At 31.7% G+C, this 204,162-nt stretch overlaps 17 protein-coding genes and 1 long non-coding RNA gene across 46 annotated transcripts; 6 read left to right on the top strand and 12 right to left on the bottom strand.

Annotated features, from left to right (window-relative positions):
- Window positions 1-3,500: 3,500 nt before the first annotated feature.
- On the bottom strand, window positions 3,501-10,687 carry LOC106661926 (RING finger protein unkempt). Its single transcript, XM_014385687.2, has 15 exons — window positions 10,554-10,687; window positions 10,248-10,457; window positions 8,812-8,998; window positions 8,647-8,740; window positions 8,190-8,325; window positions 7,755-7,957; window positions 7,572-7,690; window positions 7,330-7,485; window positions 5,911-6,067; window positions 5,734-5,853; window positions 5,474-5,628; window positions 5,251-5,400; window positions 5,044-5,175; window positions 4,810-4,971; window positions 3,501-4,739 (listed from the first exon to the last, which is right to left on the bottom strand). The coding sequence occupies exons 1-15, from the start codon at window positions 10,640-10,642 to the stop codon at window positions 4,554-4,556; spliced, it is 2,256 nt and encodes a 751-aa protein (XP_014241173.1). The 5' UTR covers window positions 10,643-10,687; the 3' UTR covers window positions 3,501-4,553.
- Window positions 10,688-12,114: 1,427 nt separating this feature from the next.
- Window positions 12,115-18,280, bottom strand: LOC106661957. Of its 2 annotated transcripts, XM_014385737.2 has the most exons (13): window positions 17,936-18,280; window positions 17,577-17,882; window positions 16,822-17,222; window positions 16,438-16,758; window positions 16,154-16,375; window positions 14,597-14,869; window positions 14,331-14,535; window positions 14,095-14,267; window positions 13,890-13,987; window positions 13,551-13,812; window positions 13,045-13,275; window positions 12,616-12,986; window positions 12,115-12,356 (listed from the first exon to the last, which is right to left on the bottom strand). In XM_014385737.2, exons 1-12 carry the CDS (start codon window positions 18,147-18,149, stop codon window positions 12,660-12,662), a joined length of 3,033 nt encoding a protein of 1,010 aa, XP_014241223.1. In that variant the 5' UTR covers window positions 18,150-18,280; the 3' UTR covers window positions 12,115-12,356; window positions 12,616-12,659. The 2 variants fall into 2 exon arrangements, with proteins under 2 accessions (XP_014241223.1, XP_014241222.1); XM_014385736.2 differs by lacking the exon at window positions 12,115-12,356 and having other exon boundaries at window positions 12,498-12,986.
- Window positions 18,281-21,923: 3,643 nt separating this feature from the next.
- LOC106661800 (cytohesin-1) lies at window positions 21,924-56,186 on the top strand. Of its 6 annotated transcripts, XM_014385445.2 has the most exons (12): window positions 21,927-21,985; window positions 22,101-22,187; window positions 23,327-23,486; window positions 32,896-32,969; window positions 50,460-50,524; window positions 52,404-52,670; window positions 52,748-52,860; window positions 52,927-53,075; window positions 54,156-54,267; window positions 54,339-54,566; window positions 54,641-54,710; window positions 54,775-56,186. In XM_014385445.2, exons 3-12 carry the CDS (start codon window positions 23,354-23,356, stop codon window positions 54,896-54,898), a joined length of 1,335 nt encoding a protein of 444 aa, XP_014240931.1. In that variant the 5' UTR covers window positions 21,927-21,985; window positions 22,101-22,187; window positions 23,327-23,353; the 3' UTR covers window positions 54,899-56,186. The 6 variants fall into 6 exon arrangements, with proteins under 6 accessions (XP_024081560.1, XP_014240931.1, XP_014240930.1 ...); XM_024225792.1 differs by lacking the exon at window positions 23,327-23,486 and having other exon boundaries at window positions 21,924-21,985; XM_014385444.2 differs by lacking the exon at window positions 21,927-21,985 and having other exon boundaries at window positions 22,022-22,187.
- On the bottom strand, window positions 23,772-27,852 carry LOC106661801 (lactosylceramide 4-alpha-galactosyltransferase-like). The gene is made up of 3 exons (XM_014385450.2): window positions 26,386-27,852; window positions 25,675-25,876; window positions 23,772-25,552 (listed from the first exon to the last, which is right to left on the bottom strand). The coding sequence occupies exons 1-3, from the start codon at window positions 26,955-26,957 to the stop codon at window positions 25,277-25,279; spliced, it is 1,050 nt and encodes a 349-aa protein (XP_014240936.1). The 5' UTR covers window positions 26,958-27,852; the 3' UTR covers window positions 23,772-25,276.
- LOC106661802 lies at window positions 40,209-43,370 on the bottom strand. Its single transcript, XR_001339784.2, has 2 exons — window positions 40,650-43,370; window positions 40,209-40,581 (listed from the first exon to the last, which is right to left on the bottom strand). It is a non-coding gene; the product is annotated as an uncharacterized LOC106661802 (long non-coding RNA).
- A 3,926-nt stretch (window positions 56,187-60,112) lies between the features above and the next one.
- LOC106661859 (guanine nucleotide-binding protein subunit gamma-e) lies at window positions 60,113-69,944 on the top strand. The gene is made up of 3 exons (XM_014385571.2): window positions 60,113-60,272; window positions 62,709-62,840; window positions 69,660-69,944. Exons 2-3 carry the CDS (start codon window positions 62,728-62,730, stop codon window positions 69,763-69,765), a joined length of 219 nt encoding a protein of 72 aa, XP_014241057.1. The 5' UTR covers window positions 60,113-60,272; window positions 62,709-62,727; the 3' UTR covers window positions 69,766-69,944.
- Window positions 68,411-83,506, bottom strand: LOC106661858 (meiosis regulator and mRNA stability factor 1-like). Of its 4 annotated transcripts, XR_001339789.2 has the most exons (21): window positions 83,233-83,506; window positions 81,141-81,391; window positions 80,872-81,015; window positions 80,646-80,806; window positions 80,230-80,353; window positions 79,812-79,978; window positions 79,650-79,738; window positions 79,502-79,589; window positions 79,277-79,421; window positions 77,761-77,872; window positions 77,556-77,698; window positions 77,290-77,487; window positions 77,057-77,220; window positions 76,792-76,961; window positions 76,474-76,691; window positions 75,976-76,296; window positions 75,729-75,779; window positions 75,385-75,665; window positions 75,241-75,315; window positions 69,165-69,250; window positions 68,411-69,042 (listed from the first exon to the last, which is right to left on the bottom strand). XR_001339789.2 is itself a non-coding variant. In XM_024225786.1 (20 exons), the coding sequence occupies exons 1-19, from the start codon at window positions 83,492-83,494 to the stop codon at window positions 75,282-75,284; spliced, it is 3,123 nt and encodes a 1,040-aa protein (XP_024081554.1). In that variant the 5' UTR covers window positions 83,495-83,506; the 3' UTR covers window positions 69,151-69,250; window positions 75,241-75,281. The 4 variants fall into 4 exon arrangements, 3 of the variants coding, with proteins under 3 accessions (XP_024081554.1, XP_014241054.2, XP_014241055.1); XM_024225786.1 differs by lacking the exon at window positions 68,411-69,042 and having other exon boundaries at window positions 69,151-69,250; XM_014385568.2 differs by lacking the exons at window positions 68,411-69,042; window positions 69,165-69,250 and adding an exon at window positions 72,786-74,397.
- Window positions 83,507-93,726: 10,220 nt separating this feature from the next.
- Window positions 93,727-117,945, bottom strand: LOC106661738 (protein Gawky). Of its 3 annotated transcripts, none has more exons than XM_014385314.2 (25): window positions 117,840-117,945; window positions 104,644-104,690; window positions 104,454-104,565; window positions 104,281-104,361; window positions 104,101-104,205; window positions 103,171-104,028; window positions 102,988-103,099; window positions 102,703-102,915; window positions 102,505-102,646; window positions 102,274-102,437; window positions 102,017-102,184; window positions 101,825-101,954; window positions 101,572-101,755; window positions 101,425-101,499; window positions 100,886-101,056; window positions 100,623-100,772; window positions 100,036-100,140; window positions 99,785-99,979; window positions 99,576-99,722; window positions 99,328-99,500; window positions 99,103-99,256; window positions 97,463-97,695; window positions 97,024-97,390; window positions 96,689-96,808; window positions 93,727-95,799 (listed from the first exon to the last, which is right to left on the bottom strand). In XM_014385314.2, the coding sequence occupies exons 3-25, from the start codon at window positions 104,520-104,522 to the stop codon at window positions 95,479-95,481; spliced, it is 4,437 nt and encodes a 1,478-aa protein (XP_014240800.1). In that variant the 5' UTR covers window positions 104,523-104,565; window positions 104,644-104,690; window positions 117,840-117,945; the 3' UTR covers window positions 93,727-95,478. The 3 variants fall into 3 exon arrangements, with proteins under 3 accessions (XP_014240800.1, XP_014240801.1, XP_014240799.1); XM_014385315.2 differs by lacking the exon at window positions 117,840-117,945 and adding an exon at window positions 117,679-117,835; XM_014385313.2 differs by lacking the exon at window positions 117,840-117,945 and adding an exon at window positions 109,454-109,630.
- Window positions 117,946-120,085: 2,140 nt separating this feature from the next.
- On the bottom strand, window positions 120,086-124,443 carry LOC106661996 (clusterin-associated protein 1 homolog). 4 transcript variants are annotated; one of them, XM_014385789.2, is made up of 8 exons: window positions 124,282-124,443; window positions 122,486-122,682; window positions 122,252-122,428; window positions 122,082-122,177; window positions 121,803-122,020; window positions 121,371-121,521; window positions 121,107-121,266; window positions 120,086-120,410 (listed from the first exon to the last, which is right to left on the bottom strand). In XM_014385789.2, exons 1-8 carry the CDS (start codon window positions 124,301-124,303, stop codon window positions 120,211-120,213), a joined length of 1,221 nt encoding a protein of 406 aa, XP_014241275.1. In that variant the 5' UTR covers window positions 124,304-124,443; the 3' UTR covers window positions 120,086-120,210. The 4 variants fall into 4 exon arrangements, with proteins under 4 accessions (XP_014241275.1, XP_014241276.1, XP_014241277.1 ...); XM_014385790.2 differs by having other exon boundaries at window positions 120,086-120,323; XM_014385791.2 differs by having other exon boundaries at window positions 120,086-120,311.
- A 72-nt stretch (window positions 124,444-124,515) lies between these two features.
- On the top strand, window positions 124,516-125,618 carry LOC106661997 (dnaJ homolog subfamily C member 24-like). Its single transcript, XM_014385792.2, has one exon. The coding sequence runs from the start codon at window positions 124,640-124,642 to the stop codon at window positions 125,042-125,044; it is 405 nt and encodes a 134-aa protein (XP_014241278.1). The 5' UTR covers window positions 124,516-124,639; the 3' UTR covers window positions 125,045-125,618.
- A 1,396-nt stretch (window positions 125,619-127,014) lies between these two features.
- Window positions 127,015-133,065, bottom strand: LOC106661730. Of its 2 annotated transcripts, XM_014385288.2 has the most exons (14): window positions 132,928-133,065; window positions 132,306-132,446; window positions 130,138-130,205; window positions 129,914-130,073; window positions 129,689-129,847; window positions 129,484-129,615; window positions 129,208-129,423; window positions 129,048-129,149; window positions 128,805-128,984; window positions 128,630-128,750; window positions 128,425-128,555; window positions 128,305-128,352; window positions 128,174-128,225; window positions 127,015-127,367 (listed from the first exon to the last, which is right to left on the bottom strand). In XM_014385288.2, exons 3-14 carry the CDS (start codon window positions 130,149-130,151, stop codon window positions 127,060-127,062), a joined length of 1,623 nt encoding a protein of 540 aa, XP_014240774.1. In that variant the 5' UTR covers window positions 130,152-130,205; window positions 132,306-132,446; window positions 132,928-133,065; the 3' UTR covers window positions 127,015-127,059. The 2 variants fall into 2 exon arrangements, with proteins under 2 accessions (XP_014240774.1, XP_014240775.1); XM_014385289.2 differs by lacking the exon at window positions 132,306-132,446.
- LOC106661731 (major facilitator superfamily domain-containing protein 10) lies at window positions 131,927-136,984 on the top strand. Of its 2 annotated transcripts, none has more exons than XM_024225760.1 (9): window positions 131,927-131,988; window positions 133,093-133,362; window positions 133,422-133,525; window positions 135,590-135,748; window positions 135,816-136,110; window positions 136,181-136,401; window positions 136,468-136,558; window positions 136,617-136,754; window positions 136,816-136,984. In XM_024225760.1, the coding sequence occupies exons 2-9, from the start codon at window positions 133,101-133,103 to the stop codon at window positions 136,914-136,916; spliced, it is 1,371 nt and encodes a 456-aa protein (XP_024081528.1). In that variant the 5' UTR covers window positions 131,927-131,988; window positions 133,093-133,100; the 3' UTR covers window positions 136,917-136,984. The 2 variants fall into 2 exon arrangements, with proteins under 2 accessions (XP_024081528.1, XP_014240777.1); XM_014385291.2 differs by lacking the exon at window positions 131,927-131,988 and adding an exon at window positions 132,476-132,808.
- On the bottom strand, window positions 136,804-145,381 carry LOC106661729 (transmembrane protein 245-like). Of its 2 annotated transcripts, XM_014385287.2 has the most exons (15): window positions 144,753-145,381; window positions 144,462-144,669; window positions 144,359-144,399; window positions 144,193-144,248; window positions 144,004-144,119; window positions 143,767-143,891; window positions 142,840-142,968; window positions 142,608-142,775; window positions 142,355-142,550; window positions 142,110-142,294; window positions 140,292-140,392; window positions 140,090-140,220; window positions 139,861-140,035; window positions 139,477-139,659; window positions 136,804-136,886 (listed from the first exon to the last, which is right to left on the bottom strand). In XM_014385287.2, the coding sequence occupies exons 1-14, from the start codon at window positions 145,281-145,283 to the stop codon at window positions 139,509-139,511; spliced, it is 2,313 nt and encodes a 770-aa protein (XP_014240773.1). In that variant the 5' UTR covers window positions 145,284-145,381; the 3' UTR covers window positions 136,804-136,886; window positions 139,477-139,508. The 2 variants fall into 2 exon arrangements, with proteins under 2 accessions (XP_014240773.1, XP_014240772.1); XM_014385286.2 differs by lacking the exon at window positions 136,804-136,886 and having other exon boundaries at window positions 138,926-139,659.
- Window positions 145,382-145,473: 92 nt separating this feature from the next.
- On the top strand, window positions 145,474-152,539 carry LOC106661734 (tRNA-specific adenosine deaminase 2-like). Of its 7 annotated transcripts, none has more exons than XM_024225779.1 (5): window positions 145,474-145,663; window positions 148,861-149,030; window positions 149,097-149,246; window positions 149,310-149,441; window positions 151,328-151,472. In XM_024225779.1, the coding sequence occupies exons 1-4, from the start codon at window positions 145,609-145,611 to the stop codon at window positions 149,424-149,426; spliced, it is 492 nt and encodes a 163-aa protein (XP_024081547.1). In that variant the 5' UTR covers window positions 145,474-145,608; the 3' UTR covers window positions 149,427-149,441; window positions 151,328-151,472. The 7 variants fall into 7 exon arrangements, with proteins under 7 accessions (XP_024081547.1, XP_024081545.1, XP_014240784.1 ...); XM_024225777.1 differs by having other exon boundaries at window positions 148,759-149,030; XM_014385298.2 differs by lacking the exon at window positions 145,474-145,663 and adding an exon at window positions 146,165-146,573.
- A 1,165-nt stretch (window positions 152,540-153,704) lies between these two features.
- Window positions 153,705-154,847, bottom strand: LOC106661732 (protein HEXIM-like). Its single transcript, XM_014385292.2, has one exon. It carries the CDS (start codon window positions 154,673-154,675, stop codon window positions 153,749-153,751), a length of 927 nt encoding a protein of 308 aa, XP_014240778.1. The 5' UTR covers window positions 154,676-154,847; the 3' UTR covers window positions 153,705-153,748.
- A 17,890-nt stretch (window positions 154,848-172,737) lies between these two features.
- Window positions 172,738-185,368, top strand: LOC106661733 (negative elongation factor E-like). Of its 3 annotated transcripts, XM_014385296.2 has the most exons (8): window positions 182,428-182,510; window positions 183,917-183,918; window positions 184,061-184,260; window positions 184,325-184,397; window positions 184,458-184,645; window positions 184,708-184,762; window positions 184,833-184,947; window positions 185,003-185,368. In XM_014385296.2, the coding sequence occupies exons 3-8, from the start codon at window positions 184,112-184,114 to the stop codon at window positions 185,080-185,082; spliced, it is 660 nt and encodes a 219-aa protein (XP_014240782.1). In that variant the 5' UTR covers window positions 182,428-182,510; window positions 183,917-183,918; window positions 184,061-184,111; the 3' UTR covers window positions 185,083-185,368. The 3 variants fall into 3 exon arrangements, with proteins under 3 accessions (XP_014240781.1, XP_014240780.1, XP_014240782.1); XM_014385295.2 differs by lacking the exons at window positions 182,428-182,510; window positions 183,917-183,918 and adding an exon at window positions 172,738-172,837; XM_014385294.2 differs by lacking the exon at window positions 183,917-183,918 and having other exon boundaries at window positions 182,315-182,510.
- LOC106661728 (beta-mannosidase) lies at window positions 177,891-190,783 on the bottom strand. Of its 2 annotated transcripts, XM_014385283.2 has the most exons (14): window positions 190,370-190,783; window positions 187,733-187,882; window positions 187,521-187,669; window positions 187,254-187,453; window positions 186,959-187,193; window positions 186,718-186,880; window positions 186,458-186,654; window positions 186,211-186,401; window positions 185,965-186,155; window positions 180,440-180,699; window positions 180,225-180,372; window positions 178,817-179,025; window positions 178,559-178,741; window positions 177,891-178,498 (listed from the first exon to the last, which is right to left on the bottom strand). In XM_014385283.2, the coding sequence occupies exons 1-14, from the start codon at window positions 190,473-190,475 to the stop codon at window positions 178,256-178,258; spliced, it is 2,625 nt and encodes an 874-aa protein (XP_014240769.1). In that variant the 5' UTR covers window positions 190,476-190,783; the 3' UTR covers window positions 177,891-178,255. The 2 variants fall into 2 exon arrangements, with proteins under 2 accessions (XP_014240769.1, XP_014240771.1); XM_014385285.2 differs by lacking the exons at window positions 187,733-187,882; window positions 190,370-190,783 and having other exon boundaries at window positions 187,254-187,477; window positions 187,521-187,613.
- Window positions 190,784-194,036: 3,253 nt separating this feature from the next.
- Window positions 194,037-202,203, bottom strand: LOC106661922 (ras-related protein Rab-8A). Of its 3 annotated transcripts, XM_014385679.2 has the most exons (5): window positions 201,668-202,203; window positions 197,127-197,389; window positions 196,914-197,054; window positions 196,481-196,483; window positions 194,037-195,063 (listed from the first exon to the last, which is right to left on the bottom strand). In XM_014385679.2, exons 1-5 carry the CDS (start codon window positions 201,789-201,791, stop codon window positions 194,968-194,970), a joined length of 627 nt encoding a protein of 208 aa, XP_014241165.1. In that variant the 5' UTR covers window positions 201,792-202,203; the 3' UTR covers window positions 194,037-194,967. The 3 variants fall into 3 exon arrangements, with proteins under 3 accessions (XP_014241165.1, XP_014241166.1, XP_014241167.1); XM_014385680.2 differs by lacking the exon at window positions 196,481-196,483 and having other exon boundaries at window positions 194,460-195,063; XM_014385681.2 differs by lacking the exons at window positions 194,037-195,063; window positions 196,481-196,483 and adding an exon at window positions 195,203-195,288.
- Window positions 202,204-204,162: the final 1,959 nt, after the last annotated feature.

Genomic DNA, 204,162 nt, shown 5'->3' with positions numbered 1-204,162 from the left:
AAATTTTTGGCTTATATCGTTTTAAATTATTTCAATAAATTGTGTTATTAAACTTTTGGAGCTGCTGGAAAGAAACAGTGGATGACAATTTACAGCACTTAGGACTCATTTTAAATTACAAATTATTTTAACTTTAAATTTTCAATTTCTCATTGTTTGTTTACTGGGTATATTGTTTAGAAATAATCATTTTTATCCTCGCAACAGCATTGATCATATATGAATCCCCAGGGTTTTGGTGTTTTGAAAAGAAATTGATTTTTTTCTTAAATACTCATCTTCTGACTGAATAATAATAATAATAATAATACTTGTTAGATTTTAATTCAGTCTGATGAGCATTTTGAGAACTCAAACTCCTGTTTGCTGTATTTTTTTATTTTCACTTTTTTTCTGTATTTTATTTGTGTGGTGTTTAGTGACTGTTAGTTGGATTATTTGGAGATCGTGAGATGCAGTCTGGTGTGATGTAGGTTTTTTTTAAATAACATTTTCTTTTATTGTGCCAACGTTTCGATCTTTATTGAGATCATCATTTGATCTCAATAAAGATCGAAACATTGGCATGATAAAGAAAATGTATTTATATTGTTACAATTTACTGCACTGCTGTATTTTCATTATAGGGTCCATTTAACCATATCATTAACAATAATTTTTTTTAAATTTTACTTTTTTTTTTAAATTATTGTTAGTAATTGAAAAGCATTGTTGAGGATTTATGACCTCGAATTATGTCTGTAGCCTGTATAAAAAAATCAATTTTTATATTATTTTTTAAATTATTGATAATTTATAACTATTACTCTTTTAATTTCATTGTTTTCCATTATGTTCAAAATATCTTATCTTAATGTGATTCATAAATCTGTCCAACATGCATAAATTATAACTTTTTGTGCCATAGCAATATAAAAACAAAAAAAACTTGTATTTAAGTAAAATCACATGCTTAATTTTGATAAAGATTTTTTAAATTATATTCCTATGTGACTGTAGTATTGACTGACAAGGTTATTTTATTACAAATAAATATTTTAAATAAATGAATTCAGTAACAATTAAAACGGCAGTAGATTGTTTACCTACAATTTGCTCTGCTGGGGAATCCAAACCCCCATTTCTTGGCATTCTCTCATCATCACCATCATGATTATCCCCAATCATCCTGCTCTGTCTAACTGGTATTCTGGCATTTAATTATTTTACGTGGTACGTCTGACTGATACCTTTGTTTTGTATTATTTATTTGTTGTAAACAAATATAAAAGTTAAAAGACTTGAAGAATAGATATTTTCTTAGTGATTCTCCTGCAAAAGACTTTCATTTTCTAAAATGGAAATACTGAGTTAAAGTCAAGGAAATTGTTAAAAACTCTTTTCAAACAATTGATAATACATAAATACCATTTATTAGAGCTTATATAAATATACTTGTTTAAAAAAATATGGTTCATGTTAATAGTAACAACGAATAAATGAATGAAAAAAACAAAAAACTGGAATATAACAAATTTATATTTTAAACAGTAATATTAATTAAAATATTTGTGTTAAAATACTGATAAAATTAACATTAAAAATGCTACTAACACCAACATTTACCTTTTTTTTAATTATTAATCATTATAAATATCAAGTCTTTTCTTTTAAAATCAACTATAAATCAACTTCTTAAAATAATGGAATAAAATCTTAGCATAGAGAAAGAGAAAGTAAAGTCAAAAAGACCAGTTTTTATTCACAATTCAATAATAAATGCAATATGAAATGATTTGTCAGTATTGTTCACACAATTTAGAATTCATAAAAAATCAATCATATAAAGTAAACAAGTTTAAGATTATAATTTTTTTTTTAGAAAAAAATTAACTTCCTCACACAAATAAATTATGTATTCCAAAGGATTTTTTAAAAAACTTTTGTGATATTAAAAAATAAAAACAAGACTAACTGTTCTTATAATAAACAATCTAGTATAATATAATACTATGAATATTTTTTGGCAATTCTACTGCTAAATGACTGTTATTTTTCTAATCGAACAATGGAAATATGTTGACGGGGTTGCCTAATGGTTTCAAGTAGAAAGTACGCTTTGGAAACTAAAAGAGACAGTTTACAATATCTTCTTTATTCTCTGATCACAGTCACTCCCGTTTTAAAACAGCATGTACGATAGATTGGAAATAATTTTATCCCATTTTTAATAACGATGGGAAACTTCAACCATATGTATTCAATTCTAATCTAATCGGTGTATTTTTATTTTTTAATATTTTATACGCTTATAATTATTATCAACTACGGGTAATGTTATGAAAATATTTGCTTGGGAATGTAAAGTAAAAATTGGGAAATGTGCTTAATCCAACATCCTTCTTTTATTAAAAATTTTCATTTTATTAAAATTCTATTGAAATATTGCTCAACAGTTAAACAAAATTTGTTTAGCTGAGAATTAAAGTTACAATATCTTCCAAAACCATTTCAAATTAAATTACCTTTATTCTTTAATATCCTACTCAATTTTTTTCCAAATCTTAATTAATTCTTTCATACTGAAGACAACAAAGTTGACAATTGTTTATTTTTAAAAATATATGAAAAACGCTTAACAATTAGTACAAAATATGTAAAACTCTAACTTCATAATTTTTATGATAAAAAACATTTGTTTCCTTTGAATTACATTCACAGTGTTAAGTCATTCATTTTTATACTTTTGAATTTAACAAACATGTAAGTAGAGTATTAACACTTCAATCACCATGTTTTCAATACTTTAATCAATACCAAACTAAATAATGAATTTTATTACAGTGCTTTATAAATAATGTCGTGGCAAATATGATTTTCACCTTTGTTTCCTTTTTGTTAAAACTTTATATTCTACCAAAATGATGCACATCACAAGGGAAATAATTTAGAATCATCCATAGGGCAAGATAAACAATTTATTCTTTGATATGAAAATATTTCTTTGTACATCGACTGAATACATAGATGTACCAAAGGGCACATACTCTTTGGTAAAAATTGAAATTTTCCCTTATTTTGACGGGCCTATTAATCAGTTCCTGCAATAATCAAATCCATAAAATAAAAAAATAAAATGTCTATTACGAAATTTCCGAACGTAATTTTTAAAACCACTCATAGTACTTGATTCTTTTAAATAACTAATCATTACATTCTTTAACTCATTTATACAATAGAATATAATATAATAATAATAACTGAATATGCATATCAAAAAATTGTAAATTGTACAATTATAACTCATTATTATTATTATTATTATTTATAACTTTATAACAAAAAAATCATTGTATTGAATTCTTAAAAGAAAGCAATAAAAATAATAAATCAATAATAATACAACCATCATTTTTGTGTCCTTTATTTCAATTGTGCTTAAAAATAAACAGAAAAATATATGCTCATTATTCGACGATAATAGATAACAAAAGAATAACCAGAAAAAAAATCAATACAGACTGACTTAAATTACTATTTATTTTTGCTGTTATTGTTAAAATGTTGAATAATTGTTACAAATAATGAATGAGACAAGACATTCCTTTCACCACAAAATTAATTATGCAAGTTATTTACATCTAATAAATATAAAAACAAATGCTTATTCTAACTGTATTCTAGAATATTGAATGATACAAATATTTTAATATTAAAAAATGTGTTTTATTTATGGGAAATATATTTCCCACAAAAATAATCATGAAATATCAAAAAACTTTATTTGGCTAAGTAGGTAAAAAATCACATTTGAAAGCACATGAATAACTCCGTCGTTAGCATAATTAATATTTTGTCTGTATTTAAAAATACCATTTTATTGACTCCAATATTTGTACAAAAATATTTTTTGAAATGTAAAGGGAGAAAAAAAAGAAATTATATCGATTAGTACAAAGTGCAAAGCTGTGTAAATTATAACATATATCCATTTCTTAAAAAAAAAAATCATTAGGACAATTTTTTTATTGGAAAAATAAAAACATACTTTTTGTAACTAATGAAAATCTAATATATTTATTTATTATTTTTAAAAATATCATTGAAAATGAAAATGAAAATTTTAATATTTCAAGCATACATATGCTCCCACACGCACATGTGCTTGCGCGCGCACACACACTCACACCCACACATACCCCATACTGACACACTTTTAAGAATATTATTATCTCAAACTACAGTAATAATTTAACAATAAACAAAACTGAGCCAGACAAGTTATCTAATAAATCATGTTTTTTTTTGTTTTTTCATAGGTAGTCATATACAAAATCTTTTAGGATAAATACCATCTACCTTTAATTTGTGATAAAACCTTGTTTTCTTTTCTTTTTTTATTTATTAAAAGTGTAGAAAACTTGTCTAGTATCGGTAACACTATTTTTTTAACTAGCACACGCGACACAAAGTACACACCAAATAGCAATTTGAAAATAGGTCCATGTTTCAAACTGTGGAATAGGCCAAAAACACCAGTTTGCTATGTTATTTCTCACCTCTCTACGACTAGCTTATGCATGGAGGGCAGTTGTCGTTGGTGTAGAATGGGCAATTATTGGTGTCTGGCAGTAAGGGCAGTCCTTTTGGTTTGGCGCACATGTACTGCAAAGCACATAATGATTACAAGGCCCTAATGTTACTGTTCTATTACGTTCTTCACAGACCATGCATTTTGTGCCAGTCTGTAAAAACACTTCCTGCAATAAAAAAAAAAAAATTAATTGTTACTTTAAACAATAATAAAATTAAATTAAAAATAATACACACCTTATCTACTTGTTCTAAATCTCCTTTTAACTGAGCCTGTATTGATTTCAAAGTTGTTAATGGAAGTGACTTTAATTCTGATACTCTTCGTAGACCATGTAAATAAGGTGATCCTTGAAGTAAATCGACTTCTTTTTGTAAAGCTTTAGCTTGGCTCATTGCCTGTAAAATGTACATTACATTTCTTATATGTTTTTCTTGTATAAATATAAATATTATGTAGTAAGATTTTACCTCATCTCTTTGTTGTTCAGCTATTAATGCTTTCCTATTGGCCTCTTCTGCTTCCTTCTGCCATATTTCGCACGACCCCCTGGCATGATTTGTCTTATCATCGCAAGTTATACTTCTATTCCCACTAACGACCTTGATTGAAAACAAAAATTGATCACACTGTTGTACATAACTTTACCTAGTGTTTTTTTTTTTGCTGTCACTTACAGAAAAAGCTCCCCCGACTAAAGGGGAAGTTCCCAAAGGATTCCTACTATTGGGAGATATTCCATAATCATACAAGCTCCCATTTGTTAAACTACCAAATTTTGTTGTACTGCTGGTTAGATGATTACTTCCAACATGATTTAATAAACTCTATTTACAAAAAGCGGGTTTGTATTAAAATAGCAAAACATGAAAAGTACAAATTAGTGAAAAGAAACCTCACAGTTTCTAAAGTATCAGGATGAGAAAATCTAGAAGCTGAAAAATATCCGGACTTTAAATGATGAAAGGGGGAACGTTTGGTCGGAGAGATACTACCGTATCCGCTATTTTGGTCACTCCTTGGAATGTTCACTGGAGCAGAAGTTCCTAGCATACCTGTAATTTTGAAATCATTGAATTACACATCCACATATATTGTTATTAAATGTCCAAAAAGAGAAAAACATCACACTTTAAATATATTTTTTAAATTGCATTTACCTGAACTTGCTAGACCAGCAGTTATCGAATTAGAAATAGTAGGTGAATCTGTTTCAAAATCACGGTCCATCCCAACAAAGCCTAATGGTTCATCGACATGCAGATCTTCTAATGGGTTGCCTAAATTTGCATATAACAATAAAACGATGATAAACTAATAATTTGTACATCAATTACCTAAAATATCTGATGGATCAAAATGAAGTGATGATAAAATTGAATTGTTATGCTGTTGAGGAATATTTAGTGCCATAAATAAGTTTTGCTTATCAGATTTATCATTTTCATTCATTACTACACTATTATCCAGAGTTAACTTTTCATTTAAAATATCCTGTAAAAAAAGTGTAATTGTATTAAGGACACACACAAAAGAGAGTTAAGACTAGTTCATAACACGATGGTTATATTGTTAAGTTGGTGTTTTGGGCTTAAGCAAGTATACCAACTTAAATTGCGTGTAGGTATAGGCAAATATATACATTAACACGTTGACTGCGTAAGGTGCAACATGTGCATCATACCAATGTCCTCCTGGGAGAGAGGTGGACGCACAGTCTGCATCCTTACATTTATTCTTTTTAAACTCTCTTCCACATTACTTGCTATACAATTCCGTTTGAAATTCCTAGGGCCCCCTCAGAAAGGGCAAAAACTGTCATTGGCTGTGGTATCAATTTTTTCAATGGAAGTGCTTTTTTATTTATTATGTGAAAACCATGTAATTTGCTCTTCCAGTATGCGTTTTGTTATTTAGTTTATTATTTACCCATTTTGAATGAAATGCCCATTTTCCTTAAAACAAAGGAAAAATTATTATAGAAAGTGGAAACAATTTTTATTTAACTACACCCAAACTAACAAACGTTCTGCGGGTTGCCTACTTCATTTATTTAGCACTGTGGGGGTCACTATAATTTATATCACTTAGATAAACCTTAGATAATAAAAATAAAATCATTTAAATTTTTTAAGTACCAGAGTGCTATTCTAGGTGATACATTGGTTTCCTGCAAGGGGAACCAAAATGGCCAGGACACAGTCAATGTGTTCAACAAAAAAAGTTTCTATGCTTTTATGATTTGTGTGTAATTTAGTGATATTTACATGAGTTTATATATGTAAATAAAAAATTTATATATGTATGAAAATACATACATAAAATGTTATCTATCTGTTATCAGTACACCATTATTTGAAGATTTACCCTGCATCAACCCAATAAAGCCAAAATTTAATTTATGTCCTATCATAAATAATTACTAATACATTTCATTATTAGAAAGATAACTTTTTCGTTAAAGTACTTATGATTATATGTATTTATCCCCAAATAATTTTACTGTTAATAGGCTAACAACAAAATATTATTTTATCGTCGACAAATTTTAATTCAGTTAAAAATATATTAATTTATATTTTAATATCATGCAAAGAACTATATATTAAAAAATAAATAAATAAATAAAAATGCTAAGCTTTAATCTACAAGCATTGTAAATTTTAGATGCAACAGTAATATATTTTAATTAATAGGGGAAAAAATTGGTATTTTTAAGAAATATGTTAAACATATTACTGTATCAATGTACAGACCTGTACTTGTATATCATTTTGTGGTGCGTGATTAAACAGATTAATGTGATTTTTGTCATTCCTATGGATTAGTTGTGCACCTGGAGCTCGACTGTGTGAACCATTTGAACCGATACTACTAGTAGAAGCACACTCCGATAATTCCCCACTTCCGTTCTATAAACAAAAAACAAAAATCAATAACCAACTTAAATAAAATAAAATTGAATTATTTATTGATACAAAATCAATGACAAACTTACTGATGATTCGCTACTCTCTTTTGTCCTTTTTCTAGAGGACATAGCATTACTTAAAATATCTGCTAAATTTGTTCCCAATTCTAAAGGAGCAGCTAAATCTCTCGCCAAACACATTTCCTCTAAATTAATCAACAATTTAAAGGTTAATAATTTTGTTGTTAATTAAATGACAAGTTGACTTACGGTCAATATGAGCAAAAGCACAAAAAACTCCTCTAGGACAATAACCAGCAGTCTGAACATCGTTACATTTAGTAGACTTATAAATTTCTGGATGAAATTGTTGTTCAGTCCTAGTATGACAATATGTGCAGTTGTCTCCATTTTCACAATTACTAGGCTCACCCCACTCATCACCATGTTTCACATTAGGACATGGTGTTGACCTTTGAATAAAAAATTAACCAATATGTGTATGTCAGTTTGCAGACAGTATGCAACAACTTGCAAGTGTGAATGAATGCGTTTTAATGTTTCTCATCATTATTGATTTGAGTAATTTGAGCTCTTAATACGTTATAGTAGGTTTCATGTTTCTAAATCTATTAATTAATTGAGAAAGACAAAAAGGAAATCAAAGAATAAATTTAATAGATCTCTGACATGTCAAAAATATACCTATATTTATATTTCCTTGGGCTCCTTCGCTTATCACGACTATTATGATATTGTGGGCAAGCATATCCTTGCCGGCATAATCTAGGTGGCCTTTTACATTGTTCTGTTTTATAACTTGACAACACATAATTTGTATCTAAAAGAAAAAATATATTATGAATAAATTAATTGAATATATGAGTAGTTTTAGTTTTGAACTACATTATGGACACACACCATTATTTTTTTCCTTCATATGACATTTCTACAAAATCATTTTTTTTTGTTTTAAAAGAATTGTTACATTTCTTAAAATTTTATAATTCACATGTAACACAAAGTTAAATATTTAAATAGCCTCATTGTGAAACTCTCATACAGTCCGAAGGACCAATTATACTCATTCAAATTTTGTAGATACTAAAATTATGTAAATTTCTAATAGTGGGTCTATAAGTATGTTTTTCTTTTTACTTACCTTGCCATTTAGGATCTTCATTCATTAAATTCCTTTCTTTATCTAAGACATTCGGTCCATTGGGAGCTGATTCTCCATCAGGACTATCCAGCGCCTTCATCAATTGTCAGCATTGTAAGTTTCAAATTAGGACAACTTTAAAATTGACACAACAATGATATTTACCTGCATTTCTTTGATGTCATACACGGGAGGTCGTAAATCATGGTTACCATGAGCGAAAGCACAGTGTGCTCCATTTTTAACACAAAACCCCCTATTATCTGTATCATGAACACACATGCACGTCTTGTAATACCTCAAGTGATATCTCCGCTCTGTATCCCCTGCAGTCCTATGTAGAAATTGGCATCTGAAAACCAAAATATTAGTTTTTAACAACCACAAGGCATGATAATAATTTAGTCAATTAAAATAATAACAATTGGAAAAGTATTTATTAGAAATGAAATGTTTCTTTAAATTACTTATTGAAATATATTATCTGTTTGAAACTAATAAATCAAAATTGAATATTTCACTTGTGGGAATATATGTTTTACACGATACGGGAAACTAAGGAAATTACCACACAGGTACTGGTTTGTGAAGCCTGAAATTACTTCTGCTTTTACGAGTGGATTGAAGTCACGATAGCTAAAGTGGTTAGAATAGTAGCGTATTGAGCGGAAGGTCATGGGTTCAAATCCCACTCGTAGCACTGACTTTTTCATCTCAACCAAGACACAAGATAAAAATTATAATCAATTAAAGTTATTAATACGTTTAATACAAATACTTTAGTTGAATATAAAATTTTCTAGCATTGTTTAATTCATTTTTGTTTCTTTTTCTTTTTTTCACATCCTATATGTATTCCTAAAATTTAAACTATGTTTGTAAATCCCAGGCCCTGAAGATGATAAAGAATAAAGATCAAAATTTCGGCACGATAAAGAAAATGTTTTTCTAAAACCTACGTTACACCAGACCGCATCTCACTTATTCCGAATAATAATTAATACGTTTAATAATGACTACTAAACATGTATTATTATAGTTATTATTAATATTACATTTTAAAATATAATGGGAGATTTAGGAGTCTGTAATGTATTCAATTATCAAATTGACAAGACAATTTTAATATTGAACATGCTGTAATCAAATTGAATTAAACTTGATAACTCCGCCAAATAAAGATGATAGGTGTTGCTAGTAAATACAAGTGGAGTTTTGAGTAATTAAAAAAAAACATCCCTGCCAACAAGAACAAATTGGTTTGAGAATTTTAATTGTTAAGCTGGTCAATTAAAATTTCAACGTCGAAACAACCAATTTCAAGAATAATCTCCCGTCGATGGTTAAATAACACGGTTGCTATTAAATCACGACCCATTATTCAGCTGCCGATTTTCATAATTTTTTTTTAAATAAACCATTGTATAAATATTTTAATTTATTATAAATAATTAATCAAAAAGTGACGAAATTATAGCATTTCCGAGAGTGTGAACAGATGAAGCGGCGACTTGTAAAAATAGGTAAACGTCATGATAAGTGGCTTCGATAAGTGTCGGATGATGTTATTTGTTTATGGAAACGAGAGAAAAGTCACTCACTCGTCTCCATCGGGGCAAATCCCAGATGTCTCGTCGTATTTAGTACAATAGTTGTCAGCGCTGTAATTAAACGAGCCATCTCTTTTTCGTATAGGTCTTCTTCTCCTCTGATTCATGAAATGCCAATGAAAGCAGGTGAAAGGTCTGTGTTGTGTACATTTGTGCTGGAGAAACAACGAACACTGATCGACGCGAAACTCCTTTAAATACCTGAAACGAGAGAGACGTTCATGGTGTAAATTGTGTCAAAACACGCCTAGTTTCAAGAATGATAATTTGGACAATAAACAATGATCGGATGCTCACGAATAATGATTGGGCTTTTCAGTTTGAGCTGTCAACAAAGGTTTAGACTCCGACGGCATTTTGTCTACTTGCATTTTGATATTGCGCATAAAGAGGGCGCAAGAAATGGTGCAGTGACGCAGTTTCTCCCCACCAACAGATCTCCGCTCTATTTCAAACTATTAACACAAATGCTAAAACTTTCACTTTTTGTAAATAATGGTTCTAATCACAGATTTGATAAAATTTTAATAGATAATCATTTGCAAAAAGTGAATCGACATACTCACCCCAACTTTATTATTTCCATTAACAAATGCTATAGATAATATTTATCGGCAAAACCCTTGAGGCGTTTCGTCAATCCTCTGAGCTGAGTTCCAAGCGATTGAACCGTGTATTCACAATATATACACAAAAAGGTGCATCGATAGACTCATAACCAGGCATTAATGTTTCTTCATATACCCTTACCGCCAGGCACCAAGCTGGCCTGGCCTAACACATTTCCTATTACTAAGAATAAGTAATAAACTAATAAGCCCATAGCTTTATTCAAAATTGTTTGAAAAAAGTATTAGAAATTGGTTTGTGTCTGGTCCCACTCTCAATTTCCTTATCTCATTACCTCAAATAGAATCAACGCAGTTTTGACTCATTTGGACTGCCTTATTTAAAAAAATAAAAATGTAAAGTGGTTTAACCCCTCACTTACGTCTCCCAACGCCCTCCTATACGACAAGAATTTCTTTACTGTTTTTTTAAGTGTTCAAAACTTATATGTATTGATGAAGGTTTTTATCAAGACTTGTTTTCTTTCATTAAAATAGTTATGATATTTCAATATTTTTGGCTAAAAATTTGATAGTTATATTTTATTATGAATAAGTAATTTTCCAAATGTAAAAGAAAACCAATAAATGATTTTTAGAAATGTATTTGGAAGAACTTTTTAACTTTCTTTAATAAATGAAACCTTGTTAATCTCTTCATTTATATTATTTGCGACGTCCATTAAGGGATTCACTGGCTTTAATGGAGAAAACCACAATTTATAATCCTCCCCAAAGCTATTATGGATGGTAAAGCATTCTATCATAAACAGTGGAGAGCCTATAGTTTGATGGTTCTCGAAACCTATAAACATTCATTTCACAACCAAGCTTGTTAGCCAGTGAATTATGTACAATGCACTCATGAAATGAATGAAAGTTAAAAACAAATGGATTTTCAAAACAATAGTATTATTTGTTTATACTATTTATGTATATTATTTACATAAATAGTATAAACAAATTTTACGTTTCATGTACCATTACAATCAGCAGTAAGAAGTGTGGAATTTTAAAATTTGTGTGAAAAAAGTGAAATTGGGCAGAGTTGTTCAAAACTTGACCAATTCAAAACCTTAATCAGCCCGACTTGCATTATTCAATAATTAATCAGATATGTTACAGCATTTTCATATTCAATTAATGCTCTCACACGTCATTCCTCATATTTTTATTTCTGTAGAATTAGAATGAGCAGGAATATAGTGCTTTCTTTGATAAATCCTTTATAGTAATACAGTGATAAGTCAGGTGGTGGCAGAGTGTATTATTGAAAAGCTAACTGAGGAGCATCTTGTCGCTAATGGTTGATTATTTCCATTTAACCTTGTAGATGATGGGCACAAAGTTGAATTTAATTGCATTAACAGTAGTTTGTTTTCAGGGGTTTAATTTTCAACTATTCTTCTTCTTATAATTATAAGTATTATTTATAATTTTACAATGGGTAATGTCCAACAACAAAGAGCTGAGGAGAAAGAAACTCGATTACCTGCAAAAAACACCTATTTAGTAAGTGAATGGTTTTAAAACCTTAATTTTGCAATAAAAGTGTTAATGGAAATATATCTTAAAATTGTATCAAATGTAATGTATGCACACAAAAAAAAAAAAAATAAAAAATAAAATAAAATAAAAAATAATGCCAACAATTATAATCTTCGTGATTTCAATGTCAATGAAAATACTTATCACAAAATAGATTTCATAAGATGATACTTAAACAAGATTTCAACAATATTTACACATACATAGTACATTTTTGTCTTGTCCATGCAACCAAAATAACAATTCATTAATAACAGTCAATTGCATTTGTACTAAATTCGTCTTCTTCTGTAAACTGTATTATATCATCCAGTAAAGATTCAATTCCTTCAGAAGTTTTTAATGTCCAAGATATTTTCTCTTTCAACACAGTTTCCACGTCCAGTGTCATTATTTTTTCAATGAATTCTTCAGCAGGGATTATAAATCTTTTGATCGATGGCAAGATTCGTTCCTCCCTTTCTGCGATGTTCACCAAACCGGACAACAGCTGTATATCTTCTTCACTGATTATTTCATTAATTACATCGTCAACTGACTGCAATTTTGATCCCAATCCACTGAATAATGAAGCCTGTAATTGCACGTACATTTTAATAAAAATATAATCCAATTAAATAGAGAGTACTAACATTATTTTCATCTTCTCCCATCATCATGTTGTCAATGTCTGCCACCTCAAGCAAATTGTCAGGAGGTTTTCCCAAATGGTAATTGTCGAGTTCATCCTTATTAAAATTAATTTTATTCAACTCTGACAGTACGTCATACTTATTAACAATGTCCTTTAATTTTGTTATTAACTTAGCTGATTTTTTTTGAACTACTAAATCACATTCGTCCAACAGAGTCGCCCACAGGACCTACAAGCACCAATCGTATTTTCGCAGCCATAACATTTATTGACATTAAACATTAAAAACTTATAGTAAAAAAAAAATCAATATGTAAATAAAATAAAAATTTTTTTGTCTTTCCTTTCGACAAATAAAATAGGACCATAGGAAGGGAAGACCTTTCTTCCTATTATTTTCAACATTTTTGAATGTTTATTAAATTTGTTATTTTATATATTTTTTAATTATTTACTATATTGAAAAACTATATATAAAAAAGCAAACTGTATAAATAGACTCACATGTAAGCACCCCATGTCGCTAAGTTTCCTCACTGCTTTTAAAACTAAATGACATGTTTTAATGGATGTGAGCTGAATGATTTTTTTCTTTTCCTTTGAAAAGATCGTCTGTGGGAATGACCCGTCAACCATTCCTTCTTCAGAAAACACAAAATCTATTACTTCATCCCAAAATTCCAATGCGTTTATCTTCACTTCCCAGTGAAGATCATTCTGTGCGATATGGTAGAAAGTGTTATATGCCTGCTCGAGCACTTCCGGCCTGTAAATATACAAACAGTACTTCAGGTTTCATTGTGTATCTACAATAATAAACAATATTATTAAATATATATGTACTTCATCTGTCTGTTTTTGTAAATTTCTTTAGCCAAAAGAGCAGCTTGTTTCCTAACAATCCCTTCACTCTCAAAATGCAATATTATGAAAATCTTTTCCTATTAAAAACAAAAATATCTATTAAATGAAATAATTTTAAAATCGGTTCAAATGAAAGAATATCAGACTTTTTTTTTTTTTACAAGAAATATGAAACAATATCTACCATTAATTTTTTGCTTTGTAGATAATTGTCCCAAATATTTTGTAACTTAATCATCTCAGAAATACAACAAATAGCTGAAGCTCTAACATAAGGTTCCGAATCACAATCCATTATAGATGTAATTAAATCAGGTAACCTATTTTCAATTAAAAGGGTTTGAAATGCAGGGAACTCTATAAAAAAAAAATATTTTTCAATAACATAATTGTTAAATTACTGTATTAAAATGTTCATACTTGCTTCAGCTAGAATGCTTATTGTAGTTAAAACTTCAATAGTTGAGTCTCTCACTTCCCAGTGATAACTGTGCAATGTTTTGTACAATTGTTTTCCAAGATCTTGCATGCTCGAGCCTTGCAAAGTATTGACTAGAAGCGCTAGGTTTGGAGGCATGAATTTTAACAGTATCATTTTAATCAGCCTTAACGTTGCAGTGCACAGCTTAAATTTTACACAAATAAAAATTAATTTACAACAATTGCAAGTCTTGTAAAGTATTTACCATAGGAGGAATGTTTATGTCATTCAAAAGAAATTGAGTAAGAGACATAATACAGACGGTCTCTAAGCTGTCTCTCCATGAAATGTCAAATTTCTTTAAATAAGTACAAAGTGCACTTATAAGTGGTGGTAAGATAACTGGGTACTGACTGTTTTCTGTATTGTAATAGTTTATCCTTGGAAACAACAGATCATTTAGGTGAGGGTTTTCTTTTGGTACAATAATAAATTTGAATATATGAATTAGTGCTTGAAACACCAAAACAGCTTGCTCCTGCAAATAAAAAATAAAAATACTGACTAAATACTGAATATTATCTTCTAGTGCTTCTGTGATGTGATGTACATAGAATACATGTAATCAACTTATTCTATTCTTATTTTTATTTATTTATGTTTTTTTTAACAAGGGTATTTCAACTATGAGCTTAGCTCGGGGTGCCAAAGTTTTTGAAAAAAAGCCCATTTATAAGTATGTAACATTTGCATGCAGAGCAGCTGGATTCGAACCATAGATGTTTATTTATCATTTATTACCTTACAGTAATAAATGATTTGTCAATGCCTAAACTGTTGCGGCTGTTGACACCCCTACATTAAATACTTTAACCCTTAATTTCTGATGTGACATTTGTTTCACATCAAATGAGATGTGTCATCCCATTAAGATTATGACCATGGGTTTAATTTTTTGTCAAAATACTGGTAAAGCCTTACATTTAACTTATAATCACGTTTAACTGTATGACACACACAAAAAAAAAAAAAAAAACAGCAACAAAAAGTTTAACACAATTTATTTGCAAAATCTTTGAAAGTTGTTTCAACATGGAATTATTAAGAATAATCAGTCTTTTTCAATTTTTTTGGTTAATGTTAATAGTGTATGTTAGTATAAGTTAATTGAAAATATTAATAAATGTTTTTACATTATTATTTAAAAAACCCTCATGGAATTTTTATCTGACATTTTAAGTATTTGATATGTGGAATGTAATTAAATAGCTCTTTTTTATGTTTATTTGCAATAAAGTTGTTTGAAAGACAAGCAAAAAAAAGAACTATTTACAAAATTCAGATTTTTTTTTTCAATTGTTTATCCGTGCTTGAAACAAAACATACTATTTTCGTTTTACAGTAAATTTCATTTTTATTTAATTACATTAAAATATTTTTCCTTTAAATGATTATAAAACACAAAATTAGCCTGTATCAGTAAAATGGCAATTATGCACATCAACAGGAAAATACTTTTAACATCAATCATGTTCACTTACAAAAATATTATTTATCTCTTCTTACATCTTTGTCAACAATTATTTTGGATGTCTTGGTTTTAAAACTGTTCTCTTACAATGACATGACCGCATGTCTAGGGACTGCAAAAATTTCAAATTTACTGAAAGAACAAAGAATTCTACTTATTAAGAGATGGGCTGTGTGTCAAAAAAATATCCAATGGGGTCCCAAGTTCTCACGTCAGGAGTTAAGGGTTAATAGGAAGTAAACAGATCATGAAACAAAATAATTAATATAATAAGAAAAATGTATTATTTACCTTGTTACATATAGTTGCAAGCTGTTCAAATTTGTGAATATTTTTAACACACCCTTTTTCTAAATTTGGCCCCTGACTAGAAAGCTGAAGACGAAAAGAGTAACAAAACCTAATTGTTTTTGGGCACGCAACCCTAAATAATTTTTCTATATAAAGTTCCAATAGGTTATCACATTCCAATTCCTTAGAATTCACTTTGCAAAACACAAACAAAGGCAGTACCTAAATAACATAGTGTATTATTTCAGTGTACCGAAAATACAGTATATACAAAGGAATAATACTTGAATGATGAACAGGAAATTCTGCACACGATAAACTGAATTTTCAGTTTTATAAATCTCTGATTCGAGGTAATCAATACTGTCAGGCTTTTCAATATCTCCGGCGATCACCTTTCCACCGTATTTTTCCCAGAGATACTGATAATCCACAGCACTATCAGAAATCACATCAAAAGCATGTCGAGTTACAAGCAAATTAAAATGGTTAATAATCTTATCAATGAAGTTCTTCCCAATGATTTGTGGGACTTTGTGATCTTTTATATCACACAAATCTAAGGCATTCATAAAACACATTAGTCTAGATGCTACAGCAACCATCTGAAAATAAAATAAATTGTATTACATAAATTTTTTTTTTTAATTTTACATCGTCTAAATCACCTGCAGGTCATCAGAGTTATGCATTACAGTCCACGCCCAATCACTTATTTTACAACTTTCAAATAACGAATTTATTCTCTCAAATGAAAACTTAAGATTCATTATATTTAAAATAATTTCTATAGTTAACTTTATCACATTAACAATAACAAATTCCTCCTTTGAATCCCAAATAACCATAGCAGAGGGTATTCGGTTTGGTTTATTGATCTGGCCAACAGATACAGTCTGGTGTGACGACTCTTTCAGTACAGATGTACAATCTTCGAGCATCATTTTGGCAATCCTTTGATTGTGGATTTCTGTTTTTGTTATCAAGTCGGAAAACACCTGCCAACATTTTCTAAGAATGTAAATGCTAGGGCAAGACTGTGATAGTAAAGCAATGACCTTCCATTCACCTTAAACAAATTGATTAATAATAAATCTCTTAACAAGATTAATAAGTGTACAATAAAGATTTCACAATGAGATTTCCATGTTTTTCAAATGATCATCCAGTATCATCCGTGATATTTCAAATTAAGAGTTTTGAAAAAATAAAATTTAGGTTTAAGAGAGATAATAATGCAATAAGAAGAATTAAAACTGGCAAAGATTATTTCACAGTGCAGCAACTCTGCATTGATTGAACTAGTGTCAATTTGCATAGGAAGCAGCCAAATGAGAAGATATACATTTTGTTTTCATCGACTTCTTATGATTTCTACTTTCTTGGTCAAAATCATTTAAAACAGTTTTGTATTAATACTAACCAGAGTCAATAATCCAGGTAAGGCCTTTTTTATGACACATAACACCCTGAAGAAGTTCAACGTATCCCATTGTTATTGACACGTTTTCCGACCTTTCATTCATTTTAATTGCTGTCACTATTCGGGATGGAATGTTGGACGCAGCAAGCAGATCAAAACAGTTTTCTCCTCTTGAAAAATATCCGACGATTTTCAAAAAGAAGCTTTTCACAGGATTCACAATCAGTTCCCAATTGGACAGGGCCAGGTCTATCCATGGTAGAAACAATCCTAACAAGACGTGCCTTTTCCCTGATATTTCCCAATCTGGAAAAAATCAAGATTATTCTTCTTCAAAGTGTTAATATAGCAATTCTCACCTTTCGTATCTCGATTTGTGGTGACACAGTCGAACAATTTCGTTAGTATTGTGTCGTCTGAACATTTGAAATTGGGCTGTAATAGCTTCAAAAGGACTTCTCTTAACTTGTCTACAACTCCGTTCCTGTTACGAATATCGTTTTCAGTACTAAAAACAGGAACACTCATCTCATCACAGGACATTCGCCGTTTCTCGTCATCAAAATGGTCCATTTTCAGGTATTATCATACAAAAACATTTCAAATCTACAATTTATTGTTGTACTATTTCTTTATCATAACTCAAGTATGCAATCTGTAGCTGCCTCCAAACGGGTTGTAGCCGCCTTTCAATAATTTATTCTGATACGGAATTACGTATTTCCGAACCGCCTCTTGTATCAGTTGAGTGCGCCCTTTTCAAAATATGGAATATTCCATTTATACCACAAATTAAAAAAAGTATATTGTTAACAGGTTTTACTATCAATATTAGCGTCCTTACTTATCAATTTGTTTAAATTTTAGTGCTGACAAACTACATTGGTTAACGCCAGCCCTCTTTATCTAGCTTTGCATTTCTTATCTTTCTAGCCCTATTTTTTAAAACCCTCGTTTTAACCCTACTATTATGAAGTTTATGAGTTATGATACAACGGTAACCAACTCTCTCTTCCTTTTATAGTTTATCATATTGTTAGCCTTTCTATACTTCAGGCCTCGTCAATTGTGGATAAAATAACACAAATACACAGAAACAAGACACATATGATAGTCTGGTTAGATCCACACTGGGGCTAAGGCTAAGCCTCTTCATTCACGCTAATAAAGTACATTCACATGTACTTGTTGTCATTTCACATTCACATGTCTTTGTTCACATTACCCCAGATTACTCGATACCTATCGGGGAATTGGGGCTAAGCCGCTTTTACACACCGTAAATATGTTTATGTTTTGGGTGCTAAATTAAAATGGAGTTCATTGCAATTTGTTAAATTGGCTTCACTCCAATATAACCGTTAGAACACAGGTTGTAACCTGAAATCATTTAATTCAAAATCACTTTCAATTACATCTTGAGTCCCACAGGGATCACATATAGGTCCTTTATTATTTTTAATCTTTATAAATGAACTTAAGTCCTTTCTTTCTGCCACACCATTTCTATTATATACTGATGATCTTAAAATTTCCCTCTCTATAAAATCAACGTGACACTCTTTTCCTTTTCTTGTTGCATTATATTGACAAACTTATATATAAAAGTTATAGTTTCGATGCGAGAAACTAAGTTTAAAAAACAAAAACATTTATTTAATATAAACTTACAAACTTTTACACATTCAAGACAAGAGTTCTATTGAAGTATGTATCTAGTTTGGAGTCCAGAGTGGATCTGAAAAAGAGGGGTCTTGATGCTTAGCTCGATAGTTTACATCAGCATTTATTAAGTTGACTCCTGGCAAAATGACCTACCTATAATTAAGTAATACCTTCACCCCCAGAGTAGAAATTAACTTGGAAGAATTTAGGATCAAGGGCCACTGTCAATATTAAAGATGTGACAATGGCTATTGTCAAGGCGGCATTTACCTATGTCATAGTGATGAAAATGGTGGCACACTTGCTGATTTTTGATATTGGTCCATGAAATTTTTATTCACTACTGTTATTTCATCCTTATTAAAATCTAATTTAATATTTAATATTTTCATGCTCTCTAATTCAAGCAGCATGTCGAATCTATTGTGAAAGTTGAGTGAGAATAATTCTAATGTCAAGAATTTTCCTTTTAAAATTTCTGTGTTAAGCTTAATGCATGTACTAATTCCATGAAATGTTTTTACTTCAGATGGGTTTTTTTTAATGTCAATGGATAAATGAAATACGGTAGCCATTTGTTCGAATCGGACAGGTTCATTATCCTGATCCTTTCCCTTTGGTTTTTACTCATAAAAAATGCTGTGTGTTTGACTATTTTCGAGGGTTGAATTTACGTGTTGTGAGTAATAATTTTGGGGACTTGAATTTGATTTAGAGGACCATTTTGCTCCTCATTAATCGTTATTTGATGATTAATTTTTAGAAATGTCTGGTGTGGACAGAAAATGTGGTAGACACATACATTGGTTTGGTTTTCTTGTTGGTAGTTCCTTTTGTTAGGGTGTACAAAATTTTGTCGTGGGTAATGTTTTGTGGTGATGAAAATAATGGATGTTGTAGGTATCTGAATGGTGTAGGTGGATACGCTTTTGTGTTCCTTACCTGTCCAAAATTTTTGGATCCTTGGGTAGATTGGTGCTGAAAATCATTAGTGAGCATATTGAGTGCTTCATTAAGATCTGAGTGGCTCCTGGCTTGCAAAAGAGAAGTCATGTGCTCTCTTAATCCCTTTGATAAAATCCTTAAACCTAATTTCCTACAGAACTCAGCCAGAGTGTCAGCATCGTCTGGCATTAAATTATTGAGACAGCTAATTTGTAGATTTAAAAGTTTTTGAACCTTTTCGAGAAATGGAAACAGACTCTTATTAGTTTGTTTTAATTACGAAAGTTCAAGGACTAGGGTGTAAATGTCCCTCTTGTCTAAGTAACTGGTTATGCAATCATTTTTTATTTCAGGCCAATTACTTGCACCTGAATTGAAGACTATTTTTGCCCCCGGCCCCTGAATTTTTGAATTTGTACTTGCCAATAAATACTCATTTTGAAAATCTCCTGGATTCGTCAATATGTAAAATTTGTCAACTAATTTTTGAAAAATACCAATGGACCTTGTTAACCCTTCCGGTTCGCGTTTAAAAGTGGGTATCATGTTAAGATATTCTTACGCTTTTTAACGTTTCTGGAAACAGGGGATTCACGTTTTTATGAAATTCTATATTTATTTTATACTCCTTATGTTTATTTTTACAAGATTTTTCAACTCTTTTTTTAATTTCAAATTTACATAAAAACTGTTTTCTTAAATCTTTTATAAGACCTATTTTGTTGGTTGTAATGTCATGGTAGATTTATAAAAGTTTTTAATCAACTCACAGTACTAGGTGACAGACCTTTTTAAAAAGAAGAACTCACAGTAAGTTGTTTTGCGACTAACCGGATTTTGAGCTAAAAGCTTTTAGCTCAAAATCTGGATTGTTGCAAAACAATTTACTGTGAGTAGGAACTATCTTTTTAAAAAGGGTTGAACACTGAACTCACTCCACCATTCATCATTTTAACTAGGTGACACGCTTCCATGTGAATTCCTGTATAGAGTCGGTTCGATTGATTGCCGTTGCGGTAAACAATTAAATTGAAGAAAATTATATTCCCTAATCTTCTCTCCAGGTGTCCTACCGACTGTGCAGTTTTAGTTTCGATGCGAGAAACTAAGTTAAAAAAAAATATTTATTTAATATTAACTTACAAACTTTTACACATTCAATACAAGAGTTCTATTGAAGTATGTATCTAGTTTGGAGTCCAGAGTGGATCTAAAGTAGAAGTGGGGTCTTGATGCTTAGCTCAATAGTTTACATCAACATTTATTAAGTTGACTCCAGGCATAACAACGATGTAATATATATATACTTTTATATATATATAAAGTTACATTTGCAATTGGGATATTTCCCACTTTTAATAATTAATAAATAAAAAAGATTTGATTGGCTGTCTAGTGTAATATTTGTTTCTTCTCACTTTTTCTTCTGTTCTAAAATGATTTCCATTGAGGTGTATTTCTAGTGTTCAGAATGGGTTGTATTGTATATTGTTTCCTAAAATCAAACAGAAAGACTGTTTTACATCCCAAATACATTTAATTTGCTGATAACAATTGTAACAATTATCAAATTGTACACCAAAAAAATAAAATAGAATAAAATAAATTAATTAAATACGTATGTCAATTGTTTGTTTGCTTAACTTTAGATTGAAAGATAGTATTGTAGATGCTTCCTTGGCTTTGGGCAAGGAATTTACTATGACAACTTTATTTGTTTACTTATACAGATTACATGTTTGGAATCAGAAGGAAGGGAGAAGAAATGCTAAGACAAGTTCATTCACAATCCGAGAACGGTATTACAATATTATAAAAAAAACTTTCACATTTATTTTTAATTACTTTGTATATTACTATATCTATGTAGTTATATTCTTTTCATTTACTTCCACTTTACACTCTTGTTTATAGGGTGAGTCAGTTTAGATCACCGTAGGGAAAAAGCTTTATTGCATTCAAAATTATGTTTCATCCTGCTTCCCCTATGCAAAATTAAAGGTGAGTCAGATTTCAATCATACGAAAAATGCATTGGCCTTTTGTTACTTTTTTTTATTCCATTTGGTTTATTATGTGTGATATTTAGTGACTGATAAGGTTCTGGTGGTAGGTTTAGAAAAACATTTTCTTTATCGTTCCAACGTTTCAATCTTTATTGAGCCCTGAAGATGATCTCAATAAAAATCAAAACGTTGGCATGATAAAAAAAAATGTTTTTCTAAAACCTACGTCACATCAGACTGCATCTCACAATCTCTGAATAATTAATAACTAAGGTATTTGTACTCACTCAAAGTGTTTGTTTTCTATGTAGATGTGTGCCAGTGAGATATTAATATTTTTTGCTTATATACATTGGATTTTGAAGGAGTGGGGATTTTGTTTATTATGCTTGATTTTTATATTAATCGTATAAATTATAGATTTTTTTTTTGGGGGGGGGGTTCCAAGGACTACTCAGTGTAAGTGTAAGATGTTTAAACTAAGACATCAAAAGTAATTTTTAGAAAATACATTAAAACAAACTAATAAATATTGTAAACAGCAGATACATAGTAGTTTTTACCAAAAACTCCCCCCCCCCAAAAAAAAAAAAAAAAATCATTTTTTATGGTGCGGCAAAATGTAGCTCACCTACATTTTAACATACAAGAGAGTCAAATTTGAACACAACTAATTCTTTTTTAATCGTTCTATAAGAAGTAAAAACAATGATAAGAATTAGTCAATCGTCCTTAATCAGCATGGTCTGACAGTCAAAATTTATAAAAACAAGCAGGCCAGGTGGATGATTCTGTCAAATGCATTTGTTTCGGCTTATGGCATCTTCAGTGAAGAACTGAAGCTGAAATATATTTGTGTGTCATCTAAACTGGTGAAAAAGCAGACAGGCTAAGTAGGATCCAGTGCCTATCAGTTTAAAATCTAATTCATCTCTACGTCATTGCAAACTCTGATTTATTTAGAGTAGTTTCTCACAAAACTATAAGTCAATCTTTTTCACAAATTATTCTAAAAAGATAGAAAAAAATTGGAAATAATATGGGAGGGGGGAAACAGTTGTTGTTGGAATAATGTTGGATTTTAAAAAAATACTACATTATTTACCTAGATATTAATTTGAATGAATTATTACAGAAAGAGAACGTTACAAATATTTTGATAATGCCCCTGAAAATCAGAAGAAAAGGAAAATGGAAGCATTGTAAGCTTACATGTCGATGTGAAATCTGCCTTGGCCTGCACAAATCAATCTTGAACTTCTTCCCTCTCATACAATGGTTTTATAATCTCGAAGGTATGTTCATTATAATCTTATTATGACAACAAACATGATTGAAAAATTTAAGATTTAATGGATGTTTAAATTTATTTAATTTAAATAATCATTAAACCTTAAAATTTCATGTTAATTACTGAAAAATGTGGAAATAGCAATTCGTTAGCCTGTCTATAAAAACAAATAGTTTGGGAGCTTCCATACATTACAACTACCTTAGTTAACAGATTGATGTATTTGATAACAGTATACAAATAACTTTTAATGCATTAAAAAAGAATTTTAAAAAATAATTCGAGCAAATATTTTATATAAAATAGTTTATTATTATGAAATTATATAACATTTAAATGTGCACAATAAAAATGTTTGGGCTTTTACACTAATATATTAGGTCAACATATTTTCACGGCTAAATTAGTTAAGCATAACAAAATATGAACTGCGACTATTGATATAACTCCTGGTATTTGAATAATATACATTTAAAAATGAGGTTTCTATTTTTCTAATTGTCAATGTTACTACACCATATGTACAAGCTAAATAATTATTTGAAGTTAGAGGTACTATTAACCTTGTAACGATGTTCTCTTGTTAAACGCAAGGAAAGGAATCCACAGTTGAAATTATTTACCTTGCGCAGTCGGTAGGACTTTTAAATTGTTATTTGGGAGTAATATATATGGTTGTATGCTCCAAGTTAGATGTCTGTTTGAAACTATTCAGTAAAAGTTTGGTTTTTTGGCTGTTCCCTAGCCTTACCTATTAATTTTGATTTTATTCCTAAAAAGGCAACTGCTTTTTCATATTTGGTTGTCAGGGTTCGGTGTACCAAAAACAACTTGAATTTCTGTTGTGAACGAAATTCAAGTTTTTTGGATTTCCATCAAAAGTAGGAATTTTATTCAAACAAAAATTTAGCTCTTGAATCCTATTCAAAGCCATTTTACAAATTTTATTCCTTTTGTATTATTTACAGTTTTTAAAAAATATTATTATTATTATATTCTTGTTATATATAGATGTTTATTTTTATTAATATTATTGTTAGTATTACGATTAATATTATTTTTATTATTTTACGCAGTTTTACAAACACATACATTTTGTACTTAAGTTTTAAGTAAATGTTTGTGTAAATTTTAAAAAATCGAAAGATAATAAATTTTTCTGGACTTACAGTACCATGTCCTTTTCCAATTGCATATGTTGTTCGATCGGCAAGTTAACTGTAGAAACAGATGGTCTTCAATGTTCCCTTGAAATCCTTTGCTGTCCTACCGACTGCACCAGTTAAATAACTTCAACTGTGGATTCCTTTCCTTACGTTTGACAAGAGTACATTGTTAAATTAGGTTAAACTTGTACTTATAACTTCAAATAAAGTTTTTAAAAAAGGAATTGCAGTTGAAGTAATTTAATTTACATACGTACATATTTATGGACATATATACACAGTCAATTATAAATTCTACATGTTCAAAAGAATATGATATAATTTAAATTATACATGTCCTCCTATCCTATTTTCTTTTATTACCTTATTAATGCATTGATCATACATTACAAAAAACAAATAAATAAAAAAAATAATTAAAAAATATAAATCAACTAGTGAGAATTTTTAGCTTGATAATTCTCTGATCAGTATTATCCGCACATTCTTGCTTGGTTTTGTCTTACATGAATTGAAACATAACTGACAGCCAAAGAATAGACAACCAGAATGATCAAACTACCAGTTCTTCACTGTTTTTAACAAGTTGGCATTTGTATAAAATAATTGTACAATGGTAGTTTAGTAGTTAAAAAATATCATTAAGAGATGAGTAAACTTCGGGGCAGAACCGAGAAGCAAGAATAGCATAAGGTTGTTTAGACCCGACAGTGATATTCAATGCCTTACTGTGGAAGTTCCAAACATGGATGGCTATACTGTCATTTAATGTAGTCATTACTCGTTCAATTTCACTTTCATTTTTGGTAAAATAGTCCTTCCATTTCCTCCAAGGTATTGGATAAAAGGCTGAAGGTGGAAAAATCCTGAAGCCATTACATTGTTCAACTGTCATTTTAGAGACCTGAATAAATAAATTTAAAAAAATAATAATAACAATTTCTTGACTTTTTATTTGAAAGATAAATTACAATAATTTAAAAGCTAAATTGATTAATAATTAATTATTCAATAGTTTATTTTTACCTCATTAACCTGACAGTATTTCTGGAGAGATCTGGTAATTACACCTGGGCCATTATTTCCCCATAACCACCCTTTGAAATTATATTTAACATCTTCAATTGACATATTAGCTACAGCATGTTTATAACTGAAGGAGAGGACGCCAGCTGCAATATCATAGTCATTTTCCGCTCCAGCAAAGTTGATCAAATTGTTGAAAGGTCTAGATAAAGTAAAAAATTGTTAAATTTTATAATTCAAGTGAGGATAGCTACAATTACAAAGCCATTAATAATGGTAACTGATTAGGATTGATAAATAGGTGATAAACTGCTTCAACCTATTTTGTTTATTTATTAATGCCGATGCTTTTCGGGGCCAATCTAGCTCCTCTCTTCAAAACTCCTATGAATTATACTATACTTGGAGATTTGCCTCCAGATTGATACCAAAATGCATTCGCATTTATCAAAAACAATTATTAGTTTTTAATTTCAAAAAATTACGGATCTAGAAGAAATAAATGAAAATATCCGTCTATAAATTAAATTAATTTTTTTTTATTAAATACTCTATTGCAATGTTGCACAATGAAATAGATGAGTCATATTTCGTGTTAGGCTGAATAGTGTTGGTGTAGTAGAATTAATGAATTGAAGAAAAATAAATAAATAAAATAGAAAAAATGGTTGTATCATTCTTTTAATCGTTATTTTAAAACTATATACTTACTTAAGTAAAACAACATCAAGGTCCAAATAAATCCCTCCGAATTTCCATAATGTTGCATAGCGCAAAATGTCACTGGCATGCGACTGGGGCCATAAACTTGACTTAAGAGTCTTTTTTCTATAGAACTTTTTAAGTGGTGTATTATCAAAATATGTGTTCATATCTACATGTCTCAGTTTTATATTTTTGTAAACACTGAGACGGTTTATGTGCTCTTGGAAAAAATTATTTTTAATTGGTGAGGCGACTAATAAATAAACCATATGTCCTGGGTTCAATTTGGCAGCGGATTCCAACGCACACGCCTGCCTTGGGTTGAGCAAAAGATTACCGTTGTTGCATGAAGTCTCGACAAAAAAAATTGAATTGTTTTTGGCTACAAGACGTTCGTCCAAAAGCAATAGGGCACTGTTGTTCAAGTCTGTTGGCTCGTCATAGCACAGAATCTCAACTGATGCTGACGATATTCTTGGCACCATAAGTAATTCATACAAATCCGTTGTCACAATTATGTACAAAAGAACAAATATCGTCAGTAATAATAATAAACAGTATTTCTTTTTACGAAACATTGAATTTTTAAGATGTAAATAAATCGTATTGCAGTAATTTGGCGAACTTGGAAGTTTTTCTTCCTTGTATATATATAAATATATATATAAATATATATATATACAATATAAAGTGGGAAGTTTATGGGCCAACAAACAGCTGAGGTCCTTCTTCCTTGTATATCAGGAAATGTGTATGGAAGAAACAATATCGAACACCCTTCCTAAATTTAACTTTAAGAAATTATAATTTAAAGTTGTATTTGTGTTATTAATCATGTCGACGAAGACAAACAGGTGATACAAAAAACATTTCAACTAGGAGACCTGTTGTTAGTGATTGTACAGACTAATAGGTAATAGCAGCCAATAAAGTTATTAAAACTGAATATAATTCCAGTTTACGTCAATAAAATAAAAGCAATATACGTAAAAAAAGGTGTCACTTAAAAATTTAGTGAAAAATTATTTCCACCTGTCATAATTAGGCGTAGAATTGTCAACAGACTCGAATGAACCACAATGCTACCTTTAGACATTTGGTCATACCTTCGTTATGTTACACACTTGGGCTTAAACCAACAAGAGAAACGAGTGGTTCTGTTGGTATAGTAGTGACAAAAAATCGGTGATCTGTTTTTAAAAAAACTATCTTGTAAATTGAGAGACTTTATGCACAGAAATAATTACTTTTCTATTGTAACAGGAGACAACCCAAAAACACCACGGCTACGGATTAGCCCACTTGGATTGTCAGCTTTTAATGTATAAAATTTCGAAAATTAAATAACTCTCATGAATATAGGTCATATCAGAAGCGCTCACTCAGCAATTTTCGCTATTGTTATGTTTACTGTTTTCATGGTCGGCGTAAAGTCAATACACTATACCATAGATTTGTTCTGTTGGCGGCCCGGTCCAAGATATCTTAAACAAAAAGTTAGTGTTTATTTGAAATTATTGTGAGTTATAAACGATCAGAGAAAATAATAAAAAAGAGATAAGTGGAATAGCGATATTCACGTTTCATAAAACGATCATTGTTATCTGTCAACAATTTAAAAGTGTTTGATGTACCTTTTTTACCCACGAATAATCTGGGCCTCGAGATGGAATGAAAGAGCAAAGTCAAATTGTTACTGCCAAGCTTTCGACCTATTTTAAAGTCATCAGGACAAAACTATCTTAAAGATGTCTACAACTTTAGATAGTTTCCAATTTCTTTGAAGGCCGACTTAGTCTCATATATAATGATATAGTGTTAATTAGTGTTACAGTCCTTGGCAATATTGGGACTGAGTCGACCTTCAATGAAATTTGAAATCATCTATTAAAAACTTAATTATGTCGATTTGTTGGTATCTTTAAGATTGTTTTGCGTTGATGATCACCTTAAAATAGATCGAAAGCTTTGAGGTAACAATTGAATTTGTTCTTTCATCCAGACCATACCCCTAGACAATTTAAAACATCTAGTGTTGTTCGAATCCTCGATCGATTAAGCCATTTTTCAACTTTTCTGTTAAATTTATGGGTCTCCCAATAGAATTTTAATCTTTTGCTATGTGAATCATTTGATAAACATTATATCCATTTTTTGACGTTCTGTATCCATCAAAAATATCTATGGGGTACGAGATACAGACAAAATGGTCATATTATTGCTGGAAATAATTTACACCCGTCGAAACGAAAATGTTGGTTTATTGATGAAAATGCATTTTACGAGTTGTGAAGTTCTTTCATTCATAATAATATTTATCTCTGGTGTACATCATCATAGTGTAAATCAAATCATTTTAGTGTAGAAAAATGAAGAGGAATAGGGACTTTTTAAAAATACAAAATGTACCCTTTATCATAATTACTTAAAGTATACCGCAGATTGATTTTGTCTTTCAACTTTCCTCTGGTGATTCATTGTATTGTTTACGTTGATAATTTTTTTACACTCCTTGACTCGACACGTCAAAAACGTCTTACATCGCTTTTTAGGAAGGAAATAAGTAAAGTGCTCAAGTGCTCTTTGTTCATCGCGGAAGTCGATGAGTGAGGGAGAGTGAGAGCCGGATATTCTGCGTTGGATAGCGATTTGTAGAAAGCGGTCAGAACTGTCTACTGTCTAGTGTCTAGACGAGGGTTCGGATTTCTGCCACGGCCTTACAGACTTCTCCAACAGACGGGGGGGGGGGGGAGTTTCTATGTAGGTGATTCTGGAAAGGTATCAATCCAGTGGGAAGGGGAGTGAATTTCACAAAATGGTGGCCGAGCTCTTTGTTTTACCCACTCTATTTTCAAGTGTTTTTTTATAGGAATTTATTGTTTATATCCTGCCGTCTCTTTCGCCCCCTTTTTTCCTCGTCACAAGCAACTAGGCGTAATGAAAATGAACAATCCACACACCAATGACACTTTCAATATAAACGGTGAGTCCCATTCCACGTCTAAAAACACACACATTCACACAGATACCGAAATATTCCAACTTTCTTTTTAATAACTTAATCTACAAACAAATAGTTTTGGATTTTTTTTGAAGTTTCAAGCCCACAAAGTAGAGGGGGTGGTGCTGAGAACAACTTTTTCGTTGAAAATAAATTGTGCTAAATTCCTTATTTATCCAGTTTTCTCGGAACTTTCTAAGCAATTATAGACCAGGTTGGTTCGACATAATTTTTTTCTCAAATTGACGGGAGTGATTGACGTACTCTACAAGTAAACATTTGTTCCATTCCATGTAAATCATATGGCAGATGGTATGACTAAACAAACCCAAATTATTAATATTTTGTCTTCTGTAAACAAAGAAACAATCTTACAATTTACTGTTTGATACCAGAGAAGTTCGATTATGCATAATTTTAAACGATAGATCAGTGTCACCACTAGAAAAAAAACATTATGTGTTGGTTGAACAGATCATATACCACATTGCATATAAATCATTAATGATATTGGTAACACTCAGGTTAAAAATTTGGTAGACATCTATGTATAAAAACGGGTCAATTTAAACTCTAATTCTGTGCTACTTTCAAGAAAACAGTAGCGTATTCGATGAAGTTGGTACGATGGACCATTTGTCACATTTTTCATTAACAAAACCACAGTTGAAGAATATAACAAACATCTATGTATAAATGATGAATTATCAATCAAATAATTTATTAAAATTGTAAGGAAACATTAACGTGTCTTAGTTGATACAATAAATCACTTGGGGGAAATCTTTAAAATGCTTATTAAAAGAGCACACTAAATATTTATAATTTAATTATTCATATAGACTTTATTTCTGTGGTTTTATCATGAACACTTTTAAATTGCTCTAGAAAGTTGGTATGACAAACCATGAATCAGAATCTTTGTTCTAAATAGAATAGTACAGCAATTGTCTATATCTAAATTATCTATCATACATATACAACCCCTGGAGTGCTGGTGTTTTAGAAAAAAGCCCATTTGTAAGTATGTCAAGTTTGAAAGCAGGGCTGTTGGATTCAAACCCAGGACCTTCAGTGATGAGCACCATGTCAATGTTTTAACCTCATTTCTTTATTAACAACACTTAATTGAAGAGTACAGGAATCATCTATTTATAAATTATCAATCATAAATATTTGATACTTGTAAGGAAATCCTAACACACTCATATTTTTCTAAAATAATGTGTATCATCATTAATAACTCTTTTTGTTTATCAACTGTTTATAGCACTCTAGAAAGTTGATACTATCACTTCTAACAGTCCACTGGCAATTCCTGCTTTTATAATTTACAATAAATTACCAGCAGACCTCGACAGGGTGTTGGCAGTCCAGGGTCAGACCTTGGTTTTATTCATCTAGCTACCGAGGTTGGGCTCCAGGGGCTATTAACAAGTGGGTCATTCCATCCAACACAATCAGTTTCAAAATGCTTTCAAACTCTCACTCAATCTTAAATACATTCTTTCTCATTTACATATCATTCATTTAGTTATGGTGGTGGAGTACTTGATATTCCTCCATCACCCTCATACATATTATAAAACTAATCTAATAGAAGATTGATGGGGTAATCAATCAACATACGGCCATTGGCCCTCACACACTAAACATTCACACTGAGAAATACATTCATTCAAAGTTATCTCTAAGAAACACAAGATATCCATAAAGGATAAACATTAAAACAGCCCTGTATCCTCTAAAAATCAGAACGGGGAACCCAGATACTTGTTGCCATGCTCAAGCTCAATTATCATATCAGGTGGCATCCTACACTCTGATGAAGCCAAGGAATGGCTACACTCTTCAATTAACTGGGACACATTCAGCAACCTTTCTCTACATACTGGACACAGAACCGGGTTTTGGTCCAAAAGTAAGTGTCCGTGTGTCAACTTAATCGTTGAGGTTGATCCTTTTTCAAGGAGTTACATCCTCCGAGGGCCACCTATACAGTACTCTTGATTTGCGAGAGTAAAAAGCTGATAAAAAAGTTGTCAGATTTATTTATTAACCATATGACAAACAATTATATCTAAATCCTCAATGAATACATATTTCATATTTGTATGTAAAATTTAATGCTCTCATATTTATAATGTTCGAAAGAATATACATATACATATCATTGTAAATAAACTTTCTATTTTTTTTAAAGAGAATAACAAAACTAAATTTTCAATTTAAATCATAATTATATGGGGTAAAACCATATGTCACATTCTTTTAGCACCCAGTCGAAAAATACGGCAAACCACTATATTAATTAACTAAATTATCAATTTTCAGCCATAAATATTTGGTACTTGCGCAGTAAACATTTATAACTAACCATAATTCTGGTCAACGTTCCCTTGAAAGTTGGTCTGAAGGTCGATACATTTTCTACTGAGAGTTATTTATGAAGATAACACTCAGTCGAAGTCAATGGGCATTCATTTATATTTATATTATCAATTTAAACTACAATTTTTTACACTATAATTTAGTCATTACACTGCATACCTTACAGAGAAGTACACAAGACTGATGGGATGAGCTATACCTTTCATTTATAAAAATTAATAATATTCAATTGAAGAGAACATTCAACTTGTATAAAATATAAATTTAAATACTAAAATTAAATATGTGTTTAAAATTAGATAGTTGGCTTAGTCACGGACGTTAAAATTACGAACCAAGCTTGACATTACATTAATGAATCTCATTTGAAAAGTGCAATAAATGTGTAAACATCAAACCATTATTGCTATAAGCCAAAGAAAGCAATTGACTTGATATTTTTCATTAATAACTCAATTGAAGAGTATGTAAATGTATATCTAAATTAAGTCTTATGTTGGATGCAAGAAAAGTTGTTTTAGTAGTCTTAAACAGTTGTTAGAGGAACCATTCTTGACATTTATAACACGATAGAAGAATACAGTAAACATGTATATCTAAATTAAATTTGGACTTTAATTAATGTAGATAGTGTTATTAAAACAAACATTTTGGTGGATCTATATAATCTTATGTAATCAAATAAATGTTCGTACAATTTATAGCGATTCCAGAGAAGTTTGATTATGTCATTATATAAACTTGAAATCTTCATATAATAAATCAAATAAACACGACGTCATTAAATGACACATATTGCACATAATGTAAATATATTTTAGTAGATGTCGGGTTTTTTCCATATTGCTAGGCTGCATAATGAGTAGGTACAGAGTTTTTATTTCTTTTACACATGATTATTAAGATAGTACTTTTATGCTCTCTCTACTCAAAATATTTTTGCTTGCAAACGTCCTGCTTGTTTTACCAAAATGAATATTGTGAGTCATTTTTAAAAATTTAGCGATTACTTTTGTACACAACATGAATATGATTAAATAATTTAAGAACATGATTCTCTTACTGTATAGATCACCTTTAAGAGGAAAGCAAAAGTTCTCTAAACTGGTTATATTTTTTTCCAGATTTATCACCTGAACAGCAGAAAATGTTAATAGAAATAAGAAGGAGGAAAACTGAATTACTTCTTGAAATTCAAGTAAGTTGCATTTTATAAAACTTTTTTTAATATGTGGTGTTTAGTGACCGTTTGTTAATGATTTAACGAGTGAGATCGTGAGATGCGGTCTGGTGTGATATAGTGTGGTTTTAGAAAAACATTTTCTTTATTGTGTCAACGTTTCAATCTTTATTGAGATCATCTTCAGGGCCTGGGATGTATAAAACTTTTAAATTTTACAAATGTTTTACAAGTGTTTGTTTTCCGTGTAGATGTGTCAGTCTTATGTGTTGTGTTGAGAGTGCCAGTGAGATATTGCTGTTTTATGTTTATATATGTTGGATTTTGAAGGGGTGGGGAAGGAAGTCGGGGTAGAAAGAGATTTTTATATAAGGAGTCGGCTTCTTGAGTTGTAATGAGCCGTCAGTGGGAAAAAATGGGTAATGATTTGACCTGATTATCCTTTCAGGATTATATAGACAGGGATAATCAGGTAAAGGAAAGCCAAATTGTCGAAGAATTTGGCTATGTAGAAATGTTCGATGTGTGGACTGTGATGATTGTTTTATATGTTTTGTGTGATGTGATGTAATGATATATGTATGTTAATGATATTAGCGCAGCTTCGACTGAGTTTACAAGTGTCTGTTCTGTAATTGATGCTGTGATTATACATGTTAATGTAAACCATTTCTAAAAAGTTACATTTATGTTTGTTCTGTGTATAATATTTTTGGATTTTGAAGTTGAAATTGTGTTGGTGTTCAAAGTGGTAGGTAGCCAGTGCTGTAGGATTTTTTTTGGTTTTTTTACAATCATAGATTTTGTTAATGTTTACAAATTTCTATTTACAAAATGCTTTGCTTTTGAAACTGGTAAAATCTGTAAGGACAGCCAATCAATACAATTGTAACTAAAATACAGTATTATGAATATTTAATAACTTTCATTTCTCCTTATAGTTTTCCAAATTGAAAACTTTTGATTATATCTGGATTTTTTTTTTTTTTAACTTTTTAAACATGCTGTCATATTTTGCCATATCTTATCACACGATTATCTATCAGGTGATCACTTAGCTCAATGCCATTGTTTGTATATATTTAGATAATTAAGATGTGGTGAAAATCATTTGCCCACAGTTTGATCATCCTCACTGTACGAAATGCCAAAAAGTGGCTGAAAGAGCCCTGCAATGATGTGTAGAGGTTGAGCTGTCGAAGTACATAATATAACAACATAATATATAGCATAAAATGTAAATATTTAAAATGACATGTAACATGTCAATGACAGAAAGGTCCATAGTTTTACAAATATTGTTCAATTTTTCTCATGTCTTTTTAGATGTCAGGATTTGTGACTCACCATCTTACCATAATTTTTTTTGTTGATTAATTTTTTCAATTTATTTTGCTAGCTCATTAGAATAACAAATCTTAGACAATTCTTTGTATTTATTTGTTATGTATTGGAAAGCAGGTCTTGTTCGAATTCTTTAACTGATCATTTGATCCTGCTTTTCTATCCTTGATTTAACTATATTAATAAGCTTATGTGACAATTTGAAAGCATTTTTCTTTTATAATTTTCCATTATAATTAAAAGCCTTGGGAAAAGGGATTTTAGGGAATTTAATTTTTATGTCAAAAGTATTTGCTTGAATGCAATGAATATTAAAATAATTTATTAACAAAATAATACATTTTTGAAGCATTTATGAGCTTTCAATCTAAATAGTTTCTTTTCATAGATTTGTTATCTATTAATCAGTGAAAATGTGATGTTGACTTAATACAGATCAAACTGTTGATAAACAAAATTGTGAAGAAAAAAACTTAATTGAAAATACTTTTTCTTGTGCTTGTATAGTAAGTAGATTTTTATCAAACTATTGCTATCAATTTAGAAAATATTTATTTTTATCACTATTGTCTGAAACTTAAAAACAAACTACTTCTTTTCCATTTTACAGTTTTCTAACAAAATAGTCATCAAAATTTGTTTCTCAATTTATTGAGAGTACTTGCAAACAAAAATCTTTTGACATACAGGGTTGATTAAAAAATGTGTATATGCTTGTTGTAATTGGATACATTTTTGTATCAACACATTTCTTGCATAATACATGAGTAGAACCATCATTTTCAGCCGCTTAATTGATGTTCCAACTCAACCTTAACTCTATTACTACAGCCCAACTCTTAAATCTAATTTTTAACCTCTTAATTTTTTTTCTTTTAAGATTAATATATATACTGTTCATTCACACAACATAAATATGTAATAAATGAGGATATTGGAAATTGTAATTTCACACCCTTGAAACATTTTTTTGATGATAATTGATACAAAGGCATTGTAATGTTGACTTGTTCCTTACTAATGACTACTAAACGTTAGGCAGAACAATCAAGCAATTTATTAATATAACAATCTCCTTGAAATAACAAGGTTAGCTTTTTCTCCCAATTAATTCAATTTAAAACTAACGATTAAAAAAATGCTTTAAAAGACAAATGTAGCAAATAAAATTTAAAAAATTATCAGAGCCAAGATAAAAAAAAAGTTTTATTTGCTGTTTATTCTCATATTATAAAACATCAATATCAAAGGAGTGTTGATGTCCTAAGGTAAAGGTCCCGGCCAAGAGAAAATGAAACTACACATATAAAATTACAGCATATTTCACAGTATTGTAATTGTATTCCTCTTACATTATATTCTACATGTAATTAGGTTACCAAATTTTAGTACTTTTATACATTGATATGGTTATTTATATTCATTCTCGAAGTGCAAGTCATCATTATTCTACATTTGTAGCAACAATATTAAATTAAAATAATTGAGAAAAAAATTGTATGCTGGGTTAAAAAATCAGAACCAGTGGATTTGAACCCAGGACCTTTGCCTTACATTGATAAGCGCCACGTCAAAGCCATAACCATTGCGTCCACTGCCTCCACCATGAAATAATCATTAAAATATCATAAAATTGCCATTTAGGTAAATTTGGTTTTCAGAAATTACTACATATCCATATATGTAAGTGTGTAGTTGAATTGTTTCTTTTCTTCCTGGCCTACCTAATATCACTGATTTTTTATTGTCAGATGCGTCAGTGGGAACCATCTGTAGAGGTTGGTCTAAGTCAGTGGTGCCCTTTTATATGTTCAAATATTGTTTACAATATTGAAGGAGTATACTCACATGTAAATATATAGATAGCCCTATTCTATTCATTATGTTTTTCTACATGAGAACCTTTTTGCTGACACTTAACTCTGCATCCTACAGTATTTATCTATGGTACGGTGGTTAAAATTTTATTCTGCATATTTGAAGAGTATTAGAAATTTGAAACATTTTTCATTACAATAAATAAATTAAGCAACTAAGAACATGAGAGGAAAAAATACAAGAGGCTAAAATTTGATTCGTATTTGAGTTAACTTGCTAGGAACAAATATGTAAACAATATGACACTTGAATTCTAAAAAATATAATCAGCATCTTTTTTTAAGGCCCTTATTGAAATCTATAGGTACAGTTTTTGTCTTTTCAGAAAATTACTTTTTAGAATTTTAGTAGTTATATTACAAGTGAAGTAAAATAACATCCCAGACAAAACACCGGATTGACTGAATTGGGAAAATTATTGAAATCTTAAATGGAAACAATTAAACTGTTATACAGGGAATCGATGATAGTTACGTATTTTAAGTTTCTACAAGCCCCATCACATCTGTTGACATTGGAAAGGCTTTTTTGTGGTACAAATATTTGTTGAGTGAAAAACACCTTACTTTTATAGAAAATAATTTTATTTTATTTATTAAATCAACACAAGCAGCCAAGTTTTACAACAGTACACATACTTAGTGCATATTCTAGGAATGGGAGCATTTTTAAGTAGTTCATTTTACAAAATGGTATTTGGAATAGAGAAATGAATCTGGTCCTCATATGGTACATTAAAAGATATCTTCTCTAACAATTCCGGACAACTAATCATATTCGTTAGTAGTTTTACAAGAAAAACAATGATCTACGATCTTCTAATGAACTAATGTTCAGTACATTCTAAGAGTTTCATATGATATCTGACTAGATTTTAGACCAAGTTTGTATGAACAGTATTTAAGAAATTTGTTTTAAAAAGATTCAAATCTATATATATATATAAATGTGGTAGTAAGGTGACCACACTACTGAGTTAAACTCTAAGATTGGCCATATATATTTTAAGCAAAATATACTATTTAAGTCCTACATATTTCTTTTCAAGGAACCAAGTAGTTTCAAACATGTATTTACAATAGATTCGATATGCAGGCTAAAAGAAAGAGAGAAATAAAAAATTATACCTAGGTCCTTAATATTATTTAAAGCTATTAGTTCAATATCACATATATTATAGTTAAATTGTAATGGACTAAGTTTCTTATGATAGTGGACATCACATTTGTCAATATTTAGTCATATAATTTAGATCTCACCATCTAACTAGATTTGTTATGTCTTGTCACATTTTACAGTCTCCAATAGATTTTATTATTTTAAATACTTTGAGATCATCCGCGAACAACCTAAATTGTCTATTTGTAAAACACTTAACAATATCATTAACAAATATATTAAATAACAAAGGCGACATGTGGCCACCTTGTGGAACACCAGAGGTAACAGATATAGGTTCAGATTTTGAAATTTATCTTCAGATCATGCATCCCTAACCATCCTAAGTTATATGATTTTTCTTTCTTATTTACTTTCAAAATAAATATGTTCTAGACCAAAAAGACAATATATGTCTAGGTGAAAAAAAAAGTTTATTATTAGTCAGGTGATGTCTCTGACATTATGCTATGTTTTGAAGGGTTTTTTAGTGCATATAATATCGTATATTTGAGGTTTTTGTGAGCATATTATATGGCATATTTGAGGATTTGTATTGCTAAATAACTATAAATCCTGGCTCCTGTAATGACACTGTATTGTTGTTGTGCATAGTAATTAAATATATATGCATTAAGTAAGTAAACTCGTGCTATAAATTAATGCTTTAGATTTTTTGCTTGCTTTTTAGATGAAATAATATCAAATTATATATTTATTTTCAAGAAAACAAAAACACTTTCCCTTAAGACAGTAGAAAAAGAGAAAACTAGCTACCATTTACATTATTCAAATAAATAATACATTCCAGAAGATAATTTTCTTTTAGAGCAGTATTGTTTAGCCTATTTTAGTTATTAAAAATATGAAATTTTTTGGTTTCGATTTTTGGTTGGTGTTATTTAATTTGCGAATATTTTTGGGCATGAAAGAAGAAAAAAAAGTAAATTGCAGAAACTAATAAAAACAGTGTTTTACGATCAGGGACGGGTGGGAGTTGGGCGATTTGGGAGGGGTGACACCGCGGGTTCACGAGTCGAACATGAACACCAGTTTCGAGTGGAGTGTGATAGTGGCCTGTGACGTGTGGAGCGTGGAGTGTGATAGTGATAGAAGTGATCGAATAAGGGTATGCCACCCCCTCCGGGCAGGGGGGCCCTTAAACTGCCGTCTTTCACGAAGGCCGGATGGTTCTCATCCCTCAGCCGGCCCGTCAAAAAACATACCGTCCAACAACAGACACCCAGGCCGACCAGAAAATCCAAAAGCACGTGGGACCTCGCAACCAGTTTGGTACGGCCAATTTTACATTTCAATTCGTTGGATTATCAACAGATAAAACGTAGTTAAGGTTTTTTTTATAAAGGAAATAAATTCTTTAATCCTGTCAACCGGTATAGTCTTAAGGAAGTGGGGTGACCCGAGGTCGCAGGTGTTGATGACCGTTCAGTGGCCGTTTAACGGCAGTGTGAATTCTTTTTAAAAGACTAATGCCGAGATACATCGTTAAATATCTCATTTTGGACTTCCGTTTGTCATTACGAAATCTATTTCCGAGAAAGCTTCCAACATAATGACTAATCAACATGATTGGGGCAACCTACTTTCAGTCTTTTTAGCAATGGGAGCAGCGGGCTAAACGTAAACATGACAGAAGCTAAGGAAAAACATCTGAATCGATAAATTAGAGGAGATAATTTTCCCAACAACTTTGGTTTTAACCCGTCACAAAAATATTTATGAAATGCTTTTATAAAGTACAGGGTGTACACTCTTATTACAGAATCGGTTTTTCCGTTGTATTAAGAAGATTCATGTTTTAACTTTTATCCGGGATTTTTACATGATTAAATTTTGTATTATTGCCATATTTCAACGGCATGATTCACAAACACCTTTATGATGTGACATAAATTTCACTTAAAAACATGTATATGGTTTGAAAAGTAATAGATCAATTGGACGACACTGACCTACTCTAATAATAACTAGGACCTTCATAACACTCATAGGAGAGAAATGCGTTGAGAAAGTGCAGCCAAGGCTTTGGAAATTCCGGAAGGGTGCTTTGCAAGGCTGCGGGCGAATATTGTCAAACGTTTCTCATTGCACATGTGGTTCTACAAATGTTTTAGCGAACATAATTGAATGATGATACATTGGCATCCTGGAATCGGGGCGCGGCGATTTGCAAAACCGTTCGAACTGTCAAATTGAACTAGACGTACTTTTTATGAGAAACTGAAGCCAATTAAAACTAATAAAGGAAACCTTTTGAAAAATGTATACGTTAAAAAGTACAATTATATCTTCTTGGATAAATATCGGAGTGTGTTTCTTTAGAGTGAAAAAAAGAGTGAGGGAGAGAGAAAAAGAAAGACTGAGAGCAAAATTGCAAGTGAAAAGGGGAGGTGAGAGAAAAAAACGAGAGAGAGTTGAGAGAAAGAGCGCACCTGTACATATGCGAGTGCGTATACGTGTGTGTGCCTGCATTATTAAACGCTGCATAGTTATATGTGTAATTTTGATTGCTTAATATTTACAAAATCATTTTATTTAATTTGATAATTTTCTTAGGGTGGACCGAGAAGTAATATAACAAAATAAACTGCAAATATTTTAATGAATAAGATAGGATTAATTCCTACTTGAAACTTAATAAAAATACGAATAATGAGATTATTATTATTATTATTATTTCACGACAAAAACAAAATTATTACTCAGAACGTTGAAATGATAACAATAGTCGTTCGAAATGACTGATAAAAGTGATGATGATGATGAACCAACTGCTGATAAAATGATGACCGCTTTGGACCTTTTTGATGAGATAGAAGATTCCGAGAAAATATGAATTCACAATTCAGAAAGATGTTGGTTTCCGGGCGAAAACGGAATTTATTATATATTCTTTTCTCTACATTTCCAACTGTTCTTCCACAGTTTTTTAAAACAGTACATTTTTTGAAATTCGGATTTATTTGAATCCCATTTTAACTCATATAGCACAGCTCTTTTCATATTCAGATTGATTATTTCCAAGATATTTGTCAGTTCTCGGTTGCTCACCCCGAGACGTGGCAGATGGTCCACCGTGTTCTGAATACACTCCTCAATTAATGTTTGGAGAAGTGCGCGTTTGTCGAGTGCCTGGAAGTAAACGGCACTGCAGCAGTGCCTATTCAGCTAACCGCCAACAATGGGTGTCATTGGGATGGGGGTCGTGCGATTTGTCGAATCTCTCTACCTAAAACCAGTTTCAACAGTGTAATGTTAAATGTTGCAGTAAATATGTTTACTATTCAACATTTGTACCTGGGCTTGTAAGCCAACCTTTCTGTTTTCCATCATGGTCTAAGAAAAATAAATAATACATTTAAGGTTTGAATGGAAGTAAAAATCTTTCAAAACGATACCAATTGGAAACTTTTTAAAATTTAGTCAGTCAAATCAGTTGCAACGCAAATTTGTGCAACTTCCATTCATCGCAGGCACATAATTTTTCACTAACTTCTTCAATGAAAAACGCCTTATCTTCTTACTTGGTTTTCGTAACTGTATGAGTCATATTCGATTACGAAAGGGATCAAAAATCGCCTCTGTTCTTATTTATTAAACGTTTATAATAATAATATTGTTTTATTTAGTTAAGTGGCGTAATAATAATAATATTAGACAAAATAACTGACCACTGTTCGTGAGATCTAATTGGAGATTTTGCCAAGAAAGATAAGAAATATCTTCTTTTAGAATTTAACACGCAGTTTCTTCTAATCTACTAGTAAACGTTCGCCTGGCTTATTTTTCATTGATGTACTCTTATTGGATGTTTATATACTGATTTTTTTCTTTTGCCTATTTTCTAAGTCTCAGTCTGTACTGTCATTCGATTGTTCAAAATTAATCGGCTTTTTCATTTTTTTTTTCGAATGCGTTCAGGCCCGTACGAAATGAAGATGTCTTAGTTGTTTTGTCCTTCTGGAAACGAACGAACACCTCCACTCGGAAATAATAGTTAATTGTGTATCCTTGTGACACCGATAGACATGTCATGCTTCGATCGTCCTTCCGAATAATTAACTCTCTTCTGTGTAAGTTTCATTTGTGTGCCAGTTGAACTTGGAAATGTACGCACATACTTACGTTCTTTACAAAGAGGGCTTTTATTTTATCGTCGTTGTTCTCCAAAATACTGCAGTTTTTTTGTCATAGTAAGGCAATTTGGTCTGTTGAGAAGCATCGTAATGGCTGGTTTTGCATGTGAGACGCGTTTCGTTTTTTCGATATCAGTGGTTATCAGTGGTGTTATTAGGTCAATCGTGCCCTTTTGGAAGCAGGGGATGGTTCTCCCCTATACAAGAACAAATCGCTTCTGAATAACAGAGGATTACTGCACAATTTCTTATTAACAAAATATCCGATCATTGCCGCTGCGTATTATTGGCAGAATAAAATGCAGTATTGTTCATTTTTGCCTAAGGTTTTAAATATAATACGCACACAACCCACTCGGAACTACCATGGACTTTCCATTCAGAAAAAAATTTGCTCCATGTACAAATATGCCAGCAAATGGACATGATCAACACGTTAGGCCTCTGGCTCTATAAAATTTATCAAAACCGACGAAACAAAAACCAACCCACAGACATATATTAAAAAAAAAAAAAAGTTGGAAACATCAAGCAGGTATCGCAAAGACCAACAACCAAAGATGGCGAAATACGGAAAGGCGTCTTTCAGGCAAAACCAGCTAGACAATGCCGACCAGGACGATGAGAGACTTTTCAACCTACTACTAACCTAATTACAATGTTCAATTAAAATAACTTCATTTTTAATTAAGATTGCGGCGTATGGGCTAAACTTTTCACGGATTTGTTATTATGCTTCGATATGTTGTTGAATTACCAAGATTTGCTTACTGTAAATTGCCTCGGCGTTTCTAAAAACAGGTTTTCTGAAAGTAAGCATTTCAATCCATACGTCATGACCGTGAAGTGTCTAGGCCAAGACCTGAGCCAAAATCAAATTAGCCCCAGGATAGATCCTTGAATTCACCGTCAGTGAGATTCTTGATTCCTTTTGAATCCTTTGATCCCAACCGTGTTTCCATTTCAAAAAATATCTGTTTTTTTAAGGTGTGCTTATTTTCAAACGTTAGCCTCTTCAACATATATCTGGTTATCTAAATCTACTTGACGATCTTCACCTCTTCATTTAACAAAGATCAAACGCCTTATGACTCAGAATCTCCGATCGCACATGGGAACATTTTCTTTTCCCTTGGCTCCGATAAAACTTTTAATTTAGCCTTCTTTTTGAACAAGAATGTATTTAAATATTTAATTAACTTGACAATCTATTAATATTTAACATTCCACTTCAAACTTGACATGCAGAGTGCACAAGAAACATGAGGACTGAGACACAAGTATGTTAATAACTTTAATCGCAGTCGGGTTGATTTTAAATTATTATAAAAAATTACCAATAAAACGCCATCAAAATATGTTCTATTCTCTTCTCTCACCGTGGAACATGTATTTATATCCTCGCTCCGGGTGTCAACGGCTAGACGAACTTCTTGGTCGGCAGATTTGATTAAACTATTGCCAAATTTGTATTTCTTTCATTTTTACAAGAACAGTTTTTTAAAATAATTTATTGTTATTAAAAAACATAATTTTTCAATACTCTGTATCGGATGCCAGCAGTTATTGTTTTCCGAAAGAGAATAGTGGATTGAACCATATTTTAACCATTCAATCATCACGTGGTTTGAACATACGTTGAAGTTTTTTGCTCTTATCAAACCGTCGTCCAAATCTTTTTCGGTTATCATTCAGGTAACGATGCAAAAAACGCTTATTTTTGTTGCCCAAACGGGTTTAAAAGCTTGTTTCCAATCGACTCAGCAACTGGCCTCATTTCTCCAGTTTTTGTTTTTCCAAGTACCATAAAACGCCTCGAAACAGACGAGCTATTGGCTATAAGCTGTGCTCCTAATCCTCGAGGAGTAGTTGGGAAAGGCAAGTCTGAACAAGACTCAAGCAAATCCTCTTAACTTTTTGTTGCCCAACTTCTTCTGTCTACTACGTTCTTTGTGGCTAAGGTCAAAATCCCTCAGGGATTGTTATCAAACCAATAGTAGACGGTTCTTTCGTTTATTGAATTTTCGTTTAAATGCAATTTAATATTTTGGAACGCTTCCGAGCTAAATCCTTAAGGAAAACGATGCGGATTTCTGCGGTAGGCATGATTTTGTTGTTTTTAAACAATAAGTCCTGGGAAGGAGGGTAAACAAACTCATATTTCACGCGTTACAACATAATAGTTTTTATATTTAATCAACCTGCTTTTGTCATAAACGTTTCGCCCATGTTCACTGGTCGGCCTTTTTGTGGATCTTCCTTGTATAAATTTTTAAAATAGGGACGTACTACGTTTGACGGAAAAACAGCAGGGACGTTCCAACTACAGGTTAATCACTTCTTACAATTCAACAAAATATTTCACAATAGAATTTATATTGAGATGAATGTACATAAACAGGGATCGTATCTCTAATTTCCCGGTTGAAATTTTACCAATTGAACCTTAACACTTAACGATAGACCTGTATTATTTCTGGAAAAGAATAAGTTACACAAATAAATTTTTTTTTTTCTTGAGCTCAATCCTTGCCGTGGATTAGACATCGGGTCCCATCTGAGAATGTGGCAAGTGTATTCTCGCTTCGCATTTGCTTAGAGGCGTGATATTTTCATCTATTTTAGTAACGCCTTTGGCTTTAATCCAATTCAGGCTCCATGGTCAGTTTTGACACTATAAATTTTATTAGAATTGGTTTGTTTTATATTTTCAGTGCATAATTGTGTATTTATTTGATTTTTTATTTAATTAATTTTTTTTTTGTAAATGCCTATCTTCGATTGGTTATCGGTTTAAAAGGAGCTACACACACACACACACACACCTTCCGTTTTTCTGTGTAGTTTATCACGTATGACGTCATGTCTGAGCGATTAACTGTGAGAACTGCGAAGTTACACGGGTTTTCACGCAGATAAAAATTTTGTGCATTCGTACCTTCTTTTGCAACAATAAACTGCGCCGTTTATGCAGATCTTCGTTCAGTATGCCCAGCTATCGTCTGGCCTCTGGTCTTTGTCAACCATAAAAAAGATGTACGTTTAGCATTTACGGAAGGGAACGTTCTTGAAAACTTGTCCCAGTTGCAAGGAACAGAAGATGCAATTAACCTGACATGAGGTGATATTGCTTCTCTCAAGTCTCAAGACTGTCATTTTTTCCCCATTAAATAGGGGAGCAACTTTTGCTCTGTTTCATTTGAAATACACATTCATCCATGCTTAGTTAAATTCAAAAATCATTAATTTCCCCTCATAAAATAATTGGAAATCACTCTGTAAAACAATTCTTTGCATGTACCAATCTTTGCATCATCGATCACTGCGTTTTTTCCCTTTTCTTCCTTCTAGCAAAATAGGAACAAACTATGGTTCTTCTTTTTCTGTCACCTATGGCCATTTCGAAAGAGGCGGAACTGAGGCGAAAACTGAACGAAGCGTATACACCCTCAATTAATTGTACAGTTTTTTACAGATAACTCTGCTGATAAACTGAAGGTGTGTATCCCCATAAGGACCGTAATCTGTTTTGGCCTTCAAACCTGAACTAACATATTACAAGTCATACGGACAACCACTTTGAACTTAGGGAGTGGAAATGTGGGTTCATCTGCTATCCAATATTCAGTGCATCCAATCAAAAATTCTCAGACAAATTGTAAAACCTCCTTACTGCACCATCAATCTCACTATCCATAACGACCTCAACATTCCTTTTGTTAACGAACTGATCCGATTCCGCTTGCAAAAGTAAACCAAGCTTTCGATTCATCCTACTCTGCTGCCCTCACTCTCAGTTCAGATTTTTACGGGTATTTAAGACAGATAACTGCACATAAACTGAAAGTTAGTTGTTAACCATTCCAAAAGGCGAAATGTTTTAATCCAAACAGTGTTTAATTTTTAAATTTGCATAACACATTAATGACCTACGAAATGCGTTTTGAAAATATTTATTCGTGTTTAAACGTTTTTTTCTTTATCCGAGAATTCTCAAACGGGGCTTCTTTAAAACTCATGTGGCCAAAACAGGCTTAAAGAGAAAGATATTGATTGTTGGAGACCGACCAATGAAACCGAGGGGGGCTCGGGATTTCAAGCAACGTGCTTGGCTCGCCCGTTTTCTAGACGACCTGTACGACCAACGTCAATCCCGGTCAATTTCTTTTTTAAATTTTATTTACGGAAGGCTCAAGGCCCTTTGAATATTTGTTCATGCCCCATGACGGTGAATGAATATGGTACAATTTGTTTCACGAGGTGTCCATCGACGCTGGGATTATTGGTTGATACCTGTTTTCAGACAAATGCCAATAAACTATTATGACAATTTTGGAAGACTATAAAACGAAATTGGGGTCCAAATCTCAGCCTGTTGTCTTTGCTCTCGACCTCGAGGGTTTTGTTTTTTAGCGTTTTGTCACACTTATCACACTAGATTATTATTAAAATAAAAAACATTCCTGTTGTTTTAATTAGCTACATTTCACATATAATCGAACACGTAAATCGACCACTAGTTATATATTTTTCTCTGTTATTTATTATTATTTCTGCTTTCTCATTGATACCATTCCAGCTATCACAATTGCTACGTTGTATTTCGTTTAAGACAAAATAAATGCCCATCAATCATTGCAAACTTTATTAATCATCTCTTAAAGCTTGAAATAGGTTTATCGTTAAACAAGTTGATGATATCTGATGATTTCTGAGAATATTCTCAGTATTATAGCAGTGTTTTGCCAATAAGGACGTACTTTGTTGTCACAATAAGTTTTCGTAAATACGATAATATTTTATAAACTTCTATTAACATTCTATAAACCATAAACTCTATAAACCTCCATCGATCAAGAAAAACGGCCATTTTTAAATAGACAAAGATATTTTAAATTTGTTTGGTAATAAAATTAATTTTCTACAACATGTTATTGATTTTGATAGGTCGAAAGATAAAATCAATAAACAAAAGATAAAAGAAAAATCCAAGGCCAGTCGCAACATAGAATCAGGTAAGATGAGAGAGAATTTTTGTTAGCGGCGAAAAATTAAATATGTAATAAAGCAATTTTCTTTGGCAAACAGCAAATTACTATTATTACTATTCTTAATTTAATATTACTTAACTTTACTATTAACACTGTAACTCAGGGGAACCGGAATATTTTTATTTTTCTATATTTAAACAAGACAAATATGTACCTGCGTAATAGCCAACAATTAAACTCGCGGTGATTCATAATTTGAAGTGAATAAAAATGTTTTTCCTTTACCTTGATGACTCACTCCTTTGTATCATCAACTGGAATGCATGGGAAGATTAATAGCTTCAAATTAAAATTCGACAATATTCATTATAAAATATTCATTTTCAAAAGATAAACTTTTGTTTTTATATGTAATGATTAGGATTAGAAAAGAATTTAGCCCTGGTTAAATTTGTTGTATGCATATATCCATCCAAAATTCATTATGTTTGGTACTAGATTTTTTTAAATATTCTTTTTTCGATAAGTTCCCTTTGCATTTGTTCAGAACTGTCACATTACAACAGTTCTCGGTTCTCCTTTTTTTAATTTTACCCTGCGAATATGCTGTTTTGTTTCTCGGCAGCTGACATTACATGATACGGCTAATGGCAACTGATTGTTTATCCTTATCCGGTCTTGCCGACATTCCATCCGCCCCGGATGAGGCCTTGTTCTTTCGCCGCCCGGCCCATTTCCTTTAGCCCGACACCATCGGATTCGGGGAGGCGATAGTCCTACAGAAAAAGAAAAAAGGTCAATAATCTGAACTAATGAAGAATTCCTTAGCGTAAACTTTTAAAATTATGGAAAAAGAATACCAAATTTTTAACATTGAAAATCAAGAGATACACAGATCAGCCCGACATTCATACAGATTGATCTGCTCCAAAACCTAAGGTGTTTTTTTGTCGGTTTGAACGATTTACCAAGCTTTGTTGTAAATCATTCAGAAAAATTAGAACAACGAATTAATTTCTCTGTGAAACTGAATTGAATCGTTGAAATCCGCCAATATTGTATTCCTTTAGTTGAGTTGGAAACATCGCATATATCGATGTTAAGGCTTAGCCTACCTTATATTTCTTGAAAAACTAAAAAAATAAACGTAATTTTATCTTTGGTTATTTTACCTTTGAAACGGCATAACTTTAGAAAATTAACCAAAACGCATTTTTTATATTAAATTAAGGTTAATATCAATTTGCTATGGGGAACTCTCAATAAAGATAAACGATGAATCAGCACTAGGCTCTTACAAGCTGTTCTATTCCGAAGATTTAGAACTTCACTGGAATTCAATTAACTTAATATAGATTATCCTCTTTTATTCTTGGTTGTTATAGATTTTTTCTGGGTCAGGAATAAGACATCTCATATATTACAAAAAAAAAAAAAAAAAAAAAAAAAAAGAGAGAGAGAGAGAGAGAGTGAAAAAGAATTAGAGTAAGACTAGAAGAATATGTAAATTCTTTTTGTGAAGACAATGGATTTAGGCAATTTTTGAAAACAAATAAAAAATTAAGTTAAAGAATCAGACAGGGTTGCCAAAGAAACTGCTGGCAGGCTCCACAACGATTCCCAACTAAATGCCTAGCGGATTTAATACTAATTTCAAATACAGTGAAAGGAGAATGGAAAAAACCCACTTGGCTTGTAAAAATAGAAATTAAGGTTAAGAAAGGCATCGATCCCTGGTCCATGAAGAAGGAGTTGAAAAAAGAAAAGGCAATATTGACAAGACTTAGGCATAGGTCATACTAGAATAACTCATGGGCACCTCTGGTCAGAACCATAGGTACCCATTATGCAAGAATAAAATAATGGGAGCATATTTTCAGTTGTAGAAGGCTTGATGTTTACAGGCAATATGTTGATATTTGGACTGGCCTGTGCATAGTCTTGGGGCAAAGTGTACAGATTGTTGTTCCAGTACATCACGGCTATAGGGATTTTTAAATGTATATAGTATTTGTGATTGTGTTGTGTTTATGTTCATTTATTGGATTGAATGTAATTTATTAGTACGAAAGGAAGAGGTTTTAACCCTGCCCTGAGGAATATCGAGTATCTGGTGCAGCGAATGTGACCAGATTTTTGGGTTTGTATAGGGTGGTGATGTATCTACATATGTATTGTATATTTTGTGTCTATTCTGTAGTTGAAAACGGAGGAACAAATGAGAGGCTTGTATTTTAGTAGACTTATTTTCATATAAAAACAGAGAAGCACTAACAGATTAAGATACTCAAATGGCTGCAAGTTGAAAAATACGTGTGAAAGATCAGAAAAAAAAGTAAAAGCATGCAGAGGGGTGATGAACTCCACTGTTTCTCCGCCCATAAATTATATATATTAATGTTTAAAAAAATTATGCAAGATTTTTTTCTCCACCAGTGGTTAGTAACTACAGTCTGACCCCATTGGGATCTGATGCCTTTCCACTGAAAGAGACTATTTGGAAGTATGATGAGTTCGATTCAGGGTCACTGCCCTTCAAGTGTTGAGCCACTGTGTTACTCTGGAGCCCCATGTAACATTTAAACAAATTAAATATCTTGTAGCGAGGAACAGTCTTATGTAGAGTACTAATTTTTAAGATGAAGATGATAAAACTTTGGCTCAAGACGTTTAATCGTTGTGAATATTAGAATTGCTTCTCAGGAGATGCTTCAAAGGTTTAGCATGGCTTAATCAGTTTCAGTTAAATAAAAAAATTAATTTCCTCTTGGAACATCACTAAAATCAGAGACCATGAGCTAGCGTGTGTTTGAGAAAAAGTACTAATTCCCACACTACAGAAAATAAATGTGTGAAAAACCATGATTATGGGTAAACGATGGAAGTACAATTTTAAAAAATCTAATAACCATTTATTTCTATAAGCTAAATTCAATCTACCAATTCAAAGAAGAAAAAAAGTACTTGATTTAGTTGTCAATGCAGGTTTGACTTGATGTCATATCTCATAGTAGATTGTGGTCTATTCGTTTAACAATGCTGAAGTTAAGACTTAATTGTTAATAATATAAAATAAACAAATTCTAAATATGATACAACCTGTCATTTTTTAATAATATTAAATAAATACAGACTCTAAATATGTTACAATTTGTTCAACATATTCAAACCGGCAACTGTTACAACACTAAACTTATAATGTACAACATGAAATTTGTGCCTGAAACTAATGTCACTGTTTGGATAATGTCAAGTTTACAAGTTAATCCTGATCTCTGTATAGTCTGGATGAAAAAACAAATTCAATTATCTGCCAAGCATTTGGTCTATTTTAAGGTGATCATCAGGGCCAAACAATCTTAAAGATTTCTACAAATTAACATAACTAAGTTTATAATATATGGTTTCAAATTTCTTTGAAGAACAATTCATTCCCAACATTGCCAAGGACGGAAACATTCGGTTAAATGCGGACCATAGTTCAAATATGAAAAGCTTTATAAAGTAAGCTTTAAATACAAATTGTTTGAGGGGCTATATTAAAATATGGTTATTATATAAGGTTCTAAATGACAATCACGTAAATAATTAACTGATCAGCTGCCAGAAATTAAAAATAAAATAACTTTGTTTTCATTAATTACAGAATTTCATTTTAAAAGTGAAGTTTTAAGGATTATGTTTTTATTTGCCATTATTGAGATATTGTTGAAAATAAACTTACAAAAAATAGCTTTGTTATGATACTACTTGTTATTTGTGTTATTGATTAAAAGCGAATTACTTCTTGACAAATAGACACAGTTTACATCAACTATTGAAAAACAAGTTAGGACATACTTGTGTATTCCCATACACAGACTATTTTTAATTGCTGGGAAAGTAAACCTCAGCAATCCTGTTCATTATTGCTAAACCCTCTTCTTTCATTGTTATCTGCATATAAAACAGAATAATTACATTGTTAACTTTTGTTTTAGCAACTTAAAGATGAATTGGGAGAAGTGGTCGCTGAGATGGAAAACATGGATGCTGCTGATGACAGGTGAGGCTTTTTTTAAACCTCTAACCTCTACTTCTCACTAACTAAAACTTATATTTATATGATGTATTAAATGGTTCCAAATAATTTAACACAGTTTTTGTTTTAATATTTCTCTAAATTTCATGTTAATTGCAGTAATAGTTTAACCGAAATTGACATGCTTCTGATATATTTCCTACAACTATTTAATAACTTACAGGTACTAACTTTCAAATTTATTATTTTAAAATTTGAACGTTATTACTTTGTTATCTTATTTATCCACCAAGGGCAAAATGATAAAAGAAGTCTAATTGAGATAACAGCGAATGTAATGTTGAAAAAAACATCTAAATTGTTCAATTTTCTTACTTATTTAAGATTTCTTAAAGGCTTTATTGGGGTTAATAAAGTAGCAAATTTGATAATTAAAAATACAAAAATATTTAATTGTTGGAAATGCCAACTTATTTATTACTATCTAAGAGCTGTAGTGTACTAATTAATTCTTGAGTTAATATCAAGAACACTTTCATTTTGCAATATTTTTTCTATTCTTCACTAGTTGAAATTAGCTAATAACAATAAAATATATTCAATTTGTTATTTGTTTTTAAAATAGAAGTTTTAAAATATCTTATTGAGGTCAGTGGGATGATGAAAACTTGTCTGTTTACTATCACATACTGGTTGCCCATCTTTGCTGCTTTCACCAAATTTGGTGGTTGAGTTTTGTGTTGTTGTTAGCATTTCTTTTTAACATCTTACACACTTATAAAAGGATTGACAAAATAACCCACAATAAAACTGAAGACGGTGAAACACAGTGAGATGATCAGAAACAATCAACAACTAGATGTATGTAGCCTATGATGATAATGATGATGGACCTAGGAAACCAGTTTTGTGCTTCTCAGGCACTACAGCCTTCTGACTGATTGTACCTTGATAGTTCCCTAGTTTAGTGCAATCGATTTAATCCTTCTCATTGTCTGTCACTGCTACAGTTTCATTCCCCAGGGGATTTTTTTATATCATAGATAATGTCTCCATTGTTGCTTTGGATTTGAAGATGATATGAGTGGCTGTTTCTTCCTCTTTATTGTATAAGTTGCAAATGGGATCATTGTTGAATATGCCTATGTTATGTAGATGTTTTCTCAGGCGTCCGTGACCGGTTAATAGTCCTACCACTCCTCTGAGTCTGGCGCTCTCCAATTGCAGCTACAAGCGTAACTAAAGTCAGGAGAAGTGTAGATGCTTAAAAAATGGGAATGTGATGGAAATCTTTCTCAATTGTAAAATCAAAGAAATTATTTTTTTGGAGACGGGCATATAACATTTTAAATATTAAGCGTGCTTTAAGATATTTTGTGTCTTAAAAGATGTGAACTTCTACACTGCCATACTGCTCAAACATTTATTGTGTTTACATCTTATGTGATATTTATTTATAATAATCATGGTCGTTTTTTAATTTATATTACTTTAATATGGTATTGTGATTGTATCAGGGTTCAGTATTTATCACATACAAGCGTACAACTGTTATAACACTCATATTGAGTCTTCACTTTTGCAATTTTCCATTCCCTTGCAGGAATTTTATTTCCTCATAAATATGCATTTTGGCTAATGTGTAGAAGAAAAAATATTTTTTATTTTATTAAAATGGCACATTAATCTTTAATACAATGTGATTTTATGACCATATTTTTTTTATAAAATTGGTGTTGGGGAAGCACTACAATTCATAGTCCTTTATAAAACACCGAAACAAATTGATATTATTTTCTTTTATACATTTCAAATTTATATAATCATTATCTTAAGCAGTTTTTTAAATTAGTATCCTCCTATTATCCTTTTATTTTTTATTAATTATGTCTTAATTTTGTAGCAAAAATCACACTCGTGCAAAACAGATGTCCATAGGCAGGAAAAAATTTAACATGGATCCGAAAAAAGGCATAGAGTATCTTCTTGAGCACGGCCTACTTCAAGCGACTGAAGAAGACGTGGCAGCATTCCTTTACAAAGGGGAAGGTCTCAACAAAACTGCGATAGGAGATTATCTAGGAGAGAGAAACGAGTTCAATGAAAAAGTTTTAAAAGCTTTTGTCGATCTACACGATTTTACCGATCTTATTCTTGTACAGGCACTGAGGTATTGATCGCTAATACTCCATTCTGATAATGCCTTGACCTTTGTATTTATTAATTTGCACATTTTACGCATTTTAGACAATTCCTTTGGAGTTTTCGGCTGCCTGGAGAAGCGCAAAAAATTGACCGAATGATGGAATGTTTTGCTCAGCGTTATTGTCAACTGAATCCCAATATATTTACCAACACAGGTCTGTATATATTTTCTCTTACATTGACTAACTTGAGGTTTAATGTCTGTCTCATTATTCTTCTAGATACTTGCTATGTATTATCATTTGCAATAATCATGTTGAACACAAGCTTACACAATCCTAGTGTAAAGGAAAAACCACAAGTTGAACAGTTTATTAATATGAACAGAGGAATTAATAATGGTGGAGATCTCCCACGAGAATTGCTAGTTGTAAGTTTTTAAAAAATATATATATGTATGTATATGTGCAAATATAAAGTTTACATTGGTTGAGAAGAAAAAACTTAACTGTTTCACATACAACTAGATTGTATTGGTGTATAGCCACTTCTGTACTGGTTTATAGCCAATTTTTAAGCCAGGGAAATCACTTAACTTTTTGATTTTGCATTTATTTAGGCACATATAATTATTAGGGGGAGCAATAAGGCTGGCGCCACACTAGACGGAATGCAAAGGAAATTTCCACAACAAAAAAATCCACCCAACCTGAACAAGCCACATATACAGTGGAATTGAACGGAATGACTACAATGATTGTTTGGATATTCAGTTGATAATGTAACTCAGTTGAATCGTGATTTCTTTAAAATTCCACAGACAAGGCCTATTCTGAACTTCCACACTAAATTGGTCCACGTCCATCGTTCAGCTTACTTGCTGTTTTCTTGTCATACTGCCTGTCTCTTCTGTTTATGCTTGTTCGTTGTCAGTGTGGCACACCCTCTATATTTTGTATTGGTTTGATCTATTGAGAAGGAACCCAGTGGAACATTCCATTGACAGACGATGGTGCACCAATGGGTCTCGACAAGGAAACTTCCGTTGCATTCCATCTAGTGTGGTCTAAGAGTTAAAATTAAATTTCTCTTACATTTTTAATGATGAAATGTAGTAAAGGATTAAAATTATTCCAATAATGATGGAATTAAAAAGACAAGTGAGAAACAAATTCCATAAAATTGAAAGAAAAAAAATTGAAAACTTCTATCAACATTGAACAGCATTGTAGTTGTTTAAATATTTACTTATATATGTATTTATGTTTGTGAAGTGATTAAGAGCTTAAGTTTCAGACATTGGCCAAAATGAAAAGTTGGCTTAAAATATTTATGATGATAAAGTGAGAATTGAAGGATGAGCCTTAAGAAGTCGAGCTGATTTCAGCTCCTTCTCTATGGCCCCAAATTGATTTTCCACTTTGATCTCTGATATAATTTCCTTCTCAATTGAATTAAAGATACACCAAAGAGGAAGACTAGAATATTTAAGTTTATATTAACATTGCAGAGCCTTTATGAAAGTATAAAGACTGAGCCGTTCAAAATACCTGAAGATGATGGAAATGATCTCATGCATACATTCTTCAATCCTGATAAAGAAGGGTGGTTGTGGAAGCAAGGTAATTCAAGTTTTACACCGATGGTAAACAAATTTTAAAAATTATTATTTTACTTATAAAAACTGTTTTAGGTGGTAGATACAAAAGTTGGAAGAGGCGGTGGTTTATTTTAAACGACAATTGCCTGTATTACTTCGAATATACGACAGATAAAGAGCCAAGAGGCATTATTCCCCTTGAAAACATACAAGTTCGGGAAGTGGCTGACAGACATAAGCCACATTGTTTCGAATTGTATGCTGCTGGTTCCGAATTTATTAAAGCTTGTAAGACTGATAGCGAAGGAAAAGTTGTTGAAGGTATTTTATCACTCATCTAAACAATTAAACCATTACTACTGTTCTAATGTTTATTTTATTATTTTTTGTTACAGGCAAACATACAGTTTATAGAATGTCTGCTGCCACAAGCGAGGAAAAAGATGATTGGATCAAATGCGTTCGGTAATTATCAAACAAATTATAATTATAGATTGTAATTAATCCAACTGTTTGAATAATTTTGTAGGCAAAGTATTAGTCACAATCCGTTTTATGATATGCTCGCAGCACGTAAAAAGAAGGCTCAAAAGACAAATACACACCATCATCATCATCACCACCACCACCACCATCATGGCAACAAGAGTTAATATGAATACGCCAAGGGATTATAAGTGCCTTTCTTATTAGTCTGTTAATAAGGGCTGAGGGATGAACCCAGTGTACATTTTGAATATCCGGTTGTTCGGGTGGGTGTTTTCTTCTGGGATCAAAAAATATTAGCAATCCAAGGACTCATTCTAATTTGTGATAACTCAACGTAATGGATTCCAGTTTTTACAACCTACACGACCTTTTTATATCATTAATGTCATGTACAATTTTTAATCATGAAGTCGTCAAATAAAGTCTACTATACTTAAAGTATGTACAGAGAGACAAAATGTTATATTTTTGAAATAACAGAGTTTGTATAGACTGTGATTGTTGTACATACCATTCAACAATGTTATTTCACCACATTAATCATACTCTTAGTACCAAGAGATCTCCAAACCAAAGTAGTACACATGTGTATGTAATATAAAAAGATATGTTATTGTTAATTTTAATTTTATTCGTTGTATAATCGTGTTAATACCGCATGGAAAGTAAAAGTATTATATTTTGTCAGTCTGTCGCTGAGCTGCAATGACAAAATAAATTATGTAAATTGATTTTTCTTGTAAAAAGTAGTTTATTTTTAATTTTATTATGTTTAAAAAAAATATAGTCACTATGTTTAGGTAGAAGTTAATAAACTTATAAATGCAGGTATAACACCACTGCAGGGTTTAAACAGATTCCATTCTGGTGCAATAACAAATTATTTGTATTTAATAATTTTTTGTTTTAAATGAAATACTTGGAAAAGTGAATTGATTACGGCTTAATTTTGGAAAATATCTTTTGGACTTTAATTTATTTTATGTCAATTTTCATTATTATAGACAAGTTATTGTAAATATGGGTTGTTCGGTGTGATTCCGAATGAGAGAGATTTTATGTAAGAACTGTCTTAAATAATCATTTGTAAATAACATTTTTAAAACTCCTCTACCTCTTCTTCCTCTCCCTCTCCCGCCTGTCTGTTTCATTGTGCGATTGAATTTTCTTATTGATATTTGTGATATAGAAGGAGTACAGGTATGGTAATTTGTTTTTAAACTTTAAAAAGTAACAAAAAATGTCATATTTGTGTGAATAAAACCAAAGTAACATTTTTATTTATCATTATAACACAAATATTAAAACAATATATAAGTATTTCAGTTAACACGAATTTTTCCTTTCAGTAATTGTTATATAATGTCACTTCCATTTCAGAAATAAGTCATATTAATGTATTTGGAAGACCAATAAAATAAGATAAACAATATTTTTTTAAATGTGTTAAAAGTTTTTATTTATCACTTATACATTCTGTTTAGACATAATGTAAATCTTACTGCAGTTTAATATTTCTTTAATATGGATTGTAAAATACTTTATTTGAGTAAAACAGAGCCTGTAAGGTTTAACCCATCTTTGTTTTTTTAATTTATTTATATTTTTCCTTTAGGAATAATATTATGATATATAATAATAAAACTTATTAACTTTTAAAAATAATTTTTACAGTAAAATAAACGTCACCTGGCTATTTTCTGAGGAAATGTTGAATATCAATTCTCCAAATCCAATGATTTTAACCTGTTTGTTCAATCATGCCAAAAGAAAATAGACTGCTGACAAACCCTTTCACTTTGTAAAAACATAATATGGACACAACTGTCCAAGGCACAGACCACCCTTTCAACATGGTCCTGTTCGCCAACAAAATGGTGCGCGAATACCCTGGGGATAGGAGTTTAAATTAATAAAGAAATTTACCATTTTGACACCAACGGGAATGGAGGGTACCTGTTTGTCTAGGAAGTAAAATAATGGAAAGAGTAACTTAAGAATAATTTAAGTAAAGGAATAAATGAAATAAAGGAATAAGTGAAGATTCACTGTTTGGTGGGGAGGCTTGAAAATAAATGATTAACATGAGAAGTCCTGAAGGCGAAAGAGGTTCAATGCTGAAGGAAGTACTCCAAGCATTTTGTTTGAACTATATAATTATATTTCTGTAGGTTTATTGTTAAATCGTATACTTAGGAAATGAATAATACCCCATAAACAAATGTTTTTTTGCTTTTTAGTTGTTTGCTATTAACAACTTATATTTTTAAAAAAATCAAATAAACTAGTTTTTGGAGAACACCAATTTATGTTGGTGATTCCTTTTATAATTTGAAGAATGGCACAATAATATTATGAATCTGTTAGGCTGGAGAGTATTTGTTGAATTTTTCCTGTCAGTAAACTTCTTTCAGGATTAGAAAATAATCTTATTATGTTAATAAAAGAAAAACGTTGACTTTTTTGCTGAACAAACCAAGATTATTAATAAAATAATAGTAATCAAAATATTTAGTAGCTTCTAGAATTGAAAATAAGATGGACTTCCAAGATCCTAAAGGATCCCTCCAACAACCCATATTTTTTAAATTTCCACTTTGAAAACATTAACCTACAAAGTAATAACAAAATCTACTTTAGTGTGACAATTAAGTGAGAGGTTTGAAACAATTAAAACATATTACCATTATTCTCTCTGCTACTGTTAAGTGCCTTGGAGTAATATTTGACAGTAAGCTAACTTTTGCTGCCTATGTAATGGATACGGTGAAAGCTGCAACTAAATACTTACTAGACTCTAAATTGTACCCAGTAAACCACCTGTATGTACCTCTATAAAGCAATGGTCCGACCAATGCTTTTGTATGCTTGCACCTCATGGGGTTTGATATCGCAATCGAACATCGCCTCACTACAAATTAAAATAAGTTTGAAGACTTAAAGTCATCGCCCCTCTACACTTGCGTTTTAGACTTGCACATTAACACATATTCAATTCACTAATTTCGTGGTTCGCTTGACCAATTATTTAATCTTTTTTATGTAAGGTTTTGGTCAAAATGAAAAAGTCATTGGCACGAGCGAGATTCGAACCCATGATCTTCGGCTTGATACGCCGCTGCTCTGCCACTTGAGCTATCGTGAACTCGATCCACTCGGACACCAACTTCCCATCTCAACCGCATTGTTCGAAATTACATTGTACACCACATAAAAGCCTCACAAAGAATTTCTTTCAACTGTGTAAGCTAAGCAGTAATCATTTAGTTCAACAAATTGGGACTATGTACAGGCATAAGAGAGTGAAGAAGAACACTTTAGTGCTTATAGTTTTTCTTACATTTTTTACCCTTAAATTAAATTTTCTTTTGTCTTGTTGAAACGCTTTTAAAAAGTAATAGTAGTATAAACTTGTTACTCCAATGTAAATTATGTAACTAGTAAATATTTGAATAAAGATTCTACTCCACTATTCTCTCTTTCTCGTTTCCTCACTGTCTCTCTCTCTCTCTCTCTCTCACTCTCTCTCTCGCTCACTCTCTCTCTCCCCCTCTCACTGTCTCACTCTTTCTCTCTCTCACTCTCTGTCTCACTCTTTCTCTCTCTCTCTCTCTCTCTCTCTCTCTCTCTCTCTCTCTCTCTCTTACTTTACCATTCTCTCAATTTCTATTTAACTTTTCTGTCCTCCTCTCTCTCTTTCTCTTTCTATTTAACTTTCTCTCACTCTCCCCCTCTCCACTACTATTTCTTTTTCTCTATTTTATTTTATCTCTCTCCTTATCAGTGATTTTTCTCTCTTTCTCTATTTGACTTTATCTCTTTCTATCTATTGTCTCTCTTTCTCTCTTCAAGTTTCTCTCAATCTCTCTCTATTTAACTTTCATTCACCCCATTTCTTTCTATCACTCTTCCTCTCTCGCTATTTTTTACTCTATCTTCCACTTTATCTCTAACTCTGCCTCTCTCTTTCACTTACATTACCTTTCGCTCAACCTCTCTCTATTTACACTATGTAACTTTATCTCCTTTCCCTCTCCCCCCTCTCACTCTCGCTCTATTTTTCTCTCTCTTTTTAACTTTACCTTTCTCTCAATCTCTCTATTAAACTTTCTCTCCCCCTCTCTCAATCTCTCTCTTTAACTTTCTCTCACTCTCCTTCTCTCTCACCATCACTATTTTTTCCTCTTTCTCTATTTCACTTTATTTCTCACTCTGTCTGTCTGTCTATCTCTCTCTCTCTCCCTCTCTCTCTCTCTCTCTCTCTCTCTCTCTCTCTCTCTCTCTATCTATATCTCTCTCTCTCTCTCTCTCTCTCTCTCTCTCTCTCTCTCTCTCTCTCTCTCTATTTACCTTTCCGTTTCTCTCAATCTCTTCTCTGTTTTACTTTCCCTCCCCCTCTCAATCTTCTCTCTCTATTTATCTTTCTGTCAATTCCCGCCCCTCTCTCTCTCTCGTTCATTTTATAATATATTCCTCAGTTTACAAGATCAAAGAAAAAGGATTACTGCAGATTACCTGCTCATCAGTTATAAAATTGTATTTCAAAATAGGAATAACTTCATTGTAAATAAATTTAATATTGATTTATCTATTATTCATCAACACACATTAACTTCAATTGTTATAACTGTTATCAGGAGAGCTTGTGGTCTTGTAATAGTCATACCGTACTCACGAAACTAGAATATAAATAGGATTCTTTTTCATTGCATTACGTTTTTCTGTTTATTTTTAAGCTTTTTCTACAGGCAATTTTTATGGAAGCTTGTAATTAGATAAAAAATGGGATTTATTATATAATAAAAATAATTTAATTCATCTATAATAAATAAAGAAGGAAAAAAATATTTATATATCAGTCAATATTTGAAATTAAAATTACTAAGCCGTGCCAATAAATTGCATGCAGTCGTTCTTGATTTTTATTTAACACCCTTCAAAGTCCCTCAGTGGCTTCATCATTATCGTTTCCAATTATGAGAACGCAGGAACGACAGAGATAACAGAGAAACGTGACGACCTTTCAAATATCCCAATTCTCTTTTCAAGTCAATCGGCGGTATAAATTCTTTACTTTTATACGAGTGCACATGTAGTATTTTTATCTGGAATGTTTAGAAAGAAAAAAAAACTGATCTAATTTATTCTGTTTGTATACACTAACACACGTTACTACGCCCGGTGGTATTGGGTGTACGAAATAAAAAGATCGATTTGCAATTCTTCTCTTCGGACAGCTGAATAATTTGACGATTTTTTTTATCTTAATCAAAAATTACAATTGTAACATGAGAAAGTCCAGGTCAGATTTGAAAGTGGTCCGACATTAAGGGCGCATTTATCAGTGTGGGTGTTTTTCGTAGTAGTTCGACCGCGTTTATTTCTCCGAATGATAGTTTTTTCTGTCTTTATGCTTCACTGTTGACATCCTAAATAATTGAAAGGATATCGAGCGGTGAAGCCCAGGCAACACAGCGTTTTCTTGGCTTCTTCTAGTCTCCAATTCACTTTCATTGCTTTTCCAACAACTTACGAAAGGTGAGTGATTAGTTTTTGTTCTCTTTTTCAAAATCTCTGTGCCAACGGCGGATCGAGACTTCGCCTAGGATGACCTGCAGTGTTTTCTCATCTCAGCACGTTAACACATTTTATTACACACGTTCGTCGAGCAGAGCGTCGAAAATCGTAAACGCGCCCTTATCAATTCTTCACAGATATGTGCAATAAATCACCTTTATTTTTGAATTGCATAACTTTTTAACTCCGTTCGTACCTGTTCTTTAATTTGTTGATAAAAACTTAAAATTTAAAAAGTCAAAATAAAAATATAAGTTATATAATATATAGGAATGGTATGGAATTGGACACCAAACGATATACAAATAAATTATAGAGGAGAAAGTTTTTTTATTTCTTGCTTTATATCGTAATTACGTACATAAAACCTGATAAGTGGAAAAAGACTAGGTATAAAAGAATTAAAAATTTCAATATTACTTAAGTTTTTAATGTATTCAGTTTTTCATGCATGGTGTCCTTAAACAATTATATTTATTAAATTATCTACTATATAAATGAAAATTCAATTTTTTATTGCGATTATTCATAAATAGAATAGAATAGAAATAATATTTGTACTGAAAATTTCTCATCATACATTTTACCGATGGTTTTCACGAACTGTAAACAATGAATAAATCCAAGTTTTAGTTAGTTTTTTTTTTCGTTTTAATAAATGAAAATGAACGTTTGAACCTCACGCGGTTGCAAGAACTACTATTACACTACAGTTTATCGTTGAAGTTAGATAACTGAATTTTTCAATTTGAACGTTTTTAACTCTCGTGTTTAACGAAAATCCTGAACTTCCAACTTCATAATTTGAGCAAAAACTAAGAAAAATGACACATTTTTGATATTTTCTGCTGTTAAAAGTGGCTCGATCAATGGCGCGAGTACATGAGACAAAGGTTTCTTTCCGGAAAAAAAAATATTAACAGCAAGATATCAACATTATATTAACATTATTTATAGTAATTACTTTTAAAAAAAGTTTAATATGAAAATCATTATGAACCTCTTCCTAACATCTTCGTCTTAATGATTAACTAACTTAATCCATCATAGAAATCTCCTGAGATTAATTTATAGTATAAGTTAAAAGTAAAACTGTTAATCAATAGTAAAGCAGAATCTCTCGCTGACTATTTTTAATTTGCCTACTTACACAAGTTATATTTCGCCTCGACCAAATCTTACCCGAATAAACTTTTTACTTGGAACTTTTTTGCGTAGTCTACTCATAAACCTCCATTTACTTCAAATTAGCCGATTTTAGGAAAATCGAAATTATTGCTTCCGGTCTCGCTTGAACATCGTATAAGGGGGAACTTAAAAATTGTGTGTTAAATAACTAATGGCCTTTAATGGTACTTTGCAAGTAAGAGGATGGGTTTTTATGAGGTTTTGCTTCATTATTTAAAGAGCACTTTCTCAATTTTCGCCATCAACGGATAACAGTTTAACAAATACTACGGATAAATTTTTATCTCATATGTTTTTTCGTATTGTGAGTTGTTTAATTAACTGCTTAAATATTGTTTTTGTCGATTAACTTATCAGAGAAGATAACTATAACTTTAAATATGTGAGTAAAAGTAATTATATTTCTATAAGTTCATATCTGCAGTTTGATCAGTTCATTATATAACAAAATTGATCTTTATTATTGTTTTTAATTTTATAAGCCAAAAAAATTATTTTATGCAAATTTTATTACACATAAAAAAGGTCGTCCGTGTTTTATTTGGATAGGGGGGAAAATCTCAGGATACCATACCGCAAAACAGTTCTGCGTGGCGCAACTGTATAACTCCGCCGTGTTTTTACTTTTGTGTTATGTAATTTATTTATATTTATACATTTTGTTTATTTGGTTCACCGACGATCGTTTTCTGTTCTAAAATTTCTGAGTTTGCCTGTTTTCCAGTTTTCTGCTTTTTTTTATTACATAAAAAGTTTTAATATTTTCATGTTTTCCATATTGTCCTGTATTTATATTAAATGAATACATTTGACTTCGGGGTTCGACCTTTGCCGGTTGAGCCATCGATTTATAGTTTTGACAAGAGTGTTTCGCTCCTTTCGATTATATCCATCGGGATGTTTCATATCTGCATACAAATAAAATGACAATTCAACTATTTTGACCGAGTAAATATATGGAAAAAATGTCGTTAGAAACGTTTTCTTAATTTTAGAGTACGCCATATAACTGTGATTGAGAGTAATTTTTATAACTATTTTGTATTTGACTATATGTTTATTTTTTCCTATAAATATATTGCGAACGGTGTGGTTCAGAAGTGTGAATGGAGGTATGGCATTGTTGAACCCCTGAGGCCGAGCAGACACTGCCAGGTCGGTCTGCTTTGTTAATATGACGTCATAACCGTGACGCAATTGATTGCGCAGGCTCGCGGTCACCTACGATATGGACCCCAGTGTACTCTCAGCTATGGACAAGGACGCACTGAAGAAACAGATCGAAAACATGAAATACCAGGCCACCATGGAACGCTGGCCCTTGTCAAAGAGCATCGCCGCGTAAGTTAATTCATTTTATCTCATATTAACCGGAAAAAGCTAAAAAAGTTTTTTTTTAAACCAACTTTGTATATGATTCGGTGGCTGAGAGAAATTTCCTCCTGGAAAATCAAGACTGTAAAACACGCCCCTGTAAACAGTGGGGTTGAAGGCGGTCAATACAAATGAGTCATTCTAAAAACCCTTCATTTTTTTGTTATTCCCTTTTCTATGTTGTCCATATTTCATTATAAATGTAAAATTATAAATTTCGAAAAAATTTTCGACCATTATAAATTTTACCAAAATTTAAAAACAAATTATGACTATTTCTTTAACACAATATTTTCTATTGAAAACCTTTTAAAACCCACATTTTCGATTAAATATTGAAAATAAACATAAATTTGAAAAACATAAATTAGAGCATATGCAAGTAACATTCATTGGGAGAACTTTTATGCGGGAAAGGTTAAATAATATCGATTTTGCTCTCTCGCATTCTTTTCAGCCAACATCTACTTCTGTCAATCGTGATTATGAGGATTTTCGTTAAAATTTACAATCACATTTCGCTACCCTTCTGAGCTGTGAATATTTTTGACGTCGAAAAGCCGGCTCAGTTTTCTTATTTAAATCAGGCATTAATAATTTATCAACGTAAAATATTATCGCACTTTATTAATATGAATGGGCATATATAGGGGCGTGCTTCGGTGGTAAAACATCTCAATAAAATGTAGCCTTTCAACGAAAATCCCACCGAAGAAAATGTAAATGTAGAAAGGCTTCCCTAGTTTTAACATTCTTTCCTCTTTCTTCTTTCCAACTTTGAAGAATTCAAACAAGAAACGTAAAAAAACTCAACTTTTGTAAATAAAGTGTGAAGTTTTTATAAATTAACATGTTAACTTTATCAAAACTCAAAGTTTTACAGAATTCATGTAAATTATGACAGTAATGAATATGAAAGTTATTGTAATCATAAGATTTTTTTTATTTTCCTTCTTTGTTCCTTTTAATTTGTTCTGTTTTATTCGGCCGAATGCAGATAGTGAATACGCTTGTAACCCCTTTGTAAAAAGTTTTATAAAGGTCAATTAATTTATGATATATTCTTTTTCTTCATAAATGTCCATTTATGGGCAAAATCCTCAAAAACGGAAGAAAACTTACATTTTAACGAATGTTTTTAATTTTTTGATAAAGTGCTATATTTTCCTTATGATGTACAGAAACAATTAATTTATGGCAGGAATAGTTATTGCATTATTCCAAATCATTATTAGAATTCTAGGTTTTTGTTTTTATGTACATATATCTCTAAGAATCATGAGAAATAGAAAAATTCCTAATTTTTATGAATACGAGGGAACAGATACATTGTTACACTTACACATTGCTTTATTTCCTTGTCAAAGTTCAAAGTTGTAGAAAGGACAATTATTTTTTATGATAATTAATGTTGTCTCTAGTATATGACTGTATGTGTAAATTTAAACTAAAATGTAAAGTGGAATTATTCAGCCAAAAAAGACCTAGCTGTATTATCATCTTTTTATTCTTTGCACACTTTAAAATTTTTAAATTTTATTTGGACAAATTCTGTCAACATCTTGTTCCAGACACTGAAAAAGGAGCGCAACTATCTGAAACATAAGCTTTAAAGAATAAAAGGATGACAAGTTTTCGTTGTTTTTTTTCTGACCGAACATCCCACTTTACACCCATCGTTAATATGATATTGATAATTGAAAAATGGCAAAAAGGAGGGAAAATTCAAAAGGTGCGGTTGAGATGGGAAGTTAGTGTCCGTGTGGATCGAGGTCACGATAGCTCAAGTGGGAGAGCAGCGGCGTATCAAGCCGAAGATCGTGGGTTCGAATCCCGCTCGTGCCATTGACTTTTTTAACTCGACTAAAAACCTTAATTAATTGCAAGTTAACTAATAGTTGTACTAATTATTTTATAGAAAAATCTAGACAATTTCTTTTGTACCGATCTAACAAAGCTTGGTGTTGAATTTTATAAAAAATTTATAAAAGTTCAACAAGAATTTTGGCTTATATCCATTTACCATGCAATACCATTCCTGATAAACAAATGGAAGGAAACTCAATTTTTATAAGGAAACTCAATTTTTATATGTAATTGAAAATTGCCATTCTCGTATTAAATGTAAAATACGTACAATGTTCAAGTCTTTTATGACAGTAATTAACAATGTTAATTTTTGAAATTATCTTGTTCCTGTAATGTTTTATTATGTGTACTTTTTTCCGTCATGGACAATCTCTTTTGTATTACGTTCGAGTGTAAATTAAATTTAGTTTGAATATTAAAAATTGTTTTATAGCCTATTTTTATGTTTAACGAGTTTTATTCATTCTTATGCTTTTATCTTTTTTTCCCTTGTACTCCAAATACTACTATATTTCGACAAGTTGGTCCAATAGAAACTTTAAATATATTTTATTTTTGGATTTTGGACCTTTTAAAAAATCGAATAGTGTCTAGTATTGGTTCTTTTGTACAATCCATCTATCAAGACACAAGCAATTTAAATGTATATTGATTGTGCATGACTGTTTCTCTCACTGAATTGTAATTATCGTCGAAACGGATCAAACGGCTAAATATTCATTAAATCTTTCACTTCTTTAATAATTTCCCCATTACGAAAAAAACTTAATACAATCGTTATTATATTCAGTCAGGTTCTTGTCTGGTGATTGTGTATCAGGCGAGTCTGACAATAGCCAGATCGTTTGGAATGTAACAATGGATTCGTGCATCATAGAAGCTTTTCTATTTCCAAAGCGCGTTAAAACTGCTGTTGTTATGAATAAACATGAAAAAAATCCCCGCAAAGCGCCCTTGTGGTTATTCATTTATTAAGATATTCGTATTCATTGTTGCACTGGTACGAATTGTATAACTACAAAGGAAGCAACCGGTGTGTTTTCAAATAGCACTAATTTTCTTCTTGTCGTTGGAAAATCGTCCATTTGTCCCTCGGCTGTTCTCAATTATACGGACAGTTGATCTTTTTATGAGTGTTTTGTCGGACTTGGACGTGCCCCATGGACTTCGTCCCTTTTCACGGCCCTTCCGTGTACTTCCGGAGCTGACAGGCCATTCTTCACCGATAAAAACACAAACAGATAAAAGTCTGCACTTTACACTCACCATGGGTGTGACGGGAACTGCAATGGGCCAACATTTGGACGGACGATAAGCTGAAAGACAAACTTGTCGATCTTTTCAAAGTCAAACAAACGAACAGTAATGAAATGACGTTCGGTTCAAACTAAACGACGGATGGAGATGTCTTTTTGTTCTCGTGATCAATGGCATCTAATGGCCCTTTGTCGAAAAAGTGAGAGTTAAGCTATGGCATAAGAATGTACTTTTCAATATTCAGAGCGGAAAAACATAAAATTAACCTTGCTGAGAACTACAGTGATGAAACCGCTTCCCTTCATACTCACAGACTTCAGAATAGATCGCTTATTCTCGCTGACAGACAGCAAATTTATTATTTTTCTTATATTATGTACTTTTTTCAATCAGAAATGTTAGGAAAACGTGAATTAATATTATGCTAGAGTTCATTAATTAATAATTTAAAAATATGAAAAGTATGCTATAACCCCTAACAGCTTGACTGGAACATGAGAGTAAGCAAAAGTTGAGGCATTTCATGATTTAATCAATCCGAAGCCGAGACGTAATTAACCAAAAATGAAGGAAAAAGAAAAGGAGTAGCAATTTTCCTAATATTTAAGAGTAACATCTTTGAAATTGGTCATTGATCATTACAACAAAAACTATCTGGAGTCCATATGAGGTCGAGGCATTCAGCCATTTACTTATGGGCTATCGCCCACTTATATATCGGGCATTAGAGTAAAGTTCCTTGATAGAAATAATAAAGGTGGGGTGAGTATGTTGATTCACGTTTTATGAATGATGGTTCTACTCACTTATTTGTTGTTTAAAACTATCCAAATTTTGAGAATTAAACGCTCACCGTCAGGCTGAATAAATTACAAACACACACCCCTCGAAGTGAATTGTCATGAATCACAAAACAAATATTAAAATTAAACAAAAAATATTATCCTAATAACTACTGTAAGGAAATTATTTTAAATTAGAGATTAATTCGTACAAAGTTTAATGATGTTTAAAATTGGGAGGGGGATCAAAATCTGTGGTATTATTTATACAATTATCTCCATATTTACATTTTTGTACTTCAAATTTCTCACACCAATCTAGTTACTTTACTTTTCTAAATGAATACATACCTCTTTTTTGTCTTCTTCTTTTTCTTGATATCCACTGATTTTAGCCAAGGTTTTATTTTTTTTTACCAGGGTTTGCAACAGCACAGGACATATCAACCCTCGGAGTGTGGATGTTTTTTTAATAAATTTGTAAATTTGTTGGTTTCCAATGCAGGGCCGCTGGATTCGAACACAGGTCCTTTACCTTACAGTGATGAGCGCCGTGTCAACGCCTAAACCGAGGGGCCACTGGCACCCCTTTTTAATTGTTTGCAATTCTTTTCTATAATTAGCAGATGTTAAATAAATGGAAGTTTCAAGATTAAACATGTAAATAAATGTATAAAAAATATCCCAGATTTTTATTTAACCCGAATTCCCGAATTTTAAATATGTACTTTGGGGCGTCGGTGCCTGCAAAACGGTTTAGGCGTTGATACGGCGCTCATCACTGTCTTTTCAAAAACACCGGCACCCTGATGGTTTGTATGACCTTTGCTGAATCCTCTTAAAAAAATAATAATAAATAATATTCAACATACAAATTAATCACTAATTTAAAATTATTTTCTTACATATTTATTAAAATTAAAAGTAATGTAATTCACGTTTTTCGCGCATTCAAAATTGAGTGGCATTAAATCCAGCTTCTCTTTGGAACGACGAGAGACGAGTTTGTAACTCCTGCAGCCTGATGATGAGCATTTAATGTTCGAAATCGAAATCCGGATAGTTGTAAAAAATAAATCTGCGAGTAGAACCATCTAAAAACTGAAGGTTGATGTGTCCCAGTTAATTGAAGGGTGCCATTCCTTGGCTCCATATAGAAATACCACCCGATATGAGTTGATATGAGAATTGTTCTTGTCATAGTAGCTAGTATTTCGATCCCCTGTTCTGAGTTTTGGACAAAACAGGACTGTTGTGCAGTTTATAGTACTTTTAGATATCTCGTTTTTGTGTTTCTGTGTATATATTGAAATTGAATGTATTTATTAGCGTGAATGTGTTCTGTGATAAGGCCAATGGCCGAATATTGATTACCCCATTGAACCTCAATTATATTAGTTATATAATACAAAAAAAAAAAAAAAAAAAAAAAAACAGCCACCCTTAATATTTGTAATTATATGTTAGACAATCCTCCATTGATTATTTTACAATATTTGGTCTGTTTTAAAGGATAAGAGGTAAATAAAACACAGATAAAATCTCCCACTTGTGGTTACACTTGAATTTTGAAAATAAAAATTTGGATAAACAATCTCTTCTTTCTTGGTTTTTCTGTAAAGCTCTTACTAATGTTCCGGTGGTTTAATTTTTTAAGTTTCAAATTTGTTTGAGTGATGGTTTTAAGTGATATAGATTCGGCTAGTATCATAGTATTTTGGAAGATGGGAAAGTGAAACGTATGTGGTCAGGTTGGTTACATTTCCAGAACAACTGTTCAAAGAGTCTTCCGTCGTTATCAAGATACCATCATGCCACATCTCAGGAGAGATCAAGTGAAGGCTTTAAGAAGCTGGATTACATGCGAGAAGGCGATCCACTGGTCCAGAACTTTTGACAAGGCACAGAACAGCTCGGTTTAGTTTTGCTAGAAATCACATCAACTGGCTAAAATCTTGCCAGATGAGTCAGTTTGAGGTCTTCTGATTGCCAAGAGAGGGTTTGGAGAAAAACAAGAGAGCGATATATCCCTGCAACATTTTCTCTCCGGAGAAGCTATGGAGGTGATGGTGCATGGAAAATAGGAAAAATGTATTTTTAATTGAGAGTGTGAATAGTTTTGGATTTAGGAACTGCATCCACTACTTAGCTGTTGACACTCAACTCTGTACATGTGTGTGTTGTGCATGCATGCAGATTTAAGATTGTATAAATCAATAATCGCTATCTGGGATACCAGGTATCAGGAAATTAAATTTAGCCTGAAAAATTGTCATTATTGGTAGTTTTAATAAAATCCGTATGCTATAGATAATTGAGTATAGATAATCGCCATCACAATTATCTAAAATTACTGTCATCTTTGGACTAAAAATTAGCTTACATAATTGTCATAATTATTGTACCCCATGTCTAGGAACAAAGTACCCTCAACTAATTTTAATAATAGACTCTGATGACAGCCACAGTCTGAAACAATAATATCACAAAGTCAAACTATGTTACTACTTTTCAAATAGTAATTTTATTTATTCACTATTTACTGAATGAGGGAATTCAATAAGACTGACTACTTTTTGAATGTCAATTGGTTATTATAATTTTTAATGTAATTCTATTTAAACTGATGTTGTATTGGATCTTCTTGAAGTCAAGAAGATCCAATACAACATCAGTTTAAACTACGTAGGTCGATCAATGTCAACTAGAGTAATTCTATTTATTTTTTCAATGTTGATTGAGTGAAAGTTGTACATAAATTTTGATAAACTGTCCTAAATTATTACTATTGTTTTCAGATGAAGTCATCAGTATCAGCATGGATGACTTATTGATAAATGTTCCTTTGTAAAATCTCAACAATGTTCCTTTCTTCCAGGATGCGGGAGTACGTGGAAGAGAATGAAAAGAATGATCCACTCATCCATGCACCAGACAAAAAGAACAACCCCTGGGCGGAGAAAGGAAAGTGTATAATAATGTAACCAAGAAAAATCTTTTGGTGGACCAAATTTGCCTTGTTTTATTTCAATTATTTATTGGCAACAAACATATTTACAAGGACATCGAGTTTCCGGTTCATCTTATGGTAATTTTTAAATGTTCATCTAATTTCAATGAAATGAAGAGATAGACATTAGATATTTATAAAAATTAAAATAAAATAATGTATGAATGAAATTTCCTTTTGCAATTTGAATTAATTATCAATTCCAGAAATCTTTGTAATTAAATATTTTATTGTTAAGCTAATTAAGACTTACAAACGTTTAATGTTTTGTGTCATCATTGCAGTTCAATACTTTTAACTATTGCTAGTATTATGATATGTTTAATTAGTGATGGCTTTAAAGAAAATTAAAAAATTAATTCGATTTCGAATGGAAAAAAGGTAAGTTTTTATCTAGTCTGTTGAAAAATTAATATTTTAAAACAATGTTAAAATACAACCGAATAGAATTATTTCAACATCGCAAATATTAGATAGTTAAAAAGCTAATGATCTCAAACAGTACATTTGATATGTGCAATTTAAAAAAAATAATATATATATAATATATATATTATACGTATGTATGTATATTGTACTTTGCTGTGATTACGGAAACACATTTAACGCAAGGAACATTAATGTAGTTTGTAAAATAAACTAATGAATGTTTATTCATTTCATTTGTTTTGTCTTTTCAATTTAACTAAATAAAAAATATAACAAAAAATGCTAAACTTTTTATTATATTTTATATGTGTAATGTAATGTCATTTTAAGTGTACCAGCTTTAAATAACAGCAAAGTATATGTTGTGATTACAAAACTAGTCTTTTTCAATTTAAAAATGTATTAATGTAAAATTTGTCATTATTATCATTACGGAAATTTAAAGTATGAATAAAAACAAACAATTGTATGTAATAACAAAAATATAACTGGAGTAATGTGTTTTTACATTAAACCAATAAATTATATTTAAAATCCTAATCTTGAGTAATATTTTTTGTATAACAAAATATAAATTGCTGGTTGATCGTCTTTGATCATCCTGATCTGCCTAATCTCTGTACGTATTTTGCAACCTTTGGTGGTTGGTTTGTCTGGTGTGCTTTTCATACCTTTCACACTTTAAACACTCATACAAAAATAAGCAGGATGATCAGAGACTATCAAGCTACATTATGTATTCTATTCCTAAAAGGTATAATCTGGACCTGCCACAACATTGTACTATATTAGGTTTCGATACCGTTATTTTCTTGTAAATTCAAAAAGTAAAGCACAGTGTAAGAAAAAGTGATAAAGCAAAACAAAGTAATTGGACAAATCAAGGCAAGAAATCTGATTGTTCTTTTCTACAAGGTATTGATGAGTGCTTCATTAAGTCTTGTCTTGCATAAGACCCACTTTTCAAATGCACCTTTAAGTTTTGTGTTTGTTTTAATAATATTCAATATTTGAATAAACCATTCTAAAATAATCAGTGTTCTTCAGGTTTCCCAGCTAAAAGACGTCAAAAGAGACAGAGGTGAAAATAAAACATTAGTGAATATTGTCTATTCATCTATTGTCAAGAGAAATCAGGAACGTCTTTCTCCTTTACAAAAGCGAGAGTAATCTGTCTAATTTTAATTAGTTTTAAAAATGAGAAATGACAACAACAAAAATTGTAAAATGGTAGATGTATATCGCCTTTTTCCTCTCCTTTAGCTATATAGAATTTCTAACATTTAAAAAAAGTTTATTATTCTTGCCCACAAAAAAAAACACACACACACACCAACTAACCTAGGTTGATGGGTCTGTGGTTCGTTTTAATTTGTTTATTGTATATTCTGCCACACATACAAAAACATTCGATCTAATAAATACATTGATACAATATATGTACAGATAAAATTTGATTTTTATTTGATATTTACGTAAGTCAAGATCATTTATTTTTATGTGCGTGCCTGCCCCCTTTCACTTCTCTCTAAACACATTTACCCTAAAAAGACTAGCCTAATTTTGTGGGCCTGTTTGATACTCTATCCGCCACAAACCCACCTATTCACTCAAAATAATAAATACATTCCTCCTAGATGGGAAAAACCACATGGTCGGAAGCCATCAAAAATGACCACTTGCATTTATCCGATTCAGGTATTCAATCAAATTGACGCTGTCTATTGGAATGTTTTTGATATTTATGGTCAAGCCACTTTGTTTTGTGCGGCGCTAAGTTCTCACGCTATTTTTTTCTGTTCTCCATGGCCCACAATTTGACCAAAGGTTTTATTTCTTTAATTTGTAGGTCACTACATCATAACGATTTGCCAATCTTTCCATATAACTTTTTAAATTAATTATTCTTTTTATCTAAGGACTTGGTTGAGATGAAAAGAATAAAAGAATTGAAATAATTAATATGGTCAGTTATGACCGCTAAATGAATATATGGATTATATTATTATATGGATAAATTTTTATATAATATTTGGCTCACAGAATATGCTCATTGCGGTAGGAGAATGAGGTCATATGACATCGTTGCTGCTTGGTCTGCTTTTGCATTATTCATCATTCTACTTTCTATGACAACATGGCCTAGAATCCAGGCAATAATGATTTCTTTCCTGTGAAGTTACACAGACGTCCAATTGGCTGAGTCCATGCAGATAACATATTGGTTGTGTCTGATCTCTCTCGGCGGACCCGGTATGGTGGGTGGTCAACTCCACAGGAAATATACTAGCGGTTCCTGGGAAGGGGATTTCTACAGTGCAATGGTGAGATCAATAGGGAGGCACATTTAAAAAAAAAAAAGAAATAAGAATTTTTCATGAATAGTTCACTTTATAATTTTTTTAACCCAGTCTTAAGATTGATCTCAATAACAAATATCAAAAATCACAAAGTTAAACCACTTATCAACTCTTTTAAATGGTTTATTTCAATTACATAATTTAAATAAATTACACCATTTCCTCCACTACAGAATTTACAATATTTAAAAAATAAGCCGTTCTATTTTTTTTTTTTTTTTAATATATATTTACAATTTTGAAAAGAGGCTGACATGTTTCAAGTTGTCACCATTTATTGGCATATACACAGTTAAAAGATTATTTACATTTAATTATAAATTTTTAAGAAATAATATTTTTTTATTAACGCGTTCAGATCAGGTAATTGGTCAGATACAGGTAAATATTTTCAATTGATCGCTTACAAAAAAAAAAAGAAAGAAGAAAAAAAAATGATCATGTAAAACAATTATGAACAACACCACTCAATTGACTTAAAAAAAGGTTTAAAAGTTATTTGTACAATTTGAGATTAAATTAGAACATAACAACAACAATTTTCCCTGGTCAACAGAGCCTAATTTCTATAAAACAATCACATAATAAATCATCAACTTACCTTTCTAAAATGAAATGTAAATAATTAACAAATTACAATAACATATTATAATTCATTTGTGATTTACACATAAAACCTAGGTCTGATGATTTGTTGTTGAGTAACAATTTCAAATATAAACATAATATTTATACATAAATTATTTTATATGATAGTCAGTCAATGGTGATTAAAGAACAAGTAAAATGGGCAAGTTAACAACATTACCCCTCAAAAATTTATTTAAGTAAAAATCACCGCTGTATAATAACTTTTTTAATATTTTGAGCATTATCCACTATTTTTAATTCAATTTATCTTTGTACTCTATTAAAGTAGTTTCACACTCAAAGTTATAAACATTGTGCTTTTTTTTTGGAATTTTTACTTATTTTTGTATTTGGAATGACTGAATTTATAGATACAAGTCGTATATCTCTCCTCTACGCACCAATCATAATGTAATTATTACAATCTCACTTGATGTACATAATTTTGTAATTATAGTGATATAAATAGAGTATGATGACATGGTCACTGCAATATTGCAAAATGACCGAACAATCAATTGTTACAATATACTATAATTATATCTCGTACATTACAAAAATTAGATAAAATAAGTAATGAGATAACTTATAAAGTATCAAATTCAAGCAGAAAATAGATTGGTTTAAGGGAGATAAGTTTCTAATCTGAACTGACAAAAAAAGAAAAAAGAAAAAAAGAGTATTTACATATAATATAAAAACATAAATACATAATGAAAAATGGTTTAATTTGTACTGAAAAATCTTTTAATTACTTAAAAGAGATATTAAAATGATTGTAGAGTGCACTTGCGGATTCTATACGTTCAAACCCTTTCTTGAAAACTTCAAATTACCAAATTTATACCTAAATATTGACATATCCAATATATTGAATGTAAATATTTCAATGTGAATATATTGAATATTCAAACATTTTTTGGGACAACCAAAGTTTGAAGTTTCTCACACTATGTCAAGATAACTGAAGTACAATACAAATTGTCAGTTAATTGGCATTAAAATTTTTAAAGTTTGAATAGATTAAAATATCCTTAATGGTAAATCAAATTGAGAAAAATTAAGTTATCATATCACAATATCACCAGTAATATAACCGGGTTGAGGAACTGCAATTTAAAAGTAATTATACATTTATCGTTGTTCATTATCGTCAGGAGTCAATTATGCAGCCAATCTCGGCGAACCTAAAAAATGATAAGTGAATTTTTCTTATAAAGTAACCTACTAGTGGTAAAAATTAAATTAACTTAAAAATTTACGAGAAAAATAGAAGATAAGTAAAGAATGCAAGATAAAAGATTTCTTGTTGAGGTCTTAACCGTACAGTTTTTACAAACATTCCGGCCAATCTTCTTGCCTTCCTTACAAAAATATATGTATTTTTTAAATTTGCAGAATAACTGACTAGAACAAGCAACATTAAAAAACTAAGACTTAACCCATCAAAGATAACACCGACCAGCATCGGAAAACAATTCCAATTAGCAACTAACAACTGCAACTTTGACACAAAAGAAAGAAAAACCCTAACAACTTGAAAAGATTTTCTGGCAGAATAGAAGATAAAACAAATTTAGTAAGTACAAATAAGTTCACAAGGTCTAACAATAAGTTCAAAATAATTTCAAATTAATCAACTTATTCTATTTAAATAGAAACTTATGGACTTTCATACTATTCACACAGACCCGCAAATCCCATTTCTGTTCAAAACCACAAAAAGTTGATATTTCCTCCAATTCCTAGAAACCCTCATCTGAACCTCAACTCCAACCGTGAACCCTTCCTGGCAATCCTCCAAGATGCTTACATGCTAATTGCCTCAAGATTTCCCTCCCAAATAAGGAAAGGGTAGAGTTTTGGGATAGGAGGGTATCTAATGGGTTACTTATCCACTCTTGAAAACTAGAATTCAATTAAGAGAACAAAGTTGCTTGTAATGATCTAGCACGTTGAAACAACACAACAATACGAAAATATACTTAAATAAATATATGTTTTCAATAAAAAAAACAAAGCATACTTACAATTATTACCACTATTTGGTGGTGATATCAAATTTACATCTTTATGTTTGGTGTTCTACATGCCGGATCCAGGGCCTACAAATTAAAATTGAGATGTGAATTTTACGATATGCGTTTTTAGTATCCTATATTACTTTTACGAACTTGGATTTGAGATGGATATTTGGATGTGGAAGTATTGAAGGGTCCGGTGAAATGATTAATTGGCCATTTTTCTTAGTGTGGCTAGTTGTTGACGGTGGTAAATCACTGGTGGATGAGCTTGCAGTGTTATCACAAGGCGGAGAATCCAATAAAGTTTCCCATTGAGATCGTTTGGACTTAGAAGTTGTAGGTTTGTCTTGTAAAGATGAATTTGGAGAACATGAAGACGGTTGATGAACGTCAGATGGAGCAATTGACAGATTAGATAATTTGGTAACCACCTAAATATAAGACATGAGTATATAATTATTATGATATGTAAATCAAATAAAAATATTACTCACTGAATCAGATTTTTCAGTTAATGATTGACTTTCCTTTTTATTTTTTCCTTTCTAAAACAAAATTATTATTATATGAAATTAATGTTAATAACATTAATGTTAACTTTGTCTCAATAGATAGTATATTATAGACAGATTTTATGCTCTGTAGCCTGTCAATTAAATATAAGAAGGAAAATAAATTAATTGTGTTTTAAATAAAATATGAATAATAGTTTAAATATAGAGAAGTTGTAAAGAACCTTACCTTCAAACATTGAGACTTGTTGAGTTTGCATGTCTTATCTTTTGATTGTTTTGTTTTTAAATAAATTATAATGTCATTATCAGCTGGGCTAGTTAAAAGACTAGATGAAATGCAACTAATGAGGTCTTCAACTTTACAAACACCATAGTCAACCGGGTTGAAAGGATGTAAGAGGATGTTCTCGAAAATTGAAGGAAGTTCAGATAGCAAGATTTTTTGGTCAGTTTGGAGCCGTAATATTCTAACAAAATCCAAAGAGAACCTCCTCATCTGTGTCTTGTGTGTCAGTGTGATTATTTTTGAATTACTTTCGCCCATTACCTAAAAATAAGATTAAAAAATACAATAAAAATATTATTAATGTAGATGGGGTCTATTCAATTGATAGGATTATCACCAATAATAAATGTTGTTTTTGTAGTATAATATAAATACAAAGGAATTTCTACTAATATAATTTGATAAGAGCATAAATGGACATATATAAAAATATGTTACCTGGATCACATCGGCTACAGCTTCAAATAAACTTTTCAGGTGAGCAAACCCATAATCAGCCAGATGACATTGTCTTCCATAATAATGATTATAACATTTAATGAATTTATCAAATGGTATTTGACAATATGGCTGAGTCTTTATCAAGTCAATGACCTCACAGCAAAAAATTGTTAGCGCATTTGTTAATGTTTCGCTGCGAAATGGTAAGAGATTACCTGAAAACAATTAACAATGTTATAATAAAGTATTCTTGTAATAAAAACATTGCAATTGGCCTAATATAAAGAAATTGAAAATGTGATGTTAGAGACCAACCTGTATCCACAAACTCTTCATTCATTTTAGTAATTGACTGTTGTAAGTATTTTATACCATTTGACACAGATAGCTCAACGTTGTCGATACACGTGACCAGGTGTTCCAATGGTACCCCTTCATCACTTATTGTCAACTCTCCAAATTCAGTTGTGTAACAATAAAAAAAACTTGAGTCACATAAAAAATAAAGAAATTAAATTATATAAACTATAAGCAACATTATACTAATAAATGAGGAGATAAAAGATAAAAATAAGTCTACCTTTGGAGCGGGAGGATGTTATCATGGGAATGTAGAAGTGTGCGAACATTTTTTGAAAATGTCTTAAGGCAGATTACTATTTTTGACAGTGGTGAAACTGTCATATCATTGCACTCTTCAACACACTCTTTTTTCGTGTGTTTCAAGCAATGACCCATAATTTTCTAAAATAAAATTGTAATTTATGCGATATTTTAATATTTAAAATAAGCATTGAATGTAAAAGTATTTACATGTTTGTTTTGTCTGGTGGAAATAGAATCATCAGGAATGGAATCTTTTGCAACAGCAAGTTTCTCCTTGCTATTATTGTACAGTAAAGACGATAATCTTTCAACTGGTGGCTTTAAAGAGCTTGCAATTTCGTTATCGGTTTGTACAGTGGATGTTTCACTCACAGATGATTGCATAGAACTTTCATCAATTGATAACTTAAAAAAAATAATAATAAAAGTGACAACTCAAAATTCTCACCAATTTGCATTATTTATTAACTCACTAAAACTTCGAATGCTGTTTGCCTGTCTTTGGTACTATTTATCAATGGGTCGCACTGATGAGTTACATTATCTATTCCATTGTTTACTGGATGGAAATTAGACAAAACACTTATCTTCAGTTCAGAATTGGCTGTTTCATTGCCTGAAAAGTACATTATTGTATTATAATCAACTCACAAATAAGCAATTATTCTTTGAACATACAACTAAATCCACTGTGATTATTTTTGAAGCGTTCAAATGCAGAAGATTGCTCTGATATTTCTTCAATAGACAGATTACCTGCACCAGAAGGATTTATGATTTGTTCATTTTGCTAAAAAAAAAAAAAATATATAAGAAGTAGTGTAATTATTTTTCTAATAGCCTAACAAATTAACATAATTAGTCATCAATACAAAAGTGATTTTAAAAAAAGAAATTGACTTGCATATTATAAGGGTGAGCAAAAAAAAAAAAAATATTTTTAACTTTTCCGAATGTTCAATGATTTTCTGGACAATTTTGTCCTCCAATCTTACTCCATGACCAATATTGGTTTATTGTGCAATCTCCATTATTGTCATACCTCTGTCCTGAAATGCATTCCTACTAAATGGAGGACTTATTGCTAATCTATTGTCTGACATTCTTGGCAGTTACAAATGCCACAAAAATGTTTGGGCTGATAGTCCCTAATTGAACTTTCTTTGGCCAATTTATCCACCTTCTTGTTGACCCTCGTATCAAAACAAGGATAATTTTCTTTTCTTTCTTGTACAAGGATTTTTTATTTTATTTTTGTATTACTCAGCCTTTTGATCTCATCTCTCTGGCACATTGGGCACTGTCTTGGCCTAAAATACAGTAGCAAATTGCCCAAGGGTTATATGAATTATATTTTATTTCCAAAGAGCTATTAACGCATACTCGGCCTTGGAGCTATTTGAATACCAAACATAATTGGCATTAACTGAGACACTTTCTTCCAGTCTGCTCTATCAGGTATTGAAATTTCTTATTAAATCTGAATTTTGGAATCATGACATCCAAAGAACCTTGTTTGCATGAAATTCATGAAAGACTGACTGGAACTATTAGATGAAATGAAAAAATTACAAGTGATCAAACCATGGGTTTGGTGAACAGACTGTGCAGAGGTAGGGAAATTTTGATAGTGGTGATACAATCCTGCCAAGATAGCAATGTTCAGGTTCATACTTCTAGCGAACAGTGAGGCACCAGAGGAAAAGGCTTTTTTTGAAAGTTATACTTTATGACAATGTTCTGAATTTTTTCCCTCCCAGTTCTTACTCTATAGAAATTGAATGCTATATCCTGTTTTGGATAGGTCATACCAAGTTTAGGTGAATAGAAAGTAAGTTTTGCTTCAATTAGACAAGGCTTGGACGAACACAACGTATAAGGCAAAAGCACTTCAAAATAGCTGGAATCTTATCATGTCTAATCTATGACACATTTTCTAGACAAAAACGAAAAAAAAAAAATTCCAAGCATATTTGACGGGGTATGGCTAAGTACCATATAAGTACTAATATGAATCCTAGCATAAGGATGGCAATTAAATGTTGAGTACAATGAACTATATCATAATTTAAAAGCATTTGTTGGAAATACATGATAAATTTAACTTTAACTAGTGCAATGGTATGGGTATGTAAGTTTCGGTGTAAATCTACTTAATTTTTATATACACTACTTTAGTATTAAAAAATTTTACTGTAATTATGTGAGGCCTGTTCCAAGGAGAGACAAATAATTCATTTGTCACATTAAATCCCATATAAACATAATTATTAAGCAATTCTTGCGGTGTATTGTAAGTTCCAATTTCATTGAAACTTTTGCATTCTCCATTGAAATGTCTAAAAAACAGAATTTAAAAAAATAATATTTTTGTATAATAAAGCCCTGAAATAATAACAATGTAAATACATTTTCCAACCTTTCATCTGGTGTGTACCATAATGGCAATGAACGCTTTCTACTTTTTTGTTCCAATCCATCAAAACTTGTAAACGTAGGATAAGAACCTACAAAATGATCACTACAATTTATTGTTCAGTAAAAAATTGATGAAAATGTAAGTTTACCATTATTTTTCTTGCTTAGAAACAAATGTGGGGTAGTTATTGTAATCTCACTTCCAAATAATGTCTCTCCTTTCATTCTCTTGTGAGCCCTGCAGTTAATAAAGTTTAAATCAATACATACAGGTCAGAAATATACACTCTTTTTTTAACACAAAAATTTACCTTATCGCTGAATCCATTGTTGGGAATGAAATAATCGCATAAAACTCAGATACAAACGATATCTTTCCACCGCAATTCTGAGAAAGATATTTCAACCTCATTTTCACTTTTTTGGTATCACAATTGTAAGGATACCAAACAACAAGCTCTGTTGTTTGATCAGTGTCCTAAAACAACAATCCTATATATTCAAATTTTACAATTTCCAGTTTTAATAAAGAAATGTTCAAATTCAACCAAATATTGTATAGATAGTACTCTATTTTACTATGGTAAATTATTATTTTGAAGAATATCCTTATTTTAAATTTTATTTCTCTTTCTTTACACTAATACACACATCAATACATATTGTATGTATATGACATAACATATGACATTAACATTTATATTTTATATAATTAATTTGTTTTAATACCTGAAATGATCCTCTAGATGGTAAGGGGTTCACCAATTCCCCAAAATTATAATGTTCATTGGCACACATTATTAATGACTCTGAACATGAGTTTGCATGTAATAAAATTATATGTATCTTTTTCCTAAAATTGAAAACAAGAAATTAAAATAGTTTAAATCATAAATTAAAATTTACATTGCAAAAGTAAAAATGGTTCAGTTTTAAGAAAAATTTAAGCATAACTGAATAATGTCATTATTTTAACTTGTATAAAAAAAAGTGGCTAACATAAAAGTACAGTGTTTCACTGTAGTGAGAACTCCAGAGTGCTTAAATAATTATTAAGTGAATTATTAAAACGGTTAGTTATCTTTACTGTCTGTTTCATTTTTGTCATTTTGTTTTTGTATGTTTATTTAAAAAAATTATATTACCTATGCCGCAAATCCGAAAGGTCCGTGGCAAAATCAATATCACTCGAGATCAAAATTATCGCAGAGGGAAAACTATGGATTTCAGCAAACCTCCTCAAAGCTTGTCTTAATTTTTCATCAGCGGCATTTTTACTTTTAGAACACACATGCATCAAATTAACCTAATTTTAAAAGAAAGAAAAACTATTACAAAATGTTAATTATTGTTACAAAGTGAAACTGTTACCTGTGCATCATTCAATTCCTGAATGACTTGATTGCTCTCTTTTTTAACATCACATACAACAAGGAATTCTGCTTCACGGTATCCCTCGAAAAATTTAGCTCTTATTGCCTGTGCAACAACTAATGCAGATTTCCCATGGGGAATCTGTATAATTAATCAAAATTAGATTTAGAATTAGATCAAAATTTTCAGATAATCCAATTTGACACAAGTGAATAAAAAAATTGTTGCTAGTTTTTGAATAACTTTATTCTCTGACTGAAATTTACCTGACAATTTTCAATATCCCAGAAAACACCTATTGGAGGAAGGACAGCTTGCTTGGGTGCATGCCACGTCTCGTCATCGCTTCTCCAATTCCTTCCCTGCCAGCTGAAATGAGCCGATGGGACACTTTTTATATTTTGAACTGGTTTACCATAGAGAGTGTCAAAAGTGGGCGAGCTTGGAACATAAGTTTGTGGTGGTGGAGGAAACATATCTAAATTCTTTTCACTACTTCCATTAAATCTGTAAAATCCTGAAAGTACACATTTTGAAAATGAATTAATTTGCATTCAGCTCATGAATAAAAGAATATACCCAAATGTGATTTCAACAGAGAAAAACAAAAATTACTTTGTTGTATAAAAAAATGATTTTTTTCTTTCTATTTTATAATCTCTTACTGCATAAAACACCTTCACAATGTTAATTTTTTTTATTTCTTTTCTATTTTGTTAAACCAAATATTTAACAAAAAGTTATTTCTTTAGATAATACTGTCTCTAGTTGGATATTTCTGTTTATATTGTTTGCTCTTTGATCAGTGCCAGTTTAACATTTGTTCATTGATTCACAGACCAACACCCACTACCAATTTTGTTTACAATTGTTTACGAATCCCTTAAGCAGTCTGTTTAATAATAGATAAGATGATATCATCTGTCTGCTGTCGTATTGATAATATATAAGTAAATTGTACCTATTTTAAAATAGATACATAATATTTTTGTTATTCCTGTTTTTGTTATACGTATGCCCTTAATCTTAAGAACATATATTTTAACGTATAACATTTTAATTTGTCAAACATGTTGCACAGATTATATTACGGCTCATAAAAATGGTGACTAGCTAATAAAACAATCTATATTTTTAGGTGAGTACAATCAATTAATCAACGAACATTTTTTTATGGCTTCCAATGTAAAGTAATATAAAGATTTAATGTCTACTACACGTTGGGTGTCACAGGCGAGAGGGCAAACCACTTTGCAATATCTCATACTACTATTAATAGTTATTCAGATCTCACGATATCTGAATAACTATCGATTAATTGTCACTAATCTCTACACACTATTATTAATTAAAAAGCCTAGGCTCTGCCAGGATTGGAGGGTTCCAATCTGGGTAGAACCGTTAGCATAGCACTCGACCACCGCAGTCCTCTTATGACCTTCAATATATGAAAGTTTTTCCTTGAAGGAATTGGGCTATTGCTCAGTTGATTTGGTAGGCTGAAGGCCGGGAATTCAGAATGTGTGGTACAGGAAATATGCACTTGTTTTAACAAAACATTTTAGCCATGAAAGCAGATCAACGCCTATACAAAACCTTGTGCGCTGCTGTTCTGAATATAGGTCAGAAGTGAATTTTAGATCTTTCTGTAACACTCTCAATTTTACAAAAAATGATAGAATGAGTTTTTTAAATTAATACAGGCAGAACTCGATCTATTGCAGATGAATTAATTTTTTTGACCAAACACCCGTTGATAAGGTTTTGAAGGTTTCCAGGTGATCTTTAGTTTGTCACAAACAGAGCTCTTGCAAAACTTTTTTGTGTACTTTTTAATTTCTATTATGTGTGTTAATGGTGATTCACCCTTGAATGTGACAAATTTGACAAGGTTTTCTGCTGTCAATATCATCTTATGATGCACACTATTCGCTACAGATTGCCGTTCTCAACTTTGCAGGCTTGCAAAAATCGCCTAAGGACAGTCAGCACGTCTAGCTATTCCGAATCTATCAATATGTCAATTCACTAAAAGAATATTGAACGAACGCTCAGCATAAAGTTAGAGACATGACCAGAAGATGATTTAACATAGTGAACGATTAAAATAATACTAATAGTGGGACAATACGTAATTCGTAAAAAGTAAAATTCGAAAACCGTCATTTTTTAAATTTGTTTACTTACACAAACAGTATTAATTGGTTGTCCAAGAGCAACCTCTACACAAATAAACAATGTGCTAACCTAAATCTTAATTGTTTGATTGTACGTTTTCTGCTGTACTTAATAATTTTGTTTCTTGATATGCAGTAAAATTCACCACGAAAAATTTCGTCTTAGCAAGGAAAATCTTACCTTTCGACTCCGTGACATCCATGGTTTTGTGGTTAAACTGTTGTAAACTTGTAACTGTTAAGGCTCTTGTTACACAAAGACATGTAAAATATGACAAAGTAGGGGTTGAAAAAGTTACAGCAAAAAACCTTTTTTTTTTAAGAATCCCTTTTATCAATAAGGACGAAAGTTGTTTGTACTCAAACCAATAATTAATTTTAATCAACCAGTATTTACTTTTTAGTGATTTTTTATTCGACACTAGGTGGCACGCGCACACCATCAGATGGCTGTGATTGCCAACTGGATTATGCCTTTTAGCCGATTTTTTGATGAACACCCTTTAGAATAATATCATAACAAGGTTTTTAAACTGTCCAACATAAAGGACATTAAGAGAATTTTTCATCCTTTAGCAATTTGTCTGACTTCGTCAGCTTAAATCACGGAATCCTTCGTTCTCATGCATGGTTGTTCTAGCTTCTGGTTGATTACCCGCCTTATTAACAATATTACGACTTTATTTATATAAGATAAAATTATTATAATAGACATTTGGTTCAATGATTTCCTTGACAACGGAATTTCCAATCTTACTCAGTGATCAATATTGGTTTATTGTGGAATCTGTATCATGGTCTAGATCTCATTAAGTTTTTTACTAGATTCCAAAGCTTTATCAATGTTTCCCTGGCTTTTCCTCTCACAGGAGTAGAAATCTCAGAATATATAAGCCTTCACACCAATACAAATGCGACATGTCATGTTCTGCTGTCTCCTCTTCTTCCTGACAATCTTATGCGTGTGCAGATGCACATGCTGGATATATATCCAGAGCCTGCAGTGTCCAGTTAGCTAGTATTTGATTGAAGGATTTATTTTTAATTGTCTGAAGAATCTATTTTACTTTACTTTGCTCATGCGAATGATGGTCATAGTTACTCGGTCTGCATACTATTGATGGTTTTTGGCTATGATGTATTGCTTGTGCAGTTGACCTTCACCTTTGGAGGCTGATGTGCATATATAAAGTAAACTTAATTAAATTTAACATTAGAGTAGGAGCCGGCTTTGTAACAACCTGTGCCTGTGTCTATTGGTGCAACATGTGGCCAATCATACATACATGTTCTTGCTTCAAAAGCACTGTATTAACTAAACTGCAGAGAAATGCCTGAATTTTGTTGCCCCACTGAATAATCTACTGGTAATATGGACAGACTTGCTATCAGCACACCTAGCAATCAATGGACCCCTTCTGAAAACAGCCATGTTTTAGGATATTACAGAAATTTGAGTTTTGTTTGGGAAATGCAGACATTGCCACAAAATATGCCATCAATGAAGACGTCCATTTATACTACATCCCACATAATGACATGATTTCTCAAAACCTAGATCACTAGCCAGCTGGGTATGGGATTGAGTTTCTAAACAACTGTTATTTAAAAAAAAATTTTTTTTCATTATTGTCCTTTTTTACAGATGAAGAACTTTTTTGTATGCCTTATTTTGAAGGGTTTTTTGACTGGAATTCTGTGCTACTATCAAGAAACATTTTTTTTAAATATATAGAGGGGGAAGGAACTTCAAAATAAGTATATATATATTTTTTTCTCTCTGTAAAGCGTACCCAAAACATGCAAACTAATATTTTTGTCGTTTCTCACGAGTCAAAAAGTTTTGTTATATTTGATGTCAAATGGTGAGATGACATCAATTGTTAAACATTAATTCCTTTAAGTTGGAATTTGTGGATCGAAATTTTCACGAGGCTGAATCACACTTTAAACAGATACATCCACAGCATCCTCTAAATCAATGCTTAATGCAGGGGAAAAAAATTTCTTCAGGTACCATGAGTAATTAATTTACTATCAATTAAAAGGGTAAATAAATAAATTGGTTCTTGATTGTAGAAGTTTGAAATTTCATTTATCCAAAAAACAGTGTTCAAAAAACGCTTTGTGTGAATAACTTGAGAATGGATGCTCCAAATTTGAAAACCATCATTGAATTCAGAATCAAAAAAACTTTCATTACAAAAAGAAATTTTTATCTCTTTAACACTTCAATTTTGAATGTTGTCTTCCTACCTAATATATATTTCCATGCTAACTTAACTATCATCCTTATGTATGCTTAAAAATGTAGTTTATTTGTAAAACAAAAAATTAAATATATTCTACAGTACCTTATTTTTAGATGTAAAAAAAATAAATCAGTACTCACCTCTTCACAGCAGTTAAATTAAATTTCCTGGATGGGAGTAATAAATGTAAATTTTGTTTACTGGACATATAATTATTACGACAATCCAGCACCAGTTTTCTCATCCGAGACCCCAGGCAATGATTTATTCACATTTATACTTACCACCTGACTATTTACTGCACATTATACTTTCAACAATTTCAATATACAAAATGAAAGGAAACTTATGTATTATTAATGTCTAATTTTTGGTTAAGTTTGTTTTGTAACCATTATTCCTCACCTATACGAAAGAATGTGATTTGTGTTCAGTTCAAACTAAAAGGATTTATAATTAATCAGCATCCGTGACACTCAGGACAACCTTTATTAACTGGTCTTTTATACAATTAACATGGTAATTTATACATATCTTAATAATTATTTGATATCAATAAGCATTTACTCTTGGATTCTTTAATGCAAAAAGAAAATTTATCCTCTACCTTAAAAAAACCTTAATATATCAAATATCAATTACCTTCAACTTCTCACTAAGTTGATAAAATTGTTCATCTTAAGATTAAATATTGTTGAGTTGACTGTGAGTGATATGACCACAAAAATATGATAATTTGATGAATATTTCAGGGACACAAAATATATGTTAAAATCTTAAGCATTTCTGTGACTTTGTTTTGTTTACTTTATAATTTTAAAAGCCACAGCCCTCTCTGTTTATAAAACAATTTAAAATTCTAATGTATACTTTATTATAAATTGTTGAAAATTAGAACATTTCAGTTCTTAAAATTAATAAATTAAAATTCCATTCTTAATCCAAACCCTGTGATAAAAATTAAAATGAACTGAGCTAAAAGAAATTAAGCAGCCTAATTTTACTTATTCAGTCATTTTTAAGCAACCAGTATAAAATAAGGCAGTAGAGTTTCGGTTTGAATGTCAAAACACTGTCTCATTTTTACATTAATACTGAACAATAAAATAATGCACTCAAATATAATTCTCTTTTATTATATCTTGATTAAGTATTGTGCCATTTTTTATACATTTAAATCTAACATTTACTTACGACTAAGCAATTGTGGATAAATGCTTCAAGTCACAAAGTATTACCCCTTTTTTCTTTTTCTTTTTTTTTAATACATATGCCGACAAATTTATTTTGGTAGGCACTACTGAACAGCTTAAAGATTCTGAAATGACTTTGTAATCATTAATATTTTACTTCCTTACCCTAAAAACAGCAATTAAAATATTTATTGCAACATTATTGTTTTTGACTTTTGTTCATTAATTATCTACTATAAATTTTACAAATTATTATTTACAGAAGAACAGGTGGGAAGGAAATCAACGAAAAATGCATAAATCAAATGGGAAAGTTAACAGTTGATATTTGAGTAAATGACTAATCGACTTGTGAAATAATTAGGTTGCAGTAATATTGTCACCGAGCTCTTTAGGCCGCAAAATTATGTTTCTACCACATGGTATTTTGAAGTAGAAAAATGTATAAACAATTACAAAAATTACAGCTGTTATTTTTTCTGAAAGATTCAACTAGATGAAAGATTTTTAATGTGAACAATTAAAAAAGAGATTAGTTAAAACAATGCTCAAATTAAAAAAAAAATCAAATAAAAAATAAAAATAATATATATATTCCAAGTATTTTGATAAAATATGTTCATGCAAATATAGAATTTCACAAGAAGCTTCCCATATTTTAATTTTTACATAAACAACTAATGCACAGGTATAGAAAATTGTGATCAGAAAATTTAAAACCAACCAGTTTTATTTTATTATACTTAACACAAATAATTTTGTTTTTAACCACAAACAACACACATTAAGTATATTTTTATTATGACGGTACAAAAGTTTACCATTTAATATTACAGAGCCGGAAGGTTGATATTTTAACTGAATTACTGTAATCTTAGCATAAAATATATAGTTATATATTTGAAAGGATATATATGCATACAAATTCATAAAGAAAAAGAGAAATGAAACAAAAATAAAATAAGTATACAAAATGAAGTAACAGTCACACTTTCATTCATGCACATAACACATACACACAAATACATATTATATAAAATGACATTATACACTAAAAATATTTAGGATATATTAAAATATACTTACACTAAAATAGGATGTTGGGTAAAATTGGTACTCTGAAATTTGGCTCTAAGCCATTTTGGCACAAACCATAAAAATTATAACTACCAAATGTTTAAAGGGCTCTTTTTTATACTTTTTAAATATATATATTTATATAATAAATTTATTTATTTTTTAATTTAGGAACTCAATATTTTGAGAAATCCTTTTCTTTTTTGTTATATTTATTTTCAAGAGAAAACGTAAGTTAAAGTACGACTTATATCACAAGAAATAAGACAATTAATTGTACAATTGTTTTTATATATTTCAATTGTTTGATTACTAAAACTAATTTTTTTAAATTTTGTCTTTTGAAAAAATTGACCTATGTGGAAAAGTACATTTTAGCATGTTAATTTCTTATAAACAAATAAAATAATTTTTAAAGAAAAATTGTCCGCACATCAGAAATAACAGCTTTTTGTTAAGACACTTAATTTTAATTTACGTATTATATTTCATGAAAATAAACAGATAAGGAAAGCACTAAATTTCCCTTATATCGATTTGATGGTCAATCAACATATTTTTTTTACAAATTACTGTAGAAAAAAATTAACTAAAAATTTTAAGTTAATACTGTAACAAAATAAACCTATCATTCAACCAACAATGAAGATGAAAAAACTAGATATATATATGGAAAAAGACACTTTCTGACAGTCTTCTTTGATATAAAACACTTAATAAAAATAATAAAAGAGGAAATATAAAGAAAAGAAAAAATTGGAACCCCAATTTCACTTTTATTACAGTTCTGCAAACCTAGGCACTAAAAGGATTAGCATTTGAATAAAATTATATATATTTAATTAACAACTAAATACTTAACAAGAGTTATCACAATGTTTGGATAACGTTTAAATTTCATTTAAAGTCGGTGACTTTATGGTATGACTGAAAAGTTTTTTTTTTTAAATAATAATTTTAGGTAACACTAGATGTAACCTAGTTAATTAAGTAGATTGCTGACCATAACAAAAATAAATGAGCATTAATTTTGTTCCATATTTTGTTTTATTAATAATTATATATGTACTTTATTTGTTATTAAGGTATTATTCATAAAAGGCTATTTGGATTGTCTAGCCCTGAGAGCTGTATTTGGATAGTGTTTATTGTTCAAGTTTATTGTAAGCATATATATATATTTTAAAGTAAAAATGGGAAATTTTTTTTTTCCATGATAACCGACATGTCTTATTGTTAGGTGATAATAAGTGTAATTTAACAAAAATAAAAATACCTCATTACTTCTATATCCAAAAAATACCCAAACGTTTTAAGGCCACAATACATTAAAATTAACTAAATTAGTTGAGAAATTGAGCATATTTTATGAATCAGGTAATAAAAACTTACTAGTAGAGATTTTGTTGTTTCTTAGTAATTATTAAATTAATTAGTATTTAAATCACAAGAAAAAATTATGCAGTAAATTAATTTTTTTAAACTAAACACGAAGAAAACCAAGTAAACTACATTTAAATAACTTTTACCATTTCTTCTCCTTATACCAACGCACCATTAAAATAGACTATGATGGTGTCTAAATCACAATAAAACATCCTCATCATCTATAAATAAATAGGATCTTACTGGCTAAAATTATATTAGTGTGGAATATTGAACACATGTACTAAATTGCACCCATATTGTACCTAAGCACAAAATTGTTATTTCACTATTAACTATTTAAGACGACTTAAGGCACTTGATTTTTCATAGAAACTGACAAAGAAAACATTTTTTTTAAAAGAAAAATAGAAAATAAGTAAATAAAATTTTATAAGTAACTCTGTTTTAATAAACAAATCATATAAATCTGACAATTGTATAATAAAAATTGTTGCTACAGAAGGAATGTTCAAACATCAATCCCGACTTATTTCCCTTTTAGTTAGAATTAAAATTTTTGATTGCACTTATATAAATAAGACCAAGTCTTATTGTGAAGGGAGTGGGAATATTTAACACTTACAAATTGAGCTTATTCCCTTTCTTTATAAGAATAAAAAAAGACCTGATATTTTCTGTTTCGACTTTCTTATAATTTATAATATATAAAGAAATTAAAGTAAGGACTAACAGACAGACTAGACAAAACGACTTCACAAAGCTCCAGCAAGACTAAAGGGTTTGAAATATTAAAAAAATAAAATAAAATAAAAAAAGTAAAATAAAATAAAATAACGCAGCAATAATTTATAGGGAACTTTGTGCCACCGTAATCTTTTAACCAATACTCCATCACAATTATTTAACATTAAAAATAAAAACAAAATGACAATAATTCAACCTAAAATATCAACCTTTTTTTAGACGGCATTCATATTACTTATATTTATAAAGATACATCTTAAACTTAGTAATAACAATAATTTAAATCTAAAGATATTGGGGATTTATGAAAATTCTGTGTAATCTAGATCTACAGGCGCAGGACGGTTTTTACCATTTAACCAACTTAAATTTGAGGGAAAGTTCAGTTATCAAGTTGGTCATTCTGTCTTATTCTTAGGTTTTCATTTGATGACTAAACTGATCATCACAATTTCTAAACGTATATTTTTCAAACATGTAATTTTTGACCTCCATAAATTCCTAAAACAGCGGTGATGACTGTTAAATATATTTTCACAGAAAGAGAATTTTTCCTTTTTTAATTTAATTTTTTATTGCTAAAATTATAAAGATGAATTTGTATAAATTAGAAAAAAGTTTGATAATACATAAAAATACTATGTTAAAAGTGTGTAAAAATCCACCCACATTTTTATTGCAATTTAATGTCATACAGGAAAAATCCTCTGTTTTCACCTTTAAAACTATGTTAAACACTTGCACGTCTTATTAATTTTTCTAGTCACATCATTTACATGAAAATCAACAATAAATGTGTTCTTAATTAAAAACCCAATACCGGGAATTCTAAGAGATTATATTATAATCTTGTATTAGGCACATTGTGAATTACATCCATTTGGCCTGTGAATAATTAAATAAAATAGCCAACTTTTTATGTATGTAAAGACAAACTGCTAAAAAATAAATATTGTCATTATATATTTAGATACCACTTTACTTCAAAAAATTCCTGCGCTTGAATCCAAAAATGACCATCACCAATCAGTCTTCAGTATAGCATAGTCTTTAAGAACAAAACAAACAATAATAATAATGAAACGATAAGAAAAAAATACAAACAGCAAAAGGAATGCCTATAAATTAAAGATCGTCTTCAAACAAAAAACTGAACTATTTAGACAATGTGCATTGTTAAAATGCATTCAAGTTCAATTTAAGGAATGAACTAAAAATTCAGACATTTAAGTAGCAGACAAAGAAGTAAACATGATTTTAATAAGAGATTATAACAATGGCTTATGTGATTTTCAGTAAAATGTATACCTTTAATCTAATCCTAACCCTACGTGTGATTGCTTATACTACTTGGTATGTACATATATAACGATACACATTATATACTTTTTTGTTTTAAAAAGTAATAAGGAAAATTCACAACTTAACCCACAAACCCAAAATTAAATACACAATTAATTAAGGTTTTTAGTTGAGATAAAAAAGCAATGGCACGAGCGGGATTCGAATTTTTTATCTCAACTAAAAACCTTAATTAATTGTAATATATTAATTGGTCAAGCGGACCACGAAATTAGGGAATTAAATACACACTTATTCAAATAGAAGGACATCAAAGTGAAAGATACATTCTAATAAATTTTGCTTTTTTTTAAACTATTTTACACTTTAATTTTTTCCCTATACTATATATACCACATTTTTGAAGTGGTGATATTATTTACTAATAATGAAAATGTCAGACATAATCATCTTTTTTTATTATTTCTTTTTTTTTCTTTTTTTAATTTTTTTTTAAATATTTTTTATTTTAATCTTTTGTACAACCTTAACCACGCGAACGTGCAAAACACCTAAACCTAAGTAACACTTAAAAGATCATCAAACCACCATACTATGTAACCTAACTCCAACTATTTTGGATTGTTTTATTGTTAAATATATAATAAGACCACTGGAAGAATACATTTTCTTTGTTAAGCTGCTAAATTTACTGGTAAGGCTATGTCATTCCTGTCAGTTATGATGCGTTGATTAGATAAATGACAATTAATTACATTTATATGTTTTACGCATCGGACAAAAGACGACACATTGGTCATGTGATAATCCCTAAAATTAATTCTAACCACAAAAAGAGAAGCCTAATTACATTGAACACATGTTAATACAGACCCTATTTATAAATATACATATGTAGATATATATATAAATGTGTGTGTGTATGTGTGTTATACGCACACCTACCAACACCTCTCTCACTCTCTATTTCTCTCAGATAGCCGCTTTGTTTGTTATTTGAAAAAATAAGCCATTTTGTGAAAATAAATATGATTACTATTTAAGAAAATTCAAGACTGGCACATTATCACTTACATCTAAAAAGAAAATTGTGGTTGTTTTATTTAAATAATTTATTTTAAAAAATTATATTGACTAAAAAAGTTACAATTTGTTGGTTCGTTTAAAATCTCACCATAGTTTCTTACTCCTTAAGACTGTTAATTATCTGAATGATATGGCTTACACTGAAACAATTTTTAACACAATATCTCCATCTGAATATTAATTTTTAGTGTCCCTGCAAGGTAAAACAATTCGTTGTGGTAACATAAAGAGAAAGTAAAAATATTATTGCTCTTATCTAGGCATATTGGTGTTTATTCTGATCCCCAGACATAAAGAAAGCCATTTTGTTTACAACTGATTGTCACTTTTCCCATATTTGAACCCTCCCCCCCAAAAATATCCTCTCAAGAATTACAATCAAATGATGCTTGAGAGTCCTCGCAGAAACACCTTTTATTTCATTAATCACAATAATACTATCAATTTACACGACACAGCAAATCTACCCATTTTAATCTTTAAATATATAATTGTCCTTATTTCCTACCTTTAAGAACTTTTATCAACACACACATAACACATAATAATCCGATTGCAACAGACAACATACAACATCGAATAATATTCATCATTAAAAAGTAAAACATCTTCAAACAAAAGTGGCACTTGAATCACAAAATCTTAGGAAACAGGTTTTTTAATTTTTTTTTCTTTTTTCTCCAATTAATTAGTTTTGGACATTTTAATATTTCAATAACATTATTCAAGGTTAAGTTAAAACATCATTTACATACAAAGAATTTAAAGAAATCAATGAAAAATATGCTGTTAAGATTGTTTTTGATTAACTGCATTTTTGAACTAGATATTTTACCTTGGCCTACAAATAATTATACGAAAGAGAGAGAAAAATGAGATTTTTATGAGTACATCAACTTTTTAAAGCATTAATTTCAACATTTACAGTTTGCTGAAGGTATTACATTATTTGGTAGATAATTGATTTATACTCTTTAGAAAGATTTTAGAAGTCTTGTTTTGATTATTACTTGACAAATAACAAACAAATCACATTTTTTTAAACAGTGTGCATATTTTTTTTTTATAAAAATAAATAAATGATAATAGATATAAATTAACGGCCCCTGTTTCTTTCTCTTAATATACTCTCCTTTGTGCTATTTAACAATTTTGGCCTATACTAATTTGACTAATAAAGCTCTGATAAGCGTGCCCAAAACTAACAGCAAAAGTTACCACAATTTCCCCATTGTTAGAAAAACTTTGATATAAAAACTCGTTATTACATACATACTTTGTATTAATTAAAATTGTTTATTCAATTTATTATATTGATTAAAATTTAACTTTTGAGGAAAACATTTGGACTTTTAGTGCTATGAAGGGCATAGGATTTTTTTTATTTATTAATTTTTTTGACAAGGTTGTCATTTGGGCCTTGGAAAATATTGTTTTATTTATTTTTAATGTTTTTAAAATATATTATTATCAAAACATAGGTACACTTGTTTCCAACAATTGAAAATATGTTAAGATATGTAAATTGACGACCGACTGTAAAAGACAACCGAAAGGCTTTATTACCCAAGCATAAAGAAAAAATTAACCCTTAACTACATAGTAAATATATCATTATCATTATATATTAAATTATGGGATACAGCCATGTGAATTGTGAACATATCACTTGATTAGTAATCACGAGCACAAATTGACAAGTTACCGTTTGTGTGTGTGTGCCGGTGTCCTGCCAGTTCTCCATTTTTATTTTATTACACAAATTTTAATATATATATATTATAAGAGTCAATATATTATCACAATACGAGAGGAGTTTAGGTGTGTGAGCAAAACAGGCCACAAAGTTGACCGAAGACCAGAGATTGAATTTGTAAGAGCACTAAAATACACTTTTTTTAAATTTTCTTTTCTTTTCTTTTTTTAACTAAAAGACTTTGTCTGCACCCTTAAGTAATCAGTGTCTATCTAGACATTGGTAATTTTATTGCAATGGAAACCTTTTTAACATCTTATGCCATAAAATATAACGTTTCCATTCCCATTAACAATACATCAATTTTTTTTTAAATTTTTTAATTTTTATTTTTTTTTATTTAGTAAATATAATAATCATCCCTATACCTATTGACTTAAAATGTTATATGTCTTAAACCTAAACTAACTTTTCCAATCAATAATTTTACTATATTTATTTATTTACTTAGTTCTATAAAAACACAAGCTTTCATTTGTTATATTGTTAAATTCTCCTAAACGTAATATTTGGTTGATGTTTATTGGCAATTTCAAGAGAATAGTAAAGCACATCTATAATAAATGTACAGTTTAATTAAATCTAACAAATTTAATCGAGAAACTAAAACTTGGCAATTCAACTTTCACATTATTTCAATAATCAGACTATAATGAAATCTTTAGTGTATAACAAGATATATATCAGGACCCGGAGTGGCCAGGTGGTTAGGGGATTAGGACGGGTCAGCGCTGTTTACGTTCAAACATGTTTAAAATTTTAATAACACAGATAATATATTATAAAGTGTCTTTTCATTATTAAATTTTGTTCAAAAGATGTGTGGAAGACGCACAAGATCACTCTTTCCTTGCTTCCCCCATTATCAGAAAATCTAACTGACCAAAAATCCGACACTTTGTACCATAAATTCGCATTACCTAAGTCAAAATTTGTATTAGAAATAAAAATGTAGCCAATTATGAGACCATATTAGAGAAGATTAAAAATACACACTAAAAGCCACTTGCTTGCTCACAGCACAATGTTATTTTCAAAATATATATAATTAATATATATATGTATATAGATTACACACTCATATTAGACTGAAGGTGCACAACCTACATAATGATAGCAAATATTATTTAATGTCCCATTTATGCGTCCAAGAAGAAAAAAAATCAATATTTATATACCATATACACCGCATTGTGACTTATAAAAATAAAAACAATGTGACAAAAGGGATAACTACCAAGCTAAATATGAGACAACCATTTATACAATATAGTTTTTCTTAAATACTACTACAGTGTATGTCAAATCAAATTTGTTGTAACTTCATACTGATAAAAGCAAAATAAACTCAAAAATAAACAAACAAAACACAATAACCATGCTCACTAGTATCAATCTTTTATAAAATAGCTTTTTTTGTATAAATTATTCACAAATACTCATACAGTCTGATTGTAGACGACAGGAACTTGTCGCTTCAAATATATTAAGGATAAAGAGGATAATAATAATAGTAATTAGAATAATCATAAAATTACAACCAGGTCATGTATATTTTTGAGATCAGATTGAAGGATAAAATTTTCCTTTTTTTGTACATAAAAGAGGGGAATCTATCCATTTTTCTCTTAAATGGACTCACTACCAAGAAGATCACCTGGAAGGAAGGAATTGATGGACGATGGTGTAGTTCTATGCTGGTCAGACGAGTCACCCCAAAGTGAGGCAGTTGTTGACCCACTACCAGAACTTGTTCCCCCCCATAACTGGGAGTTACTTGTTCCGGGCCAAGATTCTTTTGTTGGTCTCCAGGCAGCACCGCCATTTCCACTTTGCTGGCCAGTGCTATGGCCCAAGTGCTGCAGTAGTGACAAGACATCACTCTCACTTGGACTTTCAGCAAAAATTGTTGTATTGCCCAAAACGCAATTATTCAAAGCCCCTTGTGCCTAAAATACAATGTTGATATAATTCACACATTACTCATATTCAGAGCTTTGAAGTTGAAAATTTCTCAGAGACAATTATACTTAATATCCTGCTTAATTCAATGCTAAACCGCCATGTATAAATAATGAGTACAGACCACATTACTATTTAGCTATATAAAAAACATCAAAAAACCCTAAATGTAATATTGAAAAACTTCATACCAGCAGTAACAAACCAAGTTTTATATAACATTTTTTTTTAATCTATAAACAATTTTAAATGAAATTTTATAAATTAACATTTTTTCAAAACAAAAACACCAATAAATTACATTCAGTAATTACAAAAAAAAAAAATCATATTTTACAGATAAAACTAATACTGTACTGTAATACTAATAAGTATCAATTTATGTGTGTATATATATAAATATAAGGTGCACTGAAACCACGATAACACACAAGATAAATTGTATGTGTGTGTGAAAACCTTACATTCGTCCAAACAAAAAAATTACACTTGAAAATATTATTTACTGATACTTGGTTGATATACTAATTGGTTGATAATTGCATGTATGAATTATAAACACCTTTTTTAATTTGTAACATTAAAAAAAAAATTGTCTTTCTATATGAACTAGAGATTGATGGCAAGCAGAAAGGCACAAGGTGCTGATGTTTACATGACACAAACAACGTTGTAAATGTAAGCTAATAGTAAAGTAGACTATAACTAGAATGGTATATAGACACTACCTAGATAAATAGAATTCTATAATAATTACCATCTCACCGATAGTGAGACCTCATAACAAAATCCCCTAGATTGTACAAAAACCTACCTAATTTATAAAGCATCACATTGAAAAGTTTTTATATCTAAATAAATAAACTGAAAACTCACCTTGCTAGCTTCTTCTCGTGACGAATATTTGGCCAAGGCTATGCCATGATTCAGGTACAAGTGAAAACTTTGTAAGGGGCCATGCTGAAGGCAAAGTGTTTTCAATGTAGAACCGTCAATCTGTAACACAATAAAGTAATTAATTCTTTTAATTTACAACAACAAATAAACATTGTATCATGTTCACATGAACATTTAATGTCATAGTATATGTAATCCAATTAGGTTTTGAAATACCTCTACTATTTTTCCAACTCTGCGCTAAAATTCTTTTTTAAACTTGATTCAAGAAATAGACAAAATTACTTAAAATTTGGTAAATTTGTTTAACTAACTTGTGGTGTGAGGTTACGAAGCAGAAGCCAAGTTGATCCGCCAGCTGGCTGCGGCCAAGATGCCTGTGGTCCTCCCCATCTTGAGGAGAGCCACCCATTGCTCGCTTGTCCACTACTGCCACTAGGCTGTGAAGGTGCTCCTTGGCTTCCCTGAGATTGTGGTTTAGCTGGCAATCCTGGAGGTGGCCCTCTAGGCTTTGGAGTAGCCCATAATTCACTGCTTGAAGAAGTTTGCACGGATGAACCAGTGCCCGATTCTCCCCAAGATGTAGTGCCACTACTACCAGCAGAGCCTGAAGAAGTAACACCAGCGGAAACAGTTCCTTTGCCACCACTTAATTTACTTAGACCACTGTCAAACATATCACTGCAATAAACAAACATTTATATTCCCTGAAGTAATAATACAAATTAGTAAAAATAATAAAAATTATAATACCTTGTGCTAGATACAGGAGGGTTGAAACTCCAAGTGGATGAAGAAAGACTCAAAGATGGTATCTGAGGCATGATTTCAATCGAGCTGCTTGTTGTTGGTGATGCTTTCCCTGTTACTGATGAACTCGATGATAATATATGAGAATCCTTGATTGGAGGAATGGACAAAGGAGGTCTGGCCACTGACCCTGGAGTCATACTGGGGTCATCCTCAATACTTTTTAGTGGGTTCCCCTTCATTTTTAATTAAAAAAATATTAATTTCTATTTAGATTAGATTTTTAAATTTTTATTAACATATGAAGTATTGATACATTTAAAAATGTATAATTCAAATTTGAAACATTGCCTTCCTCGACTTTATAATAGGGGGCAGTTAAAGAAATATGTACATATACGGGCAGTGAAGATATTAGTAAACACATTTTAAGGTTACAATAATGAACTAGTGTAAGCATGGAAGGAGAGAGAAAAAAAAAGCTTCTAATGCAACCAAACAATATAGCAACTCTTCAAAAATAAAAAAATTGATAAATAACAATGTTCTGTATAAGTATGTTTGATACCTGTTTAATATTAGACCAATTTAATTTTTGATATCTTAGAAAAGAAAAAATATTCTAGTCTATGACTAACATAACTGTTTTTTTATTACATTCATTCATTCACACACTCACATACACTCACACACTTAACACAAATGAGAATAATTTAACTGCAAAATTAAATGACATTGTGTAAAGAATGCTTAAAATCCAAACAGTGTAAAATATTTTGTTCTTGCCATTCATAAGTCATTTTCAAATTAAGTTATATATTAATTAAGTCATAAATAATAGACTTTTAAAATTGGCAATAAGTAATAGTTAATTGATAAAATAAATAGAGTTAAAATTAAATAATTTCTTATGAATGGAAAGATTCAAAGTATAGGAAGGGTATGAAAACAATGAGTAAATGCATTGAGAATTTGTATAAGAAATTTAAAAAGGATATGAACAAAAATAAAACTTTGTGTGCAAAATAATTGTAATAACTCTCAAGTAAAACTAATTATTAAATGAGATTTTAAAAGTTAAAATGAAAAAGTAAGGATAAAATGAATCAAAAAGAGAAGTGGCTGAATTTATAAAATGAGAATGCACGCATTGAAGCTGACTGTGATATGTATATATAGTTATTTTTCATATTTCAATTTGTTTCAATTTTTTAGGCCATCAGCTTACCTGAAATCAATCCCACAGGCCATGCTGATGGAACCAACATCATCAAAAAATATCAACATACAACTTCATGACATGCTAGCATATTTAATAATTGTTGATCCTTGCATAAAAGCTAAACTCAATACAAACATAAATTAATTAGATTTTAAGCATTATTATTGAAATGTTGGTTAAAATACAAAATATTTGGATTATTGTTGTATAAAGGGATTAAGTATAGTCACTGGTTATCAACTTGTTTTATGAACAAATACAATATGCGGTTATTAATTAACATCCAAACTTGTTGGACCATATGAAATAATCACAAACTGAGATTTCAATGTATTAAGTATTATTGCTTTGTGTGTGAATAAAATAATTTGTTTTCAACATTCTCTACTAGTTTTGAATTATGATAATATTTGTTACACACCTTCCAAGGTTTTCCAGGTTCAAATTCTGGAACAAGATCTGAGAACGATTGTGAAGATTGAGTAGTGGTTGGCCAATCTTTGGACGAATTATCATCACCACCAGAATCTGGCCATCCAGTATCACAATTGGTTCTATTTACTGATGACCAGGTCCTAGATTAAAAAAATGATTATGTAGTTTCCAAGAATTTGTTAGTTAAAAAGGAGAGAAAAAAAGAACCTACCCATCAGGTTGTCCGAGGAGTGGATTGATATTAGGAGATGAGTTTCCTGGAGCTGGTTTGGCAGTTGAACCTGGAGCTCGACTAAATTCATTACCTGTTCCCATTTCAGAGTCCTTGTCCAATGCAGGAAGTTTCCATTGATTCAATCGTGACTGTTGTCCTGTTGTTCCAGACTTCAAAGGGGAAAAACATTTTAATGCTGCCCTCTATTTTCAATATAAAAAATAAAATAACTTGATTCTTATTACCTGCGGGTCTTTCAAAGTCAAGTCCGAAAAATTGGAATGTAATGTCGAGGACATTGTTTCATGAATCGGAGTTTTGAAAAATTCACTCGACTGAGGAGTTTGCTGTTGGTGCTTAACATAAATTGCCTGTTGGGCAGCAATTTGATTCTAAAAATGGGAGGAATATTAGTTACATTTTAACTTTTTTCAACCCTCCATTAAAAACCAACCTGCAAATTGCCGATTTGTTGTTTAGTCTTTGTTATTTGGACAGTTATTTGCAAAAGCTGGTTTGACGATGTCGGCTTGTTCAGTGGGTTAAGTATTACAGTGTGATGTTGCATTAACTGTTGAAGATTTTTAATCTGCTGCAGCAACTGATTCAGAAGAATCAACGTTTGTGGGGCAAGGGGCTGACTCAATATCTAAAACAGAACACTTATAGTACTGTGCATCAATTATATGAAAGTTGGTTAATTACCTGAGGAGTCAAATATCCGTTTTGAACTGCCATTTGAATTTGTTGAACAAGCATCCTTAGTTGTTGGGCAGTCGGCTGTTGTGTCTGCTGAGTACGAGAGGACTGCTACAATTTATTAAATTTTTTTAATTAAAATAAAAAACGGGTAGGTAACTAAAAGTAGACAAGGTCATTGAGCAATCCAAAGGCCAATAAATAAACACAGCAACAATCAATAATTCATGTTAAATAACTTAAACTTTTTTTTAAAAATTGGCGAGTTGTACTAAATACAAAATCCTATACACACTGCAAAGGTAATACATAAAATAAATGCTGTTTCAATTATTCTGTATCACTAATAAAAACAGGTTTATTTATATTGGCTTTATTTTTTATTTATTTATTTTAAACATCCTTCTCATTAATTTCCCACGAGGCAGCACAATTCAAATATTTAAGAATAACAAAAAGTGTAAGTATGGTTGAGATACCTAATTATTATTATTTTTATGTGTATTATTGTGTTCAATTAATTTTGATATTTTACTGACTAACCAACAATGGTTTCATGTCAAAAATTATTTAATTGTATACTAGTAGCATACTTGAGTAAAGGGTGGTTGCTGCTGAGGAGGAGGTTGTTGGCTGAGTAATTTTTGCATAATAGCAGGGCTTATTGTGGCCAAGCTTGGATTGCTATTATTCAGTACATTTCCACCAGCTCCACCACTCGCACTACCGCCTCCGCCACCATTCTGTACAATTATTCGAACATTAAATATTGATACATATTTATAAATGCCAAGTTAAAAATATATTAAAAAAAAAAACTAAATATCAACTAAATAGTTTGGTAGTAAATTATTACCGCTTGAAAAGGAATGCATATTGTAGGTTGTGGTGACGGGTAATTGATTATAGGGTGTTCAGGATCCAAATCAGAGTGTCTCCAGCGCTCGTTTCTTGTAGCATTTAATTGTTCCAAAGCGTCTTCCAAAACCAATCCAGATGCTCGTAATGCATTCTCAACATCCTCTTTCTATAATGTAATATATGAAAATGAATAATTTACTAGTAAATATATAAATTATATGTTATATGTAACAACGTTTTCTCTGCTTTATTATGGGTCTTGTTAAATTGTTAAGTAAGTAATTTTATGATTTTGGACTTAGAAGAACTGTTAATTTTACCTTTGCCCAGTAATTTTATTTAGAAAACAGAAAACTAGTGCTAAACTGGGTTTTATTGGCATTTTATTATATTACAACATAAATGGCAAATTATACATACAAAAAAAATGTTGAAAAACTAACCACGATTAAAATCCAGATATGTATTTACATTTTAATGATTGGTGGCACATTAATCCCTAAACACAAATAGAAACTTGCAGTATTAACATACCTTAAATCCCATGTCAGTAAGCATTCTGTATTGTTTACTTCCCCAGATCATCTCTTTTGAAATAGTTTTGGATGGCTAAAAAATAGACAATGTTAAAATAAATTAGTAATACACGAGTGTATAAATAATCCGAGTTTTAGTACATACTGGTTTAGTGGTGTGTCCAACCCAGGATGAGGACGGATCAATTTCCCCATCCCAGCTTGGTTTATGCTTTGGCCCACTCTGCCAAGAAGATGGTGTGAGTGTTTGATCCATCCAAGGTGCTGGTTTGTCATCAGCCCAAGGTCCAGCATTCACGTCAATACCTCCTTCACCCCATCCGCCATTTCTACACCAAATAAACAATATGTAATTTGCATTTAAAATATTTATTTATTTTTAAAAAATATATATCCACCTTGGATGGTGTGGCCAGATGATAGGTTGATCAGGCTTCATATTAGGATTACCACGCCCAGGAGGACATTGTAAGCCTCTTCCAATTCCTGTTGCAGGCATCTCTTTCCAATGTGAGACTTTGTTTTGTCCTAATGAAATAAAAAAACATGTTCATATCTTACGCTAATTTTAATATTCCAATATATCAAACCTGGTAATGTGGGTCTAGAATGCTGCTGACCCCATAGAGATGTTCCATCATCATAATTGGGCATATTTCTTCTTTGTGCTGGAGGTGAAGGTTCCTCCCACCCTGATTTACCACCAAGGCTCATTTCTTTTATCGGTGGGCCACCACCTCCAGACCATTGGTTAACACCTACCAAGAAAATTTATAAACATTGTACTTTCCAAAAGAACTGTATATGATTAAATTTTGTGTTCATTAATATTGAATAAATAAATTACCAGGTTGGCTGGGATGATTAGGAAGTTTTGTTTGATGGTGAGGGATGTGATGATGTGGACCAGGGCCTGTTGGCCACATGGCATCATTGGGCACACCGTTGAGACGGCCAGTGATTCCCCCTCTATGGTCTCCTCTCATGAGCACATCATTGTTGCCAATTGATCTAAAAAATTGTAAAATAAAATTTCATGTAAATCTCACAAAATATTATATTATCTCTTAAAAAGTACCTATTGTCCATGTTGCCTGGGCGCATATTTTCACGTGTGTCAATCATTTGACGCATTTCTCCATGACGGATATCTCTGGGGTCTCCTCTTTGATCATTCCAGTTGGGACCTCCCCATTCACCCTCTTTCTTTGCTGTCCCTGCTGTAAAATAAAAAGTTAATTTTTTATCGCACAAATTTTAACTAAAGGGATCTCACCAGGCCAAATCTGGGGAGGTTGATTGGGCCATTGAGGAGCCGTACCAGCTGCTGGAACTCCAGTCCAAAAGTTTGAAGTGTCCATTTCATCGTCTTCTCCCCAAGTACCTCCTATGTTACTACTCGGAGTATGTCCCCATGCAGTCTTCTGAGCTTGGTTCTGAGGAGGTGGAATTCCTCCATTTCGTAAATTGGCTTCCCAAAGATCAGTTCCTTAAAACATTTTGCATGTTTATATTAAGAATATCTTTATATATATTTTTAAAAAAAGTTCATTCATTATACCATTATTTATGGGCAGCTTCCAAATGGGCACAGCAGCAGCATTGTTGTTTTCTTTATTTCCTGGTTCTGGAGATCCTGGGATATCCCAGACAATGTCTTGGTTAACGTTTTGCTAAACAAACAAATATGTTTTTAATGATTTTAATTTAAACCTGGAAGACATAATAAATAGTAAACACTTACTCCTCCCCATCCATCTTGACTGAAAAGAGCTTCCCTCATAGTGTTAAGTTGTTCCATCTGTTGCTTTGTTGAATTAGAACTGTTTGAGGGATTAGATGTCGGAGTGGTCTGCTGAGAAGGGAGACCTCCTTTTCCTGCTGTAGCAGCTGCCCAGCTGGTGCTTCCTGTATTCCCTCCAGTTCCAGTCTGTGTTCCACTTTGACCAGTTGTACCATTTTGGCTGACTGCAGTCTGCTGATTTGCTGCAGTTGAGCTGCTATTGCCAGACGAACTGTTTGAATTTGTCGATGTTGATGTGTTGACATTTGCTGAAGTACTGTTTGGAGCCGTTGTAGTAGCAGGGACCTGGGTTTGACTAGGTGGCCCCCCTTGTGCTTGCTGAACAACTCCAGAGCCAGACTGCCCTTGTCTACTATTGTTATTGTTATTATTGTTTCCTCCTCCTTGTTGTGACCCCTGTGTGGACTGTTGGCCAGTGCTCCCAGAAGTCCAACCTGTGGTCCCACTCTGACTGGTTGGTGGTGTTCCCCAACCATCTGTACCTGTTAGTGCACTTTCCCCTCCCCCCAGCAGTTTAAAACATCGTGGTATCCCCCATCGACTGTAATAATCACAGATTTTAAAGCTTGGAAATTCAGCATAATCGTTGGTTTGTGGAATGTTCTGTAGAGTTGAACTCTGTTTTGTTTTTTTATCAATTAAATTATTTAAAACCTTACAACTAACTTCACTATCATTATTATTAATATTATTATTAGAGTTACTAGACGACTTAATGCTATCAAAGCAAAGAGCACCCGTTTGTTTTCTCTCTGCTCCTAACATCATGGAAGAACCGTCAGATTCACTTTTGCTTATCTGAAAAATTACAACAATAAAATAATTGAAAGTTTTCAATAGACAATCTTATTAAAAATTGTAAGTACTTACTGCACAAGGAACCTTGGCGGGCGCTTGGGACGGATGGCAGGCTATCACAGTCAGGCTGGGGTGTTCTCCCACTCCACTTTCCCCAATCACCACCACCATTTTGTCCTGATTATATATATAATATTTAACAATATTTTAATATAAAAAATAAAAGTTTAAAAAAATTAAGAAGATACTAACCCTTTTTTCAGGCACTTGAAATGAAGGACAGATGGAAATGTGAGGCTGCGCCACACCTATCACATCTCCATCGCGATCCTCCTATAAACAATAAAACCATCTTATGTTAATATATAAATTAAAATAAAACCAACACACCAAACGAGCAGAAATAAAAACATCGTTACACTTACATCGTTAATTTGTACAAAGGCATTAATTTTAGAAGAAATCTCATCTGAACTAGATTGGTTTGGAAACATTGGCTCTCAGTTCTCTTTGGCAGGGCAATGCAAAAACCAAAGTCTATATTAACAAACATAAACAAAATAAGATACATATGCAATAATGAATAAGATAAAAACATAATAAGTGCCTACACACCTTAAAGACTAAGATAGTATTCATGGGCATATTCCATTCTCACAAATCTGTAAAATATAAACTATTAAAAACAATTTGTAACAGATACAATACAAAATGTTACATCAACTGTTTGTTAACTGTTTTTATTTCAATTAATAAGGTTTTTTGTTAACAGGTTTATGCTTTTAGTTTTTCTGATTTCATTATAAATTATTTGTTAGTTTCATGATAACAGTGTATGTTGTAAAATTAATTAATCAAGATAATAAAAAATAACTTATGATGACATGTTATGACCAAGAGGGTGGCGAAGGGAGGGAGGGAGGAGAGGGAGAGAGGGAGAGAGAGAGAAAAAGAGTGAGACAGGGTGAGGGAGAGAGAGAGATCCCCTGAAGTAATGCAGATTATGGATTTATTCTGAATTCAAATTAAACTGTGTAAATATTGTACAAAAATAATTTTCATTGAGTGAAGACAACCTGGATGAGACATGTAAAGCCATCGTTGAACGGATGTTAAAAGAAGAATCAATTTTCTATTTGACTTTATAACATCAATCCAGACTTCTGTTGAGAGCAAAATAACCAACTAGTAATACTGGTTGTTATACTTTGGTTTTTAAATGTGGTCCCTAGTGGATGGCCTTATTTCTTACATTTTTAACAATGGTGCATGGTGGGAGTGTTCAGCCACAATAACAAGATAGTTTCATCACCTTTTTTATTTATTTCACGTTTTGGAGCATCTAGCTTCTTTTTAACAGTGTCTGAATTAAGTTAACAAAACTTGTCCAATTATCCTTAAAAAATGTAAAAAAGGACAACTTCCTCCAACATAAACAATAAGACTTGATCAGGTAGAATTCCTAATTGTTTCTGCTGGAGGAAGTTCTATTTTTTTTTTTTTATTAAAAAAAAATTAACTAGATTTTCATTGTTAATGTTGTAACAAGATTTGTTCACAACTTATTTCAAACACTGAATAACGAGCCAGTTGGACTGAAATTAAATAAATAAATAAGGTGACAAAACATCTTGTTTTTTGGCACAACAACGACCCACCATACACCACCAATAAAAACATTGCTTTTTAAATTTCAGGATAATAAACTGGATGGACGTTTTTGTTATTTTAAATTGTATGCATTTTTATCGTAACATTAATGCCAACATACTCATCTTAATGTAAACTAAATTAAATGATTTTTTCACTGAAGGTGGTGCAATGCCGAAACGCATTTGAATAACTAAAAAAAAAATTTTTTTTTTAAACCGAGAGTGAAGACAGACCCAGTAAGTGGCCATGTGCTGGATTCTACATAAATTAAATGAGATCAGAAATTCATAAGTAATAAAAATTGTTTAATTATGTTAGTATGAAAGAAAATTCACCAAAACACCATTATATAATTTAGTGATAGACCAAAATTTTAATTTTTTTTTTTGTATGAAAAACAATTTTTTTTAGTAAATTCATTACTTATTTAACCATTTATTTTGACGTTTTAAGAATTTACACCCATCATCTTTATTTTTTTTATTAAATATATATCTTTTAAAAGATAACTGACCATTTGCATTTGCCAACTTAAAATGGGTAGGAAAGAAGAAGAAAAAAAACTAATGAGTGTAAATTCCCAAAAAGACCAAATAAATGTTTAAGTAAGTACGGGATTTATTTTAAAAAAAGGATTGTTTTTTAACAAGCCTCCAAAAAATTGTTAAATTTTAAATTAACACTGAACTATGTTCCTGTGTTCCGGTAAATTTTATTTTAAACCATCATAATTAATTTTTTTAAATTAAAACATGAATTTTTTAAATCGGGTTTAATTAAAATAACTATGTTGTAATTATTAAAACAATAAAAACACATATAGTTTGAATTTGAAAACTAATCTTTGTCACTGACTCTCATATTTTTACTTTATTTCTCCTGCTTTCTTAACTTGCTAACTCCTCGCAGTTACCTCAGGTTGCTACCAGGCTCTACCAAAGTTGTTTTAGACCTATCTGAGAGTCCCTGTCCACAGGAATCTTTTGATAAAAGTTGAAAGATTTACTTGTTATGGAGGGAGACCAGAGTGCTTAATGTTACATGAGGAATGATAATAATAAACATTTTTAGGTGCTTATTATTTTCAGTTTGTCAAACAACTAAAAAATATTTACAAAATGTAATCAAATTGAATAGTGTACTCCAAGTTGGTGAAAGATTTATTATAAGTTTTAAAAAGTGTCGTGTTTAGTGATTGTTAATAAATGATTATTTGGAAATTGTGAAAAATATGTTAATAAATGATTATTTGAAGATTGTGAGATGCAGCCTGGTGTGATGTAGGTTTAGAAAAACAATTTCTTTATCATGCCAACATTTCTATCTTTAAAGAGAACATTTTCAGAAAACAAACACTTCGAGTGGGTACAAATACTTTGATTGAGTCTAAAATTTCTATCGTTGTATAAATTCATTTTTTCACATCTTACATGTATTTGTATAATTTAAACAATGTTTATACATCCCAGGCCCTAAAGATGATCTCAATGAAGATCGAAATGTTGGCATGATAAAGAAAATGTTTTTCTAAAACCTACGTCACACCAGACCACATCTCACTATCTCCAAATAATCACAGTTGTAAAATTAATGAAATGAATAATTTGTAACTTAATTGAAATCACCTCAGAAAATTTATCTTTGGTCGGGGCCCTTACAAATAAATTTTGGCTAAATCTTGGAAAAAATTGAAAAACAAAACATATGAGGACTAAAGAAAATAAAAACAAATGTTGATATACCACTACAGTAGTGTGGATTACAGACATTGCATTAATTACATATAAAAAATGTTTTCAAAAAAATATATTTGTTTCTAACAAGAAGGTGAAAAGGTGGTGTGTTCCAACATGGGGGAAAAAACGCCAGAATTCAACTTCAGTTCAACGTTGTATTATCAATCATGTTTGGTATTAGACACTCAGTCTGGCAAACGAAATTCAAACAAAAATTAACAAAATGTTACTTTACCATTAAATAATTTTTGTCGCTTCGAACAATGTCCCCAATTCAAAGAAATCTAATTTCAAATAATTATTCTCTCTCTTTTTTTTAATATAAGGTCTCGGTTGAGATGAAAAAGACCTTACATTAAAAGATTATTAATTGATAGAAGTAGTTTGGACAACTAGACCACTAAAGCATAATGGATCTAATTTCATATGTTTAAAAAACATCAGAAAAATTATGGATGTTTTAAAAATTAAGTGTCTTTTCTATAATAATAACACTAGTTCCTTTCTTTTTTGGTTTAAAAATTCTATTTGTTTTAATACTATACACCTATCTACACAACATTGTAAATTGTCAAATTAATTAAATAAATAATTTTAACTTAATTCAAATCACTTCGGTAAATAAAACATAACAAGGTAAATAAGTATTACCTTAGGTCTGTTATAAGTAAATTATGGCAAATTCTTACAATTAAAAATTGTAAGAATTTTTATTGTATAATATACTTGGTGATAACATCTTATATTAATTATTTTTCTAAATAAGTATTAGCTTCTAATAAAAAAAGTTAAAACGGTTTGGTGTTCCAACACATAAAAGAAAATTAGAATTCAATTAAAAATTCAGTTCGACTTGTAACTAAAAAACTTTTAAACAAAAGGCAAGAAAAAAGAGAAAAAGACAAATTAGTCATAAAAATGTCAATGTTATTAAAATTAATTATAACAATAATAAATTACCTAGTTCATTTCAATTTGTTTAAAACAAAATTGCTTTAAATGCTACACAGCAAGCTGCTTAATATTGTAAATTATTGCAATATTGATTAAATAAATAATTCTTACTTAAATGTAATCACATTAGGTCTGTTATAAGTAAATTATGGCAAAATCTTGGAATAATAATTAAAAAAAAAAAAAAAAAGAGAGAAAGCAAGAAAATGAAAACAATGTTAATGTTCTAGTGTACTGTTGATTAAGGGCTGACTGAAAATGTTATTAAAAATAATTAAAACAATAATAAATTACCTAGTTAATTTCAACTTGTTTAAAAAAATGCTTTAAATGCTACATTCCAAGCCACTTAATAACGTAAATTATTGCAATATTAATTAAATAAATAATTCTAACTTAAATGTAATCACATTAGGTCTGGTATAAGTAAATTATGAAAAAATCTTGGAATAAAAAATTAAAAATAATTAAAAGAGAAAGAAATAAAATGAAAGTAATGTTAATGCCGACTGAAAATTCCATGCGAAATAAAAAAATATATATATATATGTAAATGTATTATTTTATATGAAAACGAAAAAAAAAATTGGGTGATTTAAATTCGAAAACAAGAATTCGATTTGGGATCGACTAGGTATTATCAATCGTGGCTGGTATTTGAGCACTTCTCTCAACGCGACATTCGAACAAATAGGAGTAAAAGGAAATTTCACCATTCGACCAGACTACACAGATTCACAATAAAGTATCAAAATCATAATCAATCTAAGGAGAAAAATCTGAAAAAGATTCTGACAGTGTTAATAATTTATTTTAGCAAGTCAGTCCAAAACAACTACAGAGCAATTAAACATAGAATCTTAGGGCCGGGAGTAAAAATAGAAGTTATAAGGCAAACCCGACATAGTTTAAAAGGGCGGATGAGTTAAAAACTGTGGATTTACAATAGGGACGGTACGGGATCGGAAAATAGTGTAACGCAGTCGGACCCGTATTATTGCGTAGAGGTCGAAAGGTAAAAAGACGAGGGGAAAAAAATAGCTCCGTTAATCGGGAGCAATGAGACTTGGATAAAAACTTACGCTTTCATTGTATCTTCCGATTACATTTTCACACCGTTACGTTTGAGACGGGCCGGGACACTCGAAGATGAACTCTTTTTATGACTAAAATTTTGCTTTTAAACAGTTTGAAAGTCAGATCTGGCAAATGGCCGATCGAGGAAGCCAATTCAGTGTGTGTACAGTCTCGAAAGATAGTAGTTGGTTGATCGGACGGTGGCGGCGTTGCTGCAGCGAGCTGGCCGCACAGGCTGTTCCAACCGCCGAGCTCACTCCCCTCAACCCAATTACCCGCGGCATAGTTTCTCAGTTGAAAATCTCGTCGAAAAACCGACCACGGTTCCTAGCCGGGCCAAAAGGACGATTTACGCACTTTTCTCCCTTATAAAATGGGTCCGGCGAATTTCGCCTTTTTCACATTTTCCTACCCCCCACCACATGCAGTTGCTTCTATTGATCGGCGTGTAGCGTTGTTGTCAAGCGGGCCGTTCCGTCTCCCGTGCTCACCCCACGAGAACTGCAGGGGAATTCTTTCGGATCCGAGAGATGGGAACTTTTCGAAAAAGCCGAGGCAAAGATGGCCCATTAAATTGAAACAATATGACCCCCAGAAATGGCATAAATAAAAACAAAAAATTTAAAAAATCTCGCTCGGCTACGATCCACAATGATCCGACGGGAGGGCAACAAAATAAATAACGTCGCACTACCGATTTGTGCGCTTTCGACCGTCCTCCGTTACCGGTTACGACCGCTCCTTTTTCAAGCATTCTTCCTAAGCCCTTTCTGTACAAAATTAAAAAAAAAATACTTAAGATATTTCAACATAAATAATTTAAATTTTGTACTGCAAAATGCTAAGTCGAAAAAGAGGGGGCAAGTATTCTGACGAATTTCTTCTGAGGCGCATGGCGGAAGGAACTACCTTATATAATCGGACACCAGAGAATTTGTGAATTTATTTCCCCTCGATTATCAATTTATCAAACTTCGTAATAATATATAATAATAATCGGGTTTTTCAAACTTTCATTACATGATATACAAAAGAAAACACATTTTTAGCCATGAACTGTACGTCTGGCGAGTTGACCAAAATTCAAACTTAAGATTTGTTTTAAAGCACATTGTGAAATAAAATACTATCGACACATAGGATAATTAATTTTTTTAATGACATGAGCCGCTGTAATGATTAAACTGTAGTAATAAGATTAATAATTGAATTCTCCTATCAAAATATTTCTACACATATTTGCAACTATAAATTTAAAAAATTACATTAATCCATGCAATTTTCCCTATTTAATTTCCTACTTCATTTATTGAAAGATCATTCTTTCAAACCATCTGACTCTGAATTCTAACAACACAAGGGCATATAGCCATGAAATGAAACAGATTTTCTTTTTATTTTTTACTACATAAGTATCACAATTTTTTGCCCTTCTGTTCGCCAAAATGTATAGTTTAATTTTAATGAATCGCTTCTGCATTTGAAAACGTAAACTCCTATAAATACTTAAAATTATGATTTTTCCTTCTTGAAGGTGGGATAATAGGTCATCTAAAAAAAAAGCACAACCAGTTTTTATCCACAACGTTTCGGATTTATTTTAATCCTTCTTCAGGTGAGTTAACGCAATGATTAAAACAGTGGTCGTCAGTCATTAATATTTTATAACAGTTTATTTTAAAAAAGATTCAGTGTGGTACTTATTCAGACTGGCTCTTTTTTAAATAAACTGTTATAAAATATTAATGACTGACGACCACTGTTTTAACCATTGCGTCAACTCACCTGAGGAAGGATTAAAATAAATCCGAAACGTAGGGATAAAAACTGTTTTTTGTTTTTTTTTGAGATGACCTATTATCCCTCCCCTCCTTCAAGAAGGAAAAATCATAAGTTTAACTGTTGAGGTCGAAATATAAGAAAACATCGTTACTCTAATCATGGGATAAATACTTAATTTATGATCTTATACAAATAAACTGCTATTTTCATCAAATTTAAGGCCTTTAAAATTGTGGATGGTGGAATTATTTTGCCTTATTTTTAAAAGTTTAATTTTTAACAGAATTTCCTTTCTGGTAGTTTCATTCTGTAATATAATCGGGTGGAGTTCTTTGGGCATACCTTCACATTCCGTAATTAAATTATAAAATAATATAATGTATTTTTATTATAAATGAAAAGGGTATTGCGTCCTGTTTCAAGATGTAGGAAATAGTTGGGGGCAGAATGAGGGATAAAGAGTTTTCGAATGAAAAACATGTGGGTTCGCTCTATTTCCACATACACTTCACCCCTCCAAACTTGATATAACAAAGAATTCTACGAGAAATACTATGGTATATTTTGCCTGCAATGGAACGTCTTGCTTTGCTAAAAGGTTTTTCTTTCTACGTGGTGTTCATGCCTGTGTATGCCTAAGCGCTTTTTGCTTTAAAGTGAACATTTAATGATAGTTGGTGTGTAATCACATCCCAAGATATTTATTTATACCCATTGACATTGACAATCTGAACGCCACCAAAACAAAAAATTTCTTCTTTTTTTCGGACTGCCACCATTCCTAAAAATCATAATCTTAGAAATTTTTAAATTGATAATGATGTCCCATGTTTAGCAGTATTCGCCCAGTAGATTGATCTTCAAACTACGGAATAATAATATTCAATATTTTTAAAAAGAAACGAATGAATATAATTTTTATTATAAAATTGAAAGAACAGAAATATACGATTTGATTTTTTAATCCTAGTTTCTGCCGTTGGTACTCAATCCCAGAAAGTGCAGCTAGTCAACTCATAATTTATTAAAATACAACTACTAAAATATTGCAAATTGATCACAACAAAATGTACGTTGCTAACGTAAAAACTTATTATTAACTGATTATTATTTTTGTTTTTTGTAAGAACATTTTCATGTTGTTTCATGGCAAAAAAACGCATACGCTAAATTACAAATAAAAGTAATTAATTTAAAACGAGTAGACTGTTTTTACATAATTATTCTAAGCTGAAAATGCATGTTGATCACGTTTATCATTTCTGGAGTGGCAATGGAGAATGACATGAAAGGTCATATTTTTTATCTGTGCATACATATATAATTACACGTAATATATAACATTTTATTAATAAAACCCGTGTACTTTTCTGGCTTACTGTTAGATATTCTACATTGGGTCAAAATTTTGATTTTGATCGCTTGTTTCCAGACCGACAACGGAGAACGACATAAAATCCTAAGCAAAGATCGTATTTTTATTATTTATCGTATCACGGCAGTCAAATCCTTCCTTCTGATACTTATAATATTAAAAGAAACGAGTCCACTTATAAAATTATACATTCAGCCTAGTTAATTCCTTCACAATTTCACCACGTATAAACTTAATGGCACTACAGTAATAACACTACACTTTATGCCTTGAAGACGACCCGAATAAAGGTCAAAACGGCAATTAAATGAAAAGGTGTTTTTTCTGAAATACATCTAACCTGACCGCTCCTCACTACTTCAAACACTTATTAAACCTATGGTCGCTAAACAAAACACAATTTATAAATTAAACTAGTTAATTTTGTTAGATTATTTTTGCAATGAAACTAGAATTTTGACTGTCAATGGAAAACAACCCAAAACTGTGGGAGAACGCTAAACAGATGGATGAACAATATACAAAAAAAAAAAATAGTAATCGTCTATAAACTTATGCAAACTTGTATTACTGCTGGCGGCACTTGAAACAATTCAATAAATGGGCCTGTACAAGTAGCTTAATGTGCTTTTGTTCATCATCGAAACTAAAATAAACAAACATATTTCTTGGTTCATCTATTTATAAATATATATGTACGAAAAATAATAGTTATGACAATAAAATGAAATATTTTATAAAGAGGTACTTCCAGACAGCCTGTTCATATACCTCAACCTTACACAAATTTTTAAACTTCTTTTAAACGAGGTATCCCCATTATACCTTGTCGTCGTATTGTTCAATTCAATTATTCTGTCAAGGGTTTAGAGTGTAACGCTGTCAAACGTAATAGCAATTTGATTTGAGGGAGAAAAATCTTATTCCTTTAAAAACTCCACATCACGTCCCCCCCCCCCAAATGTTCTCCCTATCCTAGCTTGTTAATTTAGAACGGATATTAGTCTAAATAGCCGATGTTAGATCCTTAATTAAAATACTTTATTACTTTGTTTGTTAAGAAAACGTATAACAATCTTATGCAGGAACTGCGGTCCTGTTAGGAAATTTATTAACCGCAGGAAACTCTCTATTGGACAATAAGCTTGAAATCAAAAGAAAATATACATTGACTATACATTTATCCTTTTACAAAAATAATTTTATGATAGGTGAAATGCAACTACGGGGATGGGTTCGTCAAAATAATGAAGCAAATTTAGGAGCATCAGGAAAACAGAGAGCAAAATCCCTAGGGAGCAGTATACAGAAACCCTTTTATAATTTTGTATTTCACACCTGATTTATGTTTTTGTTTACTGCCTGATAGATAAATTATTATATTATTTTTATTTGTAATATTTATGCGCGAATTAGTTGCGTCTCTTCTAAGCCAAATGCACGTCTTCCAAATTAAATTCGGCTTAGAATGGTGCTTCATTATCGAAATCTGTACAGTAATGTTCTTTTGATTTATTTACTGCAGTTCTTTAAGTTATTTCATACGTTAATTTAAAAAAAAAGTGATCAAGCCTTAATAAACATTTTTAAAAAATTTATAGGGAATCAGGCTTGCAAAAACATGAATGGACCTAGTCCATGACTGTCGTCAATGTACGCTCACGAGTCATTTCTTTATCAAAAAGTTTTATTTTTATTTTATTTGATCATTGCCGTTTTGGTCTGCCTCCTCGCTAGGTTGGTCTGTCAAACCAAAATGTTCAGATCGACCAAATTGCAAGTTCATCAGCCTCCAGACAACTTGGAAAAAAGAGTTTTTTGTTCCTCAGACTAAGTTGTTCGCGCTTAAATATAAGACTGCTACTTTAAGCGTGAAGTATAGAAATAATACGCAGGAGCACTTTGCCTCCAGTTAAAGCATAGCATGACACGAGAGGAGACAGTCGTAATAGCAGCTACCTGAGCTAATAGCTGTTATGTAGGTACGAAACGCAAATAACATTGATTATGGATTTTCCAATTTAATTTTTAATTGGTTAAGTTTTCCGATTTAATCCAAGTATCATTTCAAACGTTCTTTTCAAAAAAATAATCCTCAGATATTTCACTAATGCACATGAAGTCATCAGTTGTGTCTATGTGCAAACGTGAAGTAGAAAAAAAAATTGCCGGATAATTAAAAAAGGAATATATTTTATTTAAAATTAATACGGTCAACAATATGTGCATTGCATATTCATACTAATTTAATTTTTAGGATGTTTCATTCATTATACTCTTCATTATGTATTCCCGAGGTACTGCATTCTTCTTAATTTCTGACACCTGACAACAGATTCGTAAAGAGTTTACTTCATCTTTAATATAATAATGAACGGGGATAATTATATAAATGAAAATAAGAAAATGGTTTATTATAGTTAAGACTTGTTCGTTTTTAGTAATCTTTGGGATAATCCCAAGTGGCTCTTGTACCCGTTAACTACTGTAATTTATTTTATATTTGATATATTTATTATTTTATATTCACATTTGATTTCGTATAGGCTTATTTTCAATCTACGCTCTATTTAACAATACATTTTTTTAAACGTTTTATATCTGGAAGAATTTTTGTTTATCATCATCAAGTGTTTGACAAGTGTTCTTGTCTTATCTGTCATTTTCATAATATATAAATTCGTTGAAGTCATGAGGTGCGGTCAAGAATGAAGTAGTTTAGAAACCACATTTTTCATTTTTTTGCCGATGTTTCAACCTTTATTCGGGTCATCTTCAGGGCATAAAATGTGGTACTATTCTTTTGACGTCATATTAGTGTTGTGTGAAAGTGTTGTAATATATAAAGATTTTTTTGTATTGTTACTTACTTTGTATTTTAAATCATAAATGTGCTTTACAAGGCCGATGAGCAGGAATTTCAAGACATCTTTGCATAGCTATGTTTACACTCTACCTACTAATTTCACATAAAGCAAGTTTCAAAACATTTGCAAATATAAATGTTCGTACATACAAAATATTGTATTAATCAATGACTTAACGATACATACATCATATATCGAAGCCCGACCCGTTCTTTCCATTTGAATATATTGAATATATTTTAACAAACATTTTTACTGGGTTCAACCGTTTCTCTTTAACTATTATTGGCCGCGCACATTTTCTGGCTAATATTGAAAAACATAAGGCCATTAAAAAAGTTTTATTTTACAAAATAAGAATGTACCACCTGACCAGAATACTTAAGAATAAATAGGAGTCTTAACATTCACATTAACATACTATTTTACAAATTCTGCTTTTACAAAAAATAAATGTCAAAACGCACAAATGTTTAAAGGTCTTGCAATAATCTACGCATTAGTAATTTCAAATCATGCATCGTCCCTCACAACAAATTATAACTGTACCTGTGCTATGGACCCGGATCAATTAAGCAATTTATTGTAATTATGGATTTAACATCTAACATCCAACTCTTCACCTGCGGACAGAAACACCCCAATCTCACAAAATCCACAAATCCCCCCCCCCAAAAAAATAATAAGCGTTGAAAAACAACTGATTAAATCTTGGTCCAATCAAAAGTCAAGAAGATTTCTGAATAAAGATCCCAAGAATTAAGTACAGAGTAAAAAAAAAATTAAATACATAAAATAAAATAATTGTAATGACGAGTTAAATAAATAAGGTGCATTTAAAATATATAAAACCCCGATCAGCCAGATTTGAAATGTGCTTTACAATACTTAACACATCACCCACTTGAAAGTCTTGTGATAATCTACGTCTTAACGATACATTTCTATTCCTCTGTGGGAGCCAGACCATCGGTAGCATTAGATTTTTTTTCAAAATCTATTGAAATCCATTTTTTCACGTGTGAACCAGGACAATAAATCTTAAAATCAGAAAAGTTATAAACGTATTTTCTACTAAATTGTGGTTTCGCACATACGAAGTGAAAAAATTAAATGTTTACCTCGTTCGACAATTTAAACACAATTGCTTTTATCTGGTCCGTTTGTTTTCGCTACGTACAACCGCTGTTTCTGTTGTGATTTAAGAATAGTCGGCCTAGGGGGAAAAATTGACCACCAATAATATTCAAATCACAAGCAATATAAACACACCTTTCTCGACTATCTTTTAAAATAAATCGTAAATGGACCGAACTGTTCTCGTCTGGTCTGTCCGTATTCGTTTTGTATAATCCCTTTTTTTGACATTTTTCCAAAGTAAAATGTAAACTTTTTCATTTGTAAAAGTAAAGAGACATAACAATATAACCTTTTGTAAATTATGGTTCTACTCACAGATTAAGAGTGAACTATAAAGAACGAGTATAACTGGGAGTAAAACCACTATTTACAAGAAGTGAATCTACCTACTCACCCATCATTTTTAATAATATTAAAGTTCAAATATTTAGAGACTTATTTGCGATGAAGCCTGACCAGGGCGAAAAGTGGTGTCAACGAACCCCAATAATTCTCAAATAAAAATGTTGACTACTTTTAAGCAGAATTAATTAATTATATGTAAAAAACAGCTATTTTATACAATTATTATCCATAATTTATATATATATATTTTTTTTTTTTGTAATGAATCAATTCATTGGTACGTGATCTCTGGAGGTGCATAAACTTATAGTAGCGTTGTTTTTCTTGGCTAAGCTCCTTGATGCGAATATCCCACCCGGTGTTTATTTTAAATCATCCATGTAAAAATCAAACAACTCCCAATCTACCTAATATTAATCTTTATTATTTTTCGCGTAGAGCCGGCAGGGGGTAGACAAGTTGTAACGTCAAAACTGGTTGCGTACCTCACTCTCCCATAGACCAGACCCATTCCAATGCCCTCAATTTCGCAAGTCTCGCCCTCTCGGCCAATCACTTTTCCCCCCAGGCCATAAAACCAGGGATTTTATTTATTTTCAACAGACGGACCACGAGGAAAGTCCTTCGAAAGTCTTAAGACAGAAGAGCCGTCGTATAAACCTTCCCCAGATGAAACAATCACCGATGAGGGGAAAATAAAAACAAATACAAAGCCACTTACCACGTAAATAACGTAATTTTTAAATTTAATGTGCGTTTGGAAGAATTCAATCGCGTTAGCACCGTATGTCTAGTATGGTGAGTCGTTTTCTCTCCTCCGCCTCTCTCCATCCACTCCAGAAATAAATTAAACGAGACCACCAAAACAAATTGAGTCCTTACCGAACGCCATTACTCTGCTTTTCGTCTCGCACCGTCGCAGCTCGCAGCTCAGGGTCTCGGCTCTGTGTCGGTTCCACCTCGGTGTGGAACGTTTCCGCCAGGGGACTCGACCGCCGTCCGACTGCCACTCCACAAGTCTTTCACCACGAATTATTCAGAGCCCGACTCAAACTCCAACTAACTATACATATCAACTTTTTTTTTTTCTGTAATAATTATCAATAATAGAATAAAACTCAAATCCCCTGAACTGTATCTAACTGAAATTGCCTAACACCCTCTACAACAGCAAACTAATTTAAATAAAAAATGACATTAAACAAATTTAAAAAAATCCTCTAAGACAACTCACAAAACCATTCAAAACTCACAAAAATCGTACAAAAAAATTCAAGTATGTTGTATATAAAATTAAATAGTTACACAGTGGGCGCTGGTGCGGTCAAGGACGAACCCCCTTCCCGTTCGTTTATGAATCCGACTGTGACTGACTAGGACTGGAACGGGATTTTGTGAACAGATTAACAGAACGTACAAATAGGAAACATTCGTTTTAAAAATCAAATGCAAATAAATTTGACGAACCGGGCTCGATAACATATAACTAAATAAAGACTTTTGATTAAAAGTCATTCAATTTCAGAACAAAAATAATAATAATTTAAAAAATCTATTGAATAGTTTCATAAATTTTAAAAAACAGTGCTTTGACCCTAATCTGAACTTCGATACTCCGAACATTTCCAATACTCTGAATTGGATAAATTTTCAAGAAGTCGGATGCTAAAGGAAACAAATGATATATTACTTTGGGGAAGGGTGAGGAGTGTGTGAGAGAGAGAATGAGTGAGCGAATGTGTGTGTTTGTGTGTGTGTGTATACATGAGAAAGAAAAAAGAGAAAGCGAGTGAGTTGGAGAAAATTAGTATATTTAGAGAAGGATAGATTGAGTATGAAAGAGAGAGAGAGAGAGTTAATAAAGAAGAGTGTATGAGAAAAAAAAAGAAAGTGAGTGAGTGAGAGAAAATAAGTGAAGTGAGTGATTGAGTGAGAAAGAGTGTGGGAGAGATAGTGAGTGAGAGTGATAGTTACAATACAACATACATATAATTATACAATAGACAAAAACCACCATTTTTTAAAGAAAAAGTAATAGTATATATGTATCATATCTAATAAGTTTAACATTTTATGTAAGCAATAAGAAATAATAAGTGTTGAATTTTTGTTTGTTTCAGACATGTTTCAAAAAATAAAAAATCCATGCAGAACACTGAAACTGCAGAATATTACATAAAATGCTTCACTTACTGTAAAAACGTACTAAAAAGAAATTACTCAACAGCTCAATGAAAATTTGCGATAATTTTGCTTTATCCACTTTACTTGGAAAAGTTTTCTCACCATCTATTCAACATCTTTTCAATTGCCTATTATATTTAGTACCATTTATATTCGGGAAAAACTAACAAGTATGGGGCTTTTGCCGAGAGATTTAGTGACATGCAAAAAACAGAAACATCATACTTTTGAAATATGTATAAATTACATCAAAGAACAAAAAAAAAGTGATGTTTCAAAATGCATAAAAATCTTTGCAGGGCATCCAGGATATCAGTAAAATCAGTAATTAAAACAGCAAAAAAGCTAACATGAAAGCTTCAATAACTGTAAAGAAAACTTATTCAATAACTTACAAATTATTAAACCAAAAAAGTAACAAATATAAAATTTTAAAAGTGGTAAAAAGCAGAAAATAACAGAAAAACAAAACTTTCCAGTCCTACTAAGCGGGCCTACATCAAGAACTGCAAGAAATTTGATTAAAAATTATATTTATAAATATGTACATGATATAATAAATGAATGGTTGTTAGTGTGAAGAATGAAAGAACATAATGATTTTCATTGATTTCTGATGATTTATAGTATAATAATCTACTAATAATATTTAATGTCTTTCTCAATATGAATATAATTGATAATAAAAATGATAAGAAATTTAATAATTAAAATGTCATACAATGGTAAAATGAAATATTCATTTTTCATTCATGTTATATGGCTATAAAGAGATCAAGTGAGTCTGCAATTAATTAAAATATACATAATTTTAATGAACTGTTTATTAATAAAATGGTAATAGAAGGCAGAGTAGCACTTTTTAATACATACTACTTACTTCTGCGGTGTCTGTTATGCATAAGTTATAAATCAGAGGCTATATCAAGAAAATTACAACATTCTTTTATTGCAGATAAATAACTTTAATAAAAAATAAATAAATTACTCCATTGTTAACTTAACTATATTACATTGTCAAAAAAAAAAAAAAACATTGTTTGAAACAATTCATTTATGGATATAAATTTCAAAAGTCATCGTCGCTTGGATCAGAATTGTTTGTTTCTATCGGGAGACCTTCAATATCATCCCCACTTCCCAGTAAATCGGAATTATCGCCATCATCGTCTAAAAGCAAATCTGAATCTGAGTCAAAACTGTTACTTTCATCATCTGGGGCATTCATCCCTCCATATATCCTTTTTCTTCCTGTGGCCATCCTCATTTCTAGAATAGCATCGAATCGCATTATTTCTTGGATCAGAGAATGTGGAGGTTCAGGATGAAGGAAAAGGATAGATGGGAATGATAAGCGAGGTGGAATGAGAATGGATCAGTGCAATTTATGGAAGATCTAAGAAAAAAAGTATTAAATCTATAAATCCAACTGTATGTCATTCATATTTCAATTCTTGTAACAGTTAAAAATCTCTCTTTATGTCTAATAATGATTTTCAGCCTATTCTCATTGGTACTGTCTGATTGATTGATTGATTGTTTATGATTGGTGAAAAGGTGAAACATGTTGATAAACAAAACCAGTGAGATAAGGCAGGCCAACATGATTTATTCAATAAATATTTACATATAATATTTCATCATCATTTAAATATCAAATGTGGCAGTGTTTAGAAAAAACTGATTAGTCATTTTTTCAGGATTCTGAATTATCCGAATATTGAATTAAACAGATTATCGGGTTTAATTTAATCTAATTTTAAAAACTCAGTTGTTGGTTTTTATGTTTATTTATTTATTAATGATATATTAATTTATCTTCAGATTCCGAATTTTATGGCTAATATAAACAGCAGCAATTGAATATTTATAAATTATTTTGTGATTAAAGTTAATCACTCCTAAGGGATTTAGTTTCTTAAATAATAAATAAATAATACAATAATTGTGTAATTTGGGACATACTTGATGCAGTTGCAGTTCTTAATCTTCTAGTTGCAGGTTGGGTCTTGTCGTTCATATTTATCATCCCTTCCAGATGGCCAACTTCAAGATCAGCTTCAGATTCCATCAGTTTTCTCGCATCTTCCATTTGTATTTCCTCCATTAATTTCCTTGTCTCGCGCTTTCGTACAAATATAAATAAAACCAATATTACACGACTTTCTGTTACGATGACTCTACATTACTTTATTTCTGAATTTTTTAACGAATAATTTCATCGATTACCTGGCGGTGCTGCATCCTTTCATGTTCGATTTGCACTGCTTCTTCTTGTTGTTGTCCCAAATAGGAAATACATCGTGTTCGTACGATATATTCTTGGTACAAAGTTTGAAGTTCAACCTCCAATTTTTCAAACTCTTCAAGAAATGCTGGCCTTAAATGTGATATATTAAATTTAATAAAATAAAATTTCTTAAAAAAAACAATCATTTAGAAATTTAAAAAAATGAAATAATAAGAGTCAATGAAGTAAAAACTAGATTTTACAGACTTGTTAATGAATCATTAAAAATTAATCAATTTCATTCATTATGTAATATTTATGTGAAACACTAGTTTTGTAAGAAATAAACATATTTAGAATGTCCTTCTTTTAAATAATTTTTTTTTTTAACTTTAGCCTTACAAATGGTGTAAATATTAACTAATCATCACCTCACTTTCTTCAATGTTTGTAGTCTTTTTTGGTTTCTTTCGAGCTCAGTTTGTTTCTTTTCAATTTTTTTATCTAGACTACTCTCTGTTGCTGCTACATTTTCGATAAGGGATTTTGTATTTGCTATACTATCTTTTGTGTATGCGATAGCTTCTTTTAATGCTGTTTCTACTTTGTTCAGTTCCAATAAGTTGCTTATACTTGAATTTCTTATTTCCTTTAAAATAAAAGTACAAACATAATAATTATGTAAATATATGTTTAATTTTAAATATTACTCTTAGTTCAGCTTCTTTCCCTAATAGTTCATAAATTGAAGCTCCTTTAACTGTAACTTGAGAAGCTAGCTCACGTGAGAGTTTGAGATCTTGTATCTAAAAAAATTAAGAATCAAAGAATAGCAATTACTTTTAATAAAATTAAATATATATATCTTACTTAAACTCACATAAGATGTTACATCTATAGCATTGTTTGAAGACCACTGTGTGTTTGAGACAGTACCATTTGCGTTTGCTTGAAGAGCATCGTACAAAAGGGTTGCAATCTTTAGCAATTCTTTTACAGCATAACCATCTGCTTGGTAAATACGTTTTGTATTTAACATTACATTGCCTTTTAATGCCTGTTAAAAATAATTAAACATTGCAAAGTATTTTAAAATGCATTTGAATCTATTTACCATAAATTCTGCTGCACTCCTCACAAGTATAACTCGGTCTTCTTCTGTATTATATGCATCATGAATATCAGCATCAGGATCAAATCTATGTACAAGCCATATTAAAATATCAGCGATAAGGACAAAGTTTGGAGTTCGAAAATTTTCCATTGATATCAACCGACTGAATCCAAGAGCACGCATCATCTCTGTGAAATCTGAAATGATTTAAGTTTATAGACAAATAATAAGTAGTAAAATATGTAAATATGTAATGCAGTCATTATGTAAATTTATTTATTTACTTTTTAATTTGGAGGAGAGAATGTAATGGCTTTTTTTTTGACTGGGGCTACCAACATCTAGGTCATTTCAGCCCCCAACTAAGTCTATATTCTATTTACCCTTTCAAACACTACATTCATACAAATAAATACATTCATACACTTAACTACATCCATACAGTACACTCATTCCGTTTGGTCGGTGGAGTACTTGATATTCCTCCACCGACCTATACTTAAACTAATCTAGATTGGGGTCGATAGAGTACTTTTATAAATATTCTGCCATCGACCCCAAACCCACACTCATACACTCTCAACGTTCGAGGGGCGATGATGACATTATATTTCACCCTCACCCCTCGCCATTCACGCTAATAAATACATTCACTCAGACAAAACATATAGACACACAATACATAAGACATATACAATGAAAAAACCCAATTTCCCCTAAAAAGCAGAACAGGGGACTCTGAAACTCGCTACTGTGTTCGAGAACTCTTCTTAAGTCCGGCGGCATGCCTACATGCTCTCTGTATGGAGCCAAGGCATGACATGCCTCTATTATGTGGGACACAACCTTCGAGCAACCTTTCTCTGCATAAGGGGCACCTGTGCGGGCTTTGGCCCAAAAGCAGGTGACCATGTGTCAACCACGTATGGCCAATCCTCAGCTTATTAACTCGCATATTAGCCAAAGTATGTGTATGTATGTTGGGAGAAGGGTAGTTTGAAAAAAAGTACCGTGGGCGATGGTGGGAATCGAACCCGTGACTATGGGGTCTACGAACCGAGGGTCTATCACGCTGACCCTCATTCGGCTACCACAGTCCCTGGTTTGACACTAGATTTTTGTCTAATCACTGAATATGCTCTATCCATTAAAAAGTTAAACATTGTCCTAAGGTGACACTTCACTTATTTCTTTTCAGCAAAACTGGCATAACATAATACTAGCTAAAGTTTCACTGTCATATAGATTGTGTTCAAATGGATTTTCTTGACAGAGAAGGCAAATATTTTTTGGCGTTTCCAAAATCCATGTTCTGTTTATGGCTTTCTCAAATTTGAGAAACATACCTGTGTGAAATATTAATAAACCTGTTTGATTATTTTAAACTTGGTTTTTTATTTACTATAGCTCTATTTCTCTAACCATTTGCTCAATTGGGGTTTGGTGCTATGGGGTGTGTGCAGCACTTCCTTTTGCAAATCTCAGGTCCTGGCATCCACTTTTTTTTGTGTGCAACTTTGTTGAAGGCCAGACTAGCTGGGTGCTGAAGGCAATTAAACAATAAAGCTCTGCCTGGCTTTCAGACTATGTACTTCAGCTATTAGTACTTCCTGTGTATGTTCAACATCATGGACCTTGGCATGATAGAGGGGTTTGGATAGGGTGTTGTTTAATATTTTTCAAAACAGTCTTTAAAAGTTTTTATTGTTTTTTGGCATTGAATGTATTAAAGGGATTTTGTTGTCAGACTAGATGGCATTAAAATTATAATAGAACAGAACTACAAGCCTACTTACTCCTCAGGTCTCTAAATGACATTTTCTTCTGAAACGTTTAATATTTCTGTTTCACTTTTTGAGGGATACTGAAACACCAATGACCATAAAAGCAAATACGTCTTTTATAACCAAAATCTAAATTTCTATTTATCTTTGTAGGTAGGTAGTACATGTCTTTTGTATACTACCCATCACCTTGGCAACCCCCAAGGAGTGACATCATTCCCTACGAAGTGGCCGAAAAGAGTTCTACATGACAACTTAGAGGTTACACTTACGCAAGTGACAACAAACTGATGTCGGTTGTCGCCCCATACATGAAATTAACAAGAAATCGCTCAAAAAGCTAAGTAAACTTCGAGTGATATGAGACAGAATGGACAATTATTACGAAATACTCGGCTGCAGGCCTGAAGCCAAGCTCGAGGAGTTGAAAGAGTCTTACCACAAGCTTCTCCTGGAATACCACCCTGATAAAAGGACTTCGTCGTCCGAATATTTCCATAAAATCAACGAAGCCTGGACCACTTTGAGAGACCCGAAGGAGAGAAAGTTATACGACGAGATCCTGAGGCAGAAAGAACTGGAAGAGCAGACATTCCTCTACGGAAACTATTCCCTTCGAGAGATGACACATGAACCTACAACAGGGATGTACTCATTTCCTTGCAGGTGTGGTGGAATGTACAATTTTACCAAAAAGGACTTTGAAGAGTTCAATTCCTACTTAGTTGGCTGTGATCAGTGTTCATTAATGATTTCTGTTGATTTGCAAACTTAAATCTTATTTTTTTTATATAATTATTAATTATAGTTAATTTTATTATTATCTTATTTATACTTTTTTTTTTCTGTTATATGCTTTCTAGTTAGGATTTATCAACAGTTCACTCTCGTACCATACAAGAAATGTGTCCAAATTAATTACAAATTATCATTAAATTATTATTTTTCTTCAAATTTTAGTAGATTGGATAATTGACCAGGTAAATAAGACATGTGAATTTGTGAAAGGACTCTCCCTATTAGCAAAGCATATTTATTGGGTAATAAAACAAATTATTAAAAATCAAGCTTTATTTTAATTTTTATTATTAGTTATGGGTAGGTTTTTTTATTAAATAAGAAGTTTACTTTTTTTAGCCACTAAAAGTATGAACATTTAGTTATATTAAATGTGCATAATAATAATTTAATTTGTTATTTAAACATCATAAAGTTATCGCCCAAGAAAGACAATTTGAAACTTTTAATAAAATGCTATATTATGTATTGTAATTATTTACAATTGTAATATTATTAATAAATTAAAAAATAGTTTGCTGCTGTCTTACAATTGGTCTGTAAGTAATTTATATTTATACATATACAAGTTGTTTACAATTACATATTTGGTTATTTTAATAAAATAATGGTAGTTTTATTTTTCAATTAATCAACTTTTACACCTGATAAATTTTTACCATTATAAATAATATACATAAACGATTTGTATTAAATTAATCACTTATTAAATGGTACTCTTTACCTTCCTCCGTCATTAATTATATTAGTTGCACATGCATATGTATATTGCCAAGAAAACCTTTCCCTCGTTACATCCCAAAGCCTATTCCTTTTCATATTTTCCTATGGAATCTACTGCTAGCTTTCACTGCATCCAAGATTAAAAAAAAAAAATCCATTCATAAAAACAAGTTTGAATGCAGGGTCACTGCATTTGAACCCGAGACCTTTACATTACAGTGATGATCACCGTCTATGCTCAAAACCATTGCGGCCACCCCCTAAAGATCCAACATTTCCTAATTGGTTTACTACCAATTTTGTATTTTAATAATGTATAATAAATAGTGACTGTATATAATTTAATCACTGTATATTTTGTTTTTAGAGTTTCCTAGTGGCTTTTAAGGTGTGACAAATTTATATCTATTAATTAGTACAAAGTTTTTCAAATTACATTCATCTAACCCAAAGGTGACCTTCATTTATAGTGATGGTTCCAAGAATTCCATCGGAGTGGGAGCTGTGACATAACTGAGTCCAGAAGACTTTTTTTACCTAGCTGCATTCTCTTAATAATAATTAGTTACTATATTAATAAATAAATGTAATATATTTACTTATTTAAGTTAATATTGATAAATAAATAAACATTAACATACATGACTAAAACTGAACTTTATACATTTATCCAAACTACTTTATTGTCGGATAACCACATTGTTACACTGAAAGATTTAAATTGGTTGAATCGACTTTTCTCATTTTTGGCCAATTTTCTGGGAATAAAGCATTTAGTTTTCCCTCTCTCTCTGCCAATGAGTGCATGAGAATAATCTTGCCATTCATTAGTCTCCGTTTTATGCACTGAGTATAACAGGCTGTTGGTCTTTGTAGAAGTATACAGAAAAGCCTGACAGTATCGACACCATGTGGTTGTGACAACCCGAGAGGCTGAACCTAAATCCACTCAGCCGCTATAGTTTTCTAAATTGAGCCTTATTTATTAACTTTCTTAATGGACTTTATACCACCTTTAAGACTTTTTATTAAAACTTACAATTTCTTAAGAAAAACTGATATGTGATGGTAAAAAGGAAAACGAAATTCACACTGTAAATTTACATTATTAATATGTCAATATTAACATTTTAAGGCAAAGGCTGCAGTGTTTAGACAGGACATAAAAGGGCAAACTTAGTATTCCATTATAAATTGAAATTCTTTGGTAAAAAAATAAATAAATAACAAGAAAATGTGTATATTTGTGTTACAAAATGCAGATGTATCTCATGCGATGTTCATTCTATTTTTTAAAAACATGTACGTATACTGAACTTCACTATCCTTATACTTGAGATGCAACTGTTCGATAAGAAGGAACAACTCATTAAAAGCAATATTATCAAGATCATTTTGAGCATAATCAAATGTAATTAAAGGATCCAATTCTAAACTTAAATCTTGATTTGAAGAATTTTTGTTGAAAGGAGATTTTATATGGTAAATTCTAACATAAGATGTTATTAGAAGATGGAATAATCGAATCTGCTTATCATATTCATTTGTGTAGGTTGGTTTCTCTTCTTTATTTAATTCTGCAAAATAAATTCCATTAATAGAAATAATTTTCTTCAGTTTGCATTTAAAAATATAAGCAAGTTCTTTCATTGCTGAGAATTTGGTGTTTCGCTCACTAGGTTTTCAAATTTTAATCCATGTATTAAATTTATCATTTAGCTCCAAATGGAAAATAAATTTGTTAGATTTCTTCCAAATTTTGTCTAAACTGTATACCATCTATCCTGAGAGGCAAAAAAGTGGCTACCCTGAATATATTTAATTTTATTATCTTACAATATTTGGTCTGTTTTAAAGGATTAGAGGTAAATAAAATATATATAAAATTTCCCACTTAAGTTTTTAAAATTGTTTTTGTGATGGTTTTAAGTGATAAAGATTTGGCTAGAAACATAGCATTGTTAAAAGAAGGCAAGCATATGTGGCCAGGGGGCTTAACATTCCCTGAACAACTGCCCAATGCATTGTAGATATTTCATTAGAAGTGAACCAAGTGAAAAATTATTCAGAAATCATAAGATAAGAAATTGAACTATTCTAGCTAGTTTGCTGTCAGATCTATTTCCACTTTTTGCCAGGGACAAATTGGAAAGAGAATATTGAAGAATAATGCACAGACCGATCAATTAAGGTGGCAAAATGGATTGAACAAAACCAGTGGGAAGCAGATCAAGATATTCTGTAATTTATGTTATATGTTATTTATGTTATTCTGCTGTAATTTATGTTATAACATAATTTGTTTAATGTTAATAGTTTTTAGACAAATGATTAATTTTAGAATTGTAATAGAATTTTAGAAGTGTAATATATAAAAATTTACCTTGTGATTTCCTAGAGCATCTTTTTTGTTTTTTAAACGTATTACCTTTTTCCTGTAAAACCCACAGATTTTTATTTTTTAATGTTTAAAATATAAATTTTGAATTTAACTAATTGTCAAAATATACGTACATTTTCCTTAAGTAGTTTATTCGTCAATTTTTCTTTCACAGCCTGTAACTGAATGTATTTGATATAATTTTATATTTAAAAAAGTTTATGAGATAAAGTACTTAGCAATATAGGACATACAATGCTGTCTAATGTAATCTTATCAGGAGTTGATGTCTTAATGTCAAGAACATTATAGCAAACAAGCATTTTCAACCACATAGGACAGATCATTTTAATTATATCAACCATGCCTGAATCATTTCTTGTATCTGTTCAAAAAGGGTAACAACTTAATAAAAATTAGAGGATCAACCTTAGTGTAAAATATACTTAGATTTCTTACTGGAAATGTGCAAAGCAAGCTGACATGCAAATGTCATACAAAGTGTACCAAAATAGGGAAAAACATTTATCCTGTTTTTATCATTAATCCTTGCTATTTCGGCTAGCATTGAAATATATCTCTGGAAGTACAACAAATATTATTTCCATTTCAATTGCCTATTGCAATTACATACATATATGTATCGGTTGTACTCATCAGGCACATTTGTTAAAAGTTTAAAAATGCATATGCAATGTTGGTTAACAGAACCAAATTTTTCCTTGGGTGAAGGCCAAGCTGTTTTCACTATCATGGGGTAACTGGACCTTGGCATTTTTTTAAGATATATTCTTGCTCTTCGCACTAGAAACATCTATTTAAACAAAAACCAAATTAGATTAAAGCATTTCAATTCATTAATAATGTAACAACTTACATATAAATCCTGGTCGATTATGTCCATGAATATGTCAAAAATAACAAAGAGTCTTTCTAATTTTTCAACAGAGCTTAGCCCATTTGGCAGTTTTTCAGCAATCTGAGCAAAATAAAACATTAATTTTATTAAAAACCATCCTAAAAATTAATACACTCACTTGGCTGCACGAAGGATCATTTAACTTATCTACTAACTGTGTAACCAATAATGAGAAATTGGTGGACGAATAAGGGACTCGTTTTTCATTGAAATTGTCTCCTTCCATTTCCTCGAGAGACATTTTTCTTTTAACAGGCACTAGTGTTTCCATTATAACAGACAATTCTTCCAAAACTTTTGGCAGATTGTAAAATAAAAATGAAATGTTGCAATCCTGCAAATAATTATTTGTTTATGAACATTTTTGACAAAGTCCTTTTTTTGGCACACTTGCCTGACTTGTTAAATTGTCGTTGATTATTTTGCTGTAATACTCTTTCATATTTTTATCACAAGGTGAGTGAATTTTTAAGTGAACTTTTAAACATTCGACAAACCTTTGATAAAGTGATTCATCTTCTAAATCCTGAAATGAATCGATGAAAGCTTTCATAGCATTATAGAAAAAATCATGCCCAGCACAGCTGTGTGTTACTTACTGTGAGAGCATACAAAATAGTACGAAATATTTGTTCGTCCAGGTAGTAATCTGGTGTCACATTTATTATCAACGACTGGTAAAGAGGAAACCAGTTTTTATCATCAATTAAACAAACCATCATTTCTTTTATGGTATTATTGATTGGACTCGAACATGTCTTAAATTTAAATATGCATATTTATTAGTTAAATTAGTGGGGGAAATTTAAGCTATTGACTCAAACCTTGTGGGCATCATCACATGCTGATTCTTTACTACATTGGAAATACGTAGGGCGGAAATTATTATAAATAGGATTAAAGAGATCACACTTGAATAGGAAATTCAATTTGGTGATGTCAGAACTGTTCAGTTGACCAGATTTCATAGATGTTTTTACTACCCTGAAATTTAAACAAATGTAATTGATTAGTTTTGTAATAAAATACAACAATATTGCTGAAATACCTTGATGATGACATTTTAACTGAACTTGTTTTCTTCAAGTGTGCTTAATGTATCATTGGTTAAGAGATCTGTATAATCACATACAATTTAAAATTAAATTTTATTATTTATTGGATAATATTAATAGTAATATTATATAATGGATAAAACGTAATATAATAACTGACCAGTGCTACAAGGAAAGGGGGAAATAATGGTCTAACACAAGTAGACTGTTGTTTCGGCAAGCATTTAGTTAATAAATATGCTTATGGTATCATCACCACAAGATTGGTAATAAAACAATTTATTACTTGTAGACCTGACGTTCATTTTTCATTTTAAGCTCATTTTTTAAAATATTGTATACATAAATAAATAAAAACTATGTACAGTAGTGTCAGTATTGCGTACTTCATCTTTACCTATTTACATATGTACATATTTACATTTTTACAACTTAAATAAATGTATACATAAATAAATAAAATAAGGCCCACTGGGGGCATCGTTGGCTGCAATGGTGATGCTGGATTGACACAGCCCTATGTTCAAACCCAACATATAAATGGGCTTTTTATTCAGTATCATTGGCACCCCAGGCCCCAAGGTTGATAGTGTGAAAAAAAGGACGACAGTGAGAATTGACCCACAACCACTGGGTCTATGATCTGAGAGTTTAAGACGCTGACCACTCGGCTACTGCGGTCCCAATCAATGAACACAAGATATGCATATTCTATAAAGAACAGAACCAATGGTACATTTACAATGTGTAATTTGGTCATTAATGAATGATTTGGTACATCTTCACTGATTTGGTTGTCAAAAGTGTTTCGCCATTTCACCATCTTTAGGGATGGGTCAGGACAGATGATGCCAAAATACAAATGGCAGACCAAACAAAACGAGGATATACAGAAATTGATCTATAGCGACCAAATTACAGGTTCATCACTCGGCATTCCACACAGAGAAATCTCATATTTTCAATAAACTGAAGAGTTACTACTCTACAGGAGGAAAAGTTTTCGTGCTTGGGAAGCCAACAACAACCTTCGTCACTGAGGAAAGTAATAAATTCGTAAATCAATCAGCACTGATGTACCGTAAGAACGAAGGGTATAATTGTGGTGATTAGTGACCGTTAGTCTATGATTATTCAGAAATTGTGAGATGCAGTCTGGTGTGAAGTGGGTTTCGGAAAAACATTTTCTTTATCGTGCCAACATTTCAATCTTTATTGAGAACATCTTTAGAGCCTGGGATTTACAAACATTGTTTAAATTTAACAAATGCAATGTAGGATGTGGAAAAAAGTGCATTTATACAATGCAATTTTTTTTTTTTTAATCAAAGTATTTCTACTCACTCAAAGTGTTTCTGTGTAACACACTTTGAGTGAGTAGAAATACTTTGATTAAATATTAAAAAAATTTTTTTTTGCAATTACAAACAATCCCAGGCCCTGAAGATGATCTCAATAAAGATTGAAACATTAGCACGATAAAGAAAATGTTTTTCTCAAACCTACGTCACACCAGACCGCATCTCACGATTTCCGAATAATCATAGAAGAATATAATATTTTTTGAAGTGCAAGAATTTAATTCTTCATTCGACCAATAAGCTACATTTTTTCTGAATGAAGATAAAATCTTAATTTTTTGTTGTTGTTCTTTAAAACCAGTACAAGCATGGATAATGCTAACTTTACTGACAATATCCTTATTTATACAGGTGTATTTAGAAAAATTGTTTGATTTGTACAGTCCCAATGTGAATAATGAATCGAAATTCCCTTTCAAGTAAACAAGTGTTGGTATTTAGTATACGTTGTTCTCAATGTCACATACGTTCAGACGTTTGATAGTAAGTATATGTGTAGTAAAATTAAGCAAATGTTTCTTGAGTTTCTTGTCAGGAACTAGACAACCATTAAACCAATTTTTTTTTTTTTAATTAGATGGTTGTCTTGTTGAAAAGAAACCCAAGAAGTACAAAAAGTCCGAAAAAAAAGAGTACAAAATTTATAATGTAATTAAGAAAACGTTGAGATTAAGTTCAAAAGAATGTTTACGATGCTAAATCTTGATTAACAGTGTTAATAATTTTATTATTTATACATTTGAACCATAGAGTTGTAAATATGCAAAGATACAGAATATTATTTGACTGACTTTACCCACCATTGTTTTAAGTTGAACTGACTGGCCCAAGAAAACAAACCAGATATAAATGTTGTTATGTTGACAATTGGCAACATAAAATTTGTAATCGGTATCAGTTCTAGAGCGCGGTGTACGGCAAAGATGACGCTTATTCTTAATCTGTCAAAAATTCAAGTACAAAATAAATAAACAATTCAAACAAGGTGTTGTTTAAGTAACGGTGTCTACAAATCGTTTGACAGACCCCTCCCCCCATTAATCAATAGCATTTTATTTAATAATAAAAACTTATTTTACTTTTTTGTACATAAATTGAATACATAATTCCTATACGGATATGTTTTAATTAAAGAGAAATCGTTCAAAGAAAATGATAAAATTGCATGGTAAATGGTTATGTTGGTGAAACAACTCTGAACTCGTGTATGAAGGATGTTGTGTGTGAAGCCAGTTGTTATGTAAAGTTTAGAGTAGTACCACGCATTTTCGTATATTATAAGAACCAGTGGATATATAATTCTGTAAATATATTCTTTGTTTTAAAAAGCGACAACCCGTTTTGCTCGTTAATCGCCCAGTAGTTGTAATCAGTCAGTATTTTAGCTTACTGGATAAAAGAACCCGACTGTAAGAACAATACCTCAATTTGTTGTAAACAGCGATAAATGAAAGGAGATAAATCTTAATCTACCGTCCGTTATATCGTTCAAAAGTGAAAGCTATGCTTTTTAACATCACACGGAACTTGCCCGCTTTCACTTCATATGTCAAGCCCTGACAGTTATTTCTCGTCCCCTTATTGCAGATTCGATTATGAGTTTAAAAGGCGACAACAGCGTTAGTCGCGATGTGGACAAATCCGAGAAGACACACAAGATGACATACATCATATTCGTCTCGTTACTCCTGGATTTGTTAGCTTTTACAATGATTCTGCCACTGTTTCCTTCCCTCATGGATCATTATAGGAGACACGATGATCCAAATGGTCTGTATGCCTACATGTCAGAGAGCATCAAACACTTCCAACAGCTTGTCGGTGCACCCATAAAATTCAACTCTGTCTTGTTTGGAGGTATTAATAAGAAGTTATTAATATTGTGCTAAGTGTGCATGATCGTATTTCATCCGCAGGACTCCTCGGTTCCATGTTCTCTTTTCTTCAGTATACAGTTTCGCCAATTGTTGGAGGACTTTCAGATGCATATGGAAGGAAACCTGTGCTTCTTATTACTTTGGTAATGTTGTTACTCCATTTTTATTAATAGTAGATAGTAAATAATCCATTTAAGGATTGCTAAAAACTGTTTACTCTTGCCATTTGGCAGAAAAGATGGTTGACTTTTTGTAAATGATGGTTCTACTCACAGATTTGTTGTTTTCAACGATCCAGATTTCAAGCATTAAATGTACATCATCAGCTTGAAGGATTTACAAACACGTATGAATTGAATTGTTAAATTTGATGTTAAATCATGAATTGTAAAAATGATGTTAGAGAGTTAAGAGAGGAATTTATACAATTCATGTCGAGAGACATGTTTGTAACTCTTTCAACCTGATGATGAGTGTTTAATGCTTGAAATCCAGATCGTTGAAAACCATAAATCTGTTAGTACAATTATCATTACAAAAACTGAGTACAAATACTTTGAGTCTAAAATTTGTATCATTGTTTAAAATCATTTTTTCACATCTTACAACTATTTGTATTACTAAGTGGGTTTCAGAAAAACATTTTCTTTATCATGCCAACGTTTCGATCTTTATTGAGAACATTTTTAGAGCCTGGGATTTACAAACATTGTTTAAATTTAACAAATGCGTGTAGGATGTGGAAAATAGTGAATTTATACAATGCAATTTTTTATTTATTTTTATTCAATCAAAGTATTTCTACTCACTCAAAGTGTTTCTGTGTATCACACTTTGAGTGAATAGAAATACTTTGATTAAATATAAAAAAAATTTTTTTTTGCAATTACAAACAATGTTTGTAAATCACAGGCCCTGAAGATGATCTCATTAAAGATCGAAACGTTGACACGATAAAGAAAATGTTTTTCTAAACCTACATCACACCAGACCGCATCTCACGATCTCCAAATCATTTATTAATGGTCACTAAACACCACACATTACAAAAAGTGAATGTACATACTCACCACATCTTCACAATTTCTAATAGAAGATGGTTGTACTCATCAAAATTCAACAACTTGAAAATTATAACAATGCTCTTTCTCAAGCATTGGTAATTAATGACCACCTGAATTCACCTGAAAACAAAATCATTTAATTTAAACAAAATTAAACTTAACGATTTTATGATGGCCAAGGTCAGAAATTTCTCAATATTGAAAAGTGTATTAACTTTCAATTGTACAAACACATACATATTACACTACTTTTACAATCTTTTTATGGAAAATTCTTGTGTGAGTGAATGCATTTATAAGATTTAACTATACATTAGTAATTTATTAATAGTAATATGTGAGGTGATGCATCTGTAACTTTGAAATGCGACTGATTGAGAGGGCAAATGAGAAAAGGCAGACTAGGATGAATAGAAATCATCAAGAGTGACAGTGGAAAATTGATTCCATTTTCCTACTCGAGTAGATTGTATGCATTTAGAAATGAAAATATTTAAGAACAAGTGTAAATATATTTTTTAATTTTCAATCTTCACTTGTGCTCTAGAAACGTGCTGGAAGACCAAGCTATTCTGAACAAATTAGAGAAGTCTCCCATTAACATCGGAATAGTCGATTCTCATTTCTCAGTGTGAAAAGCCCAATTTGATAATGGCAAACTGCTAATTTGAAGTTCAATTTTGATAATTATTATTTAATAAATTATGGTAATCAAAGAGGAAAGAAAATAATCCTGGTGAATAAGGCCAGCTTATACTTAAATATTTTTTCAAGACTTATTTTAAATACTTTTTTAATTTGTTTTATTTTATAATTTAAATATTTAACAGTAGAACATATAAGCAAACTGTGCGGTAGCTGTGTGGTTCTGGGCTTCAGATATGCAGCAGTCATGGTCTCAATTTCCAGCAATGGTATTCTTGGGATCTCCATGATAATTTGAATAGTAAAATAAATTCAAAAAGTTGCCTTCTTGTCCACAAAAGGAGTGGTTGTATTAGTTGGATGTAAATGTTTAAATATTAAATAGAATATTAGTTACTTGAATAGTAGCACATAAGGTATAAATTAGTTATTTGTATAGAAATGTTATCCAAATATGTTCTATAATTAATTTTAAATGTTTGTGTTGAAATGTTTCAGAGTGGAATAGCATTATCTTACTTATTATGGGCCCTTTCTCACAATTTCACAATATTTGTGCTAGCAAGGGTGTTAGGTGGTTTGAGCAAAGGAAACATTAGCCTTTCTATGGCTGCTGTTGCTGATGTGTCAACACCAGCTACAAGAGCATCAGGAATGGTGTGAAAGATTAATATAATTAATTAAATTAATGGTTTTGACTTAACCACATGATTAATGTTTTCAGGCACTCGTTGGCATTGCATTTTCTATAGGTTTTGTCGTAGGCCCCATGATAGGGGCTGGTTTTGCTAAGTGGGCCTCATCTCAGATATATTCTCAAACTTGGTTCATCATACCGGCTCTCTCAGCATTAACTCTGGCGACTCTCGACATTTTATTCGTCTTCTTATTTTTTAAAGAGACTCTTCCTAAAGAGAAAAGAGCCAAATCGGTAGTTCAAAGTCTGAGCCAGGCGGCATCTTACATAAATATGTTTTCTTTGTTTAACTTTTTACCTGTATCAGGCTTAACAGAGCAAAGTATGTTCAACCATCTCAATACTTATAAACATTAATCATAATTATGTACTATTATTGTTTTTGTTTACAGAGAGAAAAGAACTGAGGAATTTAGGGCTAATATATTTTGTATATCTTTTTATTTATTCTGGACTTGAGTTTACATTGACTTTTCTAACTCACATTCATTTTAATTTCACTCCGATGAAACAAGGTATGATGTTTTTTTGCATCGGATTGACAATGGCTATTTTACAAGGTGGATGGGTCAGGAGGATCAAACAGGAAAATGTAAAGAGTACTGCGACAGTAGTAAGTCATTTAAAGAACTAACTTTTCATACTGTACAATTTATATTCTTAGGTTTTCTTATTATAGGGCCTTATGATAATTGTCCCATCTTACATTTTTGTCGGCCTGGCCACATCGGAAATTATCTTGTACATCGGAGTATTCCTATTTGCCGTGTGTAAGTAGTATAATCGTACAATTAAAATTCATGTTTTTATAAAATTATATTTGAACAGCAACATCCGTTGTGGTTCCTTGCATGACCACTCTCGCTTCACAGTACGGTGAAGACAAACAAAATGGTACTGTCATAGGAGTTTTTAGATCTTTGGGAGCATTGGCCAGGGCTCTTGGACCAATCATCGCTTCTGTTGGTAAATATTTACAATTTGATTTTTTTTTTTAAATATTTAACTAAATTAATCTCATTTCCAGCATACTGGAGTCTCGGCCCTAGGACAACGTATTTAATTGGATCAGTCGGGCTTCTATGGCCTTGTATATCTCTGAAAAGATCAAGAATTAAACAGGATTAAATCATTAATCAATCAACATTTATTTAAATCTCTTTGTAAATATTTATATATATATATATATCACAAATTCAATTAATTTTCCGTAATGAATTTAAGTAAAAAATATTAAAAATATATATTTTGAAATAATAATTTGTACCAATAAATACAAAACAAATGTTTCTTTTTTAAAAAATATGAATTAAAAGGCATCTAATTTTATGTCAATGAAAAAAGACATTGTGATAACAAGCTGAAACAAATTGTTAATGTTACTTCCTATTTATAAAACAGATCTGTAATACTTTATTTTACGTATTGTTTTTATAAAAGCAATTCTTGCCTAATGATAGTTGAATCATTTCTTGTGATTATAATAAACTTTTTTTATATATTAAAATTTTCTTGAAAAAGAACAATTAAATTATTTTGAATCCCTTAAAGAAGCACATATTAATAAAAATCAATATAATTTTATAAGTTAGTACAAATTTAAATAAAATATATTTCATAATTTTAGAAGGAATAAAAGTTTGAACAATATCACAGATATTCAGATGAAACTATGAAACAAGAATTTTGCAAAGTTGGAATTCAAGTTCTAAAGCATTTCAAAAATCTCATCTGCTATAAAGCTCTAGTTTACCAATTTTTGGCCATTACAATAATATATCAATCTTTTGTTGCAACTAGCAATAAAATAATTAACTTGTTTTAAATCATTAAAAAAATCAACCTCTCAAATAGTAACACCCATAATTATATTACATACAATTATTACAGTATACAATTTTTAACAACATAAAAACATTCGCATACAGTTGACTTTTGACAATCGAAAAAAAAAAAATAAATAAATAAACAAATTGAATTATCAAGCGGGAAGAAAAAAACAACAAATTTTATAAAACAGAAAAAATATCACTTTTGCAACTCAACCAAGACTTTAGATAAAAAGTATAATTAATTGAAATAATTAAATATGGCTATTATGACCGCTAAACATATATGGATTAATAGAAAAATAATGAAACAGTGAAAATAGACCAATTATGCATTAAAAAATAAAATAAATCATGAAGTGGTTGTTTGTGTGGCCTGGCATCCTTTATCTAAATAATTTTCCTTAGTTGTCCAGTGCTGAGAACACACTGACCGCTGACTCTAAATTATACGAAATTCGAAGACACTTTAGGGTACAAGTTAATTTAGAAGTATAATACAAGGAAAAAGTTCAAATTAAAAGGAGAAGTGACTCCATTTCAATTTATAGAATGCTCTTTCTCCACATGTTATGAAAAATATTTCATATTACCAAGTGTTTCAAAATATACACAATTTTTTCGAATTAACTAGAGCCAACTGTATTAAGCTATTTATGGTATTTCTAGACGGATTCCTGATTTAATTATGTACTTTAGTACTAGTAGATGAGATTGTTTGGGCATACAATTGTACTTGTTGGATATAAAATAATAATAAATAAATTTAAACTAAATATTATAAATCTCATCCACGGTGAATTGGACCTTTTCTGTTTATTACGAAGGATCCATAATAATATAATTATGTAATTTGATGGCATACACGATGCATGTTTTAGTTCTAGATGGATACAAGAAAAGCGTTAAAAAATTGTGAAGGCACAGTATATAAAATTTTAATCAGCTCAGATCATCATAATCTGATTAAGAATAAAGGACCAAGTGGGATGAATGGTTAAGGTGTCTGATTTGTATTTGCCCTGCAAGCAGTTCAAGATTGGAAACCCGTTGTTAGCTCATGAAATTAATTGTAAATAATATTGGATCAAGTATTGATAAGTAGTTTGACACCTAATGGGTAGTTGGATATTAAGCCCTCCTGTATGACAGGAATTTATTTTACCGTTTAAGAATATATACATACTCAAACAAAACAGACACCAAACAACTTGATTGTAATAATAATAATTGTAAATAATTATTTTACTTTCTAGCTGCAACATTAGGCAAACTTATTATTAATAAAGCTTTTGTTATTTATTATTAATAATTAGTATTAAGTAATCTTAAATTCATTTAACTGGATCTAAAATTTACTTTTTACATATTTTATTTCTAGTAGTAAGAATCTAGAATGCAAATTATGCCCTCAGAATCTTTAAGGACAAATTTTACAAATCATTAATTGATCAACAAAGATTTAAACGGCAAGGTTTTGCTAATTTGACCTTCAAGTTGACATCAACCCTAGAAAATTGGAGAATTCAGCAAGAAATGATAGTTTATCATGGTGTGACTCCAAAATGAAACAAAGCCATTTGTTTTGGGACAGGTCATTCTGCATTGTGCTTTTAAATTGTTATTAATACAAAATATAGTAAATTGTAAGCATTAGTCTACGAATTCTCGCCCATCTTCTACTTAGCTTGAATCTGTCTGCAGTGAAAATTATTTGTTCTTGTAAGATTAGTTGTAAGTACATAAGAAAATTGTTTGAAATATAAGTGAAAAAATGCATACTTGTTGCATTAATGTTATGTTATGCGATGGAAAAATAAAACGTAATGCACATCTACAGTCTTAGAAGATACACTCACAAGCATCAAAGGCAAAAGTGGTTTATCACATTTTATGAAGAGTCGTCTGAATTAAAACTTGAAACCATGTTGACAATAGTAAAAACAAAGCATAACACCAAAGGACCAGCGATTGCTCCTTCCATCCCAAGCCAAAACATGCCCCCAGCGATGCTCAAACCAGTCAAATAAGGATGTCCTCCTCTAAAAAACAAAATTACAATATGAAATGTGAACATTGTATGAATTGTAATGCACTAGGTTGAGCCAAAAGTTCACCAACAAAAATTCTTTCACATATTTCAAAGACTAGCACCTCTTTGCTTACAATGTAAGTAAAAAAAGTTTTGAAGAAAAGGCGCACACTTTTGACTCACCCAAATATAATAGTCTACCATTTATTACCCTTTAATCTCATTGTAAACTGTCGTTTCAACAATAGCTGTAGGAAATATTTGGGCTAAGAACAAGCCCAAAGCCCTTATCTTACTGTCTTGAAGGAGCCATAAATCAAGAATAGCGGGTACGCAGGCCCAATACGTTCCAAGCACAGGCACAACACCCAATATGGCAGCGAATGCTGAAATTATTTCAAATATATAATAAGACATAATTTAAAAATGATCAAATTTACCAGCAGGCATGTAGACCAGGTTGCTCATGAAGAAAGTGTGTATCAACCAAGTCCAAAGGCCATAAAACATTGAAAGTTTTATGGATGCAGCCAAAACCTCTCTACAAGACTGTTGTACAGCTAAAGCCAGTCTGAAATATTTTTATATAAGTTTAATTTGAAGGTATTCCACTTGAGAAATAAATCATATAAATAAGCCTACTTTTTTCCATATTTAGGGCTCATTTGAGTCATCATTTCAACAGGCTTGTACATTTCACGACTTGTACTCAAAAGATAAAATAGGGCTGTCAAGAAAACAACCTTGAAAACATAAATATGGCAGGTAAAGATATAGAAGAAGCATAATTTGTCATTACAGATAATGCTGACACTAAAAGTTAACAAGTATTTTAGTATAGCTATGGGGTGTATGCATAAGTTTCTGCTTTTCAGAGAAAAAGTAAAACCCTCAAAATATAATGTTTTATTTTTAATCCAAAACATAATTTCCTTAGATGTCTAACATACTGCCTACAGTAGCAGAAATTTATCTTGTATGATGACAAAATAAAAGAAATCCATAATCCAATTTTCTGAATGTTTTCATTCAAAAATTCCCTTCCTTTTAAATGGGGTTGTCTAGGGTGAGGCATTGCCTAATTCAGCGATTTTATTCTGTGTGAGACCTGGCATTGCTATGGTGAAACAGGATGTTGCGTCTATTCACCAGGGCTAGAGAGTTTATGTGCACTTGGTTATTGGGGATGGGGTCATAAAATATTTTTAATTTTAAATCTTCGCCTAGCTTTCGCTTTCAGAATTTTATTTTCTCTTCTTCAGGGCTCAGTACAAAACGATATATTATATATTTTTAATTTTGGTCAATTTAACATCACATCAATATATGTAAGAACATGACACACATTTTTGTACTTACTGATTTTTAGTCAGAAGTAAATAAACTTGAATTATTTTATTTTCATGCTAACAGCTAACACTGGGGGGGGACACCTAACTTTCAGTGTTAGCATGAAAAAACAATTCAAGTTTATTTACTTCTGATTAAAAATCAGTAAGTACAAAAATGTATGTCATGTTCTTTCATATATGTTAAATTGGCCAAAATTAAAAATGTATAATATATGCTTTTGTAGAGCCCTGAAGAAGGTACAATAAAGTTCCGAAAGCTAGGCGAAGATTTAAAATTAAAAATATTTTATTTGACCACACCCCTGATAACTAAGTGAACATTATAGACAGTTTACTTTCAACAATCCCTCAGATGTTCTAGCTAAGAAGAAACATTTTTGTAAAGGATCCACTTCTCATCCCTAGCGAACAAATAGAAAATAAACTCTTCCAATTTATTCCTATTTAGATGTAAAACACAACAGCCATGTGGTCTTTTTTTGTTCCTGAGGGGCAATTCGTGGTGAACCCATGAATTGAGTTTCACAATGTAATCCAGAAATCAGAATCTTCTTTCTATTTTTGTGTTACAGATCATTTGTCCTCATCCTCCAGTGCCACTAATAAGTTGTCATTTTTAAGCTTGTTAGGTGTTCAAAAACCAAGCTGGTCTTTGATCTGTCTCTTTCCATTAGAAAACCATCGGAACTACTGTTGACTCACTTTCAGTTACTCATTATAACCATAAATTCCAACAGGCATCTGCCTCTCTATGCCAGAGATCTAACTCATATAGGAAGCAGTGCCTCAAATGAATTTTGTCATAGTTTATTCCAGACAGACTTTGGGATCAATTACCCATTTCTTAACAAATTCTTTCAACAGGGTTTTTCCCATCCTAGAGCTAGAAGGTAATAATGCATCACATTATATGGATGAAAGTCGAAATTAAAAAAAAAAAAAACCCCACAACCAATATTTATTTTTTATTATTCTAAAAATAATTTTAAATTCCATAAAAATCATGAAATTAATTTGAATTTACCTTATAGATTACTATGAATTTACCTTTTATATATTTTATAAATATTTTAATCTCTAAGAGGCTTGTATGTGAAAATCACTTTACCGTGTGAAATGTGAAATTGATGACTGACATCCCACCGCCGAAAACAAGTGAAAACACCGTTGTAAGTATTCCAATAAGAAGTGACAAATTTCCTTTGAGAATAACCCAAAGTGAATCAAAGCCTGCATTTAACATTGACATATTCTCTTGTACGAATTCTCTCAACGAATCCCAACTTACAACTTCTAGAAATTTATAACAATGTAATTGATATAAATGGGAGATGATTAGCGTAAAATTCATACCAGGAGTTTTTTTAAGCCTTTCAATGAAATTGGTGTATGAATTAAAAACTGTATCTGCAGTAGTCGATCTGCCGACATTTGTCTCCATTGGTTTAACCCAAGATTCATAAGCTATGTCCCACAAATCCAGTGCTCCCTTTTCCAATTCGGAAATTTTAAACTCGTCAATCCCCTTGCCTTTCAAGAGATTTCTTATCTGAAAATAACAATCAATATTTAGCTAATCCCAAAAAATAATAATAATAGTACTTACAAATTGAGCGATTCCATCTCTTGTATAAATATAAACGTTCTCAAGTGCTGTGTTTTTTGTAGTCTGCCAGTCTTTTGGCAAAATCTGGATCAGTTCAGGATTGTTTACAATTGTTGAATTTATAATTCTACCTCCTGCTTGAACTAGGTACACTCCTTCTCGATAAGCCTATGTTTTAGTTAATAGGAAATCATTCAATATACAAAGGATGAAATATAGGACTTAGAGGTACCTGGACAGTAAAAAATATTGAAAAAAACAGGCCAAAAAGCAAAAGACCTAAAATGACAGCAACCGCAGCTACAGAATCACAACAGTTCTTCAAGATATCCAACAATCTCATTTTTTTAGCTGTTAATAACTAGAAAGAAAAAAATATAAGTAATTATGGTTATAATGATAATGAGTTAGTCTTCAATTTTAAAATCAACAATGATAGGCAATACCCTGGTCATAGGATGGTCAAAAGATTGAATTGCAAAATGTATACAACAATTTAATAAAGAATTGATATTAAAAATTAAACTGTTTCTAATGAAATTGGGTACTGAAATGACCTAGCTGTTGACAGCACTCAGAGCCCAACCTCGGTGGCTGGAAGGATAAGACTGAGGTCTGACTCCGGACTGCAAACACCAGGGTAGTGAAAAAAAGAATGTAATTTTGTTAAAAATTTGTAGTCATTTATGTAAATAATGTTAATATGTTTTATACGTTCAATTTATTTTATTAAAGCAAATGTATATTTATTATAATATACCACAATGTATAATTATTATAAACATTCATATATTTGTAACTGACTTAACAAATGAACCCAATAAATAGTATTATTTAATGAAAATTTATAATGATGAATAACTTTTGTTTAAATTTTATTAATACTGAAATCTTTGATGAGTTACAAAATGCCCTTGTCCACTATGACCTAACAGATATTTACCTTGATCAATTCTGACCATCCTGATGCTCACACAATTGACAAAATATCATACAAGCTGACCTTTGAGGCAGGTGAAATGCTGAAATATGTCTACGGATAAAACAAACAAGAATAGGCAGATCAGGATAATCAGAGATGATAAAATCCTTCCCCAATAAGTTTATTTCAACAGAGTGAATCTAATAAAAAAAATTGTTATAATTTAATTATTAATACTGTTAAGGATGCTTGAAGAGGAGGTGGCAAAAGGATATCTTTCCTGCTGTCATACCACGATCCTACACTTTCCACTAATGACGAAACATAACTATTAAATGTATCAGTTATGCCAAAATAGAAACCTGAAAAATAGAGTAATACAACTGTGTAAAAGACAAACAAACAAGATATTTAAAATTAAAATTAAACAGTACAAAATTTGTGAGAACGTTTTCCAAAGAAGTGGAAACATACATGTTTTTTTAATTCCATATATTAATAGCAAAAATACTAATATGTAAGGTACTGTAGACAGGCTGAATGTCAGTACTCCTGCACAGATCATCATGAGCCAACGGATGTATAGAAAACTACAAACAAGTTTACAGAAGTGAAGGAAATTAAAATTAAATAATTTGTGATGAAGAAATTTTGTCATCTTACCTCGTTTGCCCTTCTTCTTTTTCTTCTTTCAAAAAGGTTTCCGATTCTGGGGGGTTCTGACAGAAAACAAAAACAATTACTCATAAATAAATTGTAAAATTATGAGCTTCTATAAGGTAGTATAAATAAAAATGTTTCAGAGATTATGGTATGAACTTTTGATTACCTCTTTTTGTTCCGTTTGCGAAAGATCAATGGATGTCGGTGCTAAAAATTATTTTAATATTATTAACATAAGAAAATAGATATGGCTGTAAATGACCACTTACACGTAGACATTAAAGAATACAAGTATATACCACAAATTGCAAATTGTAGTAATACAAATATAGGAATTCGTAAGTAGAAAATGCAATTTGAAAGCCACGAAGTTATTACAACCCACACAAAGATTGACGAGAGGGTAAAAAATCTGTTGTAGTTTGGCTTCCAGAGAAAAATAAGAGCACAGAAAAAACTTAAGACGACTGTGCCAGACTGAAAAAATATATCGTTTATTTAAACAAATTTTAAAATTCTTTCGACAGTGATAAAGGTTTCATTTACTCTTGCCCACTTACAATCAACGTGCTTCTGAATGTGTCAAGAATTGTGTTGATAAGCATCTTATTGACAACCATAGAAAAGTAGCACAAATTCCAAATGAAATTCGGAGTGTAGAAGTAAAATCCAGACATGGTGGACAGAACAAGTAAAAACGTTATAATGATTTTCATTCGGTCGACAAGAAAATCTCCTATAGAGTCAGACCACCTGGATGTCAAATCAAATGGTATAAGGAGCAGATTTACATAAACAGGTCTCGATGACGACTCGAGATTGTCAATCTCTCTACGACATTTGTTCGCAATGATCTCTTTGAACGGGTGCAGGGCAGAGCCGCAAAGCAGAGCCCACGCCAACGGCTTGATAAAAGGCTGAAGTATAAAATAAACACCGGAGAGAGTGATTACAGAAATAAGGACGACGATCATGGCCAAGGCGTTGAACATAGCCAGTTTAAAAGCTTTATCGTTCGATTCACCATCGTTGGAAAACGTGTTAAAAATTTCCCCCATGGAAAATACGCTCTTTTTCTTCCGTGGTTCCATCTCGAGATCGGAATTATGGAAACTGGTCAAACGACTATCTGAAATTTTTCATTTGGAATAGCAACAATGCATCAGTGATTGACTACTGACAAGCATTGCCTTGAGAAGGTAACTCGCCTGTTGCAAATGTCAAATCGCTTCTCTTCGTAATCCAAAAACCTTATTTTCAAGTCTGTGCTGTTTTACAACTAAAAACTCAATTTTTATTTTAAAAAGTACTTTTTCGCAACGATCAACTTCGTAATTTGGAAATATCAGTCTAAAAAACTGATTGCTTAATATTGTTCCATTTCGAAATATTTTTGGAGGGAGGGGAAAGAATGAAATGTTAACACAGACTTACACTCTTAATTTTAGCATAATACTACAATCATTCAACTGTAAGTAGTTTTTTACTGGTTCTTTTCAGTAATAAAAAGGTCAAAAATTTATTGTTTATATTTTATTAAATCAATATTGGCAAGTCAAATGTTGTCTTTTATATGGTTTTAACTAACATTTAAATCATAAATATATTTGAAACAAAAACAAAATATATTTTCGAGATGGGTTAAATTATGTGCTTTACGTTAATGATGTAACTTTGAATATATGACAATTTAGTACATATTCCTTATCACTTGATATAGAAATCGATTAACAAGAAAATTTATGGAAACGTTATAATTTTAAAGATATTTTTGAAGGTTTTGCGATTTATGAATGTTGAACACCAGACAAGACATGATAATTTCTCTATAATAAAGATTTGACTTATATGAAAGGATATCCTGGCATATTAAAAGTAAAAACTTAAACAAATATTCGAGTTATCGATTTGACATATCGAGTTGAGATACTTTCACAACAGCAAATCTTGGTCTCGTTATTTGAGGTTGTTCGGCTATTTCCTCAGGGGTACAGCTTTTTATTTTTATCGAATTTCAATAAATTTTTATCAATTTAACAGATAAATATGTAGTTGTTGCTAAGTCGAATGTGTCCCGGAGGGCTGGACCGATGAGTTTGTGTGAGTTTGCATGCGGAAAAACCTAGGTTTAGCGTTGAAATCGAAGAGGTTGTGCGGACATGGCAGATTTGACTCTAAAAGAATTAATTTTACAAATCGAATTGAAATTGGCAACCGATTTAGTCAAATTGGACTTCGGGCCCAAAGTGGAGTACGTTTACAATCCTTTAGAGTACGCCGTGGACGTGCATTCACGTTACCTAGATCTGGCGTGTTCAGGCAGGAAAAAAGCCCTCTTTCTAGGGATGAACCCTGGACCATGGGGAATGATGCAAAACGGGGTAATTCGTACTATAAATTGTTTAAAATACAATAAGACCACTTCAGGATGAACGGTTCCTCATTTAAGAACGGGTGGACTTTGTTTCTTTAGTTTCTTCACATCCGTTTTTAATGGGTAACATTGTGAGAGTGAGGTACGCGAGGCAGTCAACCTGTACCACTGTCATCAATCATCCTAGTCTGCCTACGCTGGTTTTGTCTATCAGACATCTTTCCACATTTTTCTTTGATAAGTACATATCATCAGCGAATGTCAAGCTAAATACAATTCTCCGTAAACATCACCTTGAACAACTTAACATATAAAAAAAAAAATTCCTCCAACCCACTGTCCATGATAAATGAAATCATTATCCTACAATATACGATTTTGGTCAAGATTGACTAACACAAGTATCATATGTAGAAACTTAGCTAAAATTCTTGAAAGAAATATATATTGATTCAGATTAGTATTGCTTAAATACTTGGACAATTTGTTCAAACTAATTAACAAAAAATATGTTTGCAATATATTGTATACTTACTTTCCTTTGAATTTTAATCACAGAATTCAATGATTCACCAATAACTGCAACCTTGGGGCAAAACTGGACAAGTCAAATTTTAGCTAAATGAGGTTATGCGGAACCGGTATTGGGTCACTTATGGGTCTTCACTGATGGGCTTGTTGAAGTAGTAAAATGAGTTTCGGCATTAAGCCATCTTCAGTGAGGAATTGTCCAATAAGCCTGCGAGTGAAGATTAACTCAATATCTGTCCAGCATGAATTCACTAACTGCAGATACACAACTAGCACCAACTCTATTTGCGTATTTCACTAAATCTTTAGACCTGACACTGCAAATAAGTTATGAAGAAATTTTCTTTTTAACGTATTGGTGCCTTTTTAGACATTGATAGTTCTACTTGTCTATTTGTAAACTGACATTTCACATATCTTTTTACTAGGACAACTATGTTGAAGGGGGGGGGGCACAATGGTTAAGGCATCGACACAATAAGGTAAAGGTCTCTGGTTCAAAATTCATTGGCCCTGCATTTGAACCCGACATACAAATGGGCTTTTTTTCAAAAACACTGATACTCTGAGTGAGCATAGTAAACAAAAGCTATTAAAAAAATTGAATTTGTACCCAAAGACTGCTTTAAAATAATCTTGAAAAGTTGTGTTTTTTACTTATCCAGTTTACCCCAAGGGTTCAAAATCAAGACGTGTGCACCAGTGAATAGTTTTGATTATTCTTTTCTGCCTATTATCACTGCTTGTGGCAGATCAAATCCACAGGAATAGGCAAAATAATTGGAAATGATCAAACTGAAAAATTTATGATTTGTTATGAATTAAGAACTATAGCCTTGTTAATTAAAATTGATTTTTTATTTCCTTCCAATCTTTTGTCAAAGATTTTTTAATACATTCTTTATTAATTTAAGATAATGAGAATGAATTTAACATTCTTCATACAATTATTTTAAATTAGGATTAACATGCTCAGTGCAGGAAACCTGCCAGATGCATGCAGGCCTTAATATGTAATGTTTCTATGAATAGGAAGTTTTTGCCATCCGGGAAGGGGGAAAATTGAATTATTGGGTCGTATTGAACATGTTAACGTTATAGTTAATAGTCAAACAATTTTTTTGAACATTCATAGACACAATTTATACCTCAAGACATACATGTACATATGGCTTGCAGATATTAGTATGTACGACCTATTTATTTGCAAAATGATACATATGCAATGTGATGATAGTACTTATTTAAGTTTAAAATAAATTAATGATTTAATAAGTTGGTATAAATCAAGAAGTGGTGGTCTTTTTATTTAATTTCCTTTTTTCTTTTGTTAAGAGAAATATGTATCAATAAATGATTGTTTAAAACCATGTTGCTAAAATAGAATTTAATAAGCCACATTAAAATAAAAGGACTTAATAAGATACATTTATTTCCTATTCAGATTATGAGTAAATAGTTGAACAATTGGTTTAATGTAAATTATGAATCGAGACATTTCATATATAACATGGTTAGATGGACTTTTTTATATTCACACTTCAATTAATAAATACTTAATTACCAGACATTTATGATTTACTTTATTACATTATTGCAATAACTGTTTATTTTAAAAAAAGTTGTTTATTCATGTTGATAAAAATATGGTACAAATCTAGGTTTGTATCCATTTGGAGAATCGACTTCAGTCAAGGAGTTTCTTAAACTAACAGGCGTTATTCATCGTCCTGACAATGAACATCCTCAGCGTCCTGTTCTAGGTCTTGACTGCAAAAGACGTGAAGTTAGTGGAAAACGATTTTGGTCACTTGTAGAATTGCTTGGAGACGGCTCTCCCCACGACTTCTTTAGAAACTGTACCGTGCACAATTATTTTCCATTATGCCTCCTTAGTGGTAAGGGGAAAAATGTTACACCCCCTGAGCTGAAGGTCAGCTTTTGTTCAACGCACTTTTAAGTTTTTTCAAGTTCGGATTTTCATGAAATGATTTTGTAGACTGCTGTGCAGAAGGAAATTAATGAAATGTGCGATCAGTCTCTTGTAAATGTAATAAGTTTGCTGGATATTGAAATTGTCATTGCGGTCGGACGATTTGCCGAGAAAAGAGCTCAGATCATTAAAGAGAGATTCCAGCTTCCAATTAGGGTAAACACAAATATATGCTAGATTGTTTATACTTACGTTACAAAAAATATATGTATGTTACAGGTATGCTACATCTCTCATCCTAGTCCAAGAAATCCAGAAAGCAACAAAAACTGGCTTTTGTCTACTAAAGATCTCTTATTAAACAAATATGGTCTACTGAAACTATTCTCCCCTTAGCAAATCATGTCTTCTGTAAGTACATATTATTTAATTTGTTTGTTTAAAAATCAGTTTAGTTTAAAACTGATCATCATCATTAATCCGTTTTGACTAAAAATAAATTAATTTGCTTGATTCTTAAATTAAAGCGATCTATCTGAATTATTGTTTGCTCAAAGTTCAACTAGGTTCGTTAAACACATCTAATTGAAAGAGGTTAAAGGCGAAATTATTAATTTATATCATCGATTTGACTGTGCATTAATATTTTCTTTTGTCAGATCATTTTCAATGGATTTGGAACATGATTTAACATTTGAACATCATAAATGTGAAGAATATGCATACTAGGATGGATCAGATTGAATAAAACTGTTGGTTTTTTCAACAAAAAAAGAAACTCCAATAAATGTTTGTAAACAATAGAAAAGACCCTCGACTATCATATAAACCTAATTATTAATCAGCAATGTCTTTTTTTACAAAGATGATCTGACTGGGTTTACAGGAACAGAAAACGCCCAAAACCTTGTTACAATAGAAATTTATTACCAGTCAACCTAATGAACATTATGTTAAACAATTTGCTTTTTGACAGGGGAATTCAATAAATTACTTTCTAGAATTTCTCTTAGATTCCGAGAGGGTTGCTTGCTGAGTGCCTTAGATAATTTGTTACATTGCGACCTAAATTATTCCTTACCAATTTTCAACTCGAGTACTGCCTAAACTGTGTAAATTGGGTTTTTGGACTTGCGTTGGCTCTTGAAATTGGGATGTTGTGCCCTCTTCCTGAATTTGGTTCCTTTGGGCGGTAGGGAGGATGGCCGATGTTCTCTCTGCAACTCAGGTTGCTAGGATCATGTTTTTTTTTTTTTTTTTTTTTTTTTTTTTTTTTTTTTTTTTTTTTTTTTTTTTGGTCAATGTTCAATCTTGTGGGCGATTAACCAGCTACATCTTGGAAAATGTGTTTTGACATTGGTCGAGCTTAAAGAGTTTTTAAATGGTACAAATATAAAAAATAGTTTATTTTGCTCACAGTGCTTGGAGATGAAGGTGCCAATTTTTATAAAATTGAAACTATTTCTGGCGGAAGTTCTAAATTGTTTATTCTGTTATATTTAAAAAAAAAAGTTTTCTTTTCCTTCCTCTTTCTTTGTCTGTTATTTATGTCATATTTTATGTTTATATTTCTGTTTTTTTCAGTTAACATGTTAAACTAAAAAGTCTTTGTTTATCAAGTTTCCCCTCGTTTTTCCCTTAATTTAACCATCACTTCAATTTATTATTTATTTTAATATTTTATTTATTTTTTAATTAATTTTAGTTTATAACGCATAGAAAAATTATGGCATTTTTCAGCAGACAGTTTTCAACCATGCTGTTGCAATGTGTGCTATATTTTACTAACTAAATATTGTAAAAAGAAAAAATATAACATGTTTATCTATCTATGAACTGGTCACCCTAAGATTTGAACGATCAACTAACAGTGAAAATAAGCAGATATTGTCAGTTTACCACGATCACAATTGCTTGTCACTGGATTTTGGGAAACATTGATGATATTGTCTTCAATCATTGTGGTCTGCCTATTCTTGTTGGTTTTGTCTATCAGGTGGTGGTGGCATTTTGCCAACTTCACTGGCTGTTGGTCTGTCTTATTTAGTCTTAATGTGTTCTTACTATCCTATAATTTTCCTTTTTTATATTCAACATAATTTATTATATTTTCTATTGTACCATTATTATTATATTAATTTCAAACAATCAGCAAATCAATAGCATTTGGCTAATGGTACAATATTGATAGTTCAAAATCAATAAATAAAGATAATAAAAACAGAGAATGAAAAATTTTATTTATTTTTTAAATTATTGTCAGCATTTTACTTATCAATGGATGTGGGTTTTTTTAGGATAACGAGGATTATATGAAAGAAGCGTTGAAGATAGCTGTCAAGGCTTTACAAAATGGTGAAGTTCCTGTAGGATGCCTCTTCATACTCGATGGAGAAGTTGTTGCACATGGTTCCAACGATGTTAACAGAACTAAAAACGCAACTAGACATGCAGAAATGACTTGCATCGATCAGGTCCTCGCCAAATATATGGATAGATCCGTGTTTGAAAAGATCACGGTAGTCGTCACAGTCGAGCCGTGTATAATGTGTGCAAGTGTACTTTACGAGTTGAAAGTCAAGTCTGTGATTTACGGTTGTGCGAATGACAGGTTCGGCGGTTGTGGTTCGGTTTTAGATGTGAAAAGGCTTTACCCAAGTTCACAGACTGTCGTTATCGGTGGTGTTCATTTAGACCAGGCGATGGGATTACTTAAAACGTTCTACAAGGGAGTGAACCCAAACGCTCCAATTGTAAAAATCAACAAAAGAAAAATTGGCCACCTGTGATTGACAGAAAACACGGTAATTGCTTTTTAAAAAATAAATTGATTATATTTATATTTTAATACTTGCTGCCTTCTTGTTTTAATTTTACATTGTATTAACTCCTTTTTTCTAAACCACCTTCAAAAACAAAATAACATTCAAAATACTGTGTTATAATGTCTTAAGATTAACACCATCCTGAAAGAATTGTTTTTGTTTGTGTCTACATTTTATATGTATTTTATACAAAAAAAAATCTTTCACAAAACATCTTTTAAATAAAATAATTAATTGCCATAGTGGGCTTATATAGCGAACTTATATACTTTCTTTCATAAGAAACATTTTTGTACATAAACTTATTTTATTTTAGCATTTTGATACTCATGTTCAATTCATTTCAAATCAGTTTTAAAATTATGTGTCTTCTTTTGTTGCTATTCTAGTAGTTCTTGAACTGATTTCAATAAAGCATGAGGAATGCTAGTCTGCTATTCATTGACCATTTTTAGAGATTTATTTTTCAGGTTTTCCTTTGTCATTCATTGTACCTTGAATGTATGGTTGCTTTATTTGAAAGGTTTGTTTAGTAGGGGTTTACTGTAATAATGTTACAAAATTGGCAAAAGTAAAGTTTTGACTTTGACATTGTTTTTTGTCATTAGTATTGCTTTTTTTGTACATGTTCCATACTAAATGATCAATTTCAGTTGTTTTTCTCAATAAAATAGACTAAGCGTGTTTTCTTCTTCTTTTTTTATTATAGGCAGTAATTTGTTTTTCTTTTGTTTCATTTTGTTTTTCAAATCAAACATCATGACAAAATAAGCCTTCATAAAATTCCCTCAGACTTTACAAATAAAGACTGTAAAAACAACTGTACTTAACATTCAAACAAAAATGCTTTCAGAGAACATCATTAATCGTATATGGTGTATTGTTATAACTTAAATTGAAATTATTACCAGTGTTTTTTAAAAACTATTTTATTCTATAATAATTAAGATTGAATATTTTAAGATGTTTGTATGAACTTTTTATTTTTTTTAATTTCCCCTCCCTGTCGATTTTAAAACCTTCTCTCTATCATCGCCAAGTTAATCAAATTTTCGATTGACCCAGCCTTTATGTCCAAAAAATGAAAGTGCACTTTTCTAATTTATTTAGGTGGTTCACCTTTCCAAAATGGTTGTACGGTATCTGCAGTCACAGCAAATTACTGTTCCAACTTTACCAATTAATTGTTCATAGATATACTGTTATAAATTCCATTCTGCTGAGTGATGGAATGTATTACTCCTGTTGGAAATAGTAATGTGCAAGTAGTTCATAGGCCAGTTGATTTCCTTTGACCCAGTCATGTTAGTTGCCATATTTTTTTTGCAAACATTTGAGAAATATTAGCCCAGACGAGATTGCACTATAAAGGATGTAGACTGCTGCTTGAGGCATTGAGAAAATGCTCATCTATGCATAGATTTGCAGACTTCATCTTGGTAGATTGAGAGAATGCATTCAGTTAGGCTAAGTATTTAAAAAATATAATCAGTTGATATTGGATTATTGTTTTTAATGGCTGTTTTAGACATTAGTGTCAATAACAATAAACAATAACCAAATTGTTTAAGAGTTGTCAGCATAGCATTAAACACATTAAAACCATAAAAAATAATTGTTTTAAAAACACAAAAAGGGCAAGGTGTCTTGTTTTGAGGGGTGTCAGCAAAGGAATAAAAGCAATTTCTAAAAATCTACATTTATTTGAAAAAAACATTATTTTTTAAAGTAATTTACAACTGGTGTATGTACAGGATAAAGTTTTAACCATACCATAACAAGAACTAATCATGACAAGCACATTTGTCCAGAACTAGGCGAAAATAACACATTTGACAAAAATAATAAATAATATAAACAAATATTTATTACAACGAAGAGGAATAGACAGGTTTAGGTGTTGTCTGTCTGTTCCATGTTGATGTCGTTCTCTTCGTGTATGCCACCGTTCATATTTTTGTACTCGATAGTCTCTTCGGAAGAGGTGTTTATCTCACTGCTCGTCGAACTGGAAGTGGAGTCGCTCTCCGAGTCTTGCGTACTCGACGAACAACGCTTCTCACCGATTTCCCTCAGCCTCAAATTCTCATTGAGCAACTTCTGATTGGCCAAGACCAACCTGGCTATCTCGCTCTGGAAGTTGAGTATTCTGTCGTCCGGCTTGTCCCCGTCCTCCGGTTTCGTGTCGCCGATCCGCTTCTGGAGGGTGTCGATCTTCTCTTCCAGGTGTATGACGGTCTGGATGAGCTCCGACTTGCTCATGGCGGTGAGGCTCTCGACGTGGAGGTCCTGGTAGGTGTTGGAGAACTCCTTCGTCAGGAACTCCTCCTCGTCCTCGGGAGAGGAGTAGAAATGGTCCTCTTCAGAGTCGGCGCTGGTGAAGCTAGGATCCCTTACCCGTCCCGTCCTCGCGGGTCCTAAGTCGCCCGGTTGGTCCGCGCCCCTGTTCACCGCCTCCATCAGTTTCATGTCGAAATCCTGCAAGTCGTTGTGGTCCTCGATGAGGAACTGGTTCGAGTTGTAAGGGGCGACCGGTTGTTCGTAGGTCGACTTACCGGCTCGAACCCTGATGTTTTTCTTCCCGCCCCTGTTCTCCGACATGTGCTTGCTGTAGGGGTTTTTCCTCTTCGTCTTCCTCCTCCTCGTCTTCTTCTTCCTCTCCGACTGGTCGTTGTCCGCCTCTTTACCGCTCTTGTTCGAACTCGCGCACTTCTCGTACTCGCCGTTCGGGGCGCTCTCCACCCCGCTCGACTCCGTCCGACATTTTACGTCACCGACAGTCATATTATTTCCCAATATATTTCCAACGAGGTTCGCCATCGCGTTAAATTCGGTACTGGACGCAACTGGGCTCACTCACTCCGCACCAAAGGCGAAAAAAGACATTTACGCATAATTTACGACGCTCTCACGATCCGAGGCGTGGCTATTCCGTGCTCGCTGTTCGGAGGACGACTGACTCGCCTCGCCACTCAGTCCGATCAGAATCCCCCGGCTAGTTACAGATACGGCCGCACGGCGCTCGCGACGCCGATCTTGCCTCCACCGCCCCCCCGCCTCGTCCCTCGTCTTTCCAATAAAAACAATTCCACCCTCAGACCATTTAGGAAGTATTTTCATTTTTATTATTTTGGTTATTACGCCCGTTATTACACCGCGCATATTTTTTTATCACATTAATACACCTCGAAATCGACTCTCCTCCCTATTTCAAGCCGGTTCGAGACGAAATGACAATCGCACTACATCCATCACACTTTTAATTCTGTTTTTTATTACACTAAAACTTCTTTAACAAGAGGATGGATTTGTTTTAACCCAAATTTAACAAAAACGAAATAAAATACAAAAGTTTAAACTATAAATAAATCCAGAAATCCTACATGATCCTATTAAAAATCCCCTTTTCAATTTTTGTTGTTTTCTTAACAAATATGATTTTTTTTGGGGGGGGGCATGAAAACCCCGTGTAAACAATTCCCCAACCGCCTGGGTCCGGCGTTTAATAGACCCCCCCGATCTCCCTCTACTCCCACAATTAATCCATAGATTATTATTGGATTAATTTAAATGACTTGATCGGATTACATCCTTGCTTAATTTGACTTGTGTAGGAAACGGCGAGACGAGTGCCAACGGGCCTTTCGAGACGGGGCCAACATGAAATGCCACACACACACTACGTCTATTGATCTATTAAATATAATCCAATAAAATATTATTTCGGGCGTTTCGACGATAAAAAAACATTTGAAAATTATCTCGCCGGGACCTGGGAGTGAATCAAAGACAATGATTCATGTTGTTTGATTTCTTAGTTACCAACACGGTTGTATGGTCTGTTGCGGAAATACGACTTCCACTTTTTATTTTGTGCCGTCCTCGCCTTCTTCTTTCACGATCTACAATTAAACATGAATCTCGCATTAACGGCTACAACACAAACACGATCAACAAAAGCACACAAAACAATACGACAGACACTAAATGGACAATATTAAATTAGGAATTAAAACCGTTTTGAAGTCGAACACAATCGCAAAAATACTAAATTATTGACAAAGCCAAGTCAATTGATTAAAATGGTATATACACCATAATATGCGAGAGACGATACAACGGGCAGGCAGGAGGTAAAAAAAGATAGATACGACATATCAGATCGTTTAGGGACAACGACGAAAATCAAACTATGCGACACACCCCACAGAAAATCATCATTAACCCTTAACAATACATTTAAGCATGATACTACAACACAACTTTCAAAAAGGGCGAAAAATGAAACTATTCGAAAACTTGGAAATGTACAAACAACACATTTAAAACTTAAAAATTTATAAATACACAAAGGGGGCGTCGGTGGCCGCAACGCTTTAGGCGTTGACACGGCGTTCATCACTGAGGTAAAGGTCCCGGGTTCAAATAACCTCGTAGTTGAATTACTCTCGTAAAATAAATAAATACACAAATTAAAATCAGATCACATACTACAGGAATAAAAAAAAGAACAAGGGTGGAAGGTCAAAAGACCGACCGTAATAATAAAAAACAGTGCTTAAACCACCAAAAGCACCGACAAGCAGTGGTAACGCCGACACACGACAAACCTTAGGACTTTATCAAAGATACTTAACTTGACAGAATCTTACAGATCCAACACTGAAGACAATGAATTGCCGAAACGCATCTGACAGACCAACCCAGCCAGAACAGTTGGACCAAAATGATCAGTAACGACCAAATTTCCGTTTCATTACCCGGCAGACACGTAGAGAAATCTCACAATGTTATATTTTAACCTGAACTGGTACGATATTATCACTTTTTACTAGTGTTTTATTACAAATAAGTAGATAGAGATTAAATTATTACTTCTACATCGATTTAAAACTGCAGTCAGTTCTAAAAGTTCTTTAGAGCACAGTATCCACATTTTATACATTTTCCACTCGTTTTGTATCGAACAGTTATATACTTTAGCCTAGGCTTATACAATATTATCGCGATACTACTTAGTACTTTCTAAATACTATATTACTAATTAAAATAAAAAAGGTAAATAGAGATTAGTGGGCTATCAGGGTTTCACAATTCTAAGGAAAGCTCTGTACTATAAAAAAAGGTCTTTTATCTCAATTCTGCAGTTATCAAACAAGCCAATTTTCTGCAATAACACCACTTCAACAAGCACGTTCGAATAAAATTATTTTTTGATAAAAAAAAGAAGTGTGGTGCCTTTTAATCGGTTATATTTTAAGCTTGAGAAGAGAATAAACGAAGCCAGGTTCAACGCATCCGGCAATATTGACAAATTCCATTTGTAAAAACTGCTATTTGTTTATTGATTAAGCATTTAAAGTAGGGTTAGATCAGAAAATATCAATACGGAAGAATCGTACGTGGAAGAGATGTCGGCCCATAAAATTCATCGGTAATAGTTACATGACAATGAAGTTAAATGACCCGTTAGGTCTTACCGTTCAGACACACAGGCGATATACCAACAAAATAGAAGCATTCGAAGGGAAAAACAAAGCCAAATAAATATAAAATCAAAACTTAACGTTACTTTTAGATTCAACAATTGGGGGCTTTTTTAAACTTTAATTAACATGCAATCAACATGTTCTCCTTTGTTCCATCCGAAAATACGCGTTTTCATTATTATAAACAATATTAATTTCTTTTTTATTCTTTCTTCGTTGTTGTTCTTTTTTTATAGATGAAAAATTCTTTTTTGTAGGTTTTTAATTTTTATTTTTAATTATAATTATTAGTGACCGTTAATCGATGTCCAGACCGCATTTCACGATCTCCGAATAATCCATTCATAATAATTATTATTACGATTTTTAAGTTTTACGACTTTTTATGTCTAATTTTTTCGATAAGGAGGTTTCGGCGATCCTGTCCACTGTAAAACGGGCAGCCATGTTGGCAATTTTGTTTTTCATTTTTTTTTCAACCTTTGTTGATACAATATTTTATTTGAAAATGGTTTTACATACTGAAATAAAATATATCTTCTCGAAAATGACACAGGATCGATAAAACGTAGAAAAATCGTAATTTTTATTAAGAAGAAAAAATGGGTCCGCCATGCGGAGAATGCTCGATGTGGCCCACCTATGTACTTCATTGAGGGGTGCAATTCCTTGGCTCCATATAGAGAGCATGTAGATATGAGAACTGTGCTTGAGCCCTGCAGCGAGTATCTGGGTCCCCTGTTCCGATCCTTGAAAGAAACAGGGTTGTTCTAGAGTATATTATAACAATGATAGTTTTGTATCCATAGTGTTTGGCGAGAGTGAATGTATATTAGCGTATTTAGCATAGTGAATGTATATGTAGTATTTATTAGCAGGAATAGTGTGAGATGGTCGATAGAGGAAGTTTCCCATCGACCCTCAATTAGGTTAGTTATATGTGTAGAGGACGGTGGAAAAATATCGACTACTTCACCGCCCTAATGGAGTGAATGGTTTGAAAATAAGTAAGCATGTATTTAAGGGTCAGGCAGAGTGTGAATGGATGTAGAGACTGATTGTCTTGGGAGCGAAATGACCTAGCTGTTACCAGCACCCAGAGCCAAACCTCGGTGGCTAGACCGAGGTCTGACCCCGGACTGCCACAATCGGGGTGGGTGATTCTCGAGGCCTGCTGTTAATTATTGTAAATTATAAATGCTGGAATTGCCGGTGGACTGCGATAATATAGTCGCAACTCTGTACATATGTGTGGTGTTTAGTGACCGTTAGTTAATGATTATTTGGACATACAGACACATATATACAGATTATTTGGAGATCGTGAGATGCGGTCTGGTGTGACGTAGGTTTTAGAAAAACATTTTCTTTATCGTGCCAACGCAACGTGCACTCTCAACACAAGAATGACACATCTACACAGAAAACAAACAGCCCTGAAGCTGCTTTGAGCCCTGAAGATGATCTCAATAAAGATCGAAACGTTGGCGCGATAAAAAAAAAGTTTTTCTAAAACCTACGTCACACCAGACCGCAATTCACAATCTCCAAATAATCTTTACATATGTGTATGTATGTGCGTACCTATATAGATTTGAGCTTATATCAATCCTAAACAATATTTACAGTTAATTTAATGTTTATTTATCAATACTCACAAATTATATTTTTTGTTACAATTATATTTATAATGTATATTCGATTAAATTTATTTTATGGGACATTGGCATTCAAATTGTTAGTTTGTCTGCTGATTTTTAAACTTTCATATTTAATATTTAACAACAAAAATGTATGTTTTTTCTTAAGGTCGACAGAAGGTTAGTGGTTATACATACAATAAAGAATAGCGCGATTGAGCATCTAATTACAATTATGTAATTACGGAAAATATAACAAAAACCAAGGGAAGTTGACTTACAAAGTCAGTTGCATTTAAATTTTTATTCGTACTCTCTCTCTCTCTCTCTCTCTCTCTCTCTCTCTCTCTCTCTCTCTTTCTCTTTTTCTTTCTCTCTCTCTTTCTCTTTTTCTTTCTCTCTCTCTCTCTATCCATCCATCCATCTATCTTCCTATCTCTCTATCTATCCCTTTCTCATTTTAACAATCACATATCTTTATTTGCCATACTAGCCGTTCTATGTCCGAATTACGACATAGCCCTCGGGCTTGTATTTTAAATCAATTAAGAAAAACGTTTTGTGATATTTCCCCTCACCCACGATACCCAAATGTTAGTTGGATGCCATCCCCTGCTCTATGACTGGAATTATGTACTTTACTTTTCTTACTCTCTGAATATGACACTCTTGCTCTGTTTTTTCCGTTTTTACCTTGGCCTTTTTCTTATTTTAATCCACAGGCTCTACTCTCTCATTCACTCTCTCTTGATGTTTTTGTTTTTATATTAGCACTTCGCTGATTTTAATTATCGTGCTCTTTTACTCTCTGTTTATCTCTTCCTGTTTATTTCTCCCTCATTTTTTATATTCCCCCGCCATTCTCACCCACCCACTCTTTCTCTCACTCTGTGGGATTATGACTTTTCGTCTCTCTCCCATCCTTTCCCCCTCTACATAACTTTATTCTTTGCATAAGGGCGCAAAGGTTTTGGATATTTATTGAGAGACTTTTGCGAAACTTTATAATATAATTTATATTTCAATTTATTGACTTAAATCTATTTTTTTCAATTAGATCCTATGATGGGAAGTTGTCGAAGTATTAAAGCTTCTTTTTTGCGTTTTTATTTTCTATGCATTTCGGGGTACAAATAAAGGTATTCCTTTTTATTAAGGCTCTTTTTATAGGTAATTAGGCTTTAATTTAATAGGTATTAAGGCTATCTGACAAAACATATTCAGCATATATAAATAACACGTTTAAATACCATAAAACGATACATATTAATTATAAATCTCAATATCATTACGGATTTTTTAAAAATAAAGTTGAATTTCATCAACTTTCCATCACAACCAACAAAATAAATAAAATAAGTAGTTTTCGTAATTAGAATTAGTTTTGTATTGTTTTTGCCGCTACAAGACGGAGTTATATGCCGTAACTGCATACGTTATTTCTCGTTTTATCTGTTCTTCGATTGATCGTTTACCTTAGAAACAAGTGTTACTCATTGTTAGTATTCCCAACGCAACCGTACTTTTTGTCCATCTCTACATGGATCCATTGCTAATAAACTTGCCACGATGCTAACTATAAGATATATATACCTACGCAATGGAACAACTGAAAAACAATCGGGATGGCGAGTACATAGGCGTGATGATATCATCGGGAGATCGAATCTCTCTCGGTTCGGGGAGGCTAGTCGGATTAAAATTGCCACGGGGCTGTAAACCATATAAAAGCAATAACAACGATATAATAGAGATGGACGCAGGAACGAATATAACGCCTGCCCTAGGGTATTATAGATTATTTTATAAATAGTCCCATCTTCGTTTTGGGTAAAACTCGTACGAAAGAGGAAGGAGAGACGTACTCAAAATTACGGTGAAGGCAAACAAGAACAGACTTGTTTTTTAGCGTAATCAATCAGTTTGATAAGGGCCAGTTTTAGGATGGAGAGGGTCAAAAAAGGAGGGCGGCGAAGCGAGAGGCGGAGGGATTTGCCCCATTGCCAGATCTAAGGAAAGACAAGCCGCCCTACCAGGGAGGGCTCCATGCCTGTAGTTTAGGGAGGGCAAGCTGGCAACACGGGCCCCGTTCTCCTCCCAGTACCCAACTATCCGCTAGGCACTAGTCAGTGAGTCTCCAACTGGCGACGTGTATGCGTCCATTCATGGTCCCAACCTTATATCGAAACGACGGCCCTTTTCTTTATATTACTTCTATCCCTAAGCTACATACGACGTTTGGTTCAGTATTACGCACCAAACTCCAGTGTTAGTCAATAACAGGAGCCTTTTCAATTTTAAATGAGAAACGAACGATAAAAATATATTCAATACATAAATGGAACTGTACGAGTTTAGAACCTATTCAGAGAACTTCCATTTCTCAGATTTGTTTTCGAATATGCCTTAAACCCAAAACGGTCTTGGTAGTTCCTTGTTGGGAAACTTGTTTTGACCGTTGAAACAAATAGTAAATTTACAGCTAACAGTTCTGCAAGCTAGGCCTTTTTTACTAACTTTGAAATAAACCAAAATTGTTCTGCTTGCCTTTAAATTGGAATGTAGTTGGCAAGAACGACAAAACAACAACCTTTTGAAGTTGTGTTTGTTCCGCTTGTTGTTGAACATTTGTCTGCAGATTGATCTCCCCTTCTAACATGTACGTCCTTTTGTGGTATTTTACCATTCTCCCGCAAAACGTTTAATACGCTGTTTTTTTAGTTATTGCGTGAATCGTTTTAAATAAAATGTATGTTTGTTGATTAAAAACTTGTTCTTGTGATAGCGTGTGAGGTATGTTGCGTAGGATGATTATGCGTCCTTGCCCATCGGATCCTTTGTAACCTTTTGAATATCCTTTTCAGGCTCTTTGTTGTGTTTGTCCAAGTGTTCTTAGCTCATTCTTTAAACACAGTTTCTTCTGGTGGATTGTTCTAACTCAGAAGCACGTCTGTTTAAAGCCCACGTGGTTGTATCCGTGCGTTATTTATAGTGATCCGGACCTTTTTGTCGGTTCTATTTGTTTTTATGTTGTATTGATTGTTTTTATAGTTTCCTTTTTTCATGCTTGTTTCTCCGTGTATTAATTGCTAATTCTTTAAACCCAATTTCTTCCGAGTGGATTAGCCCGCCTTGGAAGTTTGCCTATTCGTTCTGTATAATCAGATAGGTATAAAACCCTAAGTAGAAACAACAAATATAGCGATAACGGGGGACGAATAAATTGCAAAATTATTAAAAATATGTTATAACGTCAGGATATTTCGGTTTTGCCGTCATGTTGTTATTATTAGACTAAAATAAGTAAATAAGAATTTTCTTTCGTTTTAAAAATATTTGATCTTAATTGAATTCGAGCCCATTTATTTTTTATTGAATCTTTTTTTTATGTTTTCGAGCGTAATTATGCGCAGAAATATTTGAAAGTTTGCCATAAAAGGCTGCATTGTATGATGAGTAGAAATCTTTTTCTGAAAAGTTGCTAGTTGTCTGCTTTACCGACGGAGATGACCTACTTAAAGCATCGGCTTCCTAAGTTTTCACGTCTCGTCACAACAGACTGTCTTTGTTTTCTTTCTTATTGTTTCAATTGCTGGTAAAGTGTATATTAAGTTTTGCTACCATTCATCCCATCAAGTCTACTTCCATCCGTCGGCTTGTCATAAACGTCTTGGCTTTTGTCTTACTTTTGTTTTTGGTCTTGTTTATCAACCAAGTAATCATATTAGTTTGCAGTGTGAAATTTTACAAATCCGTATTTAAAATTACCATTTTTTATTGTTTTATAGCGTATTTGAAAACTAGTTTTAATAATGAGAACAATTGTTACAAATTGAAGCCAGAAGAGAATTTTTCATACTTATATGTTCAGCTATAATTTATTTCATTTTAGAAAAAGGTATAATAAATAGAAAAAACTGATGCAATAAATCTTCATTATAAAGTACAAAATAAAATGTAAATGCTTCTAAGCTTATTAAAAATAATAAAGGTGGGATGAGTATGTTTACTCACTTTTTGTAAAGGATGGTTCTTCTCTTACTCACACTATTTCTTTCTTACCTCCATCACCGTCTCTATTCTCCATCACCCTCTCTATTTTTCTTCTAATTTGACCCTCTTTATACCTCTCCCAAATTTTCAATCACTCCTCTCTCTCAATCTCTCTCTCTCTCTCTCTCTCTCTCTCTCTCTCTCTCTCTCTCTCTCTCTCTTTCTCTTTCTCTCTCATACACACCCCACATATTTCTTTTATATTTTTCTTACTTATACTATATACTCACTCACCTTTCTTACTTTTTCTTGTTATTACTATCTGTGAGTAGAACCTTCCTACAAGATTTATGTCAGTGAAAATAATAAAACGTCAAAACAGAAGTACGGACGCGAGGGCGCGCGCGCACATGTGTAAGAATTAACTGCGCGGGCCTGGATACTCTTACAGGTTAAATATAGTTAATTCTAGTTCTATAGTTAAATAAAGTGACAGTATAAATTAATCTATACGAGGTCCTAATTTTCATCTTTTCAAGAATAAGAGAACATACAGTAAAATAAACTCCCCGCGCGCGCGCCTCACACCAATTTCTCTCTTATCTTTTTCTTTCTCCCATACACAACCCACATCTTTCTTTTTATCTTTTTCTTCTTTGTTCTTCTTCTCTTATCTTTCTTACTTACTCTTTTTATTACTACTCATTTTGTACTTACTTTCTATGTCCTGTTTTTCTTCATCTTTCACTCTCACTCTCTTTCTTTCTTTCTGTCTGTTGTCTTTCTTACTCGCCCTTTTCCTTCCTTCTACTCCCTCTCGCCTCCCAATTTGTTTTACCTCAATTTAACCCTCACGATGTCTTCAACCTCCCTATTTCTCCATCACTTCTCTCTTTCTCTCTCTCTCTCTCTCTCCCCCGCTCTCTCCCTCCCTCCCTCCCTCCCTCCCCCCTCTCCATTCATTTCTTTCTACCCGTTCATCAGATCACATCACACACAACAAATTTTAAATTTGCATGCCTCTTGCCTGTTTATGAAATGTCTCAACAAAAACACAATATTTATATTAATTTCACTATTGTAACACAATAGGTTCACTGTTGTTTTAAATATATATGTTTTTTTTAAGCAATTGAGTTTTGCCTTGACTTATTTTAATGTAGCCGTGCATTGAATGAAAGAAACTTTTTTTTTCATCACCGGGAAACAAACCATTAATAAAAGTTGTTTGTTCATCATTTTCAATGCATAACTTGAATCTTTGTTGGGGCAGTTGCGTTCAGTTATGCGTACACCAGCAAGAGAGTATGGGAAATACATAGGAGATGATATATGTGATTTGCTGAGTTCAGAATAATCAACTTTTAGTAGAAAACCACATCTTCCCTCGAAGATCTGAAATCTGGATAAGTTTCACTGGTCTAAAATGTTAAAACATGTAAGCGTTCGCGTTGTAAATAATGTCACCAATTATTATCGGACCAGTCTCGTGAGTAGAAATATCGATTTCCAACATTTGCCTTATTTAAGATTGCTCTACTAGAGACCAACATTCGAAAAGAGACTTCTTATTTGAAAAAATAAATAATTAATTTCTTTCCTTGATGGTCACACAAATTTGGTCCTACAATAAAGTATGAAAATAAAACTGGCCTGCACAGCCAAATTGGTAGAAATTACGACTTTTCTGCTCTGTTGAAATGGAGGTGAATGAACTGAACTCACGTGAAGTGAGGGTTGAGCCGAGATGGAACTAGGTCGTCACAGGGAAATGGATCTCGGCCGTGAGCTGCAACCTTTCGTCACATTTATTGTACAAATAAAACTCGTTACATCATGTATTGAATGTTCTTCACCTAGGCGTTAAATCAACGAACGAATCTCCCCATTAAGATTTCGATCGATAACTTCACGGCTTTAATTCTTCGACTTACGATCCGTTTATTCGCATTTATTGTATAAATTGAACGTTTCACACATCGCCTTAAGAAGTCTTGTTAATCTGTTTATCGAACTTGAATCGAGAGGGCCGATTAAAACCGGGGGAATTGGGTTTGCTGGTATCTACCCAATGACCTTTATCCTGTTATATTTCATTACTCAAGCAAAATCCCTTAAAATACTTGTAATTAACTTTGATGACAGAACTTATTTGACGACTTGAACTTCTCAAAGATCATGGGGTTAAAATGAGAAAGTGTGTGAGTTTGTGAAAGAGAATGCGTGAGTGTTAAAATGAGAAAAAAATGATCGGGGGAGAGAGGAGAGAGGGAGAGAGAGAAAGAGAGATTAAAAGAGAGAACAGGAAGAGAATGATTGAGAGATAGGGGAGAGAGAAAAGAGCGATTGAAAGAAAAGAGAAAGAGTAAGATAGATAGAGAGAGAGGGAGAGAAAGAAAGAAAGAGAGAGAGAGAAATAAAAGGAGGAGAATGATTGAGAGATAGGGGAGAGAGAAAAGAGCGATTGAAAGAAAAGAGAAAGAGTAAGATAGATAGAGAGAGAGGGAGAGAAAGAAAGAAAGAGAGAGAGAGAAATAAAAGGAGGAGAATGATTGAGAGATAGGGGAGAGAGAGGGGAAGAGTATGAGGAAGAAAAAGAGAGAAGGAGTAAGGATAAAAATTTAAATACAATTGACTTTCAAAATCAACTTCCCTTGGTTTTTGTTATATTTTCCGTAATTGCATAATGTTAATTAGATGCTCAATCGCGCTATTCTGTATTGTGTGCATAACCACTAACCTTCTGTCGACCTTAAGAAAAAAATTGTTACATTTTTGTTGTTAAATTATTAAATTTGAAAGTTTAAAAATCAGCAGACAAACGAACAGTTTGTTTGCCAGTGTCCCATAAAGTTTTTGGGGAAGGAAAGGAAGACCTCAAAATTTGTGGGATTCAAAATTTTGCGGAAAATCTTAATATGGAAATTTCTTTTTATAGCTAGAGACGTTATGCAATTTACGACGACTTATTTAAATGAGAAACAATATTTAATATTTTTAATATTTAGTAATTTTTAGTTTACTATCCAAAAAAAAATACAGGCCTAGTCAATTATTATTAAGGAATACATTTACTAATCTATACACGAGATAATTTTATTGTGGGTTCTATATTAAAAAATAATCTGTAAATCAATTATGTTTAAAAATTTTTACCGACGTAGGTAAAGCTAATATATGTTGAATTTCACTGTAAATTTACTCCATTACGTACTTAGTTTTGACAATGAGGTTATATAGCTCGAATGATAAAATAGAAAACGTGTAAAAATAAGTCCAATTAGCGAAATTTGATTACTTTTTACAAATAGTATAATAAAGTAGATTATTTCATTTATAAACATTTATATATTAATTACGATGTTCCTTTCGATGTTCTTTTAAAGTAGAACTTAGTGTTTTAATAAATTTCGCGCGGAAATTGTTCAATTTATAGAGCAACGGATGTCTATGCTCTTTATGCGAAGCATGTGGTCCAAATTTATTTCTTTTGTTTCTGCTGCTCATTAAGTCGAGGGTTGTTTGTCTCGACATTTGCTGTCCTAATAGATCCTACATTGTCCAAACAAATTAAACATCATTCATATTGAAATAAACAATTTGATCAACAGAACGTTCTATTCACGATTTAAACCATTGACGTTTAAATTCGACGCGACCGACTGTTAGGCCTTTTATTATTGTACATCTCTGTCGAAATACAAACACGGGCTGGCATTGAGGTTTTTAGAATTCTGACAATAGTGCCTCGTCGTAGTCAATGTCAGGCTATACCTGTGCTCCATCTCGCTTCAATCGTGCTCGGTTTTCAAATTCAATTACAGAAATCGCAGTTAAAGGTCGAATTGATTATTGTTGTACTATCTCTTAGTGTGTGAAAATAAATCTGTTAGGATTTTAAGAAGGATTTCCTATTTCTTAATAAGATTTTCCTAAAATAAAATTCTTAATAAAACATCCAACCTCTGTCTTTTTTTTCTTCGTACATTTTTGGTCGTCGTTTCCGCCTACTCAAAATATAAAATATAATAATCTTTTTCAAATACTGTTTATTTATCTGTTTCAGTTTCATTTTATAATTAATAATTTTTGGACGATATTTGTGATAAAAAGTCAATGCCTCGGATGGTATTCCAACCTACGATCTTCGATGTACACTACTTCCTATACGGTAGGAAGACCGTGGGTTCGAATCCCATCCGTAACATTGATTTTTTATCTCAAATCCTATACTAATGTCCTTTTTACCTCATTATTATTTTTTTTTGTTTGTGGCTATTATATCGCAAAATCTTAGCATCATATCTTATCAAGAGACCAAACTCTGCAATAAGTCCCCCACACGACAACTTTACTTTTCAACTTTCAATAATAATAAAATCCTTCAATTATTTCATGCTTTAAAAAAAATAATATACTAAACAGAACATTAGTTGGGAAAGAGTGGAAAGTCGGTGCTTGACATATTTTACATTATTCAATTTGAGTGCAGGTATTCATCGTCCAGAAATCAACGAATTGATTATATACACAAATCATTAGGAAAAACGTAGTGAAGATGAAAATTTAACGTATAACGATATATTGAGTGTTCAGTTGGTCAAAAAAAGTCTCGACCATATTACTTTTAGAGGCCTCCAATCAACTTTTACCCTCACATACCGGATTTTCCTGCTGGCATTGTATAAATCTGTCGCTTCTCCGTTTTGCTCTGCCAGTTCTCGCTATTTAGGTTTGATATAAGTAGACGAAATATATCTGGACAAAGCTACCGGTCCATTACCCAGCATACCCAAAAGAAAGTCTTGCAGTTTGTTAAAACGTTAGTATGTGTTAGGAACTTACAGAATGACCAAAATATTTGTTTAAATTTTTAAAGAAAAATACAGTGTTGTCTTTAGATTTTTTAAAACTCTTTGTTGGGTGTTTTAGTTTCTGTCTTCTGTACCGACTGAATCTGACGTATTATTGATAAAGTAATCTCCTTACTCCGTTTTGAGATACAACAAAGTACGTTGTGTACAGGCAATGACTAACATTTCTGACTAGTTGAAATTTTGAAATGGAAGTTTTCCATTGTAAAAATGATCCCAAAGCCACATAAACCTAACCATTTACCTCCAATTATCGATAAGCCTTTTACATATAACTTTATTTGGAGATCATGAGATGCGGTCCTGTGAGGTGTAAGTTTAGAAAAACACTTTCTTTACTGTGCCAACGTTTCAATCTTTATTTAGATCATCTTCAGGGCCTGGGATTTACAAACATTGATTACATTATACAATGATGTATGATGTAACATTATTGTATAATGTAATCAATGTTTGTAAATCCCAGGCCCTGAAGATGATCTAAATAAAGATCGAAACGTTGGAACAATAAAGAAAATCCATTATATTTAGCGGTCTATTGACCAAATTACTTCTTTAATTAATCTTTTTATGTAAGGTTTTGGTTGAAATGAAAAAGTCAGTGCCATGATCGGGATTCGAACCCACGACCTTCGGCTAAATACGCCGCAGCTCTACCACTTGAGCTATCGTGACTTCGATCCACTCGGACACCAACTCCCCATCTCAGCCTACAACCTTTCGAATTTTCCCTCCTTTTTGCTATTTTTCCGTGCCATTTTGGTGTCCGAGTGGATCGAAATCACGATAGCTCAAGCGGTCGAGCTGCGGCGTATTTAGCCGAAGGTCGTGGGTTCGAATCCCGCTCGTGGCACTGACTTTTTCATTTCAACCAGAACCTTACATAAAAAGATTAATCAAGAAAATGTTTTTCTAAACCTACATTACACAATACCGTATCTCACAATCTCCAAATAATCATTAATTAACGGTCACTAAATATAATACTATACAAAAAAAAAAAATCCTCGAGAAGCTCCCTCTGAACAGAATTCTTCCCATCCTAGAAGGATAAATCATCCAGCGATGCTATCGTGTTGTAGACGCCATCTCTTCCTCTCTTGAGCTGAAACAGTACTCTTCGGGTACTTTCCTTGATGTGGCTTAAGCCATAGGTTAGGTTTCCGGGTATGTTGTGAAGCTCAAGAGCATCTTTCATTCACCTTCTTCCTCATATTCCGATCATACCTGACTGACCGCTTCTTTCAGGTCAGCCAGGAAATATGTTTCATTGACTACTATCCTGTTAGAGCTGGAGTCCCACAGGGTAGTATCCTTGGGTTTGATCTTTTGATTCAAAAAATAGTCAAAAGACGACTTGGAATCCACATGCAAGGCTAGAAAAACAAAAATTGACTAGACGTTGCAAAACTTCTCTCAACTTCTTGACAACGGATCAAAACTGACGTTTCAAAACAAAAGTAGTGGTATACGAGAGAATAATCAAACCCATTTGGACATACAGCATTGAACTGTGTGGTTCAATCAAACATCCCAACTGTTATCTCATCCAAACATCCCATTCCAAAATCCTCCGAAAATTAGTAAACCCTCCCTCCAACGCATTTAATCACACAATCCAATATGACCTTAAAATTCCTTTTATGAAAGATGTCATAAAATCCCGATACATAAAATTCCACAAATCCCTTTCTTTACACCCCATTCCCTTAGTTTTAAATCTTACATCCCTTACTATTATCCTCAATAATCCTCCAAGGAGATTAAAGCGGCAATAGCCTCGCGACCTGTTGGGAAGCGAGACGTAGCACACACTTTTGTTTTATTTTACATTTGTACATACCCTATTTTTATTTATAGTACAAAACATAAATACTGTTGTAAAAAAAATTATACCAAATCGTTGAATAACTTCTGAACTCGAGGCTTTGTTGAGGGTAGAAACATCTGCGCCGGCGTAATTGTTTGTCGGGGAGTGCATAGATCAACAACAAGGGTCCTATAGGCTATAACCCTGCTCTGAAGTCTGGTGTACACCTGGATGTCAATCTTAAGCACAAGCACATATCACAATAACCGTACTTCTTGTTAAATATGATTGTAACAGTTTCTGACACGGCTACCGTTCCAGAGTCTAGTGATGGGATCTATCAGTAGTGCACTGACTTCTCGTTTTCGTATGAATAAGTGTGGGCAACTTCGTTGCAAACTTCTCGTTTAGCATAATTTAAAATGGAAAACTATATATGTTTACTCCAAAACTCATTTTTTAATTTGTCAGGGCAAAAGATGGGGCAAAGTATGAAAAACATATGTCCAAAAAGCACAGTCGATGTCTTCGATGAATAGGAAGAAAACAAGACGAAAAGTAAATGAATAAGTTTTTGTTATAATGCTAAGTTTGTACCACTGTCACTCAGTCCACAAATAGCCGAAATTACATCAAACATAGTTGTGTAAAAGGCTATTTGTAGCAGTGGCGCGGAATTCACATAATCTTTAATATGGGCGAACTCGCAGGCGGTTAGTAGCAATTTTTTTTCGACAAACATTTCCATAATTTTATGGCTTCAGAGCTCAATGAGCAAACGTATACTTGCTGCAGCTACTCGGGAATACATAAATCAAATTATCCTGGACGTTTACCTTAAAAGGACAACCGATCTCCTCGCTGTTTTTTTTCTCACTCTGTTAACTTGTTCATGCAGTGAGTTTATCTAAAGATTTTATTAAGATAAGGAAATAAAAAATTTGTTCCCGACTCGACATAGATCGATGATCATAGTCATTAATATTCTGTTGAAAAGGATGAGGCCATAATCTTCTTTGTTTACATCGTTAAACTGTTAAAGAAATAGCAAAAACAATGTTTTTCAAGACTACCGCGGTGTTTTGTCAAGATTTCCATATATTTTTAAAGATAATTCAAAAATCCATAATTAATAAATAAGCATAATTATTTGTATAAAAGTTAAGTAACGAGTCCATTTTGAAAATACATAATCGTATTGCCGATTGGTAAACCTTGTCCGAAAATCGATTGCCCACACTTAATAACTCTGGTTTTGTTTGATGAAGAGAAATCGTTTTGGTCCTATTTTGAAACTTTTCAAACGGCTCTATCTAATGAATTCATTAGAAGCGATTTTGAAAGCTTTATCAGCCCACTAAGAAATAAATCAAGAAGTTTCTCTTAACAGCTCCGATTTGTTTATATAAAACCATCGCAGTCTTCATACGGCACTCAAGGACAAAAAGACAAAAATAAACTGATAGTTTGATATTGGCTTAGTTCAATGTACAGTGTTCAGATTTGGCACTAGTTGAACTGTAAACTTGTAAACTTGGTTTACATTTTAAATTAAAAAATGAAAGAATGCTCTAATAAACTTCACTTCCTAGCCAGAAATAACCGAATGCTGACTAATGAAAGCGATCAAACTTGCAAAGCAAGGGTCATCTATAAGATAAATAAGGCCAGGACCTGTATAACTGTATAAGGCATTAGCCAATCCACTTTAATAAATGTACAAAACGTGCGTTACTTGGGTATTAAAAAAATCGATTCGCCTTGGGGTCAGCTTGAATTAAAGTTAACCAGGGATGAAGCTTTTGAAGAACTTGATTAAAAGAACTCCATCTAAGCCGGGCAAAAATGCTTTCATTCGGTAGAAACAACCTTGAGAATAGGCGGGCCTAACAACTTGAGTGAACAGTAGAGGTCAAACGTACGTGCAGAATCTGATGTGATGTATCCCATCACAAAACGGTTTACGACAAAACTGAAATTGAAACTCTTAGTTTTATGAATTAGTGTCACTGACCATGGCGATAGGCGGGAAGGCGCAATAGCTAAACAGACAAAAACCAAAATGATCGGAAACCACCTAACTACGGCATGAACCGTCCAACAACTAGGTGATCTCGAAACGGATTGCAACAAAGGCAAAATCGAAAATACTCAGATTATCTTTGTACGTGAACTTTATAAAAGTGTGTGATTTAACACCATAAAAAATCTAGAGGCAGTAATATCTTCTACGCAAGTGCTTCTACTATATCAAGTTACCATATCTGATAACTCGGTAAAGATTATTATCTACAACTAAATGGAGCCCATGAAACGATTTGCAAACAAAGCCCAAAACAGGAAGTACTAGTAGTTACTTAGTAGTACCTGGACCTCGTAAAACGGTAGGTTTTGCAACATAATGAACCTAGAGGCAAACGCCTTCTATGCTACCTATTCATATTACATACATCAACCACCATTATCAAGAAGATTACATAAATAATGTTCACGTTCTTCATTTATTAAGACAGTCGGGTCATCGAGATAATAAAGCTATTAACATATGAAACAATGTGAGCACAAAAAAGGTCCACGGTCCACAGAAATGAATTACTTGGTAAAGATTCTTCCGGACAATCTACCACATGGTTTTCAACCGTTAACGAACCTGTTTGCAAGCCAAAACCAAATAGAAAGTATTTGGCATCATTGTACGAGCTGGACTTTATAAACTTCTTTTTGCTTATTGTAAATAATAAATGGATCTTTATAGGTAGACTCTCGGCTCGTAGACGGGGGTCATGGGTTCGATTCGCACGGTCGTCCCTTGAATTTTCTTTCGCGCTCTCCCTCCCAAAAAAATATACTCTCGTTATCATCGGAGGATAATCGTAATCGCCGCGCATAACGAGAACCTCGAATAATGAGGAAATTTCAGGCTTCGAAGCATTTTCTTCCATCTGCGCACCAATCAGACACTTTCTGTATAGCGTGAGCCTATTACCAATGATATGTATAACTTATAACAATGTTTTTTTGTTTAAAGAACAAGATTATCCTTTGTGTTAGGATAAGCTAATCCCCAACCGCAGGCTCGGCAGAGCGAGCTGAGACCCGAAAGGACGAGGAAAGACCTCTTATTCAACATTGTCAAAGGCACACTTTTTTAAAAATTGGAAATGGCAAGGAGATACGTACGTCACTGATCACTTTTATTTTTTAAATTTTAATACACTTATTTTAAAACGCTATTGTTTTCATTTATTTGGGTCATGTCCCGATTTTTATTTTCTTCAGTTAATTTGTTTGAGTTGTACTGTTATTTGTTCACACTCGTGACACGAATTGCTCGATGCGGAGGTGATCCACGCAAAGATCGTGATAAACTTATATTATACATATTTTCAAGTTTGTTTCCGATAAGAATTCAATTACGCTCAATTGTTTTTCTGCAATTCACAACGTTACCACTCCCTCATCAGTCCCCTCTCCTTTAGAACTCAACCGCAGATGAGTGAAAGGGGCGGATAACACTCATCTAAAGTAGATCATCAACTCCCCAACCAACATACTCTGGCTAACATAAAAATTATAAGGCCATTAAAAAAATGTTTATTTTATATTTTATAAATAGGTGATTAAATATTATTTTTTGTCACTGGCACTCTCAACACGACAGACAAGAATGACACTACACGGACAACAAACACTTTGAGTGAGTACAAAAACTTTTAATTGAATCTAAAATTTTCCAGCATTGTATTAATTCATTTTTCCCCCTTTTAATTTAAAATTTTCTAGCATTGTATAAATTCATATTTTTTTCTTACCTCCTACATGTATTTGTAAAATTGAAACAATGTTTATAAATCCCCAGGCCCTGAAGATGATCTCAATAAAGATCGAAACGTTGGCACGATAAAGAAAATGTTTTTCTAAAACCTACTTCACACAAGACCGCATCTCATGATCTCTGAATAATCATTATTTTTTGTTTAATATTTTATGACTGTGCAATTAACTTTCTCAAGTTACTTTTTCTTTTTTCCTTCTTTAACGTAAAATTTAAATTTTTGTTTTTTTACATGGACAAATTTTTTTGACATTTTTTGGGAGGCATTTTCACGTTGAAATAAATAAATAAAACCGTATAGCAGCACTAAGTGCCTTCTAAGGGAACTGCGAGTGCTTCATACCGTATCGACCGCTATAATCAAATATTAAACAATTAAGAGGTATACGGAAACTATTTGTTGCAAGAAATGTGGAACTGTGAAGTCACAATTGGGATAACGAACAGTTTGCCAATAAAACTTAAATCGAAACACATTAGTACTACGAATCAATGGCCCTCCTGAAACTTACAAACGGTGTAATTTAGTAATGGCTCTCATAATGCAGGAAACAATCAACGAAGAACTAAATATTATGCCACGACCAACATTACGGTGACCATTATTATATAAATTTATTTACAAAAAACGCACGTCCAAAGTACGTTGAGCAATTAAGTACTTGGACTAGATATCACAGTGTGATTTAAACGAAGGAATCAATAAGCTGTGACTACAGCTATACACGCCATACCATGTTCAGTTCCTTAAATTTTTTAATCCTTTAGAACCTTCGATTAAATACTGCCTACAATTATCAACCCGTCGATTGATGATTGTCCAAAAGTTGTCGTGTAGATGTAGCAAATGTGGAATAAACTGTTTTGAAAAATATAGAATCCGCTGTTTGTCGGTTGTGGCATGTTATTAAATATGATGTAGGGACGTATATATAAATAGTACAGGGGAGGATTCAGAAGAGAACGATCCAGTTAACTCGTCTGGCTCTATTTCAATTGGAAAGAAATAAGCTGCACTCCTCAAGTGTATTTTACAATAATAAACTATCAAATCAATTAAATTCGTAGAAACGGCCAATTTTTAATATTGATTTCATATTTTCTTTCTTTCCCTCTTTAATTTACTTACTCGTTGAGAAATTTCCTTTTATTTTAATTAAATTTATTTCGATATATTATACACTACACTGAGGTGAAACAGCACAAGTTGTTTTGATTATTCGTTCTCGCGAAGTTGCGAAGTAGAGTGCCGTGTTCTGCAATGCTGAACGACTTCCTGCAGCAGCGCACGGCTGGAAACTGAAGCCGAGTGCCGAGTACCGAGGACGGACTTGCGACGGGACGTAGATGAAGCGCATGCCCACTTCTAGCCTTGCCCCTCCGATTCCAATCCCCCTGACACACATTAACGAAGCCTACTGTTTTCTGTTTTCTGTTTTCACTCCTTTCGCCTACCTGAATCCTCAATCCTCAATCATCCTTTAGCCTGAAACGCAGTATGCCACTCCTTCAACTCCGTCCAGCTGATTTGTTTCAAAAAAGGATTTTTTTGAAAACCTTGACATTTACAATCCGATTATGTTTCCATATCAATATAATCCTAATGATCACAATATACAATAACTACTATATCAAAATAAAAAATTTACCACATACCTATTCTCCATGAATATGGGGAAGAAATGTGTTCGATTTTAATGAAACACTTTTAACTACAACTAAATAGTACTGCATTTACAAAAAATGAACAACAGTAAATTTATTAAATATTTAGGCGTACCAAAATGTTTTTTTATGCCTGTATGAAACTCTGAATGTTGGGAGTTTTGATTAACAAAAACAACCGGCCTTATTTCAAAGTCTTACGGTTTTACTCTTCAGAATATCTGGAGTTCAGAAATGATTGGATTTCAGCAATTACATAGAATCAACATCACAGTTCCAAAAAAGACAGTGGATAAACTCTAACAGTACAGTAAGCCTGTGGTAATCCTCACCAATACTGGCAAACTGAGTGCTAAAGTTAGAGAGGGCTAAGCTCAGAGGAACGATAGAATTAATACTCGCATCTGAGAAAACCACACAACATGGGCATATTCAACGATGACCCCCATTTGTATGTCAACCACTCAATGGAGAGATAATATGGGATACAAAGAAAACCCAGGGAAAGGATTGTAGCAACGACATATTTTAGTATGTCGATTTATATTTTGTTTTTAAATTGTAAGTGTGTAATGTAATGTAAGTGTACAGACCAGGTACATGACCTAAGGATTTACAATAATTTATCCTTTCAGAGTGAAAAAGTAATACTACTTTTTAGTAATTCTACTTAAATACTTAATAATCTTTTCTTGTAGATTTTTTCCGAATAATGTTCACCTCCCGCAAAAATTGAATGCCATAAGTTATAATGATTATTTGGAGATCGTGAGATGCAGTCTGGTGTGAAGTAGGTATAGAACAACAACAATATTTTATCTCAACTAAAAACCTTAATTAATTGTAAGATGATGTTTGTAGATCGACCTGCAGATAATCAATGTAGAGTTCAATATCTTCTTTAAGGTCTTAATAATCAATGTAGAGTTCAATATCTTCTTTAAGGTCTTAAGACCTTAAAGAAGATATTGAACTCTGCATTAATTGTAAGATAGTAATTGGTCGAGGGGACCACGAAACTAGTGAATGTATAGAACAACTAATTAAGGTTTTTAGTTGAGATAAAAAAGTCAATGGCACGAGCGGGATTCGAACCCACGATCTTCGGCTTGATACGCAGTATAGAACAACATTTTCTTTATTGTGCCAATGTTTCGATCTATATTGATATCATCTTCAAGGCCTGGGATTACATTATTTAAAACATTATTTAAATTATACAAAACATGTAAGATGTGAAAAAATGAATTTATACAATGTTGGAAATTTTAGACTAAAAATATTTGTACTCACTCAGTATTTGTTTTCTGTGTAACACTTTGACTAAGCACAATGACTTTGATTCTAAAATTTCTATCATTGTATATATTCATTTTTTCATATCTTACATGTTTGTATAATTTACACAATGCTTATAAATCCCAGGTCCTGAAGATGATCTCAATAAAGATTGAAACGTTGGCACGATAAAGAAATTGTTTTTCTAAATAATCATTAATTAACGGTCACTCAATATCACACATAAGTTATAATGCTTTAAAATAGGCCCATGTACATAATTATTAGGAAATTTATTCTGTTTTTAAGTTTATAAAATTTTAGAGTTTTGTATTGACTACATCAATATATATGTTCATTGTAGCCTGCTGTCAGTAATAAAACATATAAATTTTACACATTCATTTAAGTTTTATAAGCTTAATAAAATGGAATGGTTTTTGGTTGTTGGTCTGAACCAACAAAAATCAGTGAGGATAGGCAGACCAAGATAATAGGTAATTATCAAACAATAGGTTTATCACCCTGCAGACCACAAGAGGAAATCTCACTATTTATTTTCTACCTTGTAGAAAACTGTGACAAAATTCTGGGACTGCACCTCTTATAAAATAGTAAGAGAATTTAGACAATGAAATTTCGTGCTGGACAATGTCATAGTTATCCCTAGTTATTTATTTATCACTTAGTCATAGTTTTATTATCATATGCCTATTGAAAATCCTGAGAATTTAGATTACTTATAACATATTTTCAATTTCGGCTTTAGTTTGTCATTAAAAAAATAAAATAACACTAAAACAAGCATATATGTACTTGTATTATACTAAACATATTGTGCTTGTATTAGTGCAAGTTAATTTTGTATAGATAAAATGTATTTTTATCTTATTTTACTTTTCCCATTCTCTACAAATAAAACTTTATTATTATTTATTATTTATTAGTTATATAAGAATATTTTGGTTTGCAAGAAATATAATATTTCATTAATTTAATATATTCTATGAATGTAAAAAAATAAATAAAGAAATTCCTATCACAGATGAATGCTTAGCATTGAGTATCATGGACAAGGGACACTTCACAATATTTTCATACTATTCTCAATTAAAAGAGTCCATGGGCTGAGTCGGGAGGGATTCGTACCCAGGAATGGCAAATACAAGTTGGACTCCTTAACTATTCAACCGCTGAGTCCCCAGTATATAATAAGAATGCATTTTTATGGTTTGTACATACATATAAGGTTTTTTTTTATTTTATTTTTTATTTTATTTTTAAAGCCTTCTTCAACTCAAGATGAGATATAACAGGTATAAGTTTTTCTTGCTATAGATCATTGAAACAGTCACACTCAAAAAAAAAAGAAAAGAAAGGATGGTGAAAGGAAGTTTTGGACCATAGTCTATTATTACTATTATTTGAAAGTAGGTGCTGATGAATGCAAATTTTTATCTTGCAAATATAAATCTTTTATTATATTTAAAATATGAACATAATAAAAATTACACTAAGTTAGGATCTTAGTATTCTTTGTTAAAACCAATTAAATAATATAGAAACCATAATATTGTTAATGATATTTCATGAAAGTAAATATAATTTTGCAATGATTATGGTCTGTCTCTCTTATAGCATGAATAATTTATTTAAAGAATTGTATTGATTATTTTTAGCCGTTTTAGTCTTTCAAGCGTTGAAATTTATAGTTGAACTGTGCTAGTGTTATTTGTTTGTAATATATATCATGCTGAAATAATATGTATCAGTTGATTTGAACATGAATTCCTTGTATAGAATGTATAAAACAACATCACGAATAAGTTGGTTTAAGGTTTCTAACAGAAATTTGCTCAAATAGTGCTTCTTCCTCGATCCGTGCTTCCATTGACATAACGGTAATGACAGTTTCAGGAAGTAACATGTGGAAACCATTTTTGGAGAAATGAAAATTCACCTTCTCATCGGTTGACTCCAACCACACAAAAAGGGCAATTTTGTCTGTCTGGAGTGTAATCTCTGCGGTGTTGTCTGTTGTTTTATAAATGCTTTTAATCTAAAAATTATACACATGTTATACTCAATTAAAGTTATGTAAATTGTCAAAAACGCATACGGTAACAGTGGCGTCTGGAAAATTTGAATTTTTCGGTGGCACGGGGAAAAGGAAATTGTCCGGGACAGAAACAAATGGAATCACGTCCATTTTAAAAATGAGAAAGCTATTGCTGAAATTGTCATAGTCACCCAAGATGTCCAACAGAAATTTGTCCAACACTTTCACTGACATTCCTCCATCCTAAAAAAGAGAAAAGAATAAACTTTACAAATTTCAAAAATTTACAAATTTCGAATTTCTCAACTGAAGACTTACTATCTGAATTGGCATTTTAATTATATTTTTCGGCTCAAATGCATCCCAATTGTAGACATAGATTTTAAGAGTTCCATTCAGTTGATGAGTGAGATCAGATACCACACTAACTACAAGATTATCAGCTGCTGTTCTTGCTGGACTGATGATGACATTGGAGAAGAAGTCTCTTGTGTAATAATGCAACATCTTCCAGTTTCCATAAAAATCTACATAATTATTCACACTAAATGTTAATAACAAATTACAATTAATTAAGGTTTTTAGTTGAGATAAAAAAGTCGGTGGCAAGAGCGGGATTCGAACCCACGATCTTCAGCTTGATACGCCGCTGCTCTACCACTTGAGCTATCATGACCTCAATCGGACACCAACTTCCCATCTCAACCCTACCTTTTGAATTAATTGGTCAAGCGGACCATGAAATTAGTGAATTTAATGAATTTAAATGAAATATACTTCACTAAAGCTCTCTGTGGCCATTTCATTTGTCGCCGAGAATTCAATCCGATTACACGACATTTGAAAAATAGCAAAAAGGAGGGAAAAGTCAAAAGGCGGGGTTGAGATGGGAAGTTGGTGTTTGAGTGGATTGAGGTCACGATAGCTCAAGTGGTAGAGCAGCGGCGTATCAAGCCAAACATTGTGGGTTCGAATCCCGCTTGTGCCATTGACTTTTTTATCTCAACTAAAAACCTTAATTAATTGTAATATATTAGTTGGTCAAGTGGACCACGAAATTAGTGAAGTTAATAACAAAGTAAATAGTGGGAATTTCTTTGCTGGAATAAAATTTAATCATTGCGTACCATACAGTGCAAAGAGGCAACAAGGAAGCAGATAAATTGGCCAGGGGAAGTTCAAAAAGGGCAATCACTCCTAAACTCTTTTGCAGCATGTCAAATTTCCAAAATCCTTTATCCATCAGACAATGAGTTGAAATTAAGTCCTTGGTTCAGTGGGAATGTATTCCAGGGCTAAGGCATGCAAAAAGGTTTGGTAAAGGGCTATCGACTTTTAAACCTAGGACTAGAACAATAACAGAACTACTGACTAGACATGCCAACTTCGGTGACATCTGTGTAGACTTGGAGGAGTATAAACAAGCCTGGCCAGATATTGCCAAGAAGAAGAAGAAACAACAATGTTTTCAATGCTGCGAAGGACTATGCAACGCTGAGATTCTTACTCCTGGAAGAGGAAAAACTTAAGGAAAAAGGAATGAGGATACACAAAGTTTTGGGATGTGGTAAAAAGCCTTAAGCTTAATGAAGAAAACTAAGCAATGATGGAAATTGCAACAGACGTACAATATTGATTGTGGTGCGCAAGATTGTACAGTGGCTGAATCCTTTTAACCTCATTAATTTAATTTCATTATTTAATTAATCATTACACATAAAATTACCAATAGATGACCAGGAAGGTGCTTCCCAAATATCATTCAATTGCCAATAAAGTGCGCCCATCGTAAGCCCTGCCCCTGTAGGTTCTAGTACACTTCTAAGACTCCTGTAAAGCTCAGTTTCTGTCTTCATTGCCATTGCTTGATTGATCTAAAAATGTTTTCATAAATTAATTTTAATTAAAATAAAAAAGGACGATAACTTGTTAAAGTCTCACTTGTGATAAATATATGACATCGGACAGGTTGAAAGCCTTTGGCAGATTTTGATCAATCTGTAATTGAAGAATGTCATTCCCAACTGGCAAATGCTGCCTTTCATTGAGTGCATTCGACCCCCACATTAAGTCTTCTTTATCAAAGACTTTCTTAAGCGTACTCATAGCAGGCAGGGACTGTAAACCGTACTCTGACGAGAACCTAGGGTGCGGAAAGACGTCCGCAAGCCATAAATTTGTATAATAGTTGTAGAAATGGACTGAAACAAAAGAAAATAAATGTGTATAACAAAAACAATTGCAATTTTACAAAACAGCATAATGTAATTATAGCACAGTCTGTGCGCATGAGTTTCAGGGTTTTTTGTTGGGCTATTTGAAGATTTAGTCTCCTTCAGTTGAAAAACTGAGGAAATTTTAGTTATAACTAAAAATTATAAAGGTATATTAACATAACACACAAAGGATTAAATCCAACCAAATCCAAAGAATGGAATAATTGTAAAAAAAAGTTTTCAGACATCTCTCGCCTAACCATTTTTTTAAAACTAAACTTTTTTTTTGTGGGGGGAATAAGGATTTTAAAAATCCTTTCCTCCATTCTGACCTATATTGGTCTTATTGGGGAACCCATATGAATTATTGCCATACCTTGGAAACTAAGCTTTTTGCTATAAAACTAAGGAATTTCCTTGGATCTTCTTTGCATACATCTTTTGGTGTGAGAATTGCCTTACCAAAGTGACTATATCATAACTGGGCTAATGCTTCACATTCATAAAAGATATGTGTCAATGTATGTCCTTCTGACAGTCAGCAAAGTTCTGTCTCTGCTTTGCCCATCTTCTTTATGTTGTAGTTAAGAGAGCAGAGGCCTATAATTTTTCTTAAATCCTGCCTGCTGAAAGAGGAGTTCCTTCATTTTCCTTTATGAGAGATTTAAAAATCTCTTAGCTTGCCTCCGACCAGATGTTTTGTCCGGTGCTTGAGTTTTTTTTTCTCGTCATTTTTTCCAGTTCCAATTATGCACACACTCCAGTGCACCTAGTTGTGATTCTGGTCTCACGGGTGAGAAGGCTGCCTCTTTTTTGGCTAGTTGGTCAGCCTGTTCATTTCCTCTACACCTCATGTCCTGGAACCCACTTTAAAGTAAGATGTAATTTTTGGGGTGAGTAATATTATTAGCCCATTATTTGTGAGTAATTTAGCCCATTGTATACTTAATTTGTTTAATTTAATAATTCGGCACCATCTTTGAGCTAATGATGCTGGAGCTAAGTGCTCTGATTGCTGTCCTCTAAAGTAATCTTATTTTCCTAGAGCCATTAGGCAATTTAGGCACAAGTTTGAAGTTGAAAGCATACACATTTAGTGCCTTTATAGCCGCTGACTGTCATCAACCCTAGCAATTTTAGACTGTCTAAAATGAAAATTAAAATGAATTGCTTGCTGATTCCTTCACTATTCTCCATTTATAGGAATAATGTGATAAAGTAATGCATAAATGTGCTGTTGGTGGGATGTTAATTGAATATTTATTTATCTTACGTCAATTTGATAAAAAAAGTTTTTCTAAAAAAATTATATAATACAGTTTTTTAAAGATTTAAGTAAAGCTGTTTTATCAATGATTAATGAATATTATAAAAATATAAAATATATAGAAGCAAAAACCAACAAACACACAAAACAACAGTAAAAGTGAACAAGAGAAGGGCACAAAATAGCGAGAATTTGAGAGAAATAAAATATAATCTAAATTCTCATCCATATCCAACAAAAAGAAAAGCAAGAAATATAATTTTGTATTCGGGTTGAAAGGGTTTTTGGTGGGGCAGTGGTTGTACGTGGTGCTTGACAAGTCTGCCCAATTGGACCGCTAGTTGTCAGTTGCTGATTGTCCAACTCCTAACGAGGAGGTTAAAAGTTTTTACTTTCGAGTTCTAAGTGACATTTACATTTGACACAAAGTTTTTGGGCATCGGTTGGGATGGTGTACCTTCACATACCACCCAGTTTCACAGAGGAAGAGATTATGCTACAGACGAAATATGCTAAGCTCAAACGAAAAGTACGAGAATAGAATGTTGTAACAGAAACCAAAAAAAACAATTCATTTTTAAATGTTGCATTTTGAATTTGTAAAAATTAGATTTAATTGTAATTTTATTTAATAAAATAACATTGTTTAATACTGTAAATGATGATTTTTATTTATTTTTCGGCGAGAAAGGTGAAATATCCTGTATTTAATTATATGAGATATTGAACGCTTTTTTTTCTCATGTATACAGATTTTGTAAACCTGGAACGGTATATTTTTTCAATGTTAGATATATGAACCACTTTTTTACTTACGAACACTGGATCAAGTTATGGTCTTAAAGAATAAAGCAAATTCAATTGTTACTGCCAAGTTTTTGACTTTTTTTAAGGTCATTATCAGGGCAAAACAGTCTTAAGTATGTCTACAGATAGACATATTTAAGAAACGTTTTGTCCTGATAACCTTAAAATAGGTAAAAAGCTTTGCAGTTACAACTGAATTTCATTTTTTCTTCAAGATCACAATCCTGAGACTTCGTCATATAATTTTTTGCCGTTTACAAAGCAGAAAAATATGAGAACCACTAGCCAAATAATTATTTGTATCATGATCTAACACCGGGTCAGATTTTTATCTGACAAACTGTGGTGAGGTTTGTAGGTGATGAACTTGTAACTTTAATCCTCCCCGGTCATAACGATTTGCCTAATTTGGCTATCAAGGTTGGCCTGTATGTCACCTAATATATTCGTTTCATAAAATTTGAAAGAGGTCACGATTGATAGAATTATACAAAGACCAACCACTGACAAAATAAAAGTATAGGTGAAGCAGGATGGACTGATGATCAATCAGCTCTCAATCTTTTTTTGACTTTTTTATTTATAATTTAAGATTCAATTTTATATTCTAATGCAAAAAAATACTGAGGAATTATTTTTAAAAAATGTTTATTTTGAACTATATGTATGTATTTTTAGTTATATTAATTCTAACATACTTAGAATAATGTAACGTTTAATGAAAACCAAATTAAACAAGATCAGAAATTCATGTTTTAATAAAAATATTTAATTATGATGGTTTGAAAGGAAATTCACCAAAATATCGGAAAATTATTTAGTGATAGAATAAAATTTAACTAACAACTTATTTTATCACTAAATGGTTTCCGGGTGTTTTAATTAATTTTCTTTCAAACCATCATAATTAAATAATTTTGATTAAAAGTCATGAATTTTTTATCTCAATTAATTTGGTTTACATTAAGCAAATTTGTTGGAATTAATATAACCATAAAAACACATATAGTTTGAAATGAACAATAAAATATGTCTGGTTTTGTTTTATTTTATTTTTTGTGTCTGAGTGTATTTATAAACATATTTGAACCAAAGAACATGATTAAACTGTCACATGAATTATAAAAGAAGTAGTAAAATTACTTTAATCAGATACTGTTTTATTTAGTTTTTTCTTAACCTTAAAAAGAAGTAAATTAAAAGTAGTATACAATATTGTATAGAATTTTTAATTGTTCACAAGGTAAATATTTATGATATTTTCTTTTCCAGAAAAAAGCCCTTCAGAGTTTAAAAGCTCCTAGGCAGGAGTCGGAGAGAACGATGCCTATAAAGAAGACGCAGGTAGAGGGACGTGATGCCAGGGAAATAGCGAAGAAACTGATCAAAAGTGGAGCTATTGCTGCGATTAAAAAAGCTCCGAAAAGGGAAGAGATGAGTGGTTTTAAACGGCCTGCAGGTTTGGAAAGGAGGTATCACTGATAAACCAGCAATTTTTAACTTATTTGAATGTGAAATTAAATTTTTTGTCGGTAGATTAGAGAGAAGCACAATTAGTGGGTATCAGCCTTTCAGCGGTAACAACGATGAACCTCGTCCAAAAGCCAAAGTAATTTTACCAGCTTTTGAAATATTTACAAGTATAGATTTTGTATATGCAATGTTTTAGAAACTTTATGATTCACTTATGAAAAATATGGAGGAAGACGAGCCAATTGTAAAACCTTTGGTTCAAGAAAAACCTGTTGGAGGAAACACAGTCTTTGTTCAGGGTGGAGACATTTCAGAAACGATGCTGAGAAAAGTCTTTTCAGAATTCGGTACCATCATTAATATAAACATGGAAGTTGAAAAAAGGCAAGTTTTTAAATAGGAACTTTTACATTCAAGATAACAGTATTAATTGAGTTTTGTATCAGACGTGGCTTTGTAACATTTGACGATGCACAAGCAGCAGCAGCTGCAATTGAAAGAGTAAGTTAAATAATGATAGAATAGGCAAACTAAAATTTAATTTCATAAAAATCACTTTTGGTCTGCTTAGCTTGACGGCAAAGTTGTTCACATGTCTCAACTTTCAGTGAGTTATGCACGAAGGCAGCTTATTTACAATACAAGTGCAGAAACTACTAAGAATTCCAAACTCTGGGCCAGCGCAGGTTGGACTCAAATCATTTTTTTTTTTCAAGATTATTGACAGTTTATGTTTTACAGCCTGCCGGAAAAATGAGAAAGGTGCCCAGAGGGAGCAGAATGAAAGAGAAGTTATTAAATATGATAATTTTTTCGATTAGTTACCAACTAATAGGGACCAATATGGAGGATTTTATAAAAAAATAATAGATATATATTAATTTTTAATGATAAGTTGGATGATTGTTTTGGAGTTGAAAAATCCACATTGACTAATTCCAAAAACTAATTATTAATTAAGAGCCTGTCTGTTCTCACTGTGTGTAAGTAGCCTAAATTTGTTTTAAAGTCAATACTAAAACTATTGAGAGCAGAGCATTTAATTAAATTCTCTACAATTTATGTGCAATTATATTATGAAATTTCAATTGAATTTTATTTTGTTAAGAACAATATTGTTAACTTTATTGTAATAAAAATTTTAGTTTTTTTTTTTAATATAGTGAAACAATTATCCATACATACTTTATGAACTTAATGAAAAAGTGGTATATGAAATCAGAAGTTGGAGCGTTTTGCAAACTAATGGGAATATAAATCTTTTATTATAAAAAAGTTTTCTTCAGTTGGATGGAGTGTCACAAGCATGTTTCCATTGAACATAAAAGAAAAATTATAGAACTACCTGAATTTTAGACAAAATTATAGAACTATCTGAATTTTAGACAAAATTATAGAACTACCTGAATTTTAGACAAAATTATAGAACTACCTGAATTTTAGACAAAATTATAGAACTACCTGAATTTTAGACAAAATTATAGAATTACTTGGATGGACTGTGGACAAAATTACAGAACTACTTGAACGTTAGACAAAATTGTAGGACTGCTTGAAATTTTGGCAAAATTGGAGAACTACCTGAACTTTGGGCGAAATTATAGAACTGTTTGAACTTTTGGAAAACTTATAGAACTACAACATGCTTTAGGCAAGAATAATTTCATTTTTGCTATAATTACTGAAATAAAGTATCTTGTTACCATCGCCATACAGGTTGTTCTGAGGATTTCGAGCAACGTATCCTTCTCTTTCTGTTTCAAGGCCATTCGAAGGGCTAGATGTTAGATAAGTCACCTGTGGGTTGATTTGCTCAATGATTGGTTTGATTGAATCGACATAAAGGGTAATGTAGTCATCCTTGTATTTTTTAAATGATGAACCTGTCCCATACCTAGAAAATTCAAACTAACAGGATATATTCGATAAAAAAGACGTAGTAAACATACCAGTCCTGTCTGAGCGCAGCTTCATTTTCATTGTTTCCAGCGATAAGAACTATGCTAACGTGATGTTGCAGCCTTTGCATATTCTGTTCTACTTCAGTTTTGACACTGTTTAAGAAATCGTCAGTCGATGGGTACATACTGCATGCAAACATTAGATCTTGCCATATCATAATCCCCAGTTGATCACATACCTGTTATACAATTTTTTTTAGAAACAATTTTTTATAAAGACTAGTAAATACATTACACTGTAAAAATAGTCTGATTCATAAATTCCCCCACCCCAAACTCTCAGCATATTAAAATTTGCATCAACAGATGATTTAAGAAGCGAGTAAATTTTCTTTTTGTTTTCCAAGTTTTCAGGCAGTACATGAGAAGGGATCCAATTGCTTCCTTTGGCAAATATAGGGACTCCATTCACTTTGAAATAAAACACTTCTCCTAATCACAAAATTAAAACAATTTTATGCATGTACTTACATAAAAAGTTATAAACAAAATTACCTTTAGACAAGTCCATTGAAACTGGTTCTTGTGACAATTCAACAGTTCTAAATGCTATTTTTATTGATTTTGTAATTGTAGCACTGTTTGATGTGAAATTTGCCTTTAGTTTATAGAGAGGCTGCTTTCCAAGGCCGTTGGGCCACCAAACTTTGACTTGGTTCTTTAGGGTAAAATTGTGTAATATAAATGCAAAAATATTTCTGAAACTATTTTCTAATTAGTCATATAAAATAAACACCTTTGGCACTGACAGAACTAGTCGCTCTTCCGTTCCTACTGATACGTTGAACTTTTGGATGATATAGCTGACTCCTGGCATAATGTCCAATTTCGCAGATAAATCCCCAGTTACTTGATAGTCACCATCAAACCAGAACCTTATCGTTACTCTCCAATTCATAGGGCTTTCAGTTATAAAAGTTCCCACTGAACGCAAGAGCTTTCCTTCGTTTAACTCAATGTATACAGGTTTCCTAAACGTTTTTATTTTTTATATCTTCTCATATTGTCTGCGTTCTGAGTTTTTTTAATACCATATACCAACTGAAGGGAATGCTGGACCCCAGTCCCAAGAAAATGACGCTTGCATTTTCCTCAGTTGATTAATATGACATTCTCCATGGTAAGAAGATGGCGGACATTCCGGAACAATTTTGTACGGAATATTTTTAGAACGCCTCTTAGCTTCTTCTATAGGAGGTAAAAAGTGTACTTCTAATGAATTTTTACCAGTCTGAAATTAAAATTCCCAAACCAACTAGAAAATTTGACTTGTGATTATTTATTTACAATATATTTACTTGGATGGCATGTTTTATGTCAAAACTATATCTAATGAACATGTTGTCACACTTCCCAACCAGTTTTTTGTTGAGGTAAACTAAAGCGACTGTGTCAACACCCTCAAATGTAATGTTGATGGATTTGTGCATTAAGTTGGCAGCTTTCACTAATGAGAAAATAGTTTAATTACAATTTTAAAAGATAATTGTAACATTTTTTTTTCACTCACTGGGAAATGTAGTTGAGTAGATCCACATTGTCTTCCCGACCCAACGATAATTGATATCATTGCCCTTATGGTAAACATACTCTTTCAGTACGTTGGCATTAATTAAGTCTGAATATATCCCACCGGGGACTTTCACAGGAACTAGAATACCTTTTAAAAAGAACCATCAGATTAAATTAAAAAAAAAAAAATTAATGGAAAAAGTTAATGGATGGAAAAAATTGTATTTTAGGCCTGTGCAATAACAATTCAAACAGATCAAATTATAATTTTAATAAGCACAGAAAACTATCCATGTTGATATTACTGCCACTACATAAATACACAACAAACCTCTCAATGTTTTAATTAATTTATTGGAATTTCTAATTACTGATTTATATAAGCTCAAGTCTCTACACATATGTAAATACATACTACACCATATGTATTCAGAGCTGAGCCTATCACTTCCCTCAGTCTGCCAACAATTCCAGCTTTTGTGTTTTTTACAATAAATTACCAGCAGGCCTCGAGAATCACCCATCATGGGTGTTGACAGTCAGGGATCAGACCTCGGTCTTATCCTTCCAGACACCGATTTCAGCCCCCAACACAATCAGCCTCAAAATCCGAACCCACTCACTCGTAAATCCATTCTTCCTTATTTACAAACTATTTACTCAGGGTGGTGGAGTACTTAATATCACTCCATCGCCATCTACACATATTATATGACTAATCTAATTGAGGGTACTCAATATTCCGTCATTGATCCTCTCACACTGTATTACGCATGGTGGGCGACCAAGATCCGAGGGGTTGAATGCCTGGGTAGACTCGTACCTCATCCTCTCACACTACACATTCATACTAACAAATTCATTCAGACTCACAAAGAAACACAAAACGAGATATCTATAAAGTACAACTGAGATTGGGCGTATTAATCAAGTTCCTCGATGAACTAGGACTCACCGATGTTCTAAAAGCAGAATACAACTATCTATAAAATGTTATATAGGGTAAAACAGCCCAATTCCTCCAAAAATCGAAACAAGGAACCCAGATATGAGTTCAAGCACAATTCTCTTATCAAGTGGGAGCCCTAGGGGACCGCAGTAGCCGAGTGGTTAGCATGAGAGACTCTCACGCCGCGGTCGTGGGTTCGATTCCCACCGTCGCCTCTGGCCCTTTTTTCCCGATAACCCCCAATTTGAACAGCATATATATAAGAATTCGTCATGGCTAATATGCAAAGATCATAAGGCAAAAAAAAAAAAAAAAAAAAAAGAGCCCTACACACTCTCTATATGGAACCAAAGAATGGCACCCTTCAATTAAGTGGGACACATCGAGTAACCTTTTTCTACATGCCGGACACATTTGTGGGTTTCGGCCCAAAAGTAAGTGTCTGTTTCAACTTCACATTGCCTATTGTTAATCAGGTGAGGATGACCACTCTTCTGTGAGTCAGATCTTCTTCTGAAGGTCACCTATTGACAGTGCTCTTGATACTCATCTAACTGATGTCACTTTCGTTTAATGATGTTTTTAATGTATTTTTAATGTCAGATTGCAGTGGTTGGAACGCCTTAGCCACCTCATCTATTTTTTATTACCCTCCAGGCCTATGTGCCCGAGAACCCTGACAATGACCCATCGCTCCAATTCATGGTATATGTCTAACAATGTATTGGAATAGCTACACTTAATACCAAATATTCATACATATATGTATGTAGTATTATATTAATATATTATCACTTATCATAGAACATGATTAGTTTAGGACAGACTGAATTGAATAAACATGTGCTTGGATAGTAAGTATGATTTTATGTTTGTAAGCAATAAGTTGCTAAGACAATATATACTTACAGATGCAAACATACTTGTATGTTATTATGTGTAGTACATAAAATACATATATTATATACTGTACATAACATACAAATATGTTTGCATTAATTAAGTAAGAATAAGGAATGTTCTTGATAAACAGATTTACATGTGTATATAACTACATGTACACATTAAACATAAACACATTTACATAAATATACGTACAAGCATAGGTCATAATAGATTTCAACTAACAATAATAAATATATATGTATTAAACATCCATACATATGTGCATACACTCACAACACAAATACACTTTTATACATACTTATGTATATATTAATACATTTATATATTAACAAATAAATTAACTCCGATTGGGATATGAATTTATGCTTTTCTTTATTTGGTAGGTCTTTTTGTACATTATCATAGATGATGTATGGAAAAAATAATGTTAACATGAAGTCAGAGAAATTAATACGAAAGTCTACAAGTTGAAGGAACCTAGAAATGTGTGAATATGTTTTGATGGAATGCATTAAACATTATATTAACTATAAAAAATTAAATATAGAGCTATGAGATAGTAACTGAATATTTTTTTAATCAACTGTTAGGAAACATATGTTTCAATTAGACCATAAAAATGTTTACCCATGTATAAATAAAATTAAATAATTCTCTTAAGTGATATTAACTTTGCTTGTGATACGTGGGGCTGGAGTTGTATAGAAACGCATACATGCACAACAAATGTAAATACTCAGGTTTTTTTTTGTAACTTATCAGTCAAGACATATCACTTACTGCGGTTTGCATTCGAAACAATCCATTTCTTTTTTCCCAGATTAATTGTTCTTAATGAAAGGCATGTACTGAAAATATAAAATAAAATCAATGATGTTGGTTTCATGTTATATGTACAATATTATAGACGTCTCGCTGTCAGCATAGAAGACTGTGAATTAGTAGTAGTCTATAAATAGAGAATGACATTCAGTTTTGATAAGCATGTTGATTGATCCTTATAGATTACGGTTCATAAATTATTCAACTCTTGGTAAACAGAAAACAGAAAGTGAGATTTTTTTTCATATTGGAAACTGTTCTACTATTTAGAAATGAAAAGTTTGCGCAGTGTTATCACAGGTGGCGAGGTGGGGAGTAAATTTACATTTTTTTTTCAATGGCCGAGTGTTTATTTTTCCAAATGTTGCAAGTTTTGTAATTTAGAAAATGATAAATTGCACACGTCTAAAAATACACCTCCGCCGGCCGATAGTTCGGTTCCAACATATGATATGTACAATACAATGATGAAGAAAAATTATATTATTTAAACAATATCTTATTTCAACCCTAAAAAGTTAAAACTTTTGACTTTCAAAGAAGCGAATAGCAGAAAAAGCTTTGAAATCGATATAAACGAAAATTAAATTAATAATGTAGCAAATAAAAATATAAAATTGACGCAGAAAAAAAGCATTGCATAAACTGTAAAACCGAATTATCTAGTATGATTACTAAATTTTATTAGTAATTTTGATTTTATGGCATCTTTGACACTTTCTTATTGTTCACGTGGCATTTTAAAGCTAAGAAAAGTTTTTTTAAAGCGTAAAGGATGCCGAAATTCGGGCGCATAAGCAAACAACTATGTATATTAAACTTTAGTTTTTTAAGCACAAAATACAAAAGATTATTGTAATTTATGCTTTTATATTGTCCAATGCGTAATATTTTTTTAAATTACTACGATTTACAAATAAAAAACAATACGTGAGGCAAAAAAGGCAAGCATCCGAAAGGGATGGACTCCCGGTTGCATTCGGCCCGTATAAAGCAACACGTATTGAATGTAATAAAGTTCTTGTGAATTCCAGTCGGTGAAAAAATGCATGTAATAAAATAAAAATAAAATGTAATATATCCTGAAATTATCACTAGTAAACAAATAAAATGCAGATCGTTAGAAGCGGGGTTGAATTTTGCGAGGAAATGCTTTAAACTTATAAATTTTTGGGAAAATACGTTTTCCGACGAAACCGATTCAATTTGATTGGATTTGATAGGATGCAAGAAAAATGAAAATTTTATTTCAAAACACGAAATTTATTAGCAACCGTTAAACACGTTTTGGCAAAGTTCTTCATAACAATGGAGTAGGGATCAAGAACGCCGAATTCAAGAGGGTCGGTTTTCGGTTATTTTTCGAGAAAATCCCCCAACATATGGTTAAAAAAAGAGTGGCGGTCAATTGTTAACAATTCCACAATTCTAGCCGTTTGAATTAACAATCTAATTGGTTAAGTAAACATTATATATAGCCTGAATCACACATTAAAAGAATTTAAAATTTGTCAACTGAAACTATCACGATATGCAATTTTTTTCTTCTGGTCTTGCCTGGAAGAGTTTGTTTTGTTGTTTCATATTCTACAAATGTAAAAAAAAAGAAAAAAGGACAACAATCTTTCAAACTCTTCCAATGGACAAAATTGGTAAGAATGGACAAACCAAGAGGATCAGAGTCGATCAAGCTACAGATTTATCTCCACGCAGACCTCACTATATTTCTCTAAAATTGATTTAGATCAATTTAAATCTCCACTTGCATTTATATACGCACTTAGAGAAGAGTAAAGCCTATCACTTATTACAACCCGCCGGCAATTCCAGCATTTGTAATTTACAATGAATCACCGGCAGGCATCGAGAATGGTGTTGGCAGTTTGGGGACAGATGTCAGTTTTAAATGTCCAGCCGCCGAGGCTATCAACACCTAGGTCATTTCAGCCCTCAACACAATCAGTTACTGAATTAATTCACATTCTTAAATACATAATTACTTATTTACATACCATTCACTCAGTTAGGGTAGTTTAGTACTTGATGTGTAATATTTAATTAATGATTATTTAGAGATCATCAGATGCGGTCTAGTATGATGTAGGTTTAGAAAAACATTTTATCGTGCCAACGTCTCGAACTTTATTGAGATCATCTTCTGGGATTTATAAACATTTTTTAAATTATACAAATAAATATAAGGTATGACTATGAATTTGTACAACGATAAATTACACTTTGAGCGAGTTCAAATACTTTGATTAATCCTAAAATTTCTATATTGTGTACTCCATTGTATAAATTCATTGTCATATCTTATATCTATTTGTATAATATAATCATTGTTTATAAACTCCAGGCCTTGAAGATGATTTCAATAAAAATCAAAACGGCGCAATAAAGAAAATGTTTTTCTAAACTTACATCACACCAGGCCACATTTAACTATCTCTAAATAATTAGTACTCGATATTCCTATATCACCTTTTACACCTATTATTTAACTAACCTAACTGGATGTAGGTAGGTTACTCCCATCATCGACCTCTCACACTACACATTCACACTAATAAATACATTCACTCTCAACACGTTAGAGACAAAACTATGTAAAGTAACGATAATTAAATGCAGGGGCCCAGATTCTTGCTGCCTTGCTCAAGCATAACAGAAACAGGTGGCATCCTTACACACTCTCTATATGGAGCCAAGGAATTAGGTAGGATATATCGAGCAATACTCTGTATTTCGGTCACATTTTTCTAAAACTACAGCTGAGGTACTTATATACAATACTTTTTCTAAGCACATAACAGCTATTAATTTTTCAATTTTTATTGTAAAAACAATGTTAAGGTTTAATACATAAATATCTTTAAAAAAAAAAAAAAAAAAAAAAAAAAAAAAAATTGCGGTGTGCAAATACTTTATACCACCACTGTATATGTTCCCAGCCTTTTTTAATGCTTCACCATTACTTTTGTTTTTCATTATGTATATGAAAAATGTTTTTAATAATTCGTTTCTTTTTCCTTTATATTTTAATATGTTGATATTGCTATCTTAATTGGTATATAATTTATAATTTCAATGAAAACAAGACTGGTCAGCCTATGGAGTGTTAATGGAACATAATTTTATTGCCTTTCTTTATCATATTATATAAATCAATATTTCACTTCTCATTTAATGAATCAGCAAAAGTGCTGGTGACATTTCATTTCCTGATAGTTTGGTTTGTATTTGATTGGTTTTCATACACCTATTATACTGGATGCTGGAACCAATCTGCCACGTACTAACCAACCTTTTATATAATCTTTTCACAAAATTAATTAATATAATTATTTTGTTAAATGAACATAATTTAATTTCAAACATCTACAATACAAAAGGTGTTTCAATCCTGGAAACATGTTTTATTTTACATTGAACATTTACGTGTTTTACTGTCAAATGGGTAGGAATGAATTAATCGGACAGAGGACAAATCATCATTAAGGCCAGTAATAAATTTCATTACAAGTATGTTTTCATTTTGTTGTAATGAAAACAAAGTCATGCCAACGTACACATCGATTAGGTTGAAGGATGGTCATGCGCATGAAATAAAACTAAATGGGAATTTGGTTGTAAATTGTATAAATATATTTTCTATAAGAATTCGTATATTCATAGATTTACAATTTTGTGTTTACAGAACCAATTTATATCTGGATTAAATTTAAAAATAAGCATTTCGTACTAACAAGTTGTTTTAAAAAATGATACATAACTAAAAGCTTTATTAAAAATATATTCATACAAAATTGAATTCTGTACATAAATTTAAATACAAAAATTCTTAAATGCTGCAGGGCAATTTAACTATCCAGTAGTCCAATTTTTTTATACATATACAAAATTTAAATTAAATAGGGTATACAGAGATGAAATGTAACAGATAATTTGCTTACCACCCTGCATTGATAAAGAAACTTGAGTAAATAAAGCCTTATAAAATAACAGCCACTATCTTTAAACCCTCTAACTTATTTACTTCTGTGTGTTGTCATTTACTATTTCAATATCAATCACTTTGACGCTCGTTAGAGCGACTGGTTCATCGTTCACTCAAGCTGATCACGTATTTCAGTTGATTTAATATGTCTTTATTTCAACATAGGAACTTAAAAGCCATGAATGGTATAAGAAAACCGAAACGAAAATTTTATTAAGTTTTGTCTGCATTATATATTACAATTTAGGGATTGAGGAATGGGATGAGGAAGAGGTAAGGGGATGGTTAGAACATGATGGCAACTGATACAAAAACAAAAGCAACACACATTTACAATATTCAAAGGATAGGCGTTGAATGACGTAGACAGAGGAAAACATCAAAAATACAGATTTTGAAAATTTAAAAGAAAGTTAGTCCGTTTTGGGATTGTGTTCGGGCAGAGGAAATTTCGAATATGGATGGAGGGCAAATTTTTAATTGGTCCTCAGTCCAGGAATGGCAAGGAGTACCCGTCTTGATTGTCCTTTTGAAGAATAAGTCAAACGAGAAGGGGTCAGAGAATTGAACAGCGAGACAACCAATTTGTAGGCTTCCTATTTGGTTCAATCGCTTTTAACTGGTGCCCTCCTTTTGGTGGATTACTCGCTTCCTAGAACACAATCATTAAATTCATTTTACACAAGAAAAAATCTCTATTTATTGCTTAGCACCATTAAATAAACACTGCTAAATAAAATGCACATAAAATAGTTTTGTTAGTTCTTTTAATCAAATTCAATCTGGTCCTTCAAATCTTCATTTTTTCAACTTTAAAAATATCTTTTTAAATGACAATTTTGAAACCATCATAATTCTTACCATCACCGATTGATATCTGCAAACAAAAATCTGCCGATGTACTATTACACCGTTTTAAGTATTTTCAAGTTACACAAAATACATAAATAACATAAGAATTAATCTTGTCGTTAAAACAACTTTCCAGTCTGTGAGGTTTTTATTTTGTCTTAATGGGACAGACTTTGTACGCTGGCGTGAGATCGTATCATAAAATCCTACTATTTTCAAAGTAAACACTTTGTGAACACAGTAAGTTTATACATATATTTATTACCTGAAATGTATTTTATTTTGCAATACATTTACCTTTTAACATTAAAAATTGGAAAAGAAAAACCTTTAGTATCTTTTTATATCTATTAATTATGCTATATATCATACACAATCAAATCTGCTTATTCTTCTTGCAAGTCTTCACCAAACAAGGATGAAATACCATGACAATGCAGAAACTACTGGTTATACTGCCCTCTCTATTTAATTTAATTTTTTTTTGTTTCCCTCTTACAACAGTATTTATTTGAATATAACACAAGTAAAATTTTGACTGAGTAAGTTTTAAAAATTAAAAACACAATATATACATATATAATTAATTTAGTTAATTCTCAAATTATACCAGTATTTTACTTAGTTGAGTATAGTGCATTTTAATAGAAAGAAGCAAACATTATAAAAATTGTTTTATTTTTGTAATAATTGAAACAATTAAATAAATATTTCTATTGTACAAAAATATAAAAAATATGTATAATAAAAATTATTTGTAATCGTAGAACTACAAATTTTTACCAAAACCAACTTTTGATTTAAAAATTTTAAAAACAAGTTAAACGTTTTTTCTATGGTAACCAATTTATCAAGGATCATACAAATTGTAGATGGAAGTAAAGCCTATATACAAACTGGCTCGGGAAACTTTTATAAGTCTACATTTCTGTCTAAGCTACCATCAAAACAAAGAGAACTACAAATAAATATTTAACACAAACTTCAAGTAAAACTTGTAAATTCATGCAAAAATATGAATTTCTAAAACATGCTATTTCACAAAAAAAACAAAAAAAAACATTTATCTAAATAAAATCTATTTTACACTTGACATGCAAACTTTTTTATGTATATAAATAATATTTGTTTAACAATGGAAAAAAAAGTATAAACAGCAATCATGCTAAACAAATAGTTGAAAGTACACAAACATGCCTTGACATGTTCATATTTACCTTCTGCTCAATTGAAAATCCAATAAAGACGAGTAGAAAAACAAAAGAAGAAAAATAATGTTAATTTCAGTAACAAGAATTCTTATATATTGTACAATAAATCATGTTAATATTAATTGACATGGAAGTGAAAATTCACTTAAATTTAGCTAAATGTTGACTGATATATTATAGCATGGGTTTTTATAAGAAAGTAAATAATTTTATTCATGCTTAGACAAGCATTTTGAAAAATGTGTTTTTTATAAATACTTTAAAAAAAAAAATTTTTTTAAGGAATACAATCACGATGGGTCAAAACTGCCTTGAGTATATGAGACACTTTGATAACTCAGAAGGGCAAGGACATTTTTAAAATACACGAATAAATTATATTACTGTTAAAAGTCTACGAGAAATAAATAAATGGTAGAAAAAAAGGAATATAGCTTACCAGTTTCTTTTCTGCCTTTGCTTTGATATCCCCGGCAATGGTAAAGAAAGCTGATTCAACGTTTATCGACTCTTTTGCACTAACTTCCATAAATTTAATTCCGTACTCTATAGCAAGCTGTTCACCCCTTTCTTTTGAAACCTTTAAAAGAAAATGAAGATAATTAAAATATATATTTCTAGATAGAAAACAAAAGTAAGTAAGTAAAATTACCACTCTAACGTCGTGATCACATTTGTTACCAAGAAGCATTTTTTCAACGTCTGTTGTCGCATTTTCCTCAATATTTCTAATCCAATTCTTAATATTATCAAAACTTTTTTCGTTTGTGATGTCATAAACAAGCATAATTCCCATAGCACCTCGGTAATAAGCTGTTGTTATCGTTCGAAAACGCTCTTGACCAGCTGTGTCCCATATTTGCAGTTTTATTTTTTTACCATCTAGTTCTATTGTCCTGATTTTGAAATCAATACCTACAACAAATTAAATATTTTTTTATAAGAACAGGTTAAAAAAAGAATTTCTATCATCAGCCTTCTACAAATGACTCAATACTTAACAATCCAAAGATAACACAAAAAGTGCCTATGATACTTTTTTTTTTTTTTTGTGGACAATGGCACTTTTTTATTTATCCTTTTTTAGGTTTGCCTATATACATTTTTTGAAGGCAGCATCATATTATAAATACAATAAAATATACCGGACCAATGCCAAATTTAGGAGAAATAAAATCAACAGCTTGATCATTTATGACCATCCTGGCCTAGTTTTGCCTGTGTGTTATCGCATTTTGCCATCTTCATATGGCGAATCACTTATAAAACCCCTATTTTGCAAAACTGCAGAACACAAATTTAATTAAGCCTTTAAGCCCCAGCATATTTCAAAATTATTTTTTTCCTTCCAAGTTCTTCCTTTCTTTCTGAATATAATATTGATTATTGTTGGTGAATTGTTTTTACACGGATTTTATATGAAAAAATATGAAAGTATAAAGAATTTCAAGATATATAACATACTAGGCAGAAAGCTTGGGAAGTGAATTGATTATTTTAATCTCTCAGATAGCACCAGTAGGACATATCAAACAACTAATCTTAAGATAAATTATGACACAACGAAAGCATTATGTATGATTGTCTTTTTATAAAAACAGCTATAGATACTTTATTAGTTTTTATAAACATACAATAAGAAATAAAATGTTTCATTTCTTACACATTACATATGAGCATTTATTACTATTAAAATTACTACTATGACTAGTAAACATTGATAAAACGCCTTTCTTTATCTAATCAAATTCAATAACAATGGATCTGATCAAAGCAAATAGTTGAACACTGACATCGTTGAACATCAAAAAGGAAAATGTTTTTATGATAAAAATTCAGTATTAAATTTTTTGTTTTTTGGAAGGAATTTTATATTATTTATTTAATAATTATAACCTTATCTGGAATATCTTAATCCTGGATATTTCCTCATAGGTACATCACTTCTTCCCCCCTATAACGAGATTTTTCAACCGACCTATCCTTCTCCTTTTGTTGGCATTTGATTAATTTTGATTTTGGCATACATGATCGGCAGAGTACCTGAGCACTCTCCTTCAAAGAAATAAATGTTAATGTAAAATAGATAAGTAAAATTGAGAGGTTTTTATTAAATTAATTGGTTTTTATTAAAAATTTGAAATGCCCTCCTTTTTCATGGCCAATGGATCGTGTCGACCATGTTTTTCCTTGCAAGGATGTTGTAGAGCCGGTTGGGTTAGTTTAACAAAAATTGTCCATTCTCATTGGCCTGTAAAAAATTTAATTCCCCGATAGTTCCACTCATCCTTATTTTCAACCCCACATTAAACGTTTTCCTCACCCTTATCACTCTTCATTTATTCCTTAAGTGTTCATTTTGCCACTCTTTAATTTTGTTACAATCTCAATTTTATTTACTCTCTTCTAAATTTTAAATTTGGCCAGTGGTATGTTTAGGCCTACTGTCGTCTTTGGCCTGCAAGTTGCCAAGGGAATTTAGGTGTATGATTTTGGTTAGTCCATCTCTGTACTTGTCAGCAGCATGGCATGTTTAACACGTGCCACTAATAAAAACTTTTGGATCACTCCTAGCCTACATTTATCGACAATATATGGGCCTTTATGAATTTGGTTTTTAAAATTAAGATGAATAGGTATTTCTCCATTTTTTACCAAAGAGTGTGAAACTTGCGAATTACATTTGTCTATCATTCTTTCTCCTCAGTTCCCCTTATTTATTATCCTTAACAGTAATGACTGCAGATACCTGACATAATAAGCTAGTTGCTTGGTAGTATTGTTACAAACCTTAATTTTAAAACTTGGTGTTTACACATTAGAAACGGAAATAGTCACTCAACAAGACGGCACTTCCCGTCCAAGGTGAAGCTAACCTGGACGCAACTGATGAACAGGGAGAAAGGGCAGATTTACCTACTTATTTACTTTTTAACCACGTTATTTTGAAATTTTAATAAGGAGGTCTCTTTGGAGATGTGGAAAAAACCATTTATTTTGAAACAATCATAAAAAAGTTCAAATATCCAAAACCCATGAAGTGAAATGTGCTCAGGAAGGAACCTCTCTCACCCATAAGCTAAAGACTTGTTATGATGCGGTTCAAAAATAATCATTTTTAGCTGGATCAGTCCCTATCATTCTGGTTTTGTCTTTTAGATGAATTTTGGCTTTCTCCACTTCAAGGTTTGGCTTGGCTTGTGTGTTATTTTTGACAGTAGTATACCAATGACACATTTGCAAATATGAATATTGGTATTATCTTTTTGTTCCTTTTGAACAAATTGAAGCTACTTTGAAATTGTGAATTATTGTTTTGATATCTTTGGGTTGGCGACATTTTTACCCCTATCATATTGGTATGCCTAGTCTCGCTAGTTTGGTCTATTAGATGTGTTTGGTATTTTACCTTCCTCTTAGGTTTTTATTTCATCAGTCGTGAGGCATTCTATACCCTTACGTGTCTTTGAATATATCGGAGCCTTTTCTTTGTTTGTCCTGTCTATTGTGCTCGTTTTATTGCTGGTATGTTAGTGTCAGTATTTTCAGTTCAGTGTAAAGTGTAAATAAGTTGTCCCATGACGAATGGGTACTTTATGAATTTATATACACAAGATGTTAGATTTCATTCAATTTCTAACTTTCACAAATTTATAAAAAGATCTGACTAAACAGAATCACAGAAAGTCAGCACTGATGATGCTGAAACGCCAATACAGTGAGGATAATCAGACAAAACTGCATCTGCAACTATTCACATACTAACCATTTTTGTCTTTATTTTGTTAATGTTTAATGCTGTCCCAATTTCCAACATGGGTAGACTATAAATTTGATTAATATTTTACAATAAACGTATTGGAATAGGAAATAACTTGGATCTTATTTGACTTGATGTATTATCCAAGATCAGTTTAAAGTTATTTTGGGTATGCCAGTTAGTAATTATTAAGCAGTTATTTTATTTATCTATTTTTTTTTCAGAATTTGATGATGTTCTTTTATATGATATTTTAATTAAAAAATAATTGTGAGTATTAATCCAAGTATGTTTTAGAGGTCATAATTGACCATATTAATTATTTCAATTAATAACTTTTTTAATCTAAGGTCTTGGTTGTGGTGAAAAATGAACCGAAAAAATGAAATGAGCTGAAGGTGGTGGGCTCGAATCCCGCCCGTGACAGTCACTTTTTCATTTCAACCAAGACCTTAGATAAAAGTAATAATTAATTTGTAAGTATATTGGGTTTAAATGCAGGTCTGCTAAATTTGAACTTAGGACCTTTACCTTACAGTGATGACTGCCTCGTCAACGCTGTAACTATTGCAGCCACCGACACCCCACACATCAAAATATTAAGCTATTTACAATTACCTAGTTATATTTCATAAATGGTGTTTTTTATCACTAGGATCTGATATGAGAGTAGTACTGCCAATATATAAATTGACAAATATCATAAAAATTAATAAGTAAGTAAAAAATAGTTATGATGGGTTAATTATATTAATGCAATGGTTGAAAATTATAGTTCTACTATTTTGGGTAATCAATTATGTAAAAATTAAGATTGTTTGGCAAATCTTTTCCTGTACAATCATTAACAATGACATTGGTGGAGGTATTAACAATGTGTTTTTTTTCATGCACAAATTTGAAATTGTAATGTATGGCTACCAAGAGGGAAATGACAATGACGATGATCTGCAAATTAGGAAATTGTGAGAATTAGAAGGAAGGACTTTCAAAAAATTTAAAGTTATGTTGCTAATGATGAGTGGGACAGTCTGTAACAATGAAAATAAGGTGTGTTTTGATTATAATGATAAAATATATTTGTTGTTTTATATAAGACCGAGAGGAATACACTGAAAAAAGGAGAGAGGTCGGGGATAATACTGGAATCTACCGTCAAATGGAAATCCAAGGGCACGACGAGTCTCCGTTTGGAAAGACATTAACGAAGATTAGAAGAAAGGGCAAGCCAATTAATCGAAGATGTCAATGCTGTCACTAGGAAAATGCGACTGTATGTCATTAAAGAAAGAGCGTAACCTCAAAGAACATCAAATTGTATGGCAAAGGGCGATCGGCCGTATTTTGAAAAACCACCTCTCACGACAAATCCCCTTGAACCCGTTTAGAGTCAAATTGTTAAAAAAGCTCGTTACTTGGATTAAAATATTTACCGATAGTCGAGATGAATGTATTATTGAAGGCATCTTCGGAGAACCTGAATAGGATGCAAGTCTTCCCAACGCCAGAATCCCCAATTAGTAACAGTTTGAATAAATGGTCGTACGTTTTGGCCATACTCGGAGGGTGAATTAAGTAATAACTAAAGGGAGAATTTTAACAAGTTGTCATTTATCCTCCTTCCATGAGCCACTGGCACTTTGATCGAATCTTCAAAAAGAAAGCAGTGTGATTTTTTTAACGCTGCCCGCAGACTTAGAGAGCCTTTATAGAGACGGCTCATAAGCGCGCTCTGAGAAGAGGCGCCTCCGACTTAAGCAAAGGATTATGATTTAAACTTCAAGGATCGTTTCTTCACTTCTCCATGTACTTGTACTAATCCAAGGTGCTACATCACTGGAAAAATACACACGAATAACTAATGAAGATAAAGAAAAACAAAATAAAATGCTTAAACAGCAACAATGACCGACTAAATCTACTAGTAGAAAAAACAAAACAATTTATTTATGTATATTAAACTATTGAATAAAAAGTACTCATCTGTTCATGTATCACGAAAGTAAAGTTAACACAATTTTTTAAACATTTGTGCTATGTTCATTATTGCTTTCAATTAATTAATTCTTTTATGGAACGTTTTGGTTGAAATGAAAAAGTGCCACGAACGGGATTCGAATCCCCTCGAACCTTCGGCTAATACACCGCTGTTCTACCCCACTTGAGCTATCGTTACTTCGATCCACTCGGACTAATTTGGCTAATTTTTTTCTTCTTAGGATCAAAAGTAATATTTGGGGTTAATAATGAGGTGCCTAAATCTCATTTAGTGGACTTGTACTGCATCTTAACTTTTTTGTCTGCATCTTCTTTAGTGACTTATACTGCATGTAAACGTTTTGTCTGCATCTCCTTTAGTGACTTATACTGCAACTTTTTTGTCTGCATCTCCTTTAGTGACTTATACTGCAAGTACACTTTTTTGTCTGCATCTCCTTTAGTGACTAAAAGTGAATCTACACTTTTTTGTCTGCATCTTCTTTAGTGACTTATACTGCATGTAAACGTTTTGTCTGCATCTCCTTTAGTGACTTATACTGCATGTACACTTTTTTTTCTGCATCTCCTTTAGTGACTTATACTGCATGTACACTTTTTCGTGTGCATCTCCTCAGCGGCGTGGGAGACAAAACTTCTGTAATCCAGGCTAAACCATGGTCCAGTTTTTTTTTGGTGAAATTTAAAGGAATTAAACTCGTTGAATTTGTTCCAGAAGGGTTTTGTCGATTTTGTGCTCAATTCAGAACGGTCATACCTTTTGGTGAATAGGAGGAAAGTTATGTCTTAATAAAACAACAATTCCCGACATACAATGCAAAAACTTTCTGAATTGGATGGGATCGAGCTTTTATCGCCCGATCCTTTTGCGTACCTTGTTCGTTCTGACTACCTCGGCTACCGACCATTGGTCCATTTTCTAAAGGCAGAGACATTTCACACGTTGAAAGATGTAAAAACCGAATACGACTTTTAATCAAAATCCAAGGAGTGGCACTGCCACGGAATTAATAAGGGAGCAGCTGGCCTCTAGATTGCAATTGCCAAAGAGTACGAAAGGCTATTGATGCTCGCTCGATTGAAAACAATTTGCTGGAAATATAAACAAATTCAATTCTATATCTTGCTTCTGTAATTATTTGTAATCGCCGATTAAAAATAATTATTAAAAAACAAAATTAAAAGCGCCGTAAATTCATTCATCGGAATTCAAAAAGAGAAAGCTATAATCGGATTTTACTTTCATTTTTTAATTTTGATTAATTCTTATTTATATTATACCATCTGAAAGCTCTTTGCAGAAAAAACACAACAAACATAAGTAGTTAATTTTTTTTAGAATGCTTTACTAATGCAATGAATCAAAATTATAATATTAATATTTCAACCACGAATGGAATGGCTTTACTAATGTTAGTAAATAGCTTTAAATTGTGAATGAGGATCTCATTCGTTACAAATATGTTATTACAGTATATGATTATAAGTAGAATGTAAAAATTCATTCAACGTTTTTCCCCCGAACTAAAATTACGATGTGTCATTAATCTACGAATTTTGTTATGCGTTTTAGTTTAAAATTACATAAAATTGTATCAACACCTTATCAAAAGAACCCTGTTAATAAAATAAATATGCTAAGATGAAGTGAGTGTATAAATTGAATAGCTGAAAAGGATAGTTTTACTCACAAACTTTTTTTTTGCAGTTTGGGTGCAGTTTTCTACAAAAACAGTTTGTAAGTAAAACTAACCTTTTCAACTACTGAACACTGTTTGTTGCGAAATGCCTGCGGAGTTGAAGAATCTGTAGGTCGATCGACTTATTTTTTCTTGATATCAGACGCATTTCCTCAACTATCTCTTTTTTTCTGTTCGTTATTCTTGTCCTGTTGTAGCTTGCACAGTATGATCGTTTGGGTTGTATTACC

This window comes from Cimex lectularius, unplaced genomic scaffold, assembly GCF_000648675.2.
Source record: "Cimex lectularius strain Harlan isolate CLEC.00 unplaced genomic scaffold, Clec_2.1 scaffold34, whole genome shotgun sequence".
NCBI classification, from domain to species: domain Eukaryota; kingdom Metazoa; phylum Arthropoda; class Insecta; order Hemiptera; family Cimicidae; genus Cimex; species Cimex lectularius.
This window is presented reverse-complemented; position numbering and strand designations above follow the sequence as displayed.

What these genes read in the sequence shown, in the direction of transcription:
- LOC106661733 (XM_014385294.2), top strand. Translation starts at nt 182,430, where the DNA reads ATGGTGTACCTTCACATACCACCCAGTTTCACAGAGGAAGAGATTATG. An exon ending in CCTGCAGGTTTGGAAAGGAG is followed by an intron (nt 184,261 to 184,324) that starts GTATCACTGATA and finishes TTTTGTCGGTAG; the next exon opens with ATTAGAGAGAAGCACAATTA. An exon ending in AACCTCGTCCAAAAGCCAAA is followed by an intron (nt 184,398 to 184,457) that starts GTAATTTTACCA and finishes GCAATGTTTTAG; the next exon opens with AAACTTTATGATTCACTTAT.
- LOC106661731 (XM_024225760.1), top strand. Translation starts at nt 133,101, where the DNA reads ATGAGTTTAAAAGGCGACAACAGCGTTAGTCGCGATGTGGACAAATCC. An exon ending in CAACTCTGTCTTGTTTGGAG is followed by an intron (nt 133,363 to 133,421) that starts GTATTAATAAGA and finishes TTTCATCCGCAG; the next exon opens with GACTCCTCGGTTCCATGTTC. An exon ending in AGTATTCCTATTTGCCGTGT is followed by an intron (nt 136,559 to 136,616) that starts GTAAGTAGTATA and finishes ATATTTGAACAG; the next exon opens with CAACATCCGTTGTGGTTCCT.
- LOC106661957 (XM_014385737.2), bottom strand. Translation starts at nt 18,149, where the DNA reads ATGGACCATTTTGATGACGAGAAACGGCGAATGTCCTGTGATGAGATG. An exon ending in ATTTCCTGTTCATCATTCAA is followed by an intron (nt 16,376 to 16,437) that starts GTATTATTCCTT and finishes TATGTTATTTAG; the next exon opens with GTACTGCCTTTGTTTGTGTT. An exon ending in AAGCATTCTAGCTGAAGCAA is followed by an intron (nt 14,268 to 14,330) that starts GTATGAACATTT and finishes TTTTTTTTATAG; the next exon opens with AGTTCCCTGCATTTCAAACC.
- LOC106661800 (XM_014385445.2), top strand. Translation starts at nt 23,354, where the DNA reads ATGCCCCTGAAAATCAGAAGAAAAGGAAAATGGAAGCATTGTAAGCTT. An exon ending in ATGGATGCTGCTGATGACAG is followed by an intron (nt 50,525 to 52,403) that starts GTGAGGCTTTTT and finishes TTAATTTTGTAG; the next exon opens with CAAAAATCACACTCGTGCAA. An exon ending in ATTCTTGTACAGGCACTGAG is followed by an intron (nt 52,671 to 52,747) that starts GTATTGATCGCT and finishes TACGCATTTTAG; the next exon opens with ACAATTCCTTTGGAGTTTTC.
- LOC106661728 (XM_014385283.2), bottom strand. Translation starts at nt 190,475, where the DNA reads ATGAAACCAACATCATTGATTTTATTTTATATTTTCAGTACATGCCTT. An exon ending in ACATAAAACATGCCATCCAA is followed by an intron (nt 187,454 to 187,520) that starts GTAAATATATTG and finishes TTTTAATTTCAG; the next exon opens with ACTGGTAAAAATTCATTAGA. An exon ending in TTCAATGGACTTGTCTAAAG is followed by an intron (nt 186,655 to 186,717) that starts GTAATTTTGTTT and finishes TTTTGTGATTAG; the next exon opens with GAGAAGTGTTTTATTTCAAA.
- LOC106661996 (XM_014385789.2), bottom strand. Translation starts at nt 124,303, where the DNA reads ATGTCATTTAGAGACCTGAGGA. An exon ending in GTCATTTAGAGACCTGAGGA is followed by an intron (nt 122,683 to 124,281) that starts GTAAGTAGGCTT and finishes AAATCATTTCAG; the next exon opens with ATTTCACAGAGATGATGCGT. An exon ending in GGAGTGCAGCAGAATTTATG is followed by an intron (nt 122,429 to 122,485) that starts GTAAATAGATTC and finishes TATTTTTAACAG; the next exon opens with GCATTAAAAGGCAATGTAAT.
- LOC106661730 (XM_014385288.2), bottom strand. An exon ending in AGATTACATTAGACAGCATT is followed by an intron (nt 128,353 to 128,424) that starts GTATGTCCTATA and finishes AAATACATTCAG; the next exon opens with TTACAGGCTGTGAAAGAAAA. An exon ending in ATAAACTACTTAAGGAAAAT is followed by an intron (nt 128,226 to 128,304) that starts GTACGTATATTT and finishes TGGGTTTTACAG; the next exon opens with GAAAAAGGTAATACGTTTAA.
- LOC106661732 (XM_014385292.2), bottom strand. Translation starts at nt 154,675, where the DNA reads ATGGCGAACCTCGTTGGAAATATATTGGGAAATAATATGACTGTCGGT.
- LOC106661729 (XM_014385287.2), bottom strand. Translation starts at nt 145,283, where the DNA reads ATGGAACCACGGAAGAAAAAGAGCGTATTTTCCATGGGGGAAATTTTT. An exon ending in CGCAAACGGAACAAAAAGAG is followed by an intron (nt 144,249 to 144,358) that starts GTAATCAAAAGT and finishes GTTTTCTGTCAG; the next exon opens with AACCCCCCAGAATCGGAAAC. An exon ending in AGCCCTAAATATGGAAAAAA is followed by an intron (nt 140,221 to 140,291) that starts GTAGGCTTATTT and finishes AAAATATTTCAG; the next exon opens with ACTGGCTTTAGCTGTACAAC.
- LOC106661734 (XM_014385297.2), top strand. Translation starts at nt 146,352, where the DNA reads ATGGCAGATTTGACTCTAAAAGAATTAATTTTACAAATCGAATTGAAA. An exon ending in GAATGATGCAAAACGGGGTA is followed by an intron (nt 146,577 to 148,766) that starts ATTCGTACTATA and finishes CTAGGTTTGTAT; the next exon opens with CCATTTGGAGAATCGACTTC. An exon ending in GATTCCAGCTTCCAATTAGG is followed by an intron (nt 149,247 to 149,309) that starts GTAAACACAAAT and finishes TGTATGTTACAG; the next exon opens with GTATGCTACATCTCTCATCC.
- LOC106661858 (XM_024225786.1), bottom strand. Translation starts at nt 83,494, where the DNA reads ATGGTGTGCGCGTGCCACCTAGTGTCGAATAAAAAATCACTAAAAAGT. An exon ending in GGATGTCACGGAGTCGAAAG is followed by an intron (nt 81,392 to 83,232) that starts GTAAGATTTTCC and finishes GTGTACTTTCAG; the next exon opens with GATTTTACAGATTTAATGGA. An exon ending in CATCTAGAGGATCATTTCAG is followed by an intron (nt 79,979 to 80,229) that starts GTATTAAAACAA and finishes TTGTTGTTTTAG; the next exon opens with GACACTGATCAAACAACAGA.
- LOC106661801 (XM_014385450.2), bottom strand. Translation starts at nt 26,957, where the DNA reads ATGTTTCGTAAAAAGAAATACTGTTTATTATTATTACTGACGATATTT. An exon ending in CTTGATGTTGTTTTACTTAA is followed by an intron (nt 25,877 to 26,385) that starts GTAAGTATATAG and finishes TACTTTATCTAG; the next exon opens with ACCTTTCAACAATTTGATCA. An exon ending in AATACTGTCAGGTTAATGAG is followed by an intron (nt 25,553 to 25,674) that starts GTAAAAATAAAC and finishes TTATTTATTCAG; the next exon opens with GTCTCTAAAATGACAGTTGA.
- LOC106661738 (XM_014385314.2), bottom strand. Translation starts at nt 104,522, where the DNA reads ATGTTTCCAAACCAATCTAGTTCAGATGAGATTTCTTCTAAAATTAAT. An exon ending in GTCAAGATGGATGGGGAGGA is followed by an intron (nt 103,100 to 103,170) that starts GTAAGTGTTTAC and finishes TTGTTTGTTTAG; the next exon opens with CAAAACGTTAACCAAGACAT. An exon ending in TATGCATTCCTTTTCAAGCG is followed by an intron (nt 100,773 to 100,885) that starts GTAATAATTTAC and finishes ATAATTGTACAG; the next exon opens with AATGGTGGCGGAGGCGGTAG.
- LOC106661997 (XM_014385792.2), top strand. Translation starts at nt 124,640, where the DNA reads ATGGACAATTATTACGAAATACTCGGCTGCAGGCCTGAAGCCAAGCTC.
- LOC106661922 (XM_014385679.2), bottom strand. Translation starts at nt 201,791, where the DNA reads ATGGCCAAAACGTACGACCATTTATTCAAACTGTTACTAATTGGGGAT. An exon ending in TACATTCATCTCGACTATCG is followed by an intron (nt 197,390 to 201,667) that starts GTAAATATTTTA and finishes AATTTGTTGTAG; the next exon opens with GTATTGATTTCAAAATCAGG. An exon ending in GTGATCACGACGTTAGAGTG is followed by an intron (nt 197,055 to 197,126) that starts GTAATTTTACTT and finishes TTTCTTTTAAAG; the next exon opens with GTTTCAAAAGAAAGGGGTGA.
- LOC106661859 (XM_014385571.2), top strand. Translation starts at nt 62,728, where the DNA reads ATGGACCCCAGTGTACTCTCAGCTATGGACAAGGACGCACTGAAGAAA. An exon ending in TTGTCAAAGAGCATCGCCGC is followed by an intron (nt 62,841 to 69,659) that starts GTAAGTTAATTC and finishes CCTTTCTTCCAG; the next exon opens with GATGCGGGAGTACGTGGAAG.
- LOC106661926 (XM_014385687.2), bottom strand. Translation starts at nt 10,642, where the DNA reads ATGCGCAATATCAAAATGCAAGTAGACAAAATGCCGTCGGAGTCTAAA. An exon ending in GAAAAGCCCAATCATTATTC is followed by an intron (nt 10,458 to 10,553) that starts GTGAGCATCCGA and finishes CTCTCGTTTCAG; the next exon opens with GTATTTAAAGGAGTTTCGCG. An exon ending in ATCCTGATACTTTAGAAACT is followed by an intron (nt 5,401 to 5,473) that starts GTGAGGTTTCTT and finishes TTTTGTAAATAG; the next exon opens with AGTTTATTAAATCATGTTGG.